Source organism: Anabrus simplex, chromosome 14 (genome assembly GCF_040414725.1).
Source record: "Anabrus simplex isolate iqAnaSimp1 chromosome 14, ASM4041472v1, whole genome shotgun sequence".
Taxonomy (NCBI): Eukaryota; Metazoa; Arthropoda; class Insecta; order Orthoptera; family Tettigoniidae; genus Anabrus; species Anabrus simplex.
Genome location: NC_090278.1, coordinates 5,611,430 through 5,867,304, shown reverse-complemented (window position 1 = coordinate 5,867,304; position 255,875 = coordinate 5,611,430). Strand labels below are relative to the sequence as shown.

Here is a 255,875-nt window from a genome sequence, read left to right as displayed (position 1 = left end):
CACGGCCAACTCGCCCAATCGTACGAGTGTAACAGTCTGCCTAAATATTGGCGAGAAGTAGCTGTGGAATTAGGTAACTTTCTTCTTTAGAATGCCATTCCTCTGTTTCATAAATTTCCCGATACTACTGGCACGTAACACACTGGTTCATCATAGCATTCGAGCTATTCAGTCTGAGGCACTGATTGGAATAAGAGGTGTGCATATTTAACGGAATATTGGCAGAGGAGTGTTTACGGCTGCCTGCGGCCTGGTCATTCCAGCTCTGGAACTTTGAACTCTTAGATCGGCACCATAGTACTGTTATAATTCTCATATTTTGGTCCGTATTGAAATGTACAATGAAGTCAAATAAATAATAAAGTTTAATTATTCCACCTATTCAATATATAAAAAGAGATGTTAATAAAGAATTAAATCTGTAAATAAAACTATAGGGACATGTTTCGCCCTTTAATTAAGGGCATCTTCAGCCTAATCTCAATCTGAAATTTAATTAATCAGGTACCTGATTGTAATTAAATTACGTATGAATATGAAGACTGATGTTGGAAATATGTTTTAAATGGTGAGCGAAATGGTTGACAATAGTTTTGAATTCTTAAAATGAAACCTTAATAAAGACTAATATACAAATAGTCGTAAATTTATGAATGTCCTCGTTTAAAAACTGGTAACAAATTGTATACTGGTAGTTTTTTAAGAACGTAAATTTTGTAAAGAGACGTTTCCGTTGCTCACTTCAAGTGAGGTTTGAAATAAATTGTTATGTTGAAACAAGTAAAGCGGGACCTTTTGATGGTTGAGGGTGTTAGAGAAAATTTATCGGGTATTAAACAGTTCAAACGTCACCATAAAAATTGTTAGACTGTTGAAACTCTCATGTGAAGAGATGAAACTGCAGTCTTGTAGAAGCACGAGTGAAAAAGAGTGAAGTAGCTGTGTTAAATATGAAGTCTCTTTATTAATGTTGACGTAAAGAAGAGTTGGAGAGAAATTTTCTCGTTCTTAAAAAACTACCAGTATACAATTTGTTTAAACAAGAACATTAATAAATTTACGACTATTTGTATATTAGACTTTATTAAGGTTTCATTTTAAGAATTCAAAACCATTGTCAACCTTCGCTCACCATTTGAATCACATTTCCATCATTCTTCATATTCATATGTAATTTAATTACAATCAGGTACCTGATTAATTAACTTTCAGATTGAGATTTGGCTGAAGATGCCCTTAATTAAACGGCGAAACATGTCCCTATAGTTTTATTTTCAGATTTAATTATTTTTTAACATCTCTTTTTATGTATTGAATAGGTGGAATAATTAAACTTTATTATTTATTTGACTTCACCGTAGTACTGTTCGTTGAAAGCGAGAAAATGTGTAGTTTTTAATTTGATCGAGTATTAAACGTGATAAAATTGCTTTTAATCGCTACATTCCTACTGACGTTTTTGTAATGACTTATGTTGACTTCAGTTAGGAAAACCACAAAGTCAGTCTTTCTGAGAATCCTGTAGCGAAGCACGGGTACATCAGCTAGTTGGTATTATAAATTAACTCATTCGGAACAATATTTCAGGTTCCCTATGGGAATCAACATCTTTATTATCAGGAGTAACCAGTTCGAAGACAAAAACAGTGTGTCTGGTGTGCTACTCACTTCACGCCTCGTTGCTCCCCTGTGCTAACGTGCTTGTGCTTTTTGACTTAGCTTTCAAATCACTTTGAAATGGTGAAGGCTTGATGACGGAGGAAAGATATACTGCGGAGGAAGGTCTTGGTTTTGAAGGAGACGATGATACTGATTTCTCATCGGATTCTGGTGACGGAACGACTTCAATCACACCTACAGTACTTCAGGCACGTTTTCTACTCCAGTTACCGCTTCATCGCCTAAAAGGTCGGTCTACTTCGACGATTCAAATGAAGATGAAGATAGCGAGGATGAAGATCAGATGCCTGAACCACCAAGCAGAAAACTAAATTGGAAAAAGGAGAACCTGAATCCGTAGAAACATAAATTCGACGCAACTAATTCCGGATGGAAAAGTTTAGTGGACAATGTTTAAGTTTCTTTCAGCTGTTTTTTTTAAGCACGCGTATTGTAACTCTTCTGTGCGAGGAGAATGAAAAGTGCTAAAAATATAGTAATAAGCATGTTGCCAAATATACATTACAAATAAAATATTTTAAACTCCACCTCCTCACGTCATGAGCCGACTGCGGACTGGAGAGTGGAGTGACACAAGTATCCTGTACAGTGGGCTCGGCGAACCACCCGCTGTTCGCGTCCACAGGGTCACACCACCATACTCGCTACGCCGAAGTGAAAGGGTTAAGATAAGTTCTAAATTCCTAGGTGTTTAGATAGAAATAATATTGAATGTGACTTGATAGAATCTGATGATGTTCTTTTAAGAATGAAACATGTCCTTTGTTTGAAATAACATTTAGGAAACTCGCCCAGTGTTTCGCTCAGAGTGCCGCACTCTACCTATCTCAATCGGAAGCCATATTTTGGTCATGTCCTTTGTTTAATAGTGTGTATTTTTGTTCATTTTTTACAGGTGTGATGTAGTGTAATATTTGTACTGAACTTGTGTGTTCAACAGACTGAAAAGCTTTTAAATTACATTTTACCGAGTCGACAATGGAATGTATGGCTTCCTTTTTTAAACTGTCTTCCTATATACAAAATTGGATGTTGGTATATTTGAAATTAATACTCAAAAACTACTGGACTGATTTTGCTGAAATTTTCAGTTTGTTCTTATTACATCTGAGAGGGATTATGAAGTGGTTTGAACGAAATCTGATTGGTAGTTCGACACTAAGGGCTGAAAAAGGAAATAGGGGAAGATAAGCAAACCGCACGACAAGTCCGATCAGCGGGTTGCCTAACCAACAGTATGTGAAGATTATGACGTGTTTATAAAACTTACTTCTGCTTTTATCTCCTATATAATTACATAAAAATGAAAAGTCCAAGTTCTTTCCCCAAGACACAGAGGGTGAGAAAATGTCGCAAACTTAAAATTACGAAAATGACGATATTAGTGACGAATTCATAGTCTTTGGGGTAGCTGAGATGAACTGTGAACTCTGAATGACGTTTAAGTCAAAGTTCGTTCCCAATCGGTATGGTAAACATATTATGACTTACTGTTTGGGAAAGAAAACTGTAGGGTTAGACACACATACGGGCGGGATCGTACAGTATATAAAATGACTGTCATGACTGACTGACTGACATTCATCATCGCAGAGCCAAAACTATTGGACATAAAGAAATGAAATTTTGGATGTTAAATTTATATTACGATGTAGGTGCTTGCTAAAGGAGGATTTTTGGATATTCCACCGCTAAGGGGGTGAACAGGGGAGCTAATTTTTAGAATGAGTATCTATATCTCAAAAACTGAACAGTTTAAAGATGTGAACATTAGTATTTGGAATCTCCTTTAAAAATAAGGAAACGCGTATATTTTTGTTTCCGGAAATTCCTTTTAAAGGGTGTGCGGTGAAAAGAGGTTAAAAGAGGTTGAATACTTTTTACGAGGATACTTAAAAACCGAAGATATTACAGACGTGAACATTGGTGTTTGAAATCATCTTTAAAAATGAACACATTTTTTATTTTTGGAAAATCCAGGGGGGTGAGTTTTTTAAAAGACTATATATATCTACAGTATTTCTCAGAAAGGTAACATTTTACACACGTGAAAATACTTGGGCAACGCTCTCGCTCGAGACTCTCGAGACTGACGTCGCAGATCTCGAGACTCTCGCGAGAATCCCGAGACCGATCCTCCTGTAGTGCAAGCTGTGCGACGTACCAGTAACTACGACTGTAAACTTGATAGTATATCATCGGCAGTTATTGCGTGAAATAACGTTCTCTTATGAAAACGTGTGAGTCAATACATTTTGTCAAAAGCCTGGAAAAGTACTGCATGTTCAACTATGAACCCTTTAATACCATTAACTAAAGTGGAAACAGAATGTCAGTATTTTAAACTGTTCACGACTTATTTGGGGTGGACATCTTAGGTGAATAACAATGCATAATTTGTGAATAACTGTAGATAGGATGTACACCACTTGGATACTAGAGGCGTGCATGAACCTGAGACGGGGAAGATGTGCATTGCTACATACGCAACCCCCAATACACATGAGTGGAACGTGTAACAGGGGTGATGTGCAACGCTCTCGAGACCGATTCTCGTGTGCTGCGAGCTGTGCGACGTCCCAGTAACTACGAGTGTACGCTTGACAGTTATCATCAGCAGTTCTCACATGGAAACGTGTGTGACGATAAATGTTGTCAAAATCCTATGAAACCACTGCATGTTGAACTATGAGCTCCTTACCATTAATGAAAGTGGATACAGAATGCCAGTATCTTAAACTGTTCACGAGTTATGTCAGGTGGACTTCTTAGCTGAATAACCCGTATACTTTGTTAATAATTGTTAATAGGATGTGATCCTACCTGGATACCTCACAATCGTTGTCGGCAGGGTGGTTTCTTGTGATTCAGACCGGGCCGGAGGTGTTCTGTGACGATTCCTCTTCATTGATATTATGCGTTTTGTAAGGGCCGGACCATCCCAGAAGTATTTCTGCCGATGTATTTTACTTCTTTTGAATAAGCAACACAGTGGGCTGTGCTATGTGACATCTCTTAAAAATAACCGACATCCACGACTTACGTTGCGTTTCGGACATCGTCTTCAAGTTGTCGCGTACAATTCGACACAGTTCACATTGCACCGTCATATATCGAAGTACCTACCTAATTATGACGCGAATACTCTATAGCAATTTAGATTGCACATTCCACTCATGCGTAATGGTGGTTGCATATGCAGCAAGGCGCGTCTTGCCTCGTCTCGAGTTCGAATAATGCACGCCTCTAGTATCCAGGTACGTGTACCTACAGCAGCCGTCAGGTTCTATACTTAAACCACTCATTCGTGTACCTACCAGTGCATACAATGCCAGAAAGTGGATTGGCGACCACGGGGCCCTTAGCCGAGTCCTGGCATTGCTTCCACATGTGCCAGGCTCCTTATTTTGATTTATCCTATCTGACCTGAATGCCTTTGCTGGTGGGACCTAGTGTTTACAGTGCACTATGTCTTCTGGTATGGGCTAGAGCAATCTTGTTACTTTCATTGATCTGTCTCAGCTTTATCCTTGGCTTTGACAAAATGAAAGTGACTGAGGTATGAGTGATGCTAGTAATGCCATTCCTTCTGCAGCCAGTCCCTGCTATGAATGGTGTGAAAATATTGCTCATAGGGTCAGTTGGTGCATGCATTTCAGTGGGCTTGGCAGACTGATATGTAATAGCAACTTCTGGCTCAGTGAGGAAAGCAACGGGAAACTACCTCACTCCTCATTTCCCTAGTACGCCTCTTCAGTGATGCCTAGGCCATCTATGACAGCTGATGGCGGAACTGTTGAGGATCCACCAGCCTTCGGGCTGAGGACTAAACATACATACATATCTGACCTGACTTGGTCACTTGTTCTTTTCAGACCCCGATGGTACTAGGGAGTCTCATTTTCACGCCCTTCATGCCCCTCTTTTTTCCCTTACCTTCATTTTTCAATGTGTTGGACCCCTTCCATTTTTTCTCTCTGATTAGTGTTATATAGAGGATGGTTGCCTAGCTGTACTTCCTCTTAAAACCATAATCACCACCACCATCAACAACATTTGAATATATCTGTAATGAGGCTGATGTATTTGAACATCTTCAAATACCACCGGACTGAGCCAGGCTCCAACCTGCAAAGTAGGGGTCAGAAGGCCAGCGCCTCAACTGTCTGAGCTAGTGATGAGCAACGCTCTCGCTCGAGACTCTCGAGACTGAGGTCACAGATCTCGAGACTCTCGCGAGAATCTCGAGACCGATTCTCCTGTATTGCGAGCTGTGCGTCGTTGCAGTAACTACGAGTGTAAGCTTGATAGTGTATCATCAGCAGTTCTCATATGGAAATATGTGTGCCAATAAAATGTTACTAAAAGCCTGGGAGAGTACTGCATTTTGAACTGTGAGCCCCTTAATACCATTAACGAAAGTGAAAATTGAATGTCAGTACTGTATCTTAAATTGTTCACAACTTATTTGAGGTGGACATCTTAGCTGAATAACCCTGTATAATTTGTGAATAACTGTAGATAGGATGTACACCTACCTGGTTATAAAGGCGTGCATTATTCGAAGTGGAAACGAGGAAAGATATGCTTTGCTACATATGCAAGCACCATTACACATGAGTGGAACGTGCAATCTAAAATGCTCGAGTTTGCTCCAATTCTTTCGAGAGGGGTGACGGGCATCGCTCTCGAGACCGATTCTCCTATGCTGCAAGCTTTCTGACGTCCCAGTAACTACGAGTGTAAGCTTGATAGTATATCACCAGTTCGCATATGGAAACGTGTGTGCCAATAGGTTACATTTTGTCAAAAGCCTAGGAAAGCACTGCATATTTAACTATGAGCTCCTTAATACCATTAACGAAAGTGAAAACAGAATGTCAGTATCTTAAACTGTTCACGACCGATTTCAGTGGACTTCTTAGCTGAATAACCCGTGTAATTAGTTAATAGCTGTATATAGGATGTACACGTACCTGGATACCTCGCAGTTGTTGTCGTCGACTGGGTAGCTTCTTGTGATGCAGACCGGCCCGGAGGTGTTTTGTAACGATTCCCCTTCAGCGATAGTATGCGGGCTGTGTTATGTGACATCTCTTCAAAATAACGACATCCACGACTTACGTTGCGTTTCGCACATAGACTTCAAGTTTTCGCGTACAACTGGACACAATTACACATTGCACCGCCATATAGCGAAATACCTAATTATGACGCGAATACTATAGGCTATAACATTGTAAGGAATTATTTCTTTTGTCACCAAAATATCGGTAAACACAAGCCGTGGTCATATGATATTGAATGTAGGGTCTGATAACGATGCACACCTACCTGTCGAAAGAATTGGAACATACTCAAGCATTTTAGATTACACTCGTGCGTAATGGTGGTTGCATATGCAGCAAGGCGCATCTTGCCTCGTCTCGAGTTCGAATATGCACGCCTCTAGTATCCAGGTAAGTGTACCTACAGTATCCGCCAGTTTCTGTTCTTGGCCTATTCATTCGCATACTTGCGCTGCATGTAATGAGAGAATTAGTGACGGGCAACGCTCTCGCTCGAGACTCTCGAGAATGATGTCACAGATCTCGAGACCGATTCTCCTGTAGTGCAAGCTGTGCGACGTACCAGTAACTACGTCTGTAAACTTGATAGTATATCATTGGCAGTTATTGCGTGAAATAACGTTCTCATATGAAAACGTGTGCGTCAATACATTTTGTCAAACGCTTGGAAAAGTACTGCATGTTCAACTCTGAACCTCTTAATACCATTAACGAAAGTGAAAAACGAATGTCAGTATCTTAAACTGTTCACGACATATTTGGAGTGGCCATCTTAGCTGAATAACCCTGCATAATTTGCGAATAACTGTAGATAGGATACTAGAGGCGTGCAATGTTCGAACTTGAGATGGGGAAGATGTGCTTTGCTACATATGCAACCCCCATTACAAATGAGTGGAACGTGTAATCTAAAATGCCCGATTTTGCTCCAATTCTTTCAGCAGGAGTGATGGGCAACGCTCTCGAGACCGATTATCGTGTGCTGCGAGATGTGCGACGTCCCAGTAACTACGAGTGTAAGCTTGATAGTTATCATTAGCAGTTCTCATATGGAAACATGTGTGACGATAAATTTTGTCAAAAGCCTAGGAAAGCACTGCATGTTGAACTATGAGCTCCTTAATACCATTAACGAAAGTGAAGACAGAATGCCAGTATCTTAAACTGTTCACGAGTTGTTTCCAGTGAACTTCTTATCTGAATAAATGGTACAATGTGTTAATAACTGTTATTAGGATGTAAACCTACCTGGATGCCTCACAATCGTCGGCAGGACACCTTCTTGTGATTCAGACCGAGCCAGAGGTGTTCTGTGACTATTCCTCCTCATGTGTTTTTAAGTGTCGGACCATCCCAGAAGTTTTTCTGCAGACGTATTTTACTTCTTTTGAATAAAATAAAAATAATAATAATAATAACAAATGCATCGCAAATGGGACATATCCCGGTGTCAATTGTCACTAACAGTAGTGTAATAATAACCAGCATACTGATGTGGGCAAGTTTTCCTTCGTAAACAGGACCATAAGGGATTGGAATAACTTACCTGCAGCAGTCTTTGATAGATTCTCTTCCGGTATCAAATCCTTTAAGATGATGATTAATGCTAGTATAAAGTGAAAAAATTAAAAGCTCTAAATGACGGACACTGAATTTGTAATTTTCTTCTGGATTTAGAATGTTAAACTAATAGTACGGTATTTCTTCTAATATTTTCTCTTCATGGAATTGCTTGTTGTAGTTGTTGGGTAGTTTTGTTTTAACTTTTTATCACTTGTAGTGTTAAGCTAGTAGTACATTGAACCTATAGTATTGTAAGCCATAGTGTTAAGTAATGGAAATACTTAAGCTGATGCTGGATTTAGAAAGTTAAGCTCGTGGTATTTCTTGTCATATTTTCTTTCGTTGTTGTTGTCGTTATAGTTGTAGGGTAATGATGGTTTAATTTCACTTTATTATCACTTGTAATGTTAAGCTAGTAGAAAGCTCAACCTGTAGTATTGTAAGCGGCAATGTTAAGCACTGGAAATACTGAATTTATGTAGGACGATGCTGGATTTAGAATGTTAAATTAGTAGTACTTCTTGTAATATTTCCTTTCCATGGAATTGCTTGTTGTACTCTTGTTGTTGTTGGGTAATTATGCTAACTTTACATATGACGCGAATACTCTATAACATTGTAAGGAATTATTTCCTTCGTCACCAAAATGTCGGTAAACACAAGCAGTGGGCATAATATGATATTGAATGTGGGGTCTGATAACAATGTACACCTACCTGTCAAAAGAATTGGAGCAAACTCAAGCATTTTAGATTACACATTCCACTCATGCGTAATGGTGGTTGCACATGCAGCAAGGTGCATCTTGTCTCGTTTCGAGTTCGAATACTGCACGCCTCTAGTATCCAGGTACGTGTACCTACAGTAGCCGTCAGGTTCTGTACTTAAACCACTCATTCGTGTGCCTACCAGTGCATACAATGCCAGAATGCGTATCCTTTATAATTATGTTATACTGCGTTAAAATAGACCTCGGTAGAAATGAACGCCTTAGTCGCTTGTTAATACGTATTTACGAAATGGAGAAAGCCCGTGGTTTGCTATTCGCATACTCAGCACAAACAACGTTCAACTCCGACACCTGTAGGCCTAACGACACGCTGCTCGCCGCACAATGCGGAGACAACGCTCTCGAGATCTCTCGAAATTTCTCGCGAGAAATTGTGCCTGCGCTAGTCTCGAGAAATCTCGAGACCTAGTCTCAGACTGCCCATCACTAGCCTGAGCCACTTAGCCTAGCGAATGTTCCATATTTAAGAACCAGCAGGAGTGTTTCACAGTAACAAAGGAACATTTTAGCTTCAATCTGTTCACCTGTGGTTTTAGTATTTTTCGCAGCAGAAGCATTAATTTTTATCCTCATTTTTCATCCTTTTTTAGACACTATTCAGCAAGAATTTTTTTTGAAGATGGTCTGAACCTGTTGGTGTGTTTAATTTTTAATTTAAATGTCCTTGTACTTTGTTCATTGCAACTTTCAAATAACAAAGAATTAGTTTTTTTATCTTTCTTAGATGCAAAACAGCAATTACTTCCCCATACCAAGAGTGAAACAGTCCCAGTTTGAGATTATACTGACTATTGTTGTAACTGAACTAGTTATGGTACTTTCTGAAAAAATTCCACCTTCACAATACAAATCATTTTTTATTCCTTTTTAGAATAACATTATCTTAAGGCTCATCATCAGCCACAGTTCAATGACAAAAATGGAACAAAGATACATTAATACATATTAAAAGACACTGATCCTAAAATATTAAATGTCACTTTTTCTATGCATGCAGCTCAAGTTTTTTTTTTTTGTTATTGGCTTTACGTCGCACAGACACAGATAGGTCTTATGGTGACGATCGGACAGGGAAGGGCTAGGAGAGGGAAGGAAGCGGCCGTGGCCTTAAGGTACAGCCCCAGCATTTGCCTGGTGTGAAAATGGGAAACCACGGAAAAGCATCTTCAGAGCTACCGACAGTGGAACTCGAACCCACTATCTCCCGAATACTGGATACCGGCCGCACTTAAGCGACTGCAGAATAGGTCATTTTCACCCTTATGACATACATGCCTCATTTGTAAAATCTCTATAGACATTAAAATACAGAACTGCAACTTAGCATCAGTTAAAATCTTGATGTGTGTATTCGATCTGAATTGAGTCTTGAAGGAAGAAAGTTCAATTTCAGTACAAATGAAGACTTAAGGACGTAAATATACGGTTCTTAGCAGTGATGATGATTATGCGATTTAGAGTTCAGCAACTCCAAGTGAAAACCCGCAAGATATGTGAACTTCGAATAACTCCCTTCTACCGTTTTGTCCCAAGTAATGTCAGCTTTCTACTCTGTACAGGGGAGTGTCCCATCATGAGCCATTTGAAGTGAAGATTGATCAATGTTGCAGAAGTGACCGCCAGGGAGTGCTCGCCTGGCAGTTGATGTAAAGCGAGCATTAAAGTGCTCAAGCTCTATGCCTTGTCACTGAGCACAGCCTGCCAAGAGGCGTGTGGCCAGTGCTGCCAATGCTCACACGCTGAGTGTTGCACTCTATTAAGAGAAATTTTTGCTGATGTCTGAATATGGTATTTATTGGAAGTATATTATCTCCATGTGTTAAGTAATGGCAAGTGGTGAAAACAATGTTGTTCATAGTGAAGGGGGTAAAGAGATAGCAACAGCATGTTCACCGACTAATTTCTCATACTTGCCCTGCTGTCACACCAGCTGATGGAACTAGCACTCTGGCTTCCAGGTTCTATAGTTCGGGTGATGAGTACCAGAGTATTTGCGATGTGGCTAGCGACTGAATATTCTCATTGCACCTCTCAGAAATCAGACTAAGAGAACGACATTGAAAGGCTGGCCACGCTCCCATCATCCGACACTCTACTGAAAGGGGCTACCACAAGGCTGGCACGTAACATCACGTGATGATTTCCCCCTTCATTAACTCACTGGCATACTTTGCCGCCTGCCAGGCAGCTGCACGTGCAGCGACTATTCATACCTAGGCGCCTGGCAGGCGGTCTGCTGAGAGGTAAGCTTTCTGCAACTAGTTCAAGCCTTCTCTACATAGATGGCATGACATGCAGTATACCATCTGCAAGCTGAGAATCTGCTCTCTTGAAGCTGGAATGAACATCACAGACTGCATCATGCAGCAGGCAATTCCTCTTCAATTATGGTGAAGATCCGCTTGATAATCAGCAGAAATGGCCGGCCGTAGTAAACACTGTATTACAAGGAATAAAATCGAACATATAACATGGGATAGTCAGAGGTAATTGGGCAGTGATCTAGTTTTAAAAAATTGAATCAATTTTATTTACTAGCAGTGAAAATTAGTAGCATTAACAAAATTTCATGTGACAGTGATGACTCATTTTAAAGTGATGATAATGAAGCCCATCCTGCCTACAGAAAGACAAAAGAAGGTGGCTGGGAATGGAGTAAAATGGGTGATAAACCATCCAATTATGATTTTTTAATATGAAATTTTGGAATAAAACCCATCATAAACTGCACCCTCCCTCCAGGTCCCTCCCCTCTACATATTTCTCAACATGTGATTCACAACTCTTTATGGGATAAGATAGCTACTGAAAGAAACAGTTTTGCTGATCAGTTATTCATAGGAAAAAATCCAAACATCCTGTACGAGTTCACTGGGATCATTTCACAAGACTTCTAATCCTAAACCATGCCATGACTGTGCTGAAAGCAAGACAGTCAAAAAAAGTGTAACGAGATAAGACTGTGAAAGTATTTGGTGGCTTTGCATTTCCAGGAATGTTTCAGTATGTTTCACACCATTTAGGTATCCCCCAAAATACACTCATCATAAGCATTATCAAAGACTAAGCATTCTCACCACCACCTTCATATTTCGTAACTGTCGTTCTACCCCACTTCGTGTGATAATCCCCTATGAATCTGTTGCATTCTCCTTCTGTAAAGTACAAGTCCAAGCAATTATTTGTCTGTGCATAGGAATAATTTACTTTTTTCCAAATTGTAACATTACATTTACTAGCATTTTTGTAAAATTCAGGATCGCTGTTGTCACACAGTACGTGCTATTCCTTATGGAAATGTATATACAGTTCTCGTAACTTCCATAAATATGAGGCCTATACTAGATCAAAATTATTTTTGATAAAGGGAAGAAATTATTTTTTGAAATCTTTCAACCATCTCTTTTTTTGTACAAGTCCGTTGTTTATATCGTCAAAATCAGGAAGTCTTGCTAATTAAGATGTACTGTATGACCTGTATTTTTTCTGCAAACGTTTGGGAACTTCAAAGCTGATAGGACTTGAAATGAAATGGTGTATGGCTTTTAGCGCCGGGAGTGTCCGGCAACAAGTTTGGCTCGCCAGGTGCAGGTCTTTTGATTTGACTCCCGTTGGCGACCTGCGCGTCGTGATGATGAAATTATGAAATTAACCAATGATGGTTAAAATTCCAGACCCTGCCGCCGGGAATTGAACCCGGGACCCCTGTGATCAAAGGACACCACGCTGACGTTTTAGCCATGGTGCCGGACTGATAGGACATGAAGAGAGGCACACAAGACGTTTCTGTGGGGTTGGAGGATGGATACATATGAGACCAGTTGGGACTTCTGTATGCAATATGAATTTGTTACACCTACTGCAATGGAGTGGGCTTCACAGTGCAAAACCACCAACAATTCAGCACGAGCTACCACCGGAACAACTAAATAAGTAATATATTTATCTGAGTGCAAACTGTAAAACCAATATGGTCACAACAATGAACCAGGCTCCACTGTCAGTACAGATGTTAAAATAATTATTAAAATAGTCATTCTAGTGTGTGATATTTTGAGAATAATTCTTCAGCTAGACACGTAGATATTTACTTATTGGAATATTACTTCAAGGAGTCTAAACTACATTAGGACATTTGAAGCAACTGAATACTGGGAACAGGACTCTGGTCACAAGACAGCAATTTACAACATACAATATCTTTATTTTATATACACAAATACAGAAATGAAATATTTCTACACATCTGATGCACTTCCACTTTGCGGGGATACACATTGAGGAATTGCCGATATGGCTAAGCACTCACTTCAAAAATACTTATCTAACTGGACGTAAACAAGGTCTTCATTTTAACACAGGAGATGACAAATGCAGGTAATCTCTACCAGGGCTGCAGCTGTGGAGTGATACCAGTTTGTACACCAGGATCTAGGGGCAAGTCCTAACGTCTTCTCGGAATATATCTCGGCAAGGAGAAGGAGCACTAACAGGGTGTTGAAGAAAATTGCCTACATTCAAAAGATAACTAGTTACTACTTATTCAGTTTCAAAAATGTGGTTGTAATTGTGTAAAATCAGAGAAGTGGAAATGTTTAGAAGAAGTATGTATACAATGAACCATTGATACAATACCCCCTATAAGACTTAGTCAAGAAATAATTGCAGGCAGATCTGTTTGCACGGCAAAATCAACACTCTTGTTACTGTGCCATTTCAGTTAGTGCCAAAGTAAACTTCAATGAAACTTTGCAAAATGTGCTATAAAATTTGCAACAATGGCTAGCGGTGAACACTGGCACAATTAAGTCTTCGGTACCGGTGAGTAATAAAAAGGTCTTTTCCTCAATATTATTACAAATTAAATCAATTTCAATTTTAGCTATTTGTGTTATTAGGGCCAAAAGTGAGCTTTCACGTACGAGTTGAGATGTTCACAGCTCGGCTGGAATTTCAGATGAATATATGAAACTCTTTCAGCCATGTGATGAACAATAGTGCGTTTCATACTATGCTCAATTTATTTAAATAATACACTAGACTCCTGCAAATCCTGCACGGAAAAGTCTGGCCTCAAGCTGTAACGTTAGATAAGATTCTATGAATTGCTGTCAACAGCTGTGCTGCAGCTATTAATTGGACACCAACAATGTGACAATCACTTCAACTGAAGTCACAATTTCAAATTTAATACAGTACAGCATATTATGTTAGATCTGAAGTGGAAACAGGAAAGTTTAGAGAAGTTCGACCGAGGTTCTTCACAGAAAGCCACTGTTCCTGGATACAATGTTGAACGTGCAACTGTTTAGGATATCAAAAAGAAAGAAATCAATATTTGACAATACTAGAGCCAAATGGACACTGCTGATGCCGAAGCTGCAGGTATCTCCCCAGAGTATAAATGCAATAACTCGACCAGTGCAGATCTGAAGCAGTTGCAAACAAACCATACCACTGTGGAGCATCTTCACTGGAGCAACTAAAAATTCAGGACATATTTCATAGCGAGTGCTACTGCGCATAAGAAACTTAAGGATTGCATTTTTCTTTGTTCATTTTTTCTTAAAAGTATGAATGATACATTGTTAATATTGGCTACAGTCAGTATCCAAGTAAATTTTTCCGAAATCTGGCACACTCGCTAACTTGACATGCATCTGTGTAAGGAATGGCTTGTGTTAAGATGAACAGGTCAAGCTCACTATTCAAACAGTTGATGCTGTTCATGAAAGAATCAATTTAATTCAAGAATCAGTGTATGTAGCAACTTGCCCATGTGACGCAGTGTAGCCAACAGCTTAGTACCTAAATAACAGTTTTACATGCATTGAAAAAGGCTTTGATGGTATGTTTTCAGTATTAATGAATTTTTGGACCTTTATTACCCCTGTTTCTTACAGGTTGGTGAATCATGGTAGGTTTTCTTGTTGGCAGAAGTCAAGTGCCGTAAGTTAGTACAGCATCATAAAGTTCCATTTTCCACATTTTAAGAACGGAAACATGAGATTTGACACAGTATAAAATAGTTAATGTCATTGCCAGTAAGAGTATGCCAATAACCTGGTGTGTGAATATTTTTAACAAAGGTGGGAGATTCAGATGGCTCTAAGGGTGAACACATTCCATGCTCAAGAACAGCAAAAGCTGAAGAACTTCAAAACACACTGAAAATCTGTTATTAAATGAATGAACTTTACAAACGTAACAACTCACCACAGGAGAGAGCTGCACATTATAAAAAGGTGAACCTGCATAAGCTAACCAGCCCTGGTTTATATACACTTCACTTAAAAATAAACAGACATATACAGTACGTATAAAAAATCTAACATACAATTTTACATAAGCTAACAAAACAATAAAAAGCAACTATTGAGTAATAGACCTGTTAGTATATAAAAAAGGAAACATTTCTCTCTACAGGGAACAGACTTTAATAGTACAATAATATGTTTGTAACTCAGAACATGAACTAGTTTAGCTGAAGTCGCGATTGCGAAGTATGCGGGGAGCCACCAAAGTCCAAGCGTAGAGACTGAGACAGAGCCAGCTGGAGATTATTTTCACCCACATGGAGGCCGTATTGGCGTTCCACGAGTTCAGAGACGAGTTAGGTCTGCAATCAAATATGACATTGGGGTTAGGAAAATAAGAGCCACAATTTCATCACAAGGTAAGACAATGGTATGGAGAAAATTTGGGAATTCAAGAATGTCAAAAGATGCTGCCATGAGGCCAACAGTGACCTCGCCACTTCCAAAATGAAAGAACTGCAGAATGTTAATCGGAATGATTTTGCGACACTGCTGTCATCTTACAAGTAACTAATCTCATTTTGTTCCATATTGAAGATACAATAAGCAAACTCTTTCAAGATTGAAATTATTGTGTCCACCTTTTCAATACAAATATATATTTTTAGTGGTTAAATTCTACATGAATTAAACACACCAGTTAGGGACATGTTTCGCCCTAGTTATGGGCATCTTCAGTCTATATTAATCTTAAGGTCAAGAATTAAAACTATAAACACTGGAACTTGTAGTGAACTAACTTAATACTAAATACAATTGTCTTATGCTATTTACATAGTTTACAAAATGTACAGTATGTACAATATGTGCATTAATTTTGCCAGAATTTATGAACAATGAATTAACTTATTTTATAATGACTAGACTTCCAATTGTGGATTGGATTGATCACAGCGTGAATTGGGGTTTCTCAAATTGTATTGACTAGAATTTATCACTGCTGAGTTGGGGTTTCTTCAGCTGTTATGGTCCCCTGAGTCTTAAGAATTTTTACAAAACCGGAATTTTGGTTAAAGTCGTTCATGTTAGGGTTTGAAACAGTTTAAATATTCCTTTAGAAAGAAGCATGGTTATGTCTTAAGGTCGGAGCGTGTAAGTAGGATACATATTGCTGATTTCATTCATTGCTTATCGGATAAAAATATTCGGAAAATTCAGTCATTCTTGTTGATTAATTTCCCATTGGTGCATATTCAATCTGGGAGGAATATGAGTTGTCTGAAATTGTCTTGTCGACGTTAGCTGGGACAGGAACAATTGGATAAGAAATGAAATTAGAGACGTACAAAAAGAAAGCCCTCTTAAATTTACAATTATATAAGGTTCATGTATTTTTGGCCCAAATGTTGTCTCCGATGAATGCTACATGTGGACTATAAATTGAATATTAATGACTAACCAAGATTCCGGTTTTGTAAAAATTCTTACGACTCAGGCGACCATATCAGCTGAAGAAACCCCAACTCAGCAGTGATAAATTCTAGTCAATACAATTTGAGAAACCCCAATCCATGCTGTGATCAATCCAATCCACAATTGGAAGTCTAGTCATTATAAAATAAATTCATTGTTCATAAATTCTGGCAAAGTTTATGCACATAGTGTACATACTGTACAAATTGTAAACTATATTGTACAAAATGTACATTTTGTAAACTATGTAAATAGCATAAGACAATTGTATTTAGTATTAAGTTAGTTCACTACAAGTTCCAATGTTTATAGTTTTAATTCTTGACCTTAAGATTAATATAGGCTAAAGATGCCCATAACTAGGGCGAAACATGTCCCTAACTTGTGTGTTTAATTCATGTAGAATTTCACCACTAAAAATATATATTTGTATTGAAAAGGTGGACACAATTTTAATCTTGAAAGAGTTTACTTACTGCTGTCATCAGCGAGATTGAGCAGAGGAGACTGTGTGGCTGCTTGTGTCTCCTCTGGCAGGTACATGCATGGTTCTCACACGACCATATAGTGGAACAGTGTCAGAAGGCTTCGACCATCAGGAACAACTGCAATCGACACAGGGTACTGTTACACATTCAAAGACAAAATGCTCCCATTAACCTCTTAACTGGGTACTTTTGATGTGTTTGGTATAACCTGCCCTGTGTATTGTTTCAGCAGATTGTTGTTAGACGGCAGGATAGGCGGAAATGTTAATATCATTAATATGTGATACAAAAAAGTAAAATAAAGGAATTTTAATGTTAGACTAAAACACATTTTTACATTAACTGCAAGGTCATTTACTTGGTTAGAATTTAAGTGTTTTGTTCATGTATTAGCACCTAAAATTAAAACAAAAGCAAGGAATATTTTTGAATTACACATGCTAGTGACAATGAACGATTTTACATTTCTGATGTGAAACAACGCAGCAGGAAAGGTTGAAACTTGTCAAGCACTTCACCTTTATGCGATTCGTCATTTTGTTCATCTTGTTCTTCATTCTCATTCTCGGAACCACATTCACTGTCGGACTCACCATCTGTATCCAACCACTCATCTTCGGATTTCTGAGAAGATAAATCACACTCATTGTCTAAGTGTTGAATAATTTTGTCTTCTTCGAGCATTTTCAACTTACACTTTGAACTAGATTCTGCCATATTTGGCCTGTTGTGGACAAGTAGCACCGCACAGTTGTAAAATAAAAACAAACTTTAAGAAGTGTGAAATGTGGAATTTGCTGCCATCCTGCAGGAAAAACTCAATTAAGACTGTAAATGACACGGCAAAGTAGCTCGTCACACCCAGGAGATATTCGCAGTAAAAGATCAAGTATGTATATTTTCCTATTAGTCATGCCCAGTTAAGAGGTTAAAAGATCACGAGTGGAAGTGCCGCCTGCAGTGCTTACAAGACAAGTGAATGCTGCGTCAGAAAAACCCACCAACCCATCGTGAGATTGCTATGAGCGTGAATTTATCTCCTCGTTCCAAGTGTGAACTGGAGCAAATATTCACTAATATGAAGAGGAATTAGGCATTGGAATAATTCATCAAGGTATGTGTTAGATGAATTTCCAAGTTCATGGAATTCATTTAAGAAAAGACTACGTAAACAATTGATAGGGAATCTGCCATCTTGGTGACAACCCTGAATTCAGAACAATGATGTACTGATTGACTGAACTTAACCATCCATAACTGCAGTGTGTTTGTAAGGCTCGCATACATGCCTCCTCTTCCCGGACACCACAAAGCCAAGTGCAGGACCGCCTGGAGAAAAATTCACGAAAGATTTCCAGCGGGCTTCAATTGGAATACTGGTCACAAAAAATTAAAATTACATTTATCTCACAGCCAGGGATTGCTCACTTCCAGTCAAAAGTGCCCTTTCACATGAACGAGGCGTAGCAACATACTGTCAGAACACTTATCAGAAGACTGAGCAGGAAATGTGATCTTATCCCATTCCACAACATTCTGGCGAAAAGCCCTGAGATCCCGGTCATGTAGTTTTCCGTGCCTTCACTCTCTTGAAAAGATATGTGAAACAGTCATACACACACCCTCAAAGCCTGTTGTGAAGAACGGGATAACAATCTCATGTCCATTCACCAACACCGTTAAATAATAACTACAGGACCCAATACTGCTCTGGGGCATAAATAGGTCAAAAACTCTTTCTGACATGCCTCTCATTGTCATTGTTTTGACTGCCCTTTTCAATGGTTTTATGAATATTTAAGAGGAAGTGCATTATGGTATGCTGCAATTCGTAGTCAAAATTCATCCATTTTGACATGCTGTCTGATAAAAGGCTATCCATATATTCGCTTTTATCCTACAGCTCTTGATGTAAATCTTGTTACTGTGTCATAGAAGGCAATGATATTTTTAACTGCAGTTCTATATAGAATGTTTGTTTTGTTAACTCCTAAGTTAGTCTTGAAGGAGCTTTTTTTTTTTTTTTTTTTTTTTTTGCCAGGCAGAGAACTATTTTAAGATACATGGCCTTCACTCTTTCTAGTGTAGCTAGGTTATCCTTCAAAAGGTGTTCCGAAATAATGTCTTAAGACATATGTAATGATGGGGTCTGTTTGTATGTTTATTTTTTTTCTCTTAGCATCATGTAAGTTATTAGAAACGCTCTGCCATCTGTTGAATATGTTTGAAAGATGGGAAAGGTTAGAGAATAAAAGAGTATCTAGCAGGGAAAAGTATTCTTCTGTGATCAGAGGAAGTGTATACTCTTGCTTCACATGTAGTAATCAAAGATGGCTGCATGCAATGACATTAATAATGATGGTAATCACATGTCAGAATATTAATGCAAGTGTTTGCCGCTTAGCAATTTGCTACGTGGAAATGTATTGCAGGTTGGAGTAAGCCTTCGCCTGCAATTATTCGAGTGATCATTTAATGATCTGATTTTATGATTACTCAGAGTTGGCTGAACTTAAGAGACCTATCAATGTCTCACGATTCACCAGCAGATAGTTCCGGAGAGAATAGAACAAAAATGAAGCAAATCGGTCCAGTAGAAGGGACGGACGGATTTGCCAAAGCTCTTTTTAGTAAACTCTTAATATATAGATGTTGCTGACTTTACATTCTACTAACTACATTTATGCTTTTTTGGAGACAACGAGGTGCCAGAATTTCGTTCCGGACAAGTTCTTTTACATTCCACTAAATCTACAGAGATGCCGCTAGTGTACCACCAGACTGAGCTGCCAATTTGAGCTCAGAAGGCCAGTGCTCTACTGTCTGAGCTACTCAGCCTGGTGCAACAGTGTACTAGGCTAAAATAGAAATTCCAATGAAGTCTACAATCCTCCAGGTCTGGTAGAACACAACCCATGGTGGCAGCATGGCATTTCATGAGGTAAGAACACATTCCGAACAACCTTCCGTAATACGTGATGGTCTACTTCAGAGCTATACCGGATGGAGGGTTGACCTGCAATTGCAAGACACGAACAGATTCTCATGACTGAGGTGAAGTGGCTGGTGACGATCCCATATGCTATGCCCCAATATGAGAGAAGAAATGAGATGAAAAAGGGAAAGCTACAGTTTGAGAAGAATAATCAAAAGAAGATTTATGTAAATTCCTCTGCTAGACAGAAAAACATAATCATGGATATGTTTTTGGGCTTAGAAAATGAGAGCGAGCCTCTTACAACATGCAGGGGGTTCAACCAGCGGGGAGATAGAGAGTTCTGATGAAATGAAAGAAATCTGTAGCATCATGATCTACGTCACACAATAGTTCCACCTACCAAGATACAGGTCCAACAAAATGGTCGGTTATTTAGCACACAATTTTATCACCTTAAATATTAGCAAGATACGTATGAGAAAAATTCTACTGCCTTCAGTGACCTTACTGTGAACAGACATTTATGCTCAAAGCAGTGGCCTTGTTGAAAGCAGTGGCCTTGTTGAACAGATTTTAAGGTTTATTTTTTCCAGAATTCTTTTTCAGGAAGCTTTGGTCTGAATTGAGTTTTTGTCCTTGTAAATATGCTAAAAAATAGTTTCAGTTCGCACTGCTATGTGGAAATGATAAAAACCATTACGTTAGAGATTCTCTCATATTTAAGAACACCACCAGCTCACCACCAGCTGATTCCGTCTTACCAGTGCTCACTGAACATCAATTCTCTCCAGCAACTTGCTAAACGAGGAAAAACCTGGGATTTAAAAAAAAAACAGGAATACTAAACCGGTTCTCAAAATCAAGAGATCTGCAATCAAGAGAGAGGGAGGAAGGACAAAAAACAGACAGTCCCCCATTTAAATCGGGGGAGCTGGCACGTTTGCGTGAGGAGCTTTGCTGAAACCTAGATGAAATGCCAGTTAAGGACAGTGGAAATTCATTTAAAACACTGCGTCATTTGTACTTACTGTACTTAGAAAGCAGAGTTGTGACATGCAGTAAAAATGTCTAGAAGATGACAGACTTAGTATAGATGGATGAACACTGGTTACCAGTGTCCGTTTATTATTCATGCAAAACTAAGCTAAACTGATAACTAATTCCAGACAGACCCCAGACCAAAAACACATCCATGTTAACAACACGAGTCTAGAAAAGATACTGCGAAGATTTTAAAGTTTGGTGATCATTTGGGGAAAGCCTATTCAGAAGGATACTGGAAAAGGCTCTAATCAGACTTCACTTTTACAATGTCCTGATGTACACAAGGAGGATGTGCATCGAGGGTACGCTTGTTGGCCGACATCATGTACGATCATGTGCATGTCGCCTTCTTGTTTTCCAAGTTCCATATGAAAGAAGATGGGACCATTAAAGCAACATGGCTGAACATGTAGAGTATACTGCACCCGCTCACCTCCTGAGTCCCAGACTAGCATTTATCTCAGGGGTGATCAGTTCGAAAACGATAAAAAAAATTATATAAAGAAAATCAAAAAAATATATATCGGCACATCAAATGAACACAGGGACGAACGGGGCATGCAAATTTAAGGTTACGGGGGACGACTCATTCATGGATACAAATTTTTGACTCCACAATAGGACTGGGAAGTGACAACTTAAATTCCATGGGCATACTGGACTAACTACAATGAAAAGATATGGAAACTGTTTCCTATTGAAATTGCAATGAAGAGCAATTTATTCACTTATTTTGCATACTACACATGATGACAATTTTACATTGGGACACTTTAATCCTGAAAAATAAATGACATAATACTTGGATTTTACCTCACTACTCTGGTAGTGTAAAACATCTGGTGAATTCGCCCCAATTGGTTACTGGGGATCGAATTCACATCTGTATGATTGGACGTTTCACCGCTGGAGATCTTCTTTCGGAGACGAAGGCACGACAGTAACTTTTTACTGTCGTCTCCTCGTTCCGTTTGGACATGAGACACTTCCGGTATGTACATTCTGGTGGGCCAGACACCCACCGTAGAAAATGTTATCGCCTCGAAAAAACGGGAATTTATAATACGGACAAACTCTAGCCTATTATTTCCAGATTCACAAACCCACCAGGTAGAGTTCATTAACTCAAAAGCTACTTCAATATTTACACTTGTCAATACGACAAGACGTACGGAAAGGTTCATTACTATGCTCTGACCATGAAAACATGTGTCGTCCGTGGGTTATTTACGTATCTACTGCTAACAATCTCCCCGTGAAAACCCAACATCTGGTTCAGAGCAGTTCGACACAGGATGACTGTCCCTATCATATCCTCCTATGATTATTAAATAATATCATTACCATTCTTTATCTGATCATTATCATATTCTTTGACTACATCAATTAATTTTATTATTATCATTAATTTCAATTATAATCCTGTATTTGATTATTATAATTTGTCATCCGGGATGATTATATGCCAACCCTTGCCGACGTTTCAAACGAAGGGTCGTTCTTCCTCCTAATTTATCCGCACAATATAATGATCAGCTTCCTCATAAATATTTTTTTATTATTATTATTATTATTATTATTACTATTATATTCGTAACAATGAATCATCGCCCATTAAATATCTTAATTTCCTTTCATCATAATTATTATTCTCAAATTATTGTTGCAAGTTCTTTATCTTCTGCTCCTTCAACTTTTCATTATTATTATTATTATTATTATTATTATTATTATTATTATTATTATTATTATTATTATTATTATTAATAGTGGAAATCGTGATTATCGTAACCCGTAATCATCCTTGCTATAATACTTCAACTTCTCGCTCTTATTATTTTCATCAAAAATTAAAATTTTAAAAAAAGTATCTTCATTGGTTATTCTTCTTCTCCTTCTTCAAATATTTTATTAATTATTATTAGTTAAAAATCTCAAATCTTTCATTTCAACTCCCAACATCATTATTATGTCCAAAATATAAAAAAAAGTAAATTCTTAAAAAAAAAGTAGCTTAGTTTTTATTTATTATTATTAATTAAAAAAAATTAATTTCGCCTGTTACACGGTAGTTCACTCTTAATATGTTTAACGCATAACCCCTTTTACAATTCCGATTTATCCTGGCACTAAGCACTTGATTTAAGACAAGATTCACTTGGAGTATGATTATTTTTATTATGATTATTAAAAATGGAAAGATGATATTTTAATTTCCACTCTTTAGAATTTAGTCACATATGTTAAATCCCGTTATGAACCACTAAGATCTGCTTTATATTGGTCGGGACAACACGGTATTCGGGACCGTACCTTCAACTTCGTACTGCCGTTAATTTTATATGGGGACACCTGTCCTCCCAAGACACATCTCGCAACCTATGGCACATCGCGGCTGGGCAAATACCACCAATGCCGGCGATTGCTAAACTATTCCTTCAAATTTGAAGTCCATTTCCCTTTCATCGGAACTCTTCAAACATTTAATTCATAAAATAATCCTCGGTGCGTGGATTCTACCACTAATAACACCGGCATATGCATTTATATCATCTTAGGCCTTGAGATTCATCTATTTCATCATTACAAACAATACGGCTCAATTTATTTCACGCCGGATATTCGTCCCTCATGACTTCCAACTCTAAATATGGGCTCAAATCATTCTGGGCTTTTAACATATCGTGACCATTCCAATTCACGTGCCTATATCGCTTTTAAACAAAATTTTAATGGTTAAAATAAAGTCCAAAAAACGTAAAATCAAAAATTTACGTAAAATCAAACTGACTACGCGAATGAAAGTCTTTAACGCTACACGTCATCTCCACATTGATTATTATATTTGCACTGGCTAACTCGCGAAGCACTGTCATTATTATTATACTGTAACTTGCAAACGCACAAATATTATTATTATTATTATTATTTTACTTTCCTTTGTCAACACACAAACATGATTATTATTAGTATTTTAATGACCTTCCGTACGCAACACAAATCTTACATACTCTGGCTCTTTCATAATCTGGCTGTCTAATAGAAATTATTCCTAATTAAATTACAAATGATCACCGCAGTGATTGAAAATCAAATAAATGGGTTAGCACAAAAAAAGGGAAATTAACACTTGAAATGAACTTAAGTCAAAGTATTACAAACAGCATGCATTAATTGAAGGAAATATATCCCATATTTACATTATATACAACAAACAAATACTCAAATTAATTAATCTAACCCATTATTATGTTAATATAAATTAGTTCGTCCGTCTAACAAAAAAATAAAATCATGGACTCGGGAAGCGGACCATGTTAAGTAACCATAATTAATTTACACTGAACCCCGTTTAGTCGCGATAACATCCCCCAATATCAAAATTGTGTACTCATTCCTATGTAGAATTCCATTGTCTCGTAGCGGAGGAGATATAGGCCTTACGGCCCCATGGTGATCTACTCGTCCATCATGTCGCACAATACAAATTTAACACAATAAAACACTTCTGGGTGACTACCCATGATTAATACCTTATTACACTATTTTACACAGGAATACTAATAACAAAAAAAACACTTATAGGTGCTCCTAGACCCCTGACACTCGCACAATATAATCTTCATATACGCCCGAAACACACGTCGTGGCACATTACAACGAAATGTCGTTCATTTGAACCGGCGCGTATCGCGTCTTCAACCGGCACTTCCTGGTTTATTTCTAAGCTGTCTTGATAATCGCCTAGCTCCTATGGTTCCCTGCTCGGATAGTTATTCACCGTCTATCTTGAGGTGTTTACTTCAGGCTCCGCACACTGCCTTCCAAAGGTACTATCAGCGTTCCGTTAATTATTTTATTATTCAATCACCTGACATTTATTAAATTCAACATACAGTTGTACTGTATTTTTACACTCGGTACTATGGATAATTTCACTGTTCGTATTCATTCTCCTAATAATTCACGTACTTTCAGCTTTAACTGACTTCGAATGCGTCCCGAGGTACTGACTTACAGAGTCAACGTGTCAGAGTCTCAACTACTTCATACGACTGACACGACTGATGACCGATAACGACTGGTGACTGGTAAGAACTGAGTGATGTGAGGTCCGCACTGGACTTTTATGGACGATATGATTTCCCGCCGGGGTCATCCGCGGTCAACTCCTGGAGAGGGGGGTTGGTTATCCTAAATCGGCATATGCAGGCGGATTTGGATCTCTTGCTTTATCCTACTTAATACACTGGCGATACACATTCATGTGTCGTATTCTGAACTCCTATCGTTCGGTGATCATGGAAATATCACTTAATTTCTGTCCTCCACCTTTCGCGCGCTAACTCTGCGTCCCTGATGGCGTGCTCATCTCGACCAATGGCGAGATAGCGTGGGTCATTTCCACGAATTCATTACTTTAATTTATTACGATTACAATTAATCAACATGGGAACGATATCACAAAAATCCCCTCTATTCAATTATGTGGTTGGAATAATTTAATTATTGTTCTCGGAGAAGCTAACTGGAGTTCACTCTGAGTTTTTCTTATGTTGGTTTATCTGCGGGCCTGTGATAAATTTTCTCATTGGTCAACACTGCTTCGGTTAGTTTGAAATCTCTTCCTTGTAACGTTGACAACACCAAATGCCTCGGGCGTGGAAAAACTGGCACGTCACATTCTCGGTATTGGTGATACATCCGCTCGCCCTTGGTCCGAAATATATACTCTTTCACTTCCTCGAAGTCATTACTTCATTGTTGTGAGCTCTAGGTTTAATCCTCTTATCTTCTGGCCAAGAAACATTTTCCCCTTAATGACAAGCTTACACTGTGGCGACGGACAGTCGCGATATGTCTAGCTATGTTGAAATTATCCCGTCCACACAAAACTGACACTGTATTCATTTAATATTCCTATTTATCAGTATTTCTCGTATCAAAATCAAATCATGAAAGATAGAGCCTATCTCATCAGGGTACAATACTAAACATCACAAACATTACCAAGTGGTGACGAAGTTATTAGCATTTTATCTTCATATTGTTATTTCTATTTCTCATCTAAATAGTAGACTATTCTTAAAACTGTGCCACAAGAAGAGGTTAGTGATGGTTCACTGTGCCACATAAAAACCCTCTCCTCATGGAGTTCAAGAAAGTAATGAATAACCCTCAGTTACCAATACGTGGTGATATGGCTGACAGTGATCTGAATCGTCTAAGGTCTTGAAATCCACCAGTAAGAAACGCAATAGAATTGAAGAATACCAAATTTGATATAATTAAAGAATGGCAGGGAAGACAAGATACTAGGCATGAGTCAACTCTGCCACAAACTGGTTCTAATGGTTTCGTAAGAAAAATATTCTGTATCTACAAACGGAAAGGAATTCTTAAACCTAACTGCGACTGTGGTGCCTCTAAGCAGACCAAACATATCACCGAGTGTAAAAAAAAAAAAAAGAAGTACAGTGGTGACATCAGTCATTTTGTTGGTGCGTTTCTAGAGATGATTAGTTGTTACTCCTCCAATCAGAGCAGGAAGATGGAGGACTAAGTTTTGTACTTTGTTTATACGAGGACTTATTCTAATGGTGAAAAGGCTATAAAAATCAGTAGGCCAGAAAAGTGAAAAGACAGGATTTGGAATGACTCACGATGGGGATGGAGGGATTCAGACGAGTGGAGCAGGGATGAAGAATGCCAACACTTTCAAGTACCTGTGATTAATGGAGGTCAAATATGGAGATCTGAGTGAAGAAACAGCGCAGAGCATACAGGTAGCATGAATATACAGTAGATTCATAACTAGCATCACTGCATGTTCAGTGGGTTAAAAAAAAAAAAATAATAATAATCATCTAGAAATGGTTTACCAAGAGCCTATTCCATTAACTAGCTCTGTACATTCATGCAGATGGCGCTAATTTTGACATGAACAATCCGTTGCTCTCTGGAAACAGCAAAGAGGTTCAATTTCAGGACTGCGGGCGCTGGGCTGTGGGACGTAAGGAGGGTGTGCAAGGCGAAGGGGTTAATGAGGAGCAAGGAAAACACAGCCCAGAAATCGCTGGCGACTGGACCAGCAAGACATGAGTTACATCGAACAACCCCGAAATTAGCCGAAGTATTGTCTCAGAGTGTACAGTTAATATTTGCCGTACATTTTGAAAAGATTTAATGATTTTGCGGTTCTGATGTAATTAACTGCAATGAGCCAGAATATTCTTGATAACTATGATTTGTATAGCATCAATAGGTGTATGTAGCCTAGGTTTATACAATTAATGTAACTTAATTAGTAATGAGTGTTTTACAAAAGTACAGTAAACAGCAAAATAAGTCAATACATTAATAACAGTCAGCCTAACACGTTCTTGAAGCAGTTATACCGACGTAATCAAAGTCTTCAAAATAAGTGGAAACTGGATTGCACCTCATATTCTGTCTGTTATTCCTCACTGTTTTAGTAACTTCTCTAAGCTGTTGCTGTGTGCCTTAAAAGGAAAGTCATGTTGCTAATCAAGCAATGTCACTGTTTTGCAGCTGTATAAACATCAAGCAACTATCTGAACAAGTTGTTTTCCAAATAGTGAAACCCCAGATGTTATATCCACGCACCACCAAGTTCTCTCGCAAAACACAGATGACATACAATGTACCATAACTTAAAATTGCAAATAAAGTACAACAATATTAACTTGTAGACACAGTAGAGGCTTTTGAGTTTACGCCGTGTCAAGAACAGAAGGTGAAACTCTAAGTTTCGCAGAGAACTTAGCTCCACATCTTCAGTAGAAAATCTCAACTGTTCACGAGGAAGACTTCTACAATAATGAGGGTTTGAATTTAAGAATGCTTTACTGTTGGAGCTGTAGTGGTATGCTCATTCGTCACCAGGAGGCTCGCTGTATTCTGGCACAGCACATCAAGCGGGACTTGAAAACATTAAGCTCCAATTGAGATGTTGGAGTGTGCGCGAGGAGTAACAGAGAGGACATCAGACGAATAAGGGACGAATGTGGTAGAAGAAATGAATTGAAACCAATAAAATAAAATGCAATGAAAGACACGAGAAAAAAAATAGAACAGAGCTGAAGAATGGAAAGAAAGTGTGCATGTTTGATAGAACATCTTAATTGGAGCTTAATGTCATCAGCACTGGTTTGGAGCGCTGTGCAAGCCACCTGGTGACGAATGAGTACCACCTTGTTTTCTTGACATGGTATAAGCCCAAAAGATCATATGTCTAAAAGTACAACAATATTCGTAAATCATTCTAAGTAACTTTAATATTTAGCAGTTAAAAGGAAGAAGTGAAGTGGGATCAGGCATTTCTGTGTAATAGTCAAGCATGCCCAGCAATTTCATAGCCCTGGCTGCTTAAACAGTTTGCTATCTCTGCTGTATTAACTGTAGGGGTCGGGGCTGATAAGTGGAAAGAATGGTAATGTAGAGTTATTTTGTTTGCTTAAACAAAGAATTCAAAAATGATATAAGAGAAATACTTACGAGTACCAGTTGGTGAGAGTCATCATCACGTACAGAGTGGCCAGACCGAACATGACGTGGAAAAAGGACCAGGAGTACGCGACACCATCTTCTTCGTTGTCCCACACCTTTGACTCGGGGCTTGCTCCACTGGTACCAGCATTCTCTGTGAGAACAAAGAGGATCTTATTGCTACTGCACTCTGGTTTAAGGGGAGACATACACCCTTATGGGTCTTTTCTCTTTAACCTTTACAGTGTTTCTAGTTGTGACTGGACTCTTTGGAGAGAATTCTTTTTTCATCATATGAAATTAATTTCATTAGGGTCACTACTGACAAGTCATCACTATTAAAGATGGGTAGCTCCACTTATTCAATACCTTAAATTATGTTATTTATTCATTACATATTAGGACTAGTTTCAGCTCTTCTATTGGGCCATCATCAGTCTTAACCACAAATGGAAAAGGGATATTTAACTTACAAAATACAATGTATCACATTAGTATGTCTTGACTCGGTATTGAATGTGTGTACTTACGCATTTTTGTTAATAGTTCTATTTTTTTCACAAAATAAGAAAATATATTGGAAGTACTATATTATTTTCTAATTATTACTGAATTAAAGAGTAAAACAGCAACAGTATATCTGCAAATCAATATTGTCTTCCCAATATTTGTAATAAAAATCAAGTGTGTGTATTTTATGCAAGGATTTTTTTTTTTTTTTTTTTACAAAATAATTAGGCATATTAAGACATAAACCAAACCAAACCCCATGGCACTACAGCCCTTGAAGGGCCTTGGCCTACTAAGCAACCGCTGCTCAGCTCTAAGGCCTGCAGATTATGAGGTGTCGTGTGATCAGCACGACGAATCCTCTCTGCCGTTATTCTTGACTTTCTAGACCGGGGCCGCTATCTCACCGTCAGATAGCTCCTCAATTCTAATCACGTAGGCTGAGTGGACTTCAAACCAGCCCTCAGGTCCAGGTAAAAATCCCTGACCTGGTTGGGAATCGAACTCGGGGCCTCCGGGTAAGAGGCAGGCACGCTACCCCTACATCACGGGGCCGGCATATTAAGAAATACTCTCCCTCAAATATGAAATAATTGATAGAATCAGTAGCACGTACAGGGTCTCTCATATAAACTCAGACCGAACTTGTCACGCGTGGCCGCCCTACTTTAAGCGTGCACACAATCTTCTGCTGTATGAGCAGGGGCTAAATCTTGTTGAAACCACCCATGCAATTTTTCTCCTTGCTCTAACTGGTGGAAGAACCACATCAAAACGTCATCTTGGTACCTCTCTGCCTTGTCTCGAAAAAAAAAAAAACAGGGACGCAATTATTCGTCTTGCACTAACAGCACACCAAACACCAACCTTCCTATCATAACGAGGGACTTCATAAACATCATTAGGATTTTCTGCATACCAGTAGCAAGAGTTATGACTTCACACGATCATTAAGATGGAACCAGAACTTTTACATACGAAAATACGGTGTTGCAATGATGACAATCTCAGCAGAGTGGCAACTGATGCTTGCCAGGTCGAACATGCGCAGGCTGCTTGCAAGGTCAAGAACTACACGCGCACCTCCCAAACTGCAACTGCCGTAGCTCAGACTACAAACACCGTGCGTTCGGACTGGTTTTATAAGAGGCCTGTACATACTATGTATTTATGGTCTTGTTACAAATGAATCTACAGCTGATTCATCATAACTAGCACCAACTGTGTAACTTTTCTAGTGAAATGGAGATGGCATACAGGAACTTAAGTTGGTAATAAAGTACAATTGTTACAACTTGCCAAAGTAACTTCAATATTTAGATTTATTCCTATTCATTATAACAATACTGTTTATCAATGTGTTCTAATAATTATTATACCGCATTATTAGCTGTTGGAGTGTATTTAACCCATATGAATCCGAAAGGAGACTGGTACGTGCTCTATCACCTGAGCAAAATATCTGTAAGTGGACTGGTACATTGCGCGGCAATGTCTTGTATAACAACCTGCCTGAGTGTTATTAGCTGTAGGTGAAAGCATTAAATCTGTTCTTGAAAATCTAATGTAGATACCTTGATTGTTTTCTGGCATTCTTGCCCTCTGTTATTTGGTTTCCAAGATCAATTGATGTAATCATTGATCGTCAATCGATATTTTGTTGTTGTGAAGATGGCTTCAAAGAAACGCATGAGAGCGGGTTATACTCAGTGATAACGAAATTCAAAGTGTGCTACATGTTTAAGGTCCAATTTCAGCAGTGGTAATGAGAGAGAAGTTTCTCATGATCTTCTGCGTGTATTAACACAAAATTTATCCGATAGTGAAAATTATGTTAGTAGTGACGGTGAATAGCATGTTGGGTAGAAATGGATACATGAATAGAATAACTTATTCCCGTTATTAATACCTTTTTTTTTGGGAACAAGTGGAGTATGCTATAAGAGTGGAATTTGTGAAAATGTTTCTTCTTCAAACGTTTCTGCTTATGCAGGTTGTTCATGAAACTTGAAAGTACAGAATTCATTTTTCAGGCAGTACAGTACATTGCAGATGAAACCAGGAGGTATGCCAGTACTGATCTAGAATTTTTCCAACAAACTCACATGAAATACATGTCTATATTGCTCTGTGTGTTCTAAATGGGATTTGTACAAAAGCCTACAATTTGCAGTTACTGCTACACAGACAAATGTTGACATGCCGTTTCTCAGACCGAGTAAATATTTACACTGTGGAAAAAATTTAAGATTTTATACGGCTTGCTTCATGATTTAATTCTACTTATAGTGCAATTAGTGCATTGGGATGAATTGTGTGGCATTTCTGAATAATATAAAACAGATTCCTTGATAATATTTGCAGTAGATCCCCCACAGTACTGCTTGAACTGAAATCATGCAACACCCATACTGTATACTTTAAAGATGGCAGATTCCCAGCAACGTCAGTGTACATGCTGGCCGGGTGCATATGGAGCAATGTGCAGGAACCAATCAAGATGAGTTTTTTCACACTGTATTTAAAAACCTGCAATTTGAACATGTCTACTACATCTTTCTTTTCCCATCATGGTTAATAAATACTACACACAAAGTGGGTAGCAATGTTTTTTGGGATATAGCAGATTGTTGGCAACTCTATGGATGGTTTTCCACGGTTTCCCACTGCCTTCCCAGTCCTGTCACCATAACACCTGCCTGTTGGTGTAATGTAAAAAAATGTCAATATTTAATTTATACCAGGTTTCAAATGGACAAATATTAAATTTTGTCTGAAATACGTAGCTTTCTTCGCCGGTGAGTGTGTATATAAAATACTGTCATACCCTTTATGCAAATGCTATGGAAAGAATTGCTATCCTTCACAGCAACTGCAGTATGTGATCAGCACAACTGAGTTAGCAACTGTTAATCACTGTTTACTACCAGGTGTGCAGAATAAAGAGGAACCACTCCATTCTATGGGCAGCAATTCCAGACTGACTTTCTCAGGAAATGGAAATTTCCTATGGTTCTGTTCGGACGGGTACGAAGTTACTGAAGTTAAAGCCATACAAACTTTTTTTGTGCTAGTGGCTTTACGTTGCACTGACACAGATAGGTCTTATGGCGACTATGGGATAGGCAAGATCTAGGAGTGGGAAGGAAGCGGCCATGGCCTTAAGGTACAGCAGCAGTATTTGCCTGGCGTGAAAATGGGAAACCACGGAAAACTATCTTCAGGGCTGCTGACAGTGGGGTTCGAACCCCCTATATCCCGGATGCAAGCTCATAGCGGCGTGCCCCTAACCTCACGTCCAACTCGCCCAGTCCATATAAAATTACTGTTGTGCAAGAACTTGAACCAGGTGACCCTGCATTATGAATGCGATTTTGCGAATTCGTTTTGAATGCGATACACGACTGAGAAATTGACACTAATCTAGTGTTCTCTTCGGATGAATCATGGTTTCACCTAAGTGGGTATATTAATACACAAAATAATCGTTATCGGAGTACTGAAAAGCCTAATCTGCTTCACCAAGTACCCCTTCATGATGCAAAAATGGGAGTGTGGTGCGCTATTAGCGAGAGAATAATAGGCCCAATTTTTTTCTCAGAAACTATTAACAGTGATATGCATGTGCAAACCATTTTGCAGTAGTTTTCTGGAGAATTAACTGAGAGGGAAAGAAGTGTCGCGTTTTCCCAGCAAGACTGCAACGGTGCATACAGCCCACTTCTCCTTACAAGACATCCATGCAGTGTTTGAAGATAGAATTGTTATTGCTAACAACGTATGGCCTTGTCGGTCCCCCGATTTAACCCCCTATGATTTTAATCTCTGGGGAGGGGCAATGAAAGAGAAAGTGTACAAAACAAATCCACACTCCTTAGATGAACTTAAAAAAAAAACCTTTAAGAAATTTCTGCCATTTCTCAAAGGGAACTGCAGAGGGTAATGAACAATTTCCCGAGTAGATGTCAGAAATGCTTGAATAAAGAAGGGAGGCAGTTTCAACATCTCCTGGTGTGTGTATGTTAGTACTTTTATTTTTTGTGTTTTGTGGTGTGTGTTTGAAATAGCTAATGCGACAATGTATTTACTGTGGACTTTTTGTCACACACGCACCTCCCGTGCACAAGCTGCGCTGCCGGGCTGCGGGACTGGTTCCACTTTATGTTGCTCACCCTGTAGTTTTAATGCATAATGCAATCCATCAAATTTTAAGATCTGAAATATTTTGGTAAAATGAAAAGTGGGGATTATATTTTTCCAGAACACTAAGGGCACATTTCTAAAGACCACAGTAAGGTAATGGAAAATCACTATTTTGTCATCATAATTTAGACAAAAATACTTATTCTAGGTGGAAAAACATTTTCATGAGCAATGAATGAACATTTTAGATTATTAGCTTATCAATTATTGGTTACATTTCATGGTTAATTTTTTATGGCAGTTTATTCCTTCCAATGTTTTTCATGACTGTAAATTCAATACAAGTTCTCGGAAGGGTAAACTCGAACTACTCACGTGACATGAATTACATTTTTACAGCTACTACCCATATCATGCAGCTGTAAAGTAGACTACAATCATGATATGTGGTAAAACAGTTTTTTCTTTTATGTCAGAAAAGTTCAAATAATACTGATATTCAAATTTTCATTAAGAGCTACATTCATGATTACAGTCCGTTTTTAACAGGTTGACTGCCAGGACACACAGCAAGAAATGTCCTGGTGGCCAAAGCTTTCCTTCTATTCTGCATGTAGTAAATCAAAAGCAAAACAATATTCAAAGTTATATTTTACACATGTTCATTATACAGTATGTACTAAATACAACAACAATTCCTAGGACGAAGTACCGCCGAGGCCCCCACTGATGGCCAAGCAGGCATCAGTTTTTAGTAATGAGACAAAGTCTCTCATAGTGCATTGGCACTGCCAATGGTTCCAGGTAGCCTATGTAGTGGCCTTCACGGTGTGCACTAGCCATGCGTCTTGGTAGGTGTGCTAAGTACCAACTGATGAGCCCAGCTCATCACATGGGGGCAAAACGCTGGCAATCAGGAATGAGTAAGCTGGAAACTTATGTCCAATAACGGACCATTTATATTGGTATTAGGATTATTGTTGCAAGATCGACACTAAACCAATGCCCACCATAATGGTGCAGGTCTACATGCCTACTGGTTCAGAGGATGATTAAGAAATCTAAAGAATATACAAAGAGATAGAAGATTTAATACAATATGTAAAACGTGACAAGAATCTAATTGTGATGGGAGACAAATGCAGTGGTAGGCCAAGGAAGAGAAGGTAGGAGAATTCGGATTGGGACAAAGGAATGAAAGGAGTCAAATGGTTGAATTCTGCACTGATCACAATTTAATCCTTGCTGGTTCAAACCCAACAAATGACTGTATATATGGATGAGAACTGGAGACACTGAAAGGTATCAAATAGACTTCACTACGTTTACGCAGAGATTCAGAAACCAGGTGCTGGATTGCAAAATTTTTTCCAGGAGCAGACGTGGACTCTGACCACAACTTGTTGGTCATGAAATGCCATCTGCAGTTGAAGAAATTGAAGAAAGGAAGGTATCCAAGGAGATGGGATCTAGACAGACAAAAGAGTGAGGGATTGTTTCAAGGAACAAATTGCACAAGAACTAAATGAAAAGGCTGAAGGAAACTATAGAGGAAAAACAGATAACCATGAAAAACGAAGTCAGTAGGGCTGTTGAAGAAAGGTTAGGAAGGAAAGATCAATTAAGAATCAATGGATAACTCAGGAGATGATCGATGAACGACGAAAATACATGAAGGGAAGAAATGAAGAGGGTAGAAAAGAATACAGATGATTAAAAAATGAAGTGGATAGGAAGTGCACGATAGCTAAGGAAGAATGGCTGAAGGAGAAGTGCAAGTATGTTGAAGGTTGTATGGTTGTAGGAAGGTAGATGCTGCATACAGGAAATCAAGGAAACCTTTGGAGAAAGGAAGAGTAGGTGTATGAATATTAAGAGCTCAAATGGAAAACCACTTCTAGGGAAATAAGAGAAAGCAGAAAGATGGCAGGAACATATCCAACAGTTGTATTAAGGTGAAGACTTCGATGATTTGGTTCTGGAACATGAAGAGGCTGCTGATGCTGATGAAATAGAAGACCTAATTTTGAGGTCAGAGTTCGACAGAGCTGTGAGCGACCTAAAGAGGCACAAGGCACATAGAATTGATGACATTCCCTCTGAATTACTGACTGCCTTAGGAGATACCAGCATGACAAGGTTATTCCATCTAGTGTGTAAGATGTATGAGACAGAAGTGCCATCCGATTTTCAGCAGAATGTTTTTATACCTACTCAAGAAAGCTGGTGCAGACAAGTGTGAAAACTACTGCACCATTAATTTAGTATCTCATGCCTGCAAAATTTTAACAAGTATTATTTACAGAAGAATGGAAACAAGTTGAAGCAGAGTTGGGAGAAGATCAGTTTGGCTTCAGAAGAAATGTAGGAACACTTGAAGCAATCCTGACTATGTCTGATCTTAGAGGATCGAATCAAGAAGGAGAAGCCCACGTACATGGCGTTCGTAGACCTAGAAAAGGCATTCGATAATGTTGATTGGACCAAGCTATTTAAGATTCTGAAGGCGATTGGGATCAGATACCGAGAACGACCGAGAACGAAGAATTATCTACAACCTGTATAAAAATCAGTCTGCAGTGATAAGAATCGAGGGCTTTGAAAAAGAAGCAGCAATCCAGAAAGGAGTGCGGCAAGGCTGCAGTTTGTCCCCTCTCCTTTTCAATGTTTACACAGAACAGGCAGTAAAGGAAATCAAAGAGAAATTTGGAAAGGGAATCACAGTCCAAGGAGAGGAAATCAAAACCTTGAGATTTGCCGATGATATTTTATCTGAGACTGCAGAAGATCGAGAAGTTGCTGAATGGTATGGTTGAAGTCTTGGGTAAGGAGTACAAGATGAAAATAAATAAGTCCAAAACAAAAGTAATGGAGTGCAGTCGAACGAAGGCAGGTGATGCAGGTAATGTTAGATTAGGAAATGAAGTTTTAAAGGAAGTAGATAAATATTGTTACTTGGGTAGTAAAATAAACTAACGATGGCAGAAGTAAGGACATAAAATGAAGACTAGCATAAGTAATGAAGGACTTTCTTAAGACAAGAAATTTGCTCACTTCGAACATTGATGTAGGAATTAGATGTTTCAGAAAGACACATTTGGAGCATGGCATTGTATGGAACTGAAACATGGACAACTTTTCTTGCTATTTGCTTTATGTTGCACTAACCCAGATAGGTCTTATGGCGACTAAGGTACAGCCCCAGCATATGCCTGGTGTGAAAATGGGAAACCATGTAAAACCATCTTCAGGGCTGCTGACAGTGGGGTTCGAACCCACTACCTCCCAGATGCAAGCTCACAGCTGCGCACCCCTAACCATAAGGCCAACTCGCTCAGAAGGAATGAAAGAAAGAACGAAAGAAAGAATAGAAGCTTTTGAAAACGTTGTGTTACAGAAGAATGCCGAGGATGAGATGGATAGACCGAATCATGAATGAACAGAATCATATTGGTGAGAGGAGATAGACTTGGTTAAATGTGACGAGAAGAGACAGAATGAGGACACATCTTAAGGTTAGCACCGGATAGGGCAAGATGGAAGGCTGTATCAAACCAGTGTATGGGCTGATGACTCAACAACAAGTACACTAAGCTTTGCCAATTTGGCTCGTCAGTTGTAACTAGCACACATACCAAGACGCATGACCAAGAACGAGTTAGCTGGAAAGTTGATCATTTCCAATAACACACCATTTACATTGGAATTATATAGAAACATTATATCGAGGATGCTCCTTAAGAATAAATTTCATGTACTATATGTGAATATTGACTGCCATGCTGCGTTATGACCTTGAGCAAACTACTCAATGCAACCAGTCACCTTAAAGCCTTAACTCCTCGGGGTCCTTTGTTGGACGTTGCTAATACGCAGTTCAGGTTATGTTCGTCGTAAATTTGTGGGAATACGGCAAACCTGCATTCTTTTGTTTAATTTTATACATATTATCTCTGGAAATGCTTCATCTGCAGAATGTTTACGTTCTGCAGCAACATTCATGCAGAGAGAGGTAATTTCTGTGGAGCCTGTGCTAGGAATCCAGGACTCTTCCCCAAGAAGCACTTCCGAAAGTACTAGACGATTAACCAGGCATTACTCTTTACGTCTTTACGTGAGCAGTTAATCGCTAGTGAGCGCACCGCTCACCTTTATGTTCAAAGGCCCATATCAAGATGGTTTTTTAATACGTCAATTTGAGATAGTTACTTAGAAACGCAGAGTGGAGTGGCTATGGAGTCAAGCTCTGAATATGGAACGCGCGAGTTCGAACCCCACCGTCAGCTGTCCTACGAATGGTTTTCTATGGTTTCCTGTATACACTTTCCGGCAATTGCCACGACAGTTCCTCTTCATAGGCCATAGTCTCACAACATAAGGAAAATGTCAAGAGTGTTAGCACGACCAGGGATAAAATAAGTGAAGTACAACTTACGATTATCCCAATCAAAAGGTCGTCGCACACTGTGGAAGCTCTGGACACAAGAGGTCTAGCGAATCATCTTAAAATAAGCTTACTTAATTAATTGGCTGAAATAATAACTCAAAATAAATTGATCAAACCAAATTTAATTAGGAAAATAATTTTAAAAAAAAAATTTCGACCTCAAACAAAATAACAAATGAATTACCACCGCACAATGAACGTGCACACCATTCAGAAAAATTAATTAAGGATATTAATTGAAAATAAATTATTTTAACACTGACTCAAATTGCCAGGATGCAGTAAATGTTTTGAAAATAAACAAACGTAGGCCAATAGAAGATTTAAAATCTTAAGACAACTATTTTGAAAGAAGCTTGAAAACTTTCCTAATGAAATTCTCGGTCACTCCAGGCCTGCATTTAAAATTAATCAAATCGAAGAAAAGGCAAGACTTCATTTAATACCAAGAAATTATTCGAAACATGGGCATAAATCCAAAATTAGGATTAATAACCCAAATACTCTCCAATGAACGGTAGCTTAAACCAAATGAATTAATCAAACTCAACGAAAAACATTCCACACGCACAAGGATCTACACCAAAAATCAGCTGAAATAATAAGTTACCAATAATACGACGATCCTCAAATGTCAATGTCAACACGGCATGGCCACGGTAAGTTTGCATTCTGTTACACAGATGTAACAGATGACGAGCACCGAAATCAAAACAAGCACTTGAAGTACCGAGGAAGTCATTAGAAGTCCTACATTAAAGTCCCACAGATTCTCTTTTAGTAGCCCGACATTCGCTTGAAAATATTATAATAAAAAAAAACTTGTTTTGGTGCACCAAACTAAAATTAATTGAAGTCAAGAAGGTAAACAAATGCCAACATGATTATTACAACACTGAAGCCTAAAACAAATATTATCATGTTACAAGATTTTTATGAAGACCTGTTTTAGGAAGTTAATTTCTTTTAAAAACACATGCCCAATTTCACATACGAATTTAAATATTTCCGCGTATTAACACAATTATCTAATCCATTCCTAGGTCGCTTAGTTCACTACAAAGATGGATGCACCTTACTTAGGAGGTCGAAGAAAACAATATACAACTAAAAAAATTCAGAAGGATAACCAAATATTCAGGCCTATCGCCCAGATGGACAATCCATCACCCATGGTCTAGTTTCTCCACCATCTCCTCTTCTTGCATCTTGATTTACTACTCTTCTTAAAGCACAATCAGTAGAGAATAGGTTCCTCCGTCTTCAAACTACAAATCAATAATCGGAACAACTGCTATCTGCATTGTCGACAGACTACGACAGAGAAAGCTTCACATCTAGCGCCCAGATAGCACCACAACTAGCTATCTCGCTGTTTAAATTCCAAGTCGACCGCTAGATAGCACACCATCATCAATTATAGAAGTCCATGGAATTCTGAAGTTTGAATACACGGTAGGCCAGACAAGAAAATAGACACATAACCAAATGCATCGTACCATCGCGAAAAATAATTTTAAATCCATTACAGCCTCCCCCCCGAAACCATCAACTTGGGGTGGGGTATAACAAGCAGTCATAGATAAAAACCATCTGTTGTCTCAAGAATATATGCAAGAAAAGTTCCATCTTGAATAATTTAACATAAGCACTTCTCCAGGAGAGCAGAGGTATACTTGGGTGAGGTATAACAGGGATACAGACCACACGCAGTTGTTTAGTGTTCAATTAAGTCCAGTTTTCACGCGCAATATCATCAGCACGCCAGTTTTCCTTGAAATGTGCAGATAATACCGAGGTTTCTAAGGTAATCGAACTTCGCATAATCACAATAAATTTTCAGAGGTACAACCTACACAATAAGACAGGTCTTACAATGTTTTAAACATAACAAAATTCTCTTTTGAAATTGATTCCGGGCTACAATAATAGGGGAAGACAAGACTTCATGAGTGATAACCAAATTACCACATAAATACCTCCCAAAAGAAAACACAAGAAGAAGAAAGAAAATAGAAAAATAATTAGGAAAACATAAGCCTCCACGAGAAGCAAGTCAGTGCAACAACATTAGATAATTCTTTAAGTAACTTATCGCACTAATCACTTTATCATCAGTTTCCTCCAATCAGTACAGAATACAACTGCAAGAGGCATAAACAGAGTATCAAATCACTCACGCTAAATTACCACATCAAGCTAATAGTAGCGAATAAATCAATACATGAATAAAGATAAAATTTTAACAGACATATCTGTGAAATCATAACCCCCCAATCAATAGATGATAAAGCCTTTCTTTTTAAATTTTCAAATCATTTCTTGGCTTAAATTAATATTCCATTCTCACAGCCTCAACTTCCATAGGCTTACTACACATATACTCGTTCCAAGCAGAAGGTGAAACAAGAAGCAATAAATAGAAGAATCTGAATAACACGTTTGGAACAATAAGCAAAGCTAGCGTAGAAGATATGAATGTTTAGAGCCAAGGGTAAAAGGTTAATTACAGTTGGAGACATATGTATAATTCAGATGTAGGGTACGCGTAAGGTGGGTCATCAACAACCGAACTATCACCAATTACCAGGCAATGAACACACAATATCAACACCTACACCGGGACAGAAAATGACCAGGAGAAACACGGGAAACAACACTATTCTGAAATCATATACTCCTTCTACAAGCCCCCATATGCAGGTAGAGGATCGATGACCGCAGTACCGACTGCACGAACCGAATAATCCCATACTTATTCTTCTACATCACAGAACGATAACTTACCATATCAACGACATCATTCAGGTGAAACTCCCATTATAAAATGCCTTAGCCAGGCAGGTTAATTAAAATGAACGTTTAAATCCCCAAGCAAAAGCAAGATGACTTCAGAAGAACGGGTTATGGCAGAGAATATAAGAAGTTGAACCACAAGTCAGGTGACAGACCCGAAACTAAACACATAGTAAAGAATTTTTCCCAAAATGAGTTGTAGATACATAAAATGAGTTTTCACCAAATCCACCTTTGACACCAAGAGAAAAATAAAAAGGCAATGTACAACCTCCTCAAGGTGTCCATACTACAATAACCCACCAAATAAGTAACTCAAATAACAACAATACATCACCACTCAAATGACCACCAGTGCCGATGTGTCAGCCACGAAGGTAAAGGACATACAAATCCTCGACACCATCTCACAAATCACAGAGTGCCCACCCAATATCATTTCACAACAACCACAATAACACCATCATGACTTCAGAGGAACACAGTCACCTCTCAACGAAACCATAATGCCACCCCAACATAATTCCCAAAATCAAACCCATGATACCAAACTTCACCAATACTCAAGGATCAGAAACCATACCCTAAGGTCAAAAGGAGGTACACTCCTTAGGTCATGAATCCTTTAACTATCTCAACATCACTTCACAATAACGGACGGAAGAAGTAAAACTCTAAGTACATTACATGAACCTACAACTCAAATTAAACAACATTTTCAATAAAACAAGTCCCAATTTCCCCCAAAACACCTAAGGAAATGATGATAACAGCGATGAATAGGCAGGATACCAGATCACCTTACAACGTGAAGTCCACACGAATATTCAATATTTCCACAGGATGAAATCACTTAACACAACTTTCCTTACACTTCCCCTTTGAAGATGGCAAGAACACCTAACAGTAGACTATACTACAACTTCAAAACACTAGAACATAATTGACAGACCAGAACGTAAAATAATTTTTCAACTGCCACAGGTTCAACTTTCCTCCACAACTACATCACCAAGTTGAATAAGAAGAAGGACAAGCAATCGATCCACAATTAATAATTATGTTTCAAATAATCTAGAACTAGATATCAAACAAGCAAAATCCAAGATAGAAATGGTAAACAGTTCATAGCGAGGCAAAATAGGCACGATCAGTTGGAGACCACTAGTACTATTAGATGAAGAGAGCTCAATAAGTTTGTCATCACAACAGATCAACAATTAATGCCAAGCTATCAAACATCAGATCAAACAGCATAGAATTAGGGATAACATAAACTCAGGAGGGAACACAGTCTGGAATCAGGTAACTAGCCTACTTCACAGAAACACAGATACAATTCATCCCACCATGGAACATCCAACCAATTTTAAAAAAAAGGCAAATAAATGCTTCGATTAGAAGAACCAACAGGGAAATAACGAGCAAGGACCCAAACTACATATACCACAGTTGTCCTTTGCAGAACCTCGGCATTACCCGGTCTATAAATAGGTGATGTCAAGATCACACTGTCGCTCCACAGCAAAACAGGTACCTCCCCCAATATTCCCCAGGGGACGAAGTAAATAAAATATAAGTAGCAGAATAGAAGTCGAGTCGATGGAAATGCCCAAGAATCCTTGAAAAAGACAGTTACACCGCAAATGGCCCCCATAAACCATCATTAGTAGGATTCCAGTACCGGCTAGAGGATTTGCTATTTAGTCCCATACCTAAGTATCAAATCCAATAACACAGCAAGATGACAACAACCATGTCAAGAAACATTATAAGAACCACTGAGAGAAAATGCCTTTGAGTGGCAGGTAAACATTAAATGGGCTTTACAGAAAAAGGTTAAACACTAGAGGACATCTGATCAACAGGCGATGCATAAAGAGAGGAAGAAAGGAACCAGATCACATGAATCAGATACATAAATACCACGAGGGTGCACAATAACAACAATGCAAGGGACAGTCAGGCATGAGAAACATCAAACACCAAATAACGTTTACCCCAGGATGAAAACAAACAGAAATTAAGAAAAGCCAGGCAGATTAATCAATACTCAACCAAGGAGATCACGATTAGAGAAACTTGAAGTGGCCCAGACACCTGATGAATACCTCACAACCAAAGTAAGAGGGCTTCGACACATCAGAATAGCAGAACACATGCAAGCAATAATTAAGACAGGGAAAACCAGTAAAAACACTACGGTTTAGGTACGAAACCAACAAGTCATCCCAATCAGATACTGATCCACATGGCTCAATCATGATGGTAACTGCCCAATAAACAGTTGACACAAGGAGTAAACCAAAACATTAACCAGGTCAGTACAATATCATATCCAATTCCACACAAGGGCGAAAACATATCACTAATTGATTGTGACATAACCCAGACCTAATCACAACCGAGTGGACACATATAACGGCACACATCAAGCTCACTACACATTAGAAGTAGATAAATTAACCAAATTTAAGAAATAACCTTATAAGTCAGATAAGGTTAATTAATTTCAGAATAAAACACACCAAAGCGCACAGCTACATCACTGATTAAATAATTTTTCAAGAAACCATGATGTACACACCCGATCATCAAATACTAACAATCAATGTACAGTACCAACATAAAAATAACAGTGGTTAGTAAAAGGTAATAAGGCCAAATAAATATATACCATCATCAATGCCAAGGTAACAGACCTCAGCTAATAATAATGAAAGAGCGCAACCCATCACAGCACACAATTTCACACCAAACGTTTTACTCAAGTAAACAGAGATAGAAGGCCATGCTCAGAGGTTAGGTTGAATTTTTCCTCAGTAGATCCCTAGATGCATAAGCATACGCCTTATTGGATGAAGAAGAGATGGCACGATGTGTAGTAAAATTATTAGCCCTACACGAAACAGAGGGAGGAGGATACCGGGAGTGCCTAGACTCATCTCCATGTTTTACATCCTCGGCAAATGTACAGGCTTCCACAAGTTCTCCAAAATTACTAGGACACTTAGTCAAAGATAAAAAGGACCGATATTGAGGAGTAATGCCTTTGATTACACAAGCTACCATCTCTTCTTCCGGTACCATGATTTTAAAAACCTCGCAATAAAATTTCAAATCCAAGACATAGGCCAATAGATTTTCATGCAAGAACTGCGTCCTATAACAATGTTTTGGAACCAGACTTTGTAACGCAAGGGACGGAATAAATCTTGCCAAGATCAACTCGTGAAATTCATTTACACTTAAATTACTGCTAATAGCCTTAGAGATTTCTCTTTTAAGAACACCTTGACAGTTGGGAAATAACACTCTAAAAATTCCCAGCGCATCCATGCAATACACATTAGCCGACTCAGATAATTCTACTAGAAACCGCAGGAATCTGATGGTTTCGTCAATGGAATCTACAGAAAAGGTCATTACATTTTTGAAAAGATCCTTAATAGAATTAGGAGCCGAACATGACCTAATCAACAAATTCTCAACCGCAGGACTAAGTCCGCAGCAATGAGATGAGGATGGATTATTGACGGTCTGAGAAGTAATTAACTCATTAGTGGCACCAAGGTTGTTACCTTCGTTAGTTTCAATCTCATCACTTAATGATAACTGACCAACCTTCTTCATATTAATCATAAAATCGAGTTCAACCGAAACATTAATTACTGAAGTCAATAACGAAGTACATTGAGACATCAATTCACCTTCAGGTCCAAGAGAAATCAAATCTTGCACCCTGTTAATAAAGTGATTGGTACGAGCTTTTAATCTTCTCAATTGGTAATCTGATGGATTACACTCTTTTAACTGTTTTACAAACACTAATAATTCGTTAATAGAACTGGACATTGCCTGCACTGACTTACCCAAGTCGATGCTCATGTTACCTGGATCTACAGGGGAATCAAGGCAGGCCAGAAGCAAGTTAACATCGCCTTCCATAGAACCAGTGGACACCAAACCCCGAATATCGAGCTCGTACAACAGCTCACCCTTCCTCAGCATTCTTGGCAACAACACGGCACGTGCACTCATTTTGATATGAAACAGAAAACGCCAAGGTTAGCACTCCACACAAGCCTGTCTTTCCCTTCACAAGTTTAGTTAACTAGTCTCAATTGATTTATTATTTCAGCCAAGGTGATATCAACGGCCTGACAACATAGCCAACGGTTACAATAAACAAGAAAGAAAAATATGCTTCCACAAGATATCAGAACGTAGCTGTACAGAAAACTACACAATCTGATACCAACACAAATAATGAGAATAACAGAACGTAGTTGCAAAGGCAACCACGCTCTGCTACCAAACACACTCTCACAACATAAGGAAAATGTCAAGAGTGTTAGCACGACCAGGGATAAAATAAGTGAAGTACAACTTACGATTATCCCAATCAAAAGGTCGTCGCACACTGTGGAAGCTCTGGACACAAGAGGTCTAGCGAATCATCTTAAAATAAGCTTACTTAATTAATTGGCTGAAATAATAACTCAAAATAAATTGATCAAACCAAATTTAATTAGGAAAATAATTTTTAAAAAAAAATTTCGACCTCAAACAAAATAACAAATGAATTACCACCGCACAATGAACGTGCACACCATTCAGAAAAATTAATTAAGGATATTAATTGAAAATAAATTATTTTAACACTGACTCAAATTGCCAGGATGCAGTAAATGTTTTGAAAATAAACAAACGTAGGCCAATAGAAGATTTAAAATCTTAAGACAACTATTTTGAAAGAAGCTTGAAAACTTTCCTAATGAAATTCTCGGTCACTCCAGGTCTGCATTTAAAATTAATCAAATCGAAGAAAAGGCAAGACTTCATTTAATACCAAGAAATTATTCGAAACATGGGCATAAATCCAAAATTAGGATTAATAACCCAAATACTCTCCAATGAACGGTAGCTTAAACCAAATGAATTAATCAAACTCAACGAAAAACATTCCACACGCACAAGGATCTACACCAAAAATCAGCTGAAATAATAAGTTACCAATAATACGACGATCCTCAAATGTCAATGTCAACACGGCATGGCCACGGTAAGTTTGCATTCTGTTACACAGATGTAACAGATGACGAGCACCGAAATCAAAACAAGCACTTGAAGTACCGAGGAAGTCATTAGAAGTCCTACATTAAAGTCCCACAGATTCTCTTTTAGTAGCCCGACATTCGCTTGAAAATATTATAATAAAAAAAAACTTGTTTTGGTGCACCAAACTAAAATTAATTGAAGTCAAGAAGGTAAACAAATGCCAACATGATTATTACAACACTGAAGCCTAAAACAAATATTATCATGTTACAAGATTTTTATGAAGACCTGTTTTAGGAAGTTAATTTCTTTTAAAAACACATGCCCAATTTCACATACGAATTTAAATATTTCCGCGTATTAACACAATTATCTAATCCATTCCTAGGTCGCTTAGTTCACTACAAAGATGGATGCACCTTACTTAGGAGGTCGAAGAAAACAATATACAACTAAAAAAATTCAGAAGGATAACCAAATATTCAGGCCTATCGCCCAGATGGACAATCCATCACCCATGGTCTAGTTTCTCCACCATCTCCTCTTCTTGCATCTTGATTTACTACTCTTCTTAAAGCACAATCAGTAGAGAATAGGTTCCTCCGTCTTCAAACTACAAATCAATAATCGGAACAACTGCTATCTGCATTGTCGACAGACTACGACAGAGAAAGCTTCACATCTAGCGCCCAGATAGCACCACAACTAGCTATCTCGCTGCTTAAATTCCAAGTCGACCGCTAGATAGCACACCATCATCAATTATAGAAGTCCATGGAATTCTGAAGTTTGAATACACGGTAGGCCAGACAAGAAAATAGACACATAACCAAATGCATCGTACCATCGCGAAAAATAATTTTAAATCCATTACAATAGTTGATTACTTCCTCCTCCTTACCCATTTTCATTCACCATCATTCATTTCATGTTCATTAGCTCCTCAACTGAGGACCTAATTAGGAACAAATGCTTAAATTTAAACAGATCTGAGACAGGAGGTGTGTGTTTAGTATGAATTTATAATCCAGCAAAATACAAAATTAAACATTTTACACAGTCATCACTTCTATTGCTTTCAGCATCTTTCTTGGAATATTGTTTGCAAATTTTATGATTATCTTGCTATTTACAGGTCATCGGCCTCTAGTGGTACAAAATGAGATGAAATGGAATGGAATGGCAATTCAAAAGTCCAAAATTCATCCACTGACTAGAATTCAAAACGTGATGAAGGATGAATGGATGAATATGAATTTAAAGCAATCAGTGGAGTCAACTCACAATACTGCAAGTTAAAAATAATTCCAAAATCGATCCACTGACTAGAATTCAAAAAGATTACTATGAACAATGATTATGAACTTAAAACTATCAGTGGATTCGAGCCGCAATGCCTCACCTTACCCGAAACTACTGTATAATGAAAAATAAGTATTACTGATCAAGGGACAGCTTACAAAGCACAATTCTGAATAGATTCTTGTTGTCCAAAGAGGTCCAAAATCCAGGTCACTGGATCCTCATAATGGCACTTATTGCTAGTAAAGTAGAACCATGGTATTTCTCAAGTTGTTTTACTAATCAAAAGTAGCATAGACTCATGGTGTTCCTAACATTATGGTACTACTCACAAGTATTGTACGTCTCACAGGTAACAGACCTATGGTGTTTCTCATGTAATTGTGCCATTCGTAGTCAACGTAAACCCATGGTGTTCCTCACATAGTGGGTACTAATCATAGGCAATGCAGACCCACGGTATCACTCATAGTGCTACTAATCACAGCTACTGTACAACCATAGTGATCCACCCTTATTGCTACTAATCACAAACCTATTTTGTACCTAACATAGTGGTACTATGATAAAGTTGTTGATTCCCATAGCGAACCTGAAATATTTGTTCCGAACATGTAAATTTATAATACCAATATAGTTGGTCCGTTATTGGACATTATACATTTTCCAGCTAACATTGCCAGTGTTTCGCCCCAGTGTGCCAAGTTGGGCTCATCAGTTGGTAAATGGCACACCCACCAAGACTTATGACTAGCGCATACTCCAACTAGCCTACGCAGTGGCCTCCACGGCTTATGCTTGTGCTTAATGTGAAATGTTTATACTGTGACTGTTGTTAGTGAATTTATACAACTTAAAATTGCATCCACTGATCAGGTATGTTCGTGGTTTGGTGAAACAATGGATGAAATAGACTTGAACACGGATCAAGGATCACGGATCAACTTATTACACTGTGTGAAATGCGAGTAGCACTGTCACTCGCTACTGAGTGCACCGCTCATCGAACATGCACTGTCGCACCTAACAATGGATTGAGGGTCTTGGTTTTCAATTGACACCTCCCCTTCCTAACAAGCCGTTTGAAAGATATGGAGTTTCAAAAGTAGGTGCTGCAACCGCAGGTTAAAAATTATTGCTACAAGTATTGTACAGATGTGTTAATTGTATAAAATAAATATCTGGGTATTTCCCCCCCCCCCCCCCCCCACATTTTATAACTGTTAGGTTCTTCAGTCTGTCGAAACCGAATACATTTATGAACTATCTGAACATGAATAGAAAAAAGGCTGAAAAAGAAATAACTTAATTAAAATTACGATAAGTTCCAAACTTCAAGTATTAAAAACAAATGTTAATATATTTCTAAATATTTGAGTGTGATTTGACAGAATCCGATGATGTTCTTTCAACATACCCGCCAACTTTACAAAACCAAAAATCAGGAAATTTTGATATGAAAATCAGGAATAATCAGGAGATACAATCGGTCAAAACTGCTTCCTGTCAAATACAGGAGTACTACGGTACATTATAACACTTATTTTCTCAAAACCAGACTGTTGCTATACGAGGCTTCAAGGCTAAAAATTACACGTCTCTATTCCCTCACCAAGTATGTGAGTGAGACGATCGGTCTCTGACAAGCCATCCGAAAATAGTAATTCCGTGCTCCACACGCGTGAATCAGCCACGCACTTATATGTCACTGCAAATGCGGAACAGGTTTTTCTCCGGGTACTCTGGTTTTCTCTGTCATCTTTCTTTCCAGAAACAGTCTCCCATATCATTTCATTTCATTTCATCTGTCACTCAATCATTTCCCCAGAGGAGTACAACAAGCATCGGCAGCTGGCACATTTCCTATCCTATCCAGACCCAGTTGAATGACTGGAAACAGGCTGTGGATTTCAATTTTCCAATGTCACTATCTTCATTTTCACTTACTGATGCACACGATTCACCATCACTTGCTATTGCATTTAACAAGGCTTCCACTAATTTCCCCCTGTGGGTGGGGGCTGTCATAAGAGGCAATTAAAGTGGGAGTTCGGGGCTCTCAACATGGGAGCGTGGGTTGGCCACCACAGGGCCCGTAACTGAGTCCTGGCATTGCTTATGCATGGCTCCTCACTTTCATTTATCCTATCAGACCTCCCTTGATCAACTCTTGTTCTTGTTCTTTTCCGACCCCAACGGTATTACGTCTTATTCCTCGGGCTTTTAACTTTTGATCACTTCTCCCACATTTGGCCTCAAGCTTGTTCCTTTCTCTCTTTGGTCCACGCTACCACAGTTTTGCTTCAGCTTTATTTTGGAAACGCTAGTGTGTATGACGTTTCTTGGCAGACCTCTATATTACAAGATGTTAGAATCATTCCGTATTGACGGTTTTCACTTTACAATGGCGAAAAATGAAAGTATCCTCCTATTCAATACATCATATATTCCGTCATTAGACGGAGTAAACAAGTTCAGACATGTTTCGGCTCGTTTGAGCCATCTTCAGTGAAAAAATTAGGGGGGTTGGAATAATTTACATAATATGAGTTGAAAAAATGCTAAAAAACATAATGAAAGCGCAAATGAAAAAACAAACAAAAGAGAGCCTAGACGGAAACAAAATAGCACAAATATACAATATTTACATCAATATGCAGAGCAAAAAACTTATTGTGACAAAATTCAGTGAAACAGGTGTTAATTTGAAATAATAATTGATACTAAAAACTGCGTTAACCTAAGAAACAAGGGAATGAGAAAACAAATGATGCAGATGGAAATGAATAATAGTAGCACATGGTGAGGTTGTGGACCTCATAGTTTACAAATTATTAGTTTATAAAAACGACAAAACAGTTTGAAATCGCTGTCAAAATCCTAGTGGAAACCCATCACATCAAAATGGTCAGGAGGAGAGCGGGAGCAAACATTTTGAGAGAAACCAAGCCTGAATTAACCTGCAGGCGAAAAGCCTGTGATAAGGAGAAAAAACACCTTAAATTTAAGGCTTCAGAAATAGCAGCATTCTTTATATCTTCTCAATCTAGCGGTCCCTTTCTTCATTATTGTTTCATAATGTTGGCTGGTGTTTTGCCTTATTGTAGAGGGGTCGGAAGGGCCGCATATAAAAATATGAGAAGCTGTGTTAGGTAGAAGACAGATGCATAGTAAATTGTAGTAATCTAGTGGAAACCGTCAATGAAGTTCTAATCTGTAATGGAAAAAATGAGGTTGTATGAGAAACATGGGTTGATAAGTAAAAAGTGTGGAATGGTTGTGAAGAAAGCTTAAACTTACGGTGTGCAGTAGGTGGTTGTCCTCTCTAGTGGCCTGGCTTTCTCAAAGTAACGGTCTCGTTCGCGTGATCGAGTCTATTGTTGGTTCGGCTGTGTCTGTTAGGATGGAAGGAGCGGAGGGGGAAGGGGAGGTACAGGGCTGGTTTGAGGAAGGGAGGGGTGTTGAGTTGGAGAGATGGAGGTGGGTTTGTTTGGCAAGTATGAAGAATGAATGTTTCAAGAGGATGTTAGTTTACTCGCTGACTTCTAAAGCTCGAATGGTGTGGCCTTCTTAAAGTGACGGTCTCGGTCGCGTGATCGGGTCTATTGTTGGTTGACTGTGTTTGTTAGGTTGGAAGGAGCCTACCTTTCAATGCATTGTGAAGCAACCCACGAAAATACAAGAATGTCACTTTCATTCCATATAAAATGTGGAAGGTCTCTTCTCCATTAGTAGACTATAAGGTAAATATAAAGTCAATGAATGTTAACTGCATTCTTTTGAGAGTCTTCTGTAAACAATGGAAAATAATCTGAACTAAACTGTTGTAACAGTGAAGTTTTAAGGAGATCGTTGGATTTGTTTAGTGCATACACCTGAATCACCTCCGTCCACTGGGTAAAGCGCCACTCAAACATTCCCCATCGCTGAGGGGGGTTAGGCAGATTGCACTCCTGGACATTTTAAAGTAAGATCTATTTTTCTTCGAAATCATTTTCCACCTCAGTGCACCACGTCCTCTTGGTTTTCTTGTGCTGAAAGTATGCAAAGATCTGGTTGGTCTCCCCCTGCTAGGTTTATTAGTGTCTCATGCCCATAAAAGGCAATCCTTTTCCAAATGGGATTGCTTATCTTCAGGACGTGTGAGATTAGTTTAAGTTATTCATCAAGGTCTTTGACTGGCCAAAATTTTCTCAAAATTTGTATCTTTCTTTGCCATCCAGTTTCTCACTCGGACGTTTCTTGCTTACTGCTAAGACATTCTGTGTCTGAACATGGATGTTCTACGATACTGATCATTTGTTTTAGACATCTTTGGTTAGCTTGGCTTTTGCAACTCTAGCACTTGGCGCTAGTGCGACTGCATGCGTACGTAAGAGTCAAGCAACATACACCTCATTGCATGGAAGGAACAAGTTGATTAGCACCAGGTGTGAAAATTAAGGCTTTAAAAGTGCAGAGTTTAATTTTTAAAAATCTACTTAAAGCAAAAAGTGACAATTTTCATACATTAAATTTGTCTACTTACAAAAATCTTGGAAAGTATCAGACATCACACAATTTTCACAAGGAATTCAATACACTATTCAAAGGAATTAATATGGCACCTGAACTATAAATGTTTATGACACCATTTTCAGCATGTCCTGAAAACTTACCATCATATTTCTAAACAGAGCTACAGTGGTGACGTTAATTTCACAAAGGAGTTCATCCACAGGAATTTCCTGAACTTCATGCACTTGCTTTATAATTTACGTCAATGCTCTGTAGAACTTATGCATGCGAACAGATGTTTTCAATTATGAATTTAAATAAATGTAAAAGCTGGACTTCTCTCTCTCTCTCTCTCTGAAGCAGCCTTAGAAGCCGTACTTGGGATTTCTACTTCCAGATTGATTGTACCCAATACCTAAAGGTAAATTAGTTGCAGCAAAAGTATGTCAATCTACTTAAATGTACATGAAGGAGGATGGGGAAGAAACTTAAGAATGAATGGTGTGTCTGCATTCAGAAAACTGTCTAATAACTGTTTACATAAGCTATGTGCTGACTTGACCTGTGGTGTTGCCTCTGCCACTTCTCACCCTCCCCCACCTCACCGGTGCTGCTGCCGGGGCCCTGGCGGCACCTCAGTTGGAAAGACTGGGTTGGCATGTATGCCATTTTATTCATGTGTGATGCAAAGGCCTCTTTTGCACATGTTAGGTTCTATACACTCACCAAAGTACAATATTTAAACTTTTCTGCCCATGTGATTTTTCTCTGTCCCACCTCTAGCTCTCTGGGGGCTGGCTTTATATCTGTCAAACTCTATCCTTTCATAGAAGATCTGGAGACCAGCCTATGCTGTTTGTGCTGTAAATTGCTTGATTTGTTTTGTGGCTTTGCCTAGCGAATCTGAAAAAAAAAAAAAAAATATATGCAAGGTCACCTGCAAAGGTAAGAGGGTCAATTCCTTGGTTCATCTTGTGTAGGCTAGGCTGACCCTGTTTTTGATCCCTTATTATTTTTATTTACATTTCATTCAAGTAATATGTATGGACTGTCGAGGTAAGAACCAAACCCATTTGCAGTGTCCAGATCTTGTTTGTCTGCCAGCTTTGATATCCTGCCAGTATTACCTACATACATCAATGAGCAACTTCTTTAGCTGCTCTTCCATCAGAGCTCCCCCTCCCAGTCCTCTGGACTGAGATTTATATTCAGACTAGCTGATGTACCCGTGCTTCGCTATGGAGTTCTTAGAAAGACTGGTTTTTCTGATGTTGGTAGGAATTTAGCGATTAAAAACAATTTTATCATATAAAATACTCTATCAAATGAAAAACCGCACATTTTCTCATTTTAACGAACAGTACTACGCTGGCGATCAAACAGTCCAAAGCTCCAGTGCTGGTACGACCAGGCCGCAGACAGCCGTGAACACTCGTCAATTATTCCGCTGAGGGTGCAGGACACTGCTCATTCCAATCAGCGCCTCAGAGTAAGGATGGAATTGCTGGACTACTATGATGAACCAGTGTGTTACGGTACCAGTAGTATCAGACAACTGAACCAAAAAAAGGAATGGCATGCTACTTCCCGTCAATATTCAGGCAGGCTGTTATAGTCTGTACGCAGCGGTAATCCCACATATCAGAGATGAGTGGCAGCAGAAGACACAAAGCACATCACAACAAACAATGGCAATGTGATATTGTTTATCAATTTTATGAACTTTCTATATTATAGGCCTTCACATTTAGTTTTCTTCTGACTGTGATATTAGGGCATCTTATAAAATTATTTATTCCCCGACTTAACATACCGATTTTCATTAAATTCTCTTTAGTCGTTTTCTCGTGATGCGCGTGCATACGTAGACAGAAATTATGGAAAATTAAAAAGTGCATTTCCTTGTTACTGTGGAAACGAATGATACAGAAAATCCCCTTTAAAGTCTGAGCAATGTACAGATAAAACTCTTAATTTATATATAGATTACCTGTCTATAAATTCATCCCCATCGCTGATTTTACTTTCCAGGGCACTGATCTGTCTCTTATCTCCCTCACATTACCAGAACCAGCTCTATTTTGTCACTCTTAGTCTTATGAAATGCCAGACCTTCATAAGTTGGCCATTAAATGTCACATTTTCAGAATAATTAATGTTACTGTTTTTCATCCCACTAACTACACAACTGCTGTCATTTCTTGATGGATACAGTACTTTTGCATCCATCTCTTGGCACAGGCCAGAGTAAAGTGTAGCTTCCACCGAAGTCCCAGTCTCATCCATGGCTGTGACAATATGGAAGTTGCTGGGGTACAGGTAGTGCTGAGTAATGACATTCAGAGCATGACTAGTGCATCTGAGTGTTATGAAAGGTGCTGCTCATAGGGTCAGTCGTGCTGCAATAGTACTTTCTGACCCAGTGAGGAAAGCAATGGCAAACTACCTCACTCCTCATCTTGCCTAGTACGCCTCATTTTGGTGCTGCCATTGGTTTCTGGGGTTTTCTTATAACTGCATAACCTTTGGTGGTGCTTATTTGAGGATCCAACCAGCCTCTGGGCTGATGACCTAACAGACAACTACATTTATGGTTTTCAAAAATACCAAGGTGCCAGAATTTTGTCTTGGAGGAATTCTTTTCTGTGCTGGTAATATGTTACAGGGCTGACTTATTTTGATCACTAGGGTGCATATGTTAATGTCCTAAAAAATAACTGAAAATGATCAATAGAATGCCCTTATATTTATGAAAAATGCTATAAAATAAATTAGAAATGACAAAAATATTTGACCAAACTGTTGTGACTGCGTAACAATGGTTTTAGAGGAAACATATCCCAGTTACATACATCACACAGCTCTTTCTTCTATAAAAATAATTACCTTAATTTACTGCATAATATACAAAATAAAACACACCCACCTTTAGTACACACATCTTTTCCAAATTCATTCACTAGCCAATTTAAAAACACACTTCGTGGTGATTTCACCTTTGGCATTTTAATGCACAGAACTACAGTACACACTTGGGAGTATAAATCAGTTCTAAAGTTAACTGTTGTTTCCAAACCCTTTTCCTTTACATTGTTTCTTTGCATTACTGTATGGCAGATGGGGGGGAATGACTGGCTGTATGGGCATGTGCGAAGCCTGGTGCATTCCTCGTGGTTGAAACTTGTTAAGAAGTACTTTCTCCTAATTATTGGAATTTGTTGTGTTCCTGCACGTACCTGGGAAGTGGAAGGTATGTATAAGTACTTTCCTTACCCTTTTTTAGTCACCAATAACTGCTGCTGGTCAGTTTGCTTGGCCATGAAAGCAATAAATGGAGAATTTATAATTTTTATATTGGTACTTGTAGATTTTTATCAGCCAAACAATAAAGAATACATGCATGAATTTTAAAAATCCACAGTTCTAGCCCTTGAAGAAAAGCAACTCAATGTTGAAAACATCCTAGGTATATGAACTACAAATTTTAGGTAAATAAAATATACCATATTTACTCACATATTAGACACTCTCCCACCCGCCACCCCTTTTCCTCTTTCACAGCAAGTAAAGTAAATGGCGGTCAAACATGCGATGACCTCAAATTATTACTTCTAGGCTATAAAGAGCTATAAATTGTATATGTAAACATTCTACACTATTCTTTAACAAACTTATGAATGTATTTAAGTTATACTGGCTATTTTCATTGGAGGCAATATTTCTAAATGTAAAGACAAATAGTTAACACGACTTTTAAGCCTACATATAAACTAAATATAATCAGTTTTAGTTACTCATATCGCGTCATTCGTTTCGCCTCAAATCCCCTGATGAGGATGTCAGGAAGGGCATACAGTCGTGAAAACTCATACGAAGATTTGTCTCGCTTCATACTTCACCTCATGGAGAAAAGGGAAAGGGGTATCGTATTGTCATATAATGCAATACTGATACGTAAGAACTTAATGGCCGGTCATTTTTCTGTCAGTTGAACAGTAGACCTACCGCACAGTAAACCTGATCACTGCTTTCATTTAAATTATCGTTTTGTGCTGCCAACTTCCCCGTTACTGGTGCGTCATCATTCCAAATGACATCCTCACTGCCATCTCGTCAGCCATGCACTGCAATCGAGAGCATTCGAGGTCCCGTCTTTTTGAACCATTTAAAAATACTTTTGTTCCTGACTATAGAGTCCTAACAGTAAGAATCTATTCCCAAATGGTTTCTGGAGATGGTATCTGATATTCCCTGTTGGTGCATGTGTAGCAGAAACCACTATTTCCAAATAAAGCCGTGCTGTAGAAAGCGTGCCAAATCACGAGCTGATAACTAGCTTATGACATGTATTTCCGAATGTAATCATCATCATAGGCATTTATTCGTCAACGAATATGTAGTACATAAATACAATGTCATTTGGACATATTAATTGTGTCTTCTCAGATGGCTGAACAGTCCGATTCTGGGTGCACAGATTTTATTGCAGAGACAGCACACACTAGTAGTTGCAGCAGATGGTTGTGCAAGAATGCCATCCCTCGCATTCGCTCATTCTTTCCTGCGGTTCCTCTTCTCCGCTTCTAATCTTCTATCTTTTTCTAGATGTCCAACTCCATTGTATAAAATGCTGCGCCATTTGGGCCTATCCTCGGCTGTAGTTTCCCAGTTGAGTGTATCAACATGACATCTTTTAAGATTATACTTTAGAAAATCCTTATATCATTTAAGCTGCCCTCCATGGTATTACAAGTTGTCCATTCTTTAGTTGGGAGTAGAAGATTTTCTTTGGGAGGCGTGTATCTGGCATGCGGACGATATGACCAGCCCAGCGTAGCTGATGCCTGACTATCTCTGCCTCTATGCTTGTAGTGTTGGCTTCCTCGAGGATGCTAATGTTCGTTCGACGATCTTGCCATTTAACTTTCAGTATTCTCCGCATCGTTGATGGTATTTTTCCAGGCATTTTAGGTTTCTCCTGTAGGTTGTCCAAGTCTTTCAACCATAGATAAGAGTAGGAATTACAACAGCATTGTAAACTTACAGTTTGGTTCTCACACTGATATGATTGTCAAACACTCTTCTTAGGAGACGACCGAAAGCCGCACTAGCGCATCTTAAACGATATCGGTACTGGATTCCTGCATCAATGTTTGCACATGTCGAGAGATGGCTTCCAAGGTAAGGAAAATGATTTATGTTTTGCAGAGACTGGCCATTGATTGTAATAGTCTGAGTTCTCTTATTGGAATTAGGCGCTGCCTGGTAAAGGATCTTAGTCTTATGAATATTAATTTCCAGTCCGATACTTTCATATGCTTGATTAAAAGCATTGAGGATTGATTGGAGATCTTCCCCCTGTGTTGGCTAAGATAACATTGTCATCTGCGTACTGAAGCTCTATAACTGACACTGAGGACACCTTGGTCTTAGCTCGCAGTCTTAATATTAAACAGATTTCCATCAGTTCTATACAGAAGTTGTACTCCTGATGGCAGTTTATCATCCACAAGGTGTAGTATAGTTCCAACAAATAGTGAGAATGTTGCAGCAATTACACATACATAGTGACTGGAAGCATTCTTTTGATAAATGCAGCTGTTGAAGGCCAGACCCTTATTTTTAAGTATACTTTACGTCTGTTCTCTACATTTAACATATCGGAATTTACCTAAACAGCTCTAAATGAGAGAAGAGAGACCACATTGTTTAGGTTAGGTATGCTATCAAGTGCCCGCATAGTGCCAGAAGTTCCACGATGGAAAGAATAAAAATAAATAAGAGGGAAGTTTACTGCATTTATGGATATCTACAGGTGTGGTGGTAATGAGTTTTATCATAATGTTTAATTTCATACATTCGTTGTCTCCATTTTCTTTATTAACATATAGTATGTTTTGTATGGAGTCTCCAAAAATTGTTAAAAGTGGGGATGCAAAATCATTATTATTATTATTATTATTGATGATTATTAGTTAGATACGTTGGCGAGTAAAACAATCGGTATGATTGGATTAGTAAAACAATCGGTATGATTGGATTATCGGATTGTTTTTATGTTTTAAACATACTTCTCTCCAAAAAAGACCTATATTGGCCCGAGTTACGAGATATTAAACGACCACTTTGTTAATTGATCTTGCCTGCTATGTTAACAGCAACAACCGTGAATATTTCTCAACTAAAGTAAACTTTTTTCCTCATCCCGAGGTGGAGCAGCTCTTTTGAGACGCCCCCAGTGGATGGGAGTTACATGTACCATTTTTACCGCAAATAAACCTTCCTGCCATTCGTAAATCGGTGGCGGTACAATACCGGGAATCAAACTCAGACTCCCAAGAACGGCAGCTAATTATGCTAACCATTATGCTGGTGGACATTCTTAACTACAAAACACAGACATATAGCATGACTGGTGCACGCTTGTAAAGCGCAGGTCGGACACAAACTTAAGCCCTTATAACTACATTCAGTGTGGACATTTATAAAAAAATCAAGAAACTCCTCAGGGTATTGAACCAAGGAACACATTAACTTATTTACATAATTCTTTCTGTAATCTGGCTACAATTTGAATAAAAAAGAAAACTAGTTAAGAAACAAGCGATTTTAGGCTGTTTTTCTGGAACTGCATTTATGCCGGAAGTGATTTGGATTTTTTCTTTTTCGTTGGATAGAGCTATGCAAGACTTTCAATTTGAAACCTTCTCAGACCATTTAGTCTTTCACCTTTTGGCACAACTGAGTAAATTGCTTAATTTTAAGTTTTTCGTAGTATGGAGACCCCTACTTTGTCTGCTAAGAAATATTTTCAACATTAAAATTAAACTGACATATATATATTTTGACCTAAAATAATCTTTAAAGAAGTAACAACATCAGCTCAATCATAATTTATGAGCTTCATGATCCGTATCGATCATGTAATTTGTTAATATAGCATTAGTGGTCGTTCCTCCTAATCAATACAGGATGGCCCAAGATTCCAGGGCCAAAAACAGTACAATGTGTATATTTAATATGTAACTGCGTACCAATTTGAACTGTATTGATTTTAACCATTGAGTATGGTAGGGAAACAAGGAGAGAGGGTGTGACAGGATGTGGAAGAATAAATTGAGATGGTATGGACATGTCATGAGGATGGATACCAAATGTGTTGAGGGCTAAGATAGAAGGAAAGACAGCAAGAGGGAGGCCCAGAGCAAGATGGACGGACTGTCAGGAACAGTATAAGATGCTTGTCGTTTTAAGGGGCCTAACATCGAAGGTCATCGGCCCAACAGTATAAGAAGAGACTGGACTGGAATACAATTACTGAAGATTAGTGGTGGAAGGAGAGGCAACAGCATAGAAGTGCCATGAACACCCTGACCTGGTAGTTGCTGAAGAAGGGGAAAGGAAAATAAGGGAGGAACGACTAGTGATGCAAAATTCATTAATGAAATGAAGGGCCGAATTCATAGACAGCACTTATACATAATTGCCCCTTATAAGCCAGGTTTCATTTCATATTACCTACTAAAGTGTCCCACTTATTGCTATAAGTCTACCTTCCACACACACACACACACACACTTAAGTGACTCACTTATGTTGCAGCAAGATGGAGGATGATTTTGCTGAATATGTTGCATTTCATTCACAGAATACTTTCAGTGCACACAGTAGATATGGAAAATCTTGTCAAAATGTAATGTGACCAACAATTTAAAACAGGTTTCGCTTTTGGTAAAGTGAGAGTTATGAATATTCTTGTTCCTTTGATTGAGAGAGTGAACATAATCTCTCGAGGACTCGCTATATCACCATTAATGAAGATATTGTTTTGATATTTTATGCCACCTCTTAATTTCAAATTATTATTATTATTATTATTATTATTATTATTATTATTATTATCATCATCACCACCATAATCATTACCAGTATTTCGCTTAATTGGAAACGTGTTACAAGTTATCAAGACTGTAGGCCTATAGAATAGTAAAGAACTATAATGACTCACAAGAAAAATGTGTTGCACTACTACCATTTAAGATTGATTTGTGCTAATTATATCAGGTTAGTCAACCAATCGTTTGCCGGATTATATCAGAAGTTTCTGAAATTATGGCATCGCACGTCAAAACATACTATTTACATTTTACTGGGGAAGTAATTAGGCCTATCACAACGTAACAGCTACAGATATATTTGTCAAATCATTAAAAGCATTGTAAGGCTAGATATTCTACATTTGGATTAATATTTGTATAGGTTCGAGTACCTGGATAACTATAAACATATTATATTAAGAAAATTAGACTCTGGGCATTTTCGTGGTTTGCACTGTCCACAACGTTATTCCTACGTCATTCATATTCTGATAAACTGCATCGGTCTACTTGTTCTAGATTATCTGCATGTAATTCGACACAAGTTCTTGCAAGTGCCGCCTCAGCTTGCCGTTTTGTTATCCATTATGATAACGAAATACAATATAGACTATCTTTTAACCTCAAAAATTTTGCGCGCGGTCGCACGATGTCCTTCGATAGAACACAATAGATCATCCCACTATTCGGTAGCCAGAACTACACGATCCAGGAAGCATGGGCATAATATACAGCATTGCCACATCTCCAGTGATTACTTACTGTATCAATGAGTATGCTCTTTAAGTGCTGTCTATGAAATGTAAACTCATAAGTGATCCCTTATTACTTAAGGGTTCCACTTATGTATAAGTGCTGACTACGAATTCGGCCCTAAGACTGTTTGTATCGAGTACAGTATAAATGAAACCAGTTTTCTTGTGATTATAGCGTTTGTTTTTAAATACTGTACCCCAATAGTAATTTTGCCACGTAGTGGAGAAGAGCTTTGTAGTCACAACTGAACATCACTAATTCACTTCCCAACAAAGTGTGTTCGCTCTCACTTCACTGTGACGATCGCTTGCTACGTAAGCTGCCTGAATTTATGTCAGGCCAGCCCGGCCGCACTGGGCTAGCTTCAACAGGCGTCCAGCTGAGCACCTCCGAACTAAATCATGAAGATTGGTGGGGGGGGGGGGAGAAGAAAAACAAATCTGAGAAGGTGGTGTCAAAATTCCTCATCAGATTCATCACTACCACTTTGACACTTTCTTACTGTTCAATATCATCCCCTAGAGCAATTGAAAAGAGCTGAAAGCTTTAAGTACCTGGGAAGTGTAATTGAAGAAAATGGAGGAAACAGGATGGAGATCAGTGAAAGAGGAAGGTGTGCAAATGGATTCTTTGAGAGTGTGGGAGGATTGATATGGAACAGGGATGTACCACAGATGTAAAGGAATTATCTACAAGACTTATTTTATGCCAATTTTAATATATGGATTAGGAACGTGGCCAATGAAGGAGAGTGATAACAGTAGAATACAAGCAGTGGGAAAAAAGTTTCAAAGGTGTCAAGTAGGTTAACTAGAATGGACAGAGTAAGAAATGAGAGTTCAGGAAATGGTAAATGACGTACCCCTACAGAAAAAGATAGAAAAATCAAGGCTGCAGTGGTACGGACATGTTAGGAGAATGGGAGAAGAGAGGATACCACGCAAGATGTTAGAAATGGAGTTGAAGGGAAGGCGACTTACGGCAAAACGAGGGATAGATGGCTGAAAGGAGTTTTTTTTTCTTTGCTACTGGCTTTACGTCGCACCAACACAGGTCTTATGGCGACGATGGGATAGGAAAGGCCTACGAGCTGGAAGGAAGCGGTCGTGGCCTTAAGGTACAGCCCCAGCATTTGCCTGGTGTGAAAATGGGAAACCATGGAAAAACATTTTTAGGGCTGCCGACAGTGGGATTCGAACCCACTACCTGCCGGATGCAACCTCACAGCCGCGCGCCTCTAACCGCACGGCCAACTCGCCCGCTACTGAAAGGTGTAAAGAACAAGGCAAGAGGAGCGAAATGGATGACAGTGAGAGAAGAGAAGTGGTGGATGGACAGAAAACAAGGAGTGGCTTATGTTTCAAGCAGACCCAGCCTATGGTTGGAAACTGCTCCAGATGATGATCACCCGCTATATATTCTCCATCTTCATCAAAATATTGCTCTCTGGAATCAGAGCACTTTCAAAATACACAAAATGGGGGAGGTAATCTGTCATACAGAATTTCTTTGAACATTTCCACGGAAATTCAAAGCATGACTTTATATCGCGCGCACATGAGCTTGGGGAAATGGAGACTGTACCGAAATATAAATGTTCGGCTTTGGCAAATGAGGCACGGTGTTTAATAACATGTATGGATTTGGCATTGATTGGGTTAAATGAGCATTTGCAGGTGGAAAGCGCACGCTACTGCCTCTGAAGGGCTCAGGCATAGCATTCACTTTGTAGCATTCGTCCAGTGTCTAGCGAGAACTTTCTAGTCTTCCTCAAAATCCTCGCTTTAGTAATTAATAATATCCAGCTAAAGCGAGATGTAGTGTTTACAGTGCACTATGTCTTCTGGTATGGGCTAGAATAAATTTGTTACTTTCATTGATCTGTCTCAGTCTTATCCTCGGCTTTGACAATATGAAAGTGGCTGAAGTATGAGTGATGCTAGTAATACCATTCCTTATGCAGTCAGTCCCTACTATGAAGGGTGTGAAAATGTCACTCATAGGGTCGGTAGGTGCACGCATTTCAGTGGGCTTGGCAGACTGATATTCAATAGCAACTTCTGGCTCAGTGAGGAAAGCAACGGGAAACTGCCTCACTCATTTCCCTAGTACGCCTCTTCAGTGACACCTAGGCCATCTATGACAGCTAATGGTGGACCTATTGAGGATCCAACCAGCCTACGGGCTGAATACCCTACATACATACAATGTGTATAGCTGAATATCAGACAGATTGTTTCAGGTATGTCAACATATAAGTAAAACGGCAGTAAAACTAATACGGATCCCTGAGGTAGTCCAATATTTATGACGCAAGACTTGCCCTCTGCTTCTCTAGAGGTGACCTTAATGTAGTGGCCTCCGAGCAAGTTTTCCAGGAGTTTCAGTAATTGTGAGCAGTGTTTGACCAATAACCCGTCTAGTCAAACATTGTCATACACAGCCGAGAGATCCACAAATGAAACAAAGGTTTTCAGCCCTCTTTGGAAGCCTACTTCAATTAATGAAATTTGGGCAAGATGTTGTTTTGAGTTTCATCCCGAAGCCTGCCTGGTATGATAGATTTATAGCATATATTCTACTATAGATTAATCTTTCTAATAAGTTGTTGCAGACACACTGAAGTGCAATAGGTCTGTAGTTGATGATGATGCTTATTTAAAGGGGCCTAACACCTAGGTCATCGGGCTCTAATGGTACGAAATGAAATGACAAACTAAAAGTCCAAAATCCTCCACTGACCAAAATTCAAAACGTGAGGACGAAGAATGAATGGATGGATATGAATTTAAAACAATCAGCGGAACTAACCCACAGTGCTTCACATTCACAGAAGCTGGCGTAAAACAAGAGTATTACTGACCAAGGGACAGCTTGTATAGCACAATACTGAATCGATGAGGCTTGTAGTCGAAAGGGGTCCAAATTCCAAGTCATCGGCCCCTCTTAATGGTACTTATCGCTAGGAAAGTAGAACCATGGTACTTACGTTGCAGTACTAATCAAAAGTAGCGTAGACTCACAGTATTCCACACATTATGGTACTACTCACATGTAGGTCTGTAGTTAGCTGGGTCGTCCTGAGTTTGGTTAGGTTTTCATACAGGCATGGTTTTTGCTAATTTGAACCGTTGTAGCATTTTTTCTGAACTTAAAATTCACTGTTGGAGTCGCACAACAATTTTTTTTGCTTTCTGCCCAAGGTTCTTGATCAATTCCAACTCAGATGCCAAAGTGGGATCATCTTGATAGTAACTACAATTCAGCCATGACATTTTCTTTAGTTCCTTCCATGAGTGGCACTTTTTCTGATCTTTGATGTGAAATGCAATTGATGGCGAGATCTGAGGTTGCAGGAGTAACAGCAGCACATGTTGAATAAGGGACAGTCCTTTACAACTAGGAGTGTGTGAAGTTTAGATTTGCTCTTTTGGTTCCCCATCGCTTTTTCCTTTCATTTATCGAGCCAAAATTTTGTTCTCTACCTATTTTTCCCCAGTCACTATGTAATCTCTATGAAACGTTTCAGCAATTTGGTTCCAACAAGGAATGTATTCCTTCTGGTACCAACCAAGTACGTTGTGTTTTGCTGCTTCTATTATGACTCCAACAAACCTATCATCTTTTTTATAGCTGGTGGTATCCATTCAAGGTGAGAGTAGACCTCTTTGGAGTACTCTAAAAAAGGTTGCCTTATGGAAGTTCCACTCTAGTTTTGGGAATGATATAATTAAAGGAACCAAGACTAGCAGGTGTTGACTTTGAGGGAAACATAGGTGTTGTAGCCAGGAGCTAGGTGTGGGCTGGTATCTTTCTGCAATCTGGAGGGAATGTAATGTCTGAAGTGTTTTAAGATCTTTACCATCATAGGCTAGGGGTGTGCACACTGTTGAATTCATTATGATTTCATCATTGCAGCCATTGGTTGTACATACCCAATCAGTGTGTCAACTATGGAAATCTCCCCCGTAAATTCCTGGTGAAGCATATTGGGTAGTAAAGAGTTTGATCACAGTGTATTTAGGAAGGGGCTTATTTACTGCTCCCACTGCTGCTCCTGCAACTTTGATTTTCATTATTATAATTTCTACTTCGTTGTGTTTCTTACATCCTACTACTTTACAATCAACAAAGTCCTCATGTATATACATTGTTCACCCATAAACTGGAGACGGTACACTGGCTACATTCTGTACTCTCAAGATTTAAAAAAATAATAATAAAAAAAATAATAAAATTGGCGATTATGTCAATACTGTTGTCTCACGTCCTACTGTATGTTGAGTAGCAGGATAATCTTGGTTCCTATGTTCTTCATCCCACGGTTCTGAGAAGAGCTGTTTTAAATTTTGATGTAGAGTAGAATGGCTGGGAGAGATCCAAGATCTATTTTGGCTGCAGTGTGTGTGTGAAGACTTCCTGCCATCTGGCTCTTGCAGTCCATTGTCCACCTAGCACCATCGTGAAGTTGCCCATACGTTGCACTTTAGACAAATAACAGTCCATCATACCAAGATGACTGCATTCAAATCTATTTCCAACATCTACATTTTGTATTAACAGAAACAGACACTATTTCAGCTGCACTCCATGATAATGGAAACTAAGCTTTACCTGGTAGGTGGTAGCTTTCCATGATCCGTGCATTAGTCCCATACACTGAGAAGCTAACATAATGACCGGTTTTTAAAGAGTGGTCCAGTTTTGCTTAAGCTTACAACAGAATTGTACTCCAAGTTATGGAATCTTACTTGTGCCATGGAGAAGAGGAAAGGTGACATCAGAATCTGAAAACATACACAAGGAAGTTGGAGATTAGAAGATCAGAGCAGGAGAGGAAAAAATGCAGAGAAAAGTGCCTCCTACCACCTTTGTTATAGCAGAAGAGAAAAGGGATTAAAATGAAAGACTTGCTCTAGACTCAGACCTAAGCGGTAAGCGGTGACAGTGGGGCTTGGGGTAGGGTCAAACTTCGCTTCTGCTTATTCAAACCACAGTTCATTTCACAGTCCAGTTGTCAGACAAAATAAGTGTGTTCTGTTTTTGCTTTCCTAGATTAGATGTCCCTCCACAGCTTCATTCATGTCCTTTCCTTACTGCCCTAGATGTTAGGCGCCTTCAAACAACAAACATCATTTTCTTATTGCGGCGTGTGAACTTTATCGGTAGAAATTCAATATGCGCAGCGTAAGTTTTATAGCATCATAAGGGATTTGAAGTGTTACAAATCTTATATGGAATACCTTGTAGAGGAGAAATGTGTTCAATACGACAGCCAGGCCCACATCTGCCGTCCCTGAGAAGTACATTTACTTTTATAACCTAATATGATTCATCACACGCCATTATTCATTGCTCAAGCGTGCAGTGGCATTTCCATTGGCTGAGATACAATCGAACAGGACTTCATTCCTAGCAATCAAAACAATATTACTTCAGCTTTTTGAATACACTGCTCTCACCGTCAATGATTTTGTCACTAACAGTCATAAGTTTGTAAGTTCAAAAGTCGGCAGCCTTGTGCACTGCTCGATCACGTCCACTGTGAGAAGTCAGCGAGAAAGAAACAAATGACAGTGCAATCACGCAAAGATGTATGCACTGAAAGAGTGCTGCAGTAACTGAAGTTTTCTCACTTTATCCATACTGAAAACAGCATGCATCAGCATCTAATTGGATCACACATTTTCAAGTGTTTCACATGAAAGATGTCCAGCCTGATTTTTTACAAGAATAATGTTATATAACAAGTGTCTGCATTTAACTACCGACATACTAGTTACGTTTTCAAGGTGGCCTTTAAGTACAGGTGCAGCATTTGTCTGGGGTAAAAGCGGGAAACCACGAAAAACCACCTTCAGAGTTGCAAACAGTGGGGTTATCTCCTGAATGTAGGCACACAGCTGCGTGCCATTAACTGCAAGGCCAACCCGCTCGGTCCAAGAAACAATTCTGCTAGTTGCTTTACGTCGCGAAACAATTATGAAAATGTAATATATATATTTATCATTGGATTGTAATGAAAAGGTGGACTCTATATACTCCATTACACATTGTATATTTGTCAATACAGATCAGAAACATGAAATTCGTATATTCTCTTTACTCACATACAACACACCACATTAGCAACCACAAGGACAAGTGATAGTGAATACATCGTTTGGCATCAGGAAGAGCATCCAGTAGAAAAACTGAGCCAAAAGTCTTGCCTTGGGGAGGGAGGGTAGGAGGAGGAAGACGAAACTGCTGCTCAATAACGAATGCAGACAATCCAACTGAAGAACTGCGACATCATCCTCGAACTCATCTTTACTACAGTACACATATTTTCACAACTTCCAACATTAAATAAACAAAATTAAATATTAATCTGAGCACTTTTGGAAGGTCCAATGGTTAAACTACCAGCAAGCAAAATTTGAAACAAATCTGATCAACATCGTGAAGACTTCCATCGTTAGTACGGTACATTGTTTCAATAAACTAATATTACAAGAAATACTAATGTTTCCATTAATTTTTGTTTTGTTTTTAATTTTACTTTGGTTCTGTTTGTGTTTAGGTCCTGCTCTCAGCCCTCCTTCCATTCAACATGAATTGCAAAATGGGTACCCATTATCCTAATTGGCCTTACCCTTAAATATAAGGTTACATGAATTTCTTGAGAATCATTTGCCTATGATGTAACACTCATTAAAAATCTGAACTGAACCCAACATTGGTAGTTACTTACCCTGCCCGTTTTAAAAACCGAATCGTATCATTCCCTGGTGAGTACAATGTTGTCTTGCAAGTGCATCAGGGTCACCGATTATGGGGTCCTAGATGTCTGCAGTGGCTAATTCTAGGACCACAAGCTCTACTGCAATACTGGCACATCAAATCTACCAAAACTACTTTAAAAGTTGAAAGCTAGAAAAGAAGCTGGGATTGATAAGATCCCTCAGGATAAAGGCAAAGGGTTGGGGTATCGTGCCATATCTGTAGAGCCCTGCACAGATATAAAAAAATGTCATCCGCATCCGCGAATGGACATCTGCTGATATTGTAAAGCTTTAACTACAGTATATTACACGCAAGGTACTAAAACGGATAGATCTGTTAACATAATACAATAGGCCTGATACCTGGCACCAGAACCCCCCCTAGCGTCACGGGTTTATAAGGGATTTTCTCTTGCAACTACTACCTACATAGTGACCTTTGTTTCTTCCATTAACTGTGGGCAGGAGCCAGTTAGGCTTAGGTCAGATTTATGGCATTTTGGTCTCAAGCCCCAGTGTGCAAGGGAAAGGGTGATAAACAAAAAAGCAGATAATTACAGGGCAGTCAGCTTGCCTTGTTTTTAAGCTGCAGGAAAACCACGCTCTCATTTAATACGTTTGTAAAACTGTAACAGGAAGAGGCAAGGCTTCTAAGAACAAATGGATCACGTCAGTTAAGTCGGATATTGAACAACTAGATATCCCACTGGGACAAACTCATGACCGACTACTGTTCCGTAAAGCCATCCGACATGGAGTTTTCCCAACATCCCTTACAAGTAAGAAGAGTACAGGAACTAAGTGGACAGAGGAGAGAAAGCTGGCTCACAGTCAGCAAATGAAGGAGTATTGAAGAAAGCAACACCTTTACCGAAGAGTAGATATGAGCCCCATGGTCCTCAGTAGGCCTAAACGACGAAGACGACATTTGCAAAATTACCAACTGGTTCGATAGAAAATCATTTAGGTTTAGGATAGGTTCTTCCAGTGAGGCTCAACTTTTAGGACTGCAGCAAGTTATAGCAAATATTTTAGATTTAAGCGGTCAAACTGGAGTGTATTTCTACTGACCTAACAAACGCTTTTGATAGGGCATACCATAGATTACTATTAACGAAAATGACTGCTATCAGACTATACAAAAGAGCGACCGAATGGGTGGCTGAATTTCTAGAATACAGAACTAAGAAAATTAAGAGTACAGTAGGTGAAGTGATCCTGTCATTTTTAAGAGCAACAGTCCCACATGGCAGTATTACTGTACCTTTGTTTTCTTATATAAAATGATGAGTAAAGAACTGAAAGCACAGATATGGCTTCTTGCAGGTGATGGTATACTGTGTATAGAGTAGTAAATAAGACATAGGACTGAGTGACTACAAAAAGACAATGTTGTGAGATGGACTGCGGACAATGGTATTATGGTAAGCAGGATGAAAAGGTAAGTTTCACCAAAAGGGAAAGTCCTCTCAGTTTTAATTACTGTTTTGATGAGCAATTTGCAATCTGATGGCACTAATATAGATCTTATGGTGATGAAGGGCAAAGAAAGGGCTAGTGCCTGGTGTGAAAATGGCACAGGAAACCATCTCCAGTGCTGCCAACAGTGGGTTTCATACCCACTATCTTCCAAATGCAAGCTCACAGCTGCGTGCTCCTAACTGCAAGGCCAACTCTCTCTATAGGAATTATGATCATTGGGGTAATCACATTAACGGAGTTGTAAATAAAGGGTACAGATATCTTCACGTGGTTATGAGGGTATTTAGGGGTTGTAGTAAGGATGTAAAGGAGAGGGCATACAAGTCTCTGGTAAGACCGCAACTGGAGTACAGTTGCGGTGCATGGGACCCACACCAGGATTACTTGATACAAGAACCAGAAAATATCCAGAGGAAAGCAACACCATTTGTTCTTGGCAATTTCCGACAAAAGAGTAGCGTTACGAAAATGGTGCAAACTTTGAGCTACGATGATTTGGGAGCAGCTACTTGACTAAGTGGTATATTCCAAGCTGTCAGTGGAGAGATGGCTTGGAATGTCATTAGTAGACAAATAAGTCCAAGTGGAGCTGTTTAAAAGTAGGAAAGATCATAATACAAAGATACAGTAATGTTGGGATTGAAGGGAACAAATTGGAGCAAATATTAATTTATAGAACAAGGAGTAAGGGATTGGAATATCAAGCGAAATGTTTGATAAATTTCCAAGTTCTTTGAAAACATTTAGGAAAAGGCTAGGCAAACAAATGATGGGGAATCTGCCACCTGGGCAAGTCCTCAATGCAGATCCGTGATTAATGGTTCATTGATTGAACCTGGAGGATTTTTTGTTTTTTCGCCGACTTTCTCGGTCTTTTCTACCATCTCTTCTATAGAACTCTTGTCTGTCACTGCTGTTCGAAACTTTGTGGGCTCTTTTAGAGGCTACACCAAAACATCAGCTGATTGCAAGCTATGTCTTCTCAGTTGCCAATGTCAACGCTGTACATTTTCATATCAGACCTGAAAACATCCCAGATTACATTGTCCATTTTTCAATGGAGAATATGCCACTCACTTAAGGCAATGTGCCTCAGTGCTTGCGGTAATGGTCCCTTCCAAGACAATGTTTGTTGCTCAAAAGTCCTGCCCAGTGGCGTATACTGAGGGCTACTGAGGCTATCAGTGAAGCCCGAACTACAAATGAGAACGATGGAAATCTAAAGCACATTATAATGTAAGCGTCTGACACATTGTTCCATTGACAAAACTAGAAAGCAATGAGAAAAAAGTTGCATGTATTTCTGAGAGCAACGCAGCAGAGTGATCTTGCAGCCCAGGCTCTGCGTCCCTCGTGCGGCTTGTTGCTGTATGTCCGACAGATGTGGGGACCAGGGGGTAGAGGTGTGCTAGGCTTTGCTCCATCACATCGCCACTGCTAAATAACAACCATGCATTCCTCATCTCATACTTGAGACTTACAGATACCCAAGTGCTGGTATTTCACTCGCGTTTACTTCCACATTCTTGTAGGAAGATACTGCAGGGATAGTTTTCTGTTTGTAAGCAGATCTGCTAAAATGAAATGCAATCTTTCAGGCTTAGTCTTCTCTTTTGTTGGCTGGAATAGAACCCGCAATAATGGGTCGGACACCACAACTGATCTCTCAAGGGAGATCATGCTGTAAAATTCAACATTTTAATAATATCATCATCATCATCATCATCCTCCATCATCAACACTGCATGGCATCTGTATAGGCTTGGTGGTGAACTAATGATGAAATGAATGGCAAAGACATCAAACACCCAGTCCCCAAGCCAGGGGAATTAACAGTACGAGGGGGTTGATTCTGAGAATTGAACCAGGACCATCGGACCAAACACCAGGATTCTATCCATTTAGCCACAAAGCTGGACTTTAATTTGCTAAACCTTACGCTACCAACTCTACTGATCAGGTGTTTAGTATCGATAGTGGCAGAGGCCAGGGCAGTAGCTTGTGGAGCAGCCTTGACAACACAGCAGGCTACTCCGTTGGCTATTGGCTGCAGCTCAAAACACTTAGGGCTTGACATTCATTCGAAAAGGGGTAGCCCAAGTCTAGTAGTAACCCACATCTTGATCTCAGCATATGCCACTGGTCCTGCCATTTTACTACAATAACAAGCATGATTCTCAGCACTGTGGTATTTTGAGTCATTTTAAGTCACTTTTGAAAGAATTTCCTGTCTTGTGCCATAAGTAAATGTTGGTAAAACAAAGGCGATGTAAGCGTATAGCTCGGCCTAGACAGGGTCATGTCTGTCGAAGACCCTGTTGAGGAGACTATTGTGTTTCTATAAAACTTGATTTATATTTAAAAAGTACAGATATGTTCTTATACATACTTCTGGGCTGGATATGACATAGAAAGCCATATATAAAGAAGTACAGTACTGATTCTAAGGACTACTTGCGTGCAAGGATGGGGGGCTTAAGACTTGCCGTACCTTCATTAGCGATCAGCGCAGGGTCCTCCTCCGACCGCACTGGAGAGAAAGACAGAGATACCAGTTAAAGACTGAACAGTGAGAAGGAAGCCCCACCGAGTTTCTAAGCAAGGACATTACACCACAAGTACAATAGTAAGTCACCTTACAACAGCAAGGACAACACAGAAGACATTCATGCTTCTTATTTCTACCACTATGTCAGTTTCAAACAGTATTTTTATAACAAGCTCACTTCAATAAATACCATTTCTATTGGTTACTAAATGCCACTACAGTGCAAAAGCTTCACTCGCAAGCAGTTCAAAGACTGATCACTACAAACACAAAATGAGAAACTGAAAAAGACTCATTAAATATTTAACTCTTTCCTGTCCAACTGTGAGAATAGGTCAAAGTGGCTAAAATTACGTTCACACCGTGCCGCGAGCATAGCCCTTAGTAAGGTTTGACAATTCACTAAAAATCTGGAACGAGCTATGCATGCGTTCCGGTGGCTACATCATGTTTCTTCGTGTATTAGTTACAAGAGTATTTAAACAGATGGCAGTTTTATCTGTCTTAAGTCGGAATTTATGATATTTTTGACTTGTATGCATTAGCAGATGTCACTCAATATGCTCCAAGACATGGCTTCTCACGGCAAACAAGTGCTTGATGAAAGAGATATTTTCAATACTTTATGCGAGAATAGTGGCTCTGAGGGTGATGTTAGTCAAGATGATATTGAAGGAATGTAATTATAATTTTATGCACAAATGGGCCAAGCAAGAGACATATTGCTCAATGTGCGATGTAGGACTTTGCATGCCAGATTTTTTAAAAACTTACCACACAAAGGCAAATTATGTTTAAAACACTATTTTCTCTTGAATAGAAGTCTTTTGCGGTAAATGGAACAATAATTTTACATTTGAGTGCAACTTTTGAAAAAAATTTTTAATATAAATAACATTTCATAAGAGCTCCCATTTTTTAATTATTGAACAATTATTTTTTATGTCACTGTTATTGTTTTGTAATTGCAATGCATATTTCACATTATCAAAATAGGGTAAATATAACAGTATTTCAGAAAACTGAACTTAGTAATCCGTCACCTTTCATTTGCAAAACATGGTATAATATATAAAGAATTTTAAAATCTCACGTGAGAGCTGATGTGAAACATTTCTTAAAACTAGATGCTCAAACAAGGAGAAAGAAAAAAAAAGAATCCTGCAAATATCTCCTACAGGTAGGGAGATACAATTTTCTTTTAAATCCTTAAAAATGCACAGTCCAGAACATTTGTCAGGGATATTCAGGGCCAGACCAGAAAGGGTTAAGGCCAAGTGCATCAACCTTGTTTAAGATTTGCCTAACCAGTGTGTGTGTAAAGATGTTTTTAATTTGAGGACTGGTTACAACAAATTGTGGAGCACCATTTTTAATCAACAATTACTAAAACAAGTTTAGTTGGCAGTGGAATTAAACATTTAAAGTGAAGCTTCTCTTGCAAACTGAGAATTACGAACGTGCTATGGAGATTTTGAGTTTCCTTTGTTGGTTGGAAGAATATTCATGGCTTAAATTACTTATTAGCAACATGGAAGAAAAAGAGAAAGGTTATATCATTTTTCAGATTTTGAAACAGATGTAGCAGAATTAGTTATCAGGCACAAACACGTTATTGAAAATGAAAAGACAGATTGAGTCCTTACGAAACAGAGGAAATGAATAAAATCACAAAATGATTAGCAGAAACAATGATTTCTCTACTTTGAAAACTGTAGGTTATTTTGCATCGTTTCGAGAAGAAATGATTAAGTTTTTCGCCTCTCTCCACTATTATACCTTTTGCGCTCATTTTCATTCTATTTCAGATACAAGAGCACATCTTCAAAATGGTCTTAAAATCTGACACCCATTTTACATTCACTGCTAATCACTGTTACGTAACCGCTTGAACTTCACTGTTTTAACTTTTAACTGACAATAACCAGGAATTTTGATAATCTGGAATGATACTCTGCAGCTTCATTTAAACAAGGTTTAGGAAGAATCCTAAATGCTGATTATGCTAAAAAGGTCCCGAGCACTTCGCCATTAGATTTTTCACAACTGCATTGTACTGGAAATAAGATTTTTAGTTTAATTAGGTTGTGTCCAGTACATACAGTATCTGTGAATAAGACAATCCTCAGGGCCAGTTACATAAAAAGTTAATCCATGATCAGCAACGAAATTTGACTTCAGTCAAGCTGAACAGAGAATTTTGGTTGTATAAGAATTATCATTTCAGCCTGATCCAACATCAAATTTAACGAGCATATTTTCTCGGATTAACCTAGATGAACTTAGATTAGCAGAAGCTACAGATTTACTCATATTTACCTTTAAAATCAAGGCAAGTGGTTATATTTGTAGTTATAAGCGAAGAAATGTGTATGGATGATATTTCACACTGTATTATTCACTTAAGTATCAGTCTTACTAATAACCAGTTATAACTTTTATATCAGGTTTATACACCGTTAATGTGCAATTTATTACTAATAATCTGTGTACAAGCCTCCTGTGTATACACTGCTCAATCTTTGTTCCTTTATAGTCACTTGCTGCTATATAAAGCTTATGCAAGGGCTGCTGACAATGAAGTTCGAACCCGCTATCTACTGAATGCAAACTGATAGCAATGTGCCCGAAACCACTCAGCCACTTGCTTGGTAAAAAAAGAGGTTCCACAATACTGTAATCACTATGTCAGGAGTAAGTCAAATGAGCATAAAAACACAACATTTGTATGATGAATAGTATAAACTAACTGATGAAACCATTATCAGTTAATATTCTAAGATAAAAATGATTGTGAAGAAGTTGACATAACCAATTAAGAAACCAGAATGAGTCACACACTGCTCTATGCAGACATTAAGGTTCACAATTATAAGAATTTAAGGAAGGTCCACCGGTTCAATACACACATTCTGACGGGATGCAGTATGCCAAACCATGATCCATATCAACTAATAAATAGTCCACCACAGAAATATTTGGATTTAAGATCGGATGTACTACAAAAGGCCCCTTCAACCCCACACTTGTCAACAACTAAGCACATTAACCATGCATACATTCACTGAAGGCCAAATTGTAGGCCACGATTGACACTATACGATAAATATAGTTTCCAACTGCAATAGACTCGTCAGTTCAGTCCGCTAAGATTGTATTTTATCGCCGGATGTAAACACAATAGCTCACAGAACCATTTTAACAATTTAAAGTGTATATGTGCATTGGTTTTATGAAGGAGTGAATTACATTTAGATTATCTGTTTATTGTAAAATAGGACATTACTCTGGCTGTACATATAACAAGAATTAATAATCCTATTAGTTTCATTCTGAATAAGTACATTCTGAAAATTTATAGTTTTTAAAGTGTTCACTTATTTAAGCATACATGTTACATCCCTTTTACATACACTGACAAGTTTAGCTGTATGGCTGAAGATGGTCTTTAAAGGGTCGAAACCAAACCTGTGATGTATTGAATATAAACTATGTCCTATATTAATCTGTATTGAACACATGGACCTTCCTTCAATTCATATAATTGTGAATTTTTGTCAATACGGATCAAACTCATTCTAAGATACATTACAATGCTGCTGTGACATCTGCGCAACATGGCGGCAGTATCAAACAGAGGACTTTTTAAACGAGAGTATAAGCTTTCTCTGTACTGTCCAGTACTACACTTTTTTGTTACTTTATACGTATACGTATCATACATTCTGCAGGGGACAAGAAACGAAAACTTGTTAAGCGAGGAAACGTACTACTGGATATACGCATAAAAACTATCCAACAGGGATACGGAAACACTTGATATGACTTTTCAACATGCGTGCATTTCATGTCATGTATGTACATATGCAGTGAAAGATATAGGTTATCTACCGTTTCTGTAAAGATGTGTGTTATGGAAGTTGTATGTTTTAGAAAGGACCAGATAACAAGAACCATCCAGTGTCTTTCAAAGTTTAAATATATATTGTAGATTATTTTTGATTCTTGAACTTTGATGGCTGAAGATTTCTTTGAAAGAGGACAAAACATTTACCATGATTTAATGCTATTCTGAAAGGAATAAATTTAATTTGTATTGTAAAGGTTGAATTCTGAAGTAGCATACAACTTTCTAAACAGTAACAGCAAAAATTTGAGATGTGACGAGCAAGGCATTTTTATATACATTTAATAAGACGAATCAGGACTCCGAATTTATGATGTGCTAAGCGAGAAAACTTAACGAGGAACGTACTAACAACGTTTCACTGTATTCTTAAATGCCTAGAGTTAATATTAACCAGATTTGTTCATTCTGTTGATTTCAATGAGTACGGAGTTTAGTTAAAAATTCTTATCAAGAATATTGTCCACTTATTCGACACGAAAATATACACCACTTAAATACAGTAGTCTGTCCAGTCAGTACATCTAAACATTTTTTTTGCTTTACGTCGCATCAACGATGGAATGGGAAGGAAGCGGCTGTGGCCTTAATTAAGGTATAAAAATGAGAAACCACGGAAAACCATATTCAGGGCTGCCGGCAGTGCGGTTCAAACCCACTATCTCCTGGATGCAAACTCATAGCTGTGCGCCCCTAACCGCACAGCCAACTCGCCCGGAAAACGACATGTTTCAACCTATGTTAAGGTAATCTTCAGCTTTTAATACAAATGATAAGATATACACAGAAAAAAACATTACGTTCATGTGAATAAAATCAACGAGAAAGAAAAATTTGTATGTATATATATTAGTTTAATTTTACTAGGAAAAATGTTTAAATGGTTTAACAAGCACTTTAAATGTAACAAAAAATTCTGAGTTTTATTCAAATGACTAATGTTTTTTCTGTGTATGCCTTATTTGTATTAAAAGCTAAAGATGACCTTAAAGTCAAAACGGACTGTACAGAGTACACCCAAAACTGGTTAAGATGTTTATGTGAGGATCGAAAAATAAAGTTAAGGATGGAACGTGCTAAAAAATTAGAAACGATTACACTGTTAAATTTAAGGTTAGGTTTGAATGTAAAAATAATTAAGATAAAAACAAAGGAACAAGTGTTTACAATTATAATTAATGAAATAATACATTTTAAGAGCACCAACGTAGTAAAAAAAAATCGAGGAAAACTTCCTCAGAGACGCAAACTATACACGTTGCTTACAATTATGTTTAAGTTATCGCAGCAAGGTCCAACATCTGGGGGATTTGCACATGTTTAATCTGTGATTTAGCATCCACGTTCTCAATAAACTAATTTTTCATCTATAAACTGTCTAGCTTTCTTCTCCATAACTGAATGTCCTGCAAACCACTATGTGTAAGTATAGTAGGCCTAATTTATGTATGTTACACAATTCACCTACGAACGTAAAATTAAGCACCAACATGTCAGCCATATACGTAGGTACAGTAGGCCTAATTTACGCACATTGTTACACGTCACTCAGGCCTCTTTCAGACAGCGCAGTAAAAGGCTGGTTTTTTCCACACACACACACACACACACACACACACACACACACACAAACACACACACACAAACACACACACACAGCGCGGGTCGAGTGATGAAAACTCCCCGCGCTTTCCAGTGAATCCTTATCAACACTTCAGTGTGGGTAATAAATATGGACCATCACAGTCTTAGCTTACCTTCCACATTTCAGAAAATACAAAAATAGTTCAATCATTCTGTGGCCTTCACATTTCGTAAAAGAACGAGATGGGTACAATTTTTAGGATACTCTCTCAATAACAGGTCTAAATGATATCGTGCTTTCCCAAAAACGAGACCACTGGTATTTCCGACATTAAAGTTACCAAGTTCTCAAAGTCTATTTGGGTTCCATAAAAGCTGCTATAAACCACACAGGAAAATAAAGCACACAAATAACTTTTAAATTGAAAATGAAAAATAAATATGCGAAATGGTTGAGAGAGGGCTTACTTCTGTGTATTGTCAAAATCCATTTCTAGTTTCTTATAGGTACACTATTGGGTTCTGATACAGGTCGCAGTACTGATGTCGCGAGCACGGTTGATCCGCTGTGTACGATGACATGCATCAAAACGAACACCCAATAACAAGTAACTGTGGGTGTGGGGCAAAGACACCCTTTCTCGAATATTTCTCCTGCGCGCTGTTACTCTCTGCCCCCCCGCATCATATGAAAGATTCTATCTTAACAATCAGTTCTTCATTTAGGCCTAGGCGGACCGGCCGCTAAGCGCGGAAATGGGTCAAACCCGCACTGTCTGAAAGAGGCCTCACGAACATACATTTAAAAGCCAATACGTCAGATGCAAAGAGAATGAGACTGGCTTGGGACTGATGCTCCCTGCAGCTGTAGGCAGACATGCACCCATGCTCTGGGGCCATGAAATTAAGTTCCCTATCAAATCCTTACCAAGGCCAGTTGTTGCTGGCCTATTGTGCGCACGTGGCCAGGAATGCTAATTTAAATTTCTTATGGTGCGGGTTATGAACGTATTAAAGTGTGACAGAAATGTGCTATCCAGGTTTCTTTAGCATGTACAGTATTTAATAGGACATGGACTGGGACCTTGGAATAATGATGTAATAACCAGGGAAACGCGCTAGAGACGGACGTTTTAAGCAGTTCAGCTGTATTTAAGTGGTATATATTTTGGTATTGAATAAGTGGACAATATATGTTAACTCTTGCTAAGAATTTTTAACTATATTAAATCAATACAAGACCAAAGATAAAATTTATCAATGCAAGTACAAAGTTTGTCTAATTTCTAATCAAACCACAGATTTTCAGTAACGATCTATTTTATCAGAGTATTTGGTTGTCCAAGGTAGTCTTGGTCCACATTATCCGAGATAATCAAGACACTACTGCAACTCGAACAGCAAGCTTTGACCTCTTAGATAACAAGATGCAATATGCCAAAGCTAGGACAGCACAAGGACAGAACCTTCCATCTAAGTGTCTAACCACTTCTGAATGTGCAGGTGGACAGAGGGAAGGGGTTAATTACTTACAGGAGAACGGTCTGTAAAGAGCACTACTATAATTCCCAAACAAGACAGTGACAACCAAGCAAGCAAGAGAATAAAAGAAACACTTCACCAGGCAGTGACACAGTGCTGAATTCATTCAATATCCAAAGAAAAGGATGGGGACTGCTGAATCATACGGATTAATGCAATAAAACTACTCAAACATTCCACTAACCAGCACCGGTGTCCTTGACCAGCATGTGTTCCGATACAATTATCTTCGAGGATTTTGATGCAGTTCGCAGGGAAGAGTACAGAACGCACAACATCCAGATCACCAGGCCGATGATACTCTCCGAATCAAATGACACCTTGCTCGTCTGGTCAGTGGTTGAATTCCCAACAAAAGCTAATAGGCCAGGATTACACTGCTTATCTGGAATAAAGAAATGTGGTAAAAGTATTTTAAAGGAACAAATAAATAACAAATCAAGTCATATTAAGAGATAGGAACTAGAAAGGAACACAATAGTTACGAATAAAACACGACCTGTTTTATTACTCTAATTTATTTCAGGATGACCCAATAAACGCACACACAAGTTCTATTTGTCCATGAATAACCACACTTACAAAGGAGGATCAAATATAAACAGGATTTTATTTTTTATTTCAATTTTATAAATGTAATTTCAATTATTGTAATCCCACTTCAATACGGATCATGAAATTCCTAAATATCGATATTTATAATTATGCGTCGCGCAGTGGAGTGGTGCTCCTGTTGCGACTCTTGAGCGTTACTGACGAAACGGCAGGAAATATCTAACGGCATGCTCTCCCCACTCCTAATGGTCCCGTCTAAGCATAGCAGAAGCGCGGGGCCAGTCCTACCAACAGTTGATGTACAGGAACAGGTTGATCGACCTTCATACTAATTTCTGTCTTTTTGCAAGTCCCCGTTCTTTACACACAACATGAAGTACTGGCTCATTGGAATTACCTGAGAGGTCTATTACATACTGAAAGTTTCGAAGGTCCTGTACTAATGTCACTAAACATATACAATTGTTAAGGATCCACCAATTCAATACACTATTTAATCAGATAAAAGATATCTGATATCAGATATCACCTGATAGCAATTGTAAGTACAGGTTTCATCCACCTAGTGGACACCTTCAGTTACATAAGTACTAAACCATTATTACATTTAGAGTAATAAAAAACAGAACAATGGGAATTAAAATATCCATAGGGTAACTAATGCATGACCCATTAAAATTGTGGAATGAACCACCAAATTAAAATGCATACAATAAGTACATCTATCAAGCCATAAAGCTTTTTTATTTTTGCATGGCAAACTAATCACAAGAAAGTCTTAAAACTATTGATATGTTAATACACTGTGCCTCCACGTAATGAAAAACCAAATTAAACGTGTCTCATCTAACAAAATGTGCATAATAAACACTCAAACTTGGCGTAAAGATCCTCCTAGAGCGTGAATCAGTCATATTGTAGTGGGCTTCAAAAGGGAACCATTGAACCTTTTAACCTTTAAAATCTGTATTGAATTGGTGAATCCTTAACAATCGTATTTGTTTAATCACATGTAGGGTTCCGCCTGACATTTGACCTCCCCGAGAAAAACAATGTAGGTGCTGGCCCACCAGTCGAACAGTGAGGTTAATGTTGATTTGAGAGTGAATGACTTCAATTTGAAATAGTTTTCTCACCATTCAAAATGGCTTAATCTTGATTTGTAGGTTTTTTAACCAAACAAGCTGAAAAAAGTATAGAGAGTACTGCATACTTTTTACACTCACCAGGCTCATTGGACACAGCAGACCAGGTGAGGAACACAACGTACAAAGTGACTACCGACGACTGCAGCAGACCAGATTTGGGCTGAGCCTCCTGGATGCTGGGCATGATGGATATGGCACTTGCCAAGAAGCACAGGATGAGATTCACAGAGATGAAGGCCTTGTTGGTGGCACAAGCGTCAGGCTATAAATAATAACTTGATTAAGCATGCATTACACAGAAACTTTTACACAATTAAACCACTAACTTCACAAAACCATTACCACAGATTTAATATCTATGGAGAGACAGAATTTTAATATTCAGGTGACTTTTGCACTTACTCAAAATCAAACCCATTAATAATTAGCAGCTATAAATAATAGCTTTATCAGACATTTATTATGCATTAATTTGGAGATTTAGAATTTTAATATTCAAGTGACTTGCACAACTTACGCATGGAATAAGTGATCTGAAAAAATTTGAGATGTTCCTACAGAAATCAAACCAATTGTCTTTATTTTTATTTTGTTTTCATAAATTTGTATTCTGTGTTCCAACAGATTGAAAAGTGGAAAGCTTAAAAAGTTATATTAACTAAAGAATGGCTTCCAACTCTTTATGATGTTACTGGTTTTATGTCCCACTAATCACCTTTGCATGGTTTTTGGAAACGCCGAGGTGCTGGAATTTTGTCAAGCAGGCGTTCCTTTACGTGCCAGTAAGTCTACCGATATGAGCTGCCGTATTTGAGCACCTGCAAATACCAATGGTCTGAACCAGGATTGAACCTGCCAAGTAAGACTGAGAACGCCAGTGCTCTACTGTCTGAGCTACTCAGCTCGGTGCTTCCAAATTTACCAAAAGAAAAACAAGTGCTATAAACAATCTTTTAGGGAGGTGGTGGTGGTGGTGATTATTGCTTTAAGAGCAAGTACAACTGCACAACCATTCTCTATTAACACTGATCAAAGGGAAAAAATTGAAGGGAAAAAAAGTATCGGCCACAGAAAGACAAAGACCACAAAAGGGCTAAAAAATGAAGATTACCTAAGCAGTCATACGTAATATGGTTGGGGTCGGAAAAGTAGTGTTGGGTTGCAAATGGAATCGCGAAGAGCATTCCATATGCCTGGGGAATCTGGCACCCAATTCTGGAATCAGTTCCGAGATAATAGCACCACCTGTGATGCAGGTATGTAAACATGTGCAGCACAAATGTATTCTGTAATGCAAGTTAGTTTTGTTTTATAACCAGGTCACTCTACAAGCCATGCCTGCTCTCACTAAAGTATATAACTCCAGGACACTATAATGTGATTCCACAGACTTTATATGCTTATACTAGCGACATTTGAAATCCACAATAGAAGCAAAACAAAGTATAAGCATCAACAACGTCAATTGCTACACCCAGAGTCGAAAGGTGTAATGTTATATCCAGACTAACGTTAAATTATTTCATTATTTTGTGGTATACTGTACTTTCTCGCATAATTAACGCACTTTTTTGACAAAAAATACAGGCGAAAACTTTGGATGCGTAAATTATTCGAGGAATTCCGATATATTAAAAAAAATTACAATTCATTTACATTTAAAAGCTACATCAAATATAATATACACGCAATTGGTTGAACTCATTTGCGGTTAACCGTCATTTGGAGTAAAATTCTGGCGTGAGACTTTTTCTGAAAAGTCGCATAGGCTACATCAGGTAAGTTGGACAAGTGGCTTTGAAGTACCTACACTGGAAAATATTCTTCCCGTTAAGAGTGACAATACGACCTGAATTGAAATAAATGTGTATTAATAAAAGTACAATTCATGTAAGAACATAATGACATGCCAGCAAAAAAAAAGAAAACTGTCCAATATGAGAAGGACTGGGCATCTAAGGAAGAACCCCTGCTATATTTCCCCAAACCGTTTGTATCTGTACGACTGACGTGTCCAACCTAGTTCTTGGATTACTTTAGGCAATGGTTTACGTTATTGAACAACATAAGGTGCAAGCTTTCTGCCGTCACTTGTTACAGCAAGCGTTGCCAAAGAGAATAGCATTGCAGTACATCATTCTTTTTTGCTTGCGGTAGCGCGTACAATAACACCATGTCCCTTTCTTATTGATTTTGTGGCATATGGAAACTGATTGGCGTCCAACCTGTGGCTCACATTTGGGAGAGCAAATATTCCTTCACTTTATGCTTCTCAATCACAAAGCAATGAAAATCAATTATTTTTGGTTGAAATCATTCAGCATTTTGTGGCATAATGGTGTTCCTCGTCGAAGAGAAAGTCCATCTCTCTTCATAAAATTAATCATCAAGCCTTGGCTAACCTTCAAATCTGAGACACTGATTCCATCTGAAGCAGCTATTTCTCGTCCTTTAAAATACAGCATTTCGTGAGAAAGGGCATATGCAATGTTGCATAACTAAATCACATATTTAAGCAGATCCTCTCTTACTTTCAGAAACTTGCCGCCGTTTGGTCCGCGATATGCTTTGCGAGACTTGTTGGTCGCTTGACGTGCACTTCTGTCACCACGGTAATCACAGCAGTGCGTGTTGCATTCGGACAGAGAATACTTGTGGCCCACTGCCCTATTCCCGTATGTTTCGGCGTAACTGATCACCGTGAGTTTATATAATGCAGTATTAGTTGAATACCTGCTCACTGCGGACTAAATTTTGAGGTCAGAGAAAATGCATGCCCCGTACCTGAAACACTCGTAAAATACGTTTGTACCAGACTGGGAAAGAGGGTTACTAAGTCACTTCTGCGCTGATTCTCTCTCTGAACTAGTGCAGTGGTATTTCCTACCAGCTGATAACAGCACTTTGCCCGTTATTTGGAATGCCCGGTTTCACAATAGGAAGGCTACTACCAGAGTAGTTGACATCTTTATTTCGAAACACATCCGGAACTGCGTGATGTATGTTCAAAGTGGGTGCATCAAATATGTGAACATTTTTTTCTCCACCTTTGACTCAAAAATATTGAGGTGCGTAAATTATGCAAGGGCACTAATTATGCGAGAAAATACGGTAATTCATTCGTAACAATGAATACGACATTTAATTTAAATGGGTGTTATACTATGCCGTATACAAAAGAAACAGTAAATACTGCATGTTCGAATTTGCCCAACATATATGGACGACTCTATGAGTGCGCCCAGCACACACCGGTGACGGCATCGCGGAACTGATTCTTCACATGCGACATTGAGTGCGGTCTTGGAATTGCAGGAACCGACTCGCGATTCCAGGAGTCATTCGTGCACATCACTACGGAAAAGAACAAGAGTTGACCGCGGCGGGGGTCAGGTAAGATAGATAAATGTGAGAAGTCTGGCACAAGTGGAACCAACGCCAGGACTCAGCTAAGGGCCCCGTAGCCACCAAATTAAGCTCCCCAAATTAAGAGCCCCTAAGCCCCCTTTATTCGACTCTTATGACACGCAGGGTATACCATGGGTGTTATTCTACCACCCTCACCCACAGGGGGTAAAACTTTTATGTTCTATGAATCATTTGTAAGATCATTAAGTCCATTAAATCTTGCAAGTTAGGAATTGAATGGACAAACGACATTAATAATTTTATAAACACATTGGTGGGAGGAAAGAAAGGAGCTACACTGGGTGAAGACGTAACACTGGGGCAAAGATGATGATGATGATGATTGTATAATGGGGCCAAACATCTAGGTCATCAGCCCCTAACTGTACGAAATGAGACCAATAATCACAGTTTAACAGTCCAAAATTCATAACGTAATGAATGAATGGATGAACTCGCAATATTGAAAGTTAAAAATCGCTAGTAAAGTAGAACCACAGTATTTCTCGTGCAATGGTACTAATCAAGTAACGTAGACACACAGTAGATACACAGTAGTACTACTCAGAAGTAATTCAAGTCGCACAGGTAATACAGACCTATGGTGTTTCTCACCTAATGGCCCCAGTCATAGGCAACGCAAACCCATAGTGTTCCTAATGTAGGAACACTATGGGTGTTCCTCACACAGTGGGTACTAATCACAGACAACACAAGCCCGCGGTGTTCCACATAGTGGTACTACGGTGTTCCCCGCGTGATTGTATTAATCACAAGTACTCTCACAGTTCTAATTCAATCATCCCTTGGTTGACCCTTTTAGTTCCCTCTTACAACAGGCAGGGGATATCATGGGTGTATTCTTCATCTGCATTCCCCACCCAGAGGGGGTAGAGAGAGAGAGAGAGAGAGAGAACAGAAGGGACCTGTCACTTCAAAAAAATGAAGTAACTGACAAGGAAAGGCAAGGGGCACAAAGGGCGTGAAAATAAAAGACTCCCTAGGCTTCGAATGCTCTAACAACGTCGGGGTCAGAAAAGAACAATTGACCAAATTAGGCTGGACAGGATAAATGAAATTGAGGAGCCTGGCACAAGTGGAAGCAATGCCAGGACTCAGCTAAGGGCCCTGTGGTCGCCAACCCACACTACCAAGTTGAGAACACCTGGGGCCCCTTTTTGTCACCTCTTATAACAGGTAGGGGATACCGTGGGTTTATTCATCTGTGTCCCTCACTCACAGGGGGTCTGGGGCAAAGATCAAAGCCCAATGGTTGAACAAGCGTGATCCCAAATAGGCAAATTTTAAAAAAGAAAGTGAAGAAGAGAAATGGACAATGTTCATTCTAATACTAATTCGGATATTGTGAGTGGAGGTGATGCTGAAGTTACAGCGTTCATGTACTGACGGAGGCATGTCTTTGCATGATACAAAGCCAGCATTGCACGTTTGTGAATACAGTGGAACCTCGATTCTCAATTTTTGGCAGGACCACATAAAAGAAAAAAGTACAATACGGGAAAACTGAAAATCTGGGAATGAAAGAACCATCAACAATTTAGCACTAAATGTCACAAAAATGAAATACGTATAATTATAATCTTACGTACACTCCTACACCAAACCAACTACGGCCCCAATGGGTCATCACCTACAAAGCTACCACTGCTCAGTCCGAAGGCCTGCAGATTACGAGGTGACATGGTTAGTCTGACGAATACTCTTGGCCGTTATTCCTGGATCTCTAGACTGGGGTTGCTGTCTCACCATTAGACAACTCCTCAACTAAAGGTAATTGTAGGCTGAGCGGACCTGGAACCAGCCTCATATCTAGGTAAAAATGCCTGACCTAGCTGGGAATCAAACCCGGGACCTCCGGGTGGGAGGCACGCAAGTAAGAACGCAGGGCCGGCTTCAAACAATTTTTGGTATGAGAGTTAAAAATCTCGAAACTTTACGTTCAGTTTTACTGAGGGAACTTAAATCAGTTTCCTGTGAAAAGTTCTTTCAGTTCAGCAACTTTGATCAGCCAAACTCTTCGAAAAATCTAACAATGCCAAGCCAAACAATCGAAAAGAAGTAGTTTTTAATTCTCTAATCTAATAAAATAAAGCACATTAGATATAAAAGCGCCCATCAGGATGGCCAAAATGCCTTTTTTAATATTCCATTGTAATTTGGTCACCGGTATACTGTTCATAGTCAGTTTCTGGAAATCTTGTACGGTGTAAATTAGGCCTACATCGACTGTTGAAGGTAATGCTGAACTCTAGAATATGGATTCGAATGTAAGTATTGATTCTCAAAAGTTCTCAAATGCATCATATTCAATTCTGACCATCACTAATCACAATCAAATTGGGAAGAGAAAAAAAATCATAAAAATTTCAGAAATTACCATTATCGGTGAGCTTGAGCTCAGCTGAAAAGCGCACACTTTCTGTAGAAGCTGGTACGAATAAAACTGCAGTTTTTATAACATTTTAACACAAAAACTTAAAATTCCCAGCCTTATATTAGGACCAAAACAGTAATAGGCAATCCCGAAACCTCCCATGGCCTTTTGTACGTAAGGTGCAACATCTATTCTGGTCTCAATAACATGATCGTATAGATGTTGATTCCCAAAGGGAACCTGGTAACAATCGTATACGATAATATTCAAATACTACATTTGTGTTAACTACCAGTTTAAATTCCTGTCTGAAACTCAGGAACTATACAGTGCCCTGAGGGAAGTGCCAAAAACCTGTTCAGCGATACAATCTAAAAAATAAATTTAAAAAAAACAGCTGACCCTGCACATAACCTGGACATTTTACAAGTACGAACATTTGACAAATCACGTTCCGTCTTCAAATACAGCTGTCAAAATGCCCTCTGTCTCCTTCCAATTGTTTAGGCCACTCTTTGCTTTACGATTTCCGAGGATTCTATAAGCAATACCATCCGAATTAGACGCTAAGATGGTCCCTTATGCAACTTCACTGCTGATCGCTTTTCCAGTATAGTACTTGCTCTAATAATCGCAATGATGGGACGTTAACACAGATCTGGAAGTATGCCATAGCCGTGCTTTCGTGAGATACAGTTTCTTGAAAAAAGCTTGATCGAGGATTTAGCGTTAATGGGAGTGAAATTTCTCGATGGCTAACCCAGAAAATAGTTTAGGAACAGATAATGTGGGATTTTTACAACTTTATTTAATTTGTATGCTCGTGGACTACGTAATTTGAACAAGTAATCCAGGCAAACTTAGTTTCTGGGAACATGTAATTGAGGTTCTACTGTATTTCATAAAGAAATACCATATCCTACTGAAGTACGTCAATATTGTTGGCAAAAACATTGGGAATGAAGCATTGGAAGAAACTGACAATGTAGGCTAAGAAAGGGACCTGAACTGAACATACGCAAGCTTGGAGGACTGCTATCTACTGTGAGTGACCTTCAGAAATTTGCTGCTTCTAATAATGTTCTGGAACTCATTAACTAACAAAGAACGAGGACATTATGCAGCGTTCACTTGCAAGATGTCACGATAATACACTTTGAAAGATGTGGGACGAGAAACTATGAAAGTCGATCAAATATAAATGGGATTTTTTTCATGAACATCTACAGTTGGTAGGACTGGCCGTTAGTGGGAAGAGCATGCTGTTAGATATTCCCCGCCGTTTCATTAGTAACGCTCACAATGTCTGAGCAACATGTGCACCCCTCCACTGCGCAACACAATTATCAAATTTATTGCTCGTGAAGGAGTTACAGTGGCGACGGAAATTTGGCAGAGACTGACTGCCTAGTTCGGTGATCAAACACTGTCAAGGACGCGTGTTTGCCTGGCATAAAAAGTTCAAGGAAGGATGAGAACACGTGGAAAATCAGCAACACAATCGCCGTCCTCGGACCAGCATTACAGACGAAAACATCCGTGCGGTTAAAGACATTATTGACGACAAACGACAGGCAAGAGTATCAGAATTTGCAGAAGTCTGAATCAGTTATGGGAGCTGTCAAGCAATCACAAACGACCTACAGTTCCGTAAAGTGTGTTCCTTTTGACCGAAAATCTGAAGTCGAGACATTTGGAGGTCTGTCATAGGCTTTACAGCAAGGTTTGATTATCCTCCTTACAGCCCGGACATATCACCCTGCGATTTCCATTTGTCCCGACCGCTTAAAGAAGCTCTAAGAGGGCAATGATTTGAAGATTACAAGAGTGTGGAAGACTGTGTGCTACTGGCTGGTGACACGACCCTATACATTTTACGATGAGGGCATCAAAAAGCCCATACGCTGGGGCAAATGCATTTCCAAAGCAGGAAACTATGTGCAAAATAAATTGTAATTGCATTGTGTTTTTCAATAAATGAATTTTAAAATATATAATCCTGTTTATATTTGATTCCCCTCATATTAGAGACTGCAAACTAGTCATTTGATTCCTTTTTTTGCATGTTCATAATATACAGCACTGTGTTAAAACACAGCACTTTGTGAACTGCAACCTTCATTAATAATAAAAAGAGTTCCAGTATAAGCAGGATTTACCATGTCTTCACTAGTTAACTTTTCATCGCACAATTCATTTCAGATTTATTTCAGCTTTAAAGGGTCACAATTTGTAAAACTACTCTACTGATTTTTCTTACCTTTGTGAAGTACACATAGAGGAGGACAATGCCAGTGAGAGCTAGAGCATAGTTGATGAAGGTAGCACCAAACAGAGCAGCATACCTGAAACACAAACGTAACCACACATATTTGGCAAGGTAGTTATGAATCTGAATAACTACTTAACAAATAAAACCTAACCAGGAACATTCATAGTCCCATAAAAGTCTTGCCTTGAAGACTTCCTCCACTGACATTTTCTGTCTCTGATATTTTTAAATAACCACTAGCAATCATGATTCAGTATTCTGAACATTAAAAAGAAAATTTCTGTAAAGTATGAAAAAGAGACTCAATGTTCTTGGTTTTTAGTCGATGTCTGTACGGTGCGTCTGAATATCATGTGTTAAACAGTGATATCATATTCCTCGTGTAGCTGCTCAGGATTAAATCTTTCGCTTTCAACCTGTCAGCTGATGGATGTGTCAAAACTGTCAGCCATATTTACCCACTGTGCACAGACTTCTTTTAAAATTGTATGGAAGACACACCAGTAAAGATAACACGAAAGTTCATGAAAGTTTGGAAACTTCTAGAGTATATGTCACTTATTATCACTGCAAGCGAGTCACGGCACTAAACCACAACGGTTCAATTTAAAAAAATATGGAAACAAAGTTACAAGTTTCAGATTTGAAAGTTTTGAGGTAATTCTGAGAAATGGTGTTCACTTCACTGCACTGCACTAGATTGTGATTCATGTTAGTAGAAAGATTATATCATTGTTTACCAGCATGGTAAATATCAAGATTCTATGTGAATTAGATCCAAGGAGAGATTAAACTGTGTAAAGTGATGTATCACTGAAAAAAAAAAAAGTCAACCAGTTTTTGCATAACACACACTTCTTACTGCAGGTGCTGAATTATTATAGTCGTACACACTTTCTGATTCGGACAAAGAAACATTATCACTTGAATAATTGTCACACATACCGTGATATCGTCAGCTAAATGAACTAAATTAACTACAGTAGAAGTCCGTTATAGCGAGAATTCATAACAGCGAAAAATTTACTCGCTATAACGGATTGGCGTTATATCCGATTTTTGTATAAAAGTCGGAAAACCCTTCATGCACATTAAAATCTGTATGAAATGGCAATCAGTTTGTTCAAAACTTGCGTTTCCGCAGATGATATCCACATTACGGCTTACCTGTTACTTTTTGTAATCCGATACTACGTGAAAGGGTATGTTTAATTTCATTTTGAAAAAAATATAGTACCGTATTTCTCCGAATCCTTCAAAAAATTTATATCAGGCTCAAAAAAAAAGTTTGTAAAATCATATGAATGCCTTGTTGTGCAGTAGGCCTACGCATTTTTAGACTATTTTTAGACGCCGAACATTGATTTTCGTCACGGTGTATTTCTTCTTTTTTTTTTTTGGCTGCAAATTATTCTTTATTTCCGCAGGTTTAAGGACCATTAACTTAACATTGGCATCATAATACCGAAAAGAACTCTTTGAAAATTTTCGGGCAATACCTATTCCATGTGTCTCTACAATACAACGATCCATCAGGAAATTATTCTTGCTGTCTATAAAACTCGTTACTTTTACGCAGCGTCAGATGTAACCAGCTACCGCTACACGCATGTCTCGCTTGTCTGGTTCGGCCAAATTCAATGGCTAGTGATGTATAGGCCTAATCGCGAGCGTTGAAAGTCAACGAACGAGTTTATTGCGCCATGGTATGGCCATTCCGCCCTTGCGTTTTTTGTGCACATACCTCACAATTTCATCTACTTCTTTAATGCGTCCTTGTTGCGGACCAATGAATGCATTTTCTGTACAGCACGCATTTTTTTAGCTCTGTCTTCACGCTTACGCCAAATATTGGCTTTAGTTAGGCCTATGCCGTATTTTCTTGCGGCTGCACAATTATTCTACATTTCCGAGTGTTTAATAAACATTAACTTAAAATCGGCATCAAAATATCGACTAGAACCCGCTGAAAATTTGCTGGCAATACCTTTTCCACGTATCTTTACAATACGACTATCCATCACGAAAATATTCCTGCTGTCTATAAACCTTAATTTTACTAAGCGTCAAGTACAATAGACGCGTTATGACACTGCCACCGAGTAGCCATGGCTTTTCTAAGAATTTGAAGGGTCTCATGTTTTGATGCCATTCTGCAGATTGACAAACACACAGGTGCTGTACAACCGGTTGTCGCGGCTAGCGATGTGTAGCAAAGAGGCGGTCGTTTGTAAACGAGTTCTGTACACGTGTGAAAAGAAGCAGCGTGGTTACTGCGGTAGTTGCCAGTGGTATCCTTTAACTTACTGTTAGGCCGCAAATGCAACAACCCTTGAGTTTTCACATGAGATTCTGAGAAAAGAAATGTCTTGGATTCGGAGAAATACGGTATCACTCCAGAGATTTCTGTGGCAAACACCTCAGCTTTCTTCTTCAAACAGTGTCACCTAACCTAACCATGTATGTAGCCTATCATGAAAACATATTTGAAACGCTTGTAGAGAAATAACCTCCTCGCGAAAAATTTACATGTAAATAGCCGTAACTAGACACCAGAAGATACGATATATCCTCTGAAATCAGTGATGTATTCTGCCGTATCTTGAGGTGTAGCACATTCTTACTTAATTTCCGTATATAACATTAAAATTAAGATATCGTTTACTTCAGTCTTTAATTTTAGTGAGTTAACAACAGCTATCGGCCACGTTATTTATACATTTATTATGAAAACGTGTTATCCTCTTTCATTTCGAATTTTCTTTAGAGAACAGCAGTCGATGGGTATCACTAATCAACTCCAACATCGCCTTTGAATGTCAACTAGAGAGCTCGCAAATGCACAAAGTGAGAAAACTATACTGTACCGAAGATGAACGAACACATTTTGTTGCAAACGTTACAGTTTTCTTATTCAAATAGCGTCATGTATCCTAACTTAACCGTACTATATGTATGATGAAAATACTTCAAGCGCCAGTACAGAAATTATAACTTTCTCGCTATAAAATTTCATAATAGCTTTTCCGTAATTTAACCAGACGCGACAAAATATAAACTAACCTCTGAAATCAATTAAGCACTGCCATATCTCGAGGTGTATCCCATTCTTACTTAACTGCAATATTTAGCCTCAAAATTAAGCGGTCGTTTAGTCGGCCTTAATATTTAACGAGTTAACAACCGTTATCGGACATGTTATTTACGCATTTATTACGAAAATATGTTCTCTTTCATTTCAAATTTTCTTTACGGAAGAGCTGTCGACGGGTATTACTAATCGACTCGACATCGCCTCCGAATGTCGACGAGAGAAATAGCTAGTGCACATAGCAAGGAAACTATGCTGAAGGTAATCTATTTCATGTAATATCACTGGGGTGCATAAATATCGAAAACGGAAAAAATCACGCGCGCTTAATCGCTCGTAATAACAGATGCGCCTGTGATAGGGTTCACAGTTAAGTATTTATTTTCCACCTAGTCGATACAATGATTGCTTAAGGCAATTTTTAATGGTCAAAAGTGGTACACGTTTCGTATATTATCAACATCTTCAGCCACGTAACACTGTTTAGATGACTTTGTCAATTTATATATTTTTCAGTGTTATGTGGCTGAAGATGTTGATAATATACGAAACGTGTACCACTTTTGACCATTAAAAATTGCCTTAAGCAATCATTGTATCGACTAGGTGGAAAATAAATACTTAATTGTGAATCTACTGAAGTGCGATACGGACCATGAAGCTGATTTTATGTAATGTGATAGGGTTCTCGCTGTAACCGAAGGACGATACACAGTTTAATATAGGAATTTTGAAGGGACAGAAAAAAGTCGTCGCTATAACGGAGTTCTCCTTATATGCCGTACTCGCTATAGTGGACATCTACTGTATATCCAACTATAACACTTCACTAACAATATGCACCTAATTACCTAAGAAAACTAAATAATGAACTAGCAAGTAAACTAAATATAATGCCTGTGATGCCGCTTAATTTCACTATGTAATCAGTATCACCAACATGTTTGCTGCCAATCACGACGTAAACAAAACGTCGAACTAGAGTGAGCATGTTTTGAACTAAGAATACCCATGAATATGGATTGTCAGCAGTTCCCGCGGAGTGTAACTTGAGGTAAAACGGTGCTCTTCTTATTTGATGTAAAATGCTGCTATCTGGCATGTAAATAAAAAAATAACAAAGGCCAATAACAATGGATCATTACCATGACAGTTTTTGCAAGAACTGAGGGTTACACATTCTCATGCAAGTACCGACAGATCGTTACCTTGAAAGCTTAAGGGTTAAAGCCACTTATTTCATGGTGGTGGTTCTTCTTGTTGTATTATGACCACCTAGGATCACTTTAGTCAGTCTATCGTTCAGGTCTCTTTGAAGGGATTGTTCAGGCTTTGTAGTCCTTCCAGTACTTCAGACGCTCCGATCTTCGTGCCCTTTCCCCAAATTGAAAATATGCGTGTTGTTCGTTTATTTAGTGTAAGGGTAAAGCGAAGATTTGTATTCTTGAGTTTTGTATTGTATTTTATCTTATTTGTGGTGTATTCTGTTGTAAGGCTTATTTCCTTCAGATGCTCTCTTACTTCTCTGATCCATTTACATCCTGTTGTGGTATTTTTTGAGAAAAGATTGTGTTGTACTAGTTGTTATAATAAAGAGTAATACAAAACAGTAACTACTAAATGCTCCCAAACCTCCGAAGTACAGTAGATTTTTGATTATCCAGAGTTACTGGGAGTATAGAAACTGAATATTACGTGATGAAATTCATTTTTTTTAAGTTCTGTTCTGACTATAATGTAACATAATACCAATATAGTCTGTCCGTTATTGGACATTATAAATTTTCCAGCTAACTCATTCCTGGTTGCCAGCGTTTCGCCTCAGTGTCCGAAGTTGAGCTCATCAGTTGGTAAATAGCACACCCACCAAGACGCACAGCTAATGCATACCGTGGAGGCCACTGCGTAGGCTACTTGGAGCCACCGGCAGTGCCAATGCACTATGAGAAACTGTCTTATTTTAAAATACTGATGCCTGCCCGGCCATCAGATGATAAGAGATGTTGATTTCCATAGGGAACCAACATCTATATCACATAATGTAACATGTTGCTGATGTTTCTAACACACTGCAGTGTTCTTCATTAAAGTGACTGATGTACCCCTACTTGATTATCCCAGATAATTGGTAGAGGGCGCATTCATACGCACTAAAAAAATAACAGGAATATATGCACTCGTGTATACCATGCAAAATGCATGTTTTTCTTCTATATATAGAAGTAGAACATCTGTAGCTGCCTTTGCTTTTGGCATAATTTCTAGTGGTTACTGGTCTTCATACAATGAAGAGATGAAAGTATACTGTAGTTTATAGATCCAACATAGCAGCAGCTCCGGCAAGCGCGCAAGGCACTGAATAGGGTTGCCAAGGTAATCCAAAGATACTGAGTAACAGGAAAGATGATAAATACTGGTCTGCACAAGACAATTGGTCTGGATAGATCAGGTCGCGCTAGTGACAAGACCACAGGAACAAAGAAAATGGTAGCATTATTCAGTTTCAGGCTGTCTCAGATTTATTTTTTCTACAAGTAATAATACTTTCCTCTGGTACTTCAGGTATCGTAAAACCTCTTGCTTTGGTTCCAACACATGAACCAAATTCCAAAATACCACAAAAGAGAGAGTTGCACATTGTCAAGCTGTTAATATTGTCCACTGTCAAGAACAGTGCATGCTAAAGGTTTCCAGACGCGAATGGAAATTTATAATGTTCTTTCATTTGTATTATTGTACAAATTTGAATATTAATATACAATATATACACGTTTTATACTACAAACTGGAATTATGCATTTATATGCACATATATGAAGGATACGCTCGTATAATGTATATATGCATTTAAACCCTCGGGTGTTCTTATCCATTGAACTTCAAATGGTAAGAAGCGCCTTTATTTCTTATGGGCATATTGTATCTTGAAACAAAACAAAACACGCAAATATGCCAAAACCTATCTAGTAATCAGTCTTCCTAGTCAGCTAAATTCATGCACAAATCTTTTTGCAACAACTATATATTCAAAAGTTGAAAACATGAACAACTACACAAATACAAGACCAAACCTGATAAAGGAAATTTCGTGGCTTACAGCTACAAAAATACCTCTAAGAACAATTCTCACCACTTCTTCGACTCTGTTTCTTCATAGTTGCCGACCCAGCTTTCTGCCCAAGAATGAGCGAAGTCCACGATGAGAATCAGCTGGATAATGATGAAGAGGAAACCACCTATCATACCAAAGTACATCCAAGTTTCTCCGAAAGATCCCTCGGGAATGAAGAAGGCGCCAATGATTCCACCAATCACAAGCAGATACTTGATGGCCCAAAAACTGGAACACAAATAGGTTTACTCTCAGATCACGAACAAAACTTTTTGAAAAATCCACAATTCTAGCCCTTCCAGCAAGCAACTCAATGTTGAAAACATCCTAGGGATATGAGCTACAAATTTTAGGTAAATAAAATATAATGCAGTATGAGAATATATTCTTTATTCCTAAAAATTACAATCCTTTTCTAAATCATAGTTATTCAATTAGATTAGCAGTTTAAGGAGAAATGTTGGGAAGAGTTTACCAACAAAATTGAGCAAGGTAGTCAAGGAAATCAGACACTATTATACAGAGTAATAAAATCAAAAAGAATAAAGGCATTAGAGAAGATGGATCCATAGTACATGACGAAAAGGGTCTTCAGAAGGTGATGGCAAAGTATTTTTAAAAACTTTATGAGGATGACTGCTCGGAGAGGGAGATAAGAAAATGGAAATAGATGGAGAAAAAGAAGAGAACCCAATAACATGGTTGGAACTTGAAAGGGCAGTGAAAGCAATGACCAAATGTAAAGCAAGTGGAAAAGACAAACTCAATGCCTGATATGATTAAGTAATAATAATAATAACTTAAATGTTTCCACCTTTTCAATACAATATATTCACAAGATTACAAAATTATACGGTACTAGTTTCGACCCATCTAGGGGTCATCATCAGCCGTATTGGAGCAAAGATCATTTGTGGCGAAATCCTAAGACAATATTATTTTAAAGAATAACAAGTGAAATGAGATGTTATGGTAATAGTTAATAATACAAGGAATATACATAATAAGAGGTTTTTAACAAAGAATAAAGTATAAATGGGGTGTTGTAAAAATTATAATCATGGAAATCAGTAAGTTCTTGTATTGAAATGAAATATGGCTTAGGAAGAGGGCTTAAGGTGGGGCTGAAGGGTGCGGGAGAGAGTGTAATTGTCTTGGAAAAGTACCTTTGATTAAATTTAGGATTGAGTTTAGGTTGGCTGCATTATTGTTTCTGAGGAAAGTGATAAATAGATCGAAGAGTATGTTGGGTTTCTCTGAGATTTCATTGAGATTGTGACTGGCATTAAAGTATTGGTCTAGGTGTATGTAGTAATTTTCCATTATGTTCAGTAAAGGGCCCTTGTTTGCTAATACGAGGATGTCCATGTCTTGTTCAATATTGGTGAAATTATGGTTATAATCTTGCATGTGTTGGCCGATGGCTGAAAACTTGTTGTATTTTATTGCGTTAGTGTGCTCGTGGTATCTGATAATGAAGTTTCTCCCGGTTTGCCCGATGTAGGTTTTTTTACAGGTGGTACATTTGATCCTATAAACTCCTGATTTTAAAAAACTGCTGGTCTTGTTGATGTGTGAAGTATTGTATAAAACATTCATGTTCTTATTGTTGGTTTTGAAGGCTATTTTAACGCCTTGTTTCTTAAAGATGTTGGTTAACTTGTAGATATCATTGTTGAACGTGAAGGTGGAAAATGTTAGAGGTTTGGTTATTTCTTTTTTGAGGGTAGTTTTTGGGCGATGTTTGTGTTTATTGATTATCCTTTCTATAAAATGATTGCTGAAGCCGTTGAATTTTGCGATTCCGCGGATTGTGTTGAGTTCGTTTTTTAGATCTTTATTGGACATAGGTATGCTGAAGGCTCGGTGAACTAGGCTGTTGTATGTGGCTCGTTTGTGGGACTGGGGGTGCACTGAATCTTGGCGAATGGTGGAGGCTGTTTGAGTGGGTTTTCTGAAAATTTTATAACTGAAAGAATCTGAGTTTCTAGTGAATCAGAAATTATACGACACTCACCTCGCAGCGACTAAACTACTTTCAAATGCACAATGGACACTATTCTATCAAGAAGTAGAGAACAAATTATTCTACGAACTAGCCAAAAAACAGTCAAATTTGGAGAATAAACTCAACAGGCTAAAAAACTGTCAACTACATAACCAACAAACTAGAAACTCCAATAGTAACACGTTCGTTCGTACGCAGTTTCATCCAGCTGTTGTAAATCTATCTAACACGCCCTTAAGTGAAAGTGAACACTTAACTTTATCCAAAGGACCGAAACACAACTGGCCAAACTTGAACAGCCTCAACATAGCCGCTACTATGATCACAGAATCAGAGCTAGCCATCAGCAAAATACCGGAAGACACGCAAAATGAGGTTAGAACCGATGTTAAAAGGAAACTGACTGATATCCTCCACAATTTAACCAACCCCGCAAATAACCTCAATAATAAAGAAAAATTGCTGAACAAAAGCGCATATACGCCCTCAAGAAGAAAATTAAAGACAACGAACTCATCATAACCAAAGCTGACAAAGGCAATGCAACAGTTATCATGGATAAAAAAGTTTATATTGAAAAAACAAAAAACTTTTTCACAGACAGCTCATTTTCCATAATCAAAAAAGACCCCACCCAAAAAATTCAAAAACTACTTAAACAAACTCTTAAAAACACTTCATTTTTATTTACCGAACAGGAAAAATCCAAACTCATACATATGAACCCAGGACTCCCCACTGCTAAAGCTCTTCCCAAAATTCACAAAACCGGAATTCCCATCCGGCCAATTATCAACTATAGACCGAGCCCCTTATACAGAATATCACAATTCATCCAATGTTTCTTAAGAAAAAATTATCAATTCTTATCCAAAAAGTCTATTAAAAACACATCTGAGCTAGTAGAAAAACTAAACAAGTTCAATTTGCAACCGGATCACTCCATCCACTCTTTCGATATTGTAAACATGTACCCAAGCATACAAGTATCAAAATTAATTCCGATAATTATAAACAATTTAAACAAAAACAGCCACTTAAGCAAACTAGAGATACAAGACTTTATCACAATATTAAAACTTATCATCGACAATAACTTCTTCACTTTTGACAATGTCATATATCAACAAAATGGTCTGGCAATGGGGTCACCGGCCTCAGGTATCTTAGCAGAAATATACCTGGACTTCCTCGAATACACCAAAATTGACAACGAATTCGAAAACATTCTCTTTTGGGCCAGATATGTCGACGATGTCTTTGTAATCATGAATGAGAAATCAATTAACGCACCCACCACCCTCTTAAGACTCAACAATATTGATCCTCATATCAAATTCACACTAGAATCCGAATCAAATCAAAAAAAAAAAAAATCAACTTTCTAGATTTAACCATCACTAGAAACTCAGATTCTTTCAGTTATAAAATTTTCAGAAAACCCACTCAAACAGCCTCCACCATTCGCCAAGATTCAGTGCACCCCCAGTCCCACAAACGAGCCACATACAACAGCCTAGTTCACCAAGCCTTCAGCATACCTATGTCCAATAAAGATCTAAAAAACGAACTCAACACAATCCGCGGAATCGCAAAATTCAACGGCTTCAGCAATCATTTTATAGAAAGGATAATCAATAAACACAAACATCGCCCAAAAACTACCCTCAAAAAAGAAATAACCAAACCTCTAACATTTTCCACCTTCACGTTCAACAATGATATCTACAAGTTAACCAACATCTTTAAGAAACAAGGCGTTAAAATAGCCTTCAAAACCAACAATAAGAACATGAATGTTTTATACAATACTTCACACATCAACAAGACCAGCAGTTTTTTAAAATCAGGAGTTTATAGGATCAAATGTACCACCTGTAAAAAAACCTACATCGGGCAAACCGGGAGAAACTTCATTATCAGATACCACGAGCACACTAACGCAATAAAATACAAGTTTTCAGCCATCGGCCAACACATGCAAGATTATAACCATAATTTCACCAATATTGAACAAGACATGGACATCCTCGTATTAGCAAACAAGGGCCCTTTACTGAACATAATGGAAAATTACTACATACACCTAGACCAATACTTTAATGCCAGTCACAATCTCAATGAAATCTCAGAGAAACCCAACATACTCTTCGATCTATTTATCACTTTCCTCAGAAACAATAATGCAGCCAACCTAAACTCAATCCTAAATTTAATCAAAGGTACTTTTCCAAGACAATTACACTCTCCCGCACCCTTCAGCCCCACCTTAAGCCCTCTTCCTAAGCCATATTTCATTTCAATACAAGAACTTACTGATTTCCATGATTATAATTTTTACAACACCCCATTTATACTTTATTCTTTGTTAAAAACCTCTTATTATGTATATTCCTTGTATTATTAACTATTACCATGACATCTCATTTCACTTGTTATTCTTTAAAATAATATTGTCTTAGGATTTCGCCACAAATGATCTTTGCTCCAATACGGCTGATGATGACCCCTAGATGGGTCGAAACTAGTACCGTATAATTTTGTAATCTTGTGAATATATTGTATTGAAAAGGTGGAAACATTTAAGTTATTATTATTATTATTACTTATATATTGTTCAATACGGACCAAAAACATGAAATTCATAACCATCAATGATATGATTAAGGCAGGAGGAAGCACTGGACTACAGTGGCCATACAAAGCCCTCAATGCCATATGGAATGATGAAAGGACACCTGAAGATTGGCAACAAGGAAGCATTGTAACACTGTTCAGAAAAGGAAATAAGAAGAAATGTGAAAATTATAGAAGTATAACCCTATTATCACATGGCCTAAAAATAATAGAGAAAGTCAAAGACAAAAGACTGAGGGACATAATAGAAAGACTATATATATAATAGACTATATTTACAGTGCAAACAATAATGGAAAAACATCTGGAAAGGAACAAGGAAATCATATTCCTATTTTTGGATTTGGAAAAAGCTTATGATATTAAGAAAAAACATGTATGGGAATGCCTACTGAAAAGGAATGTAACTAAATCATTAATTAACAAGATAAAAATGGTGTATCATGGGAGTAAAAGCAGTGTACAATTGAGGAGTGATGACAAATATTTTATACAAAAGAAGGTCTCAAGCAAGGAAGTGCACTGTCGCCATTATTCTATTGATGGATAAAATCATAAAACGTGTAAAACAGAGTATCAGTAGTGATGAAGTGAATGCTTTGGTATTTGCAGATGATGTGATTTGGGGAAAGGGAGAAAATGAATTACAGAGGAGACTGGTCATTTGGAATGAAAATCTGAAGGAGTTTGGAATGTTAATTAGTAAAAAGAAAACTGTAGTCATGCACTGTGGAAAAGAGAAAAAGAGAAGCCAAGTGAACATAGATGGAGAATGGTTAGAGAATGTAGAAGAGTTTACATATCTGTGTAGCACTATCAATGGAAGTAATGAAATCAATCCTGAAATTAATAACAGACTAAGTAAAGGTACAACATTTTTAATCAAGTCAGAGAGCTTTTATGGGATGAAAAGTACATAAGAGAACAAAATTAACATTATATAAACAGTATTTCATACCAATTGTAACATATGGACTAGAAACAATGGCAACTAATAAGAGACAAGATAGTAAGATCCAAGCAATAAAATGAAATGGAATTTTTAAGAACATCAGTTAAAAAGACACGAGATAGAATTCAAAATATTACAATCAGAGAAGAGTTAAATATAGAACCGTCAGTACTGAACATACAGAAATCAAGACTGAGATGGTTCGGACATGTAAAAAGAATGGGAAAGGAACGGGTAGCAATAAGGGAATTGGAAAGAAGTTAAGGGAAAGAGACCAGTTGGAAGACCGAGAAGATGGATGGATCAGATTTGGAAGGACATTAGAGAAGCTGGATTGGATGTGGCGGAAGTAATGGAGCGGGAAAAGCGGAAGGACAGGAAGGAGTGGAGGAACTTGTTAACCACACCGGGCGAGAGGAGTGGGACATTGATGATGGATGATGATGAGCACTAATGTCAGTCAATACAAAGTTTCACTCAATGCCTTGTACCTACATTCGGTGTGGGCATTTAAAAAAAATCTATGAACACCTGAGGGTACTAAACCAAGGAACACATTAGAGAAAGAATTAATTTGGCTACGATTTGAACTGAAAAGAAAACGAGTAATGAAACAAGTGATTTTAGGCTGTTTTCTGGAACTGCATTTAGGCCAGAAGTGATTTCCGAAATTTGTTTTTTAGTTTGATAGAGCTATCCAAGACTCTCAATTTGAAACCTTTCCGGACCCTTTCGTCCTTCAACTTTCAGCACAATTGAGGAAATTACTTAATTTTATGTTTTTATTTTGTATGGGAACCCCTACTTTGTCTGATAAGAAATGTTTTCAACAATTAAGAAACTAAAGAATACACGGTACAGAGCTATCAAGTTGGCCACAGAGAACAGTATTCCACGTTTTCAATATTTTGTTACGATATTACACAGGAATATGAGAAATATAGTAGAAAGCAAGATCTCATGCGTTCGGTCAAGTACAGCTCTGGCACATTCTATGGATCATCTGCTCCAATTCAGCTATATGCAGAGTTGGCTCCCATGGTAAGAAAAGTGTTGAATACTGTGCAGGGTGCCGATACTGACCATAATGGAAGGTACTATGTCTACAGTATAGTTTGACTGCAGAGGGTTCAGCCCATAAGTTATTGGCCAATAGATGGTTAACAGTGATGCTTTCTATGGCCCGTACCTTGTGGATACGATAAAGGCTCTTGAGCTTATACCGTGTCAAGAAAACAAGGACAAACTCTTGTTTCGCAGAGAACTTGCTCCGCGTCTTCAGAAGAAAATTTTGATTTTGCTAGTGTTGAAGAAAGCTGTACAAAAAATGCTTTTGCCAACATTCTTCATTTAATTACAGTTAATTGTGTCCAGATTCTGCCTTGTCAATACAATTCAGAATATACTGTATTATTTAAACTATCATTTAATTATATGCACACACAAGTACAAGTTTCGAGAAAACCAAATTCTCTTCAGCTTGCTGGTAAAATCACATGTATCAAAGACCTTATTTAAAATGAATAATGTGCCGACAGACTGAGGACAAGATGACAACACAAACATAATCTTTCATGCTACGTCCTAATTCTATGAAAAGTCTGTACGTGATGTATTAAAATACAGCTGCTTGATCCATTGTATTTTATGTGGCATTAATAATGGTCACATGTTACAAATCTCATGTTATTGTCCATATTGAAATGTACTTAAAGTCAAATAATAATACTATATTATAAATTCCACCTGTTCAATACATAAGAGTTTTTATTTAAATTTAAGAAATAGTTCTTAACATATTAGATACTAGCTGATGTACCCGTGCTTCGCTGCGGAATTCTACACTGTATACAGAATTCTAAGTTAGGTAGTGTACCCGTTGTGAGCAAGGATGTATTAAATTGCATAGCTCTTAACGTTACCCTAGAAACGCGATGGGGAAATCACCAAATGTCTTTTCTTATGTGAAAACTGTGTTAGGGAATTTTCATTGTAATAGCCATGAACACCCTTTAATTTCGGTGGGGGGGGGGGGGGGGGGGAGGAGGAGGTTGAAGGCGGCAGGGGGGAGGGGGCGAATAGTGTAGATCCCAGGGCAAGAACTGTACCCTCTTACTCATCTGTTTAATAGGAGTACCCGATGAGTCGGAATATCTCAATTCACTACACTGGCGGCAGAAAAATCTATTTTACTTGGAGGCAAATTTTTCCTTCAAGCCAGAGCAGAAACCCCCTCTTCACTGCTAATTTTGAATAAAATGAATGTAGAATTTAATAAAAGTCAAGAGGAAGAAGCTTTCCTTAAGAAACTCCACTTTTCAGGGTTGAGTTTTGAGTTATTTGGTGAATTGTGGCGCTATAATTTGGAATAGGCCTAAATTGTAATTCTAGACCAGGTCACATTACTACTACTAAGTGAGCCTCTGCCTTACGTGTGCGCACGGCTCATTCAAAACAGCGCGTCAGAACAGGGATCGAATAGCTGGAATACTATGATGAACCAGTATGTTACGTACCAGCAGTATCAGACAATGTATGAACCAGAGGAATGGCATGCTAAAGGAGAAAGTTTCTTACTTCCCACCTATTTCCCGCCAATAATCAGTCAGGCTGTTATACTCCGTACGCAGCAGTAATCCCATCTATCGGAGTGAGTGGCAGCATAAGAGAAAGAACATCACACCAATGGTCAATCTAATGTTATTGTTGATCAATGTTATGTGCTTTCGATATTGTAGGCCTTCACATTTAGTTTTATTCTGACTCTGAAATACCACTCATCTTAGTCGGTACGGTAAAACTGAATAAAACATGAATGACTGGAAATTGTATTCTCTATAACTTTTCTTATGTAGTACTTTTCAATAGGACCAAGAATATAGGTATTTAAAAATTAAATTTAAGGCGCCTTCCCCTAAACTACAATTTATTCCAGAGTGAGAAAAATTGTTTACAGCTTAGACTGTAGTGTCTTATTCCCCGACTCTATAACCGATTTTCATTAAATTCTGTTAACCCATTTTCTCGTGGCTCGGCGTTGATATGGACTTGGCAAGAAAAATGCAAATTCATGAATATCCGGTTATCATAGCCGGTACGGTAAAAATGTATAAAACATAAATGATTGGAAATTTAATTCCATATAACTTATGTAGTATTTATCGATAGGACCAGTACTAATGCAAATATTTGAGAATTAAATTTTGGGTCTTCCCCTAAACTACCATTTCACTCAACGTGAATAAAATAATTTATAGCCCAGATTGTAGTGACTTCACATACTAATTTTCATTAAATTCTCTTCAGCCGTTTTCTCGTGATGCGTGTACCTACAGACAGAAATTACGGAAAAGTAAAAAGTGCATTTCCTTGTTACTGTGGATATGACCGATACAGGAATACCATCCTTTTCAAATTCTGAGCAATGTACAGACAAAACTCTTATTATATATATATATATATAGAGAGAGAGAGAGATAGGGACACGTTTCACCCTTAATGAGGTACTCTGAATTGAGTCTGTACAAGACTCAGCGAGTATAAGAACAATCAGGATCAGGATCTATCGTTCTTTCAGGTATGAGATTTTTAGGCTGATGATGCCCTCATTATGGGTGAAACATGTCCCTATATCTAATATGCTAAGAACTATTTCTTAAATTTACATAAAAAACTCTTATGTATTGAACAGGTGGAATTTATAATCTAGTATTATTTGACTTTATTATTAATGGTCGTTCATAGTCCCACCGTTTGGTGTTGAGACCGCCTGCTCATTACAATATCTTAATGGAAAGTAAATCCACTTATAGATCAAGCCTGCCAGGTTAAAATGGACTTTTTCTTTGTAAAAAAAATGAACTAAAATGTAATGGTTCTAAAGGCAACATGACGGGCTGAGAATCCAACGTTGAAATAGAATGTAACTTACACTATATGCAGAGGTCTTGCGGGTTGTGGGCACTACGAGCTCAATCGACAGACTGACTAGTTGGTGAGTTGAACGACTGGAGGGGTGTAGTAGGAGGAGACTGCAGCATAGGGAGTTGTTGCCCTTTCCCTTTCTAGAATATTGGATTGTATTCTGCATTTCTATTCTTGTGTTATGTTTGGCATGAATGAGATTGATATTTTTTATCGGAAGTTTCTTGTTTTTTCTTTGTGTGAACAATGAGAACTCTATATTAAGCTGCGCCTCCTCGTGTTCCAAGACCGAGTTTGTTTCGATGGCAAGTAAGTGAAGCTCAAAGTGAGCTATTCAGCTTTGTTTTTCTTGAGATCCAAGAACAGAATTTCGTCCCTAATCCAAAGGTGGTTAACTACTTTACATCGTGTTCTCACCTCATGTTGTTCCAGTCTACTTCTCTTCTGAATGGATTTCAAATGCTTAGGTGTGACATTCTCTTTAAGACATTTATTAAGAAAAATAAGGTCTTTTGAAATACTACGGATTTTAACATTCATGTTCTAAAATTTATTAATCAATTTTCTTTCCTGGCTGGCATAATCAATACATCATGGCCATCACGGTCAAGTTAATAGATGTTTATTATGCCAGCCAGGTAAGTTTTAGCTGTAATCTTTACTTTTCAAAACAATGCAATTTTTACTTGTAATTTACTTCTGAAAATAAAATTGTGATAGTTACATTTTAGCAATCTATATTGATCGCATTGAGAGCTTGGCAAATTTGGAGCCCCAGCACTTGCAAGGAGCTCTGCTTCCTTTGGTCATAGATGAATGTTTCTACACAAACCTTTCTCGAGAAATGCTTAACAGAATGGGCACACACACACGCACACACACACAGGTGCACTCGAGATATTTTATACAAAGTAGAGATAGATATGCATTTTAGCTCAATGTTATTTATATACAAAATATCTTAATTTGACACAGTTCCTTATATAAGAACCAGAGAAATGATTAAATATTTTCATTGGTTCTTATACAAACATATTTATAACTAAAAATAAAAAATGTTTTTTTTTTCACTTAACACCTTAGAGAATTCCAGTCTTCAGTTAAATACTGTGCAATTCTGTTAACAAGTTTCACTGAAGTGCTATTGATTATAATCATAAGTTGTTATTTAGAAGGTGCACCTCAATACTCACCCATTCTGTATTCCAGCCCGAAAATCTTTTGAGGATTTCACACCTATCATAAGGACAGCCATGAGAAAGAAGAAGCAGGTTAGAGCAAAACTTATCCGATAAACAGCTAGGTAGCCCACAGCCGACTCGCAATCTATCTCGTAAACTTGGGAACCTGTAGCACCTTTACAGAACGGCACCTGCGAACACAAAACAGTGTGGTGATGATTAAGGAAGCAATGAGAGCACTTTTGACAATGAATAACCACAATGAACAAAAGTGAACAAAAACAATAGGAAAAGAAGTGTTGCATAACAGTGACCTCCCCAGAAATTTTCATCAGCCAGGTGGCAGGAATGAGTAGCCAGGCGGAAAAAATGAAAATGATAAAATCTCAATTCATCCCCCTTAGGGCATTAATAATCTCAGGCAGGTAAACAAACTGCAAAATTGATCTATTTTAGTGTTATCACAAACAAGACAAAGAGTATTGTGAACTAGTGTTCTGCTGCTTGTTCATAATCATGTAACTGGGGTTTATCAGTCAGTTGCTGTGGAGTGCCATATGGGTTTGTAAAGTCATGCGGAATAGAGTACTAGTATGTGATTCCACACTAATCCATACACCACTTGCGCACAACACCACAATATGATATAGATGTTGATTCCCATATGGAACATGAAATATTTGTCCTGAATGAGTAAATTTATAATACCAATATAATGGTCGTTATTGGACATAGTCTCATAGTGCATTGGCACTGCTAGTGACTTCAAGTAGCCTATGCAGTTTCCTCCACAGTATGCACTAGCCTTGCGTCTTGGTAGGTGTGCTAAGTACCAACTGATGAGCCCAACTTAGCACACGAGAGCGAAATGCAGGCAACCAAGAATGAGTTAGCTGGAAAATTTATAATGTCCAATAACGGACCATGATATTGGTAATACAACACAATAGTCAAGCTAAATATTTAAACTCCAATGTATTTGATGCAATTTTGCTGACAATGAAGATTATTAAATAAACATTGTACAGTATTTACGTTTTAATTTAGAGCACCCAGAGACTCAAATATGTATTAATATTATGTAACTAGCATACATCTAAGTTATGTTAGCCACGTGGTCCATAAAAACAGCAGGGCTGTGCATTCATTAAGAAGGTCCTAGGGAAAACACTGGTTAGTCTCAAAGAGTAAACGAACACTTGAACCATGCTCAGGGTCAGTTGTACATTACCTAAAAATTGCACTAAGATTACGCACATACAGTCTTTTCTCAGATCCACTGCTACAAAATCATAGAAGTAACATAAGAGAATGCTACAATTGCACTTCCTGGGAGCCATATCTTTTGAAGACAGTCAATACAAATCTCGCAAAGTAACCTTAATTCCTCAGAAGTATGTGCAGTGTTATTCCAACTCTCCGTAAGGGTGTAGAGGCATCTCTTGACGACCTGACTCCACGAGTCTAGTCTGGGCAGGGTGAATTGCTTGCTGCAAGTTCTCTCCAATTAGGCTCTCGAGTTGATCTACTCATCTCAATGGAGCACGTCTTCGGGGCCTTCGAACAACAACTTTCCCTTCAATGGTCACCTTCTCCAGTCCACTGGGTCTTCTATGTGTAGAGGCATGATTTTTTCGCGTTAAGTTTTGAACGATTTCGCGAGAAGGATACTAATTTTCGCTTTATTTCGCGAAATAGATATTGCCATATCACTTTAATTTTGCTTTAATGAAATTCTAAAATTAATCATTAAAGGCTTCATTACCATCACTGATCATTGATTGTGGAGGTTTAATTGATAGACTGTACATACCTGGTACATACTTTTGAAGCCATTTCCGGACTGCAGGGTCGTCTACCTTCTCCAGAGGGATGTTGGCTTTGAGTAGCATCGCTGTTATTTCGTGATTATTTCATGAATAAATTCTATTTTTTCACTCATAGCTTTCTTTTGCATATCTAATGAGAGTTCTATTGTTGCCTGCCATTTCACTGTTGGAGTGCTAAATTTACGTTCTGAATGTTCCTTATTTTTAAAACAATGTTTTGAGACTCGCAAACTGTTTAGCTCTGCTGTGCACCGTAACACTTGTCGAACGACCCATCTTCGCTACTGTCTGTGACCACTTTCTTCATTTTACCTGACCACAAAGCCGAAATACACCAGTCAGTTGTGCTGCTTGCAGATATCATTAGGGATTCCAGGATTGCACAATGCCATGAGGAGACAAGAACAACATTCCAAACATTTCGTTTGGCAAGAAACCTGGAGCCAACCCCTTGTAATTCATCGTATATATTGCACCACAGTTTAAGTGAAAAAAAGACAGGATAAAAGGCATGCATACCTACAGTTACAATGTGATTTGATCATTAAATTTTAAACTAAAAAAACATTAAAATGGTTACAAGAAAATGTACCTAATCACTAATTTATGACACAGAATAATAATTATAATAATAATAATAATAATAATAATAATAATAATAATAATAATACAGTCAAACCTCAATATCTCGAATTTTCAGTATCTCGAACTAACTTAGATTTTCCGGCCGTTTGTCCTATTCTTCACGTGTATTTATTTCACTATTCTAGAAATTAGGTTAAACGAACTTCTCAATTTCTCGAAGCAAACATTTCCTCCCTTGAAGCAAAAAATACTATGTAACTCGAATTTTGTGCAACATTAACTGTGCAATACAGCATTTGTGAGAAAATAGTTAAGTAAAGGACGGGTTCCAGTGAAGCTGGAAACTAATATGACGGGAACCGAAAACTCGAACTTCTAGTAATCGCCAAATTGGCAAAGCCTCGCCGTTTCTCAGGTGTCAATTACTGGTCACGTACGAAAGCAAGCCTAGAAGTCGCGGATGACAAGCTCCATTTACGAAACTCGGCTGCGTGGTATTGACGAAGTTTCAATGTGTAGGGAGGAATGGTTAACTGCAATAAACAGAAGATACTAACGGATATTTTTCCAAACGTGTTAACGGAGCTATGTTTCTTATTTCACTACTGTATGTACTGTATCCTGTCTTCTAAAAACTTACTATAATAAGGGTTATAATTAAAGTGATGCTGTAAAAGAGTTTCTTTGTATATTTTTAAGTATCGGTACCGTTAAACATAATGTATTCAGTAAAAGCCCCATAGATACATTTGATTAAATTATGTGCTATACATGCTCAAAGACGGTATTCTCTATATTTCGAAATTTCGATAATTCGAAATAAAATTTATCTCCCGATGTGATTCGCATAATAGTTTCTTTTATTAGACTGTAAAATCAACGGAAATTTAATTTTATAGGTATCTCTGAACACTTGGTGATAACGTTTGTTATGTTTTGTGGCCATAACATGAAGAGAAAATACCAGAAACTGTCACCAACACAACTTCCTGAAATACATTCCCATTTAACTCATTAAAATTATGAAGTAAGAATTTTTAAAAATGCAGTGAAGTACCGGTACACGAAACTAGCACGTACAAGACAGATCGGCATGCTCATACATTATTAACATACGACTGACACGGAAAAAAGCATAGAACCGCTAAAAAAAAAAAAAAAAAAAAAAAAAAAAAAAACACGTGGCATACAATTACAATGAAATTACACACAAACGATGTTAATAGTGTGTGAACCACGCGATAAGAAACTCATTCTTTCGTCCCAATTAACCGAGTCGCTAGCGCTCGCTAGCCTCTCTTGCTTGTTGGACGATTGCCGTCCCGAATCCCCAGCCATAAAGCACACATGCTGCTGTAGAGAGCTGGAAACACGATACACGAACGCAACGGACTCACAAAATAAAGCATCAAATAAAAATGCTTGAAAATTAGGTTGGGTAAATTACACAAGCACATAAGAATGTATCTTTTATCCTAGGGGAAGAGTATTGACTGTACTGGAGGTTATATTGGTCAAAAATACGAAGAATTAAAAATAAATCGGAAAATCGGAAGATGAGTTAAAGAACGGAAAGTTTCCGGGTAAACCGGAAGGGTTGGCAGGTATGTTAATGATAAATTTCGTTCCTGTTGATGAATCTTGTTCGCTCTTCCTTTTCTATTCATACATAATCTTGGAACAAAATGTCAAGTTCGTTATCCACTACATATTTCGCTGTAATATCGCGCTTATCGCGAAATAATTGAATTTCACTTTAAAATGGCCTTGTCGCTTTAATTCGCGAACATAATATCCATATTTTCTTAACCAGACACATATGATTCGTAAAGATATCACGAAATCGCTTCAAAATATCTTTTGTCACGTTTATCGTTAATGCGAAAAAATCTATGTGATTGAAGACCTTGAGTTGCTGCTTGATAATTGTCGATAGTCTTAATTTGATGCCGAGCTGTTTCAGGATCGACTTGTTCATTTGGTCAGCCGTCCAAGGTATTCACAATATTCTTCTGTCACGAGTTATTAATTTCATTGATGGTCTAAGAGTCACAATATTATAGACAGATTTTCCACCTAATCAACACAATGTCTTTAAATTTGTGTATTCACTTAAAAAATACATTAATACAGTACTGATTTCAATCACCTAGAGATCATCTTCAGCTGAAGAAAATTAACATTAACAGGAACATTAAAAAGATAACATAACAAATACATCAATTTAATACATTACTAATTTTAAGACGATGTGCAATTTTTTAATATTAATGATATGTGCGTGATGACCCAGGGTGTTCCTCACATCAATGGTACTGGACTCAGGGAACAGTGAGAGGGCATCACCGACTTACTGTTGCTGTGTTCAAAGAGTACAGTTTCTGGATCAAGTGCTCCAGGTATGAATGTCCCCACTTAGATGGGAATGGCCCACAGTTTCGACCATTTTATCCTTATCAAAAGCATTTTTTGTAATCCAAGAAACACATATACATCACAACATTGAATTCTCTGGTCCTCTGCATGAGCTGCTGGAGGTTAGGAATTTACTCACGAGCTGCTTTCTGTGGAACGAACCCAATGTTTTCATATGGTATTTGCAGGAGGAGGAAGTTTTCAGCCTCTCATTATCATGAGTATGACTTTGCTGGAATGGCAAATGACAGCTTTGTTCTGTAATTTTCATAGTCAAGAGGTAAGCCCTTTTCCAAATAGTGGTATAAAGACTGAGAGGCATCATTGTGCTGACCGGGTCCCAGATGTCCAGATCTTCTGGCTCAGCCTTTGAAGAAAGCCAATGCAGAGCTCACCCATGTTGTTTAGCACTTTGGCGGTGATTCCATCAGAGCCAGGGTCTCTCCCATTGTGTAGCTTTTCACTGCAAGTTCTACGTCTTCCCTAAGAATTAATGGTTATAGGTCTTCATTTCCTTCTGGCATGTATTCTGGTTCATCATGAACCTGCTGGATGCAATACTTCTGCCACACTTTGGTCATGCCTTTCACATCAGTCCTTGATCTGCATCCCAGGCTTGAATTCTCGAGCCAAGTACTTCACTTTAGGCTGTCATAGTTCTGCGCAGTGATTCTCTGTTGCATGGTTCTTTAGCTCAGAACACAGCTTCTTAACCCATTCGCATCATTTGAGAAGCTGTGATCACCCTGAACCCAAAAGCTTTAGTTTCCTGGGAGGTGCCCGCCGAGTCATCGGAAGAACTTTGGCGGATCGCTAGCTGACATCGTTTATGGTTAGAACTAGGGCAGTATCCAATCACCTTCGAACCTCTAACTTTCGTTCTTGATTAATGAGAACATACTTGGCAAATACTTTTGCTTCGATTTATCTTGCGACGATCCAAGAATTTCAACTATAATGTCGCAATACGAATGCCCCTGCCTGTTCCTGTTAATCATTATTTCGGGTTCCGAAAACCAACAAAATAGAACCGAGGTCTGTTTCCATTATTCCATGCATACAGTATTCAGGCGCAGCCAGTCTGCTTTAAGGAAGCGGCCGTGGCCTTAAGGTACAGCCCAACAGTTCATTTTCATCAGTATTCATTATGCAATAGAACCAACATCGTGGTAATATGAGTTTGAAAGCACTTGTAGACAATGTTTTAAATGGCGATTCTAACAATAATAACTTTGGCCAACCAGACACCAGTGCGATCCGAACCCACAACCTCCCGATATCGCGTCGGTTGCTCTATCAATTGAGCTATGGTGGCCTAGGCCATCTTTGTTCTGTTGGAAAGGATCAGCTACAGGTCTGGCACAACTGCCATCACACTGCAGAGTGTGTTTAAGTTGCCCGTTGAGGGCGAAGTCGATGAATATTGAATTTCCACGACAGCATTGTAACCGAAACCGACTTTCAACCTATTAGGACGTGTTACGTACATTTAGTACGTGTTGAAGAGATGTTAAGTACAGAACAAAAATTACCAACCAGACACCAGTGGGATCCAAACCTACAACCATTTTTGTCCAACTCGTTACTGATCTCAAATATAACATCATATGTCTTCATATATGAATGCGGCATAACAGGATTATACTAGACCTGGTTATGAACTTCAACTGGATTTGTTTCGGCACGAAATAGTGTTCTTGTTACTCTTGAATTGTGTTATGTATTTTTAGATCTTTATGACTTAATTTTTGCATTGCTTTGCTAATTGGCTGATGATGACACTTCAAATGTGTTGAAACCAGTCCCAAATGAACAGGTTGTAACTTCTATTTGGTTCAACTTAATAACAGAGTACTGAAAGGTGGATCCTTCCTTCTATTTAATACTGTATATTTCGCTATTCAATACGGAACAATCATGAAATTTTTAACTTTAAATCTTCAAATTGTCCCAAATCATGAGAAACAACAAATTTGATGTTATTGTCATATCACATTCCTTGTTAGATTTAGTATTGTTTTATAATTGCATGGTATGTGAATATTAGATCGTGTAACCAGCTGAGGATGGCCTAAGAAAGATCAAAACCAGTCCTGCAGATTAAATGACATAAAATAAAGTATAGATTAGGTGAAACCTCCTTTTATTGCAATTTTTTTTGCTGCTTATTCTAATGCGTAGGCAAGTCAATAAGTATCTGCAATTTTGCTCTAATTGTCTTTAGGTTGGCTCTATGGCGTTGTGAGCTCACCAGCCGCTAGATGGCACTGTTGTCTATGTCTGTGGTAGGTTTCAGTATTATCAGATCAGTACAGCTTAAGCTGTTGCGATGTAAAGATGGCCGCACCGCCGTCTGCACCAAGGAAGAACAGCGTTCCGTAATCCATTTCTTGTGGTCAGAGAACCATGGCTAGTGTGCATATGGTTTTCCGCGTCATCAACAGTTCGTCTGTTATTCAGGATCATATCATGCACTTCAATATTGACACCTGGATCTTCCCCCTCATCCTTCACGCTCGTGCGCCCCCTTTTGAACTGCTTAATCCACTGGTAAACACTTTGATGTCTTCTATGAATTTCCGCTCCTGGTACACTCTCGGACCACAAATATGCATTACGGAACGCTGTTCTTCCTTGGCACAAATGGAGTGGTGCAGCCATTTTTACATCACAATTGCACAAGCTGTACTGATCTGATAACACTGAAACCTACCAGACAGACAACTGTGTCATCTAGCGGGTAGAGAGCACACACCACCACAGAGTCAACCTAAAGACAGAGTAAAATTGCACATGCTTATTGACTTTCCCTCGTAAAACCAAAACAGTTTGGAAACTAAAGGCTATCAAATTATGAAATGATCATAATGCCAAGCCAACCGTGGGGAACATACAAGAATAATTTCTAATTAATAAAATCATATTTTACACCAGAAAACTGGGACAACAATCTGCTCCTTTTTGGAGAAAGGATCTATGGCACTGGCATGTTTTACACAGTAAATATTACCTTTTTGAGAGCATCTTGTAATCCTGGCGAAAGCGTGATACAGGCAGCGATTGTACCCAGCAGTAGCATGATGGCGTACATGATGCGAGTAGATGTTGAGTTGCGGCATGTTGGGCACGCAGAGCAACACAGACCGCAGGCAGCACTGCCACAGCAACACGCCAACTGTACGAGAGTTTAAAAATTAGACAAGTGTATAAGATTAATATACACAACACAAAATATGATACACTACAGAGTCCAGATATTTAGGCACTGATAGACTAGAATGCAAACTTACTTAACCCTAGCACTAGCAACTGACAAATATTAGATATGTTTGTATTTCTTCTCGTAATTTCCTCATTTCTTCCAGATGTCACGACAGTCTACTTCCTGTCGTTCTCGATGTCGACAATAGCCGTGGGTTCAGTTTCATTCATATTTACAACCTCTTTGGACGTAAAATCACAGAAATTAATGAGTGCAGTTTTCCGACCATCTGTTTGAGCGCCATTTTTGTAGTGTTTGTAAACATACACGGGCTTTGCTACTGAATTTCATTTTATTTCTTAGTTTTCCGTCCAGTGCAAGGTATTTATTTTCTCTATATGTACTCGATTTATTATATACATTTTTAGCACAGTGAAATTAGGAATGCAGTAGTGCGAAATTTGTTGGAAGATGAAAGTGATGCATCTGACTGAGGTTATTCAGAATGAAGAGAGATTCAGAGTCAGATTTGGAATGTTTATCAGCTATTTCTTCGCATCAAATATCAGAAAGTGATGACGAATCTCCCATAAAGTAATGTGGTCTAAGGCCGTGCCTCCAAATGATTGCATGCCAATACATTTTCCCTAATATTTTCATGAATATACCTCTCATAGTGATGAAACATTTGCTAGTGCATTACAGAAACGTTATTGACAATCCGTAAATCTCTGTGACATGTTTCAGTTTTGTGTACATATGATTGAAAAATATTATTTTGAATTTAGGAATTACACTTTTTGAACAGTCTGCACATTTTACTAGTCAAAACATTTATGCAATTTTGTGTCACCACAACCACCCTCAGTGTATTAGCTTTATGCAGATATATAAAACTTCATAGATTTATTTCATATCTTGTGGATATTTTGTATTTTATTTAGACAAGTAAAAGTTGCCAAATATGGCAGCCACCACAGGAATCAACATTGCCAGTTCTAGGGTTAAGCAAGTAACAAGTACACTATCCTGTATAATGGTTATGCGACGAGATTTACATAGACATCAGGCATACAGCCTATAGAACTCCTAGAATTTACGTTACACTCACTATAGTACAAGAACAGGTTGCATGACACTTCCTATTAACCCGTAACTACCTGGGTCGGTCTTCTAGACCGGTAACACCCATTCCGCAGTTAGTGCGGACTTGTCCGGCCTTGTAATCGCTTAGCTCTTTACAAAGGTGAAAAATGAGAGCATCCTCCTATTTCAATACATTATATATTCCGTCATTAGACGGAGTAAACAAATTCAAACTGTTTCGGTTCGTTTGAGCCATCTTCAGTGAAAAATGAGGGGGTTGAAATAATTTACATAATATAAGTTGAAAAAATGCTAAAAAACATAATGAAGGAGCAAATGAAAAAACAAAGAAAAGAGAGCCTAGACAGAAACAAAATTAGCACAAATATACAATATTTACATCAATACGCGGAGCTCAGTAATTCAAAATAACAGCCAGTCAAGAGAAAACAATCACTAAGCTGTTTGCAAGATATAACTTGTTATAGCACTGTGTACGTCTCAAGACCGCACCCAGGTGTAAGTGCAATACGGTGGGCTACAGAGATGTCAGGAACTGTTTCATTCGGTGACAGTAATTTTGATAAAATAGTACAATAGTGGGTAGATGTTTCAGAAAGTGAATTATCTGGAGAAGAGGACACATTTGAGCTCAGATCATGGGAGTGCTTCGGAACAAGAAGACTGATGTGTAGGAAGAGAAAATTCTGAAAATAACAGGGATGATAATTGCAATTCATCAGATGATACTGGTTACTTCAGCACACCTCCCAAAGCATTTTCTGGTAAGAACATTTGCCACTCCAGAACAAAGGAAGCCAGGCTGAGTGGCTCAGACGGTTAAGGCGCTGACCTTCTGACCCCAAAGTGGCAGGTTCGATCCTGGCTCAGTCAGGTGGTATTTGAAGGTGCTCAAATACGTCAGCCTTGTGTCGGTAGATTTACTGCCACATGAAAGAACTCCAGCAGGACTAAATTCTTGCCCTCGGGGTCTCCGAAGACAGAAAAAGTAGTTAGTGGGACGTAAAGCAAATATTATTATTATTATTATTATTATTATTATTATTAGAACAAAGAAATGACATTGTGGTGAAGCCTCCAGGACTTGTAGGACAAATATGCGATTGTGACGCAAGCCTGAAAACATGTGCATGTAAAGTGCTCGCAATTTTCAAGAAAGCCTTGTGTATTTCAAATGGTCTTCTGCATTGTATTTTATTAATGTATTCAATTTTCAAATATGCTTAAACATCATCTCTACCATATTTTAAATATTTATTATGTGAATAGGAACTGTAATGACAGGGCGGATGAAACCATAACTCATATATTTACATGAACTTAATATGGACGAACTAAAAACCGAAAATGGTCGAATTTGTCAAATAAGTCTCAGACCGGACCCGTGTAGTTAAGATCAACCAAATTACTTTGCATTTTACCCAATTACTGCATAAAAATCTGATGTCTAGTGATAACACAGTAAAGCAAACCTGACAGGGAACTAAGTAGATGGGGAAAAATCCTCCCAATGTAAATGTCTTTCATACCTCTCAACGCGCACACACAACCTCCGACTGACTATTTTATTATCATAAGAAAAGGAAATGTAGAAAAAGCAATATGGATTTAGAAGAGATTAATGAAATTTTTGATGTAATTTTTGCATTAACATTGGAGAAAAGATGGGAGTTCAGAAAGGATCTAGTGATGTCATTTTAAGATACTGAGAAGGCATACAACAATTTACCACGGCAACTGGTCTTGGATGCATTGATAAAAATCCACAGTTCTAGCCCTTTAGGCAAGCAACTCATTGTTGAATACATCCTAGGGATATGATTAGTCTACAAATTTTAAGCAAGTAAAATATAATTAAACTAGCTGATGTACCCGTGCTTCGCTACGGAATTCTAAATTTTATACAGAATTCTAGGTAGTGTAAACGTTGTGAGCAAGATTGTACTAAGTTGCATAGCTCTTAACCTTGCCCTAGAAACACGATGGGGAAATCACCAACGTCTTTTCTCACATGAAGACTGGGTTAGGGAATTTTCATTGTAATGGTAGGCCAGCTTGCCTGCCGTCAGTCACAATCAGGTTGGGGAGTTTTCATTATAATGGAAGACACTCACTCTCCAGCTGCCTTTAGAGATTCTCAGAAAGACTCTCTTAGTGGTTTTCCTAACTGAAATGAACATGGGCAATGCTTTCATATGAAATACTCGATCTAATGAAAAACCACACATTTTCTCACTTTTAACAAACAGTACTATGCTGCCGAACTAACAGTCCAAAGCTACAGAGCTGGAATGACCAAGACACAGACATCCACGATCCGCGAACAATCTTCGTCCTTTTTTCGGCTGGGGGGTTCGAATAGTGGATAGTCCCAGGGCAAAAACTATGCCCGTTTAATCTGTTTCCTGGGAGTACCCGATGAGTCTGAAAATCTCAATTCACTACACTGGCAGGGGAAAGAACTATCTGACGTGGAAGCAATTTTTCCTCCAAGCCAGGGAAGAAACCACATCTTCGCTGCTAATTTGGAATAAAATTAATGTAGATTTAATAAAATTTAAGAGGAAGAAGCTTTTCTTAAGAAACGGCTTTTTTCAGGGTTGAATTTTGAGTTATTTAGTGAATTGTGGTACTATAATTTGGAATAGGCCTAAATTGTAATTCTAGACCAGTTCATCCTACTACTACTAACTGAGCCTTTGACTTAAGTGCGCACACTGCTCATTCAAAACAGCACGTCAAAGTAGGTATCAAATAGCTGGCATACTATGATGAACCAGTGTGTTACGTCCCAGCAGTATCAGAAAATGTATGAATCAGAGGAATGCATGCTAAATAAGAAAGTTATCTAACTCCTCAGTTATTTCCCGCCAATATTCAGTTAGGCTGTTATACTCTGTATGCAGCAGTAATCCCATCTATCGGAGTTGAATGTCAGCATAAGAGGCAAAGAACATTACAACAAACAACGGTCAGTGTAATGTTATTGTTGATCAATGTTACGCGCTTTCGATATTGTAGGCCTTCACATTATTAATTTCTTCCGGTTCTGAAATACCACTCATCACAGTCAGTACGGTAAAAGTGAATGAAACATAAATGATCGGAAATTGTATTCTCTATAACTTTTGTTATGTAGTACTTTTCCATCGGACTAAGAACATAGATGTTTAAAAATTAAATTTTAGGAGCCTTCCCCTAAACTACCATTTCACCCAGGGTGAATAACATTGTTTATAGCTTAAACTGTAGTTTCTTATTCCCCGACTCCATATACTGATTTTCATTAAATTCTGTTTAACCATTTTGTCGGGGCTCGGCGTTGATATGGACTTTGCAACAAAAATACAAATTCATGAATATATGTGTTATCATAGCCGGTACGGTAAAAATGCGTAAGACGTAAATGATTACAAATTTAATTCTCTATAACTTTAGTTATGTAGTATTTAACGATATGACCACTAATAATATAAATATTTGTGAATTGAATTTTAGGCCTTTCCTAAACTACCATTTCACTCAGCGTGAATAAAATGATTTATAGCCTAGATTATAGCGGCTCACTTTACATAGCGATTTTTTTTAAATTCTCTTCAGCCGTTTTCTCGTAATGCGTGTACATACATACAGAAATTACGGAAAAGTAAAAACTGAATTTTCTTGTTACTGTGGACATGATCAATACAGAAATACCATTCAATTCAAATTCTGAGCAATGTACAGACAACACTTATTTTATATAGATATGAGAATATCCCTTTGCTGGCAGACCTAGTGTTTACAGTGCACTATGTCTTCTGGTATGGGCTAGAGCAATTTTGTTACTTTCATTGATCTGTCTCAGCTTTATCCTTGGCTTTGACAAAATGAAAGTGACTGAGGTATGAGTGATGCTAGTAATGCCATGCCTTCTGCAGCCAGTCCCTGCTATGAATGGCGTGAAAATATTGCTCATAGGGTTGGTTGGTGCTTGCATTTCAGTGGGCTTGGCAGACTATATATAATAGCAACTTCTGGCTCGGTGAGGAAAGCAACGGGAAACTACCTCACTCCTCATTTCCCAAGTACGCCTCTTCAGTGATGCCTAGGCCATCTATGACAGCTGATGGCAGAGCTGTTGAGGATCCAACCAGCCTTCGGGCTGAGGACCAAACAAACAAAACAAAGATACGAGAATATATTCTTTATTCCTAAAAATTACAATTCATTTCTTAATCATCGTTTTCCAATTACATTAGTAGTTTGCCTTTTTCTACCATCACGAGCACTAATGTGAGTCAATGTAGAGATTCACATAAGCCCTTATATTTCATTCAGTGTGGACATACATACATTATCATTATAGACTTATGCCTTTCAGCATTCAGTCTGCAAGCCTCTGTGAATTTACTAAACGTCGCCACAATCCTCGATTTGCAACTAGTCTTGTGGCCTCATTTAGTTCTATACCTCTTATCTTTAAATCGTTAGAAACCGAGTCTAACTATTGTCGTCTTGGTCTACCTCTACTTCTCTTACCCTCCATAGCAGAGTCCATTATTCTGCTAGGTAACCTATCCTCCTCTATTCGCCTCACATGACCCCACCACCGAAGCAGGTTTATGCATACAGCTTCATCCATCGAGTTCATTCCTAAATTAGCCTTTATCTCCTCATTCCGAGTACCATCCTGCCATTGTTCCCACCTGTTTGTACCAGCAATCATTCTTACTACTTTCATGTCTGTTACTTCTAACTTATGAATAAGATATCCTGAATCCACCCAGCTTTCGCTCCCGTAAAGCAAAGTTGGTCTGGAAACAGACCGATGTAAAGATAGTTTCGTCTGAGAGCTGACTTCCTTCTTACAGAATACTGTTGATCGCAACTGCGAGCTCACTGTATTAGCTTTACGACACCTTGATTCAATCTTACTATATTACCATCCTGGGAGAACACACAACCTAAATACTTTGTATTATCGACCTGTTCTAGCTTTGTATCACCAATCTGACATTCAATTCTGTTGAATTTCTTACCTACTGACATCAATTTAGTCTTCGAGAGGCTAATTTTCGTACCATACTCATTGCACCTATTTTCAAGTTCCAAGATATTACACTGCAGGCTTTCGGCACAATCTGCCATTAAGACCAAGTCGTCAGCATAGGCCAGACTGCTTACTACATTTCCACCTAACTGAATCCCTCCCTGCCATTTTACACCTTTCAGCAGATGATCCATGTAAACTACGAACAGCAAAGGTGAAAGATTACAGCCTTGTCTAACCCCTGTAAGTACCCGAGAGTACTGAATCAAGGAATATGTTATAGAAAGAATTATTTAAATTTACTATGGCTAGGATTTGAATCAAAAAGAAAACTAGTACAGAAACAAGTGATTTTAGGCTGTTTTTCTGGTACTGCATTTAAGGCCGAAGTGATTTTCCAAATTTCTTTTTTTTTCCCCCCCAGCTACCCAAGACTTGCAATTTGAAACCTTTCCGGGCCCTTTAAGCCCTTCAACTTGCGGCACAATTGAGGAAATTGCTTAATTTTACATTATTCATAATACGGGGACCCCTACTTTGTCCGCAAAGAAACAGGACTTCAAACAACGAAGTGTATCATCCCCTCTACTCTTCACAGCCATGGATGAAATCCACAAGTGTACAACAAAAAATGGGAATCAAAGAGACAAACCCCTTACTCTTTGCACACGGCATAGTGATATGAAATGGAAGTACAAGACGTTACTGTATGAAATCAGGAGACAGAGGAATGAAAATGAAAATTCACAGCTTGTTTCCAGTCATTCAACCAGGTCAGGAATGGAATGAATGAAGCCCCCCCATCTAGCGGCAAGGATAGAAACTGCGATGACTGCCAAAGCCAGTCTCACTCCTCTGGGGCAATGATTAATGACCGACAGATGAAATGATACTGGAGTGTGTTGCTGGAATGAAAGACTGCAGGATATACCAGAGTACCCCCCGAGAAAAATCTGTCCCACCCCACTTTGTCCAGCACAAATCTCAAATGAAGCGACCAGGAGTTGAACGATGTAGATGTTGATTCCCATAGGGAACCTAAAATATTTGTCCTGAATGAGTAAATTTATAATACCAATATAATGGTCCGTTATTGGACATTATAAATTTTCCAGCTAACTCATTTTTGGTTGCCGGCGTTTCGCCCTCGTGTGCTAAGTTAGGCTCGTCAGTTGGGACTTAGCACACCACCCAAGACGCAAGGCTAGTGCATACCGTGGAGGCCACTGCATAGGCTACTTGAAGCCACCAGCAGTGCCAATGCACTATGGGAGCTATGTCTCATTTCCAAAAAGTGATGTCTGCTAGCACTGCCATTGGCTGACAATGGGAAATTACATCATTCCCAGAAATCAACACTCAGTTACCAATCCATGCAGAATAAAAACACAAGTGAAACAGAGCCAATGAATGACCAATAAACAGTTATTCAGTAGGTACTTTGCACATGAAATTCACTGCAGTCTCAATATCGAGGCCCTACCAATGGTTTTGTCACTAGTCTGACCTAACCAATCCACAATGGCTTAAGTGATTATCCAGCACACAGTCGTACCACACCTAGAAGCTTTCAATACAAGTGGTAATTGCTGTTAATGTTGGGCAGTGCAGAGTAAAATTTTTCAGAAATACTACTTTATTGAAATTAGATTGTCCCATTCTGAAAGGTGAAATTTGTTACCAAGAGGAGCTGTGAAAAAAATCATTGGGCTTCCTCACGACTGACCAGATGGAATGATATATACTCCAAGGAGTTGCTGCGTGTTGGGCCTTGTGAAAGCTAAATGGGAGGCTTCCTTATAACACCAATACCTGTAACCGTCTGCTTCGAGTCGAAGACGCCCACCTCCACTCTGTCAAAGACTTACAGAGTGAGAGGAAATCTGTCTTTGGCATTTTAAATATCAACGAAGTTGATAACTGGACTGGCAGGCGATTAAGATGAGCCTTAAGGGAGAAAGGCTTTCTTACATTGGCTTCCCACTTAATGAGAGGAAGAGGAGTCTCGATATATACAGACTTGCCCAAAGCCAACTTGTGGGTGATTAGTCATAGTGGATTATCTTCAGAGTGGATGAATCCAACACCTTGGCGGTTCGAGCAGTCCCTGGAAGGTGCACAAGTACAACCCACTGCCGTCATCTGACTGCAGCGAGACAAACTTTCGGACAAGTGCTTAGTATCTGTCCCAAAGGAGCACTGCACAGCTCTAGCTCCAGCATTAAGGGAAATGAAGTGCCAAATTCACGAAGAAGTTCACTATGTGCCTTCTACGGCGTCGAATAGAAGAGCCAACATTGTCGTTCATCCAAAAAAGCATAGTGCTTTAGTGTTGAATCCCACTATTTGTTTTGAAAGAGACACTGAGCAGGTGATTGAAGTTGATACAGAAAAGAGATATTTATGAACCATGCCTTCCATATTTAAGGAAATACAGTGAAACCTCGGAATGCGAGTAACTTGGTCTACGAGTGTTTTGCAAGACGAGCAAACATTTTAAATAAATTGTAACTTGATAAGCGAGTGAGGTTCCGCAATACGAGCGTCACGTGTGCCTATGGTTTCCCCTTCCCTGTTCGTTTCTTGAATGGATGAACGAGATCTTTGGTCCTGTAGTGAAGAAATAATTTTCAGAAAATAATCTGCCGCTCAAAGTCTTGCTGGTTATGGACAATGATCCTGCTCATCCTCCATGCCTTGAGACCTTGAGGACATCTTACTGGAGAAATTCAAGTTCGTTAAGGTTAAGTTGCCTCCTCCCAACACTACTCCACTTCTTCAGCCAATGGATCAGCAAGTCATTTAGAACTTCAAGAAGCTATACACCAAAGCACTATTTCAGTGATGCTTCGAAGTGACCAAAGGAACAAACCTTACCTTCCGAGAGTTTGAGAGAAATCATTTCCCCATCATGGACTGTCTGAAGATCATCAATAAAGCCTGAGATGGAGTCACCAAGAGAACTCTCACTTCCGCTTGGGGAAAGCTGTGGCCTGACTGTTCTTGACATGACTTTGAGGGGATTGTTGTTGACAATGAGCTGCCGATTGTCGATGAAATTGTATCCTTAGGGAAGACTATGGGGCTGGAGGTGAATGACTTGGAAGAACATACCCAGGAACCGACCATCAACGAACTGATGGACCTGCATCACGAACAGGAGGAGGTTATGGAGGAGGTCTCGCGCGGGGAAGAGGAGGAGGAAAAGTCAGTGGAATCTCTCACTTCAACTGAGAATCGGGAGAAGTAAAAAATGTGGGAAACGGTGCAAAATTTTGTAGAAAATCACCAACCATAAGGCTATGGCAGTGCGAGTGATGAATCAGTTCAATGACAATGCAATGTCACATTTTCGTGAAATCCCCTAAAAGAGGCAAAAGCAAGTCATTGGACAGGTTCCTCGTTAAAGTTATAAAAAAAGAAAATTCCAGTGAGCCAAAGGATAGCAGTGATTCTGTTAGTGAAATTCGTGCTACACAGTAACTCTTCTCATGTCATCTCATCTCCCTCACACCAACAATGATTCTACTGTAAAGAAAAGTTCTCATTAATTTGTTTTACGTTATATTTTGTTTCAGAAATGGTATGCAAATAAATATTTTTGTGTTGTGGACGAATAATGCGCGCTTCAATTTTTCTTATGGGAAAACTTGCTTTGATATACGAGTGCTTTGGATTACATAATAATAATAATATTGGCTTTACGTCCCACTAACTACTTTTTCAGTTTTCGGAGACGCCGAGGTGCCTGAATTTTGTCCCGCAGGAGTTCTTTTACGTGCCAGTAAATCTACCGACACGAGGCCGACGTATTAGAGCACCTTCAAATACCACCGGACTGAGCCAAGATCGAACCTGTCAAGTTGGGGTCAGAAGGCCAGCGCCTCAACCGTCTGAGCCACTCAGCCCGGCTGCTTTGGATTACAAGCATGTTCATCATCATCATCCTAAACCATCTCCAGTTTCCCGGGTGTAGTATATGAGCCTCCTCCATCTCATCCTGTCCTTGTACCATTCTTCCTCCACCAACTTGTCCCAATCATGACCTCTCAGCAGTACATCGCTCTTAACTAAATCTATCCATTTCCTTCGTGGCCTTCCCACGGGTCGTCTTCCTTCTACCTTTCTGTCAAATTCCTTCCTTGCAGTTCTGTTTACTGGCATCCTCTTCATGTGACCAAACCACTTCAGTCTTGATATCTGAATCTTATTGAGGAGAGAATCATCTATTCCTACTTCTCCTCATAATTTTCTTATTCCTAATCTTGTCTTTCCTGGTTTTCTGGATCATAGTGCGTAGGAATTTCATTTCAGCTGCCTGAAGTTTGGAATTATCTCTATTGGTCAGTGTTGTGGTTTCGAGACTGTATGTAAGAATTGGTGTATAATAGGACTTGTACAATGTCATTTTTGTTTTCATGGGTATTTGCTCATCCCACAGCAGGTGTTTTACCTGGTGGTAAAATTGTGTTGCCTTATTGATTCGATTGTTCACCTCATGTTTTGCTAGGTTGTCATTTGATATAACGCTACCCAAGTATTTGAAAACTGGAACGCTGTCCAGTTGAGCTTCATTTAACCTGACTATTGGTTCTGCTCCTTCCCCATACACTTTCATCACCACTGTCTTGGTCTTGCTGATGTTTAAACCATATTTCTTAAACTCCTCATTCCAGCTTTGTATTCTCTCTCCCAATTCCTCTTCTGAGTCACTCCAGATTGCATCATCATCTGCAAATGTGAAGGCTTTGATATCTCCACGTTCTTTCCTTTTAATAGATTTCATTACTACATCCATTACAATAATAAATAGAAGTGGTGACAATGAGCTGCCCTGCTGCACTCCTCTCTTTGTTTCAAACCAGTCCAACAAACCACATCCTACTTGAATACAGCTTCTGTTCCCACTATACAACATTTTCACTTTGTCTATGAGGCTGTCTCGCACTTGAAGTTCTTTCATGCATTGCCAAATTCTTTCCCTTGGTACACTATTGTATGCTTTCTCAATGTCCAAAGCATGTTGCCAGAACGAATTATGCTCGCAATCCAAGGTTCCACTGTACTACAATATCCGACTTGAGCATTGGTCAGTGAAAGGATTGTTGCTTAGTAGTAGGGGAGGTACTACAAAATACACCTGGAATATCTTGAAAGGGTTAGGTATCCCCAGAAATATATTCAACAACATAACAGGCATTATCAAAGACTCATTCATTCTGCACCACCACCTTTATGTGGTAATCCCCTATGAATATGCTGCAGTCCATACAGAACTTGTGCATACGAATAATTTATTTTTTCCAAGTTGTAGCATTAAGTCTACTAGCAATTTTTGTACAATTTTGGATCCTAGTGGTCTCACAAGCAAGTGTGCTGATGATTTTGTGAATATATATATAATACCAATATAATAGTCCGTTATATATATCCTCAAACCCCAGGTGTCCAAAGAGCACAACTCTATAGTGAAACAATGAAATCAAATGGCGTATGGCTTTCAGTGCCTTGAGTTTCTGATGACAAGTTTGGTTCACCAGATGCAGGTCTTTTTTAATTTGATGGCCATAGGTGACCTGCACATCTAGACGAGGATGAAATGATGCAGCCCCCGTGCCAGAGAAATTAACCAATTATGGTAAAAATTCCAGACCCTGCCGGAAATCGAACCTGGGACCCCTGTGACCAAAGGCCGCAAGCTAACCATTTAGCCATGGAGCTGGACAGTGAAACAATATAAGCAGTACTTATTTTGAAGTTCTCTCAATTTCAACCTCCAACAAGAGGCTATCAGAGGCCACCCAACGAAAATATGCAACATAGCTCCTCCTATCGGTGACTGGGTGAAAAGAGTGTTTATTCATGAAATCATGCATCCACTAACTGATGGAGGCATTCCTTCATTCAAATGTATATTGTAATTGTAGGATTCCGTTAAACTATGTGTAACAAAACATGCAATAAATTATTCTTCAAAGAATCGTCGCCATAAGACCTATCTGTGTCGGTGCGACGTAAAGCCAATAGCAAAAAAAAAAAAAAAATCTTCAAATAGTTCCTGCTGACATAACTGCTCTTTTACCAGCACCTCTCTGAATTAAGTCCAACAATATCTCAAGACTAGAGCCTGGAAGTTAGGCAATGTGCCCTTTTTTATTCAAGTGTATATATCAAAGTGTGAAATACAGTTTTTTTCCTTTTTCTTTTTTGCTAGTTGCTTTACGTCACACCGACATAGATACGTCTTATGGCAACGATGGGACAGGAAAGGGCTAGGAGTGGGAAGGAAGCGGCCATGGCCTTAATTTGCCTGGTGTGAAAATGGGAAACCACAGAAAACCATTTTCAGGGCTGCCGACAGTGGGGTTCGAACCTACTATCTCCCGAATACTGGATACTGGCTGCACTTAAGCGACTGCAGCTATCGAGCTCGGTGAGAAATACAATTAAACCCGTTTCCATACACCTGGGAATAGTACAGCCAGTAATTTTGCCTCTCGACTATTTTAGTTTCTGTCTCCTATTTGAAAAAAAAAAAAATATATATATAGTCAATGTACTGTATTATTAACCCAGATATGCCTACCGTCCTTTTAAAAGGACAGCTGACACTCTTATTTGTCAGTCATTGAGTTTGGTTTAACAATGTTGCAGTATTGGAGGAAAAGGTATGAACTTGCACACCACCCAATTTAGTTTAGCTGTGTGTGGTATGAGTTTAAACAAAACCCACATTACAATCGTGGAAGATAACGTGCACCGACAAATTCAAAGGTTACAATTACCTCACCAATTCTTTTTTTTTCTTTTTCATACCTTGTATTCTCTTCGCTTATAAGTATTATATTTTGATATCACATAGGAGCCTCCGTAGCACGGGCGGCAGCGCGCCGGTCTCTCACCGCTGCCTACCGTGGGTTCAAATTCCAGTCACTCCATGTGAGATTTGTGCTGGACAAAGCGGAGGTGGCGCAGGTTTTTCTCTAGGTACTCCGGTTTTCCCTGTAATATTACATTCCAGCAACACACTCCAATATCATTTCATCTGTCATTCATCACTGCCCCAGAAGTGAGACAGGCTTCCTAACCTCACCGCTTAACGGGGGCTTCATTCATTCCATCCCAGACCCGGTCTAATAACTGGAAATACGCTGTGGATTTTCTAATCGTTTATTTATTTATTTATTTATTCACGAAGCACAAGATACAGCTACAATGAGCAAATTTCACTTGCACTGTCAACAGACTGTTTAACGAACTTAAACTTTCATAATAAAATATAACAAACATAACAAAATATAACAAGATCAGGTACACAGCCTACTAATAACAACTGTCCAAATCGAAAACCATGTTCATAGCCAAGTCCTCATGGGTCAAGATGGCGGTATAATCCCTTCACATCAACTTATCTTGAAGAGACTATTTACACACCTCTTGAATACACTTATTTGATGCTATATCAAGCTCTTGTCTGTTAAAGAGTGTTGGGAGGCAGATTAGGAAAGATCGAAGTATTGAGTGCTGAGTGTGGGGAATATGGAGAAGGTCTTTGGTTCTGGTGGAGCGGGAAGGAACACGGAGAGAGAAGAGCGAGACAAGAAGTTTTTATGCTAGGGGCTTTACGTCGCACCGACACAGATAGGTCTTATGGCGACGATGGGATGGGAAAGACCTAGGAGTTGGAAGGAAGCGGCCGTGGCCTTAATTAAGGTACAGCCCCAGCATTTGCCTGGTGTGAAAATGGGAAAACACGGAAAACCATTTTCAGGGCTGCCGATAGTGGGATTCGAACCTACTATCTCCCGGATGCAAGCTCACAGCCGCGCGCCTCTACGCGCACGGCCAACTCGCCCGGTGAGGCAAGAAGCGACGAAGAGCAATGGGGTCAGAAATTTCTGTGAAGCGATACGGAATGCCTAGTAATTTCATAGCCTTGGTTGTATATGATTTTATGTGGGTCTTAAATTGTAATTTTGTATCGAATATTACACCTAGGTCATGCTGTTGCGTAACTACGGTGATGGGCTTGTCAGGTAGGTAATATGATGTTGGTCGAGGAGATTTACGTTGTGTTATGGTCATGTGGCTGCATTTTTGTGGATTGGGGGTAAGTTTCTAAATACGGCACCAGTTCGAGAGGACATTGAGGACTGTACTTTAATGGTTGCCATGCCAATGCCAATATAGGTGTCAAAAATGACAGTAGGTAAATATGGGTATACGACAACCTTCGTTTCTGTTTTCAGGTTTATGACTCTTGATGAAATAGTGAGTGCTTTGGAGGAAGTATCTATGTGTTAACCCTTATAGGACAAGCTGACAATATATCGTCAGCGACAGTCCTTGTGAGGAAGACCAATTGACGATATTTCTGCAATGGAATAAAAGGATATCTGTAGGCCAAATAATTTAACACATAAATAATGATGCTATATTAGGGGTCTTGAAGATCTTTTGGGACTGTTAGATTAAAGTCTGATTGGGTATGAAAGTCAAAGCACGAAATAAACAACAAGTATAGTGCAGCATATCTAATGAACAGCGCCACCTCGCGCTCGCCAGCCCGCGCTAACCTCATCACCGAGCTGTGCAGTCTGCTGTTGCCATTTCAACATAAATCACGTGTGGCAGCAAGTCACGTAGTGCACTCTTCCCAGTTTCATCGTTTGTTTGTTTCCTTATTTATGATATCTCCTTCCCAGAAATCTGATAAATCATCTAACAAGTCATCAGAGTTCTTGGCGAGTTCTGCCTACAAATCGCCACTTGTCATACGTTTACAAGAAACACTAATTATTTACAAAGGCGATGGCTGTATCACTCGAAATGGAAAACAACATTCAAAATAATTATCCTCTTTGAAAGGAGATACCATAAATTAGCAAAGAAAGAAAGAAACAAACAAACTATAAAACTGAAAACCATGCGCTAGGTGAAAATGAAATGGTGTATGGCTTTTAGTGCCAGGAGTGTCCGAGGACATGTTCGGTTCGCCACGTGCAGGTCATTTGACGCCCTTAACGACCTGCACATCATGAGGAGGATGAAACGATTATTAATATTTAACCTTTATAGGGCCAGCTGAAGAACTGTGTGTACCAAATGTCAAGGATGCCATGGTGTGTGCATTGCAAAACACATTTGTAAATAAGTTTTTGTAAGTGTGGAAAACTAGAAACATTTTAAAACATTATTGGGTCAGTTTCAGTGCATTATACTGTATTGGTATTATTGAGCATTGGTGTTAGTCGAGGTTCTTGCTTTGTATCTACAAAGTGTACGCAAACAATGCGTGCTTACTGCTGTGCTAGTTTTTTTAGACTTCAGATCAAGTTGACAATAACAATATTTTGTTAATTTCAATCCGAACTCAAAAAAAATTTGTGATAATACGGAAAATGAAGTATGGAACCTAAATACATTTGCCATAGATAAGTTTTGCTTAATTTAGAAGCTACAAATACTTAGCATATATATAAAACATTCTTTATTTTAAAATATTAATTTGGTTCAAACTGCCTCCGGTTACATCTCATAATTAAAAAAAGGGTTGTTTTCAAGATTAAAAAAAAAAAAAACGAATCGTGAAGAAACATTTATTACAGACTAAGTTACAGGTTTCTGAAAGGAAATGTAAAAATATGCCTCGAATGCGTGGTCTTTTCCGCCATACCACACGCTAAACAGCTGGTCTTAGGCGCTCCCTCCTTGAATATACCCAGTCCTAAAAGGGTTAATATAAGGAAAGATCTTCATTGGGGTAATCACGTACAGTAAATGGGATTGTAAATAAAGGGTACAGATCTCTGCACATGGTTATAAGGGTATTTTGGGGTTGTAAGGATGTAACGGCGAGGACATACAAGTCTTTGTTAAGACCCCAAATAGAGTATGGTTCCAGAAATGGGAACCTCACCAGGATTACTAGATTCAAGAACTGGAAAAAATCCAAAGAAAAGCAGCTCGATTTGTTCTGGGTGATTTCCGAAAAATAGTAGCAGCACAAAAATGTTGCAAAGTTTGTGCTGGGAAGAATTGGTAAAAAGGAGACGAGCTGCTCGACTAAGTGGTATGAACAAGTAAACATTTTCACTGTGGGTCCATATTGAAATTCAATATAACTTATATGTATTGAAAAGGTGTTTTGTTCAAATAAACATTTGTATTTTAAGAATGTAAGTGGTATGTTCCGAGCTGTCAGTGGAGAGATGGCGTGGAATGACATTAGTAGACGAAAAAGTTTGAGTGGTGTCTTTAAAAGTAGGAAAGATCACGATATGAAGATAAAGTTGGAATTCAAGGACAAATTGGGGAAAGTATTCATTTTTAGGAACGGGAGTTAGGGATTGGAATAACTTACCAAGGAAGATGTTCAATAAATTTCCAATTTCTTTGAAATAATTTAAGGCTAGCAAAACAACGCACAGGGAATCTGCCACCTGGGCGACTGCCCTACGTGCAGATCAGTAGCGATTGATGATTATTTCTGTACCGGGCGGTACACCTCTACACCGTTTATTTAAAAGTTGCGCCAGTTGAAACTCCTCTTCTGGAGGAAGGTTGAACTTTATCTACTCTATTAATTCTCTACTTTCTCAGAAGATGTCACCACGTGGAAAATTTTGAGTTTTTGAACTGTGTCACTTTTGATGTGTTTTTGTTTCGCTTGAAGTAAGAAGTGTGAACTTTCTCTTCTAGAGGACACTACTGAAGATCAACAATAGCGCACCCTAGTGCGGAGTCAAAGAACTATTTTGTTGGAGAAATTTTTATTTCAAAAGTTTGTTTCTTGTTAAATTTCTTTCTGTTATTGTTTAAGTTGGCTGTATACCCCTCTTTTTCCCCTTGTTTTAGATTTATCCAATCCCGAATTTCTTTTAGTAATTTCTGACCAATCTGGTGTATCTTCCCCCAACTTGTATCTGTTGCGGGGTCCTATCCAATAAAAACATTGTGGGCGGGTGTTTTCATTCCCCTAACGCCTAGAAACTTCCGCGAGAGTATATAAACTGCTGATTTTAGGGTCTCCGGGCCACTTCTGTTCCATCTTTTAGTGTATTAAGTACATAGCAGGAGGCGGGAAGCGCCTCTTTCCTCGGCGGCGGTCAACAATAAGGTAATGGCCGATTAATAAATTCTTTCTTTTCTTGCTCAGCAGTTTAACTTTCGGGGCGGGTTCTAAGCGTTCAACCATGTAACCTTTTCCTAAAATGTAAAAACAACTGGTATCTATTCTATTTTAAAACGACATATCGGGATAGAGAGTGCTTAACCCTCTTGAGCTCCCACTCACATCGTCTTGAGGTGAACTTATTCTCTCAACCTATTCTTCCGTAATGTAATGTAAATTGCTATTACGTCACCTCTGTAGTATGGGATTAGCCCTTGCATCAGTGGCCTAAGAGCCAAAGTAGGTCTTAAAAACCAAGTGTATTAGGAGTGCAAGTTCGCCTCCTCTCAAATTGTTTTAGAGGTCATTTAATTAACCTGCTTTTCATTTAATAGACCTCAGTAGATTGGGTATTTTACCCCTGTGTTTATGTCCGTTGAGGACAACTTGAAGGTGGAGTTTGGTGTGGCCTAGGAGAGGCTTAAATTAAGGAGCGTGTAGCTCTTTTGGAAACGGAGTGTTGTATGCCTCGAGGAGGCTTTACTGTGTAATTTGGAGCAAGGGCTCCAGGGTTTGATTGGGGTCTTCTGCCCCTTTGTTAAAATTTGTATATCGGAAAGTTGGGCTAGTTGCTCAAAAATTGTGAACTCAGGGCTCGAAGCCCAAACTCTGTAATCCCTGTAATTGTACATTTCAAATTGTGTTTCGGCTACTAAGTACCTGTTCTTTGTTATTACTTAATATTGAAAAGGAAATATAACCTTGTTAACTTTTACATTAACTTTGATTCCGTAGTTTGAGACCCATTCACGCCCGCACCTTCTTACACCTCTACCTACCACCAAAACACGGTAACAATTTCAATAAAACAGAGATGTCTTACAACAAGAAAAGGATCTCTCTGAAACCACCACACCTCTTCCATGAGTATCACTCTGGAAAGGGAGGAGTGGACAGAGGTAACCTGAATGTAAGCCTCTACAGAATTTCCACTTGTGGAATGAAGCAGTATTTTCCACCCGTTGCTCACTGAATTACTGTGTGTGAACAAAATGCATGGCATTTGCACAGACTGAACAAAAGGGAAATTATACCGCCTGACTTTCCGCAGAATGGTTGTAACTGCCCTTCTAGAAACAATCCAGCGGACTACTGCAAAGAAAAGGTGCCTTTCTTCTCGTCTTTAGACGATTCCAAGTACGATCAAACAAACTATCATACCACAAGGCAAGCAGACACTGTGCAGAATTTGTCAGAAGGAGGCATACATGAAATGTGAGAAGTGCGATGTTGCATTGCATATCAAATGCTTTGCCCAATACTATACACAAAAAGACAGACGAGTGACTTTATTCATCACTGAAGCGTGAGAAGTGTTTGGTACATTAGAAATCAAATGTTTTGTGCAGTACCACAATGAACGACTATATTCATGAGAATAATTTTGAAACTTCAGATATACATCGGGGTTTTTAAAAATGCATATTTGCATGTGTGTGCAAGTCAATGAGTCTTAATGAATATTTCTTTCACTATTGTACCGAATACTGTACAGTAAACATCTAACAACTGCATACATCGTTACCTTATTCACTATATGCACATGTGAAAATATACCCCTTATATGCCTACTGTCCTTTTAAAAAGACACCTCTTTCTGTCTAAATTTATATATTTTTCTTCCAATTTGTGTACTGATGATTATGATGATGATTGTTGTTTAAAAGGGCCTAACATCTAGGCGATTGGTCCCTAATGGCACAAAACAAGACGAAATGCAATGACAATTTAAAAGTTTGAAATTCATCCACTGACCAGAATTCAAAACGTTATGAAGAATGAATGGATGAATATGAATTTAAAACAATCAGTGCATCTGACCTGCAATGCTTCACCTTCCCAGAAACTACATTACTGACCAAGGGACTGCTTCGAAAGCACAAGACTGAATGAATAATGCTCGTTATCTAAAGGGGTTAAAAATCCAGCTCAACGGCCCCTCATAATGGTACTATCGCTAGTACAGTAGAACCATGGTATTTCTCAAGCTGCGGTACTAATCAAAAGTGGCGTAAACTCACGGCGTTCCATTCATTATGGTACTACTCACAAGTATTGTACGTCGCACAGGTAACGCAGACCTAGGGTGTTTCTTACATAATGGCACCATCCATAGGAAACACAAACTCATGATGCACCTCACATAGGTGTACTAATCACAGAGACTCTTACTATCTTGTGGTATTCCTCACATAGTGGGTAAAAATCACAGACAACGCAGACCAACGGTACTAATCACAGGTACTGGAAACCCACAGTGAACCATTCTCTGCTGCTACTAATCCCAAACCTACAGTGTACCTAACATAGTGGTATTACACGCAAGTAAAGGCGACCCATGGTTTTCCCCGCGTGATGGTACTAATCACAAGTGGTTTCATGGTTCTAATTCAATCATCCCTTGATCGCCCCTTTTAGTCGCCTCTTACGACAGGCAGGGGATAGCATGGGTGTATTCGTCTGCATTCCCCACCCACAGGGGGTTTACCTGTATTAACTCTTGCATTATGTTAATTATCTTATATAACATAAAATCATGAATCCACTCAAAGAATTATTTTAGGCATATCTGGATTAATAAATGTAACTCTCGCTTTAATTTAATAGGTGAAAAATATCATTTGCACAAACAATATTTCTGTATTACAGAACAGAAATCTCTACTGAAAATCTCGTTCCACAAGCCAACTTGTCGAGAGGGTTGCCGGATTCCGTGCTTGGTATATAAGATTAAGCATTAAAGTGTGATGCAAATGTGTTTTATTAAGTAGCCTGCTAGTGGTTTATCGTCGCTCTAATACAACGGAAGATTTTCGGCGACGTACGGGATGGGAAAGGGCTAGAATAGGGAAGGTGGAAGCAGTGTCCTTTAAGGTAGAGTTCCAGCATTTGCCTGGTTTGACAATGGAAAACCACAGTTCTTCGGGGCTGCCAACAGTGGGATTCGAACCCACTATTTCCCGAATGCAAGCTCACAGTTACGCAACCCTAAACGTGCGGCCAACTCGTTCGTTTTATTAAGTAGCAACATTAGCCATTAGCCTACGCCATTCTTATTTTATGCCTATTTCCTAAATTGTATCTGCTTATTTGCCAACCTATTTTAGCCCAAATAAATACTCATGGTAATGATATTTTTCTTCTTGTCCCATGTTCCAAGAGCACCATAAGGCTAACTGAATGCACACCTTGGCTCTTAATGACATCTAAATGCCAACTTCGTAGAGCCTAAACCTTTGCTAGTAGGCTGCGCATTTTACAAATTGGAAAATGTACCTAACAATTATATGGACTGCCTAACACCAATACATGAAAGAAATATTCCAGAAAGTTCAATAATACATCGTCACCTATGGTCCATTTTCTCAATATGAAAAAAGAGGGTAGGCTACTGATATTGTATGGCTAACAGTGTTAATGATTGTGAAATAATTCATTCTAGCAAACTTAACGTTCTGAAAATTATATAATTAAGTTACAATAACGCCTGGAACAATCTGGTGAAACTTACGTCAGCTATACGGCTTCTACTATAGTCGGAATGACGACCTGTGTGTTATTTGCAAGACCCTGACTATACTGAACGAGAATACAAAGGATAATATTCAAGGGATCTCCATGCACTCAAAAACAATAAGGACAGCGATTTATGGAAAGTGTGCCAATACATTTATATATCGTGTCAAGTATTCTTTCAAATGCCAAAAAGCAAAATTTCCACTCTTTTAAGCATGACGATGAAGGCATTTATAAATGACACTTCACAATCAATGAAGTGGAGACATATTTTCGAAATCAGGAGCAATGACACACCGTCAGCTGACACAAATGACAATACAATGCCTCACCTGAGCAGCAGAACAAAGGCCCAAAACTGCGCCCATTTTCACGTTATGTCTTCACAGGCCGTTAAATCAAATCTAATCGTGTAGACGATAAGTATGATTTTAGAAGTTGAAACTCTCGACGTAAATGAATACCGTATATACACTACGCAGAACAGGCCAACACTCGCTCTATATCAATACGGATTGAGGATTGCGTTTCCTTTGACCAGTGATACCAACACCAAGAGCACAAATTGCAATGCAACCCAAAACAGTATATTGAATTTCAGTTTAACTTCTCTGGAAGACCTAGACTGAAATTAAAATAAACAAATGATTCTCCTATCACTCCGCTGTTTCAGTGTCAAAAAGTATGCTACTAATATAGAGCAACAGAATTATTCGAAAAAGTAATATTCTGTTGTTGGTGCACTCTAACAGGGAAAATTAAGCTTATCGATAGTGTAAAGCATTCCATCATTCAACGTACATTTCGATACTGTAGTTAGTATTGTTCGAATGTGGAACATCGATCCTGTTCTGAATAAAATTACATCCTAATCGTGTAGATGATAGCAAATACAGTAGAGGTAATACGCGACACTGAGCGAGATATCGAGGGACAGCTACTGGAGCTCACTCTAGCGGATAGACCTGAACAGTACTGATTCTCTCATAAGAGCACGTGTATTTTTGTGTGAAGTTTTTGGTGTTATTTATGCCTTTCCAGTGAGTTGACATAAATAAATAGTAGTGTGTGTCATTCCTTGATATCTCCTCTCAACATGAGGGGAAAGGTATGTGCTGTGTTTGGCTGCAGTAATTACGAAGTAGAGAAAAATGCGCGGTCGTTCTTCAGGTTCCCTCGTGATAAGAACATGTAAGTAATATTGTGTTTTCATACGGTATATATTCTTCCAGTGACAGAGATTTTTATAGTACTTCATAATCTTCTGACCTGCTCGACCCATATTTTAACTGGCATAAAATGTAATACGCATATTTTATTCTATAGTGCAGCAGTTAACCTTCAATACCGATGTGTTGTTGTAGGTGTGATCTGTGGGTTTTGAAATGTCACAGAAGCGATTTGGATAAGGTGTACAAGAAAGAAGCGACGTTACGCTTATATAAGAATTATAAGATCTGATCAGATCATTTCCAGGCCAGTAACTTTAGAAATCCTCGACAATACAGCCAAGGGTATGTTACATTTTTGCTCTAATTGTACGTAAATATTCCTTAAAGCATCACTATCGACAACATTTTCATACTTTTCTTTCTTTATCCCTCTTCTCAGATTAAAGCCGGGATTTTATAGATTATCGTTCTGTTAGTAGGCTTCATGTTAGGAGGAAAATTGTCCAGCTATTAAATGTTAATTCGCCGGGCTGAATGGCTCAGACGGTTAAGGCGCTGGCCTTCTGACCCCAACTTAGCATGTTCGATCCTGGCGCAATCCGGTGGTATTTGAAGGTGCTCAAATACGTCAGCTTCGTGTCGGTAGATTTATTGGCACGTAAAAGAACTCCTTCGGGACTAAATTCCGGCACCTCGGCGTCTCCGAAAATCGTAAAAGAGTAGTTAGTGGGACGAAAAACAAAAAACATTATTATTATTAAATGTTAATTCATTGCATCATATGTGTAAGGAATATCTTTGTGTTAGTAGGCTTCATGTTAAGAGGAGAATTAATTCATTGCATCACATGTGTAAGGAATGTGCCGATATCTTTATTGACAAGTGTCTTAATGTTTTTAAATGAGAAAAAAGACAAATCCAACCGTAAGAGTTCAGGCAGGAATGCTAAAGCTAAAAAAGTAATGCATAAATGAAAGATCAAGCCATTTCACACCAGTCCATTTCACTTCTTGTTTATATGTCTAATTTCAGTCTTTGAATAATAACCTATTAAATAATTCTTCATTCATTTATCCAGAATTGCTTTAGCAACTTCGAAGTTAATATCTCAATAATACTTTCTTTCTAGACGTAATTTATTTATCCATTTCCGTATATACATTTCCATTGATATTTGAATTTAGCGCGATTTGTTCAGGTCAAGTCACTAGGAGCGCCACTGTCGAATTGTCTCCCATTTTAGCAAGGCGAAATCCGTAAGTGTCGCGTATTATCTTTACTGTATTTGATGATAGGTATGATTTTAAGGCCGGTCTCCGCTGATTAACATTTAACAACAACATGTTAAATGTTAAAAGTGTTAAAAGTTAACTGGTGACACCATCAACATGTTAAATGTTGAATAAGGTTTCATTTAACATTGTGTGCACACCAACGAGCTAGAATAACATAGAGGGGCTGTATGCCTGTCATCAGCGCTCCCTGCTTGAAGCAAGTTGATAAGGGGCAGCCATGTTAACGGTTGTCAAAACAAAGCGAATTGGCGCGAGAGCATATGTTGAGGTGACAGGGAGATCGTGCATGCCAATTTAATTCCGTAAGTTTTAAGAAGTGAAAACATAGATTCTCGCTTTCAAGAATGCCAGCCATAAGCTCAGCGTATGGTTGTTCTAATCGGAGTAATAAAACCAAGGATATATCGTATTTTAAGTAAGTATTACTGAATTATAGCCGCGATTCCTTTTTGTAATTTCTGTTTGTAAATAAATCCATTTTATTGTTTACTTAGCGAAAGTACGGATAGCCACGGTAATTATTTGTCGAATTTTGTTTCAGATTTCGTTTAAAGAACAAGGAATTAACGGAACAATGCGTTGTGAGGGCGAAAAGAGATAAATGGTATCCCACTCAATTCAGTTGCTTATGCTCTGTACATTTCCAGCCCTATTTAATTTTCATTCAATTTACAAATAAAGGAAATGGAGCGCCCACCACCAAGAAAACGTAACCACAAAAAACACTTATTTCGTTCAAACGTACACTAAGTATGACAAATAGAGCATTTTACTGCTATTTTTGAAATGCATACAGCCTTTACTCTAGATGTCTGTTGCCTTTGTTTTTAAAACTATGCCACACTTCATAATGGACAACTTTCAAACTTACCTTTCAGCTAGTAATCCCAGTATGATATGGTAATGGGAGAAACGTGATATCCCCCTATATTATAAAAATAATTACACTAAACGATTATTGTGGTAAAGTATTCATGGGCCGCCTCTGTGGTGTACTGGTTAGCGTGAGCAGCTGCCACCCCTGGAAGCCCGGGTTCGATTCCCGGCTCCGCCACGAAATTTGAAAAGGGGCACGAGGGCTGGAACGGGATTCTATCAGCCTGGGGAGGTCAACTGAGTAGAAGTGGGTTCGACTCCCACCCCAGCCATCCTCGAAGTGAATTTCCGTGGTTTCCCACTTCTCATCCAGGCAAATGCCGGGATGGTACCTAACTTAAGGCCACGGCCGCTTCCTTCTCCTCCCCCACAAGGCCCCTGTTAAGCATAGCAGGTGCAGCCCTCCCTCACAGTTGTATCCCCCGACCCGAATGTCTCACGCTCCAGAACACTGTCCTTGAGGTGGTAGAGGTGGGATCCGTCGTTGAGTCCGTGGGAAAAACCAACCCGGGAGGGTAAACAGATTAAGAAAGGAACACAGTACTCATGAGGATGTAATAACAGAATGAGGTTGTAGGTCCCAATGATTTTAAGGCTTCCTGTCATAAATATTTATGTCCATCGTTTTTATTCTAATTTACGCTTAACCACAACAGCCAAGCAGGGTAACGCTCTTGTTCCGATTTCGAGGCCTATTCGTATGTCACTGTGCGATGATTTCGAACTACCCTACAATCAACTGATCGTGATGTTGGCCTCGTGCCGCAATATGATGAAGTGGCGGTATTCGCTTTAATGCTTCAAGCTATCGGCAACGGTCTTTAATTCTCACCCAGTGATTCTAAAATGCGTATTTTATACACTTTTCGTCATTTAAAGGCCATGCCCCCTTGCTTGTGTGACCACAGGAAACATGGCGGACTTTCGTTCTATTAGCTTCACCCAGGCAGCGCTTCCGCCTCTCTATGTTATTCTAGCTCGTTGGTCCACACCTAATAAACATGTTAAACTTGACTTTCTTTTTCTATATACAGATACCGTAGTTCATTATATCGATTTGTGGTAATACTTTTAGGTGGTGTCTAGTATTTTCAAACAAGGACAATGGACTCAGATGAAGGGGATTACCGGGCGAGTTGGCCGTGCGGTTAGGGGCACGCGGCTGTGAGCTTGCATCCGGGAGGTAGTGGGTTCGAATCCCACTGTCAGCAGCCCTGAAGATGGTTTTTCATGGTTTCCCATTTTCACACCAGGCAAATGCTGGGGATGTACCTTAATTAAGGCCACGGTCGCTTACTTCCAAATCCTAGGCCTTTCCTATCCCATCGTCGTCACAAGACCTATCTCTGTCGGTGCGACGTAAAGCCACTAGCAAAAAGAAAAAAGATTAACAGGATTTGGCCTTTGTTATTGCACCTGTTGCTTCTTGTCATGATTTAGAAATGCACTTGTATTAGACATTTCCTCCCCTCATCCTGCTCATTGCTTCAAAAGCAAACCACTTTGAAGTATAAATTTCGTCCACTCCCGTCCCCGACTTTCGACTTTTCCGAACTTTTTACAATTCCTGACTGTACTGGGAGCGGAGGGACGCTAGTTCTTTTTCGATGCACTCGTGGGAACATATAGATAACTTCGAATTCCTGAAAACTGTCGGCTTTCTTTGCTTTATCTCTGTATTCCTTTGATGAGACATCCCACAAACAAGGCCTTTCTATTATATCATTAATTAAGTCCAGAGTAATCTCCTTGCTCCACTCCATTTCTGATTATAAATTTTAGTACCGGTATAGTGCAAAAAGAACGACATACGTGCGCGTAGGTACTGTATTTGTAGCTTATAACAAAGGGAATGGGTATTGCGGAGTGTTGTAACTATAATCCTTCACGAGAAGTACGCCGTTTATAAATGTCGTTTAGGCTATCTGTTAGAATGGAAACAGCACGGAAGTTGCCGAAGCTGTGCCGACATCTCACGGACAACGAATTGACTTGACATGTCTTCCACTTGGAGCGGAAAACACGCCAATATGTTAAAAGTGTTAACCTCAACATTCTGAGTTAACATGCAAAGTTAATTGGAAGACACAACCACAATATCATGTCAATTGTAACATGTTAAATTTAACATGTTGCTGTTAAATATTAATCAGTAGAGACCAGCCTTATAGAAGTACAAACTCGAAGTCGTATAGGTGACGTAAGTTTCACGAGATTGTTCGAGGCGTTATTGTAACATGCCACTGCCATGTCGATCACGTCTTCTGGCAGTGGCGTACCTTCTTCTTTTCCTACCGCTTTTTCCCACACCTGTGGGGTCGCGGATGCGAACTGCGTCGCACATGTGAATTTGGCCCTGTTTTACGGCCAGATGCCCTTCCTGACACCAACCATATGGAGGGATGTAATAACTACTGCGCGTGTCTGTGGTGGTTGGTAGTGTGGTATGTTGTCTGAATATGATGGGACGGGTGATTAAAATCCCCGACCCGGTCGGGAATGGAACCCGGGACCCCTCTGAACCGAAGGCCGGTGCGCCGACCATTCAGTCAACGAGTCGGACTCTGGCAGTGGCGTATATAAGGAGGATATAAGCCCCCCCCCCCTGAGGAGTTTGTATTCATTATTATAAATTGATACATGTATTATTTTTTACGTTTACTAAGTTTTTATATTAAATGAAATGAAATGGCGTATGCTTTTCAGTGCCAGGAGTGTCTGGGAACATATTCGGCTTGCCAGGTGCAGGTCTTTCGATTTGACGTCCGTAGGCCACCTGCGCGTCGTGTTGTTGTTTGAGCCATCAGTCCATAGACTGGTTTGGTGCAACGCTCCATGCCATCCTATCCTGTGCTAACCTTTTTATTTCTACGTAACAACTGCATCCTACATCTGCTCTAATCTGCTTGTCATATTCATACCTTGGTCTACCCCTACCGTTCTTACCACCTACACTTCCTTCAAAAACCAACTGAACAAATCGTGGGTGTTTTAAGATGTGTCCTATCATTCTCTCTCTTCTTCTCGTCAAATTTAGCCAAATCGATCTCCTCTCGCCAATTCGATTCAGTACCTCTTCATTTGTGATTCGATCTATCCATCTCACCTTCAGCATTCTTCTGCAACACTACATTTCAAAAGCTTCTATTATCTTTCTTTCTGAGCTAGATATCGTCTATGTTTCACTTCCATACAATGCCACGCTCCACACGAAAGTCTTCAAAAACATCTTCTAATTCCTATATCAATGTTTGAAGTGAGCAAATTTCTTTCTTAAGAAAGCTCTTACTTGCTTGTCCTAATCTGCATTTTATGTCCTCCTTACTTCTGCCATCGTTAGTTATTTTACTACCCAAGTAACAATATTTATCTACGGTACTTCCTTTAAGACTTCATTTCCTATTTTATTTCCTGCATCACCTACCTTCGTTCAACTGCACTCCATTACTTTTGTTTTGGACTTATTTATTTTCATCTTGTACTCCTTACCCAAGACTTCGTCCATACCATTCTGCAGCTTTTCAAGATCTTCTGCAGTCTCAGATAACATAACAATATCATCGGCAAATCTCAAGGTTTTGATTTCCTCTCCTGGATTGTGATTCCCTTTCCAAATTTCTCTTTGATTTCCTTTACTGCCTGTTCTATGTAAACATTCCTTTGAAGGAAGTGTAGGTGGTAAGAACGGTAAGGATAGACCAAGGTATGAATATGACAAGCAGATTAGAGCAGATGTAGGATGCAGTAGTTACGAAAAAATGAAAGGTTAACGCAGGATAGGTTGGCATGGAAGGCTGCATCAAACCAGTCTATGGACTGATGACTCAAACAACAACAACAACAACAACAACAACACAAGTCCATTATGATTGTTATCATCATCAACGTGGTATGTAGAGAGTTGAAATTTTATTCTCCTAATTCTTAATTTTTCTTTTCTTAGCCACTCACCAGTCTGATCCACATCTGTGTTTTGTTTTCTTCCTTTCCATTATTACTAGCGTAGATTTCTTTCCTTGAGTACGCTTTGGTTAAACAGGCCTTGCCTGTTGTCAGTAGTAGCTTGGCTTGGTCAACTTCATTCCCTTTCTTGTGTGATTTTATTCTGCTGTTTTGGTGGAAAATTCATATTCTCTTTAAAGTTATGCGATTATTTCGGGGAATATTTTATTATGATTTTATATTTAATCATTTAATTTGAAGACTTAATTAGTATGAGATTAATTTCAACTTCCATTGAGGTCGCATTTGATGCGCATATATAATTTGAACTTGTTACTATGATTATAATTGAACCATTTTAATGCGAAGGTTAACTAGGTTGAAACAAATTTCAACTATCATGAATTTCACTAGGCCTATATAATATTCATTTTCAAATTGATCCAATTAACTTAATTATAAATATCAAAAGGAACTATGTTAAATATGTTAATGACTAGCCAGTATTTGTATATGAATATTGTTTTCTGTTGTCTATCAATATGTTTTAAAATCTTTGTTAAGCACTATGTCTATTTGAAACATCTCCCAGTTTGATTAATTGTAAGTTAAAATTTTTCTATTTTTTAAATATTTTCTAAAGGTAGCAGGTAGGGACCCTCTTCGGAGGCAGCCCTGCGCAGGGAGTGGCGCCCCTGCCTGTGTGAGTCCTAGAGCACACTGACCCGGTGTGTATCATCTGGTAAGGGTCCCAGCTCAGGGTTACGAGTGAAGACCTCAACGGCAGTGAAGGCGGAGATGAAGATCATTGGTACGGCGGAACTGGCGGAAGAGGCACCCTTGCTTTTTGGGATAGTAATAAAAAAACCTGTTTAAAATCCAGGTGCGTCTGAGTGGTATCCACCGGCTTCCTGGTCCGCGTCTGACACCATGTGGGTGCGGCGGCAATACGAAGCTCCAGGAACTAACAATCCCTGGTTCTAAACACCCAGCACTGTTGGATCTCCTATTACAAGCCAAACATGATTCGTGAGCGTAGTAACAACATTACCCCAGGTGGTACCCAATCCACCCGTCGCATTGAGACGGCAATCAGGCTTTCGGATTCTGGGGAGCCTGGACAACCACGAAAACATGGGAGAGAGTCGGAGCTCTCTGGTAAACTATCCCACAAAACCCCCACATACATTGGTACATTCAATATCAACACTTTAATACAACCAGGAAAATTACTAAATTTAGTCACAGAACTTGATCGGCAAAAAATTCTTATCCTTGCCCTTCAGGAAACTCGATTTACTGATGATGCCACCTTGGATTATGGAAATTACCGTATATTCAAAAGTAAAACAGACCAAAAGATTCTAAATAGGACCCGTTTATTTGGTATGAGCTTCGTAGTACATAAAAGTATACTAAACTCGATCCAATAAGTTAATTCCATCAACAATCGCCTAATGACCATGAGGATTCAGTATGCCAATAAAAAATATACATTAATAAATGCACACGCCCCTACAAATATAGACAACAAGAAGAATCCCCAAAACGTGGACAAATTTTGGAACAAACTTGAAAAGGTAATGTCAAAAATTCCAAAGGATGACATCAAAATCCTCTTAGGCGATTTCAATGCACAAATCGGCCGAGAAAAGGAACACAGGAAAACTGTCGGACTCTACCCGGCGCACAAATTTACCAACAAAAACGGATCAAGACTCATTCAACAATGTCAACAGTGCAACCTTAAAATCATGTCCACATCCCTCAGGAAGCATCCCAAGAAACAAAAAACCTGGAGGCCCCCCATTGAATCCATTGGCGAATTTCAGATTGATCATGTAGCTATCTCATATCCGCTGCAGAAAGAGGTACATGATGTACAAGTGAGAAGAGGAGCAAACATCGACTCTGATCACTATCTCACAAGAGTTAAAGTAAAATTTACTCCAAGAAAACACCACCCTAAGAATATCCAACAACAGAAATTTGACATAAAAAGAATTCCTGTTACGGATCTAAAAGAAGCATGGGAAAATCAACCAGCGAAAACATGGGAAGAATTCCACACCAAAATCATACAGAAGGCACGATAAATGGTACCCTTAAAAAGGAATACAAAACACCCCTGGTGGAACTCAACATGCAACCAAGCCCTAGAGATAAGAAAATCTGCGTTTCAGAAATACAACAGCAGAAAATCCCAGAAAACTCGACGAGAATTTTATGAGATCAGAAAACAAATATCCAAAACCATCAGGCAAGAAAAAAGAAAGCACCTGAAAGAACAACTGAACTCAATTGAAGAAAACTTTAGAAACCCACAACACAAGGGATTTCTACAGAACATTCACAGAAAAAATCCGAGGATACAGTCTACAGAACTTATGTTTCAGGAAACAAGACGGAAAATTGGCGCTTACTAATAAAGAAAACTGCCAAGAACTTTCACGGTACTTCTCAGAACTTCTTAACTGCCCCGAACCCACTGAAAGATTTCTTGAAGTAGCATCCAGTTTCACTCACCCAGAACCACCTCCACGAAACCAGGAAGAAATTCAGAGCCACATTAAACGCCTAAAGAACAACAGAACCTCAGGAAGAGACGGGATTGTTTCAGAATTCCTTAAGAATCTTGGTCCAAATTCAGTCAAGGAACTTACAGAAATCATACAGAAAATCTGGAAAAACGAAAAACTCCCTGAAGACTGGAAATGTGCCTTGATTCACCCACTTCACAAAAAAGGAGACAAAACTGATGTCAACAACTATAGGGGAATCTCCCTCCTTGAAGTCGGCTAAAAAATTTTCTCTGCATGCCTGTTGAAAAGAATACAAGAACAACTAGAGCATAAGATTGGTGAATATCAAGCTGGGTTCCGCCCTCACAGATCATGCACTGAACAGATCTTCAACCTCAAAACCGCTCTAAAATTCAGGGCCCTCAGAAACCTTCCAATCATCTGTACCTTCGTAGATTTCAAGAAGGCTTATGATTCAGTTGATCGTCAATCTCTGTTCAGCATCCTGAAAGAACAGGGACTAGACTCCAAAACGCTAAACTTGACCAAACAGACCCTCACTGACACGAAGTCAAGAGTGAAATTCATGGGAAAAATCTCAGACGAATTCCTGATAAAAACTGGTGTCCAGCAAGGAGATGGACTGTCACCCCTCCTCTTCAACCTCGTCCTAGATAAGGTGATGAGGGAATGGGAAAAAGAACTGAAAGCACAAAACATCTGGAACCCAGTAAACACTGGGACACAAAAAACAAGCTTGAAATTCCAAGCTTAGCCTTCGCGGATGACCTGGCCCTTTTGTCCAGCGATGAAGTCACAGTAATAAAGGAAGTTGAAATTCTCAAAGAATGTGCCAGAAAGGTCGGACTTCATATCTCCTTTCAGAAAACTGAACTTTTCTGTGCAAAACTAGACATCCATAGTCTCAATACAAAATACGGACAAATCAACAGAGTCCCTCACTTCAAATACCAGGGCGAAATCCTCGAACCAGCCGGACAAGAGAAAATAGCCCAAAACAATCGTGTCCAAAAACTCAGAAGAGCTTATGGGAGAACAAGAGAAATCTACAACAAAAAATGTATGTCTCTCCACGTTAAGATTAAACATTGCAATACTGTAATCAAACCTGAGGCTTTATATGCAGAGGAAACTCTAACGTTTCATAGAAAGGGCGAGCTGGAAAATATCCTAAAAGAAGAGCGAAAAATCTTGAGGAAAATTTTAGGACCAAGACACACGAAAGAAGGGTACCGCCTCCAAACCCGGAAATCCACAGAAAATATATATATTGCGGCAGACCTCAGGAAAAGAAGGCTAAAATTTTGTGGTCATGTTAAGAGGCTTCCAGAAACCAGACTAACCCACCAAGTTCTTGAAAGAGTTGATAAACTGAAGAATTTTCCTTGGATACAACAAACAAAAGCGGACATGAAGAACGCACAAATTCAACCTAAAGAAATTTTGAATCGAAATATATATAGAAAGAAAATTGACAAGTGGGAAGTTACTCCAGAAAATGAAATACCAAAAAGAGCAGGTACCAAGTGGCCGGAAGAAAGGAAGAGGATCTTTAGTCAACGGATGAAAGCATCCTGGATCCTCCGCAAACGAAATCATAAATGAAGCTTCGTGTGTTCCGAAAGGGACCATTCACGCATAATAATAATAATAATAATAAATATTTTCTTTCCATCTTACAAAGGTCTTGTCTTATCATTTGGTATACTGAGTATCATTAGTTGTTTGTCAAGTGTCTATTTTCTTTTGAGTCCAGGCCTTTTTATTAATTTAATGGGTGCTTCCATATTTTGTTTACTTAATTCACTGCGGGGAAGGTAAGTATTATTTGTTTCTTGTTCTTGTATTTGTTCATTTGAGCCGTGTTTTTTTGGGCGTTCCTTGTGCCGGTTCACTCCTAAATGCATGAGATGGGACGGAAGAGCGATCTGGAAGTTAAGCTCCTGCTGGAACGTCGCGCCTCTTCCTCCACCGTTTACTGTTAGGTCTGCTTATTTTTAAATTCGGTTTCCTCAACTATAATAGAACTAGCCTCCTTAACCTTGACAGTGACAATGAGCACTGTCCAGCTAACCCTTACCTGATTGTTGATTCAGTGTTTGCGGAACTGCTACTTGTGACATGGTGCAAGTTGCAACACAACGCACGTCAGACTGAATTTGATTTTTACTTCTCTGGGAAACTTAGACTGAGCCATGTGCACATCTGTGTGCCCGTGTATTTATTTATTTCTAGTTATATACGGAGTTAATCGTGTAAATATGTGTAAGAGATGTAACTGAGTGAATGCGTGTTGTTGTTAATACCATATCCGTAAATTTTGTAATAATATTAATAATTAGTGCGGTTCTGTGTCTGTAAATAACGTCACAGAGTAGTATTTCTCACAAACCTAAGCAAGTTGACTGCAATTTTTTAAGCCAAAGCGTCCAAATGACAATGCCAGTAAAGAAGGAGCTCATTGTAATATAAAAAACGTGTACGAACTTAGGAGCAGGGGATGTAGTTGTAAAAAAATACTGACCACAAAAATAGGAATCCAGCTACCAATGATGACAGACGAAATCTAATTACCACGTGTGACATATTATCATTTTTGAAACGGAAATTAACTGCGGGAAAACAAATCCAAGTGTTAACAAATTTGTGGATCCCACCAAAAAATACTTTATTAGATAAATTAAAAGTCAGGAAACTCAGATTCCGAAAAGAGTGGCTAAAATAATTTGAATGGTTATCATATTATGAAGTTGATAGAGGAGCTTATTGCAAACTTTGCGTTGCTTTTGCAAATGCCTGATGCTAACGATACAGATCTTGCGACATAATACCTTTCTTACCAATCTGCTGGAAGGGAAAATCACGGGGAAGAAAGGCCGAGGAAAAAATTCATTATGGTTCCTATTATGAAATGAAACGCGTTGCTGAGAACAGAGAACATTAGTTGCATGGACAAGGCAATGCCTTTAGACACCGATGATGATGATGATGATTATTATTATTATTATTATTATTATTATTATTATTATTATTATTATTATGATTATTATTATTATTATTATTATTATTATTATTATTATTATTATTATTATTATTATTATTATTATTATTATTATTATTATTATTATTATTATTATTTACAAATGCTCGTGGAATAGGGTCAACTAGTGAAATTTAATTTGACAATTGGAAAAAGGGAAAGATTATATTCACAGCATTCTGAAACAAAATATGTCGGTAACTTAGCAACTTCAGATCATTTTCTCAAGATGATGAAAAACGAGACACCGTCCATTATTAATCACTTACATCAAGACAGAGCAAAGGAAGCAGAGACTAAAGGAAGAAACCTTGAACCAATAGTTGAAGGTGTTATCTTATATGGTCGACAGGAAATCTCTCTCAGGGGTCACAGCGGTTGGCAGAATTCATTACAGTCAAGTGACATCGGCCGTTCTTCAAACGAAGGGAATTTCTGTGTTATTCTTCGGTGCAGGGCACTAGGATATAATAAACTACCTGCTGTTTTCGAGGTGTACGGAGAAAAAATTAAGTACCTTAGACCTTCAATCGCAAATGAAGTAATTGACTGCTGCGATAATACACTTCGTAAGAAAGTTGTTGCCAGGTAAATAAGGCCAAGTGTTTTCAGTGCTATCAGAAGAAACAACAGAGCAGGTAGCCGTTTGCTTGAAGTATGTTGATAATACCGGAAGGGTACATGATGGCATTTTTACGATTTTCAGTGGTTGAATCGTTGACAGGAATTAATCTAGCCATATTTTTTTTTTTTGTCAAGATTTCAATGGTGCCGAAAATACGTCAGGTAAATTTAATGGTGTCCAAACAGTAATTAAAGAAACTTATCCTGCAGTATTGTAAGTACACTGTGCGGCACATTTCTGAAATCAGCTCTCTCCCCGGTTGGTGGTTATCCGTGACTGAGAGACTTTTCTTTCCATGCATGCTTGAATTCAGTTCATTCACATATCCACATATGCGTCCATACTGAAATGATCTCACATTATCTGCTGGAGATCCGTAGATGTAGGCTGAGGCAATTCATTCACTGGTGCATCCATTCATTCGTCCAGTAATAATGAATCGGTACCCAGTTGGTGGCTCTGCGTGACTGAGAGAGAGGAGTGAGGAGCTCATCCAGGCATGTAGTCATCCATATTGTAACCGTAATAATCTGTTTGGCTAGCTGAGTATAAGACTGACACAAGGTGTGTCCGGTTCTTAACTGAAGCGTTACAGAGAAGGAGAGGTTTGCATGAAATAAGTATAATGGATTATTTAAAATTGCTGGTGAATTTGTTTAACAAAATAGACGGTTTGGGAGGTCTGGAAGTTCTCGAAATTCTAGGAGTTCTTGTAGACGTTGAGATAGAACACGGCATTGTACTTATGCCCGAGATGTATTTGGTTAGGCAAATGGCTTCTGCATAGACAAAATCATTAATAGCAACGGCTTCAAAATGAATCACTATGTTAGTAGACTGTACACTCAAATAATTAGTTAATGAATTCCACGCGACAGAATGTCAATGAAATCTGATAGCGTTTGCAAATCAATCACTTGAGAGAAATTAAATAAGGTTGAATGTTACTAGAGTTGAACACGCAACTGAGTTATACAGTTGTAAATGTTATTAAACCGAGTCGAATGTAAAATGGAACTGAACTCGTAATGCAAAACAGCCACTAGGAAATTGCAAAATTATGTCACTTATCACTGTCGAATGTTATAAAATCGACATAAGAATGACGTGATACGTACTTGGAAAAAAATAAAGTACTTCACTCGGTGATTATTTATAATTTCACACAGTTTTCAACTAACTTGAAATTAATCACTTCAATAAATTATCAATGAAGATTTCTATCTCGTGAATTTAGTTCCGTTCACTTCACTTAACTACAAGCAATAACGTCGTAATACAAATATAATCTGTTTGAAGACAGTCCTTGGTTTGACTTATACCGAAGGTAACTATTATTTAAAGACACAAGTTCTATCAAGAATTTTAAGAATGTTTATGAAATACCCGAGAAATGTCCTCTACTCGCAAAACACAAATTTAATGAAGTAATCACAAAGTCGTGACAATTCATAAAGTACTACTTGGGATGTTACTCGCTAGAAAAATCCTAAGTTCAATTGTAATGTTATACTTAGTAAAATATTTTAATCACTTGATGAAACTAAATGCACAGTTCTGAACCGAAGGCCAGAACGTTAATTCCGTGGTGGTGATTATTGTTTTAAGAGGAAGCACAACTGGCCAACCATCCTCGATTAACACTAATCAGAAGGGAAATGGAAGACGTCCAACACTCCGAAGAATAAAGGTATCACCTCACACTGCTCTTTCGCTTTTGCTGTATTTTGAATTTTCTGTGTTACCCCTGAAGACCTAAATGCATAATATATACAACACATATTGCGGGTAGGTGAGTGAACTACGATGTTCTTGACAAGGAAGAAGTGTTCAAAATTTCCTAAAGTATCTTTCACAAATGTACGCATGAAGAATTACCATACTCACGCATTAAATTAGTTGGACTGGTGCTCAAGTCTATGCCATTAATACACTGAAATAATTTTCTTACGCCGGGCTGAGGGGCTCAGACGGTTGATGCGCTGGCCTTCTGATCCAAATTTGGCAGGTTCTGTCCTGGCTCATTCGTTTGATATTCAAAAGTGGTCAGATACGTCAGCCTCGTGTAGGTAGAATTACCGGCACGTAAAAGAATTCCTGCGCGACTATATTCCGGCATCTCGGCGTCTCCGAAAATCGTAAAAGTACTTAATGGGACGTAAAGAAAATTATTATTATTATTATTATTATTATTATTATTATTATTATTATTATTATTATTATTATTATTATTATTATTATTTTCTTACAGTAAAAAAAGCTGACATGATTCGAAACTCATGACCTTCAATTTTCAATTTTACCGCGAAAACCATTACGCTACAGGCCCACAAGTTTTCGATTGTGAAATTTATGGTACTGTTTATCAATGTGGACCCTCAACTCAAGATTGAGCATGCTAGAGTTCCACATTTGTTAATATTATTGGTTTTACGTCCCACTAACATTTCAGTAGAGTATTTGTTTGGTTTTCTTAATATAAGGGGTATAGAATGTAACCTCAACACAGATGCGAGGTCATTACTTTTTTAATACTTGCGGTCCTTATCTGTTCCCATGCCATTATCTTCCTGGGTAATTTGTTCAGCGCATAACACTTTTCTTGAATTATAACTGCAATGTAAGATTATTTAGTGACAAACACTGATAAATTAACACGCCAGTGCGCCAGGAATCATACAGATGGTAATATGTTATTGAAGAGTTGGTCACACCAAGTCAGGTAGGTAGCAGCACCATCGACTTTCCCGCTGTAAACCACAAGCTGTCCGGTATTGTCATATAAAAGTATTTGGTCTTACTCAGACGTTGCTTAATGTGTGCGTTTACAGCACTCCACACATGTTCAATTGGGTTCAACATAATGTTGAAAGGTGCTTGCCGATAAATGTGCAACCCAGTAAACACTTGTAGTATTTCCTCACAACGGGAATGAGCTGGAGCGTTGTCTCAAAATAACAACAATGCCTTCCATGTCTTGTCCATGATTTGCCCATACTCGCATGTAGTGCCTCAAAAACTCGAGGAAGTGATCTCTCCAGAATATACCTCGTTTGCGTTGTCAGAATTCTAAACCCAAGGAAGAGATGCAGCCTACGATATGAAAATTTGGTCATTTACTATTCCAAACCTCAACAATGGCGTTTTCTCTTCGTCTTGCACGCCCCATACTTCTTCTACGGTGCAGGTTGAAATTTGTTTCATCGATGGATATTACAAGCTTCTGTTGGCCAAAAAATTCCAGTATGTATTGCCTCAAAAAGTCGAGGAAGTGATCTCTCCAGAATGTACCTCATTTGCGTTGCCAGGATTCTAAGCCCAAGGAAGAAATCCAGCCTACAATATGAAGAGTTGTCCTTTACTATTCCAAACATCAACAATAGCGTTTTCTCCGCGTCTTGCACGTTCCATACTTCTACCACGGTACAGTTTGAGATTTGTTTCATCAATCGATATTACATGCTTCTGTTGGCCAACAAATTCCAGTACGTTGTTCTACGCACTGTCCCCTTTCCACCTTGTTTTCAATTGAATTTACCGCATTAGGAAATTTTAAATCAGCGTTTTTAAACGTCTATCCAGAGATTCTGACATAATTCTCTGCGAAACAATTAATCCTTTCTCTTGTCTTGAATATTGGCATATACTTTTTTAACGGAGGGCCTAAGCTGTGAATTTTCTGCTATTCCCTGAATAATGGAATTGACATAATCTTCACACGATCTAGGATACCAGTTACCTCCACACTCGTTTCATTGGACACTGCTGCCTTTTTGAGCCAGTCATAAGCAGTCTTGTACTTAACTGTAGCCATCTGTATCCAGTTTACAACATTTACTGCTGCATTCAGAATTTGGTTACGACAATGTTCGGATGCATTTTTTCTCTTCAGTGTCGAATAACTTCTCCTCTGTTTTCTATATTGCAAAACTAAAATTATTATTATAATACTTAAATGTTGTACATGGAACAATAAGGAATTATAAGGTCTATTTACTCGTTAGTAATGGCTGCACGAGGTCTAGTCCTTCATCAAATCAAATCAAAATCTCTTTATTTGCAAATGAGGTGTCTACCTCGGTGGCAAATGGTACACTAAAATACATTATTGTCAAGCACTAAATATTAAATTAACAAGAGAAGAAAATTTTTCCTATAATACAATATTATACAATTTACGCTAACAATGTTTTCTATTAAACACACAGCTCATCCTTAATAAATTTATATTGTTTACAAAATTCTAATTATAATATCTCCTGTACTACTTACAAATATAGTCAACTGATATACAGTATGTGGAATTGCTTCAAATGATACTATAAAACTGGTATAACATTAATATTTACATTGCATTTATTTATTTACTTTTTTTTTTACCCGTTCTGGATCCTAAGTAGCATAACGACCTGCTGCGTCTTAACCAGAGCCCCTTTTGCCACCACTTTTCAGAGTTCCTGAAGGGCCTTCACAGCTACCGTAGCGGTCCCAGGGCCCTCGAAGTCCCCACTGTACTTCACCCCTACAGGCAGTCCCCTACTTTGGCTGTCCAAACTCCTTAGACCAGGGGATGGAATTAATTTATTCACACACATTTTTTTATTTACAATAACCTGCACCGGTCGAATGCCCTCTAACACTTCATTTATTTTCTCTGTTGCTGTTTATTCTCTTCTTGAATATCTGTACAGATTTTGGAAAAGGATCAAACACTACCCCTGGTAAACTGTTCCACTCCTTCACACCCTTCCCAATGAATGAAAATTTACCCCAATCGCTTCTGCTAAAATTCCTTCTAATTTTATATTTGTGGTCAGTCCTGCCGATATAATTATTTTCCAACTGAAGCCTCTCACGGATATCTCCCCATGCTTCTTCTCCTGTATAGGCTCTATATAATCCTGTAAGTCTAGTTTTCTCCCTTCTCTTACTTAAAGTTTCCCACCCAAGTTCCTTTAACATTTCTGATACACTACTCTTTCTCCTGAAATCCCCTGTTACAAATCTTGCTGCTTTCCTCTGCACACTATCTATTTCTTTTATTAGGTATTCTTGGTGAGGATCCCAAACACTGTTTGCATATTCCAATAATGGACGAACCATACTCAAGTAACTTTTTTCTTTTAATTCTTTGTTGCATCCTTTAAGTAGCCTCATTATGACATGTAATGATCTGTATGCTTTCCCAACAATGTCATCAATATGACCCTTCCAGTGCAAATTACTTTCAAATCTCACACATAAGTATTTGCACTTGCCATCTTTTGGGATAACTACCTCATCCAAAGTATATTCAAATTCAGTTTTAAAGCTCCTGTTTGTAAAAGTTGTAACAGTTGATTTGCCTCCATTAACCTTCATATTATTTTCTTCAACCCATTGTTGGATACTTTCAAGGTCCCTTTGTAATTCTGAACAATCCTCAATGTTGTTTATTTCTCTATAAACAATTATGTCATCTGCATACAATCTTATTTTTGATGTTATATTGTTCCCTAAATCATTTGCGTATATTAAGAAAAGTAACGGACCGATTATACTACCCTGTGCAATTCCCTTCCAAACTTTCTCTTCCTGCGATACATTATTTCCTACTTTGACTTTCTGAACCCTTGAATTTAGAAATGCTTTTATCCAACGTGTAACCCTTACGTCCAATCCTATTCCCTCCAATTTCTTTAATAATATTCCATGTTCCACTCTATCAAAGGCTTTGGAAAGATCTATGGCTATGCAATCTAACTGACCTCCTGAATCCAACTGATCTGATATGTCCTGCTGAAATCCCACCAGTTGTGCCTCACAAGAAAATTTCTTTCTAAATCCATACTGGCTCCTCATGAACCAATTTTTATCATCACATATCCCTCTGATGTACTTCGATATTAAACTCTCCAGAATTTTACAAACTATACTGGTCAGGCTGATTGGTCTGTAGTTCTCTGGTTTCCTTTTATCACCCTTTCCTTTATAAATTGGTATTATTATAGATTCCTTCCATTCCTTTGGTATTACACTATTATTTATGACATAGTCAAAGAGAAATTTTAAATAAGGCACTATGTACCACCCCATTGTCTTTAATACCTCCCCAGTAATTTGATCACTTCCTGCAGCTTTTCCTTGCTGAAGCAGTTGGATTTCTCTGAAAATATCTTCGTTTGTGAATGAGAAGCTTCTTGTTTCCCTCTGTCTCTCTCCCTCTCTATCTTCTGTTTCGGTTTCCAACTCTTGACAATCATCTACTGAATCTCTAAATTTCCTACTAAATAGGTTTGCTTTCTCAGTATCTGTTAAATAGTGTTCACCCCCTTCTCCCACCATTGTAGGAATTTGGACTCCTTTTCCTTTTTGATTTGTCATCAAGACAACTATAGCATTGCCCTGCCTGCCAGTGCAGAGAATAAAATAATACAGTAACGCATTGTTCCTGTTGTTTTGATGAGCTGTTTTCTGCAATTAAATTAAATTTACGTTTTCTGAAATAAAAGTGAACTTTTCTGAAATGTAGATTACATTTTCTGAAATTAAAAATACTTTTCCCGAAATAAAAATGATTTTTCTGAAATTAAACTTAACTTGTTTCAGAAATTGAGATTGAAAACAATAATCGTTGCTTTCCTGCACCATTTCTTGTGTTTATTCCGAATCTAATTATCCAAGTATTCTCCCACTCCTATCCTATCAAGCATCAAAATAATTTACGTTCACCAATAACCATCAGGTAAATGTTTCATCTGGTGTTTGTATGCTAACTCAATATCTTCCTCCCGTTTCCCTTTCTTAATCACAACCAATATTTTGTTATCGTTCCAGCTATATCTTCTTGTATCTGCTTCATATAGTATTCTGCAATCGACTCTCTGATCTCTTCCGGTCTTGACGCCATGCTAAGATCACACAGCTCACTGCTTCCATTTGATCTTTCCTTTTCACCATGTCCGTCTTCTACAGCGCTGCTTTCTATTGCCTGTCTTTCCTCCACCCTCTTCCCTATCACTGACTCCTGCCTCAGTCCATCCTCTAATGCCCGTAGTTTCGTCACATTCCAAAATCTGACCCATATGCTATTAGTTACCACTAATTGTTGCCCCCTAATGTGCGCTCTTAATCCTTGAATTCTGGACCTTACTAATTTTTTTTAAAAGTATTTTCAGATTCTTGTTCCCTTCTCTACCCATGTCTCCATTAATCCAGATTTTTTCACTCTGTAAGTTGCCCGCGTTTCTTATCACTATTTCATCCATCAAAGTGGTTATTAACTTCATATTTATAGGCCTGTTTCCATGCGCTGTACCTATCCTTTCCACGTCATCTATATCTACTTCGCTGAAGTTAATTTTCATCTCATTCTGGATGACGTCCACAACTTTATAAATTGTCCCCACTTTGTCCTCTCCATTTTCTTCCGGTACCCCATATATAAATAAGCATTTCTTCCTCTGTTCCTGACTACTGCGTTCTATTTCTGTCTTCAGCTTCAACATCTCCTCTTCCATATTTCTTAATTTCTCTCTGAGTAACACAATTTCTCCCTCGTTGTTCCCCACTTTGGTCATTGTTTCGTCTGCTTTTTTCTGGATCCATTGTCTCATATTTTCGAACTCCTTCACTTGCTCCTGTATTATAGTTTTAATCTGTTCAAACGGACAAACTTCTTCCACAACTTTCCTTACCACTCTCTTTATGACTTGCACATCTTCCCAGCTCATGTTGCCATTGGAAATCGGCCCGGGTTTAATTTCCACGCCTCCTATGACTAACAGAACCATAACCACCGCTGCCACCAACATCCAGTCACCCTTCATTCCTAGTTCCGCTTGTAGTTCCGCTTTACCTTCTTCTCTTTCGGCGGTATTCTTCTTCCATCTTCCCTGCAATCTTTCAATAATTACCCGATACTGCTCCACACCAATCACCTTCCTCTTCACTTTCCAAAAGGAATCTATGAAGTGCTGAGGAAGAGAAAAGCGCAAGAAATGGCAAGTGGACAAACGCATAGTGAAAAATATAGTTTGAGGGAAGAAGCCGTAGTAAGAGGAACTATGAATAAAGGGAGAAACATGAGTTTAAAGGAACTATGGGGTAAGAAAGAAAGTGATGAAGGCATTGTAACGAGAAGTAAACAGTTAAGTAGTATTAGTAAGTAAGCTAGGTAATATGTGGAGTTTGGATTGGTACAATTGGATGGTTATTTAAAACACAATATGCCCAAGTTGTAAACTCTTTTCGTGTAATAGATGGCCGAACGAAGAGACCTTCAGAGCACATCCTACTACAAGTCATGACCGACCAAGAAGTGCACCGTCTAATGCTGGATGGAGTCAACCTAAGGAACTACAACTACGTGGTAATAACACCGCCACAGAACATCCTCGACCAACTTCAAGCCAAGCCCGAATTCATTCCCATCCTCCATGAGCCTCCAATAAAAACAATACCATTGCCACTCTCCCTCCCTACGACAACCACTACCACAACTATCATAACCACTACCAGCACCCATGCCACAACTATAACCACCACCAGCACATCCTGCCATTCCTTCCCGGTCATGACATCAACCCTCCCCCTCCCTCCCATCTACCAACCCCCCCCCCCCCAGTCCTCAGCAAACAACGTCCGAAATAACTCTGCAGGACTATACCGCTGACCACGTAACACCATCCGAACAAGAGTACTCCGCCGACCGAGCAACGCCGACCGAGCAGCCACCATCTCCCATGTCCATCCACAGCTGTGTACTGCGTGGCATCAACCCGGACATCCCTACAAGAGACATCATACAGGAACTCCGCACCGCAGGCATCCCAGTGAAGAAGGCCATAAGGATCCGAAACAACCATGGCCCTACCTATATGGTCCGCCTGCAACTACCATCGGAACGAGACGTACAACGACTCATCAGCACAGGAGCACAAATTTACGGCGAACATCATCGAGTGGAACCCTCCTTTTCACCACCCCCATCCACCCGCCAACTATCAGCCACTATGCATCCCCGCCCCCGGCCACCCCCCACACAAATCCCGCCATATCGCCAAGCTCTCCCACCTCTCCCTCACTCCAGCCCTTACCAGCCGCCCACACCCTCATTGGATCTCCTCCACTTCCTCATCCTGTCTCTTCACAACTGTACCACCACTCTTCAACTCCTAACCTCACACCTACTCCCAACCATGGTCATCCCACCATACCCACAGTCTAACCTAATCCCAAATCACATATACTAAAATTGTTACCCTAGCATAACACCAATAATTGTAAACCAAATGTAAATATGTAACACCATTGTATCTATGTAACACCATTGTATCTAACCCAATAAAAAGCACAAGGGCAGACACTGCACACTTAGCCAAGAGGCCAAACCCCTTCACATCTCCAAATCCAAAAGCTACTTCCCTCTTAACTTCAAACCCCCATCAAATCCCCAAACCCCGCCAAATCTCCTGGCCAGAGAGAAGGCGTAACCTTCTAGGTGGCCCGCCCCTCCCCTTCGGGGAGGAGAATGGAAACATCCCCCTTGGTCCTTGGTTGTAAACAGCAATCAGAATCACTGGTGAAATTTTGCAACGAAGATTAACGCTTTATATAGTAACTCTTTGCACATTGTGCGCGTTAAATAAATTTTTATAATTCCACAGCACGTTTCCTTCAGTATGAAAAGATAGCAGCACAAATACGCAACGCACTGCTATCTACTGGGAGAAAAGAAAACCAATCTCATACCGTGAGATTTGTGGGTCATACGTTTATATCCCATGTAAGATGTGTTATGGAATTTTACAGTGACTAATATCAGCTTGTTTGAAGAAATCCAATATCTTTCATGCAGTGATGTTGCTGTTCAGAGGATCTACTGACCTATTTTGTAGAGAAAACGAAAGAATATAATTGTACTCTTAGTTTCCTAGCGATTGAGAACATTGAAATATCGAGCCCTTGTCAGACCACGGTAACGTTGAAAATAATATTGAAATATCGACAATTTTTGAAACAGCATAACGTACCCAAGCGTATTGCTGTAAATAGTAATAAGGTACATCGTTTACAGTAGTGATTGGATAGCGACGGAATCGAGTAATGTGCTCTTAGAATTGTTATACTCGACTCCAGACTCGAGTCCAAGCATACTACTGTCGGTATCTTTGGACATGTCTTAGAACTATAATATATTGTACTGGATTGCACGGCATTCAGGGTCACCCACAGAATATTTTTGTGATGTAGATTGCAATATGTTTCCTGTTGATGATTGTTTTTTTTTTGAGTCATCGGTCGTCAATAATTTTATTGCTACGATAATTATTCATCATAGGCAAAATTAGACACGTAGGACCGAAGATGAGCGTAGGATGGGGACAATTTTCACACTGTCCGCCTCCGTATCGTAACGGTTAGTGCTATTAGCTGCCGTCCCAGGGGCCCCGGGTTCGATTCCCGGTACTGCCAGAAATTTAAGAATGGCAGGCGTGCTGGTATATGGTTGAAATGGTACGTGCAGCTCACCTCCAATGGGGGTGTGTCTAAAAAGAGCTGCACCACTGTGACTTCTCCTCTTGGAGAACACTAATTGAACGAGAAATGCAACCATGCAAGCTAAGGGCGCCAATCTTTAAGTTGATGACTTAAAGATAAAAATTTATAATCAAGCTTGGACGGACTCTTATCACAGGGATGGGGTGATAGTGCACTAATCATTAAGCAGGAGAATTAGAAATCAAAAGGCTAATTAAGGCAGATTGATTAAAGTAAACTAGGAAAATACTATTTATTATATTGAATATAAATGACGACGGTTTAACGAGAACTGAATTTAAAATAGGAAATTAATTTAACAAAAAGTTGAATGACTCTACTTCGCGAAAACTTGCAATATTTTTAACTCGCTTGCTCACCAGGTAGTCTTGTTCTGCTGGTCCTTGGAAAGCTTCCATCCTTGTAGCTGGGACATCACCGGTCGTCTTTGAGATATCTTCATCTGCAGCTAAGTACCATTCCTGCCTTGCAATTTGCGTCGACCACTAATTGGATGATGGCTTTGAAACTATCACTCCCTGTTATGCTCTGTCCCATATATTGGAGATGAGCCCTAAGTCATAGTTAGAAAAACCTCCTTGGGTTATGTGGAGAGGATACTCAATTAATAATCCTTCCAACTTTACAGAAAATGTGCACTGAAGTTTCATTTCTATCTAGTTTAATACTACCTATTGTCTTAGACTGGTATAAACTGGTCTAATACAGAGCTGTTCGTACTTCCTGATGAGAGTGGCTATACACCCATCATTCAGAAATTCCTAAGTACCACGTCGTGGTAACGAAGTAATGAATGTAGAAGTGATAAACTATCACACTAGTCCACTATGGTATAACAACCATAAGACAAGTTATCAGACCTAAAGCGAAATACAAGATAGAAGAATAATCAAGAAGAGAATGATGCCAAGAGCTCCAACACGCCCTTTTATAACCTTTTCTGGCTCTAATTACAGGTCGCTACACGTGGTCCAATCAGTTGACACGTCTCTCCCCACTTCAGATATTAAAGTTGATGGGTCCCAACCATGATATCAACTGTTCTTCTATTAGCCCTTTCACTCAGTATCCATGGCAACATGACGCTCCTTTGAAAATATAGGCGGTGATCAGTTTGAATTATTCTGGTCGAAATACAGTAGCTGTCGTTACAACGCTTGAACACGTGCTCGCTTTTCCCAGAATTTGATGTCTAAATTTGTCCTTCCTTCTTCCTCGGTGATGTGGCAAGATAGAGGAAAATCTACTGCAAGTTAAATTTAAACGAATGTCGCAAGAATCTAAGTTAATATTAGGATATTCAGCCCTCGTTTACAAGTCGTAGTTACAAAGTAATGAAATGATAGTGAGCAAATGATCAACCATGAATTATAATAAAATTACATACCAAGATAAATATCATGACGTTAAATTCTTGAATTAATTACACGTAATAAAATTAACATAATTATACTGTGACGTCTGGAACGTTATACCACCTCAGGATGAGGACACGAGTTTACTTTTTTAATTTCCACACTGTGGTGGGGACCTTTTCTAATGTCGATAACGGCAGCGTTCGATTATTATTGTTATTATTATTACTTTTATTAGGCTACTGTGCAGCCTGGAAGTAGCCACCAGGGATTTGTTGATAGCTATGAAATATTATTCCCGCGACGTCCTTGTAGGAAAACGTGTAATAATATCGTGCGAAATAATGACATTATTACTGCCAGAGAATTTATTGCAAAGATACATGTGTAGGGCGTTCAGAAACATACATGAGCTGAATGGTCAGAGTACTAGCCTTCGGATCAGAGGGTCCCGGGTTCGATTCCCGGCCAGTTCGGGGATTTTATTCGCTTCTGATTAATTCTCCTAACTCGGGGACTGGGTGGTTTTGTCCGTCCCAACACTCTCCTCTTCATATTCACACAACACACTACACTACAAATCACCACAGAAACACAAAGTTCGGATAGGGGCGCGCGGCTGTGAGCTTGCATCCAGAAGATAGTGGATTCGAATCCCACTGTTGGCAGCCCTGAAGATGACTTTCCGTGAGTTCCCATTTTCACACCAGACAAATGCCGGGGCTGTACCTTAATTAAGGCCACAGCCGCTTCCTTCCACTTCCGAGGCCTTTCCTATCCCATCGTCGCCGTAAGACCTATCTGTGTCGGTGCGACGTAAAGCCCATAGCAAAAAACAAAAAAAAGTATCGCTTACATCCCGCCGCTGTTCTTTGACCTTCGCTCAACTTCTAAAGACTACACTCGGTTTTTATTTTTATTCTTTATTCAAATAGTTGTTTCATTCTCCCCGTGAGGGGAGCGGGCCACTAGTCCAACAAAGGGACTCTTTGGCCGATTACATGTACAATAATGTATTGTGAAATGTTTTTAATGAATGTGTGCTGATAACACACGTTTTACGAAAGTTAAAATAAAAAAAAGTCTTCTTTTGTAGAACACATCAGCAAAAATGAAAGTCTGTTTCTTGAAGTACGAAGCACTACAAACTTAACATAAGAACAGTAAACATTGTTTTCTTGAAGAGAAAGAATATGGAAGGAAATGATAAACAAGATCGGAATTTAAATGTGCAAGCAATGACATAATATTATTAACCAATTCTTGGCCAAGTGAAAAAGCCAAGTCGTCATAAGTTCTGAGAGGTCACACATACACTGAACACAAATGTAATCGGAGATGGCGGTGGTATCGCCTTTAATTCCACTAAATGTGTAAGGTGGCAATGGAACATTAACCGGAATAAGAACCTCAGTCAGAATTGTGCGATCTGTAGTGGTTCATAACTTTATGTGCGTTTAGCTTTAGTTGTGGGCTGAGGTCGATGGTGGAAAGAGGTGTTTGATTAAAGGTGTTGATTGGTTTGTAAGGATGGCGGTGGCGAGAGGAGAAAGACTTAAAGGCCGCGTGCACACCGAGCGCGCTTCGCATAGTGTGTCGCGTGAAGCGTGAAATGCAATGCATAGCGCAAGGCGTGCTTGCTGTTCTTTGGTTCACACCGAAAACTCTACGCCGTGCTCTCAGCTTAGTTCGGTGCGAGGCGTTTTAGGGTGGTCACAAACTAATGCCGTTATCCAAGTACACTAGAAACAGTTTACTGATGGATAACAGTTACCTAAAATTGAAAATTAGGAAAAAGAATCGAAAGTGGGTTCATGAATTTAATGAAGAACGAATTAGTTTCAGAGAATTCCATCGTTTGCACAGAGATGCAAGACTTTATCGCGATACATTTTATGATTACTTAAGAATGACAAAGAATACCTTTGACCTTCCAAACTCTGCAACTGAAATGTGGCGTCAAGTGGCAGAGAAGTATTGGGAGAAATTCAATTTTCCGAATTATCTAGGAGCACCGTGTAGCAAACACGTGGAAATTAAATTTCCGGCTAAATCACGCTCTTTATATAATAATTATAAATAGTATTTTGCAACATTGTTACAATTAGCATACATAATTAATCATGTGTAACAAAAGTGGAGTAAATGTGTGACAAATATAATTAATAAACAGAAATATTTACTTCCAAGCCCACTACTAGCCTGCAGAGTGATATTCTTCATGTTACCACTCTCCATTGGCAAAATTATAAACCGATATGACAGAGTCTGGGAGATTCTATGCACTTTGTCACAAAGTGTCCGGCTACATGCCTAATTGGTTACCGCACTGGCCTTTGGTCACAGAGTCCCGGGTTCGGTTCCCGGCAGAGTCGGCACGGGGGCTGGGTGTATGTGTGTATTTGTAATCATTTCATCCTCATCATGATGCAGGTCATCTACGGGCGTCAATTCAAAAGACTTGCACCTGGCAAGCCGAACTTCTCCTCGGACACTTCCGACACTAAAATTCATACCCAATTTCATCCTGTCACAATGTTAAGCCCAGTAAAGTGTGACAGTAGAAGTAATATTACGTATATGTTTACTGTAGGAATGCGATACAACTGTTGTAGATACTTAAGTCCACTCATTTTGCAAAACAGTTACATTTTTATAGTTTTTGTGTCTTGGGTCCCATATTTATTCTCTTTGAAACACTGCATGAATAATTTCTTCTTCCATAGATTCAGAACCAGCTAGGTAAGGCTAAGCAATTAACCAACACTGCGCGTTGTCTGGCGCTTCGCTTAGCTGTAAGATAGGCGTTCAGCGCAGCAGAGCGCGGACGGTGTGAACACCTGGATTACGAACAAAGCACTGGTTATGCTTAGCGTGACGCTTACCGTTGTGCAACACGCGACACACTATGCGAAGCGCGTTCGGTGTGCACGCGGCCTAAATTGCTTCTAAAGGTTCAGATGAGCTGCGGGAAACAGCATTCTGTAAATAACGAAGACGAATGGAACGGAGATGGGAAATGATTGTTGGGAATGTATAAAGGTTATGTACTACTTCGAGTCTAGTTTCTGGTCTGAGGCGATAAGCCAGTCGGATAGCGTGACGGTCTAGTTTTAATATATCGAGGTATCGGAGAAGGAGGGCGGAGATCCAGGATAAGGAGGCGTACGTGATAACAGGCTGAACAAAAGCTTTGTACGTATTAATAATCTGTGTTGTTTTTAATCCCCAGGTTTGACCTAACAACCAGCGGAGGAGGTGAAACCTGCGGGATGCCTTTTTGTAAATCTGGTCCAAATGTATATTCCATTTTAAATTATTTTGAAAAGTGATGCCTAGGTAGGTAAGAGTGGTGGTTTCGGTAAGGGGTTGATCATGTAAGGATAGGTAAATTTGGTTAGTAGGACGGCATCTACGTTTACGATTGCGGAAAATTATAAACTGTGTTTTACTTACGTTGATTTTGATGTGCCAACGATTCAGCCATTGTTCGAGTTCATTTAAGTAGGTTTGTAATCGGGATTGCAGGGATCGGTTATTAGTTCCTAGAGCCAGTATTGCTATGTCATCAGCGAATTGATATAATCTGAGTGAGGGAAGGGGTTGGGGAATATCGATACAAAACAAGATATACAAAAGCGGTGACAATGGACTACCTTGTAGGACTCCTGCTTTAATAGGAAAGGTGTAGGATAATGTATTATGAATATTGATTTGGGCTGTGTGGGATTTGAGAAAGTTGGCAAGGAAACGGATGATCGTCATAGGTAGCGGGAGGTGAAGTTTAAATATCAGTCCGTCGATCCATACCTTGTCAAAGGCTTTCTCAAAGTCTAGACTGATAAGGGCTGCGCGGTTTTTGTGAGGGATGCAGAGATATGAAAGAGGTGGTCATGTGTGGAATGCTGAGGACGGAAACCGGCTTGCGATTGTGGTATGAGATGGAGGGAATTGAGATAGGAATATATACGGCGTGCGAGGATGGTTTCTAAGATTTTAGAATACACTGTTAGAAGGCTAATAGGACGATATGAATTTAGGAGGGATGGTAGTTTTTTAGGTTTTAAAAATAACAAAATAGTAGCATGTCCCCAATGGGCAGGAAAGAATCCAGTATGGAGAATGATAGTATACACTGCACTTAGGAGTTGTAGGTAGGGATGTGGAGCTTCCTTGATGTGTCGGTAAGTAATCTGATCTAGACCAGGGGCAGTGTTCTTTTTGGTCCTGAGTACGTATTTTATATCTTGTACTGTAATAGGAGCATTTAAGGGATGTTGGGAATCAGGGGTGGAAGGAGGTTCAAAGCTAGGTCGAAGAGGAGGTCGAGTGATATCCGCATATTCGGTTATTACAGCGTGGTCAGGATGGTAGAAATGGGGGTCGGAAGACGGCGAGAAAATTACTCTATAATGATCTGCGAAAATGTCAGCCTTTACTTTAGGATCACTGGGTGCGGATTTGTTATGTATTATTGGATAATGGGGGTAGGATTTCTTTATGTGTGTCAGTTGTTTTAATTTGGTCCAATATTTGCGAGTATCAGTCGTGTTGGATAATTCAGTACAAGTATTTGCCCAGGCTTTTCGTTTCATAGCCTTGATGAATGAACGAGCATGTCTAAGGGTAGTTCTATGTTCGCGGACGGTATTTGGGTCACGGGTGCGGAGGTATGCCTTGTAAAGGTCGTGGGAATATTTTAATAGCTGGAGTGCTTTAGGTGGGAGGGGAGGTTTGGAGGGATGGGTGGTTTGGCGAGGAATATGCAGTCTGTCGGCAGTAATTACTGTAGTGCGAATTCTAATGTCTTAATTACGTCATGACCGAGCTCGATAGCTGCAGTCGCTTAAGTGCGGCCAGTAGCCAGTAATCGGGAGATAGTGGGTTCGAGCCCCACTGTCGGCAGCCCTGAAGATGGTTTTCCGTGGTTTCCCATTTTCACATCAGGTAAATGCCGGGGCTGTACCTTAATTAAGGCCACGGCCACTTCCTAGGCCTTTCCTATCCCATCGTCGCCATAAGACATATCTGTGTCGGTGCGACGTAAAGAAAATAGCAAAAAAAAATACGTCATGTAATTCATGCTGTGATGTAGGTGGGTCGGTATTGCGTATTTTGTCTGTTATTGTTTGCCTGTATGCTACCCAGTCGGCTCAATTATACTGTCTGACTGGTGGAGGACGTTGGGTATGTTGATATGGGTTGGTTAGTACATTGGTTACGGTTAATAGGGCAGGGACATGGTCACTGCCGATTGAAGGTAGCATAGTGATGTCACAGTTCGTTGCTAGGTTAGGGGTGAGGATTACAATGTCAGGGGTCGTTTGTGATATAGGGCGGGTGGGGGAGGGGAAGGGTAAGTCAACACCCCGGATATCATGTAATAGTTGGTCGTAGATGGTTTGTTGTCGCTGTGTATATGACGTAATGTTAAAATCTGCGATGATAATGTACGTACTGTATTTACGATCGATGTATTCCACAAATTTGGTTGGTGGGGAAGAACCTGGAGGTATATAAATTGTTGCTAGAGCTATTATTTGATTTCCAATCGTGATTTCTATAATTAAGTTTTCAGATGGATATTCATTTAGATAATGATCATGTTGTTGTGAGGGAATGGATTGATGAATACTAATAGCTACCCCTCCGCGGCCTCTGGTGGGGCGATCGGAGCGGTAGAAAGTATGGCTTTTAAATTTTGGACTTTGTTTCCTTGTTAAAAATGTTTAATTAAAAATTATGATATCCGGTTTGTGTTGATCTATCTGCAGATCCAGCAGCGGGCGCTTGGCTCTCAGAGAACATACATTATCGTAATAAATTTTTATTTACGACAATAGTGGACTAGGATCAAGGGAAAAGAATGCACAGTGCATTCTTGTCCCAGAGAACGTTGCGTCCAAGTGAGTCTGGAAGATCAATCTTGCCGCTAACTGGACCTGATACAGAATATTAGGACGTTGGAAGGGGAGAATATTCTGGAGCTCCATAGTGATGAATCGCAGAATGTTCTCAGTGGAGGGAGGGGGAAGAGTGGAAGAGGAAGGTGGGGTAGGAAGGTCAATGGGAGTGATAGGTAGCACGGTTTCTGGTTGAGTGGGGGAAGGTTGAGGTTTACTCTTGCATTTAACTGAAAATGTTGGATGAGCTTCGCCGCAGGTGCTGCATTTGGGTGATCCCTTATTCATGCAAGCATGTGAGGCGTGTTGACCACTACAAATCGCACATACCTGATCGAGAAAGCACGGTGCAGTAGTGGGATGATCGTAGGATTGACAGCGATCGCAGCGCCTGCGCTGTGGTGGAGATGAGCGGGAGGCCTCCACACGATGTCGCTTCGCGTAGATCAGTACACCATCCCTCAGTAGCTGGTCCAATGTTGCAGTATCCCGAGACAGGATACGCATCAGAGAGTCGGTCCGTTGGCATTCCGGATACGAATGACCCGAAAGATTTGATGTCCCTGCTGCTGAAGTTGGGCAGCGACCTCGTCCTCAGTATAACTGCGATCGACCCCGTATGCCACCACTGACAAGGTGGGGGCTGGACACGAAGGTGGCTGGTTTCGCCGTGGTTGTTGAGCCAGGTTCTGTGCTGCAGCGTGCGTTCCAAAGTGCGCCATTCCTATGGAGTTGACTAGGACTGAGTAGAATGGTCTAGAAGTTTTGATATTGTAGCCGTCTTTGCTCCATTGAATTTCTAGATTGTATTCATGTATGGCGTTGGGCAGAAACTTGGTGATAATTTGGTAGATTGCTTTCGGGTGGTTGATGTCCGGGTTCAGATGCCTCAACTTCACAATGTAGAATGGGGCAGGTAGACCGGTGTTTTTTGCTGTGCCACTGCGCTGTCGTACTTGGTAGGGCAGTGCAGGATTTGTTGCTGCCTCTGCATAGCTTCTAATATTTGATGGCATAAAGTCCGGAGACTGGTTCCCAGGTGGTAAATGGAACGGTGCTATAATATCACTCTCTTTGATGTTGAGAAGTAATATGCCGCTTGGAGACGCTTCGGGATTGGCTGACAGTGTTGTATAAGTACTGCCAGTCGATGCTCGGGACCTGTCATCCTCAGGAGCAATGGCGATCTTCTTACGATGAGTGGGACTCGGAGAATCGTTGGATTCAAGACTCCTTGCTTGTTTTATTGTTTCTTCGTCCATCACGGTTTGTTGTCCTCGCGGTGGTGGTGAAGTACTTCCAGACGCCATGAATGTTGCTTTACCCGCAGGTGGTAAATTTTCGACGAATGATGCTCTCTGTTGATCTGCTGCTGATATACAGGTGTTGCCGTTTGTAGTTGTTGCCATACAGTACACAAGTAGCTGGAATATGTCGGTTTTGTTCCTTTGCACAGTCATGTGTTGCAATGATAAACACCAAAACGGAGGGTGTATTTTGTTCATTGCGTTCATTGTTTAGCTAGAACAGAATAAACTATTCACCTGTCCCCTCGGACGATTGTAGGCATACCGTGACAGTGAAAAAAATGAAATGGCGTATGGCTTTTAGTGCCGGGAGATCCCAGGACGAGTTCGGCTCGCCAGGTGCAGATCTTTTGATATGACTCCCGTAGGCGACCTGCGCGTCGTGATGAGGATGAAATGATGATGAAGCAACACATACACCCAGCCCCCGTGCCAGGAAAATTAACCAATGATGGTTAAAATTTCCGACCCTGCCGGGAATCGAACCCGGGACCAAAGGCCAACACTCTAACCATTTAGCCATGTAGAAGGACACCGTGTAGTGATTTTAAATAATAATAATGTTATGAGTTTTACGTCCAACTACGTACATTTTTATGGTCTTCGGAGATGTCGAGGTGCCGGAATGTAGTCACCCAGGAGTTCTTTCGTGTGCCAGCAATTCTATCGACACGAGGCTGACGTATCTGAGCACCTTCAAATACCATCGGACTAAACCAGTATCGAACCTGCCAAGTTGGGCTCAGAAGTCCAGATAACTATGCTATCATTATTAGAATATAGGGCATATTCAGTGGAGTGGGTGAGAGACGCCGTGAACGGATATTTTCATACTTTATTATGCGTATGTAGTTGTGATATTATCTTTCGCAAGTCATCATCAAATTCAGATTATTTATTTTGCTCACTCATTAAGAATATTTATATCGTACCGGTCTATCGCAATCCCATAAAACCTCGGCGACCATTTGTACATATGCTCCATCCATCCATCCATGCATCCATCCAACAGCGGGCGAGATAGCGAACGTGTGACGTCATGCTGTCATCGAGTCTTCGCAAGCGAAACGAGCCCGAGCCTGGACTCGAAAAAGTCGAGTACCGCGATTCCAGGCATCACTCGCACACATCACTAATTTAGAGATTAGTTTAACCGTTATATTTGAATATTGGTGAGAGGCGCATCTGTGACATAAAAATATCTGCTACTGGTAGTGCGAACATATGATTGGTGTCACGGTCACTCTTTGGTCGCGGACGGTCAGTATGGAAATAATGTACGGTAGTTGATATAATAAGATACTTTTATCATCGGGCAGTATTTTTTCGGAAGATTCGGGACATTACAAGTGGGAAAAATAATATTCTCCTTTATAATTTATTGTAAGTAGGGATGGGTCCAGGGTCCAGTCAGTTCATTTGCTTGAACTAGTTCATTCGATACCGTTCATCGCCTTGAGTCGTTCAAATGAACTAGTTCAAATGAACGAGGTAGTTCATAAGCAGGTGAGAAATGTGCTGTCACGTGGCCATTAACATGGCACGCCATTGGCCATTTTTGAACGAGCTTATTTTGTCGTTCAAATGAACGAGGTAGTTTATTTTGAGCTCTCTTGGCAACAGCACTAGCGGCGTGAGGAGAGGTAGTTTACCGTACCGCACGCGAGCTAGTAAGTAAATTTTACAACAGATGGTACTTACGTACGTCTTCGTCTTCCTTTAATTGAATGGCAAACCATACAGCCTTGACCCCACCCCACCTCCTACGTTGTTTACAGCTCGGTGGTTTTAAGGGGCGTATGAATCAGCTGTTTGAGAGAGAAGAAGCTACTGTATTTACTGCCTTTATACACGGGAAAACATTGCACTAAGGTGATAATTGTCCTTTTTATCTGTTAAAGAGCTGGGAGGACGAACCGTAAGAAACGTCCTGTTAATAAGGAATGTTTCTGAATAGCTAACTAATAAAATGTCAGATGTAAGTCCTTTAAGGCGTTTGCTGTATAAAACTAGAGTTTCGTCTTCGGCCTGACATTACACTCATCAGAGTGGAATGTGTCAGGCCCTATCCACTGACGATGATAGGGTGTATGCACGTGAATTTATCAGAAGCCCATTAACTTTTGATATGCTCTATTGGTATGAAAATCTAATTCCCTCATCGATAAACATTCCCCATTAATATTACAACATATTACAGTGAGTTGTGACTGACATTATGAACTTGAAATGCGGTCAGCTGATTCTTAACCCAGACGTAATTAATAGTTTCGTTGTCAGGGAAGAAATGTAGGAGATACACAATTTCAACTTGTCTTCATCACACCATTGTAAAAGCGTAGTTCTTTGCTCTATTCACTTGATCATAAGAATGTATGGTAATTTCGAAGGAATATGATAGAAAAACATTTTGTATGCGACAAAGTGACAATAAATACGTACATAGGTTAATGGGAATGCAAAACTCCCTCTGTAGATCAGTAGTCTACTTCCGATCCGCAAGATTGGGGGTTCAAACCTGGCAGAAGTACTCGGATGTTTGAAGGGCGGAAAGAAATCCGTTCGAAACTATATCGTGCGATATCGGCATGTAAAAGATCTCTGGTAACACATATGGTGTTTACCTTAAGTCAGTCAGATCACCCTCCTGGTGAAATAAAGCAGAACGTCAAATCAAAATGCCTGTACATGGTAGCTGAAGCGTACTTAAAATAATAATAATAATAAATTTATTTATTTATCTGTTTACCCTCCAGGGTTGGTTTTCCCCTCGGACTCAGAGAGGGATCCCACCTCTACCGCCTCAGGGCAGAGTTCCGAAGCTTGAGACTTTCGGTCGGGGATACAACTGGGGAGGAGGACTAGACCTCGCCTAGGCGGCTTCACCTGTTATGCTGAACAGGGGCCTAGTAGGGGGGGGGGGAGATCAAAAAGGATAGACAAGGAGGAGGGAAGGAAGCGGCCGTGGCCTTAAGTTAGATACCATCCCGGCATTTGCCTGGAGGAGAAGTGGGGAAACCACGGAAAACCACTTCGAGGATAGCTGAGGTGGGAATCGAACTCACCTCTACTCAGCTGACCTCCCGAGGCTGAGTGGACCCCGTTCCAGCCCTCGTGCCACTCTTCAAATTTCGTGGCAGAGCAGGGAATCGAATCCGGGCCTCCGGGGATGGCAGCTAATCACGTTAAGCACCACACCATAGAGGTGGACATTATTATTGTTATTATTATGATTATAATTATATTTTTGCCAGTTGCTTTACGTCGCACCGACACAGATAGGTCTTATGGCGACAATGGGACAGGAAGGAAGCGGTCGTTGCCTTAATTAAGCTACAGCCCCAGCATTTGCCTGGTGTGAAAATGGGAAACCACGGAAAACCATCTTCAGGGCTGCCGACAGTGGGGTTCGAACCTACTATCTCCCGAATACTGGATACTGGCCACACTTACGTGACTGCAGCTATCGAGCTCGGTATTGTTATTATAAGACAGCAATTGAATGAGTGCACTTGCTACACACATGGCCACTTCCTTTAAAAATTTAAAATTTGGGTTTGGAGCTGTAAAAACGGTGGTAGGGTGATAGTAATTACATTTTTATACAGGAAAACTGAACAGTTTTTAAAGCCCGAAACTGAAATATTGATAGGCCTAATTGAAGGGAAATAGCCAAATTTTCACTCCTGATTCACCTTAGCGTAGTTTACGGTATTATTTGCTTAAGATGTATTTGTTTAGAGTAAATATTCTTAAGGCGTATTTTTATGTGGTTTATGATGGTGGAAATGATGAAAACTTTTGCGTATTCTGTGTCAATCGCATCTTAAGATAACTTATGTGTACTGATGTCTTGTATCTGTTACCATGTGCTAGCATGGTTTTGCTACTCCGCTCCAAATGCGTGTGATTTCGTTGTTGGCATTGTTTATTTTGTGTGCAGACAGAGTATTTATTTACCGGTGCCCGTGTATTATTCCCCAGAACTGTCGTGTAGGGTAGAACGCTTACGAAAGTGCCAGACAGTGAACACGGTTTTTTTTTTTTTCGTAATGGAATTCTGAGGAACCTCGAATACGGTATTGTTCGTTATTATTATGTGGGATATCGTTGTTATAAGAGGTAAACCAGCGACATTATCACCCCATCGTGTGTTTCGTGGACCGTATCTTGCATAGGACCGGACTCGAACCAACATGCGCTCAGTTACAAAGCTAGGCGACTAGTACGACATTCTCTGGACTTGGTACTTCATCGTCTTGCGGAGCGCCTAGCACGAGCAGAAAACAGCTGCCCAGTGCCCAGCGGCGCCGCCAGCCTGCCTAGGTGGAGAAAAGTCATCTACGAGAGACAGAGAAACAGGTAAACTTTCTAATTTTTTATAACTCTTCTCCCTGCTCCATCACCAGTTGAGAAATGTGCTGTTATGTGATCATTAACACGGCACGCCATTGGCCATTTTCGTGCGTGCTTATTTTGTCGTTCAAATAAACGAGGTAGTTCGTTTGTGCTCTCGCGGCATTTCGTTCAAATAAACGAAGTCGTTCAAATGAACGAGGTAGTTCATTTGTGCTGTCTTCATGGAAGCAGCCCTCGCGACATTTCGTTCAAATGAACTAGGTAAAGCTATCTTAGCAACAGCACCCAGCGGCGCAAGAGCTGGACGTGAGCTAGTACGTAAGTTTTGCAATAGATGGTGCTTGCTTACTTTTTTTTTTTTTTTTTTTTTTTTTTTACGGGGGGCCCCCGTAGCCCGCTCCACCGCCGTGACCATCGACTCAATCTGCATGGCCTCCGACATGCTATTAATTTCTAAGAAGAAAAGAGATAGCTGGGTAGAGTGGGAAGTGATACAAGAAGTATCTGCCTGTTTCCATGTCAGGCACGCTACCAGGCGAGATTGTGTTAGGTATATGGTGTTGAAGTATGGTATTGAAGGGTCAGGGAAAAACCACATAGGCAGAAAGAAGAAAGAGCCTATATGTAAAACCTGACATCTTTTGATAGCACATGCAAGGATGTTAGCTGGAGAAAGACCAGAGGTTGTGTTAGTTAGGAACAGGTAACATGCACAAAACATAAACCAATTCCTTGCCATTCCATCGTCTGGGGATCAGTCCGTCTGGGCACTGCTGTGACTAGCACGGTCCTTGCCGGCTGCGGAGCCATGCGTCGAGTACCACTAGGGCCTGTCGCACAGCTCCACCTCCTTCGGGTACCTCGTACCCAGTCTCCGATCCCGGAGAGTGAGGCCAAGCCCGCCGAGGCGGGGGCCTCCTGGAAGGGGGTGGGTCATGGCGCCGGGCCTTCTTCCTCTCTGCCCGCGCCATGGCCCGGTAGACAGGGCAACTGCGATGGGAGGCCGGGTGGTCCCCCGAGCAGTTGGCGCACACCGGCTCCTCCCTAAGTGCTGCGCAGGGCGTGTAGTGGTGATCACCACCACAGCGGTTGCACCTCACCTCGAGCCCACAGCTGACCTGACGGTGGCCCCACCTCAGACAGTGTAAACACTGCAAGAGCTGCTGAGGGGGACGTTTTACTCTCACCTGACTGCCGCTACCCGCTGAGGTCCTGTACTGATTGGCTCCTCGGTTGACTGTTGTCCTGGGAGCAGTCTGGGGTTGCAGCTGGGCGGCCCTCTCCTGGTGGGCCGGCGTCGCCTTCTGGTTCCTGGTCCGGCGTCGTCTTCTTCTTCCCGGGGGTTTCTTCTCGGCAGGGGAAGAGGCCTCGTCCTGGTGGCCCTCCTCCCGGCCTGGTGATCCCGGGGTTGCTGGTGGCTCCGCTGCGTTGCCATCTGCTTCTTCTCCCTGGCTGGCGGCGGCGGCGTCGGTCAGTGCTAACGCTCGACTGCGTTCCCTGTCCTGTGGGGCGCACATCGAGGTCTGCATCTCGAACGACATGTTGGCTGGCAGGGCCTGGACGGCGGCCTCAGCACGCCAAGGGGCGTCCTTGTCCACTGCCGTGCTGCCATCCACCATCACGGGCGCTCTCCTGGTTTGCGCCCGGGTTACAGGCCCCTCCTGGTAGGCCTGCGTCTGCGACCACTTCGCCTTGGTAGGTGGTCGACGGTCCTGGTTGGCGGCCTTGTTGGTCTGCGTGTACTTCGAAAAGAACAGCTGTCCAACTGGGGTCGCGCCGTCGCGGCGCTCGGGAGCGCCGCCGTCGTCCTCGGTCGTTGGCTCCGTCTGCGAGGCTGCCTCCTGGTAGCCCGAGACGTCCAGGTGCTCCCTGAGTCCTGGTAGCCGGGCGACCTGGAACTGCTGGGACGCGCGATCTTCGTAGACTCTGAAGCTGGCTGCGTCGTTAGGGCGAATGATGATCGCCCAGGAAGTAACCACAATGCCGATGATCGGCAGGAGAGGCTTTCCGATGTACTCCGCAGTCGCATTCAGGTTGTCGAATACGTGGAGCGTCCCCTGGTGGTCGTCCTCCCCCAGCCGGTTGAACACCACCAGCCCCGGGCGTTCATAGCTGGGGACCTCCACCGTGTCGATCGCGTCTAGTAGCTTCTCGACGGCTCCCTCGTAGTCGACCAGTCTCACTGGTAGGGTCGGCTTCTCCATCCTGGTCCTCCTGAAAATAAAGCTCCTGAAAGAGAAATAGCGAGCACTGAAAAGTGCTCAGCTCTGACAAATGCTCTTTCGAAGATGTACTAATAAGTACAAGTGCCTGGCTGATACTTAAGAAGTACAGAGCGCCTGGCAAGGAGAGAGAAATCGGAGCGAGAGGCACATGCGTCCTTCCGCTACGACTGTCAGCTCGTCCCTTTTGCTTGGTTACGTCTTCGTCCTCCTTTAATATGCTGTATGCTCGCGTGAACGACTCGTTCAAAATGTTTGAACGAACTCGAACTAGTTCAAAAAAACGAGTCGTTCAAATGAACTAGTTAGTTCATGAACGACCCAACTCTATTGTAAGGTTTTAATAATGCATAGAGAAGAGGTTGTTAACATGGTGTGCAATTAATTAACAAACGGAATGTAATTAGGCCTACCCATGTCGTGTTCCGGGATACCAATTGCTTACAGTACTTAAATGTAGGTTTAAGAATAAAATGACTAACTTTTATGACGAGTGTTAATCATACAATATAATGGGTGATAGGCCTATGAATAAAAATGAGATGTAACTCGGAGACAAGTCTCGAAGGAGGATTGAGACGGAAGTCACTTGCGAGACAGAACTCGTCATGTATATGAATAAAGTTTGTTTCTCGCTAAGGAGACTTGTCTCATTCCGCTTGAGATGAGTCTGGCACACTGGCTCTGGTATATGTCAGCTGACGAGTGAATTACTACAAAAAGTGGTTTCGTTGGAACAGATGAAAGTGTTAGATTTACAAGCGAAAAAGATTGAAAAGCGACGGTGTGTGCAAATGGAAAATCTTTTACATGAATGGGAGAAAAGAGCAGAACAAACAAGTACAACCGAAATGGAACACCCACCGATATTTTTTTCATTTAGAATAGTTCTTGATAGACTTTTCTTCTTCTTCAGTTATGTTTAACTTGGGAGCCTATTCTGCAAACTATAGGCTACCTTTCGTATTAATCAATATTCAATAATCACTAGTTCTTATTTCAATTCTTTCTAGGCTTATATAAACGTAGTGGCTCGTACACTTGGTATACTGGAACCCCAGCTTGGGAACGACTGATTTAAGGTTTCTTTTCTTGTAAGTTTCCTTCAAGATATTGTGTAAGAAGTTACATTGTATTTATCATCACATTCAGGATCCACATAAAAATACATAATTTTCTGCGGTCATTGAAAGTCATTCAAACACTTTTTAAACACGCTTCTTACTTCATTCTTCACGAATATGAGGAGTTTATTGATCATACCTGTGCATAGCTAGGGGTGTATCTGCATATAATGTACTTTTTCTACAATTTGTTTTACGTCGCACCGACATAGATAGGTCTTATGGCGACGATGGGATAGGTACAGTCCCAGCATTTGCCTGGTGTGAAAATGAGAAACCACGGAAAACGATATTCAGGGTTCCCGACAGTGGGGCTTGAACCCGCTACCTCCCGGATGTAAGCTCACAGCCGCGCGCCCCTAACCACACGGCCAACTCACCCGGTATATAATATACAACCAATACCTCTATACTGTTGCATAAACTGTATAAATTTCAAACTTTCAAAACATAGAAATAATACAAAATGCTATCCATATTCATTAACGAATATAACTAACAATGGAGTTGTTTGATTTGGACCGGACAAATTGCAATGAAACTTAGTAACATGATGAGCTAAGACATCCGGAACTCAATGGTGATAACCGTTCTGCCGTGAAATAACATTTTCGTACCGGTATTCATCGACAGTAAATTTTTGCTCCAATTTTAAATGGAACGTGGTGTGTAGATGGCAGCGATTTCAATGAAACATGGCAGGATGGTCAATTAAGACATCAGAACATTGCTGTATGATTGACGTTGTTATATAGGTTAGTAGTATAATGGGAGAGTTCTGCCGCCTCCTCCCGCGGGAAATTTGAATTTTTGGCGGAAAATTTGAATTTTGGCGCGAGATTTGAATTTGTAAACAAAGCCACGTGCTTTTTGACAGCTGTCATCGACAACAACGCATCGCTAACCTCACTGCTGCCATCTTGACGGACCTAAACCTCAGTAGTGCCAACTTAACCTAACTAGCGTGAGGTAAACAAAGCCACGTGTTTTTTGACAGCCATGTGCTTTTTGACAGACAACAACGCATCGCTAACCTCAGTACTGCCATCTTGACGGGCCTAAACCTCAGTAGTGCCAACTTAACCTAACTAGCGCGAGGTAAACAAAGCCACGTGTTTTTTGACAGCCACGTGCTTTTTGACAGACAACAACGCATCGCTAACCTCAGTACTGCCATCTTGATGGGCCTAAACCTCAGTAGTGCCAACTTAACCTAACTAGTGCGTGTTAAACAAAGCCACGTGCTTTTTGACAGCCACGTGCCTTTTGACAGCTGTCATCCGCCATCTTTAAACCACAGAGCACTGTGCTGCCCTCTTTATCGCAGTAGCTGCAAATTCGTCACCTGTCATCCGCAGTGCTGCCATCTTGACGGGTCTAAACCTTAGTGCTACCAACTTAACCTAACTAGCGCGAGGTAAACAAAGCCACGTGTTTTTTGACAGCTGTCATCCGCCATCTTTAATCTATAGAGCACAGTGCTGCCCTCTTTAGCTACTTACCTTTGAAATGTGGTGGCGGATAATTTGAAAAATGCTTTTTGACAGCAGCCATCTTTAATCTAGAGAGCACCGTGCGGCCCTCTTTAGCTAGATACCTGTGGTGGCAGGCAATTCCACATGACAGCAGCCATCTTTAATCAAGAGAGCACCGTGCTGCCCTCTATGTGGTGGCGGCAAATTCTACATGCTCTTGTTTGGAAACAAACTCACGCGCTTTTTTTTTGACAGCCGTCATCCGCCATCTTTAATCAACAGAGCACAGTGCTGCCATCTTTATCTAGATACCTTTGAAATGTGGTGGCGGCAAATTCCACGTGCTCTTGTTTGGAAACAAAGCCATGTGCTTTTTTGACAGCTGTCATCCGCCATCTTTAATCAACAGAGCACCGTGCTGCTATCATGTGGGCAATTTCGTCAGCTGTCATCCGCCATCTTTAATCCACAGAACACCGTGCTGCCCTCTTTATGGCTACTACCTTAAGCACGTAGTAGCGGGCAATTTGAAAAGTTCTGTTAGCTATCATCCGCCATCTTTAATCAAGAGAGCACCGTGCTGCCATCTTTAGCTAGATACCTTTGAAATGTGGTGGCGGCAAATTGAAAAATTTCACGTGCTCTTGTTTGGAAACAAACTCACGTGCTTTTTCGACAGCTACCATCCGCCATCTTTAATCAACAGAGCATAGTGCTGCCCTCTTTAGTTTGAAATGTGGTGGCGGCAAATTCCACGTGCTCTTGTTTGGAAACAAAGCCATGTGCTTTTTCTGGCAGGTGTCACCTGCCATCTTTAATCAACAGAGCACCGTGCTGCTATCATGCGGGTGATTTCGTCAGCTGTCATACGCCATCTTTAATCTACAGAGAACAGTGCTGCACTCTATGTGGTGGTGGTAAATTCCACGTACTCTTGTTTGGAAACAAATTCTATGTGCTCTTCAGCTGTCATCCACCATCTTTAATCAAGAGAGCACCGTGCTGCCCTCTTTGTGGTGGCGGATAATTTGAAAAATTCTTTTCGACAAGCAGCCATCTTTAATCCTGAGAGAACAGTGCTGCCCTCATTAGCTACTTACCTTTGAGGCGGTTAATTTGAAAAATTCTTTTCGATAAGCAGCCATCTTTAATCCAGAGAGAACAGTGCTGCCCTCTTTAGCTACTTACCTTTGAGGCGGTGACAGCTGTCATCCACCATCTTTAATCAATAGAGCACTGTGCTGCTATCATGCAGGCAATTTCGTCAGCTGTCATCCGCCATCTTTAATCTACAGAGCACCTTGCTGCCCTCTATGTAGTAGCGGGCAATTTGAAAAATTCTGTTAGCTGTCATCCGCCATCTTTAATCAAGAGAGCACCGTGCTGCCATCTTTAGATAGATACCTTTGAAATGTGGTGGCGGCAATTTGAAAAAAATTCTATGTTCTCTTGTTTAGTAAACAAAGCCACGTGCTTTTTTTGACAGCTGTCATCCACCATCTTTAATCAATAGAGCACTGTGCTGCTATCATGCGGGCAATTTCGTCAGCTGTCATCCGCCATCTTTAATCTACAGAGCACCGTGCTGCTCTCTGTAGTAGCGGGCAATTTAAAAGTTCTGTTAGCTGTCATCCGCCATCTTTAATCAAGAGAGCACCGTGCTGCCATCTTTAGATAGATACCTTTGAAATGTGGTGGCGGCAATTTGAAAAAAATTCTATGTTCTCTTGTTTAGTAAACAAACTCACGCGCTTTTTTGTCAGCTGTCATCCGCCATCTTTAATCTATAGAGCTCAGTGCTACACTATTTAGTTGAAATATGGTGGCGGATAATTTAAAAAGAAAAATTCTACATCAGCCATCTCTCGACGCTAATTGCACAAGATGGCGGCTATACATGACTCCTTAAAGGTGCTTATGCAAGATGGCCGCTATACATAGGTTCTTATGAGATGCCCTTGGGATGCTTGCGCAAGATGGCGGTTATACAAGGCTCCTTATGAGACTCCCTAGAGATGCTTGCGCAAGATGGCGGTTGCTCTTATGAGGCGGCTTAAGCGTCCTTGCACAAGATGGCTACAGATGCCCTAAGGGTGCTTTGCAAGATGGCGGACGCAAGATGGCGGCTATACACGACTCCTTATGAGACGCCTTAAGGGTGCTTGCGCAAGATGGCTGCTGCTCTTATGAAGAAAGCTAGCTTAGAGGCTAACGTGTCGTGCTAGTTCGATTCATTAAATTTGGGGCTTCAATGCATAATGTTAAATATCTCGAAAACGGTGCATCGTAGAGCAAAACGGACAAAATATTTCTACCCAATACCTCGGTTCGCAGTATGGGGAACAAGTAAAACATAGTCTAATGATGAGATCAACGGTTCGGTTCTAACTTAGGTCCTTTGGCATTAGCTCTGTTTCAGCTTGTAATGAAGCAAGTCTTCGTAACATGATCAGGTCTAGCTATGGTAGAGAGTATAACGTACCGTGCAGGTTCGATTCATTACATTTGGGGCTTAAATGCAAAATGTTAAATATCTCGAAAACGGACAAAATTTTTCTACCTGATACCTAGGTTTGCAGTATCAGGAACAAGAAAAACATAGTCTAATGATGAGATCGACGGTTCGATTCCTACTTAGACCCTTTGGCATTAGCACCTATCTATTTCTACAAGATGGCGGCTATACATAGCTTCTTATGAGACAGCTTAAGAGCGCTTGCACAAGATGACTGCTGCTCTTATGAGACGCCCTAGGGGTGCTTGCGGTAGGTAGCAGCGACAAGACGATGACTATACACAGCTGCTTATGATACGGCCTAGAGGTGCTTACACAAGATGGTGGCTGCTCTGATGAAGAAAGCTAGCTTTGCATCGTGCGGGTATTTTTACAGCACTAAACCTCATACCTTTGAAATGTGGTGGCGGGTAATTTGAAAAATTCGACGTGCTTTTTCATAAGCTGTTAAGGCCTCCTCTTATGTCAAGGCATAGTTCTATCGAACAAGTTTAAACCTACATCGGAATAGCTAGAGTAAGCACGTGCTGCAGTGATGACGTCATTAAGCATGTTTAGACTTGCAAATCACAGAAGAAACGTAACAAGGCTGGGATCGAAAACTGCACTCTATGCCGTTAACTTTATCATGTGATCGGAACATTGATTGAAGTGTTTAGAACACTAAATAAGTAGAACCGAACACTGTACTCGATACAACATGTGTTTAGAACATGTCAGGGGATACCTTTGTTCTAAGAAGATTAGTTTACCGCACATTCCTTGTAGGGCTAATAGGCTAAGGGGCTAATGGGTTAAAGGGCTAATGGGCAAAAGGGCTAAAGGGCTAATGGGCTAAAGGGCTAAAGGAGCAACAACCTCATCGATCGCTATCAGCAAGAACGCTTGTACTTTGTTAAATGTAGAAAATTAATCTTTATTTGTAAATGGTTTCATGTTCAGAACAAGGAATGGAACCTAGGGGTTACGTTTTACCTAATAAAATCCCCGAGGTGCGATGAGTTACGTTTTTCGAACTAGTGTTTGGAACACTGAACTTTTCAAGATGATAGCAGAGAGTTTAGCAATGTTCCGTTGTTGGATTTTAAATTCCGCGCTATAACATGCATAAGGTGGCAGCCTTGAGGTTTACCGCCGTAAAGATGGCAGCAGTGAGGTTAGCGACGCTCTATTGTCCTTCAGAGTGAGGTTAGGGTTCGTCAAGAAGACAGCTGTCAAAAAAGCACGTGGCTATGTTTACCAAACAAGAGCACGTGGCTGTGACATCACAGTCACGTAATCAATCCTTAGCTCGACGTCGTTAAGAGCAGCATTAGGATTAGCTATGCTTAAAAATCTTGGGAACAGAGCAGCAGTATGAATTGCCATGTTTCAAAGCGTGTACACATCACCTATCGATTTTACATGCATCGACCATCGAACTAAACTTCATCCGCTAGATCGTGCTGCTATCTTAGCATAACCTATACCCATAAAATTAAAGTACAATGAATAGCCATGTTTCAAAGCGTGTACACATCACCTATCGATTTTACATGCATCGACCATCGAACTAAACTTCATCTGCTAGATCGTGCTGCTATCTTAGCATAACCTATACCCATAAAATTAAAGTACAATGAATAGCCATGTTTCAAAGCGTGTACACATTACCTATCGATTTTGCACGCATCGACTCTCGTACTGAACTTCTTACGCTAGATTGTGCTGCTATCTTAGCATAACCTACACGCGTGACCTTAAAGTACAATGAATAGCCATGTTTCAAAGCGTGTACACATTACCTATCGACTTTGCATGCAACAAATATCGTACTAAACTTCTTCCGCTAGATTGTGCTGCTATCTTAGCATAACTTATACACATGAACTTAAAGTACAAAGAATAGCCATGTTTCAAAGCGTGTACATTTTACTTATTGATTTTGCATTCATCGAATCTCGTACTGAACTTCTTCCGCTAGATTGTGCTGCTATCTTAGCATAACCTATACCCATGAACTTAAAGTACAATGAATAGTCATGTTTCAAAGCATGTACACATCAACTATCGAATTTGCATGTATCGACTCTCGTACTAAACTTCTGCAGGTAGATTATGCTGCTATCTTAGCATAACTAAGACGCATGAACTTAAAGTACAAAGAATAGCTATGTCTCAAAGCGTGTACACATTACCTATCGATTTTGCAAGCATCGACTATCGTACTAAACTTCTTCCGCTAGATTGTGCTGCTATCTTAGCCTAACCTATACGCATGACCTTAAGGTACAAAGAATTGCCATGTTTCAAAGCGTGTACACATTACCTATCGACTTTGCATGCAACAAATATCGTACTAAACTTCTTCCGCTAGGTTGTGCTGCTATCTTAGCATAACTTATACACGTGAACTTAAAGTACAAAGAATAGCCATGTTTCAAAACGTGTACACATTACTTATTGATTTTGCATTCATCGAATCTCGTCCTGAACTTCTTCCGCTAGATTGTACTGGTATCTTAGCATAACTTATATAGATGAACTTAAAAGTACAAAGAATAGCCATGTTTCAAAGCGTGTACACTTTACGTATCGATTTTGCATGCATTGACTCTCGTACTAAACTCCTTCCGCTAGATTGTGCTGCTATCTTAGCATAACCTATACGCATGACCTTAAAGTAAAAAGAATAGGCATGTTTCAAAGTGTGTACACATCACCTATCGATTTTGCATGCAACAAATATCGTACTAAACTTCTTCCGCTAGATTGTGCTGCTTTCTTAGCATAACTTATACACATGAACTTAAAGTACGAAGAATAGCCATGTTTCAAAGTGTGTACACATTACTTATTGATTTTGCATGCATCAAATATCGTACTAAATTTCTTCCGCTAGATTGTGCTGCTATCTTAGCATAACCTATACCCATGAACTTAAAGTACAATGAATAGTCATGTTTCAAAGCGTGTACGCATCAACTATCGATTTTGCATGTATCGACTCTCGTACAAAAATTTCTTCAGGTAGATTGTGCTGCTATCTTAGCATAACTAAGACGCATGAACTTAAAGTACAAAGAATAGCTATGTTTCAAAACGTGTACACATCACCTATCGATTTTGCATTCATCGACTCTCGTACTAAACTTCTTACGCTAGACTGTGCTGCTATCTTAGCCTAACCTATACGCATGAACTTAAAGTACGAAGAATAACCATGTTTTAAAGCGTGTACACGTCACCTATCGATTTTGCATGCATCAAATATCGTACTAAACTTCTTGCGCTAGATTGCGCTGCTATCTTAGCATAACCTGTACGCATGAACTTAAAGTACAAAGAATAGCCTTGTTTCAAAGCGTGTACACATTACCTAATGATTTTGCACGAAACGACTATCATACTAAACTTTTTCCACTAGATTGTGCTAAAATCGTGTAAGTGCGTTGCTATCTTAGCATAACCTATCGATTTTACATGCATCGACTATCGTACTAGACTTCTTCCACTAGAGCATGTAGCAATCGCTTTTGTGTATCCCTAACCCATGTGCACGAAATTAAAACACAAAGAAGAGCTATGTTCCTAAGCATGTACACATCACCTATCGATAATGTATGTATCGAATATCGTACTAAACTTCTCCTGCTAGAGCGTACGACTATCGCTTGTGTGTGCACGAACTTAAAGCATAAAGAATAGCAATGTATAAAAATCTTGTAAACAAAGCAGCAGCATTAAGTATAACCATGTTTAAATGCGTGTACACATCATGTATCCATGGTGCACGCAGTACTAAACTTATTCCATTAGAATGTACAAAGTTCGCATGTGTTTGTGCTGCTATCTTAGCATAGCCAATGTGCATGAACATAAAGCATAAAGAATAGTTATGTGTAAAATATCTTGTGAACATAGCAGAATGTTTACTACGTAGGTGTAGACATTGAACTTCGCATTCCGAGGCAGCATACTACGTGACCGTGACGTCACGACCACGTGCTCTTGTTTGGTAAACATAGCCACGTGCTTTTTTGACAGCTGTCTTCTTGACGAACCCTAACCTCACTCTGAAGGACAATAGAGCGTCGCTAACCTCACTGCTGCCATCTTTACGGCGGTAAACCTCAAGGCTGCCACCTTATGCATGTTATAGCGCGGAATTTAAAATCCAACAACGGAACATTGCTAAACTCTCTGCTATCATCTTGAAAAGTTCAGTGTTCCAAACACTAGTTCGAAAAACGTAACTCATCGCACCTCGGGGATTTTATTAGGTAAAACGTAACCCCTAGGTTCCATTCCTTGTTCTGAACATGAAACCATTTACAAATAAAGATTAATTTTCTACATTTAACAAAGTACAAGCGTTCTTGCTGATAGCGATCGATGAGGTTGTTGCTCCTTTAGCCCTTTAGCCCTTTAGCCCATTAGCCCTTTAGCCCTTTTGCCCATTAGCCCTTTAACCCATTAGCCCCTTAGCCTATTAGCCCTACAAGGAATGTGCGGTAAACTAATCTTCTTAGAACAAAGGTATCCCCTGACATGTTCTAAACACATGTTGTATCGAGTACAGTGTTCGGTTCTACTTATTTAGTGTTCTAAACACTTCAATCAATGTTCCGATCACATGATAAAGTTAACGGCATAGAGTGCAGTTTTCGATCCCAGCCTTGTTACGTTTCTTCTGTGATTTGCAAGTCTAAACATGCTTAATGACGTCATCACTGCAGCACGTGCTTACTCTAGCTATTCCGATGTAGGTTTAAACTTGTTCGATAGAACTATGCCTTGACATAAGAGGAGGCCTTAACAGCTTATGAAAAAGCACGTCGAATTTTTCAAATTACCCGCCACCACATTTCAAAGGTATGAGGTTTAGTGCTGTAAAATACCTGCACGATGCAAAGCTAGCTTTCTTCATCAGAGCAGCCACCATCTTGTGTAAGCACCTCTAGGCCGTATCATAAGCAGCTGTGTATAGTCATCGTCTTGTCGCTGCTACCTCCCGCAAGCACCCCTAGGGCGTCTCATAAGAGCAGCAGTCATCTTGTGCAAGCGCTCTTAAGCTGTCTCATAAGAAGCTATGTATAGCCGCCATCTTGTAGAAATAGATAGGTGCTAATGCCAAAGGGTCTAAGTAGGAATCGAACCGTCGATCTCATCATTAGACTATGTTTTTCTTGTTCCTGATACTGCAAACCTAGGTATCAGGTAGAAAAATTTTGTCCGTTTTCGAGATATTTAACATTTTGCATTTAAGCCCCAAATGTAATGAATCGAACCTACACGGTACGTTATACTCTCTACCATAGCTAGACCTGATCATGTTACGAAGACTTGCTTCATTACAAACTGAAACAGAGCTAATGCCAAAGGACCTAAGTTAGAACCGAACCGTTGATCTCATCATTAGACTATGTTTTACTTGTTCCCCATACTGCGAACCGAGGTATTGGGTAGAAAAATTTTGTCCGTTTTGCTCTACGATGCACCGTTTTCGAGATATTTAACATTATGCATTGAAGCCCCAAATTTAATGAATCGAACTAGCACGACACGTTAGCCTCTAAGCTAGCTTTCTTCATAAGAGCAGCAGCCATCTTGCGCAAGCACCCTTAAGGTGTCTCATAAGGAGTCGTGTATAGCCGCCATCTTGCGTCCGCCATCTTGCAAAGCATCCTTAGGGCATCTCTAGCCATCTTGTGCAAGGACCCTTAAGCCGCCTCATAAGAGCAACCGCCATCTTGCGCAAGCATCTCTAGGGAGTCTCATAAGGAGCCTTGTATAACCGCCATCTTGCGCAAGCATCCCAAGGGCATCTCATAAGAACCTATGTATAGCGGCCATCTTGCATAAGCACCTTTAAGGAGTCATGTATAGCCGCCATCTTGTGCAATTAGCGTCGAGAGATGGCTGATGTAGAATTTTCCTTTTAAAATTATCCGCCACCATATTTTAACTAAAGAGTGTAGCACTGAGCTCTATAGATTAAAGATGGCGGATGACAGCTGACAAAAAAGCGCGTGAGTTTGTTTACTAAACAAGAGCACGTGGAATTTTTCAATTTGCCGCCACCACATTTCAAAGGTATCTAGCTAAAGATGGCAGCACGGTGCTCTCTTGATTAAAGATGGCGGATGATAGCTAACGGAACTTTTCAAATTGCCCGCTACTACAGAGAGCAGCACGGTGCTCTGTAGATTAAAGATGGCGGATGACAGCTGACGAAATTGCCCGCATGATAGCAGCACAGTGCTCTATTGATTAAAGATGGTGGATGACAGCTGTCGAAAAAAGCACGTGGCTTTGTTTACTAAACAAGAGCACATAGAAATTTTCAAATTGCCGCCACCACATTTCAAAGGTATCTACCTAAAGATGGCAGCACGGTGCTCTCTTGATTAAAGATGGCGGATGACAGCTAACAGAACTTTTCAAATTGCCCGCTACAACATAGAGGGCAGCAAGGTGCTCTGTAGATTAAAGATGGCGGATGACAGCTGACGAAATTACCCGCATGATAGCAGCACGGTGCTCTGTTGATTAAAGATGGCAGATGACACCTGTCAAAAAAACACATGGCTTTGTTTCCAAACAAGAGCACGTGGAATTTGCCGCCACCACATTTCAAACTAAAGAGGGCAGCACTATGCTCTGTTGATTAAAGATGGCGGATGGTAGCTGTCAAAAAAGCACGTGAGTTTGTTTCCAAACAAGAGCACGTGAAATTTTTCAATTTGCCGCCACCACATTTCAAAGGTATCTAGCTAAAGATGGCAGCACGGTGCTCTCTTGATTAAAGATGGCGGATGATAGCTAACAGAACTTTTCAAATTGCCCGCTACTACGTGCTTAAGGTAGTAGCCATAAAGAGGGCAGCACGGTGTTCTGTGGATTAAAGATGGCGGATGACAGCTGACGAAATTGCCCACATGATAGCAGCACGGTGCTCTGTTGATTAAAGATGGCGGATGACAGCTGTCAAAAAAGCACATGGCTTTGTTTCCAAACAAGAGCACGTGGAATTTGCCGCCACCACATTTCAAAGGTATCTAGATAAAGATGGCAGCGCTGTGCTCTGTTGATTAAAGATGGCGGATGACGGCTGTCAAAAAAAGCGCGTGAGTTTGTTTCCAAACAAGAGCATGTAGAATTTGCCGCCACCACATAGAAGGCAGCACGGTGCTCTCTTGATTAAAGATGGCTGCTGTCATGTGGAATTGCCTGCCACCACAGGTATCTAGCTAAAGAGGGCAGCACGGTGCTCTCTAGATTAAAGATGGCTGCTGTCAAAAAGCATTTTTCAAATTATCCGCCACCACATTTCAAAGGTAAGTAGCTAAAGAGGGCAGCACTGTGCTCTATAGATTAAAGATGGCGGATGACAGCTGTCAAAAAATACGTGGCTTTGTTTACCTCGCGCTAGTTAGGTTAAGTTGGCACTACTGAGGTTTAGGCCCGTCAAGGTGGCAGTACTGAGGTTAGCGATGCGCTGTTGTCTGTCAAAAAGCACGTGGCTGTCAAAAAACACGTGGCTTTGCTTACCTCACGCTAGTTAGGTTAAGTTGGCACTACTGAGGTTTAGGTCCGTCAAGATGGCAGCAGTGAGGTTAGCGATGCGTTGTTGTCTGTCTAAAAGCACGTGGCTGTCAAAAAACACGTGGCTTTGTTTACCTCACGCTAGTTAGTTTTAGTTGGCTCTACTGAGGTTTAGGTCCGTCAAGATGGCAGCAGTGAGGTTAGCGATGCGTTGTTGTCGATGGCAGCTGTCAAAAAGCACGTGGCTTTGTTTACAAATTCAAATCTCGCGCCAGAAGTTAAATTTCCCGCCAAAAATTCAAATTTCCCGCCAGAATTCAAATTTCCCGCGGGAGGAGGCGGCAGAACTCTCCCATTATACTCCTTAGGTTACCCGCAGTGTGACAAAATGAATCAATCTCAACAAGAATCCGAAAGTTTAAGGCTATCTATAACATGCAAGTTTATATACAAATGACGAGGATTTCATATTACATACTTTAGCCTCAATTGTAAACGACAAAGAAGTATTAAAAGCTTAATATTTTGAAATATTCATATACTGTGCATGTTAGTAAAATGGGCTTGACGAGCAAGACATTCTGTTCATGTTGTCAAAATCTAATTTTCATCTATAGCGCACTGTTTAATTTAACTTTAAAATAGAACTATCAGTGCATTTCTACAGTGCATACGCGAGGTCAATACAGCTGCAAACCACCCAGCTGTTCTTTAGCAATTAATTATAACAATATCGTTGATTGTATGACAAAGTGAATATCAGCAATAAATTTAAGACAGGTAGATTGACAATTCATGGAAGTTTCATCGAAATCTGTCTGATCCAAACCAAATGCTTCCCTCGTAGTATTCGGCGCAAGTGAGATTTTGGTGCGATGGTTGAGAAAGAGGAGCACTCAGAGGCAGCAAATCACTGGCCGAATAACGTCATTATGCGAATCTGTTAAATGTTGTGAAACCAGTTACATCATACTTTTTTCAAGGGCACGAGCCGCCGGTTGAAACTTTTAAGTAAACTTAGAAACAGTGCAATCGAAAAAGGCATGGGCAGGGAATTTTACGGCACTTAAACATAAATGGGATAGCTTACACCAGGACCAAAGTTACTCGCACATTCGTTCAATAACATTTGGCCAACATGTGATAGAGAGCGATAATTTTCAGACTTGAAAAATTATCCTTCCAGATATCAAAATGTGAATAATAATAATAATAATAATAATAATAATAATAATAATAATAATAATAATAATAATAATAATAATAATAATAATAATAATAATAATAATAATAGGTAATAATTTCGTGTGGCTATTTCTAGCCTGGTACAGCCCTTGTAAGGCAGACCCTCCGACGAGGATGTGTGTCATCTGCCGTGTTATTGTAGTGGAGGATAGTGTTGTGTGTGAGTTGCAGGAATGTTGAGGATTTAAGGTTAAAATCTCTGACCCGACAGCGAATCGAACCCGGGAACCCCCTGAACCAAAAAGTACCACGCTGACCATTCAGCTAAAGAGCAGGACAAAGTGAATAATGAAAACCTTGAATAATTGTAAGTCATATCTTATACATAGCTATGTTTTGTTTCGGCCTTCTCCGTGGTTGTGAATTAATTTTATTTATAAAATGTTAGTCGTAATTTGTGAATCGAAAACATGTCAACGTACAGAAAAAAATCACAAATGTAGAATAGATTAAGAATAATTAAATTAATTTAATAATTACTAAGAAAATTATTAGAATTGTATGTTGCACGGTTTTGCATATTTCTGGTTTGATTTTGAACATTTTAGACTTTATGATGCATGTAAATCCTATCGCAAATGACTATCATCGTCGTCATCTTTATCATTATTGTTATATGAATGCCTCGTGTATTCGCTCCAGAAAATGTGGTAACCATTCAACATTTTCTTTCCGGTAACGGTAGAGATCTTTATAATCATGTTCGAGAGAATTTCTTCGTGGTTTATAAATTTTTCTTCTCCGTCGTAAAACCATCATAAACTCCGCCATCACGTTTTCAGCCTGATTCTATCGGCTTGAGTCACCTTCTGGGCTGTCTCAAGAAATTCTGAGACCAGTCTCCATTCAGAGAGACTAAACTCCAGTTTATTCATATACATTTGGAGATGTGTCTCCGAGAGAATCCGCTAACGAGCTGTGTCTCAAGGAGCAAAGGTCACTGCTGAGACATCGCTTTTTTATTCATATACATTGGAGACATGTCTTAATATTTATGAGACAAAAGATACGTCTCCGGTTTATTCATATCACCCATTGTCATGCGAGTAGGCCTACAACATACAACAGGGGCCGATACTCAACCTTGAGGTTCGTTACAGAAACAATCCTAACCTTATTTATGTTATACACCTATTATACATTACAATACCTAAGTGCAATGAAGATTGAAGAAAATGGAACTGAAAAACTAAGGCCCGGTTTCATCAACACATGTTAGTGCTTAACAAGGTGTTAAGTCATTTTAACATACGATTTAAGAAAATTTGCGTTTCATCAACAAATGTTAACATTAACAAATGTTAAACTGCGTATTAAAGTTAACCTAAGCCATTTCCAATGTTAAATGGCTAACATTAGCATTTAGCAACCTGTTCCAAAATGGCTGCTGTGAATCTCGCTTTCGAGGCGGAATTGCTCTATTTAGATCTTTTACAAAACAATCCTGATCGAAGGAGAGTTCAGCGACGTAATGACTTTGAAAATTTGACGGATCCGAAATTTCTTCATAGATACAGGTTATCGAAAACAGTCGTTGCTAAGGTTGTTGACGAAATTCAAGTGAGGTTAGAATATCCTACGAAAAGAAACCTCTTTCTCCAATGTTGCAGGTACTGATAATATTACGAGTTTTTGCTACTGGTTATTTTCACACAATGGCCGGAGACAATAATGGAATTTCTAAAGCCACTGTTAATAGAGTTGTTTGTCGAGTGTCTGCAGCAATAGCATCCATGAGAAGGAGGTATATAACATTCCCTTCAGTAGAAGAGCGTCAGCAAATTATCCACGACTTCTATGAAATAAGTCGTTTTCCTGGTGTTTGTTCTACGTGCAATAGATTGCACACATGTAAGAATCCAATCACCTGGAGGCAATTGGGCCGAAATATATAGTAATCAAAAGGAATATTTCTCTGTTAATGTTCAGGTGATTAGCGAGCCTAACCTCCAAATCAGGGATATACTTGCTAGGTGGTCTGGTTCTGCACACGACAATACAATATTTAATAACTCCCATATTGGAGCACAGTTTGAAGTGGGCCAATTGACGAAGTGATTTTGTTAGGTGACAGTGGATACCCGCTAAAAAAAGTATCTGTTTACCCCATTGAAACCCTCGCGGACTTTTCCCGCGCCTCGTCCTTTTCTTTTATCGTCAAGCCATCTGTGCGCTTGCACTCAATAACTTATATATATTTACTAACTAATTCAATTAACAACTCTTGTTCCCCGACTTTTTATACCGATTTTCATTAAGATAGGACCACTAATAACAAATATTTGAGAATTGAATTTTAGGCCTTCCCCTAAACTACCATTTTTCTCAGCGTGAATACAATTATTTATAGCCTAGGTTGTAGCGACTTATTCCCCGACTTTGCTTACCGATTTCTATTAAGATACGACCACTAATAACAAATATCTGAGAATTGAATTTTAGTCCTTCCTCTAAACTACTATTTCACTCAGCGTGAATAAAATCATCTATGACCTAGATTGTAGCGACTTATTCCCCGACTTTGCATATCGATTTTCATTAAATTCTCTTCAGCCGTTTTCTCGTGATGCGTGTACATACATACACTCATACAGACAGACATCACGGAAAATTAAAAAGTGCGTTTCCTTGTTACTGTGGACACGACTAATACAGAAATACCATCCTTTTTAAATTCTGAGCAATGTACAGAAAAAAACTCTTATTTTATATATAGATTTGAGGGTTAACCAGTGGTCCTTTATCAAAATCATTGGTATAATTATATTGGAATTATAGAGCTGCTCATTAAGGAAGCAATAAAATCAGGGAGTGAGGAGGAGGAAATTACTCTTCTTATTAAATCTAAAGCCTACCCGGCGTTTATTATCAAATACCGTACTTCACAACCTTTTTATTTTAAAGACGTTGCTGTAACTTTATTTCATGTCTGATTGAGAGATTGCAAAAAATATTATACTTCCAAAATGAGTTTACAAAACAATGAAGTATTAGCTATAGTAGAGTTGACACGTCAATGAATATGTATACTTACATGGCAGAGTCCTCTTCAGTAATCCTGCATACTCCCAACTTTGAGTCGTGACTAATTTCCAACGACTCAAACTAAAACAATAAATCAGAATAAAACACATGAGTAAAAATAAACAAAATGGAACAGTCACTCAAAGTCAATCACAATCATGTCGAAATCTAGCAGGTAGTTGCAATTTACGTCCACACCTAGTTCGAACATGTCCAATTTCCCCACAACCTTCCACACAATTTTGGACAGTTTTCCCAACTACACCACTCTTGCCGACTAAAAGTTCATCTTTTGTAGATGCCTCCTTACTTACATGGCAGAGTCCTCTTCAGTAATCCTGCATACTCCCACCTTTGAGTCGTGACTAATTTCCAACGACTCAAACTAAAACAATAAATCAGAATAAAACACATGAGTAAAAATAAACAAAATGAAACAGTCGGCAGACTCAAGCAACTGTACAGCAGAGCATCCACGACTAGGAAGATCACGTCCTGGAATAAGCTGTTCCACTACAGTTAAAGGCCAATCGTTTCTTTTGAGGTTGTCTGCTCCAATAAGAACAATTTCTCCTAGAAGCAATTGACGACTCTTCTTTTGGGCAGTTAATGCTAATTGTTCTAAATATTCTCTCCTAAATCGCTGACGAATGCTATCTCTTATCCTTTGACGATTTCTGTTCCGACGGTTAAGATGATCAGAATCCATGCCATCACAGCCAGGCACGCCCATTTCTTTCATATCTAACAAAAACATATTAGGCGAGATAGGGACTAGATCAGCACCGTCTTCTGATACATATGTGAGCGGTCGAGGGTTCATCACGGCTTCGCAATCACATAAGACTGTTTCTAACTCTTCATAGGATAGCAAAGCTTCGCCAAGAGGTTTCCTAAGCAGCTGTTTCAGCAGCCTTATTAGGCGCTCCCACCACCCTCCCCACCATGCTGCTGTGGAGGGATTAAATCAGCAGTCAATCTGATGAGCATTGCTGTATTGTATTTGGAAATCTTGTTCCAATCCAATTAACTGAAAGCATTGTGTGTCCCAACAAAATTTCTACCATTATCTGTATATACAATTGAAGGTCTACCTCGGCGAGCTACAAATCTTCTGAAAGTTCGTAGGAATGAATCAACGGAGAGTGAGAGGTCAGCTCAAGGTGGATTGTACGGTACACCGCACAAGACAATAGACATATCCACACTTTGCGATTATTTCTCAAAAACGACGGACCAGCTAAGTCAATACCAGTAGTCTCGAAACCAACTGCATCCCGCACTCGTGGCTCAGGTAAAGCAGGTGTACAAACGGAAACACTTCTTGCCTCATGTCTCCGACAGACAACACAAGCAGCTAGATTGGCTCGAATAGGTTTTCTTCCTTTGAGGATCCAAAATTTTTCCCTTAAGTGGCTTAGGATACCTTGTACTCCTACATGACAAGACTTGATATGTGTCCAGAGCACAATCTTGTCAATCACAGGATGTTTAGAAGGCAGCACTGCAGGCATCCTGAAGTCCTCCTTCTTTCGGCTATCTTCGTTTTTAGTCGAATTATACCGTCGGCATCCATAAAAGTGCACAACGTAGATAATTTATAATCTTTTACTCCACTGAAAGTCTCTTGTTGCACCAAACGTACAAGGTATTTCTCTGCTACATTGAATTCCTTCAATTGAAGTTCACTTTGTTTCACCACATCTTTCCTTCTACAAGAATTAATGGACCGTAATATCCAAGCAATGACTCTTACAATTCTATCATAATCATTGGAGAAGTTGTAGAGCCGATCAGAATCACCGTCGTGGCATAGAAGTATTGAAGTGATAACCTTCCTTCTCTCCTGTCCTATAATTTCTTCATCGGGTTCTGGTGCTTCTGAAGGCCATTCTCCAAGTGGCAGACTCAAGCAACTGTACAGCAGAGCATCCACGACTAAGAAGATCAGCAGGATTCATATTGCCTGGTATGTGTCTCCAAGCTTCCTTCACCATCAGACTTCTGATCTCCTGAACCCGGTTCCACACAAAGAGTCCCCAGTGATCTTCTCTCTGTATCCACGTGATGACAATAGTAGAGTCACTCCAGAAGAAACATTCTGTATCTATTTGTTCAAACTCCTTCTTCAAAGATGCAGTTAACCGCTCTCCGATGTTTGCAGCTAATAACGCCAGCCTCGGAATTGCCACTCCTTTGAGTGGTGACACTCTAGATTTTGCTTGTATCAGCTGTACATGTATACAGGAATTATATTCTAAACGCAAGAACACTGCTGTGGCATATGCAAACTTACTGGCATCACAAAAGGTATGCACCGAACAATATATTATCATATCACTCATTCCCATGAGCCAGCGAGCTATCTTCACTTCTTCAAGTAAAGGAAGCTCTTGTAACCATGCCAAGAACGCGTTTTTCACATAATCTGGAACTTCTTCGTCCCATCCTCCTTTCATGGCCCAGCATCGCTGCAACAAATGCTTTGGACAATGTGGCACAGGACACGTGAAGCCAATAGGGTCAAATACTCTCTGTGCTATTGACAGTATAGCTCTTCGCGTGATCAACTTTATGTCTACAGATTTGTGGCCACTCACGGCCAGAGTATCAGATCTTCTGTCCCAGTTAAGGCCTAGAACAGGAGTAGCAGTTTTATCTTTTAGGTTAAAGTCTGTATACTCCCAACCTCTCAAGTCAAATTTGGCCTGTGCAAATACTCTCGTTGCTTATTCGTGAAAACAGTGTAGATCATCAGCTGATTGTAAGCTGGTTACGCAGTTGTCAACGTAAAAACTTTTCTAAGCTTCTTGATGGTAGCTGGAGAATACCTTCCATCTTCCATACTTTCAATACGTTTCAAATGAAAATCAATCACAGCACTCAATAAGAACGGGCTGCTTGTCACCCCAAACACAACACGGGTACGACGGAATATTTTCATTTCTCCCTCCATGTCAATCCAAAGAAATCTAAGGAAGTCCCGATCCTCTTCATATAGACTGATTTTCATGAATACTTTTCTATATCTGCTATCACCCCAATTTGGTAGAACCTAAAACGGAGAAGTAATGTAGGTATAATTTCAATTATATTAATCCCTTTCTCCAAGCGTTGATTCAGCGAAGGATAGCCACACTCTCTAGAAGATGCATCGAAAACAGGTCTGACTCTTGTTGTACTGTTTTCCTTAAATACGGGTCGATGTGGCAAATAGTGTCCTTCATTCCACTGGGAGACAAGTACTTCTTCGATGATTCCTTCTTGTACCCATTCATTTAGAATGTCATCATACATTGCTTTAGAACCATTTTCTTCTAGTTTTTTGAGGGTATGTTCCATTCTTCTTTTCCCCAAATTGAAGTTCCTAGGAACTGGTGAATGTCCTTCAGTCCATGGTAATCTCATTTCATAGCGGCCCTCTTCATTTACCTTAACAGTATCGAGAAAATAATCTAGAATCGCCTGTTCTCTTTCTTCTTTATTTTTTCTTTCACTTGGATCTTGAACACCAAGAGTATCTAGCTCCCAAAGTTTGCTCACAGAATCGGTGTGAACGAACATAGACAGTGCTGTCATAGAGTTGGAAGTTTTGTGTCCCTTTACCTTCCCTGTTACAATCCATCCCTGATAAGTCTCAAGTGCGACAAGTTCACATCGTAGAATCTCTCTGCTTCCAATGAGAAGTTTTCCATATATATCCGCTCCAAACAAAACTTCGACTGGTTTATCTCCATCGTAGAGCTTGATATCTTTCTCAATGGCCTCAGTTAACCATGCGTCAGGCTGAATGACAGGCATTTGTGAACAAATGTTTTCTTCATCTAGTGCTTCAAAATTACAAGCATATGTCCCATCTAGACTTCTTAATCTTACCTTGTAAGCGAGACGTGTTTCTGGATTAGTTACCTTACCCCCGAACAAACCATGAATCAGTATCTCACCTCCGATGGGTTCATATCCCATACACCAAGCAGTGTCTTTCCTAATGTAAGAACGTTGTGATCCAGGATCCGTGAGAACACGTACTTGTTTTACCTTTTCTCCTATTACGATCACCATGAGAGTTTGTAGAAAAACCTGACTACAGTTCACGTTCGATAGAGAATTCTCAACTGTTACATCTTCTTTCGAAGTTGGTTGCTTATAAGTTCTGGGACACATAACTGGGAAATGCTTTCCTTCACAAATTATGCATTTCAGAATAGTTTTACACTTTTTACTGACTTGACCATTCTTAAGACAAGAAAACGACAGTTCTTTCTATTTAAAATGACCCTCTTTTCATCAAACTCCATTTTCTGTGCTTTAAAACAAGCATCGCTTAAGTGATTCCCTTCGCAAAATACACATGATATTTTGTTAGGCTTAAAATTAACGAGACCAGCTGATGTAGGAATAGTGTTATTATGACTGCTTGACTCTGCTCCTAATGTTTTGGTACTGCCTTTGGAACTACTTCCTATCCTAAACCCTGGGACTGCCATACTGATTCGTTCCTCAATTTTCGACTTCGCATTTCAGAAAATCTATTAGCCTATCAAGTCTGGTTTTACCATCAGGTTGAGCTGAGTTGATGTTACAGCTCCTTTGCCAAACTCGTAAGACTTCTTCAGTGAGACACGATTCAACTGGTGGAAAGAGCATTGCAGCGTATTTCTCTTTGGTTACTCCTAGGGTTTCTAGAGCCCTTAACTGAGTCTCAATTTTGTCATAGAGAGAGGAAAGACTGAGCTGCTTGTGTTTAGAATTCATAGCTAAAACCAATTTAAGTAGTTCGCTGACATAGAACTCTACTAGCACATCATCCCGACCAAACCTAGATTTCGAGCACCCAATAGCTTTGCTATAATTACAGCTTATAGGAGGAAAACGTTCCACCACTTCCCTAGCTCTAGTGTTTGGCACCATGACTTGTAACAAATATTGAAATGTATCGGAATCATCTATGTCAGGATCATCATTCATTTTCTTAAATTGTCCCCAAAATGTTAGACAGTCCTTAACTTTACCACCAAACTTCTTTAACTCAAGAGCAGGCAATTTAAATTTTCTCTTGGTTACGTTTTGGTCCGATATAGAATCATCAATAGCATTTAGAGACTTTTGCAAGTAAAGGCCTATTCTCTTGTACTTGCCTGAGTATTCATCCGCGGCCTGCACCTCAGTATCCAATTTTTGTGATTTGGTACCTGGATTTTGTAGCAGCAATTCCAAAATTTCTGCATCCAAGCGCGCCAGCTCCTCGATTTTTTCACGTAGCAATTCCAGATCAGCCATAATCTCCACATCGTCTTGAACTTCGCCATTTACTCTGGAATTTCGTCTTTCTTCCAAGATATTATATACACGAGTAAATGCCGCCCGTACTATCGCTCGTTTCTTCTTCAACGTATCCATCCGTCTGTACCGTTACACAACAACTGGGGATGGATATGTTCACAATATACGTACGGTATGTTGCAATCCATAATTTAATACAGTCCTGTCACGGTCCCCATATATTAAATCTAAAGCCTACCCGGCGTTCTCAGGTTTATTATCAAATACCATACTTCGCAAACTTTTTAATTTAAAGACTTGCTGTAACTTTATTTCATGTCTGATTGTGAGATTGCAAAAAATATTATACATCCAAAATGAGTTTACAAAACAATGAAGCATTAGCCCTCTTCAGTAATCCTACAATTCTGATAAAATGTGTAAAAGTATCCAAAACTCACTCAGATTTTGCCTGCTGCCACTTCTCTTGTTAGCAATACCACTCATTTTAGTGCAGACTACTTGTACTACTGTACAATAGCGTAAAAACAAGAACAGTAGGCTAAATACTCGTATTATGCCCACAACGTCACAAATCACTGATGAAAAAAATAGTCAACTCAACTGCTACTATCACACTTTTACACTTTTAGACCTACAACCACAAGCACAACCCAATAAACAGAATGAGATAATGAGAAGACTAAAATAAATCATAGCTTGACAGGTTATAAATCCCACAACACAATACCTCCTTTCAAAAATGGGCAAAATGGCTTTCACAGCCGCAGATTCTATTCTATTTCTATTCCTGTGATTGGACGACAATGTCGACAATTGCTGTTTACAATCACAGCGCAGCCGCAACTGCGACCGTGGTGTGGGTCACAGTTGAGAGACTTGTGAGCGTGAAGCCTCATTCACAATGCAAACGTAACGTAACGTAAACTTAAGTTAAGTTAGAAGTTAGCGGCCATGTTATCTAATAGAACCATTCACGATGCGCCGAGGTATACTTAACTGCGAGTCCGTAAAATTAAGGGATTGCAGACTCCAAGCTCTTGCGTTAATTTTACATTAGGTTTAAGAACCAGCCAATCAGAGCAGACGTAAACATTGTGGCCGATCCCGACCCTCAGCTGGGCATAAATCCCCTACCACCGATTTTTGTGATTTGGTACCTGGATTTTGTAGCAGCAATTCCAAAATTTCTGCATCCAAGCGCGCCAGCTCCTCGATTTTTTCACGTAGCAATTCCAGATCAGCCATAATCTCCACATCGTCTTGAACTTCGCCATTTACTCTGGAATTTCGTCTTTCTTCCAAGACATTATATACACGAGTACGAGCTTTCGCAGCCTACTCCGTACCTGCCTGTCAATGTACAGAGCTACGCCCAGGCTGCCTTAAATCCAGCTATTCCGCCAAATATACGCAACAGGAGCGTCATCGACACGTCACACTAGGCTACGATTCAGCCGCCATTTTATCTCATCAAGATTCAACACGTCGACCAAGCCCTTGCTAATGTAAAGAAGACCTACCAGCGATTGACCCGCTACATGCCGAACTTCGCAGATTACAAGTTAGAAATTCAGCGTTTCCGTGATGGGGGCTTTAATATCAAAACCTGCAAGACTTATTTCTCCCATTTCACTAATAGAATAGGAGCACATCAACTGGGACAGCACGCCAGGGCTACCAACATGGCCACGCAGCGACCTGCCAGACGACCAGAACCTCCCGCCCGCCCAACTCTCATCTTATCTGCGGTGGCTTATGGGGTGGACAGGGACTACACGGATGACGAGGTGGCCTCCCAACTCCAACTGGAAGGCCACGACATCTTTAAAGTCATCCGCATCCGGAACGCGAACGGCCCAACGTTCTCGGTCCGTATCCTGTCGCGGGACGGCGCATTGATCTACGCCCTGCGCCACAGGGTGGAGCCATCTCGGTCTGCTCCCCCCGCAGAAGATCCGCTGCCCCAGATGTCAACGTTTTGATCCCGCTCCAGGAGCTACCTGCATTCACCCGGTGGTATGTGCAATTTGCTCTAGTCAGGAACATCCTACTCAAGTGTGTCCGAACAAAACTACCCCGAAGTGTGTAAATTGCAATCTCAACCATCCCTCGTTTATTTACAAATGTAAAACCAAACCTCTCCCAGAAGCTAACAAGCCTGAAACCGCCGTTCCCGTTCACTCACAAGACCTGCTTCCTCTTCCTCTCTCCCATCCCCAAGTTCTGAGAACATCATTCGTTTTGTAATGATGGTGTTGCAGAACATACACCCCCCCCCCCCATCACCGCCCCCACATCCTTTCCCAGATCCAGTTAGCGGCACAGTTGGTGCTTAATACTCACGTTGATGTTGCGTACTCGGGAATAGAATGGATTTTGCATTCTTTCCCCTAAGTACTGTGCATTTCATGCGCTAAGTTCAAGGTTTACTATGTGAACATAAGATCAGTTCGAACCGCTCCTGGCCCCGGATGTCTTTGTACTTAACGAAACTTTTCTGACGCCTACATATAGCCATTTGTCATCTACCGTGCCGACCGTCCTGGTCAAGGTCGCGCTGGTGTCGCCATAGGTGTCAGACGAACGTATACAGTCGTTCAGCATTATTTTAATTTTTCCAATAACTTTTCCGAATGCCTAATTTCAGAAGTACTTACCTCTCATAAATAAATTACTATTGCTACTATCTATCTTACGCCTGGCCTATCAGCCTCTTCTGAGTTTATTAAACACTTTGATTCTACCTTCACAGATTATATAATTTTAGCTGATTTAAATATTACCTCTTATACTCCACCTCAATCTCTCGAATTTACTGATTTATGTAATCATCTCCGGGGTTTACGATATCCTTTCCCACTTCACACCTTACCTGCCAACCAATCCACCCCTGATGTCCTCTTCCTTTCTTCTTCCCTTGCTTCTTCCCTTGTCCCTCTTCGTAGTGATCATGCCCCTGCTCTCCTTACTATTCCCGGAATTATTCCTCGTTCTCGCCTTCCCCCCCCCTCGCCCTCCCACCAACCGCCGCTTCTCCCATACAAACTGGAATAATTATCGCACTATTATCACTGACCTTCTCCAAGGCCCCTCTCCCCCTACTTCACTCTCTCACTGATAACATAGAACGAGCTATTATAGTTTCCGATAATCTCCATATTCCCCGTCACTCTTACTACCCTTCCAAACCTCCCATCCCTCCCAACTTGCTCATGAGTATTACAACTCATATATCCGTACCAAAGACTTGACTACGCTACAACAACACAGAGGAACACTACGTCATGCCCGTTATTATATTAAAGCTATTAAACGAAAACTTTGGACCGATAAATGTAACGATTTAGCTGACTATCATGAACCTCGAAAATTCTGGACTACTTTTCGCCAACTAACTAAAACCAAAAAATCTCTTCCTATATACCCCATACTATACTCTCCTACACACCCCCGCACCGACAAGGACAAAGCCGACATTTTTGCGGACTACTATCGGACAGTCTTCTCTCTTTCTTCCAATCCCGACTTCATTCATCCTGACGAACATACACTGCTGTTTGTTGAAAGTGATACACTAAGACCGAGAGCTGTGATCACAATGGCATTTATTCCACATATTAGGAACATGACAAGACACAAATGATTACAATTACAGAACTGTACATACACGGTGACCGTGGAATTTCAGTACGGCGTAGCGCCACCACGCGCTGCAATCAGAGGCGCTAGACGTCGTGGTATGGAATCAAAGAGCGCCTGAATATTCTGCTGGGGAATACTCTGACACGCGGTTTGTAGGCGCGTCTATAAATCATCAACAGTGGTTGCAGGAGGACCTGAACGAACAAGGTGCCGACCGACCATATCCCAGACATGTTAATGGGTGACATATTCGGCGAACGGGAGGCCAGGGAAGCAGTGGTATCCGTCGTTCTTCGAAGAAGGCTTGCTCATTCCTCGCCACATGCGGCCGGGCATTGTCCTGCCGGAATATGGCGTCTGGAACGGCCTGCAGGAGCGGCAGTGTCTCGGGCTGTAAAACCTCCCTGATGTAGCGGTAGCTGTTCAGATTTCCCTCAAGACATAGGAGGCGAGATCGCATGTTATAGGCAATTGCGGCCCAAACCGTCACTCTTGGCGTTTGTCCGCTGTGCCGCTCAACAATACAGTCTGCGGGATGGCATTCACCACGGCGGCGTCTAACGCGTATGTGGCCATCACTGTAGGACAAATTGAAGCGAGACTCGTCCAAAAACACTACATTTTGCCACTCAGCACGCCAGTGTCGGTGTTCATGTGCCCATTGCAGTCTACGGCGCTGGTGGTTGCTGGTCAATGGAAGCCGGCGGAATGGCATGCGTGCCACCAGTCCGGCCCTCAGAAGACGGCGTCGAACCGTCGATGCAGACATCCCCACACCCGTAGCAGTGCTCCAACGTCGAGCCAACACCGTGGAAGAAGCTATTCTGTCCGTTAAGGCCAAGTGGACAGGATGGCGGTCATCTCGCGCTGTGGTCACATTGTGTCGTTCAGTACCCTGTCGGCGCTGTGTAAAGCCCTCTTCTTTTCACTGGTTCCACATACGCCTCATCGTTGAAGCAGCGTACCCTGTACGAGCCGCAATATCACGTTACGACAGACCCATCTCCCGGAGCCCTATCTTTCTGCCCCGTTCGAACGCACTCACATGCTGATATTCCCTCCTGTGATGTCGGCGAGGCATAGTGGCACTGAGGTACACGTTTCCACTTCGTATGACCGCTCCGCGCTGACTGAGCGTTGCGTAACACTGCCCTGGCCGGTCACACACAGAAGAGCACTGCTGGGCCTACGTGCACGCCATCTCTCTGCAATTTAAAACACTTATTATGGTTCCACTGTTCTACACGTCCTCTGATTTTGGCGTGTTTCAGACCATTGCTTCTGAGTGTTTCACTTTCTACAAACAGCAGTGTATTTTTAATCTATTCTCTCATCCTGACCTCCCTGAACTCCAACACTCCCTTCTACATTTTCCCCAAGTTGATTATACTCACCCTTTAAATGCTCCTATCACCCCTACCGATATCATTAATTTTTTGAAACATAGGAAAAATACCTCTTCGGGCTCCGATCACATTTCGTATCGTCTTATCCAAGAAGCCCCTCTTATTCTTATTGACCTCCTTAGCACTATCTATACATTTATTCTCTACACTGGCGCTTACCCTGCTCAGTGGGGTAAGGCCACTCTTCTTCTCTTTCTCAAACCCAATAAACCTCCCTCTGATATTCATTCCTACCACCCCATCTCCTTACTCCCAGTCCTTAGTAAAATTCTAGGAGGAATTTTAAGTAGAAGGATTACTTCCTATCTTGATTCTTTAGGTCTTCTCCCCTCCTCTCAAGCTGGCTTCCGCCCCCATCATTCTACTCACGATCATCTCTTTCATATCCCCCTCTCTCTCCATTCATCCTCCGTCCTCGTAAAACTGCCGCTTTAGTATGCCTAGATGTCAACCGAGCCTTTGACTCGGTCTGGCATCCTGGGCTGCTCTTTAAACTTCGCCATCTCCCGCTCCCTCTCACCCTCACTCGTTTTATATTTAACTATCTCAAATTTCGCACGGCAAAAATTAACATTCACGGAACACTTTCTTAACCCTTCCCTCTAACCGCGGGCGTAGCCCAAGGATCGCCTCTTTCTCCTCTTCTTTACATTCTATATACCCATGACATTCCTCACCCTGGCCCTTCCCTCCGTCTTTACCAATACGCCGATGAACTTACTATCCTAGCCCTCACTCTCACTACTAAAAACACTAACAAAACTTATCTTTCTACTCTTGAAACCTGGTTCAATTCATGGCATATTTCTGTTACCCCTTCCAAAACCCAACTAATTGTTTTCCGTAAAAAATCCCGTATTTGTAAACCCCGGAACCGTGCTCACTTAACTATGTATAACACCGTACCAACAGAGACGAACTTATTAACTTACCTCGGCATTAAATTTCAAAATAATCTTCAATGGACTCACCATATTAATCAAGTCTATAAACGTTCCCTCCACGGTTTCCGCGCCCTACGTCTTCTAACTGGCCGTACGTGGGGCCTCCGACCGCCCCAAGTACTCCAGGTTTACAAATCCTTCATCCGTCCGATCGTCACATATGGCTCAATTTTTTTTGTTATGTGCTTTACGTCGCACCGACACAGATAGGTCTTATGGCGACGATGGGACAGGGAAGGGCTAGGAGTGGGAAGGAAGCGGCCGTGGCCTTAATTAAGGTACAGCCCCAGTATTTGTCTGGTGTGAAAATGGGAAACCACGGAAAACCATCTTCAGGGCTGCCGACAGTGGGATGCGAACCATATGGCTCATTGACCTGGCTTCCAGCTGATAGCAGACTCTACATACAAACTGGATAGACATGCTCTACGTATTACCTACCGCCTCCCCTTCGATACCCCGTCTGCCAACTTTCTCCCTCTATATTATTTTCCTACTATTTAACACATCTTCACGATCTCCGTCTAAAATATCTCAAAACTGGTCACTCCACCCATAATCCTTCTGTCTTAGAAGCCCTAGCCCTTTCCCCTCTTGCTCTTCACATTTTTCAATAACAATCGCATACTTGGAACCTATCACCTCTTTCCGCCTCCCATCACGTAGCTTCCCCTTTGATCACCACTGCATTCCTCCTGCGCGTGTCAATTTCATTCAAATATTGTTTACGATGTTCCTGGCTGCAGTGGTGCTGGTGCACTGTCTCCAGCTGTTAACTGAGTGTTCTACGGTGCTAGCGTGCCATCACTTTCACATTCATTACTCAAACTGTTGCGCATGCTCATAAGTAATTTCACCTCTTACTTTCCATTACGTCATCCTCCGTAATTTTGTCAGTCACTGGTACCTTCTTTTCATTGCACTTTGTTGTTTTCCGTTCTTTCGCCTTATTTATCGTATTATTCTTATTCTTATTTTTCTTATTTTCATTATTATTACTATTATTATACTGTACTCTCACGTATTCATTTATTATTATTGTATTCCTTTTCATTACTCTGCTTCTGATTATTATTATTATTATTATTATTATTATTATTATTATTACTATTATTATTATTATTATTATTATTATTATTATTATTATTATTATTATTGTACCGGGCGGTACACCTCCACGTCGCTAATTCAAACCTTGCGCCAGTTGAAACTCCCCTACTGGCGGAAGCCTGAACTTTATCTACTGTGTTAATTTTCAAGTTTCTCAGAAAATGTCACTACTTGGAAATTTTGAAGTTTCTGAACTGGGTCGTTTTCGATTTATTTTTGTTTTGCCTGTAGTAAGAAGTGTGGACATTCTCTTCCAGATGGCACTACTGAAGAACTACAAATGTGCACCCTAGTGCGAAGTGAAAGAACTATGTTTTTAGAGAAATTTTGAATTCATAAGTTTGTTCTTTGTTAAATTTCCTTCAGTCATTGTTTAAGTTGGCAATATTAACCCTTTCTTTCCCCTTGTTTTGAATTTACCAATCTCGAATTTCTCGAATTAATTTTCCACCAATAATGTGTTTCTTCTTCATCTTGTGTAGGGGTTTTCTTGCTTAGCCAATAAAATTCTGGTGGGAGGGTGTTCTCATTCCTGAAACGCCTCGAACTTTCCGCGAGGGTTTATAAACTGCTAATTTTCGGGACTCCGCGCCACTTCAGTAACATCTTTCAGTGTGTAAAGTACGTAGCAGGGGGCGGGAAGCGCCTCTTTCTTCGGGCAGCAGTTCATCCACAAGGTAATGGCCGTTTAACAACTTATTTTCTTGCTAGCTCAGCAGTTTAACTCTCGGGGCAGGTCCGAAGCCTTTTACCATCTAACTTTCCCTTAAAATGTAAAGACACTCGGTATCAATTCTATCTGTTTAAACTATAAATTGGGATAGAGAGTGCTTAACCCTCTCGAGCTCCCACTCATATTGCTTTGAGGTGAACTTATTTTCTCAATCGTTTCTTCCAGTCTAGCGTAATGTAAATTGTCTTCTCATTTAAGTCACCTCTTTAGTATGGGATTAGCCCTTGCATTAACGGCCTAGTGCCAAGTAGTGTACCATTATATTGAGCTGCGAGAATGGATATTTAACGCAGTAAAAATTTTACAGTAGGACGCCGCTTGTGAGGGCGTGATGCTATATAGAGAGCGGGAAGCGAGAAGGTGATTTCCCGAGGCAAGGCGTGGTCATGTGTGACGAAGAAGGAATATGTGAGGAAGAGAGAAAGAGAGATGGGATTTTGTCTGGGGGGACACCTGCCATCTTAACAGAGATTTTTAGCGGGAGCAGACAGGCCCACCACATTACGGAAATTGTGTCGTAATTCCCGTAATTGAAGGTTTCTCAGGAAAATAAAAAGATGGAAATGATTGCTAGAATTTTACGAAGCTGTAGATACCTCTAGGTTTATTAACATATGATTAGATCAATAAATATGTACCAAGCAGAACCACCGTGGGAAGCTCTGTAGTGGCCACATTCCAGACTCAAGTTGTTTCTCGGGACTTTCCCCGGCGTCCTTTGGTGTGTTGCCTCATATAAAAGCTGAGTGATATGGGGGGAGATCATCCAGTTGACTATCATATTGCTGCCAGCACGCGTCGCACGTCGGCCTAGATTGCGCCAGAAACCTTTTGTTCAGAACAAAGACAGTGTGTAATTATTACAGTGCGATAACTTTGATCCAGTGGATAGGTGACTTACAGAGTTACAGGTGGTGGATTTGTAAGTGGCGCGATGTTCAGATACCTATCAATGAGATCGCGTGTGCTTAATGGTATCAGTAACAAAAGAACGCCGTGCTTGTAGACTCGGATAAATAGCGGTAGGGGCGAAGCTCCCGAGGTGCCAAGGAAGTGTGGACAATAGGCTAAGGAGGTCTATATTTATCCTCTGATAGACTGTTGAATCCAAGTTAAGCGGGCATAAAAACACAATAACCGAGTGGATAGTCTCTAGAGCAGAAAATAGTTTGTGGCACAGTGCACAAGTTAGCGAGTATGCAGTTATACGAGAAGGGAGGACGAGGAGTGTGTATTGCAAAGTGTTAGCGCTGTGTGCTAGCTCAACCTAAATAAATGTCCAGAATGTGGCGTAGTGTTTAAAGTGAATATTTCATTGTGGTAAGAAGTCGAGATATTCCGAGGGGAGTAAGGTGCAAGAACTTCAGAACGTGGCTTCGAAGACGCTACCTTGAACGAGGCATCCCTCAAGAAGAAGACAGCACCATGGGCCAGCGGGGCAGGAAGACCGGACTCCAAGAAACGACCCTGGCTGAGACCTCTACCGTGATGGGCTAAATCATGCTAGCCTACCCGGAGGGAGAGAAAAGGAGATCAAATGAGATAAGTGGACCATGAATTACTAGACATAGGGTAGAGTTAAGGTATCACGCAGAGATAGTAGAATTAAACGTGTAAATATTAATATAGGATTTGATTGTGGCCCATCAGGTTGCGTATTAAGATTGTTTTGATATATCTAGGGTAAGAGTAGTTAGACTTGTTTTTTTGTATCTTTATATAAAGCAGACAATGAGGTAATATTGGTTATCGCGGCAAGAGGTAGTGTGCCTAGTGATACATATTTGTTTGGGTACGATAGACCGGATATTTTCTTTTGGGTCGGTCGTGAAATACATTTTACTTGTAGGATCAGGATCACTATGTGTAATTCCCATTATATTCCAGGGGAAGGGCAGACATACCTGCGTAATGTAAGGTATGCATGCCGATGGTATTTATTCTGTTAAGGGGCTCTATTTACGTGCCTTAGACGGGCGTAAACTATAACGGAGGCGCAGGTTTTAACGCTATTCGACTCTGTGCTACTCTGCCAAACGTTGGGTTTGAACCTCTGGCCCCCAAGGTTACTGTTGACACGCCGCATATTGACGGTGATGGTTTGATGTGATAGTATGGTAGAACACGTTGTTGATTTAACTGCGACCCGTGTGGGTGATTAAATGAAGTCAGGTGCGTATGTGAGATGTGTCTTTCCTCACTTATTTTGTGGCCATTTGCTGCTATGTGTAGAAGCTTGAAAGTCCCTTTGTGAAAGAATGTAGGGTAAGACGTCTAGCCGTGGTTTGTTTACACGTTTTTTTGATGTGGGAGGGGGCTCTAGACCTGACTGCAGGTCAATGTTCGCCTGCTCTGTATTGGGGTGAGCTCGGCCATTTTTAAATCGCTCTGGAGGTCGGTCATTCTCCTTTGGCAGTGAAACTTTTTGCAAGCACAGTGCGTTATTCATTCTAACCATCGTACCTCTTTTTCTTTTCTTGTTTGATTCGCATTCTTGGGGTTGCGTATTTTACTAATGTGATTTTGGCACTATGCTACTGTTATGATTGCCCTGTTGACAAAGATCTGCCTGGTGGACGTGGGTTCACGTCCGTGTAAATATGAATTGAGGGCGCTAGAGTAGGTTATCTGAGATTATTTTTATTACTTATTGTACTGCTATTTTTGTGTATATAAATATCCCGGTATGGGAGGAAACTTTCATAATAGCGATAATCTCTGCGGGTATCCTTGATTCTACCATTATATCATTTTATGTCGCAGACATAGAGATGCAGTTTCCATGTGGGAGAACACATCCGGTTTTTTCTTGGTTCACAGATCGACAAACTTCAGCATAACGTCATCATCCAGATTGTATTTTCTTTGTTTTCCTTTTAATTTGTAGATGTGAGCCTTTGGCGCACTTATTTTGGCACTACAGGTGCTATCCTTGTAATTAACTTGTGTTGTGAATACAAACTTATGCTCAAAATTCTGATCACAGCGAAAGTGTTCCTCATTTCGTAGTTTAATGTAGTATATGAGTTCCCCATGATCCTCTCGTCATAAGAACCCAATTATCGACCATTTCTGCCGACTGCAGCTGAGCTGGTGCCCGTATGCAAGAACAGAAGAGCAGGTAGGTATCATCCTGCAGTATTAATGTGCCCTGTAGGGTATATAAGAATGTCGCCCAAGTGCGTGGCGAGAGTGTCCATGGGGAAGGATAATAATATCCACCATAATGTAGTAATTTGCCTTTAATTGTGTATGACGAGAGTATAGATGCAGACGCTATGAATATCCAATATAGGATACAAAAACGTGTCTGAATGAAGGTGGATTATTAGTTAGGAGTTTTCTTTGATAAATGAGGAACTGAAACAGAGAAGCCAGTAGTTTGGTATTGAATCTGTTCAAAATTTTAGTGCTTTATTTTAACAGTGAATATTGTACATGTTTTGGTGTCGATATTCCGTCTTATATTTCGTAATCATGTGAGGATGATTTCTTTCAGGACTATGATCTGGTAATTAACCATTGCTATTGCAACACACTGTTATTTAGATTTAAACTATAGTGTGTTATGTCATTTGGTTCAAAATTTCTGACGTTTGTGGTTCATATATGATCAGACAGAGCATAAGTGGATAGGTAGAAATTTAACGGAATCTAGGGTGATGACGGTGTGCGGGTAAGACCTCTAAGTCTCTCTTGACGGGTTGGCGTATTCTCATTGTAATAAATGTCGCTGACGTTATAAAGTTTTCGGGAGTTATTAATGGAGGAGTTAGGACAAGTCAAAGCGCAGATCGCTGAAGTCAGGGAAGAGCAGAAAGTGGAGTTAAAAACTCAGATAGCCGCTGTAAAGTCACAGGTTATTGATGTAAGTGAAAAACAGATGATTAAAACTGAAGAACAGTTAATAGGATTAGAGGCCCGTACGAAAGAACAATTAACGGCTTTAGAAGAACACACTAATGCTAAATTAGATCGGTTGATGGCGGACAATCAGCAGACGCAGACACGGCTCGGGGAATTAGATGAGAAAATAGAAAAGGTGTGCATTTGTTGCCTGGAGAACACAGAGGAATTGAGGAGGCAGGTGTCAAACATGGAGAAGGAAACAGGAGAACAAATTACCGCGTTGAAAGGAGTAGAAGGGACGCTAGAGGAAAGGACCCTTAATAATGAAGTTCTGGTAGAGAAGAAGTTGAAAGCATACACTGTGGACATAGATGAAATAAAGAGGGAGATAGATGAAACTAGTTCTGGCCTGGTATTGTTGGAAAAGAAGATGGATTCTAGGATATGAGCAGTAAATGAGAAGGTAGCTGACAGGATGGAACGAATTGAAGAAAAGACGAGAGCAAAAATGATTAGTCTTGAAGCTCAAGTAGAACAAACCGAGACGAAAATGACTGCCCGGATGTCAGGTTTAGAACTTCAAGTAGGACAAATGAAGCAGCAACTAGAACAGAAAAATTCTTATGAGTTTCAGGGAGGAAAAGGAGAAGGGGTGCTGATGTCATCAAACGAAATAAAGGTGGCGATAGAAATTAAGGTAGAGGGCAATCCCTTAAGTGAGCCAGCGGCGGTTAACGAGTCTTTGAATATACAGAAGCCAATGATACGGAGCTCAATGCCGGAGAATGGCAATATCATTCCCGTATATAATATAGTAAGGTCAAATGAGGACAAACCTAAGAAGTTCTTAGCTAATGGCGAATGCACGCCCCGTTCATTTCTCAGGGAGATTGAAGAATATATGGAAGATTGTCGGATACCTAAGGAGAAAAGACTCAGAACAGTAGAGAGGTTTTTAGGAGGGACTGTGTCTCAGTGGATGACTGCTTTCAAGAACACCTTCCAGTCTTATGAGGACTTTAAGGAAGCCTTTCTCAGGAGATATTGGAGCCTCTCCGTCCAACAGAATTTAAGACTGGAGCTATATGCTAGACGATATGCTAGCACGCTGCCCACGCGCTTTAATGATTTTTTGATTTCACAGCTAATTAAAATGCGGGAACTAGACCACCCCCCTCCAGAGAAAGAAGTTATTACGACCATCATGAAACAGCTACCGGTCGAGGTGCAAAGAATTTTGATCGCCGCCAACGTCAATAAGGCTAGTGAGGTTGAAACGACTTTAAGGCAATTGGATCAAACTTCGGTACAGAATCAGCCTCGTATTCGGCATACTGAAGCGATAAACACGCTGGAGGTGATGCCAGAAGAACACCCACAGGGAAGAAATAGCCGACAAGAAATTCAGGACTCGGGTACCCAGACATCAAGATGGATGAGAGAGGAAGGACAAAACCGGCAACAAAGGGGATCGAATGGAGGACCCTGGTATAGGAATAACCAGCAAAGATATAGAAATTACAAAGAAAGGAGAGAGGTATCGCCGGCAGGTCATAACCCTGGACCGCTAGGTAGACAATATCGCCCACGGTACGAGGGGAGGAATGTGGCGAGAAAACCTTACTCCAACTGGAATCAGAATCGAAGGCGGGACTACCAACAGCACAGAAATGATTACAGACCTTGTGAGTCGGAACATGAGAGAGAACATAGGCAGTATGTGAACAAGTTAGAGCAAGAACGTAACAATTCAGAGAATTGGAGGAATGCCATCCAGCAGGCGAATCCGATACAGTGTGGTGCACAGAGTCTGGAACTGCAGCAACACATTAACGAAAACCGAGGGTGTAACTTGAACCCTCATGCACCTGAATATAGCCGAGGGAGTGCGGGAGCTAAAAAAAACTACAAGGTCCACAAATGGAGATAGCCTAAACCCTGAAGGGGAGGGAAGTGAAGAAGGATGGATGACGGTGACAGTAGACAGTTGGGTAATAAGGCCTGAGGACTTATTAGACGACCATATTAAAATTGATGTCAAGACGGTTAAAGAATTACCAATAATATATGCACGTATACATGGTTTAAAGACACGTATCCTGGTAGACACAGGCGCGTCAATCAGCGTCATTTCTCAAGCGTTGCTGTCAGAAATAAAGACTAGAGCACGAGTTCCTTCCATTCCTATCGCTAAACTGAAAGTCAGAGGGATCGTACCAGATAAGACGACTGTATGCAAGGAACAAGTCTTAGTGGACATTGAAATAGGCAGGTCAGTCATATCTCACCCGTGCGTAGTGCTCACGAAAATGGAGTACAACCTGATCTTAGGAGCAGATTTTCTTCGTGAACATCAGGCAAATATTGACATGGGTAACAATGTTATTAGATTACACTTAAGTCCGATACCCGAAGAAGTTAAGCTGAATCAGAATGAGGATTACCACCAGGAGGAAAGAATCTGGCTAACTGCAGCAGAAGGCGGGAACATGGGTGAATATGAGGACAGGCCAGCGTTGGAATTCGAGGATTATAAAGGGATTTTTCAGAAATGTGAGATTATGGTAGCCAACTTAGAGGACGAAGCGGAGAGAGAAAATTTCGAGGCGATAAAGCCACAGAAAATCGCGGAAGCTAAAATTGGAGAGGAAGACAAGAAGAGATTACAAGATATCTTGGAGCGGCATGCGACAGTTTTTGGTTCGAAGCCAGGAAGAATCCCTAACTTTCAATACCGTCTGAACGTAACAAATTGGGAACCATATAAGCAGAAACCATATCCCATACCGGAAAAATTCTTTTCCCAAGTCAAAAGTATAATAGAGGACATGGAGAGAAACGGCATAATATCAAAGGCGGCCACGCCGTTCCTGAACTCCATTTGTGCGGTTCCTAAGGGCCAACGGTTCGATCCGTTTGTGTTTGGATGCGCGTGTATTACATAGCCGATTAGTGCCCGAATATGAATGTGCCCCGGCCATAAAGGACTTACTGACAAAATTCGGTGATATGGAATACTTTAGTACAGTGGTTGATCATATTATTAGGGCCACTAGGTGAAAGTTGTATTTTTCAAACTTGATAAGACATACACAATTAAACTTCACTGATATACATTTAATTAATCTAAAATGGACTTTGACAAATACATTACACTATTTTACATTTGAAATATTAATGAAAATCATGACAAACTAAGGAAACTAGGAAAATCTAATATTTTGTAACACCTCCCTTCGCAGCAATTACCGCTTCAACTCTATCTGGCATACTACAAATGCATCTGAGGCAGCTTTTTTTAATTTCATCATCATGATGCCACACATTGATTAGTCTTTCGATCAGTTGGATCTTATTCGTGACATCATGAGCACAAATTTTCCTCTTCATTAGCCCCCAAAGGTTCTCGATCGGGTTGAGGTCAGGAGAATTGCCAGGCCAGTCCAGAACCTTCACTTTGTTGTCCAGAAGGAACTTTGTCACAGTATTAGCCTTGTGACAAGGTGCAGAGTCATGCATAAACACAAATTTGCCATCTGGGAACCATTCACGAACTTGTGGAAGTAGCCGTTTCTCCAGAACCTTAATGTACTGGTGTTGGTTCATGGTTCCTTCGACAATATACAGGCGGCCGGTTCCATTACTACTGATGACGGACCACACCATGACACTTAACGGGTGCTTAACTGTCTTGACACTGTTGTATTTCTCACCCTTGCGCCTCCTCACACATACAGATCTGTCATCAAGGATATGTATTGATGACTCGTCCGAGAAGCAAACCTGGAAAAGAATGTAGTTCTGTATAAAAACCTGTTTACGCCAAGTGCGGTTGAGCATAACAGGGAGGAAGTAAACAAATTACAATTTTTTGTAAACAGCTTACCCTTTTCCATTCATCAGCAGTCCAATTTCGATGTTGTTTTGCCCATAATAGTCGCTTCTTCATCATGGTTGGTGTTAGTGATGGTTTCGTTGCTCGACGATGACAAGCGAAACCCAGCTCTTTGATCCTCCGACGAGCTGTCATTGAAGATACGTTGATCCCTGCTTGTCGAATCTTTGTTGTAATGACTTTCATTGAAGCTTTTCTATGTTTAATGACGATATTTCTTAACAGGCGCTCTGCTCGTGGAGAAGTGATTCTTTTGCGGCCACATTTACCCACCCATTTAGGTGACAAATTCGTGCCTTGGTCAAGTTTTTTCTTAATTCTGTCCACTGTTGACTTTGAAACACAACTGATAGACGCTATTTGTCTATGAGAATAATCAGTATTCTTTAAAAGCGTTTTTATTTCCGAAATTTTACTAGGAGAAAGGTCTTTAGCTTTCCCCATGATTGTTTTCTGAATACCCGTATTTTTAAGTATATACTGAACTATAATTAACTGTATTCTACTCTTGTCACTTCACTGTATCACTTAAAGAGCAAAATTCGCACAAGAGATGCAAGGAAACAAATCTACAATAAATCACGTGTGTTATTCCAACAACAGTCAGCAAGCAACTGTAACATAATTGGCGACTCTCTCAATTCTTGACCAGAGTTTTCATTATTAGGTTCCTTAATGTAGGGCTGATTGTTGAATTTAACTATGGAAATGTGTAATTAATAATATCCAACCATAAAAATAAGCAATAAGTAAACACTTAGAAAAGAATAATGATCCAAACATAAATTCTTCAATTTTTACCTAGTGGCCCTAATAATATGATCAACCACTGTACGTTCGATTTGACCTCTTCGTTCTTCCATATCGTCTTAGACCCTGCAACAAGCATGCTGACAGGCTTCATGTTCGATAACCAGACGTATCGCTTTAATCGGCTTCCCTTCGTTGTGAAAACATCAAGTTCCGCTCTTATCCGCGCTCTGGGAGCGAACCTAAGCCCGGAAGTAAAGGCGTTTATTCTCAAGTATGTGGATGATTTAATAATAGGTTCAAAGACCCTGGATGAACACTTAATGAAAGTAGACATGTTACTGGAAGACCTCAATAAGAGCAACTTTAAGATAAACTTCGAGAAGTCTCATTTCTGTCAGAGAAGCGTTTTATTCTTGGGCCATGTAGTGGATGGAACAGGTGTAAGGCCTAACCCTACGAAGATAGCCGCGATACAGAATTTTCCCACACCTAGTCGTGTGAAGCATTGTGACGTTGGTGACGTGTATTAGCTCTCCCCAACCATATTTCGAGACCTGCATTTGTGTTTCTTTAAAATTGTGTCAATCAGAATTATTTCAGTCTTGTATTCTACAAGTACCTTCTACGTGGCCTTGCCCACTTTATTTAATTGATACCATCTTCGTCATTGTCATCATGAGATTATGTTGCTGTAATGTTTTCTCTTGCAATCCTTAATCTTGGTCTGGTAAAATTTACGTGCCCTAAGTTGATGGGCGAGTCTATGACTTTCGCTTTCCGTTCTGTGGGGCCATGCTCATTATCGGTGTGGCCCGCCATGAGTCTTGCCTTGAGTATGATGGAGGAAGGACGTGTGTTTACTCCGCTCCGGCATTTGGTTTCTGAAAACGACATGAAGCCTGGATAGATGCCTTGGTATTGAGGGCTTGCCCTCAAAAATCTTCTCAACCGCTTTTCTACTGAACGTCCTCTGAGCTATTTAATTTTCTAATAATGTGTAATGTACTTGAACCTCTATGTAAGTAACGTGTTTCTGCAGCTTCAACCAACATGTAAGTCTCTTCATAAATTCTTTTCCTTTGGCCTCTGGATTCTATCGAAGGTGGTGTACAAACTGTGTGTCTCAAGATTCCTGGTGTGTGAAACTTCTAAAACCGTCCATCCTCATCTTCTTTGATTTTAGTTAGGGCATTCTTTAATTCGGGTTCCCTATTGTATTTTGGTAATATCGCCTATCTGTTTCTGAAAGCCGTGGGTAGTGAAATTTAAGGTTACTTCCAAAAAGAATTATGTTTTCATATTTCTTCTAATTTGTAAAGGCAAATTGGTTTATATTTATCTAACGTTTTCGGAAAGTTATGTGTAATTGGAAAGGTAACTACGCTGTTTATAAACTATAGAGCACGAGAGGTTTCACCTGAATTTCAGTGAAATGTTTTTCTGCCACATTCTAATTCTGGTTAATTTTATTTATTCTCCTGGGTTCTTTTAATTATGTTTTGGGGTTTCTTTCCCTCCTGTATTTGTACCATTGTTGCTCTTGTTTGTTTTTGGTGGTTGCTATGGACGCATGGGATGTTTACGTTTCCATAGTAACCGGTTGGGTTGTTCTCTGCTGCTGTTTTATTATTATTTTCATGGGTGGGTTTCTGTCCTTACGTCGTTTTCTAATTATTTGTCTTGGGTTGACTCTACATCCTGGTGGGGTATTATCTTGTTTTACTTGCCTTTTCCTTCTTTATTTCCCTTCTTATTTTTTTTCTCTGGGAATTGTTTTATTCTACGCTCTCCCTGGGTGGTATGATTTATTACCTTTTCTGGCAGTGAGATATGTACTGAATTCTGGTGGAATCTCTGGATTGTAGTTGGTACTGTTCAAATTGATAATAATTATTATAATGAAAGAAAATTAAATTATTGGAAACTATTAACAGTATAATTTAAGCAAAGAAATGGTCTCTGTTGAAGTGTAAACAGGTTACTAAGTCCTCAATTTCTGGGAGGTTTTTATGGAATATTTAAAGCATATTATTTTCTTTTCGTTCGGCCGAACATTTTATATTTTAACTTCACCCTTGCGTTTTATGTAGATTATAGTTTCTTTTCGAGGGCGTTCATCTATTCATTTTATACTAATTATGACTACTTTTACCCTTATTTATTAAATAAAATATTTGGTATCTTGTTCTCAAAGAACATCTTGTTTTCTTTAGTAGTGTTGAAACAACTTATTGCCATACCAAGGGTAATTTTCGGTTCATGGTCTCTGGGTAACTGTTGGGTAAACCTATGTAACGGTAAGTGTTTAACATTAATGATTTTGGTGTCTATTGACTTAACTTTCTTGTCTATGTTTAACTTCTACTGCTGATTGTCGGTAAGGCGGTAGAGTTAATTGGTAGCAGCTCTGTGGTTATTTTATTTGGGTGTTGTGGGAGTAATGTAGGTTTGTTGCATCCTCTCTTTGGTAATCTGGTTTGTTACCCCCAACAGACCCAACTGTCTGTGCTGATAGTTTATTATTTTGAGTGCCGACTGCTCTTATCTACTGTAGGTTGATTGCACCCTTCCTTGGTTTTATTTTAATGGTATGGTATTAAGTTGTTGAAAGACTATCTGAGGCAAAAACAAAACAAATATTGTGATATAAAATTGTAAAAAAGAGTGCAGTGATCTTGTCTAATATCTTATTTGTTTGTTTCATGTATCTGCCATTTGGAGTCCCCTGTTTTACTTCTTTTGCACTTATACTGAGCTGTATGATTATCCAATGTGCTGATTATGATTTTGAAACCCTTCTGGTTACTGTGTGGTGCTCGCAGCCTCTCTGCTTGGATGTTTTGAGGTGACCTGTAAATTTTCTTCCTTATTCTCGGCGGATTTGGTGAGTGATTGCATTTAATTATTCATCCTGGATTGTTGGAAGTTGTAATTATTGAACAACTTGTAGTTGAGTATGACTTGGTTGACTCAGGGTTACATGTGTATTACCGTTGGCTACATGTGCTGTATTATGTGTACTGGCGGTCAACCTTGTATTTTTACTGCCTTCCTGCGTACTGTGGTTGCGATTTCGGTGTGGATTAATTTGGTTTTATCTGGAAGAGCTTTTCTGATCTTTACCTTTAAGTGGAGTTTACTTGGTTGCTTGTTGGTGAGTGATAGTGTATCACCTGGGAGCATTTAATTGTGTTATTGGTTCTGGCTTTGCTTTTGGCTCCCAGACTTAATGTTGTTATTCATCATTACTATCATATTTCTGGTATTGTGCTTCGGTGGTGTACATGCTAATTGTTAATTTATCTTCTTCTAAATTATATTTTCAACTGCGTTAGCCCTGGTGTGTGATACCGATAAGTTAACCTAACCTCTAGGCATGTCCAATTATGGCTAATTATATGTGTAAACGGTTATGTGCTGAAGTATACGGTGATGTGTTATGCCCTATCATTGTTGTGAACTAAGACCTGGTATTTTGGCGTTGATGGTTGTATGTGCCTTCCATTTAATTGGTGCTGTGTGGATATATTTATTTGCCCTTACTAACTTATGGCTAACCTCTGTCGTTTCCATGCCTGTAACCGTTCTTGGCTGTTAGTATCTGATAATCTAGTGGGCAACATCATGGTATCTTGAAATTAATCTAGCCTGTGATGTTTCTGTGCTCCTTGGTTGGTTGTTTTAATTTGGAAATTGTTTAACCTTACTTGACTATTATTATTTCTTTAATTTCGATTTAAGCTACTACCTTCTGTAGTGTGGTGAACTTGCAGTGTGCCGTTATATATCCATCCTTGTATGATCATGACTGGGTTATTTCACCAATTTTTAGTAACTTGTTCCCATCCTTGTGTGGAATTTGGTATATTGAATCTGCCTATATGATGTGCCTCAATCATTACCGAGCTTTGGTGTGTTTCCGCTTTGACTGAGTGCTGTGTGTTGTCGGTTTGTGTGTCCTTTCATTTCATCATCCCACCTGTGAGTATGTATGTATGCTTGGTCTTGGTTTGTGATTGGAGTTGTCCTTTCCGTCAACTGTTTGTGAGGCAGTTATCAGTTATGGTTGGGCCATGTTGGCCGGTATTAGGTTGGGATAACTGGATGGCCTTGTGCCTGAGCTATTATAGTTTTAACTGGTTTTTTCCTTCCTGATTATTGGTTGGACGTACTTAGCTATTTCTGGTGTGTCGTGAACCATCTTCCTCGTGTAAGCTATCAACTAGTTGAAGTGCATTTATCTGGTGTCTGGGCCACTTCTATTTTCCTACTCGTGACTTGTCTTGCTGTGTATTAATTAAACTAATTGACCTTTTCTGAACTACTGCTTTGGTTTTCATCCCGGTGTAAACGTTATTTGGTAATTTTGTGTTTCTTATGCCTGATTATTCTCTCCATTTTGGTATCGTGCACTGCCGTGGTAATTATATGCCTAGAATATGTGTTGTCAAAATTTTGTTAACCTATTGGTACTTATCTAATTCCTTTGAGTTGTGGGTTCAAGTATTCCTTACCATATCTGCTTGTCGGGTCTTGTGTTGTGTTGTTGATGATCCTCTGCCTGAGGGGTGGTATATGCCCTTTTGAACCTTCATTGGGATGGCTTTGGACATATGTAAGGTGGTTGTGTTGTGACGGTACCGTGGATTATTCTTGGGGAATTATTTTGGGGTGGCATGAGAACTTCACGGCATGTTGTTGAGGATGTTAGTGTTCCTTTAATCCCTTTGTGGAGCTGACACATGTCCGGTGTGGTTGGTCATGGTTGGGTTATTCTTTGTGTTGTATTATTTGGTGATGTTGGCACCTTGGTATGGGCAGTGTTCGTATCTGTCTTTGATTTACCTCCGTGTTCTGTGGATATGGCCATTTCTTCCTACCTGAAACTACTACTCTCGGAATTAGCTTGTTGTTATAAGAAAGGTGTCTGTTTAGTATGTCCGGGTTTCTTCTTTCCTGTCTTCATGCATTTCCTAATTGATCCGATGTCGCCTAGTGTTTAATATTTTATCCTGTAAAGCTCATTTTAATTTTATCTGCCACTCTTTGGTACCTTTTCTCTCAGTGGATCTTCTTGTGTCTGTTGACATTGGTGTTTGCCATCTTACCGTGCTATGGGTTTGCTACTCTGGTATGGGACGGATTAGGATTCTCTTAGTCGGTACTGGATTCTTCCTGCTAATAGATTATGGGGTCTATTAGTTGAGAACTGCCTTCTTCATGCTTCTGTGAGCTTTTTCCATGGACTTGCCTCGTATTCCGCCACTTATGTTTTATTCGCCTGCTCCCCTGGGAGATAGGGGGAGGCACCTGTTGGCTGTAGAGCGACAGTGTGATCGGAAAGTCACATATTTATAGACCAGGTAATGCTGAGACCCTATTGGGTAACCGGTAGTGTACGCTGTGTTGGTCAGTGCTCGTTATTTTCCTTTTGGGGTCTTCTGATCTGAGGTTTTAAATTTCCTTTTGATTTGATTGGTTGTCCCTTTGTGGAATGAATTGTGATTATGTTTCCATGCAGTAGGTTAGTTACCTGATTCCAGATTGTGTTCCCTCCTGTGATTCTTCTGTCCCTATTTCTGTCCTGGTAATTCCATGTTGCTTATTAGTGTTTAATGAAGTGTCTGTTCGCTTGGTGTTAGTTGGTTGATTAGTTGTTGATGACTAACCTGATTGCGCCCCCTACACCTAATAGTACTAGTGGTCTCCAACCGATCGTGCCTACTCTTCCCTTGCTATGAATTTGTTTATCTTTTAAGCCTTGGATTTTTCATATTTAATACCCTATCCCTGGTATCTTGAAGTATAATTTATTAATTGCGTATTGGTAGCTTGTCCTTATTCTTATTCAACTAGGTGATGTATTCTGATGTGGGAAGTTGAACCTGTGTTCGTGAAAAATTTAATTGATGCTCTTGCCAGTGTATTTTGGAAATTGTTAACGATTGTTTCCTCTCCGTGTCGTAATCCGGTATCTGCTAAGTTCTAAACTTTGAATTTGACCCTGCTTCCTTGGATTTTATCTATGTAATAACTTCTTCTCCGGGAAATATTTCCCTTGATCTATGTCATATTAACTTACGTTTATCCGGTTGTTGTAAGATGCTGTACTGTTTTTATGGTGCCTGTAATCTTGGTCGTTTCACTCTGAGTATCTGGTTAGGCCTACCGTGGGATGTTGTCATTTTGGTACTGTGTGGTATCTTATGTTGTGATTGACGCTCTTGATTGCGAGTTATTGTTTAGTGGTGATCCTAAACCTGGGTATTGGGTTGCTACCGACCCGAGTGATGAATTAATGAGTCCCGCTTGACTTGATAATATGTAACGTTCCTTGTTCCATTGCTGTATTATGGGTACTCCTTGTGGTACTTGTACTTACTCTATTGATTTCCCCCTGAAGTGTGGGCTTCTGGTGTTCTCTGTGTTTTGAGTGGTACACTTGGGCCCTGACTCAATCAAGTGTAATAATCCGTGTTGATCTAAATTTTGAACTTGGTAATTCTGTAGTTCATTCACCAACTGCGTCTCCTTTGCCCTCCCTTGCGCCTTTGCGTTTCCTTTATTTTTTTTTACCGATGCTAATTTATTTGCCATGAAACAAGATGTTGCGCTCTTTTACCATGGAAACCCGATAGATAGGATTAATATTATGATGATAATCTTGAAGCCTTAAGATGGACGCATGTGGATAGGAACTTTATGATAGAGGAATGAAGATATAAACTATTGGTAATGTTTTTCATGGTACGTGCTGGACCCGTGTGATGCTAAATTAAAAAGGCGTGATCCTCCTAACAATATGTAAGAACTTTTGTATGCCTAGCTGGTGATTATACCCTTTTGGTTGCCTATGGTTAACAATTTAGTGTAACTAAGTAATTCAAATCTACTGAAATTTAAAACGAAAATTAACCTTCATTTGGTATAACAAAAAAACTGGAACTACAAGGATGTGTATTGTAGAACTTTCTTAAAGGAACTCTGTTCAAAAGAAAAAAGATATTGATGGTGAAAAGTTTTAAAAAAAAAGAGGGCTAATATAAATTATGAATTTATATTTTGGCTACAAGTATGCTGAACATTTGACCTTATTTTACATTGTAAACTGTCTAAGTAATATGAGAATGGTGGTATATTATGCATGTTGCAAGTGTGGTACAAAAAAATGGTTCAGTGATCTTTCTCTCGTGTGATTGGTACTACCAAAATTTCTTGTTCGTTTGATCACTGTATGGTAAGAGCATTATGTGTGGTTTTTGGGGGGGAGGCTGTGACGTTGGTGACGTGTATTAGCTCTCCCCAACCATATTTCGAGACCTGCATTTGTGTTTCTTTAAAATTGTGTCAATCAGAATTATTTCAGTCTTGTATTCTACAAGTACCTTCTACGTGGCCTTGCCCACTTTATTTAATTGATACCATCTTCGTCATTGTCATCATGAGATTATGTTGCTGTAATGTTTTCTCTTGCAATCCTTAATCTTGGTCTGGTAAAATTTACGTGCCCTAAGTTGATGGGCGAGTCTATGACTTTCGCTTTCCGTTCTGTGGGGCCATGCTCATTATCGGTGTGGCCCGCCATGAGTCTTGCCTTGAGTATGATGGAGGAAGGACGTGTGTTTACTCCGCTCCGGCATTTGGTTTCTGAAAACGACATGAAGCCTGGATAGATGCCTTGGTATTGAGGGCTTGCCCTCAAAAATCTTCTCAACCGCTTTTCTACTGAACGTCCTCTGAGCTATTTAATTTTCTAATAATGTGTAATGTACTTGAACCTCTATGTAAGTAACGTGTTTCTGCAGCTTCAACCAACATGTAAGTCTCTTCATAAATTCTTTTCCTTTGGCCTCTGGATTCTATCGAAGGTGGTGTACAAACTGTGTGTCTCAAGATTCCTGGTGTGTGAAACTTCTAAAACCGTCCATCCTCATCTTCTTTGATTTTAGTTAGGGCATTCTTTAATTCGGGTTCCCTATTGTATTTTGGTAATATCGCCTATCTGTTTCTGAAAGCCGTGGGTAGTGAAATTTAAGGTTACTTCCAAAAAGAATTATGTTTTCATATTTCTTCTAATTTGTAAAGGCAAATTGGTTTATATTTATCTAACGTTTTCGGAAAGTTATGTGTAATTGGAAAGGTAACTACGCTGTTTATAAACTATAGAGCACGAGAGGTTTCACCTGAATTTCAGTGAAATGTTTTTCTGCCACATTCTAATTCTGGTTAATTTTATTTATTCTCCTGGGTTCTTTTAATTATGTTTTGGGGTTTCTTTCCCTCCTGTATTTGTACCATTGTTGCTCTTGTTTGTTTTTGGTGGTTGCTATGGACGCATGGGATGTTTACGTTTCCATAGTAACCGGTTGGGTTGTTCTCTGCTGCTGTTTTATTATTATTTTCATGGGTGGGTTTCTGTCCTTACGTCGTTTTCTAATTATTTGTCTTGGGTTGACTCTACATCCTGGTGGGGTATTATCTTGTTTTACTTGCCTTTTCCTTCTTTATTTCCCTTCTTATTTTTTTTCTCTGGGAATTGTTTTATTCTACGCTCTCCCTGGGTGGTATGATTTATTACCTTTTCTGGCAGTGAGATATGTACTGAATTCTGGTGGAATCTCTGGATTGTAGTTGGTACTGTTCAAATTGATAATAATTATTATAATGAAAGAAAATTAAATTATTGGAAACTATTAACAGTATAATTTAAGCAAAGAAATGGTCTCTGTTGAAGTGTAAACAGGTTACTAAGTCCTCAATTTCTGGGAGGTTTTTATGGAATATTTAAAGCATATTATTTTCTTTTCGTTCGGCCGAACATTTTATATTTTAACTTCACCCTTGCGTTTTATGTAGATTATAGTTTCTTTTCGAGGGCGTTCATCTATTCATTTTATACTAATTATGACTACTTTTACCCTTATTTATTAAATAAAATATTTGGTATCTTGTTCTCAAAGAACATCTTGTTTTCTTTAGTAGTGTTGAAACAACTTATTGCCATACCAAGGGTAATTTTCGGTTCATGGTCTCTGGGTAACTGTTGGGTAAACCTATGTAACGGTAAGTGTTTAACATTAATGATTTTGGTGTCTATTGACTTAACTTTCTTGTCTATGTTTAACTTCTACTGCTGATTGTCGGTAAGGCGGTAGAGCATATTAGACAGTTCCTGGGTTTATGTCTCTTTCTCGCGAATCATTGTCCAGGTTATACAGAAACGGTCGCTCCACTACAAGACCTATTGAAAGTAAATAATCGTTGGAAGTGGGATAAGACACATGAACAGGCATTTCAGAATACTAAACGACTGTTGGAAAATTCTGTGAAGTTAGGATATCCCGATTACACCCGCAAGTTCATAATACAGACAGATGCATCAGAAGTGGGAATAGGTGCTGTACTATATCAAGAAACCCCAGAGAAAGAAAACCCAATAACGTATCTCTCCTTCATGAGCCGAAAATTACGGTCTCATGAAATGAAGTACACCACGACAGAGTTGGAGATGTTGTCAATAGTCACTGCTCTAAATTATATGAGGAAATAGGTTTATGGTTTTCCTGTCATAATCCGAACAGACCATAAGGCTCTCACTTTTGTATTAAAGACAAATCTAGCGAGTGGGCGTGTTACTAGATGGGCGCTATATGTCCAGCAATTTGACTTAGCTTTTGAGCACTGCCCGGGGAAAATGAACGTACTGGCAGATGCGTTGAGCCGTAATCCGAACCCGGAAGAAGTCTCAATAAACTTGACAACACTGGGACAGGAAGATCAGGAAGTCTTAGACCAGCTGCGAAACATAGAGCATGAGCAATTAGAAGACCCTGTCACTAGTTTCATGGTGAAGTATTTTAAGAAAGAATTGCAACAAGGAACACCGGAATACATTGAGGCAGAGAAGAAGGCTTCATCCTACCATTTCCTTAATGGCATGTTACACAAATTTGTGGACGAAGAACACACCCGGTTACGGATAGTGGTACCTTCTAATTTTCAGACAGGATTAATTTGGCTTACACATCATGCCACAGGACATGCCGGTATTGATAAGGTTACTGCGACGCTACAAGAAACTTTCGTTTGGCCTAAGTTGAGAACTACAGTTCAGCAGTTACTTAAGACCTGCGATATATGCCAGCGGGTGAAACCAAACCCCTACCTATTAAAGCAAAAACCGAAACCGTTACTCCCTACGGAGCCAAGAAAACTTTTCGCAATAGATTGGTATGGGCCAATTCCCGCAGCGAGTAGAGGCTTGAAATACATATTAGTATGCATGGATGTTTTCAGTAAATATGTAACACTGTGTCCAGTACGGATGGGCAAATACCCGGACGGCGCTAAATCAGTTGAAAAACAAGATAATTCCTTCCATGGGGAAACCTGAGAATTTATTATCGGACCACGGTGCGCAGTTTACGTCTGAGGCCTTTAAAAGGGAACTGGAACGCCTGGGAATCAAACACGTGCTATCCAGCATACGGCATCCTGAAGCAAACCCGAGTGAAAGAATAATGCGAGAGATCGCTAAGTACTGTCGTATCTACTGTCCGCGAGAACATTATAAGTGGTTAAGTGTGATACCTATTATCACCGAGTCCATCAATTCAACACGACACGAATCCACGTCACAAATTCCTTCAGTTTTACACCACAACATCTACCCCTGTCGGCCGTGGCAAGAAGTTATTCCATGCCCCACCGACACAAGAATGTCACAAGAGATATGTGTGAGGAGGGCGGCCGAACAGCTGAGGGCGCAGGCGGAACGTAGAATGAGGAGAACTATAAAGAGGCGTTTTCACCGCCCATTACGAGTAAATGAATTAGTGCTCATTCGTCGCCCTGCTCCCAGTCAACCGTCAGCAAGATTTTATCACAAGTTTGCTGAACTATATGTGGGACCTTATCGTATAGTTCAGTGTTACGGTAACAATGCCTACAGGGTACGCAGCTTAGATGGTAGGACTGAGAAGGTATTCAATGCAGCAAATCTTAAAATTTATATTCCCAGAGGACAAATGCCAATCGAGGACAACATCGAGAATGAAGAGATGGAGGGAGAAGAGGACGATGAAGTAGAATAATAATAAGAAGAAGTAGTAGGCGCAGACGAAGTACCGGAGACGCAAGGCGGTGAGAATGAAACCCTTGACCACAATCCCAATGAAGTATCCCTCAATGTAGGAAAGGTAGAAGAAGTTTCGCCGCAGAGAAGCGCGATAATGGGAGTGACTGCTGTGGAGTGCAATGAATGTTCGGGGAATCAGAGAAAATTCTTGGCTTTGTTGGATGCCTACTACGGAATGAGGAAGGAGCGTGAGGAACTACTGGAGCAAGTTCCGGAAGAACCACAGGATGGCTTGGAGTGAAAGAAAGGGGCACATGTGCGTTAAATATCAGACGCAAAGAAAAATAAAAAAATAGATTTTTTTCATATTTTTCTTTGGTGCGTAGGGAGGCAAATGTACCATTATATTGAGCTGCGAGAATGGATATTTAACGCAGTAAAAAGTTTGCAGTAGGACGCCGCTTGTGAGGGCGTGATGCTATATAGAGAACGGGAAGCGAGAAGGTGATTTCCCGAGGCAAGGCGTGGTCATGTGTGACGAAGAAGGAATATGTGAGGAAGAGAGAAAGAGAGATGGGATTTTGTCTGGGGGAGAGACCTGCCATCTTAACAGAGATTTTTAGCGGGAGCAGACAGGCCCACCACATTACGGAAATTGTGTCGTAATTCCCGTAATTGAAGGTTTCTCAGGAAAATAAAAAGATGGAAATGATTGCTAGAATTTTACGAAGCTGTAGATACCTCTAGGTTTATTAACATATGATTAGATCAATAAATATGTACCAAGCAGAGCCACCGTGGGAAGCTCTGTAGTGGCCACATTCCAGACTCAAGTTGTTTCTCGGGACTTTCCCTGGCGTCCTTTGGTGTGTTGCCTCATATAAAAGCTGAGTGATATGGGGGAGATCATCCAGTTGACTATCATATTGCTGCCAGCACGCGTCGCACGTCGGCCTAGATTGCGCCAGAAACCTTTTGTTCAGAACAAAGACAGTGTGTAATTATTACAGTTCGATAACATTGATCCAGTGGATAGGTGAATTACAGAGTTACAGGTGGTGGATTTGTAAGTGGCGCGATGTTCAGATACCTATCAATGAGATCGCGTGTGCTTAATGGTATCAGTAACAAAAGAACGCCGTGCTTGTAGACTCGGATAAATAGCGGTAGGGGCGAAGCTCCCGAGGTGCCAAGGAAGTGTGGACAATAGGCTAAGGAGGTCTATATTTATCCTCTGATAGACTGTTGAATCCAAGTTAAGCGGGCATAAAAACACAATAACCGAGTGGATAGTCTCTAGAGCAGAAAATAGTTTGTGGCACAGTGCACAAGTTAGCGAGTATGCAGTTATACGAGAAGGGAGGACGAGGAGTGTGTATTGCAAAGTGTTAGCGCTGTGTGCTAGCTCAACCTAAATAAATGTCCAGAATGTGGCGTAGTGTTTAAAGTGAATATTTCATTGTAGTAAGAAGTCGAGATATTCCGAGGGGAGTAAGGTGCAAGAACTTCAGAACGTGGCTTCGAAGACGCTACCTTGAACGAGGCATCCCTCAAGAAGAAGACAGCACCATGGGCCAGCGGGGCAGGAAGACCGGACTCCAAGAAACGACCCTGGCTGAGACCTCTACCGTGATGGGCTAAATCATGCTAGCCTACCCGGAGGGAGAGAGGAGGAGATCAAATGAGATAAGTGGACCATGAATTGCTAGACATAGGGTAGAGTTAAGGTATCACGCAGAGATAGTAGAATTAAACGTGTAAATATTAATATAGGATTTGATTGTGGCCCATCAGGTTGCGTATTAAGATTGTTTTGATATATCTAGGGTAAGAGTAGTTAGATTTGTTTTTTTGTATCTTTATGTAAAGCAGACAATGAGGTAATATTGGTTATCGCGGCAAGAGGTAGTGTGCCTAGTGATACATATTTGTTTGGGTACGACAGACCGGATATTTTCTTTTGGGTCGGTCGTGAAATACATTTTACTTGTAGGATCAGGATCACTATGTGTAATTCCCATTATATTCCAGGGGAAGGGCAGACATACCTGCGTAATGTAAGGTATGCATGCCGATGGTATTTATTCTGTTAAGGGGCTCTATTTACGTGCCTTAGACAGGCGTAAACTATATCGGAGGCGCAGGTTTTAACGCTATTCGACTCTGTGCTACTCTGCCAAACGTTGGGTTTGAACCTCTGGCCCCCAAGGTTACTGTTGACACGCCGCATATTGACGGTGATGGTTTGATGTGATAGTATGGTAGAACACGTTGTTGATTTAACTGCGAATAGTGTGGGTGATTAAATGATGTCAGGTGCGTATGTGAGATGTGTCTTTCCTCACTTATTTTGTGGCCATTTGCTGCTATGTGTAGAAGCTTGAAAGTCCCTTTGTGAAAGAATGTAGGGTAAGACGTCTAGCCGTCGTTTGTTTACAAGCTTTTTTGATGTGGGAGGGGGCTCTAGACCTGACTGCAGGTCAATGTTCGCCTGCTCTGTATTGGGGTGAGCTCGGCCATTTTTAAATCGCTCTGGAGGTCGGTCATTGTCCTTTGGCAGAGAAACGTTTTGCAAGCACAGTGCGTTATTCATTCTAACCATCGTACCTCTTTTTCTTTTCTTGTTTGATTCGCATTCTTGGGGTTGCGTATTTTACTAATGTGATTTTGGCACTATGCTACTGTTATGATTGCCCTGTTGACAAAGATCTGCCTGGTGGACGTGGGTTCACGTCCGTGTAAATATGAATTGAGGGCGCTAGAGTAGGTTATCTGAGATTATTATTATTACTTATTGTACTGCTATTTTTGTGTATATAAATATCCCGGTATGGGAGGAAACTTTCATAATAGCGATAATCTCTGCGGGTATCCTTGATTCTACCATTATATCATTTTATGTCGCAGACATAGAGATGCAGTTTCCATGTGGGAGAACACATCCGTTTTTTTCTTGGTTCACAGATTGACAAACTTCAGCATAACGTCATCATCCAGATTGTATTTTCTTTGTTTTCCTTTTAATTTGTAGATGTGAGCCTTTGGCGCACTTATTTTGGCACTACAGGTGCTATCCTTGTAATTAACTTGTGTTGTGAATACAAACTTATGCTCAAAATTCTGATCACAGCGAAAGTGTTCGTCATTTCGTAGTTTAATGCAGTATATGAGTTCCCCATGATCCTCTCGTCATAAGAACCCAATTATCGACCATTTCTGCCGACTGCAGCTGAGCTGGTGCCCGTATGCAAGAACAGAAGAGCAGGTAGGTATCATCCTACAGTATTAATGTGCCGTGTAGGGTATAGTAGGTTTTAAACAAAATGTATTAGGAGTGCAGCTTCGCCTCCTCTCAAATTGGTATTTTAGAGGCCAGGTAATTAACCTGTTTCTTTACTTAATAGGCCTCAGTAGGTTGGGTATTTTACCCCTGTTTTCATGTCCAGGGAGGACAACTTGAAAGTGGAGTTTGGTGTGGCCTTTGATAGGCTGGAACTTAAGAGCGGGTTGCTCTTTTGAAATTGATTTTGGATGCCTCGAGGAGGCTTTATTTTGTAATTGGGAGCAAGTGCTCCTGAACATGATTGGGGTCTTCTGCCCCTTTGTCGAATCTTGTTTTTGGGTAAAGTTGGGCTAATTGCTCAAGAATTGTGAATCCGGGGCTCGAAGCCCAAATCCTGTGAATACTGTAATTGTACATTTGTTGCCTTGCTACTCTGTACCTGCCATTCTTGTTATTTCTTGATTTTGCTAAGGAAATATAACCTTGTTAAATTTTATCTTAACTTTAATTTCGTATTTTGGGACCTGTTCATCCCCGCACCTTCTTTCACCTCTGCTGTTCCACAGATACCTCGGAACAAGTGGTAGCAGAGCGTGGTTGAATTGGTCTCAATTTAGCCCCTTTTGACGGCTAAACATTGCTTTGTTTTCGAACTCTAACAATTTTCTCAGTTGCTGGAATATTGATTTTTCCTTTTTCAAAAGTGTTCTGTCATCATGTCCGGCCCTCGCGAGGTTCTTCATCCTTTCTATTTGCGTAAAGAGGAATTAATTTATGAATTATCTCTCAGAAACGTTCAGTCTGGAGTCGACTCCAATAAGCTAAAAGATTCCCTTGATTTGCCTATTACCATCCCGATTTTGGGAGAAAAAGAGATTGACGACGCTCTCTCCACGATCAATAACAATACTACTGAGCTAGCATCTGTAGTTAGCTTTTTTGAAGTAAGTGATCCATCTCCTAATCAACTCAAAAGAGTACAGGCTAGGTTGTACCACTTTTATAATAGGGTGTGTGATCTATTGTCTCTGAAGTTAAATGACCTTCAGGGTAAGGAAGCTAGTGCCCTTGCTGAAAACTTGTCCGAAATGTCTAGTAAAGTTAGTCAGTTGTTATCTGGACCTGCCGTCCCTAAAGTCCACCAACCTATGGTAGTAAATACTGTTAGTGGGGAGGATTCCTCGAAAGAGGAAGAAAGTAGTACGGAGGCGACTACCCAACGTACATCTGCCCCATTAGAAACTATGTCAGATCGTCGCAAGTCCATTCCTCCCTTTGTGTTAAATAATGCTCCTTCCGAATCTGTTTCTCCGCTACTTGGGCCCCTTCCTACTACGTCTCCGGGTTTCAGCAGTTTACCCCATCCATTAGCAATGTTGCTCAGAGGTATTTCTAAGTTTTCTGTTAACACTACCAGTGAAGTTATTTCATTCTTAAGGTTTTTAGTTGAATTTCAGGATCATGCCCTTGTTTTTTCTCTTTCTCCATGTCAGATTTTGCAAATCATCTATCCCTATGCAATTGGTATTCTCTCAGACAAAATAGTAAGAGCCATTGCCGAGCAATCATCTATTGAAGACTTCCACGCCCACTTGCTAGCTAACTTCATTCCGGCTAGGGCAAGGTCCTCACTTATTCAGAAGTACTATTATCGTGTACAGCGGTTGGATGAAAACTTGGCAGATTTCATCCAAGATATTAAGTTCTATACTAGGGTGTTTGCTCTTCACTTCCCTGAAGATCAGATTGTACAGGCTATTGTGGAAGGTATTTCACCATCTTATAGGTCATATTTGTGTTTCGTGGCGTGCCCGCAAACCTTCTCTGAACTTGAAGCATTGGCCGTCTCAGCGGAAGGAGTTAGATACGCCGATTCCTTGCGTGTCGCGAAAGAACCCCCTTCTTCTTTTAGTAATCCTCGGCCTCCACCTTGCCGACCAGTCACACCCCGTAAATGTTATGCTTGCGGGTCGCCTGACCATCTTCGGGACAAGTGCCCATCAATCAAGCCTAGTGGGACAAGGAATGGAGCAGGGTCATCTCAAGGCTGTTTTAAATGTGGGACTTTCTCACATATCGCCAAGAATTGCCCAAATTCGAATAGCACCCCCTCCTGCTCAACTTCTGGTGCAAATTCCACCAATGACAATAATAAAAAGTGACTAGTGGCTTCGGCTGAGTCGACTATTCCATCTTCCCGAGGCTCAGCCCCTGGTAAACAGGTCGAAAATTCAGGGAAAACTCAATCTTCTGATTTATCTTTTGAATGCCCCAAAGAATGTCTTAGGATTGCGCACCTGTGCCCTTCCTCAAAATTGAGTTAAATAATGAACCTGTAACAGCTCTGTTAGATTCAGGCAGTGCTGTTCAATTATTTCGGCTCAATGGTATTCGAAATTGAAATCTATTTGTAAACTTCCTGACTATTGTTCATCGTCTGTTCAATATGTTTCGGCTAATTCTTCTCCATTAGAAATTTTAGGTTCCTTATATGTCAAAATTCGTGTTTTTAAATTTACATGGAAAATTAAATTGTTTGTGGCCAAGCACTTGTCTTTCTTCATTATATTGGGAGCTGACTTAATTTCTCTCACCGGTCTAGTGCTCGACCATCAGAGTAAGTCGTGCACATTCAAATTTGCTTTCAATTGTAAAATCCCCTTGTTAAAGTGTAATTCTGTATCATGTTCCTCTATTTCGCCTACCCAGGATGAGATGTTGTTAGACCTTAGACATCTACCTGAGGAGCAGGCTGATAGTATTCGTAAGTTGTGTCAGTCGTTTCCAGAGGTGTTCCTTCAATTCTGCTAGCGACGTGGTAGCCTTTCTTTGCTTTCTGGCGGAGTTCCAGGACCATGCTCTGGTTTTGGTATTTCGCATACCCATATTTTACAGATCATTTATCCTTTGGCGACTGGGGTTTTGTCTCATAGGATTGTTAAGGCTATCTCTGAACAAACAACCCTCCAACAATTCCACGCTCATTTATTAACTCATTGCATCCGGGCTAGGGCTTTAAATTCGTTCGCCCAGAAATTATATTTCAGAGTCCAGCGTAATGATGAAACGCTAGCCGATTTTATTTTGGACATCAAAAGTTACGCCAGGGTTTTCGCCCTTCATTTTTCAGAAGAACAGATTGTCTCAACCATCGTTGAGGGCATAAACCCTTTGTATCGTTCGTGCTTATGTTTCGCGGCTCATCCCCGCAATTTTTCGGAATTGGAGGCGATGGTCGTCGCCGCTGAAGGAGTTTGTCACGCTGACACCTTGCGTACGGCGAGTATTTCGTCATTGCCCAATGTACCCGACGCTCCTGATTCACGAAAACCAGGTAATCAGAGGAAATGATACGAGTGCGGATCACGTGAGCATTTGCGTAACCGTTGCCCTTCTCGGCCTTCGGGTAGCCGCCCAGCGGACAGGGGAACCAATGCCAATGTCACCCTTAGGAGTGGCAATGTTGTCTGCTTTAAGTGTGGACTTGCGGGACACTTGGCGAGGAATTGTGTTGAAATGTCAGCGTCCAGCTGACTAGGTAAGGGGGGTTTCGTGGCTCACGATCCCCCAGTGGATAATGGCACTCATGGCGCCTCTATTCATCATTTATCGGGTACCTGTCAATCGGAGTGCCTACGGATCTCTGCGGATGTGAATGGGAGTGTCCCCTTTATCAAAGTGGAAAAGGGGTGCGAACCCGTGTCGACCTTACTGGACTCGGGAAGTGTGTTATCCTTGGTTAGCGAGAAATAGTATGGCGCCTATAAAGCGATATGTAAATTTCCTGATTTAGAACCGGTCTCTGTTTTGTGTGTATCGGCCAATTCCTCTAGGGTCGATATTATGGGGTCCTTTACTAGTAAAATCTGTGTTTCTAATTTTTCGTGGAAGTTTTCCTTTTGTGTAGCCAAGGATTTGTCGTGTCCCGTTATTTTGGGAAGTAATTTCTTTTCCTACTCCGGATTAGTTCTGGACTTACAGAATGCTGTTTGTTGGTTCAAGTTTTGTCAATCATTAAAAGTTCCCTTGGGCATATCTAATTCTGTGTCTCTTCGTTCGATTGTGCGCCCTCAGAGTGAGATGGCGAGCGATCATAGCCATCTGCCTGAGGATCAGGCGCAGAGTGTTAGGGGGCTGTGCGACACCTTTTCGGATGTGTTCTCTGAGGAATTGGGCATGACCAACATTTTGGAATACAAAATTGAAGTATCTGATTCGACTCCCGTTAGAATTCCCCCTTACCGTTTGTCTCCGCCTAAAATGACGGCCTTGAAGGAAATCATCGATAAGATGCTTGACCAGGGGATTATTCAACCTTCTACTTCTGCGTATTCTTCGCCCATATTTCTCGTTCCCAAACCTCAGGGCGGGTTTAGGCCTATCCTGGATTATAGGCTTCTGAACAAGAAAATTTTGTTGCAGTCAGTCCCGCTCCCAGATTTACACTCTTGTTTCTCCTGGTTTAGGAGGGCTAGATATTTCACCGTATTGGATCTGAACCAAGCCTACTATCAGATTCCTCTTGCCCCCGAGTCGCGGCATCTGACAGCGTTTGCCACCGACTGGAATTTATATGAATTTCGTCGTCTGCCCTTTGTCGTTTCGACAGGTGCTGCCGTCCTCACTAGACTTTTAGATAAACTATTTTCGGATATCAAATTCAATTACTTATATCATTATTTGGATGATTTAGTGATTTATTCCGAGAGTTTTGAGGAGCATCTGTTGCATCTTAAGGAAGTGTTGACGCGTCTCCGGAAGGCTGAGCTTACCGTCAAGCTTTCTAAGGTCTCGTTTGCCAAGCCCCGGATGTCGTTCCTAGGGCATGTTGTGTCCCCTGACAGCGTCTCTGTGGACCTTTCGCGCACCCAGGCTATTCGTGAGTTCTGTCCTCCTCGAGATGTGAAAGGAGTAGCCCGGTTTGTGGGCATGATAAATTTCTTTCGGAAGTTTATTCCGGATTTCGCTAAGCGTGCGGCCCCGCTTAACTTCCTACGTCGGAAAGGGGTTAAATTTGTGTGGGGACCATCTCAGCAGGCCGCTTTCGAAGACCTTAAGTTAGCGATTTCCAACGCTCCTATCTTAGCCATGCCCGATTTTTCCAAGCCCTTTATTGTGCAAACCGATGCTTCTGCATCCGCCGTGGCTGCCGTTTTGTTACAGGACTCAGAATTCGGTAGACGCCCGATCGCTTATGCATCCAGGACTCTGTCCGCTCTAGAGTCGAAATATTCTGTATACGAGCTTGAAGTGTTGGCGGTTTTATTTGTCCTTGAGAAATTCAGGATGTACCTAAAGCACGTAAAATTTGAACTGGAAACCGACAACCAGGCATTGAGTTGGGTCCTGGGAAAACCACGGAGAACTGGTCGATTAGCCCGTTGGGCGATCAAGATCTCGGCCTTTCAGTTTGAAGTGCGGCACATCCGGGGGTCGGATAATGTGTTAGCAGATTCTTTAAGCCGTATGTATTCTTCGGAGGTTGTCCAGGGTGACCAACCTTTGGACGTTGATTCCTCTGGCTTGTTGGCTACTTTAGTGGCATTTTTGTCTGACACGCTCTTATTATATCATGACATAGCGAAAATTAAGAGAGAAGATCCGGTGGTAGGACATGTGATCCTTGATTTAGAGGAAGGGAAACCGGTCGCTCCGTACCTTTTAAGGAACGGGGTCCTGTGTTGCCCTTCTCGGCACGGTAAAAGGACGAAGGTGGTGGTGCCCGCCGTTCTGGTGCCCATGATTTTTAAATATTTTCATGAGTCCCCTCTTCCTGGCCACCTTGGCGTGTTTAAAACCAGAGAGAAGATTCGGGAGAACTTTATTTGGAAGGGGTTGGATGGTGAAGTGCGAGAATTGGTCAAAGCTTGTAAGATTTGTAAGATCAGTAAACCGCCTCTGAATACTAAGGTAGGGTCCTTGTCTTCAGTAGTGTAAATTGGACAGTTCGGGCGCCTCCTCCTCCTCCCGCGGCGCGGGACAATTGAATTCTGGCGGGAAATTTGAATTTTGGCGGAAGATTTGAATATTGGCGGGAGATTTGAATTTGTAAACAAAGCCACGTGCTTTTTGACAGCTGTCATCGACAACAACGCATCGCTAACCTCACTGCTGCCATCTTGACGGGCCTAAACCTCAGTTGTACCAACTTAAACTAACTAGCGTGAGGTAAACAAAGCCACGTGTTTTTTGACAGCCACGTGCTTTTTGACAGACAACAACGCATCGCTAACCTCAGTACTGCCATCTTGACGGGCCTAAAACTCAGTAGTGCCAACTTAACCTAACTAGCGCGAGATAAACAAAGCCACGTGTTTTTTTGACAGCCACGTGCTTTTTGACAGATTTGTAAACAAAGCCACGTTTTTTTGACAGCTGTCATCGACAACAACGCATCGCTAATCTCAGTACTGCCATCTTGACGGGCCTAAACCTTAGTGGTACCAACTTAACCTAACTAGCGCGTGGTAAACAAAGCCACGTGCTTTTTGACAGCCACGTGCTTTTTGACAGCTGTCATCCACCATATTTAAACTACAGAGCACTGTGCTGCCCTCTTCAGATGTAAAATTCGTCACCTGTCATCGGCAGTGCTGCCATCTTGGTGGGCCTAAACCTTAGTGCTACCAACTTAACCTCACTAGCGCGTGGTAAACAAAGCCACGTGCTTTTTTGACAGCTGTCATCCGCCATCTTTAAACTACAGAGCACTGTGCTGCCCTCTTTATCGTAGTAGATGTTAAATTCTTCACCTGTCATCGGCAGTGCTGCCATCTTGGCAGGCCTAAACCTTAGTGCTACCAACTTAACCTCACTAGCGTGAGATAAACAAAGCCACGTGCAGCTGTCATCCGCCATCTTTAATCTATAGAGCACAGTGCTGCCCTCTTTAGCTACTTATATTTGAAATGTGGTGGCGGATAATTTGAAAAATGCTTTTTGACAGCAGCCATCTTTGAGCACGGTGCTGCCCTCTTTAGCTACTTACCTTTGAAATGTGGTAGCAGGCAATTCCACATGACAGCAGCCATCTTTAATCAAGAGAGCACCGTGCTGCCCTCTATGTGGTGGCGGTAAATTGAAAAATTCCACGTGCTCTTGTTTGGAAACAAACTCACGTGCTTTTTTGACAGATGTCATCTGCCATCTTTAATCTATAGAACACAGTGCTGCCCTCTTTATTTTGAAATGTGGTGGCGGCAAATTCTACGTGCTCTTGTTTGGAAACAAAGCCATGTGCAGCTGTCATCCGCCATCTTGAATCAACAGAGCACCGTGCTGCTATCATGCGGGCAATTTCATCACCTGTCATCCGCCGTCTTTAATCCACAGAACACCGTGCTGCCCTCTTTATGGCTACTACCTTAAGCACGTAGTAGCGGGCAATTTGAAAAGTTCTGCTAGCTATCATCCACCATCTTTAATCAAGAGAGCACCGTGCTGCCATCTTTAGCTAGATACCTTTGAAATGTGGTGGCGGCAAATTGAAAATTTCCACGTGCTCTTGTTTGGAAACAAACTCACGTGCTTTATTGAAAGCTACCATCCGCCATCTTTAATCAACAGAGCATAGTGCTGTCCTCTTTAGTTTGAAACGTGGTGGCGGCAAATTCCACGTGCTCTTGTTTGGTAAACATAGCCACGTGCTTTTTTGACAGCTGTCATCCACCATCTTTAATCCAGAGAGCACCGTGCTGCCCTCTTTATTGTAGTAGATGTAAATTCGTCACCTGTCATACGCAGTGCTGCCATCTTTAGCTAGATACCTTTGAAATGTGGTGGTGGATAATTTAAAAAAGAAAAATTCTACAGCAGTCCTCTCTCGACGCTAAATGCATAAGATGGCGGCTATACATGAATCCTTAAGGGTGCTTACGCAAGATGGCTGCTATACACAGGTTCTTATGAGACGCCCTTGGGATGCTTGCGCAAGATGGCGGATATACAAGGCTCCTTATGAGACGCCCTAGTGATGCTTGCGCAAGATGGCGGTTGCTCTTATGAGGCGGCTTAAGGGTCCTTGCACAAGATGGCTAGAGACGCCCTAAGGATGCTTGCGCAAGATGGCGGACACAAGATGGCGGCTATACACGTCTCCTTATGAGACGCCTTAAGGGTGCTTGCGCAAGATGGCTGCTGCTCTTAGCTTAGAGGCTAACGCGTCGTGCTAGTTCGATTCATTAAATTTGGGGCTTAAATGCAAAATGTTGAATATCTCGAAAGCGATGCATCGTAGAGCAAAACGGACAAAAAAAATTCTGCCCAGTACCTCGGTTCGCAGTACGAGGAACAAGAAAAACATAGTCTAATGATGAGATCAACGGTTCGGTTCCTACTTAGGCCCTTTAGCATTCGCTCTGTTTTAGCTTGTACTGAAGCAAGTCTTCGTAACATGATCAGGTTTAGCTATGGTAGAGAGTATAACGTGCCGTGCAGGTTCGATTCATTAAATTTGGGGCTTAAATGCAAAATGTTAAATATCTCGAAAACGGACAAAATTTTTCTACCTGATACCTAGGTTTGCAGTCAGGAACATGATAGCATAAGAAAAACATAGTCTAATGATGAGATCGACGGTTCTATTCCTACCTAGGCCCTTTGGCATTGGCAGCTATCTATTTCTACAAGATGGTGGCTATACATAGCTTCTTATGAGACAGCTTAAGAGCGCTTGCACAAGATGGCTGCTGCTCTTATGAGACGCCCTAGGGGTGCTTGCGGGAGGTAGCAGCGACAAGACGATGACTATACACAGCTGCTTATGGTACGGCCTAGAGGAGCTTACACAAGATGGTGGCTGCTCTGATGAAGAAAGCTAGCTTTGCATCGTGCAGGTATCTTTACAGCACTAAACCTCATACCTTTGAAATGTGGTGGCGGGCAATTTGAAAAATTCGACGTGCTTTTTCTTCACAGCAGTTATCTTTAAACAATAGCGGCTATACATAAGCTGTTAAGGCCTCCTCTTATGTCAAGGCATAGCTCTATCGAACAAGTTTAAACCTGCATCGGGATAGCTAGAGTAAGCACGTGTTGCAGTGATGACGTCATTATGCATGTTTAGACTTGCAAATCACTAAAGAAACATAACAAGACTAGAATCGAACACCGCACTCTATGCCGTTAACTTTATCATGTGATCGGAACATTGATTGAAGTGTTTAGAACACTAAATAAGTGATTAAGACTATAATAGAACACTGTACTCGATACAACATGTGTTTAGAACATGTCAGGGGATACCTTTGTTCTAAGAAGATTAGATTACCGCACATTCCTTGTAGGGCTAATAGGCTAATGGGCTAATGGGCTAAAGGGCTAATGGGCTAAAGGGCCAATGGGCTAATGGGCACCTCTCCTCTCTTTATCCGGGCTTGAGACCGGCTCTACAACTAGAGGCGGAGTTAACACCCTAAGGAAGGGAGAATGTTGGGAAATAATCTATACGAATATAGCTACTCGATCGATTATATACTACAGATGGATGACTTAGGTGAGGGTAAGCGCTTACTTAATAATACCTACACGACGTAATTCATACTCTATTTCAAAAATATCTTCTTTGTACTGTGTGTAACCAGCATCATGATAGGCTCTTAGCAGTTGTAAACGTTTTACGAGTACGTTGGGGTCTTTCCAGTAGATTATATCTACATAGGGTAACAGAGGCTTGTTGTGAACTTTGAGTCTATATGCAGACAGTTGATGTGCAGGGACTTGTTTTGATTTAATACGTGCTTCAGCAGTAGCGTTTCTAGGTACAAACATAACTTGTTTCGATAGCGATGAAGCGTTGAAATTTCCTTCTTCTTCACCTTGCATCTCTTCTTGAGATGCTTGCACTTCGACAGAACGTGTAGTAGGCTTAGGAAATGAAGTAAAATCATCAAGCTGTAATGGCAATGAATTTTCTTCTTCTTCTTCTACTTTCCCTTTACTACTGTTTTGATCAACATCATTATCCTTATTATCATAATCATGATCTTGTCTCTCTTTATCTTGAAGTTTGTGCTCAGTAACAGAACTTGCAGCAGGCCTAGACAACAAGGGAGAATAAAAAATCTCTCGCAAAGGTGTACTTTTTAAACATAAATCAGTGTTCGCTGGAATATGGTTGAGCTCTTTGTATTTTGTTCCCGATGAAGCTACATTACACGCGGCTTCATGACGTTGAGCGTTGTATGCGTTCTTGAACTCTCTTCTACAATGTTTGCATTGAAAAATCGTCCTACATGATATCTCATGACGTCTCCTGTGATAGCTTCGGGAAAATGCTTTTCCACACTCTTCGCAAATATACCTAGAAATAGGTTTTTCCATGACGGACTTTTATCTTCTGCTAACAGATTCTTCTTTAAATCTACTCGACATTTGTTACTCTCTACTTCGATGATGCGAACAGCTTAGCGATTAACAGTAAACTAACACAAAAGCGTATAACCAAGGTAGCAACAGTAAGGTTTAAGCCCATCAAGATGGCAAGAGTGAGGTTAGCGACGTTCTGCTGTTGGATTTTAAACTCCGCGCTATAACATGCATAAGGTGGCAGCCTTGAGGTTTACTGCCGTAAAGATAGCAGCAGTGAGGTTAGCGACGCTCTATTGTCCTTCAAAGTGAGGTTAGGGTTCGTCAAGAAGACAGCTGTCAAAAAAGCACGTGGCTATGTTTACCAAACAAGAGCACGTGGTCGTGACGTCACGGCCAGGTAATCAATCCTTAGCTCTACGTCGTTAAGAGCAGCATTAGGATTAGCTATGTTTAAAAATCTTAGGAACAGAGCAGCAGTATGAATAGCCATGTCTTAAAGCGTGTAGACATCACCTATCGATTTTACATGCATCGACTCTCGTACTAAACTTCTTCCGCAAGATCGTGCTGCTATCTTAGCATAACCTATACGCATGACCTTAAAGTACAATGAATAGTCATGTTTCAAAGCGTGTACGCATCAACGATCGATTTTGCATGTATCGAATCTCGTACTGAACTTCTTCAGGTAGATTGTCCTGGTAACTTAGCATAACTTATACACATGAACTTAAAGTACAAAGAATAGCCATGTTTCAAAGCGTGTACACATCACCTATCGATTTTGCATTCATCGAGTCTCGTACTAAACTTCTTGCGCTAGATTGCGCTACTATCTTAGCATAACCTATACCCATAAATTTAAAGTGCAAAGAATAGCCATGTTTCAAAGCGTGTACACATCACCTATCGATTTTGCAAGCAATGACTCTCGTACTAAAACTTCTTCCTCTAGATTGTGCTGCTATCTTAGCATAACCTATGTGCATGAACTTAAAATGCAAAGAATAGCCATGTTTCAAAGCGTGTACACATCACCCTGAACTTCTTCCGCTAGATTGTACTCCTATCTTAGCATAGCCTATACGCACGAACTTAAAGCACAAAAAATAACGATGTTTAACAGCGTGTACACATCACCTATTGATTTTGCATGCATCGACTAGTTTTTACCGCCAGAGTGTACAACGATCGCATATGTGTATTGCTAACGTATGTGTATAAAATTAAAGCACAAAGAATAGCCAAGTTCAAAGCGTGTACACATCACCTATCGATTTTGCATGCATCGACTATCGTACTAAACTTCTACCGCTAGAGTGTACAACGTTCGCAATTGTGTGCTGCTACCTATGTGCGTGAACTTAAAGCACAAAGAATAGCGTGTACACAACACCAGTCAATTTTGCACGCATTAACTCTTGTACTAAACTTCTGCCACAACAGCGTGCGATCATCGCTTGTGTGTGCTGCAATCTTAACATAACCTATGTGCACGAAGTTAAAGCACAAAAAATACCCAAGTTCAAAGCGTGTACACATCACCTATCGATTTTGCATGCATCGTCTTTCTTACTAAACTTTTTCCACTAGAGCGTGCAACAACCTTATAAGTATGCTGCTAACTTAGTATAACTTTACGCATGAACTTAAAGCATAAAGAATACTGATGTATACAAATCTTGTGAACATAGCAGCAGCAGCAGTAAGAATAGCAATGTTTTAAAAGCGTGTACGCATTGCCTATCGATTATACATGCATCAACTAGAGTACAAAACCTCTCCCGCAAGAGTGTGCTGCTATCTTAGCATAACCTATGTGCACGGATTTAAAGCACGAAGAATAGTTAAGTTTCAAAGTGTGTACACAACACCTATTGATTTTGCATGCATCAACTATCGTACTAAACACATCCCGCTGGAATGTACAACGTTCGCATGTGTTTGCTCTGCTACTTTAGCATGACCTATGCGAACGAACTTAAAGCACAAAGAATAGCGATCTTTGAAAATCTTGCGAACATGGCAGCGGTAATGATAGCAAGGTTTAAAAGCGTGTACATATCACCTTTTGATAATGCATGCATCTTCTACTAGAGCACGTGACCATCGCTTGTACGTGTGCTGCTATCTTAATATAACCTATGTGCACGAACTTAAAGCATAAAAAATAGTTATGAGTAAAAATTTTGTGAACATAGCAGAGTGTTTACTACGTAGGTGTAGACATTGAACTTTGCATGCTGAAGCAGCATACTACGTGACCGTGACGTCACGACTACGTGCTCTTGTTTGGTAAACATAGCCACGTGCTTTTTTGACAGCTGTCTTCTTGACGAACCCTAACCTCACTTTGAAGGACAATAGAGCGTCGCTAACCTCACTGCTGCTATCTTTACGGCAGTAAACCTCAAGGCTGCCACCTTATGCATGTTATCGCGCGGAATTTAAAATCCAACAGCAGAACGTCGCTAACCTCACTCTTGCCATCTTGATGGGCTTAAACCTTACTGTTGCTACCTTGGTTATACGCTTTTGTGTTAGTTTACTGTTAATCGCTAAGCTGTTCGCATCATCGAAGTAGAGAGTAACAAATGTCGAGTAGATTTAAAGAAGAATCTGTTAGCAGAAGATAAAAGTCCGTCATGGAAAAACCTATTTCTAGGTATATTTGCGAAGAGTGTGGAAAAGCATTTTCCCGAAGCTATCACAGGAGACGTCATGAGATATCATGTAGGACGATTTTTCAATGCAAACATTGTAGAAGAGAGTTCAAGAACGCATACAACGCTCAACGTCATGAAGCCGCGTGTAATGTAGCTTCATCGGGAACAAAATACAAAGAGCTCAACCATATTCCAGCGAACACTGATTTATGTTTAAAAAGTACACCTTTGCGAGAGATTTTTTATTCTCCCTTGTTGTCTAGGCCTGCTGCAAGTTCTGTTACTGAGCACAAACTTCAAGATAAAGAGAGGCAAGATCATGATTATGATAATAAGGATAATGATGTTGATCAAAACAGTAGTAAAGGGAAAGTAGAAGAAGAAGAAGAAAATTCATTGCCATTACAGCTTGATGATTTTACTTCATTTCCTAAGCCTACTACACGTTCTGTCGAAGTGCAAGCATCTCAAGAAGAGATGCAAGGTGAAGAAGAAGGAAATTTCAACGCTTCATCGCTATCGAAACAAGTTATGTTTGTACCTAGAAACGCTACTGCTGAAGCACGTATTAAATCAAAACAAGTACCTGCAAATCAACTGTCTGCATATAGACTCAAAGTTCACAACAAGCCTCTGTTACCCTATGTAGATATAATCTACTGTAAAGACACCAACGTACTCGTAAAACGTTTACAACTGCTAAGAGCCTATCATGATGCTGGTTACACACAGTACAAAGAAGATATTTTTGAAACAGAGTATGAATTACGTCGTGTAGGTATTATTAAGTAAGTGCTTACCCTCACCTAAGTCTTCCATCTGTAGTATATAATCGATCGAGTAGCTATATTCGTATAGATTATTTCCCAACATTCTCCCTTCCTTAGGGTGTTAACTCCGCCTCTAGTTGTAGAGCCGGTCTCAAGCCCGGATAAAGAGAGGAGAGGTGCCCATTAGCCCATTGGCCCTTTAGCCCATTAGCCCTTTAGCCCATTAGCCCATTAGCCTATTAGCCCTACAAGGAATGTGCGGTAATCTAATCTTCTTAGAACAAAGGTATCCCCTGACATGTTCTAAACACATGTTGTATCGAGTACAGTGTTCTATTATAGTCTTGATCACTTATTTAGTGTTCTAAACACTTCAATCAATGTTCCGATCACATGATAAAGTTAACGGCATAGAGTGCGGTGTTCGATTCTAGTCTTGTTATGTTTCTTTAGTGATTTGCAAGTCTAAACATGCATAATGACGTCATCACTGCAACACGTGCTTACTCTAGCTATCCCGATGCCGGTTTAAACTTGTTCGATAGAGCTATGCCTTGACATAAGAGGAGGCCTTAACAGCTTATGTATAGCCGCTATTGTTTAAATATAGCTGCTGTGAAGAAAAAGCACGTCGAATTTTTCAAATTGCCCGCCACCACATTTCAAAGGTATGAGGTTTAGTGCTGTAAAGATACCTGCACGATGCAAAGCTAGCTTTCTTCATCAGAGCAGCCACCATCTTGTGTAAGCACCTCTAGACCGTATCATAAGCAGCTGTGTATAGTCATCGTCTTGTCGCTGCTACCTCCCGCGAGCACCCCTAGGGCGTCTCATAAGAGCAGCAGCCATCTTGTGCAAGCGCTCTTAAGCTGTCTCATAAGAAGCTATGTATAGCCACCATCTTGTAGAAATAGATAGCTGCCAATGCCAAAGGGCCTAGGTAGGAATAGAACCGTCGATCTTATCATTAGACTATGTTTTTCTTATGCTATCATGTTCCTGATACTGCAAACCTAGGTATCAGGTAGAAAAATTTTGTCCGTTTTCGAGATATTTAACATTTTGCATTTAAGCCCCAAATTTAATGAATCGAACCTGCACGGCACGTTATACTCTCTACCATAGCTAAACCTGATCATGTTACGAAGACTTGCTTCAGTACAAGCTAAAACAGAGCGAATGCTAAAGGGCCTAAGTAGGAACCGAACCGTTGATCTCATCATTAGACTATGTTTTTCTTGTTCCTCGTACTGCGAACCGAGGTACTGGGCAGAAATTTTTTGTCCGTTTTGCTCTACGATGCATCGCTTTCGAGATATTCAACATTTTGCATTTAAGCCCCAAATTTAATGAATCGAACTAGCACGACGCGTTAGCCTCTAAGCTAAGAGCAGCAGCCATCTTGCGCAAGCACACTTAAGGCGTCTCATAAGGAGACGTGTATAGCCGCCATCTTGTGTCCGCCATCTTGCGCAAGCATCCTTAGGGCGTCTCTAGCCATCTTGTGCAAGGACCCTTAAGCCGCCTCATAAGAGCAACCGCCATCTTGCGCAAGCATCACTAGGGCGTCTCATAAGGAGCCTTGTATATCCGCCATCTTGCGCAAGCATCCCAAGGGCGTCTCATAAGAACCTGTGTATAGCAGCCATCTTGCGTAAGCACCCTTAAGGATTCATGTATAGCCGCCATCTTATGCAATTAGCGTCGAGAGAGGACTGCTGTAGAATTTTTCTTTTTTAAATTATCCACCACCACATTTCAAAGGTATCTAGCTAAAGATGGCAGCACTGCGTATGGCAGGTGACGAATTTACATCTACTTCGATAAAGAGGGCAGCACGGTGCTCTCTGGATTAAAGATGGCGGTTGACAGCTGTCAAAAAAGCACGTGGCTATGTTTACCAAACAAGAGCACGTGGAATTTGCCGCCACCACATTTCAAACTAAAGAGGACAGCACTATGCTCTGTTGATTAAAGATGGCGGATGGTAGCTGTCAAAAAAGCACGTGAGTTTGTTTCCAAACAAGAGCACGTGGAATTTTTCAATTTGCCGCCACCACATTTCAAAGGTATCTAGCTAAAGGTGGCAGCACGGTGCTCTCTTGATTGAAGACGGTGGATGATAGCTAGCAGAACTTTTCAAATTGCCCACTACTACGTGCTTAAGGTAGTAGCCATAAAGAGGGCAGCACGGTGTTCTGTGGATTAAAGATGGCGGATGACAGGTGATGAAATTGCCCGCATGATAGCAGCACGGTGCTCTGTTGATTCAAGATGGCGGATGACAGCTGCACATGGCTTTGTTTCCAAACAAGAGCACGAGGAATTTGCCGCCACCACATTTCAAACTAAAGAGGGCAGCACTGTGCTCTATAGATTAAAGATGGCAAATGACAGCTGTCAAAAAAGCACGTGAGTTTGTTTCCAAACAAGAGCACGTGGAATTTTTCAATTTACCGCCACCAAATTGAGGGCAGCACGGTGCTCTCTTGATTAATGATGACTGATGTCATGTGGAATTGCCTGCTACCACATTTCAAAGGTAAGTAGCTAACGAGGGCAGCACCGTGCTCAAAGATGGCTGCTGTCAAAAAGCATTTTTCAAATTATCCGCCACCACATTTCAAATGTAAGTAGCTAAAGAGGGCAGCACTGTGCTCTATAGATTAAAGATGGCGGATGACAGCTGCACGTGGCTTTGTTTATCTCACGCTTGTGAGGTTAAGTTGGTAGCACTAAGGTTTATGCCTGCCAAGATGGCAGCACTGCCGATGACAGGTGAAGAATTTAACATCTACTACGATAAAGAGGGCAGCACAGTGCTCTGTAGTTTAAAGATGGCGGATGACAGCTGTCAAAAAAGCACGTGGCTTTGTTTACCACGCGCTAGTGAGGTTAAGTTGGTAGCACTAAGGTTTAGGCCCACCAAGATGGCAGCACTGCCGATGACAGGTGACGAATTTTACATCTAAAGAGGGCAGCACAGTGCTCTGTAGTTTAAAGATGGTGGATGACAGCTGTCAAAAAAGCACGTGGCTGTCAAAAAGCACGTGGCTTTGTTTACCACGCGCTAGTTAGGTTAAGTTGGTACCACTAAGGTTTAGGCCCGTCAAGATGGCAGTACTGAGGTTAGCGATGCGTTGTTGTCGATGACAGCTGTCAAAAAGCACGTGGCTGTCAAAAAACACGTGGCTTTGTTTATCTCGCGCTAGTTAGGTTAAGTTGGCACTACTGAGGTTTAGGCCCGTCAAGATGGCAGTACTGAGGTTAGCGATGCGTTGTTGTCTGTCAAAAAGCACGTGGCTGTCAAAAAACACGTGGCTTTGTTTACCTCACGCTAGTTAGGTTAAGTTGGTACCTCTGAGGTTTAGGCCCGTCAAGATGTCAGCAGTGAGGTTAGCGATGCGTTGTTGTCGATGACAGCTGTCAAAAAGCACGTGGCTTTGTTTACAAATTCAAATCTCCCGCCAAAATTCAAATCTCCCGCCAAAATTCAAATTTCCCGCCAGAATTCAAATTTCCCGCGCCGCGGGAGGAGGAGGAGGCGCCCGAACTGTCCAATTTACACTACTGTCTTCCACTCAAGCTACTCGCCCCATGGAGCGTATATTCATCGACTATGTTAGGCCCCTACCCAAATCGAAGGGCGAAGGTAATAGATTTATTTTGGTCTGTGTCGACGCTTTTACCCGCTTTACGTGGATATTTCCTACCAAATTGGCTACCACTGACGCCACGCTAAAATGTTTGAAAAGCATTTTCTCCACCTTCGGCCCTTGTCATACCTTAGTCTCCGATAATGCGAGGGCTTTTACATCCAATTTGTTTAGGAAATTTTGTTTCGGTTTCTCCATCTAGCACGTCACTACCTCCGCGTACTATCCTCAGCCGTCGTACGTGGAGAGGGTGAACCGTAATTTGCGCTCTGCTCTTATCGCCTTCCATCATGAGGATCTTTTGAGATGGGATACCTCGGTTCCTTGGTTAACCTTTGCCTTTAAGTCGGCGGTTCACGAAGCGCACAAGACGTCGTCCTTTTTTCTCATGTTTAGTTTCATCCCTACTTCCCCATTGTCTAACTTGTGGAATATAAACGATTTGTTGCCGGAAAAAAATTGATCCTCCTAATGTTAGGAAAACGTGGAAATGCGCTATGGCTAATCTTAAGATGTTTAATTTAAGGAAACAGCAACGTTATAATCAGGGGCGGAGACCTGTCAGCCTGGTTGTCGGCGGTAGTGTTTTTGTCAAGAATTTTGTACCATCAGGAAAGTTATCCCTTCGCTTTTGGGGGCCCTGTACTATTTTGCAGTTCCTTACTCCGGTCACCTTGCTCCTTAGGGACCCCGTGGCGGAGAGGGTGTTTAGGGTGCACCTCTCTCAGGTCAAGCCTGCCTAAGTTCTCGGTGCCGTCTTGTTGGGACGCACCTTGCCTTTCTACTATTTTATTTGAGGAGGGTTTCTTCCTACGAGTGTTGAATTCTTATTGTATTACTACCTTATATGGTGTTGCACTGTATTTTATTGATTAGTATGCTCTGTACTTCTTCTACCTCAAGCCATTCCGTTTACCCTCCCCCTTCGCTTGCTACCCGTCTTACCTTCGCGCTGCTCCCGGGGCATACCTGCGGCCTGGCGTTGTCGACTCTTCCCCGGTCCTTCTTGAATGTGGAAATTGTTACAAACTTCTGTCGGCTCTGTGTTTGTCGTTCTAGCCATCTGAAGGATCCTGTTGATGAGCTCTCCGGGAGGGCCCCTCGGTGGAGTTTGTGGTACTTCGTGCATCCTGATAGCCGATTGTTTCGGCCTGTAATTCACAACAACACGTTTTGGAGCCCTTCATGCGAACCTTCTGTGTTTGGCGGAGCACTACTCCCTTGCCTATCCGCCTATCTGCATCTTCGTTTATGTGGAGGACCGAGTGGAAATTGTGACGCCGTATTAATCTGCAAGCTTGCTGGAGTTCCTTGGATGAACTTACTATGTAGGAAGGTTTTCCTTTCTTTCGGAGTCTGTACTCTATCTGTGAATTGTGTATCTGTCCGCTCCGTGAAGGAGTAGAACATGGAAGCTTTTCCTACTCATCTTAAGAAGGACTGTTTTAAAGTTGCATATTGCTGCTTATTGTTGAACTTTTCCGACGTCGGTTTTTAAGGGGGGAGGGTCTGTGTCATGAAAAACTTTTACTCTCCCCTCCCATCGTTTGGTTGTTCTTATGTGCCTTATAATGCTTGCAAGCTGTCTTGTGTATTGTGTACTTGTTGTATGTATTTTAAATGTATTTCTTATTCAGCTATGCGGTCACCTTTTAAATAGTAAATTTTGCCCTTGTTCCCCCTCCGCATGGCTTCAGAGAAATCGAAAAAGTTCTCGCTCTGAAGCGCCGCCCTTGGATCGAGGTCCCCCTCTCTTTGCCTTACGACCCTTCCCCTCTCTCCTCGCTCCTTGAGGAGTTGCGTCAGACATGACCTTGGCCGCGACTTGTGTTGTAGCCTCTGCCTCGTGCAATTGCCTGCTGGCACTTGAGCTGTGAGCTCCCTTGACGGGCTCTTTTCTCTGGCCTTTCGTCCCCGGTCACGTAGCGTGAAGGTAAGAGAGTGGGACTTCGTTTCCTTCCTTGTAATGTTTACGTATGGGATAGGCCTGAGGTATTAGAAAACGCCTTTTATTAACGTGTATCTATTGTAAACTGGTAACGTTTTTAGCTACTCTTTCAGTGCTCTAAGGGGGTAAACTCATTGGTGTTTAGAAACAACTGGTATTTTTAAGCTTTTCCTCTTCAGGGAAGTGTCTGTGCTATGGGCAATCTGTAACCTCCGTATGTAGAGGAGTAACCCTCTGCTAGGTCGTGTAACTTTGAAGGTTCCTTTCAGTGTAGAAAGTTATTTACTGTCAAGTTATGTCTTGGATAATTGAAGTTCGAAAAACGGAGGCTATTAACTAGTTCAGTGGAAACCCTGGTTCCACTTTGGTATGCAATTTGTTTAGTGTTCTCCGCTTAGTTTGGAGCGCCTTGTAAGTTCTGTTGTAATGTGGTCAGATAGCCAGAGTATGCCCTAATTGTTCGCAGAAAGAAACCTTTTCCTTCCTTATTGGTACCTGTTCATGAGGGCTGGTTCCCTCGTTGTTTTAAGGTGGTTATTATGTATTATCGTATTTTAGCATTACTTAAATGTGAGAGGTTTAATGATGTTAAATAGCTTCAATTCTGTGAGAACGGAGGAAGGCAATTTATTTATTTGTAAAATAAAACTTAGCATATTTTATTCATCGAGTTCAGCTTGAGCCACTGGCGAGTGCGGACGTATTGAGTGGAGGGTCCCTGGAGTGGGAGAAGGCAGTGTAAGTGCGGAGTGCAGGAAGGCAGTGAAGTGCTTACAGGCAATGATTGGTGTGGAGCAGTACAGGGCGAACATAGGAGGATGGGAGGGAAGAAAGAAGAAAGAAGAAGTGAAGACAAGAGGATGTAAAATAGAATTGGAAAAAATAGGTGAATTAATGCTATCTGCGGCGGTGATTATGATATTGCTTTGGATTGGTGGGGTAGAACTGAACCCAGGTCCAACTTCCAGGGGAAATATGAGCTGGGAGGACATGGAAGCAATTAGAAAAATCGTAAAGGAGGTGGTCGCGGAGGCCTGTCCCTTTGAGCAAATCAAAAACATGATCCGGGAACAAACGAGGGAGTTTGAAAAAATGAAGGGGTGGTTCCAAGAAAAGGCAGAAGACACAGCTTCGCAGGTGAGGAAGAATGGCGCAGAAGTTTCAGCATTAAGAGAGAAAATAGAGCGATTAGAAGAGGAGATGGCGAAACTGAAAGCCGAAGTAGCTACTAACACTCGAAATCGTAGAAATAAATGCCTATTTATATACGGCGTGCAAGAGGAGAAGAAGGAAGATAAGACGAGGATAATTTATAAAGTAGTAGACCTAATTCAAGGGAAAATGAAAATAAATTTCAGTCAAGTGGACATAGATGATGTGCAGAGAGTGGGAAGATTTAGGGTTAATAGGCCTATCAAAGTGCAACTATTTTCTACATTGATGGCGGATATAGTGGTTGGTAATGCAGATAACTTGCGGAGGGAAAACATATGGATAAAGAGGGACATGGGAACTGAAGCGAGGAAGAACGAAGGAATCCTTAGAAAACAGAGGATACGAGCCTTGCAGCAGGGGTTGAGAGCAATCATCAGAGGACAGGAACTAGTGGTGTCAGGCAACAACTGGAGTAAAATCTGGTCGGTGGATAGTCTGATAGACCTAGAAATGAGGATGAAACAAGACGAAGATGCAAAGAGAAGTGTGGAGAATAGTAGGGAAGATAGACAAGTGAAAGATATTGAAAATGGAGAAGAGGAGGATGGTAGAAGTGTAATTATCGAAAGTATTAGTGAAAAGTGCGAAGAGAGACAGGGAAAAGTGCTAAGTGGAAGTGAATGTATGAAAACCGGCAAGGAAGGAACAGGGGACGGACAGTGCCGCGTGGAGATAGAAGAGCAAGCGAGTGAAGGGGGCAGGGAGAGTGAGCAGCAAGAAACTGTGAGTGCAAAGTGTAGTGGTGTAGTGTGCAACAAAGATTCCGAGAAGACTGACAAGCAGGAAGGTAAAGCAATTTTGAGTAAAGGAAGAAGTAAGGATTTAAAAGACATATGGGGAATAAATGCAAGGAGCAAGAAGAGGGGGAGATTTAGAAGGGAGGGAGGGAAAGCTATAACTATATTGGAAACTAGGATGTGTGAATATTGAGGGAGTAATGAATAAATTAGGGAATAAGAAAGTTCGGGAAGTAATAGAAAGTTTCGATGTTGTGGCACTCTTGGAGACGTGGCTGGATACAGGGAGGGAGATTTCATGGAAGGGGTTTGTGATAAAATATAAATATAGAAGAAAGGAGAGGAATAAGGGCCGCTCCCCAGGAGGAATGATAGTTTTAATAAGGGAAGAAATTAGTGATCTGGTTGAGGATATAGAGACGGATATGAAAGAAACTATATGGTTGAGATTGAATATGGGAGGGGTTGAGGGAAAGGGGAAGATAATAAATCTAGCTTTTCGTTTACTGCCATCCTAGTAATTCAGCATATGCAAACAAATATTTGTTTGAAGGGTTATTGGTGGACATTAGTAGGATAAGAGTAAAGTTTCCAGGAGAAGAGGATATGTTGTTATTCGGGGATTGGAATGCGAGAATAGGGGAATAGAGCCCAGTATATAGTACGGAGGATGGCTTGATACAATTACGAGTAGATTTGGGAAAATAATTATGGGTCTACCCATCTGTACAGCTAATTGTGGAGTGAGAATGATGTGCAAAGATATAAGTCTGCGAGTGGACATTATTAAAAGGATAATAAAGTATTGGTTGAGAATGAAGTTGCGAGAAGGGGGCGAAATTTTACAGATAGCATATCAACACCAAATGAAACATCAGAACCAAGGATACTGGGTGGATGGGGTACGGAATATTTTAGAAACGATTGGAATGGGATGTTACTGGGAAAAAGAATGTATAGAGAAGTGGAAAATATGTAAAAAAAATAGTTCTAAGAATTAAGGATATTGAAAAACAAGTCATTGATGCACAATGTAGAAGTAAGAGGCCACTAGAAGAATTTTGTAATATATATGGGAGAATGAGAATAAATGTAGAGTTTATAACAAAAAATAGAATGAGGGGTATAATATGGTGGTTAATGGGGATACATAAAAATAAAGCATATAGAAGGAACAGGGATGAAAATAAATGTTTAATATGCTCTGAAGAGATGGGATGGGCACACCTTATAAAAGATTGCCCTATGACAAAGGAAATACGAGAAAAATTCATAGACGATGAGGATGTAAAGAAAATTGAGAACGAAAATCAGTTGTACACAATTGTAAAGTTATTGAACAGAGAATGGATGCACCCGGATAGAATTGCAAAATTATTTAACATTATTAGGGGAAGGTGGAGCAGGAAATTGAAGGAAGGAAAGGATGTGATACATGTCAGCCAGGAACCGAATTGTGCCTAAGGTAACCTAGACAATATAACTCCGTTGAAGTCTAGAGCCATTAGGTACATAGGCTTAAGGGATAGTATGGAATTACCTCGTTACAGTAGTCCTACTAGTTTTATGTATTGGCGAGTAATAATTTCCGTTTTCTCTTTTTTTCTTAACAGCCTGCAAAGGGAATATTAGCTTTGATAATCTGAAAAGATATCACTATAAATAGATGTTTTGGTTTTTCTCTTTTCTTCTCTGCCATAATACTATATATGAATGGTAGTCCAACATTCAGTTTATAGTATTCTTTCTCTGTTCAATTTCTATGCACCTGTTTTATATGAACATTCATCGCATGTACCAATTATTAACACTATTCATAATAGTTATTTAAGTTACTCCTTCTAATTTTTATACGGCATGTATCACAAATTATGAAATTATGAAACGATTACAATAAAAAATACCCTCTCCCTAATCTATGATTTTTGAGATTAAGGGAGACGGGTATCTTGAATCTTGAGTACGGAGGATGGATTGTGTATGTGGAAGAGTAGAAGGAGTGAGGATCAAATTATAAACAGTTATGGGGAAAAGCTCCTAGAGATGTGCGCTGTGGGGAATTTGTATATCCTGAATGGATGGATGGAGGGTGACAGTAAGGGGAAATTGACATATGTTATTGAGAAGGGTGGTAGTGTGATAGATATGATATTAAGTTCGGAAGGAGTGAATGAGGATATTGTAAAAATGGAAGTAGGAGACTGGATTAAATCACACCATTTCCCAGTGTGGGTTATGTTGAGAAGAGGGGAAGAGAGGGGTACAAGGAAGAAAGATGAGACGAAGGATAAATACGGGAGTAGATATAATAAGCATAAATGGACGGAGGAAGTGGGAAGGGTTTGGAATAGGGTAGTAAAAGAGGAAGTACAACTTCTGAAATATGGGTGGGAAGGTGCGTTAGAGGAGAATAATATTGATAAAGCCTTGGAATTGCTGCTACATCCTATAAAGATGATAGCGCAGAAGGCGAAATGTGGAAAGAGAAATAAGAAAGAGGGAGAAGCATGGTTTAACAGAGAGTATGAAGAAATGCGGAGAAAAGTGCTGGGCGCGTTAGGAGAATACAGAAAGAAAGGTGGGGCCCAAGAAAGGGAGAGTTTCTGCAATTTGAGGAAGGAGTATAAAAAGAAAAGGCGTGGTTAGAGGAACAAATTAAAACCATAAATAAGGATTGTAAGTCTAACAACTTTGAGAGAGTATGGGATAAGATTAATAGAATAATTAAAGGTGGAAGGAATATAGAGAGAGCGAGTATTGAGAAAGTTCAATGGGTGAGGTACTTTGATGAATTACTGGGGGAGAAGGGGGAAGAAAGATGGAGAAGGGCTGGGGATGAAGTAATTTGGAGGAATAGGAGAGTGGCAATTTATGAACTGGACAAGGAAATTACACGGGGGGAAATCCTGAGAGTGATAAGCAGAGTTAGAAGAAAGTCGGCCGGGGGATGTAATGGGATAAATAACAAGTTTTGGAAAGAAATTAGCAACAATGAGACTATGATAGAGGGCATAGTTAAATTATTTAATAAGATCTATGAGGGAGGTAAGTACCCGAAGGAATGGGAAATAGGAATTGTATGTCCAATATATAAAGGTAAGGGTAGTAGGAACAGCGTGAACAATTATAGAGGAATATCCCTGTTAGACTCCTTAAGTAAAATATACACTGGGGTGTTAGCGAACAGATTAAGCGGGTGGGCGAAAGAAAATGAAATATTGACAGATTTTCAAGGGGGATTTAGAAAAAGGAAGAGAACAGCGGATAATATGAGAGTGAAGACTGTTTTAGAAAAGTACAAGAGTATGACTAGAAGTACGGTTTATGTGGCAGCAATAGATTTTGAGAAAGCGTTTGATAAGGTGAATAGAGAGGCCCTATTTGAGAAATTAGGTAGGCTGGGGATCTCAGACAAGATGTTGAGGGCAGTAGTGGGAATATATAGGGTTGTCAGGTTTTGTGTAAAATGGGAGATGAGAGACTGAGTAGATCCTTAGAGTCCAGGGTGGGTTTAAAACAAGGGTGCAAGCTATCGCCAATATTGTTTATTTTATTTATTAACGATATTCTGGAGGGGCATGGGGCAAACAACTGGGCTGTGCCGGTAATTAATGGCCTGGAGGTACCGGGACTGATATTTGCTGATGACGTGATATTGATGACTCTAACTTCAGGGGGGATGAATAGAGCTTTAAATACAGTGTCGCTGTTTGCGAAGAAATGGGGCTTGAAAATTAATGGTAATAAATCTAAAATATTAGTAGTTCAGGGAAACAAAGGAAGAAAGATGGAAGGGAAATGGATACTCCAGGGAGAAAGAATGGAACAAGTAAGGAAGTTGGAATATTTAGGAGTTATTTTTAACAGTAAAGGAACGTGCAAAGATCAGATTAGAAGGATGAAAAACAGAGGATTGGCAGCCCTAGCCTCAGTCAGAAATTTGATAGCCAAATACCCGGGTATTAGTTATAACACCTTGAGGCTAGTGTTAAGATCGATTATTTTTGGGAGCGTATTGTTCGGCGCAGAAGTTTGGGGGTTGGATGAGAGAAGAGGGGAATTAAGAAGTATTATTAGTAGTTTTGGTAAAATAGTAATGGGTTTGCCAAGGTATACAGCAAATGCAGGGGCGGAATTAATGTGTGGGGAGGATTTAGAATCCGAGGGTGTGAAAAGAATAGTTCGATACTGGATTAATTTTAAAAGACAGGAAGGTGGGAGGGTTTTACAGGCAGCGTATGAACAGCAAAGTAAGAGCATGTATAAGGGCGGATGGCTAGAAAAATTAAGGGATATTTGGAGACGATAGGATTAGGACACCTGTGGGTAGAGGTATGGACGAAGACAGAAGTTAGAGGGATGAAGATCCTTGAGAGGAGGATTAGAGATATTAATAGGCAGAAATTATTGGGGGAAAGTAGACTGAGAAATTCGCTGAATGTTTTGACGAAGATAGAGGAGATAGCAGGGATGAATATTAGATTCATTGACAAGTCTAAAAGGTATGGGATGATGTGGTGGCTCTTAGGATTGCATAGGAATAAGGGGTCGCTGCAAGGGAGGGACAAGACTGTATGTATACTTTGCGGGGCAGTAAATGATGATTTTCACTCATGAAGTGACTGTGAAGAAATGAGTAAGATAAGGCAAAGATTATTGAGTGCCGAGCATAAAATACTATTGGGAAGAGGGGACGAGCAATCAATTCTGAGATGGATTATTAAGCAGTGGGAAAGCGGGGGTGAGTTGAACAGGTATTTATGTGCGGTAAAAAAGTCCTGTGAGGGCAGAATGAAAGAGGCTGAGTTAGTGGGTGGACAAGAGGATAGGTGATGGGAAGAGGCATGTAGGTTGAGGGGAAGAGTGAGTAATAGCAGTACTTAGGCAATGGAAGGAGAGAGTATGATAAAATTGAATGGGAAGGAGAGTATAGGCGTGGAGTACATTGTTAAGCATGTGGAGTTGGGTAATTGATATGTGATTTCATAAAGGCAGGGTCTTCTTGTTTACGTTATGGCGGGTTGGAATGGAAATGCTGAATGTTGCTGTTTTGGTATCGATCGGGAGTAGGTCAGGGAACAATGATTGTGACGAAAGTGCTGAGTACATAAGGATATGTGTAGAGTATGCTAAGAACCTTGAGACAGTGACTGATAGAGCTAACAGTTTTACTCCTGTTATTATTATTATTGTCATTAGTATGATTATTAGTATTGATATTATGATTATTATTGTTTGTGTTATTATTCTTATTATTAACACTATGAATATGTTGGTATTATTATTACTACATAAATTGTTATTATTAATATTATTATTATTACTATAATTAATATTATGGATAGTGGGGTGTAAGGCTGAATTTTATGCTGGAAGGTGGTGCAGGAGAAGTATAGAGAAATGATGGTGTAGATGGCAAGGAAAGAGGGACAAGGGTGAGGAGGACTCACCCGTAAGAAGTCGGGGTGGGGAAGGGCCCATGACAAATATACTTAGGCGGGATATGACATGAAAACACTGAGGATGACTACTGGGTGACCCTATCAATGGGAGTCACATATCCGGAGTATCCGACGGACTTCATGGCATATCCAAGGGGTACGTTTAGAAATGGAATGGTGAGAGGGAAAATATTGTCATCTGGTTAGATCTTGGGGCCTTCAGGAGGTCTCCACGGGCAGGGCCGGTTGGGTCATCATCGGGAGGGCGGCCTTCTTCTCACCAGGGGTGATGACTCGGCCGGACAGTAGGTTTATATGTGGTGTTCTTTTCTTTTTGTCTTTGCCTATAATCTGTGGTGTTCTTTTCTTTCTTTGTATGTATATTAACTATGTCTGCTTGTTTTAAGTTGGTAGAAGTTGTGTGTGTGGCTAAAGTTGAACTCTGTTATTTTTTTCATTCAACGGATCAATTTGGTATTTGTTTACTGTGATCTAGAGAATAATAATAATAATAATAATAATAATAATAATAATAATATTTTATTCATGGCTCCTTAATATCCAGCCCATAGGCCTACCGCTTCTGATAACGCTGCTATTGGAAGAATATTTACGGAACAATGATGACGTAAACATTGTATTTTGTGCGCGATATAATGACTTCTCTTGTAATTCTCTTTCAAACTAATCTTTGTGTATATGTATGACAAAAGGAAAAATACGCTGAAAAGAAAAGAAAAAGACAAAGACGCTGTACCGAAAGAGAATACGTGGAAATAAATATGCTGTAGCAATGAAATCTGACGGTAAATGGCGGGAGACAAGCTTGCAGCGTTGACGAACGGACAAGAGACAAATCCTGCCATAGATAAAACAGTATCCCTGTATATATATTTCTTAACATTATGACAGACTACTAGTTTACGAAAACGATATCATCCAAATATCTCATCTGAGTGTGATAATTAAGGGCATAGATCTCGGTAAAGGAGACCTTAACACTTCTTTTTATTAGGAAAGAGGAATCAAATCGTAAGATAGTGTCAAACAGTTCAGGTTTCATCCTAGGGTACAAAACGAACTGATGAGGGTCATTTCTTACAGTAGATTACCGAAATCGCCCTGAAATAACCTCCTTTGATTTAAGGGATGAACCTATTTTCTGCACCATTGTTTAGTTCGCCTTTTCATGTACATACAATAGCTCCCAGCAGTAAATCAAGGTGATGTCTGAAGTAATATGAATGCCGCTACCACGTTGTTTGATTCCATCGAGATATTACAGTACTGTATAAAACTGCGAGATAGCCTAAAACTGACTTCCGTGTTACATAACACGGCAGTGTTTTGATTGGCTGCTGTGTACTCTTTACGTCCATGTTACGTTCCTCCATTGTGAACACCACAAATTTTACGGTTACGTTACGTCGTTAAGTTTACGGTTACGTTTGCATTGTGAATGGGGCCTGATGCTGTGGTTACTGATTAGATTAGCTGCTACTACTTTCTACCAGTGTGCTATCTGCTACTGGCTGCTACTGTTGGCCTTGCTAATCGTTTCACGCCGGTTGATCACATTAGTTTATCGATTTTTCGCGGCGCAGCGCTGCCGGTACAGATTAGATTATCTGCTATTGCTTTCTTAACTGCTAGTCTGCTAACTGCTACTGGCTGCTACTATTCGCCTTGCTGTGCGTTTCACGCTGGTTGATCACGTTACTTTAACGATTTCTCGCAGCGTAACGCTGCCACCTGCGAAACATCACAATCGCAGTTAAAACCTGCTAGTCTGGCAAACCCGCTAGCAGGTTGAACTGTGATTTCACACTAGCAGTGGTTTAGTAGAAGGTTTGCAAATCGCTTCCCATGACTAAAGCAAAATAGTCTCAAGTATAGATAGGCGAATTGGTTCTTTTTCTGGAACAATTCCTATTCCGGAAAATACTATGTTCCGCTTAACAGTCAAATGTTTAGGCAGTGGGGAATTAGGAAACACCAACGAACCTCATAAATGCTAATTCGGACACTGTTTCCTTACTGTTGTTTCATGGTTTGCTAATAATCTTTATAAAATGCTGTTGTTATTTGAGTCATCAGTCCATAGACTGGTTTGATACAGCACTCCGTGCCACCCTATCCTGTGCTAACCTTTTCATTTCTATATAACTACTACATCTGCTCTAATTTGCTTGTCATGTTCATATCTTGGTCTACCCCTACCGTTCTTACCACCTACACTTCCTCCCAAAACCAGCTGTTCAATTCCTGGGTGTCTTAAGATGTGCCCTGTTATGAAGAGACTTTTAATTTTATAAATTATTTTCGTTAATTGAAGTTGGCACTTGACGAGCCTATTTCCGATTGGTCGGACAATTATGTATTGTTAATAAATGGTTACGCATGCAACAGTCATGTCCGTCATCAAGTTGTGATATCGCATCATTAACACATATCAAATGAAATAAAATATTGAAGGCATCAAGTTCCTTTACTTCAAAATCATACAAAAACATTGGCGCCCAATAGCACGGCTCTCAATAACCTGATATGATCAATACAAGTAAGATCATGAAAAGTGAAATCCAGAAGTGAAAACAATGCGTCGCAATTAAGGTTAAGCAGCGGAGTAAAAATACAACACATCTCGAATTCGTGGAATCATTCACGGATATTGCATTATCGTTCATAACGAAAATCAGACCGCTGAGGCCAACAACTTCAACGGAGTGCAGCATAAATCAGTAATCAGGCAAGTACGATTCGAGGTTGCGTACATAGTGCATCCAAAGATGTAAAGACAAAGTTTACATTACATTCTTCTCACCGCTCAATGTAAGAATCTCCGTGAGACCGTGAGTCTCTTTCACGTATGCACCATCCTTGCTATATATATGGTACTCTTAGATTCTAGCCCCCTTTCCCTTAGCGCATGCTTTCGTAACATAAACATGCACTGATCAACATAATAATACGAAGATGAAGAAGAAGAAGATAATAATTGAAGTCCACTGATCCTTCTGTTGTCATAAATATAAAAGATCCAATTTCCTTTGTCATATAACCTCAATTCAGCAACACGATTCCCTTGAACTTATACATAACCTTCACGCAATCCCTTCGAACTTTCACAACATAACCTTAATTCCAATATGTCGCAACTAACGAAATTGAAACAATCGCGTGGTCGAGTAAAAGGCACGTTAACAAGAATAATAAAGTCGATTACAGCTGACATGTCAAAATCAGAGACGAAGGTTAGAATTAGAATATGTGAAGAGCTATGGCATTCTTTTGAAGAAGTATAAATTAAAATAGAGGAAACAGAGATCACTGATCAAATAGCTGCACTACAGTTTCAAGAGGAATGTGAGGGAGAGCGAGAGCTATTTGAATCTATATATTTCAGCGCAGTTATACAACTGCAAACGATAATAGATGAAGCAGATGATAGATGATGTTCAAAATAATTTGCTAGCTCAAATTAACACGGCAG

The 255,875-nt window shown here is 40.0% G+C and overlaps 1 protein-coding gene across 4 annotated transcripts; it reads right to left on the bottom strand.

Moving 5' to 3' along the window:
* Positions 1-13,285: 13,285 nt before the first annotated feature.
* Serinc (serine incorporator TMS1) lies at positions 13,286-134,108 on the bottom strand. Of its 4 annotated transcripts, XM_067158097.2 has the most exons (11): positions 133,905-134,108; positions 112,553-112,717; positions 104,726-104,904; positions 94,030-94,239; positions 87,797-87,881; positions 79,812-79,995; positions 78,215-78,415; positions 70,941-70,979; positions 64,952-64,987; positions 28,821-28,965; positions 13,286-15,721 (listed from the first exon to the last, which is right to left on the bottom strand). In XM_067158097.2, exons 1-11 carry the CDS (start codon positions 133,938-133,940, stop codon positions 15,583-15,585), a joined length of 1,419 nt encoding a protein of 472 aa, XP_067014198.1. In that variant the 5' UTR covers positions 133,941-134,108; the 3' UTR covers positions 13,286-15,582. The 4 variants fall into 4 exon arrangements, with proteins under 4 accessions (XP_067014198.1, XP_067014200.1, XP_067014201.1 ...); XM_067158099.2 differs by lacking the exon at positions 64,952-64,987; XM_067158100.2 differs by lacking the exon at positions 70,941-70,979.
* Between the last annotated feature and the right edge of the window lie 121,767 nt (positions 134,109-255,875).

Coding starts and splice junctions, on each gene's coding strand:
- Serinc (XM_067158097.2), bottom strand. CDS start 133,940: ATGGGCGCAGTTTTGGGCCTTTGTTCTGCTGCTCAG. Junction 104,905..112,552: donor TACAAGATGCTCTCAAAAAG/GTAATATTTACT, acceptor TTGTGTTCGCAG/GTGCCGTTCTGTAAAGGTGC. Junction 28,966..64,951: donor TCCTCTTCTCCATGGCACAA/GTAAGATTCCAT, acceptor TTGTTCTCACAG/AGAATGCTGGTACCAGTGGA.